Here is a 251,904-nt window from a genome sequence, read left to right as displayed (position 1 = left end):
CACAGTGAAATATACAAAGTTAAGAATAAAAAGTATATAGTATGTTTTAGTCTATAATCTCCAAAAAGTGAGAACTGTTGAGGTTCATTAGTGTTTTCACTCTTTCTTAAAAACTCAATTGTAACTTTTCTATTGAACCAAAAAAATGAGCTATACCTTTGTACTACTGATATGTTTCATTTCCTATTAAGACATTAATGGGTAAAGTAGTAATACAGTAAGTTAAAATTTCATATTTGCTGTGTCCTAAATGGCACCCCACTCCAGTACTCTTGCCTGGAAAATCCCATGGACGGAGGAGCATGGTAGGTTGCAGTCCATGGGGTCACTAAGAGTTGGACACGACTGAGCAACTTCACTTTCACTTTTCACTTTCATGCATTGGAGAAGGAAATGGCAACCCACTCCGGTGTTCTTGCCTGGAGAATCCCAGGGATGGCAGAGCCTGGTGGGCTGCCGTCTATGGGGTCGCACAGAGTCGGACATGACTGAAGCGACTTAGCAGCAGCAGCAGCAACCATTACCATTATGTTGTTTGATTGTGTATTCATAAAAAATTACCCCAAATTCCTAATAGACTCTTTTGGTTATGCATGCCTCAAAGTAAAACCAAATTTCAAATAGATTCTTTTTAATTTTACTGAATAAACTCTCATATGTGAGCATAATCATTCATTCAGTCATCAAACATTTATTTAGTTCTTCCTAAGCTAGAACACTGTTCTTCCTAGCTTAGTCATTCACAGAAACTTTAACTCAGCATTTTACCAGTAAAGCTAAAATAAGCCCTCCTTTAAGAAGTAGAGGCAAGGGGTGGCTGGTTTGGCGGGGAGGTCGGGGGAGAAGAATCTAAGAGCTAGGGCAGTACATGCCAATGTAGATAGTTATCATGCAGTTAATCAAGAATGTTTTTAATATGTCAGAAGCATATAATTCCAAAACAATTATAAGAATTTTCCTTCCCTTCCTTTTTTGAGATTATTAGTGAAACTATCATGGCACCCCACTCCAGTACTCTTGCCTGGAAAATCCCATGGACAGAGAAGCCTGGTAGGCTGAAGTCCATGGGGTCGCTAAGAGTCAGACATGACTTAGGGACTTCACTCTCACTTTTCACTTTCATGCATTGGAGAAGGAAATGGCAACCCACTCCAGTATTCTTGCCTGGAGAATCCCAGGGACAGAGGAGCCTAGTGGGCTGCTGTCTATGGGGTCGCACAGAGTCGGACATGACTAAAGCGACTTAGCAGCAGCAGCAGCATTAAGATAGGTAAGGAGATAATATCATATATGAAACGAGTCGCCAGTCCAGGTTCGATGCACGATACTGAATGCTTGGGGCTAGTGCACTGGGACGACCCAGAGGGATGGTATGGTGAGGGAGGAGGGAGGAGGGTTCAGGATGGGGAACACATGTATACCTGTGGCAGATTCATTTTGATAAATGGCAAAACCAATACAATATTGTAAAGTTAAGTAAAATAAAATTAGGAGAAAAAAAAAAAACTCAATGTACAAGATAGGTAAGGAGAAAAGCGCTCCAAATTACACATATATTAATACCTGTTAACTGTATAGTCCTGGGAAGCAAATGCACAGGCTAGATCCTATGCAAACCCCAGGGTAAGTCTGCATCATTACAATGCATTTAACCAATGACAAAGAGTATACATTTCTGAACATAAAATGTATTTGGTACATCCACATCCTTGCCTTAGTTAGCTGAAGAAGGGTCTAGCCTTTTATAAACAGCCAATCTAAGTATATAACCATACAAGGGAATACATGTAAGACTTGAATGCACAGTTCCCTGACTTTTATTACATATCTAGTCATGTGGAAGTCATTCCAGCACAAATTTTTATTTCTATAACATAGTTACCAATTCTTCAGAATGTAACTTAAGATTTCACTAGAAGTCTCTGCTAGCCTGAAACATTTTCTGAAAGTGCCTACACTGCACTTCAAAAAACAAAGAAACAAGGTAGAAAATTTGAGGAAGATAGGGTTTGTGAATTCAGTTCTAACAAGATAAATATTTGAACAGTAAATTTGTATAGAAGAATTGGGGTGTTTTCTACAGGAAGGAACCTAGAGGTTTCTTTTTTCTTTTAAAAGCGGGGTTGGGGGGAGGGGGAGCTGTGTTGAGGAAAACAGTTCTGCAACTTCATAAGAGATGGGGGGAAAAACTTGTTTGAGATTTATATTAGACTTTCAGAAGGGCTGGCAGCAGTGGCAGTAGTCATTTATGAGTAAGCACACTGCTGCATATCACTGAAAGGGGCAGATTATCTTCATTTTACACTCTGCCCAGAATATGATAATGAGATGTGGCTTGGGGTAGATACAATGAACTCCTTTCTGCCTGTCTCCAGAGAAATACAATCTAAATGAGGACCAGGTTGAAGACAAAGGCAATGACGCCTCTTAAAAGCTCTCTATGATTCATCATTGTTGGTAAAACTTCCAAATTTTGTGACAATATGGTAAAGGCTAGAATGAATTCCTCTTTTACAGACATTCATAAATAGATTGGCTCAGTAACTCATCTTCTTGACAAAAGAAAATGTTTACAAAAATGTAACAAAATTTCTGAAGCTTTGAGTCTCAATTCCACCTCTGAATTACTAAACGATTATACCTAAGCCACTTTGTGACCTTATTCTAAGATTCTCATCTGTAGTGCTGGATTCTCAAAGGAACATCTGTCCACAGTTGGAGTCTATGACTCCTCTTTGCTATTTAAATAGCAGAGAATGTAAGTTAAGCCCACAGGCTCAAATTCATATGCATGAATTCAAATCTACAAATTCATTCTACAGGTATATAGCTCGTATCCATAAAGTTCAGAGGATTGAATATAATAGTTTTTTAACTATTCAGGATTGCTCTCTCTTCCATTTGCTAGATAAGTGAAAATGTTTTTCGGATATTTTGACAACTCCTGAGAAACTTTTGGTACTAAAATTATATACCCTATTACTTTTTATTATGAGAAGAATAATGACAATAAAGCATAGCGTTCTTACCCAATCCCAATAAGAGGATGCAAAGATGCCATAAAATGTAAATTTTCACAAAGAACTCAAAATGCAAAAACAAAAAATGTCAAAAACAGTTGTTCATCTCATATTAATCTTCATTGAGAAATTCAGATTAGAAGGACAGGTATTTATATCCTCCTATCTTCAAATTTGTTTGTGAAGGCAATATTGAAACTCCCTCAATGCTCCTAAAAGATTCCCTGCAGAATAAAGTCAGTCTACTGGGCATTACAGGTTAATCAACATATCATTTTGAACATACTCTTTTGCAGTTATAATTTTTATAGCCTCTTTCATTCTTCTAAAAGCAATTTCAGTTTATACTAAACAATGGCAACTTAATTGTTAACATAAAAATAAAATAGGTAGGAAAGCACAAAGAAAACAAATTGCTATAATCTCACTTAATCACTGAAAAATATAGTTAACTTTTGGGGTATTTTTTCTTCTACCTTTAACGAATGCATGTAGCACTATTGGTATATTAATATATATATATATATATATATTACATACATTTATATATAATTTATTTTAAAATTATATGATTGTGATTCTGCTATACATATTTTTAACAAATTATTTTAATTGAATAATACATCCTTTCTATTTTCTTGTGCTCTTAGTTTGAAACTCTTGTGGGTTGTCTCTCTGGATACATCAATTTTATAAAACTCTATAGCTATAAAGTTATAGAGATGAAGCTAATTTGTCCAAATATGTGTGTGATGTTAAGGATTTTCTTTCAACAAATCTTCAATGGACTTCCTGGGAAATTGTGCTGATTTACACTACAAATTTTGAAATTACCAATTTCCCAAATTTTATACCACCACAAGAAATTTATTATATAGTTGGCCCTTGAACAACACAGGTTTGAGTGCACAGTCCACTTATACTCAGGTTTTTTCCCATATTAGATTCTATAGCACTACACAATCTGCTGTTGGTCATAACCATGGTGGCAGAACCATGATCACAAAGCGACCATATTTTCAGAGGGCCAGCTATAAGTTAGACCAGATTTTCAATAGAACAGAGGGTCATCACTCCTAACTAGCATTATTCAGGGGTCAAGTGTGTATAAATACATAGGTATACACAAATTCATATATATGTACAAATACACAAATTCACATAATTATGTTTGACTATTAGTATATCTATATTTATGATTAAACTTCGTAAGAAATATGCCTGACCTTATATATTTAGCAGAAATGTAAAACTAATGAAAAGCATAAACAAATATATGAAAACTCATCATTTTACCTAAATTGGAAGAATTGAAATCTAGTAAAGGTATTAACAATACCCAGCTGTGGATGTGACTGGTGATAGAAGCAAAGTCCAATGCTATAAAGAGCAATATTGCATAGGAACCTGGACTGTCAGGTCCATGAATCAAGGCAGATTAGAAGTGGCCAAACAAGAGATGGCAAGAGTGAATGTCGACATTCTAGGAATCAGCAAACTAAAATGGACTTGAATGGGTGAATTTAACTCAGATGACCATTATATCTACTACTGCGGGCAGGAATCCCTTAGAAGAAATGGAGTAGCCATCATGGTCAACAAAAGTGTCAGAAATGTAGTACTTGGATGCATTCTCAAAAACGATGCATTCTCAAAAACGACAGAATGATCTCTGTTCGTTTCCAAGGCAAACCATTCAATATCACAGTAATCCAAGTCTATGCCCCAACCAGTAATGCTGAAGAAGCTGAAGTTGAACGGTTCTATGAAGACCTACAAGACCTTTTAGAACTAACACCCAAAAAAGATGCCCTTTTCATTATAGGGGACTGGAATGCAAAAGTAGGAAGTCAAGAAACACCTGGAGTAACAGGCAAATTTGGCCTTGGAATATGGAATGAAGCAGGGCAAAGACTAACAGAGTTTTGCCAAGAAAATGCACTGGTCATAGCAAACACCCACTTCCAACAACACAAGAGAAGACTCTACACATGGACATCACCAGATGGTCAACACTGAAATCAGATTGATTATATTCTTTGCAGCCAAAGATGGAGAAGCTCTATACAGTCAACAAAACAAGACCAGGAGTTGACTGTGGCTCAGATCATGAACTCCTTATTGCCAAATTCAGACTTAAACTGAAGAAATTAGGGAAAACCACTAGACCATTCAGGTATGACCTAAATCAAATCCCTTATGATTATACAGTGGAAGTGAGAAATACATTTAAGGGCCTAGATCTGATAGACAGACTGTCTGGTGAACTATGGAATGAGGTCCGTGACATTGTACAGGAGACAGGGATCAAGACCATCCCTATGGAAAAGAAATGCAAAAAAGCAAAATGGCTGTCTGGGAAGGCCTTACAAATAGCTGTGAAAAGAAGAGAAGCAAAAAGCAAAGGAGAAAAGGAAAGATATAAGCATCTGAATGCAGAATTCCAAAGAATAGCAAGAAGAGATAAAAAAGCCTTCCTCAGGGATGAATGCAAAGAAATAGAGGAAAACAACAGAATGGGAAAGACTAGAGATCTCTTCAAGAAAATGAGAGATACCAAGGGAACATTTCATGCAAAGATGGGCACAATAAAGGACAGAAATGGTATGGACCTAACAGAAGCAGAAGATATTAAGATTAGGTGGCAAGAATACACAGAAGAACTATACAAAAAAGATCTTCATGACAAACATAATCACGATGGTGTGATCACTGACCTAGAGCCAGACATCCTGGAATGTGAAGTCAAGTGGGCCTTAGAAAGCATTACTATGAACAAAGCTAGTGGAGGTGATGGAATTCCAGTTGAGCTACTTCAAATCCTGAAAGATGATGCTGTGAAAGTGCTGCACTCAATATGCCAGCAAATTTGGAAAATTCAGCAGTGGCCACAGGACTGAAAAAGGTCAGTTTTCATTCTAATCCCAAAGAAAGGCAATGCCAAAGAATGCTCAAACTACCGCACGATTGCACGCATCTCACATGCTAATAAAGTAATGCTCAAAATTCTCCAAGCCAGGCTTCAGCAATATGTGAACCGTGAACTTCCTGATGTTCAAGCTAGTTTTAGAAAAGGCAGAGGAACCAGAGATCAAATGGCCAACACCCGCTGGATCATGGAAAAAGCAAGAGAGTTCCAGAAAAACATCTATTTCTGCTTTATTGACTATACCAAAGCCTTTGACTGTGTGGGTCACAATAAACTGTGGAAAATTCTGAAAGAGATGGGAATACCAGACCACCTGACCTGCCTCTTGAGAAACCTATATCCAGGTCAGGAAGCAACAGTTAGAACTGGACATGGAACAACAGACTGGTTCCAAATAGGAAAAGGAGTATGTCAAGGCTGTATATTGTCACTCTGCTTATTTAACTTATATGCAGAGTACATCATGAGAAATGCTGGACTGGAAGAAACACAAGCTGGAATCAAGATTGCTGGAAGAAATATCAATAACCTCAGATATGCAGATGACACCACCCTTATGGCAGAAAGTGAAGAGGAACTCAAAAGCCTCTTGATGAAAGTGAAAGAGGAGAGTGAAAAGATGGGCTTAAAGCTCAACATTCAGAAAACGAACATCATGGTATCCGGTCCCACCACTTCATGGGAAATAGATGGGGTAACAGTGGAAACAGTGTCAGACTTTATTTTTTGGGGCTCCAAAATCACTGCAGATGGTGACTGCAGCCATGAAATTAAAAGATGCTTACTCCTTGGAAGGAAAGTTATGACCAACCTGGATAGCATATTGAAAAGCAAAAACATTACTTTGCCAACAAAGGTGGGTCTAATCAAGGCTATGGTTTTTCCTGTGGTCATGTATGGATGTGAGAGTTGGACTATGAAGAAAGCTGAGTGCCGAAGAATTGATGCTTTTGAACTGTGGTGTTGGAGTAGACTCTTGAGAGTCCCTTGGACTGCAAGGAGATCCAACTGGTCCATTCTGAAGGAGATCAGTCCTGGGATTTCTTTGGAAGAAATGATGCTAAAGCTGAAACTCCAGTACTTTGGCCACCTCATATGAAGAGTTGACTCATTGGAAAAGACTCTGATGCTGGGAGGGATTGGGGGCAGGAGAAGAAGGGGACGACAGAGGATGAGATGGCTGGATGGCATCACTGACTCGATGGACGTGAGTCTGAGTGAACTCTGGGAGTTGGTGATGGACAGGGAGGCCTGGCGTGCTGCAATTCATGGGGTCTCAAAGAGTTGGACACAACTGAGCGACTGATCTGATCTGATCTGATAAATGAAAGTATGCAGCATTTGTCTTTCTCTGTCTGACTTATTTCACTAAGCATCATACCATCCAGGTCTATCCATGTTGTTTCAAAAGGAAGGTCTTCATTTTTTATGACTGAGTAGTATTCCATTGTATATATGCCATATCTTCCTTATCATCTGTTTATGGGCTCTAAGCTTTCTTCCACATCTCGGATATTGTAAATAATGCTGCTATGAACATTGTTGTTATTCAATCACTCAGTTGTGTCGGACTCTTTGCCACGCAGTGGACTGCAGCACACCAGGTTTCCCTGTCCTTCATCTCTCCCTGAGTTTGCGCAAACTCATGTCCATTGAGTTGATGATGCCATCCAACCATCTCATTTTCTGTCGTCTCCTTTTTCTCCTACCCTCAATCTTTCCCAGCATAGGGTCTTTTCCAGTGAGTCAGTTCTTCACATCAGGGGGTCAAAGTATTGGAGCTTCAACTTCAGCTTCAGTCCTTCCAATGAATATTCAAGGTTTATTTCCTTTAGGATTGACTGGTTTGATCTCCTTTCTGTCCAAGGGATTCTCAAGTGTCATCTCCAGCACCACAGTTTGAAAGTATCAATTCTTTGATGCTCAGCCTTCATTATGGTCCAAATTTCATATCCATGGGCTTCCTCTGTGGCTCAGCTGGTAAAGAATTCGCCTGCAATGCGGGAAACCTGGGTTCAATCCCTGGGTTGGGAAGATCCCCTGGAGAAGGGAAAGGCTACCCACTCCAGTTTTCTGGCCTAGTGAATTCCATGGACTGTATAGTCCGTGGGGTCGCAAAGAGTTGGACACAACTGAGCGACTTTCACTTTCACTCATATCCATACATGACTACTGGAAAAACGATAGCTTTGACTATATGAACCTCTGTCAGCAAAGTGATCTCTTTGCTTTTTAGAACACTGTCTAGGTTTGTCAGAGCTTTTCTTCCAAGGAGCAAGCATCTTTTAATTTCGTGGCTACAGTCACCATCTGCAGTGATTTTGGAGTCCAGGAAAATAAACTCTGTCACTGTATCTCTTTTTTCCTGATCTGTTTGCTGTAATGTGATGAGACCAGATGTCATGATCTTAGTTTTTTGAATGTTAAGTTTTAAGCCAGGTTTTTCACTCTCCTCTTTCACCCTAATTGAGAGGCTCTTTAGTTCCTCTTCACTTTCTGCCATTAGAGTAGTATCATCTGCATATCTGAGGTTGTTGATATTTCTCCGTGCAATCTTGACTCCAGCTTGTGCTTCATCCAGCCCAGCATTTTGCATGATGTAATCTGCATAAAAGGTAAATAAGTCAGTTCAGTCGCTCAGTTGTGTCTGACTCTTTGCGACCCCATGGACTGCATAATATCTTTTTGCCTTTTCATGTTGTTAATGGGGTTCTCAAGGCAAGGATATGGAAGTGGTTTGCCATTCCCTTCTCCAGTGGACCACGTTTTGTCAGAACTCTCCACCATGACTTGTCTGCCTTGGTGGCCCTACACAGCATGGCTCACAGTTTCATTGAGTTAGACAAGGCTGTGGTCCATGTGATCAGTTTGGTTAGTTTTCTGTGATTGTGGTTTTCATTCTGTCTGCCCTCTGATTAATAATAAGAGGCTTATGATAGAAGACACTGACTGTGGAGGAAACTGGGTCTTGCTCTGATGGGTGGGGCCATGCTCAGTAAATCTTTAACCCAATTTTCTGTTGATGGGTGGGGCTGTGTTCCCTCCCTGTTGTTTGGCCTAAGGCGAAACTATCGACCCACACCTCCAGCAGAGACTCCTGGAGACTCACAGGCAAGTCTGACTCAGTCTCTTGTGAGGACACTGCTCCTTTCTCCTGGCGCACGCAGGTTTTATTTGTACCCTCCAAGAGTCTGTTTCCCCAGTCCTGTGGAAGTTCTGTAATCAAATCCCACTAGCCTCCAAAGTCAAATTCCCTGAGGGTTCTCAGTCCCTTTGCAGGACCCCCAGATTGGGAAGTGTGTTGTGGGTCTTAGAACTTTCTTATCAGTACGAGAATTTCTTTGGTATAATTGTTCTGCAGTTTGTGGGTTGTCTGCTTGGTGACTGTATGGTGGGTAATGCTACATGACCCAGGTCTCACTATCCTCATCCAAGAGCCTTGCTTTGGAGACTTGAGTCCACTGCCGGAGTTCTGGACAGATGACCCTGGTCTTTCCAGGAGACAGAAGTGTCTGTGTTCCCTAAATAAGTGAAGTTTACAGTATACAGACTTGATGTACTCCTTTCCCAATTTTAAACCATTGTTCCATGTCTGGTTCTAACTGTTGCTTCTTGAACTACATACAGGTTTCTTAGGAGGCAGGTAAGGTGGTCTAGTATTACTGTCTCTTTAAGAATTTTCCATTGTTTGTTGTAATTCACACAGTCAAAGGGTTTTGCATAGTCAATGAAGCAGAAGTAGATGTTTTTCTGGAATTCCTTTCCTTTTTCTATGATCCAACAGATGTTGGCAATTTGATCTCTGGTTCCTCTACCTTTTCTAAACCCAACTTGTACATATGGAATTTCTCAGTTCACATATTGCTGAAGTCTAGCTTGTAGGATTTTGAGCATTACCTTGCTAGCATGTAAAATAAGCTCAATTATATATTAGCTTGAACATTCTTTGCATTGCCCTTCTTTGGGATTGGAATGAAAACTGACCTTTTCCAGTCCTGTGGCCACTGCTGAGGTTTCCAAATTTGCTGACATATTGAGTGCAGCACTTTCACAGAATCATCTTTTAGGATTTGAAATAGCTCAATTGGAATTCCATCACCTCCACTAGCTTTGTTCATAGTGATGCTTTCTAAAGCCCACTTGACTTCACATTCCAGGATCACTGGCTCTAGGTGAGTGATCACACCATCATGATTATCTGGGTCATGAAGATCTTTTTTGTATAGTTCTTCTGTATATTCTTGTCACCTCTTCTTAATATCTTCTGCTTCTGTTAGCTCCATACCATTTCTGTTCTTTATTGTGCCTGTCTTTGCATGAAATGTTCCCTTGGTATATCTAATATTCTTGACGAGATCTCTAGTCTTTCCCATTCTATTATTTTCCTCTATTTCCCTCCATTGATCACTTAAGAAGGCTTTCTTATCTCTCCTTGCTATTGTCTGGAACTATGCATTCAGTTGGGTATATCTTTCCCTTTCTCCTTTGCCTTTCACTTCTCTTCTTTTCTTAGCTATTTGCAAAGCATCCTTAAAAAACACTTTGCCTTCTTGAATTTCTTTTTCTTGGGGGTGGTTTTGGTCACCACCTCATATAGAATATTACAAATCTCCATCCATAGTTCTTCAGACATTGTATCTACCATATCTAATCCCTTGAATTTATTTTTCACCTCCACCATATAAACATAAGGGATTTGATTTAGGTCATACCTGAATGGTCTAATAGATTTCCTTACTTTCTTCAATTTAAGCCTGAATTTTGCAATAAGGAGTTCATGATCTAGCCACGTCAGCTCCCAGTCTTGTTGTTGCTGATTATGTAGACCTTCTTCATCTTGGGTGGCAAAGAATCAGATTTTGATTGATTATAAAATGATGTCTATGTGTAGAGTTGTCTCTTGTGTTGTTTACTATGACCAATGTGTTCTCATGCCAAAACTCTGTTAGCCTTTGGCCTGCTTCATTTTGTATGCCAAGGCAAAACTTTCCTGTTACTCCAGGTGTCTGTAACTCTGGTATCTCCAGACAATTGAATATTCAGTTCAGTCCAGTTCAGTAGCTCAGTTATGTCCGACTCTTTGCGACCCCATGAATTGCAGCATGCCAGGCCTCCCTGTCCATTACCAAATCCCAGAGTTCACTCAAACCCATGTCCATTGAGTCGGTGATGCCATCCAGCCATCTCATCCTTTGTCATCCCCTTCTGCCCCTGCCCCCAATCCCTCCCAGCATCAGAGTCTTTTCCAATGAGTCAACTCTTCGCATGATGTGGCCAAAGTACTGGAGTTTCAGCTTTAGCATCATTCCTTCCAAAGGATACCCAGGACCTCCTTTAGAATGGACTGGTTGGATCTCCTTGCAGTCCAACCAATAGACTGCAATATAACTCTGCATATTATTCAGTGCTAAAAGGAAATGAGTTATCAAGCCATGGAAAGATATAGAAGAAACTTAAATGTATGTTACTAAGCAAAAGTAAAGCCTTTGACTGTGTGGATCACAATAAACTGTGGAAAATTCTGAAAGAGATGGGAATACCAGACCACCTGACCCGCCTCTTGAGAAACCTGTATGCAGGTCAGGAAGCAACAGTTAGAACTGGACATGGAACAACAGACTGGTTCCAAAGAGGAAAAGGAGTACGTCAAGGCTGTATATTGTCACCCTGCTTATTTAACTTATATGCAGAGTACATCATGAGAAACGCTGGACTGGAAGAAGCACAAGTTGGAATCAAGATTGCCGGGAGAAATATCAATAACCTCAGATATGCAGATGACACCACCCTTATGGCAGAAAGTGAAGAGGAACTCAAAAGCCTCTTGATGAAAGTGAAAGAGGAGAGTGAAAATGTTGGCTTAAAGCTCAACATTCAGAAAACGAAGATCATGGCATCTGGTCCCATCCCTTAATGGCAAATAGATGGGGAAACAGTGGAAACAGTGTCAGACTTAATTTTTCTGGACTCCAAAATCACTACAGATGGTGACTGCAGCCATGAAATTAAAAGACACTTACTCCTTGGAAGGAAAGTTATGACCAACCTAGATAGTATATTGAAAAGCAGAGACATTACTTTGCCAACAAAGATCTGTCTAGTCAAGGCTATGGTTTTTCCTGTGGTCATGTATGGATGTGAGAGTTGGACTATGAAGAAAGCTGAGTGCCGAAGAATTGATGCTTTTGAACTGTGGTGTTGGAGAAGACTCTTGAGAGTTCCTTGGACAGCAAGGAGATCCAACCAATCCATTCTGAAGGAGATCAGTCCTGGGATTTCTTTGTCAGGAATGGTGCTAAAGCTGTGACTCCAGTACTTTGGCCACCTCATGTGAAGAGTTGACTCATTGGAAAAGACTCTGATGCTGGGAGGGATTGGGGGCAGGAGAAGAAGGGGACAACAGAGGATGAGATGGCTGGATGGCATCACCAACTCGATGGATATGAGTTTGAGTAAACTCTGGGAGGTGGTGATGGACAGGGAGGCCTGGCATGCTGCGATTCATGGGGTCGCAAAGAGTCGGACACGACTGAGCGACTGAACTGAACTGAACTGAAGCAAAGGTAACCAAGCTGAAAAGGCTGTATACTCTCTAATTACAACTAGATGATACCATGGAAAAGGCAAAACAAGGGAGACAGTAAAAAGATCAGAAGCTGCTAGTGTTTGAGTGAAGAGGGATGACTACGTGGAACACAGAGGATTTTTAGGGCAGTGAAAACATTCTGTGTGATACCTTAGTGATAGATATATGTCGTTATACATTTGTCCAAACCCATAGAGTGTACAACACAAAAAGTGAAAGCCCATGTAAACTGTGGGCTTTGGGTGATTATGATGGATCAGTGTAGGTTCATCAGTTGTAACAAATGCACCACTTTGGTGTAGGATGTTGATAATGGTAGAGGGGCTATACATGTATAGGGCAGAGAGTAAATAGAGGTTCTCTGTACCTTGTTCTCAGTTTTGCTGTGAATAATTTTCTTCTCTTTAAAAACTGTCTTACTTAAAAACAAAAGAGGAAAAAGTTCTGGAGATGACTGGATGGTTGCACAATAATTTGAATATACTTAATACATACCTAACTGTTCCCTGAAAAATTATTACAATGGTCAGTTTTAGGTTGTGTGTTTTCCCACAATTTGTTAATTGAGGAAAAAATTAATTCTGTCTGCATATACTAGTGATATATAATTGGAAGTCAAAAATTTAAAAACCAATGCCATTTATAATAACTCCCAAAACATGAAATACTTGAGTCTAAAAAAAATGTTCAAAATGTAGATGCTGAAAACTGTACAACACTATTGAAAGAAGTCATAAAAGACCTAAGTAGAGGCAAACCATGCTCCATAATTGGAAGATTCAACATAAAATGTCTATTCTCACCAAACTGACCTACATACATATTTAATGCAATGCCAATCAAAATCCTAGCAGAATTTTGTAGAAAACTGACCCCAAGGTGTATAAAAAAAGAATAAAGGAACTAGAATAACTAAACAGCTTTGAATAAGAAAAATAAAGTTGGAGGATTTTAAGATTTATTTACTCTAAAGTTACTGATAAGACACTGTTTGCAAAGGTGTAGTAACATAGGCCAATGTAACATAATAGGTTTTCTCCTATAGGCAATAGGAAGTCATTTTAAGTGGAGAAAAGATGTTAGGAAAAGAAGTATCACCACAGAAAGTTTGCAACTGCATACAGAAGAGAGGAAAACAGAAAGGCTTGAGACAAGGAGGCTGACTGAAGTATTTATTTATGTTAGAAGAAAACAGTCTAATGGCAGTGGAAAGACAAGGGAACTTGTCTTTAAAAGTTTTGAAGAAAAAAAAAATTCAATCTTGAAAAGATAGGGGTCAAACATGAGTTTGAAATTTCAACACTGGGAGACTGGGAGAATGGTGGTAGTTTTGATCAAAGTCATGATGTTGGAAATGCAAAGACTACATTAATAGAGATGAATAAGATTGGCAGTTAACATTAATTATTTTATTGTGTTTTCAACGAAATTGTACTAAACACATGGTATTATCCCATCAGTTTTGACTGTAATCTTAAGAGATAGGTCCAGTGATGCAATCCCTGACTGACATAGGAGCTAACTGACTCAGACAAAACACCAAACCATCGCCAGTGTTCACACATCTAGTAAGTGGAAGAATTAGGATTTGCTCCTCAGAAATCTGTTGCCGAAGTTCACATTCTTAACCACTATATTTGATTGTCTCCTCAGGGATTTAAAAAAATCATCTAAATCCATCTGCATAATGAATATAGAAAAGGAAATAGAAGCCCAGAGAGGTTAAGAAGCTTTCTAAAAGTCATACAGTAAGTGCCACGTCCCATCCCAGAGCCAAATCTCCTAGTTCGTTATCTCTTGTGTCTTCAATGCATCACTCGTGACAGCACTTTATTTTGATGGAAAACTTTTTTATTGAAGTGTAGTTGATTTTCAATGTTGTGTTATTTTCTGGTATACAGCAAAGTGATTCAGCCTATATATAGGCTCTCTTTTTTTTTTTTTCAGATTCTTTTGCATTATAATTTATTACAAGGTATTGAATATAGCTCCCTTTGCTATATGGTAGGACCTTGTTGTTTATCTACTTTATTTATAGGAGTTTATGTCTGCTAATTTCAAACTCCTAGTTTATACAACCCCTCCCCTTGCCTTTCCTCTTTGGTGTAAGTTTGTTTTCTATGCTCGTGAGTCTGTTCATGTTTTGTAAATAAGTTAATTTGTATCATCTTTTTAGATTTCACATATAAGTGATGTCATATGATATTTTTCTTTCCCTGGAAAGTTTCTTTTTCCAGTGTTCACCTCTATAGCCTACTGTTGCCAGAGATAAAAAGAAATGCTGTTTTTATATCTATAAAAAAATTCTTTAAAATACGCTCAATGTTCAATCTCCATACAAGGTAAATAATTGCATCTTACTCAATAACAAGAATTTTCTTTTTGCTTGAATCATTTGGCATTATATTATTCATCGTTTCATTTAATTTTATAGTATCTTAAGGGGCTGCTTAAACAGTATTGTGTAGTCTATGCTGCCATCTTGTGGTAATTTTGTATTATTACACTATGACTAAGATCATTTTCCTCTCACCCACTTTCCACTAATGCGGAATCCCCGCTCCCATCCCTCTTGATTCTGTAACTCAGGAATAAAATGAGAGGGGAATGAAAGAGGCAGTTGGACGGAAAGAAATTCCATCCAGGCTCTGGTCGTTCGGGGAAACGCAAGAGACACCACCATTCCTGAGTGAGCAGATTTTTTTGGAGGAATAACAAGTGCCACCTAGTGGCTGCTCTTGGCATAGCCATGTTATATTATAAAACATCAGTATTTCCAATATACCAAAGAAAAATAAAGCGAAAGCAAATGAAAAAAATAAGCAAAATTGTGTGCTTAATCTCTCTAGTCTTAGTTTCCTCATATATAAAAAAGAGAAAGACTTGGATAAATGATCTCCAACAGCCTTTCCATATCATATTTTATAACTCTAGTTTCCCACTCAAGATATTTTGCCTACCTGGCATCATGCAGACACAGTGGGGCATTTCTTGGGGCCTGGAATTGTTTATTGTTGTTGTCATATGCTTTTGATTCAATATAAATAAGACTTCCACTTTCCTTGTGTTTTCTATTTGTAAGCAAAATAGCTGCATACCCCAAAATGAATAATGATGACACAGCCATGCTATCCGAGTGTTCTCTCTGGCTTCCTGCCAAAGGAATGTAAACTAGCCGGTATCCTCAGGGCGAAAGCAGAGTGGACAGGAGGCAGTACATGTGAGGGAGAGCTTAAACCATTACAAAAATCTCCACTGACCCTGTGATTAATTTTGTTCCCTGGTAGTTACTTCTTTCCAATGTCGACAGATGTGATTTTCTTTTTTTTTTTTCTTAAGAAGCTTACTGGGTTTGCAAAGAAAGCACTAAAGGGATAAGGAGCAGATTCAACAACAACAGAGACAGATGTTTTGCTGTAATTGAATTGAAACCCTAAGACCTTCTGTAGGCCAACTCTTTGTAGCCTAGGCCATCGCCTCGTTTTTATTTTTATGCAAACTTAAATTCAAACTGACTGTATTTAAACTTTTTATTTCTCCCTTAACGTTGATGTTGATATGCAGAGTTATTTTTAGCAAAGATGATTTAATAAAGAGGTCAGATGGACTTGTGTCATTTCTACAGTGTGGAGGGGGGCACGTAGGGCACCCTGATATGACTAAGTGGTGGTGAGGAGGTATATGACCTGCCAGATATTTTTTTTTTTTCTGCCAGATATTTCTGAAAAACATGTGCTCCCCAGAAGCTGCAGTGCTGACCTGACAGGTGGGTAAGTTCTACTTTAGTGCTTCATTCCTTTAAGACAAAGTACTGCTTTAAGAACTCTCCTGTTAGTGGCTTCCCCAACGGCTCAGCAGGTAAAGAATCCACTTGCAATGCAGGAGACACAGGAGACTCCAGTTCAATTCCTGGGTTGGGAAGATCCCCGGAGAAGGTATTGGCAACCCACTCTAGTATTCTTGCCTGAAAAATCCCATGGACAGAGGATCCTGGCAGGCTGTAGTCCAATGAGTCACAGAGTTGGATATGACTGAATGATTAAGCACAAGCACAGTGCCTGGCTTACCCTTCACTGGCTACCAGTATTTCATTATGAACTTAAAAGTTTAATAGTCATCAAAAATAGGGGCCTCACTGGTGGTGCAGTGGTTAAGAATTCTGCCAATGAATGGGACACAGGTTCGATCCCTGGTCCAAGGAAGATCACACATGCCAAGGGGCAACTAAGCCCACGAGTCTGAGCTGCGGACCACTGAGCCTGCGCTGCATCTACCAAGTTCACGTGCTGCAACTACGGAAGCCCACATGCCCAGAGGCCGTGCCCCACAAGAGAAGCCAGCACAAGGAGAAGCCCTGGCTCACTGCAACTAGAGAAAAGCCAGAGCAGCAGTGAAGACCCATCGCAGCCAAAAATAAATAAACAAACAAGTAAAATTGTACAAAAGTAGTCTCAAGATGCTGGGACCTAGACTTTTGATAAAGCGGGCATGTAAAGCACAAATAAACCTATAAATCAGAATTTGCCAGCTGAGTGCTCTGGAGGAGCACTTTTTTTTTTTTTTAGGAATATTAGGAGAAGGCAATGGCACCCCACTCCAGTACTCTTGCCTGGAAAATCCCATGGATGGAGGAGCCTGGTGGGCTGCAGTCCATGGGGTCGCAAAGAGTCGGATACGACTGGATGACTTCACTTTCACTTTTCACTTTCATGCATTGGAGAAGGAAATGGCAACCCACTCCAGTGTTCTTGCCTGGAGAATCCCAGGGATGGGGGAGCCTGGTGGGCTGCCATCTCTGGGATCACACAGAGTCGGACAGGACTGAAGGGACTTAGCAGCAGCAGCAGCATCAGGGGATCTGGTGGATTTTTTTTTTTTTTTTTTTTGAGGAGATTTAAGGTCAACCATGTTTGGGAAACACTGAATTCAGCAGAACTAAACAGACTTTTTACTGATGCTTTTAATGCAGCAAATATTTACTAAACACTGATTATATGCCAAAAATGGTTAGAAGTGCTTAGGATACCCCAGGGAACAAAACAGACACAGGATGCTTCCTTGTAGAGCTTACATTCTAGCAGGATTAGATGAATAATGAACAGTAAATATAATAAGTAAATTGTGTAAGACATGTTAAGTGGGGTATATGGTAGATTGGTAACAAGTTTTGGAGAAAAGGGAGCAGACTGTGTTGTTTTTTTTTTTTAAGGAGGTTAGGGTGTGCTTCATTGAATAAATGACATTTGACATTTGATTTAAATATGTTAAAGGAGTTAGATAGATTCTTGTGTATAGAGTGGGTCAGGCAAGGATGACAACCCGTGCAAAGACCCTGCCGTGTGAGTGTGTTTGGTATGTTGGAGGAACAGCAAAGAAACCAGAGTTTGTGGAACAGCCTGGGTGGGTGGAGCGGACAGTGGAGAAGCCAGAAGGCAGAAGGAGTGGGGAGGTGTAGATTACCTAGCCTTCATAAAGACTTTCAAACAGAAGAAAAGGAGCCATGGCAGAGTTTTAAAGAGAGGTGTAGCTTGATCTGACTTTTATTCTTAAAAGATATAGATCAATGGAATAAAATAGAAAGCCCAGAGATAAATCCACACACATATGGACACCTTATCTTTGACAAAGGAGGCAAGAATATACAATGGATTAAAGACAATCTCTCTAACAAGTGGTGCTGGGAAATCTGGTCAACCACTTGTAAAAGAATGAAACTAGACCACTTTCTAACACCATACACCAAAATAAACTCAAAATGGATTAAAGATCTAAACGTAAGACCAGAAACTATAAAACTCCTAGAGGAGAACATAGGCAAAACACTCTCTGACATACATCACAGCAGGATCCTCTGTGACCCACCTCCCAGAATATTGGAAATAAAATCAAAAATAAACAAATGGGACCTAATTAACCTTAAAAGCTTCTGCACATCAAAGGAAACTATTAGCAAGGTGAAAAGACAGCCTTCAGAATGGGAGAAAATAATAGCAAATGAAGCAACTGACAAACAACTAATCTCAAAAATATACAAGCAACTCCTACAGCTCAACTCCAGAAAAATAAACAACCCAATCAAAAAATGGGCCAAAGAACTAAATAGACATTTCTCCAAAGAAGACATACAGATGGCTAACAAACACATGAAAAGATGCTCAACATCACTCATTATCAGAGAAATGCAAATCAAAACCACTATGAGGTACCATTTCACACCAGTCAGAATGGCTGCGATCCAAAAGTCTACAAATAATAAATGCTGGAGAGGGTGTGGAGAAAAGGGAACCCTCTTACACTGTTGGTGGGAATGCAAACTAGTACAGCCACTATGGAGAACAGTGTGGAGATTCCTTAAAAAACTGGAAATAGAACTGCCTTATGATCCAGCAATCCCACTGCTGGGCATACACACTGAGGAAACCAGAAGGGAAAGAGACACGTGTACCTCAATGTTCATCGCAGCAGTGGTTATAATAGCCAGGACATGGAAGCAACCTAGATGTCCATCAGCAGATGAATGGATAAGAAAGCTGTGGTACATATACACAATGGAGTATTACTCAGCCATTAAAAAGAATACATTTGAATCAGTTCTAATGAGGTGGATGAAACTGGAGCCTATTATACAGAGTGAAGTAAGCCAGAAGGAAAAACATAAATACAGTATACTAATGCATATATATGGAATTTAGAAAGATGGTAACAATAACCCGGTATACGAGACAGCAAAAGAGACACTGATGTATAGAACAGTCTTATGGACTCTGTGGGAGAGGGAGAGGGTGGGAAGATTTGGGAGAATGGCATTGAAACATGTAAAATATCATGTAAGAAACGAGTTGCCAGTCCAGGTTCGATGCACGATACTGGATGCTTGGGGCTAGTGCACTGGGACGACCCAGAGGGATGGTATGGGGAGGGAGGAGGGAGGAGGGTTCAGGATGGGGAACACATGTATACCTGTGGCGGATTCATTTTGATATTTGGCAAAACTAATACAGTTATGTAAAGTTTAAAAATAAAATAAAATTAAAAAAAAAAAAAAAGATCCCTGGTTGCTGTGCTGAGAAGTAACTGAAACAAGGCAAGGGGAGAGGCAAGGAGACAAAGCACCACTGCAAACATTCAAGCAAAGGATAAAGATGGTTAACAGGCCAGGGCGGCCGCTGAGCAGCAAGTGGGAAGTCCCTGGATCCTGTATGTGTTCTTAAGGTGGATTGGACAAGGAATGTCAAGAAGGGACATTGTTGTTATCAGCTGAGACAGAGAAGGCTGTAGGTGAGCTAGGGGGGGAGGGGTATTAACAAGCCTACTTTTGGATGCGTTGAGCTTGAGATACTTATCAGAAGTCCAAGTACAAACATTAAGCATGCAGTTGGTGGCTCAGATGGTAAAGAATCTGCCTGCTATGCAGGAGATCTGGGTTCTATCCCTGAGTCAGGAAGATCCTCTGGAGAAGGGAATGGCAACCCACTCCAGTATTCTTGCCTGGAGAATTCTATGAACAGAGGACCCTGGCAGGCTACAGACCATGGGGTCACAAAGAGTCAGACACAACTGAGCCACACATGCATACACATCATTCTCAAAACCTTGAAACTGGCTGAGCTCACAAGAGGAGTACTAAAGGAAGGAGTACTAAAGTACTGAGCATAGAACCACTTGAGTACTGTGAAATCTGATAGAGGAAGGGGGATCAAATAATAGAACTAAGAAGGAATAACCAAGATGTAAGAAAAAACAAGCAAGTCCAGAAAAGCAGAGGGCAGGTGAAGAAAAGATTTCAAGTAGGAGGGAGAAATCAGGTGTGTCACTGTTTCCAACAGATCCAGTAAGATAAGCAGAGACTAGACCATTGAAATCACATCCTCCTGGTTGCTGTAGGGCCAGAGCACTTTCACTGACCCATGTGATGTGAACTGTGAATCCCCAGCCTAGACTTGGGGTTGGAAAATTACACCCAGTGGTCTGTATTCATCCCGCCAAATGGTTTTTACAGTGTTTAATTGAGGGGTGGGGGAGGGACAGATTTCATGAGAACATGAAAACACTATGAAATTTAAATATCAGTGTCAACAAGCAAGTTTTACTGCTACACAGACACACACACACACACCAAAAAAAAAAAAAAAAGTGTTTTCCACACTCACTTAGTACAGAATGTTTTTTTCACAAAACATAGCCAAGAATTGCTTTGGGAAGTACTTATGTAGATAACGGTACTTAACAAAGAGAACAGGCTCAGGTAGTTGTGAGTGCTAGGATCAAGAGCCAGGGCCCTGGATCTCATGAGACCACAAACTTTGACCATGATGACATCCTTCAGCAGCCAAAGTGACAGCCGCTTACAAGCAGTAGCTTCCATGTCCTGGCTATTGTAAACAGTACTTCAATGAACACTGGGGTGCTTGTGTCTTTTTTAATTATGGTTTTCTCAGGGCATACGCCCAGTATTAGTGTTGATGTAATGCAGAGACCACCACAGCACTGAAAAGCGATTATCCTCCAATTAAAGAAAAAGACAGAATACGTACACTTTGAGGGGGAAAAAACCAAAAAACCAGCAACTTTTCTCACGTTTCTCCTATTGACTGGCTGTTTGCAGAAGAAGAAAGCTTACTGGCCCAGAAATACATGAAAAAATTTGCTCAAACTTCTTTAGCCACTAGGGAAATTAAAATTAAACCTAAAAGATGGATTGGGTAACATGTAGAAACCTGATTATATTAAAGTCAAAAAAGATTTTAAGAAACGAGAGCTTTCATTCACTGTTAGTGAGGCTGTAAATTGGTGCAACCATTGTGAGCATTCTGGTAGTCTCCTATAAATTTGAAGATGTGAAAATTGTTCATCCTAGAGGCTTTACTCCTAGGTATTTATCCTAAAGAAACTGGTACGTATGAACACAAGAAAATATTGACCAAAATTCACTGCAGAATTGCTTATAATAGGTTATTTATCATAGGAAAATAAGAAATAATGTCCATCAGCAAAAGAATAAATAAAGTGTTAATTATCCACACATTGACGTATTAATTGGCACTTAAAAATGAATTGACTAGGACTACATATATCGACATAATAAATCTAAGCATAATGTGGAGAGAAAAAGTATGTTGCAGATATAAAGGCATAATTTAACACCATTTTTATAAAGTTTTCTGAAATGTGCAAAAAAATGGTAGATTATTTATGAATATATATAAAAGCATAACTGTATACAGTGATAAACACTAAATAGGGGATGAAGGGAAAAGTAAAGATTTATTACTTTATTCTGTATATTTGTAATATTTATAATATTTTATATTAAACACATATTTTAAAGAGGAAATACTTGCCCCCAAAAACATAGGAGGTGTTAATACATGGGCTAAGAGAAGAGGAAACCCAAGTCAGAATAAGCAGAATCAAGCAATAACACAAGATATGCAGTGTCAAGGAGACAAATTAATTTGAGGAAATTTAACAATTTCCTTCACACTGTATTCCTGGGAAGAAAACAGCGTTCTTTTTCAGTCCTAGTAAACAGTCGGCCGTCACTGACTTGCTCACCTTTTATTTTCCAGTTGAAGAAACTGAATTTCACCATCATACCCATGCAATGGCACTTTGCATTATAGAGGGACTACTTCTACTCAGTATGTGCGAAGTATCTTTAGCCTCCTATGTGGCCATAATGTAACATAATTCCTTACCCCCTGCCCAAGGCTAATTTCTCCTCTTATTTATCTGGCTGCTTACCATATTAAACCTTAAATTGAACCACTTGATTGATATCAATGGAATAAACCATCATCTTAAAATATGATTATTTATTTGACAAAATAATCATTGAATTTTTTTTGTACTCTGGCAATCTGTACACATTTGGAGAGGGAAAGATTCCTTTCTGGATTAAACTAATCATCTTTGTTCTCATTAAGCATATTATTTGCTGAGTCGCTAAATATATTCAAATGATATTGTGTTGGATTAAGGGGACTTAAAGCCTAACCTCACTTCTTTGTCTGCGTACGACTGCCACTGCGAGTTTATTGAGTCCAGAATCAAGCATCCCACTAAGAACCTTCCCTGCAAAGAGGGACTAGAGGATGGGAACTGAAAAGGAAAAAAAATCTGCTTTGTTTCTCTTGAATGGCTGATGATCCAGACAGATGTTTGCCTCTAAATGATGTCAATCCACTTAACCTACTAAAACAAAGGACACAGCCCTGAAAGCAATGTCTCTCTTTCTTCCTTGATACCTTTTTACCTGGGACCCTAATTACTTTTAAAAGGACACGTGAAGAAGCAGTATTGATAACAGTATTGGTTGTATCCATCCACATTTCTTTCTTTTGGAAGAGATGATCCTGGCTTCCCAGTTGGTCTTCTTCACCTGCATCTGGATCACACTGATGCCAAATGCTTCTGCTGTTGCTGAAATCAAGACGCCCCACCCACGATGCTCCTCTTCAATGGAACAGACTCGGTAAGACAGCCATACTATAGTCCCAATTTCTCTCACCAGCTGCCTCAGACCTATGAGGAATATATCTTTAATGGTAGCACACATTTGTGGCAGTGATTGTCCCTAGAGAGAGTGCGCAGTCATCAAAATAAATCACTTCTGGTTATCATAGAAAGAACAGAATCTGGGGTCCATGCTGGCATTTACGTGCTTAATTTTATTCAAAGTAGTTAAAGGGCTCTTGTATGAGTCTTCTCTCAGGGATTGTATTTCTCCAATGAGCAATGCATTTATTATTAATAATGACATGAGTTTAATGTTCCATCAAAAATTTTGGAGTGGAAATTAGTCTAAGTACCGATTTCTGATGTCAAGTACTTGCAGAGTGTATATAGCTCTGTATATTGATGAGACAGTACTGAGAGGCATCAAAACCATTCGTTGTTTTTCAAGATTCGTTTTCCATTTGGAAAATCATCTTTGAAATATCATCCTGAATGTCAATACATTGTCATTATTATCCTATCATCAATAATCAGGGTATATTTGGACCTACTAGTGACGGGGCATAGCTCTCTACTAGAATGACCAGTTCATCTGATTTGCCTGGGGCTCCATGGTCTTTCAGAGAAGGAAATGGCACCCCACTCCAGTACTTTTGCCTGGAAAATCCCATGGATGGAGGAGCCTGGTGGGCTGCAGTCCATGGGGTCACTCAGAGTCGGACACGACTGAGCCACTTCACTTTCACTTTTCACTTTCATGAATTGGAAAAGGAAACGGCAACCCACTCCATTGTTCTTGCCTGGAGAATCCAAGGGACGGGGGAGCCTGGTGGGCTGCCGTCTATTGGGTCGAACAGGGTCGGACACGACTGAAGCGACTTAGCAGCCATGGTCTTTAGCGCTTGAAGTCCTAGGGAACCCCTCAGTCTCAGACAAACTAGAACAACTAGTCACCGTAGTACACAGGTAATGCTTCCCTAGTGACTCAGTGGTAAATAATCTGCCTGCAATGCAGGAGACTCAGGAGATAAGAGTTCGATCCATGGGTAAGGAGGATCCCCTGGAGAAAGAAATGGCAACCCACGCCAGTATTCTTGTCTGGGAAATCCCATGGACAGAGAACCCTGGGGGCTGCAGTCCATGGAGTTACAAAGAATCAGACACAAGTGAGCAACAGAGCATGCATGCAGCCCAGTGCAATGCCTAATACCACCCAGGTAACTTTAATAACCAGTGAATAACCTCCTGTCCTAGAGAAAGTCTTTCCTTTTCCCCAAGTGCAAGATTCCCAAAAAGACCCAGTAGGAGAAATTGAGGAATGAAAGTGAGTGAGATCACCCAGCCAACCTTGGTGACATATGTTTCAGCCAGATTGACCTCACATTTTGAATATTTATGAAGCACTCACTATAAGATTAGGAAAGAGAACATAAAAATTTAATATATCCTTCTGAAGCCTCAGGTTTAATGACCAAAAACAAAAGCACTGTGGGGGAGTGGGGAGGAGTGGTCGCTAGAGTCCTGATTCCTGCTCTGCTCTTAGAAATCAAAAACCATCTCCCACACTTCCCACTTGGCTTCCACACTCAGATCTACGATGTTATGAAGTCTTGTCCCGTTTAAACACTTTCTGTCTTCCCCGGGGCAGTTAGGCAAGCAATATTTAGGAAATGTGAGACTATCCAACCAGGCTGTGTGCTTTTTTCAGGCTGCTTATAACATTTAATATATTTTAGTAGTGTATTGTATCTAATTTTGAAACAAATGGAGATTGCTTAAAATATCCTCTGTGACTTAAACAGTAGGGGGTTTGCCCAGTTTGTTTGGTGGATGTGTAGATAAGAAGGGAGATAGTCACAGGGACTCACCAGCCCACTATTGGTGGGAGAACTGCTGGAGAAAAATCTGCCATGTGTATTTTGTAGGTGTCATTTAACGGACAAGAAGAAAACATCTTTCTTTGCGGTGGTGTAAGAATTCTCTCTTATGTTAAGTGTCTCATTTTTAGACTCCAGTTAAATGAAGAGGGAACCCTGAGCTTTCTACTCTATGGGGCCAAGAATGCTTGTTTTCACTTCTCTATATCCTAAGTGATAAGCCACAATATGATTCATTAAAATTTATACCTACCTCTTTTGTTCTTCAAAGAAAAATCCTCTAGGACTCTAGGGATGGCATAAAATACACACCCTGGTTCAGAAGCAGCCACTTAAGATGAAAGCCATGCATTTCCCCAGTGAACAGAGTAATGCAGCCAGCCAGCTTCTGAGCTGTCACTCAGCACCCTCTCAGGCAGATTTTAAGGCATTTTGACAAAAATACAGAAATTACTACGTAAGACAGTTTATAGAGTAAGGAACCCAGGATAATTTAGACCTTAGTATATGAATAAACGCTGTGAGGTTCTTTACCCCACACATGATCTGATTATCAATAATTAAATAAGTAATGAATTAATAATCCACTCTGTCATAAGTTCAGTTCAGTTCATTCCAGTCACTCAGTCATGTACAACTCTGCAACCCCATGGACTGCAGCACACCAGGCTTGCCTGTCCATCACCAATTCCCGGAGCTTGCTCAAACTCATGTCCATCGAGTCAGTAATGCCACTCATAATGCAAGAGAACTAATAGAATGAACGTGGAAAGAAGACTTGATCTTTCTTTGAAAATTAGGAAGTATATTTGTATAAATTAGGTCACATTTATGTACATTATTTTGAGCTAGTTTTCTTACAGTCAGGCAGTTTATCCTTAAATAGGCTATTAACTATTTACATTCAGAATATAATTTTGCTTTTTGCCCAAAGACTCCCTTTTTTAGCCAAATACTTTAAAAATCTTTCATCCAAAGATTCATCCCTTTATTTCTTAAAAACAGAGTAGGGGAGAGGAGGAGTTGGTGAATAAATTAGGTATGGCAGGGGAAAATGTTCCTGTTTGGCCTAGAGGAGAGATCTGGCTCCCCAGTGATGCAAACAAGATTAGGCATCCAGACTTACTGAATATTTATTCATCCTTTCGGCAATTGTATTGAGTGCCTTCTGTAATGACAAATATTGGGTTGGGAGTTAAGAAGAATATACTGTCTCAGCCTTAAGAGTAATCAGCAGAGTGCCCAGTTTCTGTGTAAATCAGCTTGCAAGAGCCAGTTGTGAAATTTTAAGGCTGCTAAAAATAAACTTATTAAAAATTAACTTATATAGACATACAATTAAATAACTTATTTTTAATGAAAGTAATAAATACTTAAAGTTCACCATTTCCTAACTACTTTACTACATGTTACTATCATGTATTGTTCTCCACTATTTATATCTATTTATGTCTGGAAGAAATACTACACTATACTGTAATATATTATGCTGTGTTATTGTTGTTCAGTCACTCAGTCATGTCCAACTCTTTGCAACCCCATGGACTGCAGCACGCCAGGCTTCCCTGTCCTTCACTATCTCCTGGAGTTTGCTCAAATTCATGTCCACTGAGTCAATGATGGCATCTAACCATCTCATCCTCTGTTATCCCCCTTCTCCTCCTGCACTCAATGTAGTATAGTACATACTACATGGTATAGTGTAACTGTATATGGTATACTAGTACTATATATACTATATACTAGTATATAGTATCGGAGAAGGCGATGGCACCCCACTCCAGTACTCTTGCCTGGAAAATCCCATGGATGGTGGAACCTGGTGGGCTACAGTCCATGGGGTCGCTAAGAGTCGGACATGACTGAGCGACTTCACTTTCACTTTTCACTTTCATGCATTGGAGAAGGAAATGGCAACCCACTCCAGTGTTCTTGCCTGGAGAATCCCAGGGATGGGGGAGTCTGGTGGGCTGCGGTCTACGGGGTCGCACAGAGTCGGACACGACTGAAGCAACTTAGCAGCAGCAGCAGCAGCAGTATATAGTATAGTGTGGTATATACTATGTAGTGTACAATTATATAGTATAATATACTACTGTATAGGTAGTATTGTGTATTACACTAATATAGAATACTATTTTATCATATAAACTGTAGTATACTACCATACACAAAACTTATATTACATTGTATTGTATTGTACTATACTATACTATGGGCTACACACTTCTCTGTCATATCCATAGCTTGAAATCAGCTATGATGACAGTATGGAAATCAGCAAACACTACAAACAGGGCTTTTTTTCCTGGAGTCTCTTGTTAAACGTTTACTAGCACATCGAGAACCTAATGTAGAAGCCAAGAGTGTCCTGCTGCTGCTGCTGCTGCTAAGTCACTTCAGTCGTGTCCGACTCTGTGCGACCCCATAGATGACAGCCCACCAGGCTCCCCCATCCCTGGGATTCTCCAGGCAAGAACACTGGAGTGGGTTGCCATTTCCTTCTCCAATGCATGAAAGTGAAAAGTGAAAGTGAAGTCACTCAGTCGTGTCCGACTCTTAGCCACCCCATGGACTGCAGCCCACCAGGCTCCTCCGCCCATGGGATTTTCCAGGCAAGAGGACTGGAGTGTCCTAGAGATTGCCAATTCAAACTGCTTGGAGGTAAGATAGAAGTGACTGGCAGAGACTGAGGCAATTATAGGCTCAATGTTCCTCTGGGGGCAGAGGCTGGTCAGGTTGACTTTTCTTCTTGGAAGAGAAGTTCAGCCCGGCGTCACTAGATTTCCTGATTTTTCAAAAGAAGAATTCAGATTTTCATGCAAAATTTTCTAATTTAATACAAAAGTTTTCTTTCAGTAATGACTAAAAGCAGAATCATTTTTTCTAGGAAAGGGAAGAAGGCAGAAGACAAAGGAGCTTCAAATGATTCTTAGATGGAATCAGACCAGAAAGTTCTGAGCTAAATCTGGTTCTCTGTCATAAATTAACCTCCCTTATTAAGCACATTTGCTTCTCTTGCCTTTGTCTGTTCCATTTGTCTTCATTTTATTAACCTTTCTACTTGTATGCTTTTTTTTTTTTTCAAGTCAGGGGTCTTCAGATAGGACACTTATGCTCCTAGACTATAATGTTTCCCTAAGGGTGCATGCAAGCTCTCAGAGGCACATGTGAGCATAAAAAGTTTTAAACTAATTATTTCTGGATCTCTGACTTCCTCTGACCTCTTTCCTAAAATGGATCCTCCTGAAAATTTGCCTGCAGTCTTCTCTGTAGCCTCTCTTTAATGATTGCTCTGTCCCATTTGGCAAAATAAAAGCACACACACCTCTTCCTTTGTCTGAATCTTAACTATGTGTGTTACACGAGTGGATAAAACCCACCTGGGTACAAAGAATCCATTACAGATGTTGTTGTTAAGGTAGCTGATGACTTTAGTTTAAATAACACATTCTTTTCCAAACTGAGTGTTTTCCTTTTTTTCTGTTTTTTTTTTTTTTCTTGCTTTCAACAATATTGAAGAAAGAACCCACTTAATTTGTCAGGTTATAAATCATTAGAAAGAATTCTTGATGATACACCACAATGTGAATTTTGAAAAATAAGAAGGAATTGTTTAAGTTATAGTTCTTAAACAAAATTTCTTCCAACTTCATGTCCATGAACAAAGTTTTTCTGTATTTTCATCTATAGAAGTGAAAAATAGGATCAAGGAAATGTAAATCAAAACCATGAGATATCGCCTCACATCTATTAGAGGGGCTTTATCAAAAGAGACAAGAAATAACAAGTGCAATGAGTAATATCCATACACAGATACACAAAATAGGGAAAATGTACCATCACCTTATTAAGAAATACTTCTCCAATAAAATATAATCATAATTTTAATAATTATTTACAACATTTATATGAGTTATGTTTTGCCCCATTTTTAATAGTCATAAAGGCTACAAAAGAATTTATTTCAATGTGTATACTCGGAAATGTGTCTTCTCGGAAAGAAGTATGATAGGTGATAAAATTCAATGAAGAAAATAAAATGGAAATGCCAGTTTCAAGAAAACAAGAAATGCAACAAAACTTCTGGTTTTTAAAGAGGAGCTTATTCATGTATTTTAAAATGCGTATTCTGAGTATTTCAGGCTCATTGGATACATTTAAAGGAGGAATATAAGTTTTATTTTAAATTATCAATATTTAATTTTAAATGTTATGATGAAAAAATTGAAGATGACTACTTAAATATGTGTGAAGTTTTCAAAATTATTTCAGAGGGTGTCTAAGCCACATAAATCTTTCTGAAAAATAGATGGCGTATAAAATCAAAAGTAAGTGAACACAGGACCTCTCACGGCACAGAAGTAGAGCCCTCAGGTAAGAGGAGGCATGCGTGCACGCAGGTACTGCCAGGGGTGCCTTTCACGCATGCATGCTCAGGCATTCAGCCATGTCCAATTCTGCGACCCCATGGGCTGGAGCCTGCCAGGCTCCTCTGTCCGTGGGATTTCCCAGTCAGGAATATTGGAGTGGGTTGCCATTTCCTACTCCAGGGGATCTTCCCGACCCAGGGATCGAACCCTGTCTCCTGCTTGGCAAGCAGATTCGTAACCACTGTGCCATCTGGGAAGCCCCTTGCCTTTTGTAGCAGGCTGCATGTTCATTGTTCTGGGGATTCTTTATTTATTTATTTATTTTTTGAGGATTAGGATTCTGGAAATTTATTAGGATTTTTTTTGTCCATTAGGGAAGCTACATGCAAAAGATAACAGCATACAGAATATCTTTAAATAACACAACTCCCAGACAGGGACAGGGTGATATTTGGGGGAGGGGCATTCTGTCTTTGCTTCTCTATGTTCTATTTTTAATTAAAAAATTTTTTTTGTTCCTCTGGATGGAATTTCTGAGATGGGTATTCTGGGGATTCTTAATTAAGATTCATCCCTTCTGATCTCTGGAGGGCTATGCTTTTGAAAAGAGTACTAGAGATTGCAGTTGTGCTATATAACTAAAGAAGTTCACAAATTTCCATGAATTTTCACCCAAGGTAACATTCCAATTTTTCTTAAAATAATAACCAGCTAGCTTTTATAAAACGTCTATTATTTTCCAGACTGGTAGTTCTCCTGAGAAATCGTTATAAATGCAAATTCTCATACCTTAAAACTATGGAATCAGAAACTCTGGGCATGGAGCCCAGCAAACCTGGTAACTGAGATTCATGCCAAAGAATATAGTACTCACAAAACATGTGGTAGGGGACCTGGAACACAATAGGCGTTTAATAAAAACTAGCTGCTATTACTTTTTCAATCAATGGATCATTCTAGCTCCTTGAAAGAGGTTTTCTAGTTAAGAGATCCTTGGAAGAAATAGTTCTCTGTGTCAATTATTCATAGGATAAAATGACTTGTGTTTAAAATCAAACTCATTTGTCTTCTACACAAAATCAGATTTGTTCTTCCAACTTCCATATTTCTATTAATGGCAAAAATGCATACATAAATCTCTGAGGGTTTCAGCCAGAAACTTCTGTACTGAAAGATCATATGGGTGCTCTCCGGTGCCCATAAACCTGGACATATTTCTTAAACCAGCTGCTTCAGGATGTGAAATTCTCACCATTAAAGTATTGAGTTAAGAAATTGTGTCCACAAGTATTATGTTAAAAATTGATGTGTATTTCCTGAAGAAGACATGTATCAATGCAAAAGCCAATCAAGAAAGAGTAACTAGAACTTGCCTAGTAGAGCCCTCAGCGTCTTGTGTTATTGCTGCTGCAGACAATGACAGTGATGATGACAGGGATGTTCTTTTTAAAAAAATAATTTCATTTATTTATTTATGGCTGTGCTGGGTCTTCGTTGCTATGTGGGCTCTCTCTAATTGCAGCAAGCCGGGTTACTCTCCAATTGCAAGCTTCTCATTTTGGTGGCTTCTCTTGTTGCAGTTGCTACTCTCCATGCCCAATAGTTGTGCATGGGCTTCGTTGCCCCATGGCATGTGGGATCTTCCCAGACCAGGGATGGAACCTGTGTCTCCTGCATTGGCAGGTGGACTCTTTACTACTGAGACACCAGGGGAGCCCAGGAATGTTCTTCTGGAAGAGGGACTGAGCAAGGTCTCGGGCACCTTGGACAAGAAGTCGGCTGCATGTCACTTACAGAGTTAGAACATGTCTGGGAAGTACATGTCACAGGAATGAGTCAGGGAGACCCAGCAACTCACCTAAGTTCAGAGCCCAGGGAGCCACGGGCTTCGCTCCCAGGTCAGGTCTCCATGCACGCCGGAAAGGTCACCCACTTTGCCTTGGTCCTAGGAAGTGCGCCTGCTTCACCACTGGACCAGTGTTAGGTCCAGTCAACTGTCAGATCACCCATTTCCCCCTGGGATTCCTCTCCATGCCGGTAGCCCTCCCTCAGTTCCAGAATCTACTACAGTGATTCTTCCTTGAATCCCAAGCAACACCTATACTTTTTGCACACTTTGTAAAACACTGTTTTCATCAGTTTTCAATTTTCAGGTCTTTTGTTTTGCTTTTTCTTAACATTCTCTTAGTGCAAGAGGTAGTTTAACTTCTGTGACTCCAAGAATCACTCAGGTACCACGTTGAATGCAGATTCCTAGGCCCTGTGTCCTCTGGTTCTGGTTTAGTTGATCTGGGTTGGGGTCCATGGGTCTGAATGTTGATCATCTCCACCCACATGCTAGTGACCAGGTTTCCCTACTAAAAACCACATTGTCAGGACCACCTCCACACTCAAGTGTGTCATTCAAGGTACTTTACCTTGCATGTCCCACCCTTGTGAAAGAAAGAAAATGTTGGTTGATCTTTGTCTGTATGTAATATGAACTGAGAAAATGAGCTTTATGTGTATATTTTGGACCATACCACGTTGAACACAAAAAGCTAAACTAAATCAAAATATCCACAAGCACATGTATCTCAAAAGCATTTTTCTCCCTTGGAGGTACAGCAAACAAGAAACTAGAATGAGGAAGGAAGACAGTTCCAAAGTGTGGCCCCTGAAATACAAGCAAATCCTCCATATAGAGGACCATGATTTTGCAATGAGACCTGGATTTGGAGGTGAGCACTGTCTTTACAAAACTCCTGTGTTATAATCCATTGCATTGTCAAAAATGGGTTGAAAATTTGAAGCCATCAAGACCATAACACAATACCATCAGTTAAAGAAAAAGAAACACAAACCTTTTACAATGATCTTCTCTTGAATAAGAGCAATTGATAATTTATGCAGTTTAAATTAACCAAAATGACCCATTGTTTACTATACACATTATCATAAAAAGTGTGTTCAATAAATAATATGTCTTCAAAAACAGTGAATGCATATATCTTGCCCATACACCAACATATTGTTTTAATTAAAATCTATTGAGTTATATTACAGTATTCATAAAATCTTGTGAAACATGCTTATGAGCTGGAATGCCTGACTTTTGTTGAAGAACTAGTGTGCCAAATGCCATAACTTCTTGTGAACCACCTCTGCTGAGGGTTTTTCTTTTAATTGCACCTAGCAATAAAAATTGATTGAAATGTTGGAGTGCCAGGCACTGTGCTAAGCCCTTTAATGCGCTGTCTCATTCCACGCTTGCAGTGACCCTATGAAGTAGGTGTTACGACCCTAATATTACAGTGCGGAAGTTAGGGCTTAGAGAAATTAAGAAATGTTCTCAAGGCCATGAAAAAAGTAATGTGGTAGAACCAAGATGCAATGACTGGTAAAGAGAACAGAAGAAACCACAGTGGGAGGATATATTACCTGGAAAAAAGCCTTTCCTCCTGTCAGATTGCTTCATGTGCGCAGTTGCATCCCTGGGGGTACCAAGCTTTTCAGAGATACACAGGGTGTGGTAAAATCACCCAGTTAAGCTGTACTCTCCACCTTAGTGCTAAATGCATCCTGACTCTCCCGCTCCTGACCTAAGGTCTCCCACACCCACAATTTCCTGAACTGACAGCTTTTCATGCTAGAGACGTGGAGGTAAGAGAAGTAGAATAGGTACCACTTTTTGATAATTAAAGCTTCAAGTACTTGGTGTGGGTGGGAAGACCTCGAGACTCATCATATTGTGGTTATGACAAAGGGAAGTGCAACGCACAGGTAGGTACCACAGAAAACTAATGTGTTAACTGGTAAAATTTTAAAGTACATCAGGTAACTCTTACGTTAAGGATTGTTTGGTTTTTGTTCTTTAATTTTCTGGAATCCATTGGGTTGCAATTCTAAGGGTCTGGTTTTGATTTTATTAGGGTGTGTGTGTGCTTAATTGCTCAGTCGTGTCCAACTCTTTGCAACCCCATGGACTGTGGCCTGCCAGGCTCCTCTGTCCATCCAGGGAAGAATACTCAAGTAGGTTGCCATGCCTTCCTCCAGGGGATCTTCTCAACCCAGGGATCAAACCCAGGTCTCCCACATTGTAGGCAGATTCTTCACTGTCTGAGCCACCAGGGAAGCCCTTTATTAGGTTGATGATGCAAGTTTCAGCAGGCATCAGAGTCCCCTGGGGGCTCCTTAGCACCCAGATCACTGGGCCTCACCCACAGAGGTTTTGATTCAGTAGATTTGAGTGGGGTCACCAATTCTCATGTCTTATACTTTTCTTGGTGATGTTGATTTTGCCGGTCTGAGAATCACATTTGATAACTACTGAATTAGATTATTAGCATCAGATTAATTTGCGGTGAGTATAATATTTTGCTTTTCAGGAGCATTTCTCACATTTATTGAACCTAATTTAAGATTTTTAGAAGCCTCAAAATCAGTCAGATTCAAAGATGTATGCTTTTTTTTTTTACTACCTATACATCTATTTTTTAAATTTCTTTTTTTTTTACATCACTACTCAGATGTGTCATCCTTACCACAATTCACCTGAAGATGTACTCTTAACTGCCATTCCCAAGAGACAGTTTATTTCCCCCAACACAATTTGCCCAAAGTTTGGATAATATACTCTGCAACTGTTAGGCAGGTATTCTGGACCTTGGTCTCGACGATTCTAAAGAGTCTCCATTGTGTATATGTACCGCAGCTTTCTTACCCATTCATCTGCTGATGGACATCTAGGTTGCTTCCATGTCCTGGCTATTATAAACAGTGCTGCGATGAACATTGGGGTGCATGTGTCTCTTTCAATTCTGGTTTCCTCAGTGTGTTTGCCCAGCAGTGGGATTGCTGGGTCATAAGGCAGTTCTATTTCCAGTTTTTCAAGGAATCGCCACACTGTTCTCCATAGTGGGTATGGGGAGGGAGGAGGGAAGAGGGCTCAGGATGGAGAACATGTGTATACCTGTGGTGGATTCATGTTGATATATGGCAAAACCAATACAATATTGTAAATTTAAAAAATTAAATTAAATTAAATAAAAATAAAGAGTCTCTAAAATCTTTCCCCTCCCACAATTTAGCTAGAGAACTTTTGTTTGAATTTAAACTTGACCGGCTGTGGGTACCTGGAGCCATTAGGGGGCTCCAGATGCACAGGAATAGCTTGGAACTGGCCTCTCTGGAGTAGTGATTAGCAGCCCAAAATGATGTATTCCCTTCTATATGAATTCAAAAAGCTGCCCTAATTCCTGTTAGGTTAGGTTCGTCAATTTAATGAATTCCTATCCTAGAGGAAAGGGTTTTATGGGTTTATTTTAGACCACTGAAAGCCAGAGAGATTAAGAGAAAAATTGCTGCCCTTGAATTTGGACCTTGAAACAAGCACTCTACACTTTGTAACTCAAAGTGTTCCAAGGACCAGCTACAGAGTCGCTTGGGAATTAGTTAGAAATGCAGAAGATCAGGCCTCACACTAGGGTTTCTGAATAAAAATCTGCATTTTAACAAGATCCCCAGGTGATTCGACTACATTTTACAATTTGAGAAGCACCGTCATAAATTACCAAGAGCCGACCCAAAGCTTTTATCTCAAAACGTTTATGCCTTCTTTCTCCCTCCTCTGTATCACCCCCACCCGCCAGAAAAACATAATATTGATCTTAAGTTTCCACTTCTCTTGATCTGTTAGGGGTACATGTTAAGAATTTTTAAAACAATTTTTTTTCCTGAGGCTACTTTCTGGGGGTCATTAAAAATGCAATGGAAATGTACTACTTAGTGGCAGGTGGCAAATCATCCCACGATTAAGAAATTTTTCTGACAGTCATGGACTGGGGCTAAATGCTATCCAAGTGGCTTGTGTATTCAGTCAGTTCAGGCAGAAAAAATCCATAAATTCAGTCAGAAGTGTCAGTCTGGTAGCTCTGAGAAATATAGTCCTTAACCTTCTCTTGTCTTGGTTAGAACAGCTTTTTATACCGGTGACCCATTCTCTGTTCTCTCAAGCCTGCTTTCCTGGGAAACTCAAGCTGCAGAATATAAAAGACAGGCTTAAATTTATCTTCTCTTTCTTTATACTTGTCCATAACACAACACACACACATTCTTCTTTCCTCTTGCGCTAAACGTAACTTCAGCACTTCTCTTCCCTTAATGTTTTCCTAATTAGCTTTAACGTTAAAACCAGCTGCTACTGCAGTGTTTTTTACTTTTATAAAGTATTAGAAGATTAATTGACTCATTATGTGGAAACAGGAGGATATAAATTTAAGGGAGCCTTTTGTTTAACTTGGGTTATAAATTGCAGCTCATTTTCTTTATTTATGCTTTCCCTACCCTTTACGTCTCCCATAACTAAGGGCTTTTTTTGTTTTAGTTGTATAGATGATGATTTCTTTGTTTCTTTAAAGTGAAATCAATTCAGCATCTAGATACTGGCTGCTGAGTTAAAACAAAAGCTGAAGTTGTAAAAGCCACTTGTGTAGGCTTTGCTTGTCAAACAGGAGGACCAGATCGGGAGCTAGGGGGAACTGGCTGTATTCCTGCATTAACCAGCTCTAGCTTTCAGGCAAGGTCTTCAACCTTACTGAGCATGAGTTCCCTCATATGTCAAATGGAGCTGAATTGGTTCTACCTAGCTAACTAACAAAGTGGCTGTAATGATAACATGATATAATATATCACATATTTTAAATGTACTCCACAAATAAGATGCATAACTTTTATTTAGATCCCCTTATTCCAGCATGCATAAAGTAAGATTGATGATTCTTATATGTATAATATAATATAGTATAATATACATGGCAGTATAAATGTCTGTGCTACCACCTAGTTAGTGATCCTGGGAAATGAACACCTAATTGTAATACCTAATAGTTGTTTAATTTTTACTATATTCCAAATGCTTTACATGAGAATTAATAAGAGCATTTATGAAACTGGTATTATTCATGTTCTGTGTATCACACATTACTATATACTGAATAAGTTGGTTAACACATTTAATGTTAGGTTAGGCTAAGGACTTGATATGCATTTTTTATTTAGTTTCACAGCAACCCCATTAGGCACAGACCATGTATGTTGTACGTATCTCCCCTATTTTACAGATGAGCAAAAACTGAGGCTCAGAGGAGTTAAGGATTACAGAAGGTTAAACTCAGGTTTATATGGTTACAAATTTCATAGTTTTCAATCTTTTTGCTTTATTACCACCTTCTCTCTGAGACTCAGCTCCTATTTTGCAAAAAAGAGTGATCTTTGGAGCTTTTAAGAAGCTCCCAAATTCTATGATTTTGCATCTTGCTTTTACTCACCCTCACCCTCCACTCTGTCCTCAGAATGTCAGAGCAGAGTTTACAGTCCTGGGCCCAGGAGAAGATGCACTTGGGCATCAAATGCAAAGGAGACAAAAATGAGGTCAGATAGCATCTGAGGACAAACACTTTCCTTTGAGATGAAAGAGCTTATCCTGACAAAAATAGAATAAATGGGAGAGAGGAAAGAAGAAATCTAAGACGTATTTAGGAACCCATTCCTAATGGATAAGCCATGTTATTACCCCCCTGTCAGTCCAGCCTTCAGACAACCCTGAGGGCCCAGTGCTTGTCCAGTGGTGACATGAATGTCCTTGTATGGTGGTGTTAGAAGACTGCCCTGGCTTGCAGAGATACTCATCAGTAACTGGGTCCTACTCAGAAGTCATAAACATCCTGAATCCAAGTTGTGCTCACACTTTGTCATAAAATAAACACTGTATGAGAAGCACTGGATCATTCTTTAGTGAAGAATGGACTGATTGTTTCAATGTTTGAATGTAAGACTGGGAATTGTGGTCTGTAGTCTGAGGAATAGATTCACATTTTTGCTGAATTCAGTTCAGTTCAGTTGCTCAGTCGTGTCCGACTCTTTACAACCCCATGGACTGCAGCACACCAGGCTTCCCTGTCCATCACCAACTCCCAGAGCTTGCTCAAACTCATGTCCAAAAAGTAGGTGATACCATCCAACTATGTCATCCTCTGTAAATCTGCTGAATTACAGTAACAATAACATATATTCTATGCAATTTATTGAGTATCCACTAAGTTTACCAACTGTATTATTTCTAGTCTTTACATAAGTCTCCTTGGTGAGACTACTAATGGATCTGGTAGTTGAGGACCCTAAGCTTAGAGATTTTACTGACCTTGTTCTCATGTGAGTCATGGAGCTGGATTCCAGCTCTGGTTGGGACTCTAAAGCAAAAATTTTCTCCAGGATGTTCTGTTCCCTCTCCAAGGCCTCTCCCATCTCTTCAGTCCTTTGGAGTATTGGAGTTAGTAGGGGGAATTACTCATCCTGAAAGGCCAGACAGGGCCAGGGATGAGATCTTTGCATGAAGTGTATATTTTGATAGCTCTACCTGTTAAAGAGGGCTTCCCCAGTGACTCAGTGGTAAGGAATTCATCTGCAATGCAGGAGATGTGGGTTCGCTCCCTGGGTTGGGAAGATCCCCTGAAGGAAGACATGGCAACCCACTCCAGTATTCTTGCCTGGAGAATTCCATGGACAGATGAGCCTGGAGGGCTACAGTCCACAAGGATGCAAAGAGTTGGACATGACTGAAGTGACTACTCACAGACATGTCAATTAAAGAAAAAAGGCAAAACAAAATAAAAGCATCAGAGCTAAACCTGATGAAGGAATAATACTGAGCTGTTCCCAAGTTAATGCTTAATCATAATTATCACTAAACAATATTTTAATAGAATTGTCATTATTAACACTATTGGAAGTGATCGGTCCAGTATGGCAGGAAGTAGTTAGCGGTTCAGATGCAAGTAAGGTATTCCTACAGCCTGAAGCAGAAATATATTCTAGTGACAGGCCCAGTGCCTGGATAGTTGAAATCCTTGTAAGTTAGGAATGATATCGAGGGTTTAGATTCATAAAAGAGGGAATCAGTGTAGATAAAGTGAAGGTAATGTCAGCCATGAAGAAGAACTAAAGAGCCTCTTGATGAAAGTGAAAGAGGAGAGTGAAAAAGTTGGCTTCAAGATCAACATTCAGAAAACTAAAATCATGGCATCCAGTCCCATCACTTCATGGTTAATAGATGGGGAAACAGTGGAAACAGTGGCTGACTTTATTTTTCTAGGCTCCAAAATCACTGCAGATGGTGATTGCAGCCATGAAATTAAAAGATGCTTACTCCTTGGAAGGAAAGTTATGACCAACGTAAACAGCATATTAAAAAGCAAAGACATTACTTTGCCAACCATCTAGTCAAGGCTATGGTTTTTCCAGCGGTCATGTATGGATGTGAGAGTTGGACTATAAAGAAAGCTGAGTGCTGAAGAATTGATGCTTTTGAACTATGGTGTTGGAGAAGACTCTTTAGAGTCCCGTGGACAGCAAGGAGATCCAACCAGTCCATCCTAAAGGAGATCAGTCCTGGGTGTTCATTGGAAGGACTGATGTTGAAGCTGAAACTCCAATACTTTGGCCACTTGATGGGAAGAGCTAACTCATCTGAAAAGACTCTGATGCTGGGAGAGATTGGGGGCAGGAGGAGAAGGGGACAACAAAGGATGAGATGGTTGGATGGCATTACTGACTCAATGGACATGGGTTTGAGTAGACTCTGGAATTGGTGATGGACAGGGAGGCCTGGTGTGCTGCGGTTCATTTGGTTGCAGAGTCGGACATGACTGAGCGACTGAACTGAACTGAACTGAACGTCAGCCAATTAATGGGGGGGAATAGGCATAGATGGTGCACAGGGACTGGTGAGGCATGTCCTGTTTTATAATGTATTATATTAGGGTTTCCCTAGTGGCTCAGATGGTAAGAGAATCCATCTGCAGTGCAGGAGACCCCAGTTCAATCCCTCGGTTGGGAAGATCCCCTGGAGAAGGGAATGACTACCCACTCCAGTATTCTTGTCTGGATAATCCCATGGACAGAGGAGCCTGGCAGGCTACAGTCCCATGGGTTCCCAAAGAGTCAGACATGACTGAGTGACTAAGCATACACACACACACAGTACATTTAAAATACAATAATTAGGTGCTTTATTAAATTATATGTCACATGTAGCATATCCAGACAATAAGGAATGAAGTCTTTCTGGCCTGTCCCTTCTAAATACCAGAATCTTGTCTGAAATAACCACTTAGGATCCATCTAGGCAAGATTTATTTTTCCCCAACAATAGTTGAAAGCATTTTTTAATTAAGGGCTATAAAGTTTGAGAATTGGTCACCATGGAAAGGAAACATATGAAGAGTCTATATATAAATATACAAATTATTTGAACATATATATATATATACATCAGGGCTTTCCAGGTTGTGCTAGTGGTAAAGAACCCACTGCCAGTGCAGGAGACACAGGAGACATGGGTTTGATCCCTTGGTCAGGAAGATCTGCTGGAGGAGGAAATGGCAATCCACTCCAGTATTCTTGCCTGGAAAATCCTATGGACAGAGGAGCCTGGCAGGCTACAGTCCATGGGGTGGAAAAGAGTAAGACACGACTGAGCACACGTGCATATGTGCATCACATTTCATACACAGTACTAAATAATGAAGTTAGTAGCATCAGCATCCCCTCACACAGGAACAGATGAAACCCTCTGTAGAGTGTAACAAGGGATTGTCTTGGTCTCGGTTTGTTCTCTGGGCACAATGAGCCTGATTCTGTGAGACCCAACTGCACACAAATCTAGAACTTGCCTGTCTGGAGTTGCTCCCATTCTGATTTTCAGAATACTCTCAGCATTCACATTTCCTTCACCCCAAATGCAAGCTGTGGTTTCTGTTTATCTGGGAAGGGGCATTTCTGAATGCGCAGCATCCTGGGGAGCACCATTGTCAGTGTGTCCCTCTAGCCTCCCCACGTGAAAGAGACTGATTTTTAGGCAAGAGAGGAAAGGCTCCCACATTTGCCAAAATCATGAACTTCATGCTAGTCTGCTCCCTGAATATGTAATACTGTATCAATAGATAAGTGAGAAATTTATCATCAAAACTTGAAAAGTAATTCATTTGCAGCATTGATCTCTCTCCACTTTAAATGTTTTCAAAAATAATCCTGATTCCTCATTATATTCTCATTCTTCTTTCTGAAGGATCTCCAGTGCCAGTGGGTATAGATGTCCAGGTTGAAAGTATTGACAGCATTTCAGAGGTTGACATGGTAAGTTTCTCCATGAGATGCTTTTTTCTGAACGGATAGATTCTCAGTAGTGTCAAAATCACTGACGTTTTAATAAATCATCTTAATTATGCATGTTATTCCTGCTTTGCTTAATAAAGTTGAAGTTGCTTTATTCTTTTCTAAGTATTATCTCTGCCCTGGATTATAATTCTCATTCCTTTCTTTCTCTTCTCCTTTTCTTCTATTGGCTTTACAGTGTCCCGAAGGACAGGATATACTTAGCTATGTGACTTGAACCTTGGTACTCAGTATCAGCAAAAAACTGGTCTGCATTCTCCATGCCCAATTTGAAAAAATGATCAAGTGATCCCCAGTGTTGGCTTCTTTTGCTTCTCATTTATCATTTTCCAACCCTCCCTTATTTCACCCTGAAATCACTTTCAGTCTCTTTAGTTTTGTCCTGCTCTCCTCCCTGCTTCCCATGCGAGTGCCAAGTAGTGGTGATGCTGATGTATTGCTGACACATGCCAGTGTCTGCCATTTGACTTCACAGGCTCAGTGTTTGCCTGGTGCCCTTCAGATCAGACTGAGCATCTAAACACAAATATATGCTTATTAAAGCAATCCAAGCAGTAACCCACAGGATTCCCTGTGGAGTGGTGTTATGGTAATGAATGAACCATTGTATTTATTCACTCTTACCCTAATTCCAAATTACACGTGGCTGGTGCTCCTAGATTAACCCAGAGCAATAATACAATGTACCTCTATTCTGATCCTAAGAAAAACAAATGAGCTCATCGTTACTTGATGACTTGTTTGTGGTTTGCTGAGATTTGTCCTTTGCTTGTGTAGTAAATGTTGAAGTTCTATTATATGTGTTATTTCAAGAAGAATTTGAGTGTTGTTGACAAATAAATGAGAATAAGAAGTAAGCAGTTGGGAAATGTGAAACACATTGTCATTGCCTACATCCTATAACTTAGGTGAAGATAGGAGAATTTCTATTCAAACAAACAAAATACTCGTACCTGAGAGCCAAACAAAACTCAAATAATTGATTAAGCAAAGTTTTTTCTGCTAAAATAATGTTAATCTAGCTTTTTCCCCTCATCCTTGCCTCCTTACAACTGGAATGCATATAAACAAATTAAAATCCTGAGTCATACTGGATCAGAATCTCTGAGAACTAGCTTCTGGGGGATGTGCCGTATTAACAAATGCACAAGTGATTTTTGGCACACTACAATTCCAGCACCACCATTTCCTGGTATTTGTTCTGTGTCTCAAGCTGAAGATCACCATCTCTTTCTCAGGACCTCTGTCAACATTGCTGTTGTTTAGTGGCTCAGTTGTGTCTGACTCTTTTGCAACCCTAGTGTCTGTAGCCCACCAGGCTCCTCTGTCCATGGGATTCTCCAGGCATGAATACTGGAATGGGGTACCATTCCCTTCTCCAGGGTATCTTATCGATCCAGGGATTGACCCACATCTCCTGCACTACAGGAGGATTCTTTACCACTGAGCCACCAGGGAAGCCCCTCTGACAACATGCTTTCCATTAAAATGCTTAAAAACTCCTATAAATGTTGTGTTCAGGTTCTTATAAGACTGTAGTTTATTCAACTTGGGGAGGACCGCTTTACAAAAACAATAGAAATATATAGATATAAAATCAATCATAAAAGTTAATATTTATTTACAGTGAGAGAAAAAGCAAACTAAACTACCAGAAAAATCAAAATAAAATACCAGACCATGAAGTTTTAGGTCCCTGTCTTCTGAGATCATCTTAGGTGATTTACCAGAGTGCTCAGGTAGAAATGCATCCCACTTATAACCTGTTTCCCCTCAGCAACTTGAATACTTGATGGTTTTCAGAAACTGTGAGCATTCACCAGAGTCCAGGTGAGGAGAGGCTCTGTGACAGAAGCTCAGTAGCCTCATTCTGAATCTACCTGAAGATATAAGCCATTCAGGCACAGGTCGTTAACACCTACGGAAACCAGTGGAGACTGATAGTACTGACTAGTCATCCTGAATCATATTTCTGCTGGCCTTGACTTGTCTCTTTTTCTCCCTGCCTAGGACTTTACAATGACTTTTTATCTCAGGCATTACTGGAAAGATGAAAGGCTCGCCTTTCCCAGCAAGACCAACAAAAGTATGACTTTTGATCATAGATTAATCAAAAAGATTTGGGTGCCTGATATCTTCTTTGTCCATTCTAAGAGATCCTTCATCCACGACACAACTGTGGAGAACATCATGCTGCGCGTCCATCCCGATGGAAGCGTCCTCTTCAGTGTCAGGTGAGGAGCGCTGTCTCCTGCCTTGGGCTCCCTGGCACCGCACCATCTGCACCAGTACTAGGGGGGCTCCCTGCAGGCTGAACTCCCAATATTGCTGTGTTTGGTAATGCTGGAGCTTCAGACAAGCAGAAGATGTGACTTTTTTCCTGATTCTAACTCCCAGGTTTTGTTTCTTTAATGACTTTTAATAATTAGCATTTTGTTTATTCTTTTAAAGATTTATTTCTTTATTTACTGGCTGTGGTGGGTCTTTGTTAATGCATGCGGGCTTTCTCTAGTTGTGGAGAGCAGGACTACTTTTCACCACGGTAGGCAAGCTTCTCATTGCGGCAGCTTCTCTTGTTCCAGAGCGCAGGCTCTAGGCATGTGGGCTTCAGAAGCTGCAGCGCCTGGGCTCAATAGTTGTGGCACACAGGCTTAGTTGCTCCAAGACATGTGGACACTTCCTGCACCAGGGATCAAGCTAGTATCCCTTGCATTGCAAGGTGGATCCTTTTTTTTTTTTTTTTGCAAGGTGGATTCTTAACCGCTGGACCACCAGGGAAGCCCCTAACTTCTGAGTTTTAAAGAATGATTTCCTAATCTAACTGTACCCACTCTGGGCATATTATTGGAGAATGATAGGAAATAAGGCTGGACAAAATGGAGCTAAGACCAATGCCACCCCACCCTGCATCCCACCAAGCAGTCTTGGAATCTTGGATTAACTAAATAATTTTGTTAAGTATGTCCTTCACTCTTCACATGAAGATGTAGTCATCATGCATGTTACCCCTGATTTCTTCATTTAAAAATTGTTGAAAAACAAAATTTTAATTTAAAATATTTGATCTGTGCTAATGGACCTATCCAAATGGTAAATAGGAGTTCTGAATTCTGTTGGATATCAAAAAATTTAATAAAATATTTGTTCAGACACTATGCTATCATATCCCTCCATCTTTACTATAACATTTTTTTTTTTTTTAGCCTAATTAGTCCAGTGCTTACTGACTGACCTACCATAGAATCTTAAAAATGTTTGGTAAATCCAAGAAATTCATGTTTGCAAATGTCTTAGAAATCCCAGAAAGATTCAATAGTAAACTGAAAAAGAAGTTAGCTCTCCAGAGGATATCCATGTCCTAATCTCTGGAACCTAGGAAGGTTACTTTACTGGGGGTGGGGGGAAACTATGCAGACATGATTAAATAAAGGGTCTTGAGACAAGGAAATTATTCTGGGTTATCTGGGTTGGACTAAATGCAATCATCAGTGTCCTTGTAAGAGAAAGGCAGAGGGAGGATTTGACACACGTGGTAGAGTAGGAAGTAGTGTGATGGTGAAACCAGAGACTGGAGTGACGCAACCACCAGCCCAGGAATGCTGGCGACTTCCGGGAGCTGTAAGAAGCAAAAGATGAATCTCACCCTAGAGCTTTGGGAGGAGGCAGGGTCTTTCTGACACCTTGGTTTCAGTCCAGTGATATTCATTTCAAACTTCAGGCCTCCAGAACTGTGAGAGAATACATTTCTGTTGTTTTAAACTGCCAAGTTTATGGTAATTGTTTACAATGAAAATATGTTCTTTTTATTCATTAAAAACACCTTGCTCGCTCTAGTACAGAGATTCTGTTACTGGACATTTTATAAAAAGCTATCAGTGTTTTTTAAAAAATGAAATGAGAGGAAAGTACCACTTTCCATAAGAACTTTTACATCAGAAGTAACCTAGGACTCTAACAAGTACTGGAATCAAGCCTTAGTAGGGATCAGCAGCTGAACAGCAGCATCTGGCCAAGAAATCATCTGTTTTAAATTAATTTTTTTGATGAGGGGATATCCACTGGAGAAGTAGCTCAGTGAATTGTCCTTACCCTGCACATTCCAAAGAAAGATTTGGCTCTTGCCTGGCTCCTGGGAAATAACCTACAAGCCCTTGGAATATCCTGCCTGATAAGTGTGTCTTTGTTTACCCAAAGACCCTGAGCCACATGGTATCAACTTGACCTCTGGAGAGGCTAAAGACCAAGATCAGCCATGGCTGACCAACCCTCAATTAATGCTTTGAACCCCTAGGCTCACGTAGTTCCCTGGTTGACAATACTCCATGCATGTGGTCATATGTCACTGCTAGGAGAAGTAAGCTCTGTCCATATAGCCCTGTCCAGGACAACTGGAAACTTGCTCCTGGTTTTTCCTGGAACCTGCCCTGTGCATATTAATTTCATTGTTGATTTTAACTGGTATCCTTTCATTGCAATAAATGATTAGCTGTTAGTATAACAGTTTTGATGAGTTCTATAAGTCCTTCTAATGAAACATTGACGCTGAGGTTGGTCTGGAGATCTCCGGACACAGGAGGACTCAGAATTGTTGTCTGCACAGCTGTTTCAGCTGACAGCAGAGCCAGTCCAAGCCCAGAGCCAGGTCACCTGGTTTCAGGCTTGGTTCTGACACCATCTACTGACAAAGAGTCTCTCCTTGACGAAATTCTACTCAGTGTCCTCTGAACTGTCTTCTCACATTGGCCCTGATTTTGAGCTTCTGTTTCTGTCTCTGCATAGTCAGTTTAGCCAGAGTCCCCTGTCCTCAATATCTGATCACCCTCCATATCTGATAAGGTTCCTCATCCACCTCTCCAGCCCCCAGCTGACATCTGACCACCTGGCCCTCCTTCAGCAAGAATTCTGTTAGGTCCATTTAGCCAGGTTCCCCCGACCCCTTATGTTTCCTCTTAGTAATTTTCCATCTACTGACTTGCACACCCCCCATCCTGGCCTCCTTGTTCCTTTGCTATAAATTCCCAGTTGTTATGTTTGGAGTTGATCCCAATCTCTCTTCCCAATTACAAAAAAAAAAAAAAAAATTTATAGTAGCTGTCCTAAATAGAGTCTACCTTACCATTTTTTAAACAAGTGTCATGAATAATTTTTTCCTTAACACTGTCTACCTAATCTCCTTGGCTGTTAATTTATTTATGTGTACTCTGAAGGAAGGAGACTGAAAGACTTCATAAGTCCTTTTTTAAAGTACCAGGAAGATGCCAAAATGAGTATGTTTTGTGTCGCAAGGTTATCCAGACCCCTCCCTGGTTTGGCATTTTCCTGCATGACTATTGACAGTAGAATTCAAAGCACAGCAGATAAAATGGTTTTCCCCCTCTGATTAACTGAGGGGTGCCATGGGTAGGAGCAGCTGTTGCCTTTGTTTTTTGCAGACCTGCTCAGGGGCCCTTTATGAACCTCTGATCTGCTTTTGTGGGTACCACAGTTCAGCAGCCTCTGCCTGAAGCCAGGAAAAGCTGCTGCTGCTGTTAAGTCACTTCAGTCGTGTCCGACTCTGTGCGACCCCATAGACGGCAGCCCACCAGGCTCCCCCGTCCCTGGGATTCTCCAGGCAAGAACGCTGGAGTGGGTTGCCATTTCCTTCTCCAATGCATGAAAATGAAAAGTGAAAGTGAAGTCCTTCAGTCATGTCCGACTCTTAGTGACCCCATGGACTGCAGCCTATCAGGCTCCTCCATCCGTGGGATTTTCCAGGCAAGAGTACTGGAGTAGGGTGCCATTGCCTTCTCCGCAGGAAAAGCTAGGAGGACATAAAATGTGAAGAACAGCCCTCATCAGTATGTAAGCCCTCTGACTTAATAGCACCTGAATTATGCATTGTGCACATAGATCTCTGACTGAAAATGCTGCCGGCTTTCCACTCACTCCTGCAAAGATAATTTCCTCAGGTAAACTTGCTTTGTGAAGGAAACCTTTACTCATAGGTTTTTATTACCACCATTCCAGCTCTTTATTACTGGAAACTATTTAAGTTTGAATCTTCCAAAAAGCAGAAAATATTTAAGTCTATTTAAAGTCTTCTCACTTTGAAGTGTGTTTTTCTGAAGACATCCGAGCCAGAAAGTATAGAGGAAGCTGACCAGGAAATGGTGAGATCAGAAGCAATTCTTACAGCAGGAATTCACTCATTAACTCTGGGTCTTAAGCAATCACCTACCTTCCTGGGTTTGCTTCCTTATGGGTTACTTGGATAGAAGATGATGACACCTGTTTGGCATTATTCTTGAAAGGTGCACAAAACAGGCAGAGTGTCAGATAGCTTTAAGCTACATTATTTATTTGACCGTGTGGTGAAATGACCTGCAGTTTTCTTTTTCTTATTCTTCCTATAGGATAACTGTTTCAGCAATGTGCTTTATGGATTTCAGCAGGTTTCCTCTTGACACTCAAAACTGTTCCCTTGAACTGGAAAGCTGTAAGTGTAACCTCCCGATGGAGTGAGTACCTGTAGTCTGAACACACCATCACATACTTGCAGTAAATATCTTAACAAGCATGTGAACATTTTGATATAAGTTAAATATGTTTATCCAAAAAAGCTTATCGGTTGGTTGGTTGCTTGGTCTTTTGGGTAAGAATGATGATGGCAAATTGTCTTGCAGATGAGAAGATAAAAGAGTCAAGAAAAAAATGCTTTGGTAACTACATATTCTGCAGTTTTCACAATGATTTTAAAGGAATAGCTCCTTAAAAATGTGTATTCTTGCTAATGTTATTAACATAGAATGGCAAATTTAGAAAACTCTGCCATTTATGTTCTTATATGAATCCCAACCTTCCATTAGGTGTATCTTGTTTCCCCAGAAAAACCCAGCTCTAGATTTAGATCACCCAGTCAAAGCCCTGTCAAAGGACATCTGAGCCAGAGCCCTGTCAATTACTTAGATCCACACCCCCTCCCCAGCTATTTTTGACATGACTTATTAAACGCTGACTGCAATTTTTCATGATGCAGGTAAAGTGCTGGGAATCTCAACGGATGTCTCCTACAGAGACAATTCTCCCCAAACCCATTGGAAACTCTCTGTCACACTATTTGATCTTACAAGAGAATTTTCTACAAGCCCAGCTCACTTTGCAATTTCATCCAAGACAGTCACAAAACCAGTTTGAGGCCTAAAGCCTTGGCATCAGGCCTGTGAGTGAGAGGTGGTGCTGTGACATCACAGTGCACACAGACAGGGGAACAGCTGTTTGGAGAGTTTTTAAAGCATCATGTGGGCATGAGAAAACCCAACCACACTCTGTCAGTAATCAGGGTGTAATTTGGGGAGGGTTTTGTTTTTGTTTTTGTTTTTTTTTTATGATATGGGTATTATCAGTCTTTTGGCAAACATATATTTCAGAACCATGACATTGGACCAGACCCTGGGGATACAGAACTTTATAAAGCACCATCATGAACCTCATGGAACTTACAGGAGCTCATTCTAACTGCAGGGATGTTATTTTCTTGTCTTAGATGCCTACAATGAGGAGGATCTAATGCTCTACTGGAAACATGGAAACAAGTCCCTAAACACTGATGAGCACATTTCCCTATCTCAGTTTTTCATTGAGGAGTTCAGTGCATCCAGTGGATTTGCTTTCTATAGCAGCACAGGTGCAGTATTTTGTGTGGACAAGTCATGAGCGTTTATTAAGCATCTGCTGTCTGCAAAGCACATGTGGCTAGTCCTGAGTCCAAACAAGCCTCCCATTTGACCAATAATATATCCTTCTTTTCCCAGCAGCCGTCTCTATCTTTGCAATACAGGTCTTCTTCAGCTGACGATGGGGTACCTTCCAGTAAACCCATCATGAGCTGAAGTACAGTTAATACGCCTAACCTCTTGAACACCATAAAGTAGCGTAGCCAAACTTAAACAGGCTCAGAACACTTAGATTAGTCTATGGTTGGCAAATCATCTAATGCAAATCCTATTTTAAAGTAAAGTGTTGACTATCTCCTGTAATACAATTGAACACTGTACTGAAACTGAAAAAAACAGAAAGGTTGTCTGGGTACAGAACGATTGCAAGTATATCAGTTGTTTGCCCTCAAGATCATGGGGCTGACCAAAAGCTGGCTTGCTGCCACTGCCCAGCATCATGCAAGAACATATGGCTAGCATGGGAAAAGATCAGAATTCAAAACTGGAAGTACAGTTTCTACTGAATATTCATCACTTTTGTACCATCATAAAGTCAAAATAAGTCAAAGCATCCTAGGTCAGAGACCATGTGTACACATTTCTGTCTTTATCATGTAAACACCTTTAACTGATGTCTAGCTTCCCCTAGGCCCCTGCAGTCTACTCTTCATACAGCAGACAGAATGTTCTTTTGAAAACATGAAGAACACAATTCTTTCCTGTTAAAACCCTGCGGTGCTTTTCCATCAAACTTACAGCAGAACTTAAGCTTCTCATCATGGCCCACAGGCCCTACATGATCACTCTCTGCCTAAGGCTCTGACCTCACTAATCACCGCTCGCTGCCCGGCCTCCCCACTTCTTGCTTGTCTTCAAACACACCCACCTCATTCCACCTGCAGGAGTTCTGCTTTCACCTTTCTTTGCCTGGTGTGTTTTCCCTGATTTTTTCATGACCAGCTTCCCCGTTTTGCTCAGAACTTTATTCAAATATCATCTCCTCAAAGAGTGCTTTCCTAGCCATCCTATGTACAATAAACCTCCCTCCTCGCCATTCCCCATGCGTATTTGTCTTCACAGCACTAACCACTTCCTGAAATACATCTCTGTTTGACTGCTTTCTTATCTGAGTGCCTGGCTAGAAAGAGTGTAGGGATCTATCTGTCTGCCTTGTTCGCTGTCTCTCACCCAGCACCTCAAACATGCCTGGGGCATGATAGATGCTCAATAAATAGCAACCGAATGACTTGATCAGTAAAGTGATTCCTGCACTTTATATGCCTATGAGAAGTAAGTACAGATATTGGGGAAATTTTAAATTTTATTTCAATACTTCTTTATTTTTTTGTTGTTACACAGACATACTTTATAATGAGAAAAATTAAAATGGGCTCCTGTATGTGTGTGTGCTCAGTCAGTAAGTCATATGCGACTCTTTTGTGACCCCATGGACTGTAGCCTGCCAGGCTCCTGTGTCCATAGGACTTTTCAGGCAAAATACTGGAGAGGGTTACCATTTTCTTCTCCAGGGGATCTTTCCAACTCAGGATCGAACCCAAGTCTCCTGTATCTCCTGCATTGTAGGCAGATTCTTTACCACCAGCACCACCTGGGAGCCCAAAATGGTCCCCTAATATTACTTTTTTTTAAAAGAGAAGAATAAAGCATTTTGAAAGTTGTATTCAAATATCAAGTTATTAATGATATCTGAGTTCATTCAAGCATTTCTTAGGTTTCGAAAAGATCAGCATTTAGAATTTATTTTAGTTCACAAGTAGGTAATAGTTCTTCCTCACATTATCCATGAATTACCAAACAAGGTCACCTGAGAGCCAAATTCAAGTGTTTTTCTCAAATTAAACATATTAGTTTCATAAAAATATTTTATATTTTGTCTTCATGCCTATCATTAAAACAACCACCATAACTGCCACTCCTAAATCAGCTATACAGAAAAAAAATTACAATTCTGGCTCAGTTACAAGAGTCAGAAGTATAGTTACAATAATGAGACTTGGCAACCCACTCCAGTGTTCTTGGAGAATCCCAGGGACGGAGGAGCCTGATGGGCTGCCGTCTATGGGGTCGCACAGAGTCGGACACAACTGAAGTGACTTAGCAGCAGCAGCAGCAGCATCTTTAGCCTTTCAACACAGAATGAAGCCTTAGCATCAGCAGGCCATTGAAGGTGACAGTCTTTGGATATAAAAATCTTCTGGGACATTGTCTTGGACTAAGTGTCCAGTCACTGCCCACCTCTTCCATTTCCCTGCTGCCAGTTCTCCAGCCCTTCTCTCTCTTTCATAAACTTCCTTTCTTTCTACCATGTGGCAACCAGATGCAGGTGGGTGGACACTTCCACCCAAAATTTAGTTCAGATGTCAAAACTGGTGATGGCACACAGATGCTGAAAGGGTATACAGAGATTTATTACTTACATAATGAGGTTTTCTAGAGAGAGCAGGGCAGGCTTCAAAGCATATCTGAAAATGTCTTGAGAGAACAGGAAGGGGCCTCTGGACTTGGGGTTCTGTGGTGCTTAGAAAGTGGGACTCAAGTGAGGGCTCCTTGCGTGGGGCCATGTTTTCATGGTTTGATCTTCCCATCAGTAAAGAGAGAACATCTGGCTTTCTTCCTAGCTTGCCCAGGTGTGGAGCAGAAGGAGAAGTGGAGCTAGAGAGCTATCAGTAGTCAAATATCAAAAATAGAGTCCCACTCTTTTGCACTCCCGGAATGAGAGCTCCACTCCTTTCCAGAGCAACACTATCTTTCCTGGTGGGTAAAGGGAGCTCTTCCTAGCTACAACTTCAACAACAGAACTATCCCTCGTCTCCCCTTCCCAGAAAAACTTCAAGACAGAGCAACATGTCTCCTGCTTGGTTGCCAAAAAAAAAAAAAAAATTATTCAGAAAATTATGAGTTAAAAAAAGACCTCGTTGCCCAAATACATTTCAGAACTTAAAAGCATATGCATGTGTCTTTATGAAGTACTTTCCAGCTTTTCCTTATCCCTTATAATTTCACAATAATTATATGAAGCTATAACATCAGAGATGCTATTATTCCACTCTATAGCCATAATCAAAACTCTCAACTGCGGACTATAATAAAGTGGGATGTAACATGGGTAATACAAGACAATGAGTAGCTTAAAAAAAGGCATATTTTGACTTTAGAGTATAATACATCATGTATCTTTTATTACTCTTGGTAATGAAATTGTTTAGTGTTCCTGATGCATATCAACTGATAGAGAAACTAAAACAAGTAGGAAAAAGAAAGGTAACCAACAGTTAATTAAGAATAGAATACTAGGCATACAGTCTGCAAACTCAGTGAAGATTGACCAGGTATATGTTTGCCTAAATGTTTACCTGATCTGTCTAGTAAGTTTGCCATCTTGGGTTCAGAAATTACTACTGGGGAAGTAGAAGAGTTCTCCAACCTTGCAACACCTATAACTCAATTTTATTATTTTTAACCTATAGGTTAAAAGACTATAGGTTAAAATATATAGGTTAAAATATAGGTTAAAATCCTGAATAATTTGGATTACAGTCAACTGCATTTATAATGGAAAAATTAATCTTACCACTTATTTATAAAAGGTATATTTTCATTATTCATTGCTTACTTTAGGAAAGATTTAATAAGATTGGCATCATTGTAAAATAAAGCAAGATGATATGAAAGAGAAATATGAGAAAGAAAAATGTAAAATAAGCATAAGTTATCATATAGAATCTAACATGTAGTTACCAGGAAATGGCATCAGAGAAGTCCTATAGATGGTCCAAAAGCATGCTCTAACCTTCTAAACATGGTTCCTTGCAGCCAATGTGAAATGGGAAGCTGAACAAACTATGCATATTGACATGACTGCAACTGCTGCTTTGATCAGTACAAACTAATACCAACATGAATTTATATAATTCCAACAAGAGACAAAGAAACACCATTTGGCTACTTTTCAACAGATTAGAATAGATAAATTAATGGTACCCTCAAAACTTTGAAATAATAAAAATTGTTTATGGATACTCCCTTCCCCCAGCCCCTCTTTGAATCCCTAGCTATCTGGATCCTAACTTGGAATCCAAGGACAGAGAAGCTGCTGTGAATCTTTTCCTCCAGATGAAATGTTTCATGTCATTTGTTACGCTCATAAGTGGTTTATTGGCTCTTGCATCAGTCATTAGCCATATATTGAAGACTTTTTCACCTGAAGAAACACTGCAAACACAAAACATTTTGGAGTAAGGTCTCTAAAGGCCACCCCACAAAATATAATAACCATTCATCCCTGAACAGCAAATATGAAATTTAAAGGAGAACCTTTGAGTCAGACAATTAAACCTACTGCAGTTCAGTTAGTTCAACCAACATTGGAGGCCCAGGTCCTATCCCAGTACTGGGTAAACAAGGGTGTCTTAAGTTCCATGTTACCTAAGAGCTTGGAGTCTAAAGAAGCAGGTTATTGTCACTAAGTATGGCATTTCCACCAAAAAAAAGCCTGTTCTGATGAAAACTTTGACTTTTCCTCATAGGTTGGTATAATAGGCTTTTCATCAACTTTGTGCTAAGGAGACATATTTTCTTCTTTGTCCTGCAAACCTATTTCCCAGCTATGTTGATGGTAATGCTTTCCTGGGTTTCATTTTGGATTGACCGAAGAGCTGTCCCCGCAAGAGTTTCCTTGGGTGAGTCTTTCTGTACCTTTGTGAAATGTTAATGTGGGAGAAATGTCAAGGAGGGTGAATGAATTGGTGATATGTGGAGAGGGAAAGAGGGTGATGGGTTAGTAGGGATAGTTATGATGTGCACTCAGGTTACAGTATTTGGCTTGACAGCCATAAGGGCAAATTCTAGCTAGACTCCTTCCTCGAAACCAAGACATTCAGTATGAAGACTGCACCAACTGACCCAAGGTGGAGGGTAGGGAGGAGAGAGGGTGAAGTTATGAAGCAGAAACAGACTCATTTCACAAATGTCTCTTTTCTGCCTTTCAGGAAAACCTCCCTGTCTCTTGCCCAAGTTCACTTCACTTTGCCTGACAAACCCTTACATTGCAGAAGTTTTCAGTTCAAATGAATTTACACTCTACTATTGGTACCTTAATAAATTACCTCTTGGAGAGTCGAATGCTTGAATTTGGAAACATAAGAGCTAGTTTAAAAAAAATTATGGCATAGCCTGTTAATAAATACTGAAATCAGAATCCATTACAGCAGAATTTTAGGTGTCGTGGCACTTCAGAGATTACAAATAGGGAAACATTGCCAGCCTCATTAACAGGTGTGATTGTCACTCTATCTAGAGACATCACATGCCACTGTCACACACACAGATTTATGGAAACCACTTCAGACCCACTTAGCGATTTTGATTGAGTCCTTATAAAGTAGACTTGCCAAGCTAAATACTTAGACAACATGTTACTTAATGAGAACCCAGGAGTCAAACCCACCTGCCTTCTTGGCTGGTTTGGGGCAGAACTCTCTCATTTGGGCTGATTTTGTTCTTTCACCCATAATGCTCTGTTTAGGGAGAAGATTGTTATAAGTGGTTCACAGTCATCATAATTATCACACAATTCATTCCAGAAGGAGTGATTTCTAAGTTAATGTTGACAAATTATATGCATACTTCTAAAGATATTTGAAAGACATAAATTGTCATTAATATTAATGATTTGTTTACCTCTTTCCCCTACTAAAAGTTTCAGTTCACAAGCATTTGAGTCTTGAATGTCTTCAAGGGGGAAAATACCATCTGAATGAGTAACTAAATTATTGTGGCTGTTCCTTCATATCAGACCAGCCTGGCCCTGACCTCAGTACGGCAGTGGGGCAGTATAGACCCAAAGAGAGACTAAAGGCCCATTTCCAGCCCTTGAGACAGAATGAGAAAGGCATTCAGTCTCTAAAGGTTTATGGACATGAGTTTCAATGGGATCCCTGAAGCTGACTGCTTAGCTCTTATATCATGAAAATGACAGCAATAAAAGCTGGCTCTCAGGCAGGTTGGACTGAATGGGCAACACTGAAATTCTGTGCTGCTTGTGTCTACAGAGTTAGGAAATTGCTAGGCAGATTTATATAAAATAATATACAAATCAGAAGTGTCCCTCCTTCATTTTAATAGAGAGAACAAACATTTCTAGAACACTACTATGTTCTCAGGCTTTTGTTTCCTCCCACCCTCAGGTTCTTTGAAAGATACTTTGCCATCTTTTTTTTTTTTTTTAATTTATTTGTTTATTGAAGTATAGTTGATTTACCGTGTTGTGTTAGTTTCGGGTATACAGCGAAGTGATTTAGATTCCTTTCCATTATAGTTTATTACAGGATATTAAGTACAGTTCCCTGTGCTATGCAGTAGGTCCTTGTTGTTATCTCTTTTATATATAGTAGTGTGTATCTGTCGGAGAAGGCAATGGCACCCCACTCCAGTACTCTTGCCTGGAAAATCCCATGGACGGAGGAGCCTGGTGGGCTACAGTCCATGGGGTTGCTAAGAGTCGGACACGACTCAGCGACTTCACTTTCACTTTCAGGCATTGGAGAAGGAAATGGCAACCCACTCCAGTGTTCTTGCCTGGAGAATCCCAGGGACGGGGGAGCCTGGTGGGTTGACGTCTATGGGGTCGCACAGAGTCGGACACGACTGAAGCGACTCAGCAGCAGCAGCAGCGGCAGCAGCAGCAGTGTGTATCTGTTACTCCCAAACTCCTAACTTATAGATGCACCTAGTAGGGAGCAGAGATCCAGCCCAAGCTTCTTGGCACGTGGTTTGGAGTGACATCCTCCAGAGGAAGGGATACCTCTCAGTAATTTGTACAAAGATGGAGTTTGGGCTTGCAGAAGCCTTGTAACTGCTTATCTCACCTCCTTTTCTTCTTGCCCAAGTTCAACCCTACCACCAGAGTGATACTTCTGTGACACAAATGTGATCATCATACTCTCAATCTCAAATGTGATTGCAGTAAATACACTCAACTTGGAATTCAAGGTGTCCCTTGAGGCTTGTCAGATAAAATACAGGATACTGGGTTAAATTTGTATTTTAGTTAAGCACCAAACAATGTTTGAGTATAGGAACATCTGAAATATTGCATGGAACACACTGATACTGAAACATTATTCATTGTTTATCTGAAGTTCAAATATAACTGAATATTCTGTGTTTTTATTTGCCAAATTTTCAGCCACACCCCTGCCCTAAAATACTTGCCCTAATAGTGAAAGTAGCTCAGTTGTGTCTGACTCTTTGTAATCCCATAGACTGTAGCCTACCAGGCTCCTCTGTCCATGGAATTCTCCAGGCAAGAATACTGGAGTGAGTTGCCATTTCCTTCTCCAGGGGATCTTCCCAACCCAGGGATCAAACCCGGGTCTCCTGCACTGAAGGCAGATTCTTTACTGTCTGAGCCACCAGACTTACCTTAATAAGCTTCAGTCAATTTGAATATTCAGTGTTCTCAAACAGGCCCTTGTGCCTATCTGCTTCTCTCACCTCTGGACATTTGTGCTGACTCCCACTCTATCTAGAATGCCCTCCCTACCTGTCTTTCTCTGGCAAATTTAGCCATTTCTGAACAAGCCAGAAGCCTTTACCGATGGTTTCAGGCAGGTATGGTCTCTCTCATCTTTGAACCACAGAGCGCTTTGTATCTCTCCTAAGGAACCTGCTTCATCTGTTTCCTGTTCAGCTGTGGGGTGGGTTGGTAGCTCATCTTGTCTTCTCTATTAGAATATGAGTTCTTCAAGGATGGTGACTAGCACAGTGCCCTGCACATATTTTGTGCTTAATATATAGTTGTTAGACTGCCAGTATTTCGCCCACCATGTTTTTAATAGCTGTATTTTAGTTACTAACTGAAAACAATGATGATTCATTTCTCATTAAGACTCTTCTGCATTTGGGTTCATTTGCTGACTAAGGATGAATCATTTACTGGTTAAAACCCTTCCACGTCTGTCTTGTTTCAGATAAAGAACAATAGAGGCAGAACAGCACAGAGTATCAGTTGTGATTAGGCAATTCTATTACTAGAGATAATAGCAATCATAACTCAGAGTATGTATTGGGTTAAAATACTAGTCTATGATTCTATTCAATTTTACACAGATAAGGAGTGAAGAACTCTTACAAAGTTGTTCAAGGATGTTTTTACTGTCATGAAGGGTTCTCTTCTCCCCTCTCTCATCCTCTTCCTTCCTTGCTTGCCTCTGTCATTCCTGTTGGGCCCCTCTGCATTCCTGTTGGGTATCCCCTTTATATACAATGTATAAAGTAATGGGGTCATTTATCAGGAAATAGACAGATATTTCCTGGCAAAGGAAGGCAACTAAAACTTTCAGACATGTATTCATTCATAAAGAAAAATGCATAATGGAGGCTATGCCATATACCTGGAAAATAATACTTAGAAGCTATTCATTTTACCATTATAGAAGTAACTAGAACACCTATGCAGTGGACTCCGGCACCACATCTGTGAGATAATGGTTGGTACTTTCTGTCCAAAGAGCAGTATTGGGATATCCAGCCTACCTTCCTCTCTCTTACATCACTTAATATTTTCTTTCTGCCTTGGCCCACAGGGGAAATGTTTTTACTCATTTAAAGATGAATGTAGACATCTTTCCTTTCAAAAGAGCTCCCTACAACACAGCTACTGAGGGGTGAACTGACCTAGTAGTTCTAAGTGTCTTCTGTAGGCCCTCATGCCCTCACAAAGATCGATGTGTGTAAACTGCATAGCTCAGGGCTATAGTGGCCGAAGCACTCAACCAAAGCTTTCTTCCTTTCTCTAGTTCCCTTTCTGACTCCTAATCCAGTGGTCTTTGCATTGCATCCCATTTAATCCACTCAGAAGCTGAGATCACTCTTAAATTCTTTCATAGCTTTCTTTCTCACTGTCCACCCATCCCCCAGAGGCACTTGAAGGCTGATCTGAGCTGTCTGTCAGTTACCACCTCTTTAGACTTCTGCCAGTTCAGGAAACATTATCCTTTCCTGGCATGGGGCCCCACACCCCTGACATTCGCCTCATCATGTATGGCAAAACATAGCCAATGAGAAATAAAAATAGATAACAATCCTCCCCTGACTGAAGGGCTCCTAGGATCTCATATGTAACCTTAAGAATTAATAGAGGGGAGAAACTGCATGGCTCAGGGAATTTGAGTCTCAGGGTCCAGACTAAATATTGTCTCAATGCTTTCCTATCTATGCGATTTCAGTAGGTGGGAAGATAATTCTCTAATTCCAACACAGGTCCTTTCTTTGACTAAATGCTCACTTCATATAATTCAAAACTCCTTTATTGCAGTGTTAACTTTAATGGGCTTAGAAGGAATACAATTTGATAAGATTAATGTATTTCTAAGGGGCGGCTCAAGACATAATAAGTGTGTTTAATGTAGCTGTAATACTCCTCACTCTAAATTCTATTGCTTTAGGAATTTATACATCAGTTTTCTCATCCTTTACTCCCTTTTCCCCACTCCCCACCCTCCCTATCTGCTTCTTTTAAACAGGAAAATCTAGAATGCTGGTTTAAAAATAAACTTACCATTAGTTAGTTGGACTACTGTTACTGCTAAGTCGCTTCAGTCTTGTCCGACTCTGTGTGACCCCATAGACGGCAGCCCACCAGGCTTCCCTGTCCCTGGGATTCTCCAGGCAAGAACACTGGAGTGGGTTGCCATTTCCTTCTCCAATGCCTGAAAGTGAAAGTGAAGTCGCTGAGTCGTGTCCGACTCTTAGTGACCCCATGGACTGCAGCCTACCAGGCTCCTCCATCCATGGGATTTTCCAGGCAAGAGTACTGCAGTGGGGTGCCATTGCCTTCTCCGTAGTTGGACTAAGCACCCTTCTAAAGAAAATGACTGCTTGTTTATTGCTATCTGGCAAATATAAATGATCCAATCCCCTTTTATTGACTCAACAGTCATCAGTGTGAAATACATGACAAGAGCATGTATTTGTGTGTTTTTCTAAACCCTTATTTCATCTGCTAAGCCTCATGTTACTGTCACTGAAAAAAAAAACAAAAACCAAGTACTATCTTCCATATCTTCAAAACCCAGTAAGAGGAAACATTTAAAAAATTTTGAACAAATGAGGTAAGCGACTAAACAGGAATATTCATTTAGGATTTTCATAGTTTTACCAGTGAAATCCTGACGGAATAAGACTTCTGGCCTCTTGAAAAGCACAAAATACCTTCATGCTTCCCGACATAATTCCACACTCAGTTTTATAGCATCTTGTCTCAGAGATACTCCATATATAGAGACTGGTCTATAATCTTAAAAACAAAAGGAAATTTCCTTTTCAGGTTCAGAATGAGAGGCCACAGGTTTGCATGAAATAAAAGCATGGGTTTCTATATTCAGAGAGAAGGTTTCAATTCTGCTCCTGGCAAAATTCAGGCTAATTAGCCACTTTTCACTCATATTTCTTTTCTGCAATGTGTGGCTAATATTTACCTAGGTTTGTGGTGGGTAACGGAGAAGGCAATGGCACCCCACTCCAGTATTCTTGCCTGGAAAATCCCATGGACGGAAGAGCCTGGTGGGCTGCAGTCCATGGGGTCGAGAAGAGTCGGACACAACTGAAGCGACTTAGCAGCCCCAGCAGCAGTGGTGGGTAAACATTCAATAAAGGCAAACAAGTTGTATTTATTAATCTCAGCTTCAGCTATACGTACTGCTGCTGCTAAGTCACTTCAGTCGTGTCCAACTCTGTGTGACCCCATAGACGGCAGCCCTCTAGGCTCCTCTGTCCCTGGGATTCTCCAGGCAAGAACACTGGAGTGGGTTGCCATTTCCTTCTCCAATGCATGAAAGTGAAAAGTGAAAGTGAAGTTGCTCAGTCGTGTCCAACTCTTGGTGACCCCATGGACTGCAGCCCACCAGGCTCCTCCATCCATGGGCTTTTCCAGGCAAGAGTACTGGAGTCGGGTGCCATCGCCTTCTCTGATACGTACACCTGTACCTTAATAAAAATTTCATATCTCCATGTTTATGTAGCAAGGAATGCTAACGGTATCCACCAATATGCACACTGTTGACATGACCATTGTTGGGGAGACCTGAGACTCAGTGAGTCAGTGGCCTGCATGTAATGGTAATTGCTGGAGAAGCATTTAGGTTTCTTATTCTGGAGTTCAAATCCATGTGAAGGTGAGATTTCGGGTTCTCCCACAGTGACTGTCAGATTGCCAAATGGCTTTGGTCTACACCATCCACAGGAAAAAACTTAATTTGAAATTGAATAGCTCTGTAGCGCTGTCATTGTCTTTGATGTGGGCCTCCCTCAGATGAAAACCTTACAAAATGACAGAATTTGTTGAAAAGGTAGGAATGTGTGGCTGAGAGCTGTCCACCTGCTGTGTCTGTACATTTTAGGAGTAAATCACAGTGTTCTTCCTGCTGTTTGGGACTCTGTCTGCTGACATTAAAATGTCCTCACAACTTATAAAAATCATTAAGGATTCCATTTGCACCTCCCTGGTGGGAAGTTAAGAAATAAAACCATGCCAGCCAGCATACATTTTGAATATTTACAATACTAGGCTTTCTCTCCAGGCACTACTCTTGCAGCCTCTCTCTGAGAAATCAGTGTAGACACAAAAGAGCTCTCCCTAAAGTTGTCATTTTTATTAAGGAAATCTCAGTCGCTCCTTTCTCCCTTGTCCCCCAGAATCTTGATCTCCTTACCTCTGATGCCCATTGCAGGGATTAAAGAAGGGAAAGGAAGAGAAAAGGAAACGAAAGGGAAAGCAGTAAGAAGGGAATAATAGTAGGGAAGAAGTGGGAAAAATAGGAGACAGGGTAACGGGAGGAGTGGGGCAAAAAGTAATTGGTGTTTAGCAGCTGCTTAGTCGGAGAAGGCAATGGCACCCCACTCCAGTACTCTTGCCTGGAAAATCCCATGGACAGAGGAGCCTGGTGGGCTGCAGTCCATGGGGTCTCTAAGAGTCGGACATGACTGAGCCACTTCACTTTCACTTTTTCCTTTCATGCATTGGAGAAGGAAATGGCACCCCACTCCAGTACTCTTGCCTGGAAAATCCCATGGACAGAGGAGCCTGGTGGGCTGCTGTCTATGGGGTCGCACAGAGTCGGACACGACTGAAGCAACCTAGCAGCAGCAGCTGCTTAGTAAATACTTACTCAGAACTAAGCCTCCACCACCACACTTCCAATCTGAGTCGCAACTGAGCTATAGTTTCAGTAACATGGGACAAAGTGAGAGCAATGACAATGGCCTGTAAGTATTCTATGTGAAAGAAAAGTACAGGGACAGCAATCTTTAATGCTACTAAAGAGCACTCCCTGACAAACGAAAGATTTAAGATTGACATGAAGATACTTTCTTAACCGTAAAAGTTGTGAAATGATGGGGAATAGTGGTGGAAATGGTTTTAGAATTAATTTCTTTTTCAGAAGAATTTTTTTCTATGGCTGATTCATGTTGATGTTTGGTAGAAACCAATACAATACTGTAAAGCAATTATCCTTCAATTTAAAATTTCTTAAAAAATTTATTGGAGTATGGTTGCTTTACAGTGTTGTGTTAGTTTCTGCTACAGCATAGTGAATCAGTTATACATATATCTCCTCTTCTTTGGCTTTCCTTCCCATTTAGGTCACCACAGAGCACTCAGTAGAGTTCCCTGTCCGTAGTTTCTCGTTAGTTATCTATTTTATTCATAGTATCAGTAGTGTATATATGTCTATCTCAATCCCCCAATTCATTTTCCCCCTTTCCCCCCTTGATATCCATCTGTTTGTTCTCTATGTCTGTGTCTCTATTTTTGCTTCAGTTCAGTTCAATTCAGTTCAGTCACTCAGTTGTGTCTGACTCTTTGCAACCCTATGGATTGCAGGACACCAGGCTTCCCTGTCCATCACCAACTCCTGGAGTTGTTCAAACTCATGTCCATTGAGTTGGTGATGCCTTCCAACCATCGAATCCTCTGTCGTTGCCTTCTCCTGCCTTCAATCTTTCCCAGCATCAGGATCTTTTCCAGAGAGTCAGTTCTTTACATTAGGTGGCCAAAGTATTGGAGCTTCAGCTTCAGCATCAGTCCTTTCAATGAATATTCAGAATATTTAGTGAGGTCAGTTCAGTTCAGTTGCTCAGTTGTGTCCGACTCTTTGCGACCCCATGAATCGCAGCATGCCAGGCCTCCCTGTCAATCACCAACTCCCGAAGTTCACTCAAACTCATGCCCGTCGAGTCGGTGATGCCATCCAGCCATCTCATCCTCTGTTGTCCCCTTCTCCTCTTTACAATATAATATTACTCAGCCATACAAAGGAGCAAAACTGGGTCATATGCAGAGACATGGATGGACCTAGAGATGGTCATACAGAGTGAAGTAAGTCAGAAAGAGAAAAACAAATATTGTGTATTAATGCATATATGCAGGATCTGAAAAAATTGGTATAGACAATCTCAGAGAATTTTTAAAAATGGAATACGTTTTTACTTTTCTGGGATGGTTAAAAGAGGCCCAGCTGAGGGTAGGAGCCATGAATCTTTAGGGACATGTCTGACTCTGGAAACTTTAGCTGGAGGGAAGGGGAACATCATGGACAGTGGGGCTGAGGGTAAGAAAAAGACACAGGAAGAGAAACCCAACGGGAGGTTCTGGCTTAGGCTCAAGCTGTACTCGGGTGACTTGCTGAGATTCCCGGCCCTCACACACTTGTGATCAGCAGATAGCGACCTGGAAATGTCCCCCCGGTGTCCTCTGGCTCTGGAACCTGAAGCTGAATGGTGCTGTCACTGAGCTGTTCATCACTGTTCTTGAATGGCAGGAATCACCACGGTGCTGACCATGTCCACGATCCTCTCGGGGGTGAGTGCCTCCATGCCCCAGGTGTCCTACATCAAGGCTGTGGATGTGTACCTGTGGGTCAGCTCCCTCTTTGTCTTCCTGTCAGTCATTGAGTACGCAGCTGTGAACTACCTCACCACAGTGGAAGAGCGGAAACGATTCAAGAAGACCCGGAAGGTACTGCCTTGCTTTCACTACTGGATCCTTTTTGGAATGTGAAAAAGGCTATCCTCACCCATGCCCTCTCCTGGCAGTATTGCAACCCTTGTATGAAGTTTGTGTAACTTGGCAAAATGCAAGTGTATGACAAATAATCTTGAACTTTACCCTTTCTGCTCTGCACTGGCTGGTTTCCTTAGCATTGCAAAAGAGAGTTTTGCCAGGAGGTTTTCTGTATGAGGAATTTCTCACAATGTGCTCCCCTCTACTGACTTGAACCCTGGAAAAGAAGGGGTTGATGTACAAATCATATCCTTTCATGTAGATGAATGATGCTGATGGTGTGTGTGTGTATGTGTGTGTTAGTCACTCAAACCTGTCCAACTCTCTGTGATCCCATGAACTGCCAGGCTCCTCTATCCATGGAATTCTCCTGGCAAGAATGCCGGAATGGATAGCCTTTCCCTTCTCCAGGAGATCTTTCTGACCCAGCGATTAAACTGGGTCTCCTGCACTGCAGGTAGATTCTTTACCATCTGAGCCACTAGGGAAGCCCAAGGATGATGATAGCTAACGTTTAATGAGTGTTTCTTGTCTGTTGGCTTTGTGCTAACCACCCAACATATTATATTACTTAATTCTCACTGTAACCTGAAGAGGACAGTACTTTATCACCTTCATTTTACAGAGGTGAAGTAGGAGCAGTTGGGGAGTAACTTTACCAAGGTCACACAGCTTTAGAGGAATCAAGATATGCTTCTGGAGCTTTCCAACTCCAAAGGCTGTGCTCTCAACCAGTAAATAATAGATCTCCACCAAGAGCTAGGATTTATTTATTTTTCTTGTCACTCAGGTGAGTGGTAGAGCATAAAGGAAGGTTCTTCTCTTCACCATATACAGGGAACAAGGTGCCTTCTGGGTCCTAAGTGTTGTCACATATTTCTTATGACATTGCTTTATCAACCTGGATTGATTGATCTCTACCTGCTCCGTTCACAAAGGGTTGGGGCACCAATTGAAGTAAAACATGCTGTTTTACTTCAGAAACCTAGCAGATCTAATTAATATGTGTGTATACATACATACACACATGCAAATTAATTTGATACACATATATATGTATTGCTGTTGTTCAGTTGCTAAGTCATATCCAACTCTTTGCAAGCCCATGGACTGCAGCACTCCAGACCTCCCTGTCCTTCACCATCTTCCAGAGTTTGCCCAAGTTCATGTCCATTGAGTCAATGATGCTATACAACCATCTTATCCTCTGCTGTCCTCTTCTCCTTTTTCAATCTTTTCCAGCATCAGGGTGTTTTCCAATGAGTTGGTTCTTTGCATCAGTATTGTGTATGGTCAAAGTGTGTGTGTGTGTGTATATATATACAGTGTATATATATATTTTCATATGTATGTATATATATATTGCAATAATTTTAATGTGATACATTCACACTGGTTTAAGAAGAAATTCTTAAGTGAGTATTTATACATACCAAAACATTATTTAATATTTTTTATGCTTCTAGTGAGAGTATTTAATCCTTTTTAAAAAGAACATTTTTATATCCTCTTCTTGAACTGAACCCTCATATTGGCTCCACTATGTAGGCCTCAGAGTGGTTATTATCTCTATTTCTAAACTGAAACAGAAGAGTTTTAGTGAAGTGAAGTGATTTGCCTAAAGATCCACAGCTAACAGATCTGCAATCACAATTCAGATCACCTAATGCTACTTCAGTTTTTAAATTTCATATCCTTTGAGTCAAAGCTGTAATGGAAGCTGATTTTGCTTCATCAGAGATTCTTTAGTTCCTTTTGTCGACAGCATGGAAGTACGTGTCTCTGTCACATACACAGTGACTGCTATGCAGGTGTGAGAAAATCAGGACCTTTTAGACAAGCATGCAGTGATCAGAATGCCCACCTCACCTGGGATTTGTTAAGATTCTCACCCAGTAGGTCTGGGTGGGAGCTAAGAGTCTGCATTTCTAAGATGGCCCAGACTCCACTGATCCACAGCACACTGTGAACAGCAATGATTAGGTAAGATGTGAAGGGAAAGAGAAAACAGTGATGAGGAAAAGAATTTTGTTCTTTTTTTATTTTGTTTTGTCTTTATGTGGGCAGTGGTTAACTGAAGAAAGAGGCACTATAGTGATTTTGGCCACCTGTATCTAGTCCTTTGACTCCCCAAAACCTACCTCTTCGTCTTCCCACCTGTACCGCTAGCCACCCCCACCAAAACATCTGTGATCACTGAATTTTTTTCACTTGATCAAGTTGTACACAATCTTCTGTGTACCACAGAAGAGATTCTTTTGAGTTAATAAGCATTATTCACTTTAAACCCCACTCCAGTACTCTTGCCTGGAAAATCCCATGGACGGAGGAGCCTGGTGGGCCGCAGTCCATGGGGTCACTAAGAGTCGGACTTGACTGAGCGACTTCACTTTCACTTTTCACTTTCATGCATTGGAGAAGGAAATGGCAACCCACTCCAGTGTTCTTGCCTGGAGAATCCCATGGATGGGGGAGCCTGGTGGGCTGCCATTTATGGGGTCGCACAGAGTCGGACACGACTGAAGCAACTTAGCGGCAGCTGCATTCACTTTAAAAGACATTTTTTAATTGTAGTAAAATGCACATAACATAGAACTTGCCATCTTAATTGTTTTTAAGTGTACAGTTTGGTGGTATTAAGAATATTTACACTGTCGGGATTCTCCAGGCAAGAGTACTGGAGTGGGTTGCCATTGCCTTCTCCAATACAACCCAGAAAGTGTTCACCTTGCAAAACTGAAACTCTGTACCCATTAAACAACTCCCCATTTCCCCTCCCCCCACCCAACCTCTGGAAACCACCCTTCTAAGCCTCCTTCAAAGTTGCAATTTTCTCAAAAAAGAGTCCTACTTGCCCTTCATATGTTTGTGGGACAAAGGAAAGAGCACAGATTTGGAGTCAAAAGTGATGCCAAACCTAACAACCTAGCTCAGTATCCCAGACTGTCTCATTCTGTATTTGCAAAACGGTGGAATTTCTTCTCTATTACCTTGTTGTGAAGATCAAATGTTATAATAAATGCATCTGAAATTTTTGCAAACTATATAGCGCTACACAAATGTTACATTCTTATTGTGACTAGCGCCCAGAGCATACGCTCTGAAGGAGTAGCAGTTTTGGGAACAGGCTGTTTGAGATCTTTAAAGAGATCTTTAAAGGGCTGGGATGTTCTGGTGAGACACAAGGAAGAAACATGTATCTGAAGGTTTGGGGGTTAATCGATGATACCTCTTCTCTCTGTACCTGAGTTGGGAAACCAGTTTGAGGGAGAGAGAGATGTAGCAGCCAGACAGATGGATGTGATGATCTTATTTTGTTACTGGTAAAGTAGTTTGGAGAAAGTGCCTTAGATCTGTGAGCCAGGGGGGTCCCACTAATATTTCATCCCTGTATCCAATGTACTTACTCTGCTTGGTCATGGGAAAATTTTGATGCTTCAGGATTTCTCTGTAAGGACAGTTTCCTTTACCTCATTTCAGAGAACAAACCTGGACACCAATGCAGATCCAAAGTAACTCCAAAGGGGCTAAGCCACACGTGCTAGTTCCCTCCTCCAAAGCCCTCGGATGATGGGAAAGACCAGGAATGTTAGGCTACAGAGCTCTTCCCTGTGAAACCATGAAAGAATCTGCCTGCAATGCAGGAGATGAGGGTTCCATCCCTGGTTCAGGAAGATCCCCTGAAGAAGGAAATGGCAACCAACTCCAGTATTCTTGCCTGGGAAATCTCATAGACAGAGGAGCCTGGTGGGCTACCGTCCTGGGGTTGCAAGTTCAGACACAACTTAGCAACTAAACCACCACTGGCACCAAGCACAGGTCATTTCCTACCACCACCACCCCATCACCACCACCGCACACCTGTCCCAACCACCCCCAACCCCGGCCCCAGACACCAAGAGCTGGGAGAACAGCAAGGGCCATGGAAAATTTGTCCCTGGTGTTGACCTTTGCCCAGAAAGGAGAAAGGAAACTATTAATATTTTATTTCTTATTCCTTCACCCAAATGTTTTCCTAATTCTAGGACTTAGAATTCAGTCTAAGACCGTCAAAACTACATTTTAAATATAATATGCCTTAGTTATGTGCTTATTTGCAAGCTGGAGAGAAAAAAAGAAAAGACCAGTTCAAAAGCTATTTCTGTTGAAACAGCCAACTTACCTACTTGTGGAAATTAGCAGCCTGCTGGTAAATTGTGCACTGTAAGACTTAATCAGTTTTAGAGATCTAAAATATCATAATGGAAAAAGAAAATGGTACCCTTGTTTTTCAAAGAAGAGTGTATCTTTTCTTAACACTCTAATGACATTTTGGGGACTTCCCTGGTGACTTAAACAGTAAAGAAACCGTCTGCAAGCAGGAGACCCATGTTTGACCCCTGGGTTGGGAAGATCCCCTGGAGTAGGAAATGACAACTCACTCCAGTATTTTTGCCTGAAGAATTCCATGGACAGAGGAGCTTGGCGGCTACAGTCCATGGGGTCACAGAGAGTTGGACACAACTGAGCATAGCACCACAGTGACATTTTTATTAAGATAAAAGTGTGGATGTTCAGTGAGACAACTCAGCAGTGTTCTGGGTGGCTAGCAAAACCACCAAGGGGACTATACACAGTTATTCTATCCTCTGATCCAGAGTTGAACATATTATTAATGTTATTATTGGCTATTGGTTAGTAATTCAATCTTGATGCTATTTCATGTTTATTTTACCCATTTTCATCTTACTATGGAAAGTTTCCGGGACTAAAACAAAAAGGGACAACATAACTCTAATATGGTTTGCTGGTTAGTTTACTGACTGCACAAAATTGTCCCTTTGCGTTTTGAATTCAGTAAAACATTAGGCTTTTGAGTCAGTACAAACAAAATACATGTTTTGGTAGAATTTACTCTGCAGCCTCCGATTTGAATTCTGAGTACTTTCATCCAACAGTAGCCAGTGTATATTGTTCATTTTTAAACCTCCCTATAGATCAAGAAGAGATTTTGTTTTCTCGGAAAGCATCACCAGATGCTATTATTCTGTTTTGGGACAAACAAAACAAAACAAAACAAAACACTGATTAAGCATACTGCTCTGTTTTTTTCTAAAAAGGAAAACTACATTGAAAAACAAGTCCATTTAGTTGATACATCATATTCCATTTCAATTCACAAACTTAGAGCAAACAATTCACACCACTCAGAAACAGAAAGGAACACCTGAAACAATGTCCCTCTTGGGGAAACAAACATTGAGTGGTACAGTCTAACAGGCCAGGACTAAATTAGAAAACATTTTCAATTATAGTTGTGGTACATTTATTTGTATAATGCTCAAATATTTGTATAATACTTGCTCCTTAAATCCATATTAAAAATGGATGTCTAAGACTATGTTTTCCATTTATGATGGTGAGTTTTAATCACACACCAGAAGCAAAACTAGACTTTTACTCTTTAAAATAAGCATTCTTATTATTTATTAAAACTGTTTTAAAAATCTGATTGTTTAGAATTTGACTGTAATTCCTTCTCCTAAAACCATATTCATGACTTACTAACAAAGTCTTTTTGTTAGATTTCTAGAATGTACAGTATTGAGGCAACTCAAGCCATGGCCTTTGATGGTTGTTATCATGACTATAAGACTGACATGGACCAGACTTCCTTTTCTCTACACTCAGAAGAGGACGCCTTGCAAGGAAGATGCATAGGCAATCTCAGTGCAGATTCACCTCGGATACAGAGGAGAAAATCCCTAGGAGGGCAGGTTGGTAGAATCATTCTGGAGAACAACCATGTCATTGACACCTATTCAAGGATTTTATTTCCCACTGTGTACATTACGTTTAATTTGTTCTACTGGAGTATTTATGTTTGAAGAGGAAATCCCAATTGATAAAATGTGTTTGGAGTCAGATTATGTTAAAAACAACAACGAAAACCACCAACTCTTAACTATAAGTTGGATGGTACCAGACTAAACTGGAGTCAGCCAATCACCTATCCTGTCCTAAAGAAAATGTGAAAGTTGACTGATTTACCTCAAGGAAAGACTTTAAGGTCTTAGGAGAATTTGGCTGTATCAGTAAGGGTCACAAGCATGCATAATATGGAAAACCAATTTCCATAGGGAAGGGCTTTGTACCTACTTTATCTGGACTCTCCTTGCTTTCTAAATGTAAATTATCTGCATTTAAGTGAAAAATTAAGCTTGACTATGCCCATGGTGGCTCAGATGGTAAAGCATCTGCCTACAATGAGGGAGATCCAGGTTCAATCCCTGGGTCAGGAAGATCCTCTGGAGAAGGAAATGGCAACCCACTCCAGTACTCTTGCTTGGAGAATCCCATGGACAGAGGAGCATGGTAAGCTACAGTCCATGGGGTCGCAAAGAGTCGGACACGACTGACTTTTCACTTTCAGTAAAAACTTTTCAGTGCCAATTATTCAGGGCAACTCTGTTCCTTAGTGCTAGCCAGCTGTCAGATTCCCTGACAGCATTGGATGCTTCTGAGGAAGAATATTAGCATCAAGGTGGCACCATGGACTCTCACACAGCTGAGATCCTCTTGAAGAGCTTCCTTCTTCTGTCTCCAATCAAGTCTTTTATCCTATTTTACTATTGTTTCGTGCATTATTGACACCAAGCAGGATAAAAAAATCTAAACGTCAGTCTTCCCATCCTAATACTAAGTTGCTATTATACATTAATTTTCAATAATAGCATCTTGTAGCTTTCATACCTTTTTGGAGGTATTTAATTAGTTGCCTTTGTTTACCAAATGTTTATTGACCTCCTACATGTACTGGGTACTTTATTAGGTGTTAGATATACTAAAAGAATGAATACAAACTGACATTCCTGCCATCAGTCAGTGCACAGCATAGTAGGAACAGTGAAATGGCAGCTATAGTCAATAGTAAATGTAATGGATGTTAAAGCAGAGCTATATGTACTGTGCTTCTGAGGTTCTGCAAAAGGGATGCCAAAAGAAGGAAAAGAACATCCACAATGGGATGTGGGCTCTTAATTTATAAACAAAGATACTTCCAGACATGGGGTTGAGTGGAAAACACTGAATGAAATGTATGTATCCCATAGCAATCTTTAGTAACTTTGGTGGAACTAAGTAAATAGGGTCGGGTGGGTATTAAATAAATGTTTGGTAAGTAGAAAAAAACTCCAATGTTCAGCATTCATTTTGTAGATTGACAGTGTGCATGTTTTCGTGTTAAGTATTTGTGAAAAAGATTCCATTTAGAGATAAGCTCTTGATAGGAAGTATGAAATATTTCTCATCCTATTTTGATTTCTGGGATTGAATTAAGGGAAATAAATAGTGTATTACTTTCAGGTGTCTTGCCATTTATTTTTTACCATAAAGTGAGCTAAAATTATTTGAATTATTTCATGCCAGGTGAAGAGACAAATAACGTCCTACTTGTTTACCAATAACATTGGTTTTGATTCTCTATCGTTAATGACATAATGTTCCAGAAACTTATTTTCCTCTTCGGTGCAAAAGGCAAATTCTTTCTCTATTATGATTTCCCTCATGGGCAGGCTAATTTGGGGATATTTCATTCTATTTTCTTAATAAAACTCTCCAATTCTTTCAAAACTTTCTAAGGATTATATTTTTCTAGGAAACTGTCCAAAGTTGAGCTAACTTAATTTATTTTAAAACTTTATTTGATTGGAGATAGACAATGAATAAAATTTAAAACTATTTATTAAATAGTTTTTAAGCGTGACTTAAAAGGGATAATATTTTCTAGGATTATATTTTCAAAATGTAAAACAGATTAATATCCTAAGTGGATCTTTGAGAATTTGTAGCTATTATTTAAGCAAAATACTATAGTTGGATTAACATTTCTGCTTCTGATATACTCTGTATATAATTGATGCCAAAAAAAAAAAAAAAGAGAGACAAATCTACAAATGAACAAAGCAGATCTACACAGTTCCCTTCTTCTGACTCTCTGGTTTTTCAAATATTGCCTCCTTTCTTCTATTTGAACTGTAACATTCAGGACATCTAATGCTTCTCTTGGGCATATTCATTTCACAATTTAAAGTCAAATGCATCATTGAATACATTTGGCAATCTAGACTAGAAAAATGAGTCTCTATCACACTACACTTACACTGGACATTCCTCTTGAGGACCATTAATGAACAATTGTTGGCCAACCAAACGTAACTTTTGTTAATGTCTAGAAACACAGACATTTTATTTTTCAGTAATAAATGTCTAAAATACATTTGCTGCTCAAGAGAATTATTAGAGCATTCAGAGTAAGCTGCTAGGGTTTTAGCTCAATTTTCTTTTCAGGTCAGTGACTTCTTGATAACAGCAAGGATGGAGCTGTTTCTGTAAGTTTCATTTCTGCTGGGGAGCAACAAGGTTTCTGGGTTTGGTTCTTATTTCATGAAGAATGAAGTCACACTTACCTGGGAAATCTGTGAGTGGCAGAGAGCATATAATGCTTACCTCATTGTGATTTTCACTTCATTTACTGATTACAGTCTGAAGCAGACTGTGTGTGATTGTTCGCTGAGGGATAAGCTTGGATAAAATAGGAGGATTTCAGAAAATAAGTTGCTTTCCAAGCTTAAGAAAAAGCCAGCCAGCTCTATAAACTGACTAAATATAGAAACAGGCTATTTTATAAGGATTGTGCTAAAAAACCTATAAGCAGATATATTTTAACTTTATTTTTTTTTTTCTGATTACAAAAGAAACACAATTTTATTATAAAAATTAAAAACACCAATCAGCAAACAAAATCCACTTAAACAGTTTTCATTTTAATGAATATTCTTAGATTTTTTTCTATGCATAACATTATATATTTCTAACAAAATATTTTGTATGTATTTTCATTTATTAATGTGAACCCTTATGTCATGGGCTTACCTTGTGACTCAGCTGGTAAAGAATCCACCTGCAACACGGGAGACCTGGGCTCAATCCCTGGGTTGGGAAGATCCCTTGGAGAAGAGAAAGGCTACCCACTCCAGTATTTTGGCGTGGAGAATTCCATGGACTGTATAGTCCATGGGGTTGCAAAGAGTTGGACACGACTGGGGACTTTCACTCACTTACCTCATACCAAACACTGTTGGGGATACGGTAACTGAAGAGGGATACTCCCTGACTTATTAAACATATATTCTGTTTGAAAATGTGTCTAAACTGTGCTGTTTTTAGCTAGGTTTTCTTCCTTGGATTATAAGCAATACTTTTTTCAATTTGTTTGATTCTTATCATTGACAGCTATGCCATTCTCCCCCCTCCCCCACCACCCCCTGCCGGCCAAACTAATCTTTATACACACAGAACAATCCACTGAATGAGTGTACCACTGTTTACTTAACCCATCTCCTATGGGACATTTGCTTTATTTTCCACTGTATGCTATTATAATGGGTTGCAATTAGCAACATAAAAAATATTTATGTGACATTATTTTAGAAACAAATGAAGTTTCTAGCCATATCCAAGTTTCAGCATTTATTCTCTTTGTAGAATCCCTGTTTGCTATTAGAATCTGCCATGTCAGGCTCACCTATCTATCTGGAAGCTCTCGGGTATAGATTACTGTCACTGAAGGAACTTTTTATTTTTAGTTCATTTTTTCTCCCAAATTAGAGCCCTCATATATGAATATATATCCCTTGACATTCCCTGTATATAAAAGAAGTTTCAGTATTGTATAAAATACTTATATTAAAGCAGTCCAATTTGTAGGAATCTGGCTTCCTTCCATGATTTTATTGCTGCCACAAACCATCTTTGTAAGTAGGAAAACAATGGAGTTTACAAATAGTTGCCTATGACTTGCTACAAAATCATAGTTTATGGTATATTGTCTTAATCCTTGCAAGCGGGTGAGTTTTCATGAATGAGGTTTCTCGTTTTGTTTTGTGCCACTCATAAGCCTGTTCAAATCACACACATAAACACACAGGTAAATGCACGTGTACCTTTTTTACATGAAGATTAATGAGGAAAATAATTATATCTAATTCTGTTTTATGCTGAAGGTCAAAATTTCAATGAGATTAAGTAACATCCTCAAAGAAGCAAGATAAGGAGGTAGTAAGGAAATTGCTATTTCAACTAAAATTCTATACCTGGTGCTCCTGTTATTTCCTGGCAGGAACTTAGGCAAAACAGTCAGTTACATTCCCAACTACCTCACTTGTGATGGAGCCACCCACTCTCTCCTTGTAAACATTGTTTTAAAACACTACATCAAACTGTAAAGTCCTGCCTAATTTCAAAGTCCTGTTGTTGTTCACTCGCTAAACTGTGTCCAACTCTTTTGAACTGAGTGTGCCTGGCTTCCCTGTCCTATCTTCCAGAGCTTGCTCAAACTCATGTCCATTGAGTCAGTGATGCCATCCAACCATCTCATCCTCTGTTGCCCCCTTCTCTCTTCTCTTGCCCCCCATCTTTCCCAGCATCAGGGTCTTTTCCAGTGAGATAGCTCTTTGCATCAGGTGGCCAAAGTATTGGAGTTTCAGCTTCAGCATCAGTCTTTCCAATGAATATTTAGAGTTGATTTCCTTTAGAATTGATTGGTTTGATATCCTTGCTGTCCAAGGGATTCTCAAGTCTTCTCCAGCACCACAGACTTCTTCAGTTCTTTGGCACTCAGCCTTCTTCATGGTCCAACTCTCACATCTATACATGACTACTGGAAAAACCATAGCTTTGACCACATGGACCTTTGTTGGAAAAGTGGTCTTTGCTTTTTAAAATGCTGTCTAGGTTTGTCATAGTTTTTCTTCAAAGTATCAAGTGTCTTTTAATTTCATGACTGCAATCACTGTCTGCAGTGATTTTGGAGCCCAAGAAAATGAAATCTGACACTGTTTCCACTTTCCCCTGTCTATTTGCCATGAAGTGATGGGGCTGGATGCCATGATGTTAGTTTTTCAAATGTTGAGTTTTAAGTCAGCTTTTTCACTTTCCTCTTTCACCTTCATCAAGAGGCTCTTTATTTCCTCTTCACTCAGATCTGCATATATATCTGAGGTTGTTGGTATTTCTCCCAGCAATCTTGATTCCCGGTTGTGAGTCATCCAGCCCAGCATTTTGTATGATGTACTCTGCATATAAGTTAAACAAGCAGGGTGACAAGCCTTGATGTATTCCTTTCCCAATTTGGAACCAGTCCATTGTTCCATGTTCGGTTCTAACTGTTGCTTCTCGTCCTGCATACAGGTTTCTCAGGAGACAGGTTACGATGGTCTGGTATTCCCATCTCCTCAAAGTCCTATCACTTTCCAATTGCAGTTTGACTTCCCTGGATTTGATAAAGAACTTGAATATTTTTTTCCTCTGGTAAAGAAGTTATGAGAGACAAAATGCATGGAATAATTAAGGAGATTTTTTTTTTAGGCTATTGAAATAGGAAGGATGTTCATAATTAGGAACATCTCAAAGAAAAGGAAGGGGACTGAGAAACCCAAAGAGAGCTATAAACAAGAGAGAAACAAGAGAGTCATATCCACTGAGGAAAGGGAATGGTGGGGGTTAACTCAGAATGTATGAAAGCAAGGTGGCCATGTCTCAGAAAATAAAATGGTGGGCGTAGGTTTCAACCTTTGCTACACTTTGCGAGAACACAGGAACTTCAGAAAAAGTATAGCATCATCAGGTGTTCTTCAATCCCCTGCTTAATCGTAATGCTTTTGGTCAATGATGGGGCCAAAAGTGATGACAGATTTCACAGTCACTGGCAAAAAATTGCCAGTTTTCCTTTCAATATATCGCTACTTAATTTGTTTTAGGGAAAAAAACGGGACTGTGTTTTATTATCAGGTCTTTTGAAGGATGAGCTATTACTTTTAAACCTAGGATCAATGTAGAAACTTATTTGTACAAGAGTGCTTCAAAGGCTTCCTACAAAATTGTGCTACTTAGCTGATCACTTCTTGCCTTAGGCAGTCAAAAGTAGATGGAGTTATAATGTCATTAGCAACAATTTTTAAACCTAGTGTGAACTAATAAGGCGTTCTGAGATTGACATGCAAGACTGTGTCCTTTAAAAGTGGCATATATGTTCTAATAGCACCAAGAAGACTAGCTTGATGCCAAGAAGGCATCTGAAGAAAGAAGTTCTCGCATCCACATTGATTTCTTCGCTTCTTCAGAGAGCATTAATGCAGGTGTTTCACGCATTTTGCAATTTAATAAAGAAGTGTTATTAACACCACTCATTAAATACATTTTTAGAGCTATCATACCACCCCAAAATAACTTAAAATATGTTTTGTTAATTAGATGTATCTTGAATGAGGCCATATTTAAATGCTGAATCAAGGTGAAAGGAGGCTTGCTTGGATCATGATAAACACCTTTTAAATAAATATGCAATTCAGGTAGAAAAGAGAAGACTTTGTGAAAACAAGCCCTAATAATTTAATATGACCTGTAAAGATAATATGGATTTGATGTAGGAGAGAAAAATAAAACAAAGGAAAGGCCAAGGTGGAAGCTAAAAATGTGATTGACCCATAAAATGAACTTTTTTTTTTTTTAATTTTTTTACCCTGAACTCAGACTTTTTATTGTATTCAAGTAAAAACTGGCCAGAACCACAAAGGGTGGCAAAGAAAAGGAGTGGGTGGAGGTTGAGAATGCTGGGAATCAGGTCTTGAGCATGTCAGTCCAGTGCTCCTCTTCTAATTCTGAGTCCTCCTCGTCCTCCTCAGTGCCCATCCGGCACAGCCAGATCAGGTCTCCCCACAGCAGTGAGTTCTTACAGCCAGGGCATGCGCCCTCTAGAGGCAGGAGCTACCCTGGTTCCTCCTGCAGGAACTCCTCTGCCAGGCAGATCACATGGGCCCTTAGGGAGCAGCCAGGGTGCGGGCAACATAGGGGGCTCTCTTCATCCTGGAGCGCACGTGCGCACAGGGTGCAGCGGACGTCGACGTCTTGCTGCGGCTCGAATCCCATATCGTCGGAAGGACCTGCTTGGCTTCTCGGGGGTGGGGCCCGGGGTGGCGGAGGCCCGAAGGCCAGTGGCATGTGAGGTGGCGGCGGCGGGCAGAGGTCTAAAATGAACTCTTTAAAGTCCGATTTATCTTGGGAAAAGATTTGATTTGAATGTAGAGTTAATTATCTTTGATTATTTTGGATAATATCCTGGTCTAGATTGATGCAATCAGATAACTATTGCTCATTTGAACAAAAAATGATGTGTCTTTGGGTAATCAAAGCAATTAAATTACATGACAGTCACTAGGCAATCAATACAATATGCCATCTTGACTCAAATAACCCATTTCAAATTACTCTTATGACTTTATCATTTACCCCTTTTATGCAGTGATTTTACTGCTGGGAAATTTCCAGTGAGTTCCACTTGGTTACCATTTATCACATTGTTGAACCATAGTTTTATGTGAAACAATTGGAACTTGGAGGTACCAGCAGAATGGCTGTATTTTTCATCAGTCATTGTCAAACATGCTTTATTGGTGATTCCTTCTCTGCCCCTTGCTGACTTCTCAGGTGAATTCCATTGCCTCTTGGATACTTTGAATTGTCAATCAGTCCAGTCATCAGTCAACAAGCACACAATACACACACCAAACACTCACTTTGATAACAGCAATATTAACTTTCAGGCATAGACTGATTCAGGTCTGTTTTCCTTCCTGCCAGCTCAGGCCTGCACCCTCAATTGAGGAAACTGTCCAAGGAATAGTGTAGAATCCGCTCTTTCATACCTCCCTGCCTCCCACCCTCCTCCCATCCCACCAGGTTCAGGGGCCAGGAATGGGTGGGGAGGAACAGGCAAAGAACTGGTAAGTGTTTTACTGAAATGATATGTATTTGAGCTGACTTTGTTGATGTCCTCTGGGTAGCAGGTAGGGCCTGTCTCTTGGGCAGACAGCCAGCGCCCTCACACAGGGCCTCACCCTTGGAGTTTAATACTCTGCAGTGGCTATCTTGAAATTGTGAATAACATTATCTTTGACTCTGGTTTTGAAGGGAAGACTTTTGGAACAACTAGCATGTACCAGGCTTGGCATGCACTTCTGCCTCCCACCTTGTGAGATCGGTTCTGGACCTTGCTTTCCCAGACTCCCCACCCAACCCCCATCCCCATGGCAACCAATGGCAACCATGGCAACCCCCTGGCTTCCCTCTGCCCCAGGAGAGGCAGGTACACAGATCCGGGGTGGCGGGTGGGGTTGGACTGGGTGCACATCCCACACCCTGTAATTGCCCTGGGCTGGCAGTGCCATGGTGTGTTTGGAGGGTGACTGGACTGGGGCAAGCCTCTAACCACACCATCCAGGTAAGGAGTGTGCCCCAGGTGGAAGGCTGCAGTCTCCAGCTGGTTTGCTGTGGGTTGGGGCTGTGACCAGTGCCTCAGGGATTGGTTTCCCCACCCCTGGCCAGGGCACAGCAGTGTGGGACCAATGTTTAACAGGTGGGAGAACTCGACAGCCTGTGAGGCGGGTGCTCCTGTGCATACGTGGCTCCAAGAAGCACCGAAGGGCCCTCCTGCGTGTCTGCATTCACCTTTCAAGTATTCCTATGCTCCTAAGAACATGACATTAAATACTGCAAATTGAAAACAGCACCATTGTAGTAGAGAAAGAGGAGGCAAAAGAAAGGAACCACTTTAATTTTTAGTATCTTTAATGACACTTGGACTTCCCTGGTGGCTCAGACAGTAAAGGATCTGCCTGTAATGCAGGAGACTCGAGTTCAATACCTGGGTCAGAAGATTCCCTGGAGAAGGGAATGGCTACCCACTCCAGTATTCTTGCCTGGAGAATTCTATGGACAGAGGAGGCTGACGGACTACAGTGTATGGGGTCACAAAGAGTTGGACACGACTGAGTGACTAACACTTTCACTTTACTTTACCCCTCCCTTTGGAAGAAGCTCCATGCTTTCATTTCACACTGAGCTCCACCAATTATATAGCTGGCCTGATAACAGGTGTTCAAATGTTGACGTTTTCAAGAGATGCAGACAAAGGTTCTTTTGGCGGTCTACACATTGGGGTGCATTGAAATTAACCCTGAGATTGCTGACTGACCTCCTGTGGCCCCATACCTCCTTTCTGGTCCATGCCAGTGGACCCCTCTGCCTCTTAATGCTTGGCCTTCATCACCTGCTATGTCACTCTCTTTGACAGGGTACCATCCAGATGTACCAAACCCAGGTACTTTGCACAGCACCCACTCCGCCCAGAGGATGCTCAGTGGTCCTTGATTTGACAAATCAAGGGTGCGAGAGGTGCACTTGGGCCTCAGAGTGCTGCCCCGTCCTTCAGGATCCTCCAGGCAAGAAGCAGCCACCTGGGTTTCTGTTCAAAAGCCATTCCTTCAACTCCAAGCCACGACTCAAGGATCTAAGACCTTTGTAAACACACTGGGATCTCCTCTGATAGCAGCCCTGGAGCAGACCAGCACAGCCCACAGCTCAGCAAACACCCAGCTGCTCAAGATGGCCTGTGGATGCCCCAGGTCTCTCTGTTGGTTCAGGAGTCCCTGCCAGTTGTCTTGGGCTGCTGCTGCTGCTGCTGCTGCTGCTGCTGCTAAGTCGCTTCAGTCGTGTCCGACTCTGTGCGAGGCAGGGAAATGCTACAGCAATATCTGCTACACTGATGCACAATCTGCCCGTCAGTTTCCAGCCTTCTCTTTATATACTCTGACTGTGGGTGCTGCTTACGGAACCTGTTCAGGTCTTTTCAGTGAGTCCTACAGGGCAGTATCGAGCACCTCCTCTTGAGAAGTATGGCATGTAACTGCACTATAGTATGACGTTAAACCCTGGGTGGGGGCTACTACTAAAGTAGTGGTTCGCCACAGAGTAATTATGTAGGGTCTAGAGACTTTTTCGGCTGTCACAACTTGGTGTGGGTACCACTGGCATCTAAGGGGTAGAGGCCAGGGATGCTGCTACAATGCAGGTCATCTCCATACAAGAAAGAATTATTGGCCCCGAATGTCAGTAGTGCCCATGGTAAGAAAGCCTGCCTTTGGCTAATAACTTAGTCTCCTGGTACCTCCTTTTCCTCCCATGCAAAATGAGATAACTGTGGGAAATGGTATATGGTCAACAGTGGTAGATGTCTCCTGTTTTAGGGCTTTCATTAAAATTTCAAGTAAAAATTTCATTAGGTATACTTCTATACAAGTTATTTCATCACAGTTTATGCATTCATTTTTGGAAATATTTGTTATTGTTAGTTTTGACAAGCATAAGATAAGGGTATACTTTGTTCCCATTTGCTTGTCACTTGACCATCAGAAACAGCTTCTGGTCTCAATCATCTTAACAGAATGAAATAAGGACTTCCTTTGTGTCCCCTCTGGCTGTCTGGAGAGCAAAAATTGCACAGGCCAGAGCAAAGGTGAACAGTTAGTTGATCCTCTGCCTACTGGTTGCAGGCCTCCCCGCCCAAAAGTCCCGATGAGTCAAAAGGAGAGTGTTCGGCCGTAGTTACTCAAATCATTCCTTTTGGTTCTTTGCTTTTACAGCCGGTCTCAAGAATTTCCAGTATCCTTTTTAAATCATTATTCTCTCTCCGGGAGCAACATGGTACAAATTACAGTTGACTTAGTACAAAGCAACACAGCGTAGCAGAGCGCCCCAAAGAAAGCGATGGAGAACCTGCACCACTAACTAGCTCCTTAAACTTAGGCAGCTCACTTCCCTCTTCCCGGCCTCAGTTTCTCCATTCATTAAAGGAACAGGATTGTACTAGATCACGTCCCCCCAAATCCTGAGCCTAATCCCTCACCAATTCAAGAAAAGCCCTCATTTATTTCCTTTAATAGCAAAAAAATAAATCTATGGGGATGAACTCCAAACACCCCTCCGCACCTAGACACTAGGAGTGGCCCCTGCCTCCGTCGGTTAGCCAGCGGGGAGGCCGGTTCAGAGCCGGAGGGGTCGCTCCGAGCATGCGCGCGCCGCGCCGCGCCGCGCCGCCCCGTCCCCGGCTGGCGTAGCCGGCCGTTACGCTGGAGGCCGCGCGCAAGTGGCTTGAATCCGGTGAGTGCTTCCGTCCCGGCCTGGCGCCCGCCTCTAGGCTGTCTGGGGTGGTGCTCATTCTCCCGACGCCCAAGCGCGAGTGTGGGTGGAGCAAGAGCCGGGTAGGGGGGAACCACAGGACTCGGGCCGGGAGCTTCGGTGCACCCCGGCCCCGGCCGGAGAGCGCTGGTGGTCGCTGGGCCCGGGGCGCGGATACTGCGCACGCCGGTTTGGCGCCGCTCAGATCGGGGTTAGGGTCTGGAGTGGCCTAGGCACTGAGAGAAGCCACGTGCTCGGCCGGTGGTCTTGAGACTGGACAAGCACACGAAAGTTCGCAGGTTTCGCAGCGAGTGTGATGCCCGCTCTCGCACTCGTGGCCGGCGGTCTGGGAGCGCGGGCACCACGTGGGCTGTGCTCCCTGGCGGGCCTAAGAGCCCCGGGCTTTACCGCAGGGAAACCTGAAGTTCGGGCAGAGACAGCTGCCTTTTTCTCGCCCCACCCTGACTTTATAAATGACACTTTACCCTCCAGTCGTTCTTTGCTCACTGAATATTTCTAAAATGGCTCCCCGACTGCTGTCGGGTCATGTATCAGGTTAATGAGATCAGGTTGGTGGTTCATGTGTTTTCTGGAAGTGTTGGCTTGGCTTTCGCTGTCTCCAGTGCGTGCCTGCGTGAGTGGTCAGTCATGTCCGACTTTCCGACTCCATTTGCTGTATCCGCCAGGCTCCTCTGCCCATGGATTCTCCAGCCAAGAATACTGGAGTGGGTAGCCATTCCCTTCTCCAGAGGATCTTCTGTATTAGCAGTTAGATTCTTTACTGCTGCACCATCTGGGAAGCCTCCTTGACTACTCCAAAAATCAGCTGTAAATTCGGCGCCAGGCGTTTGATTTCACTGGGCTTATCTTTAAGTGGAAAAACCTGATTTTTCAAGCTTCTTCCACCATCGCTCGGATAGTTTTGGTTCTCAGCCCTCATCCATTGTAACAAGTCATGATTACTAAAATATATTAATGAGGTTCAATCCATTATTTCTAAGATAGAACTGAAAAGATAAGTGGCAATCCCTGCTTTAGGTCAATAGGAGAACCGCTTTTCCCTGTCTTGATAAACATCCCCCAAGAGAAATCTTTTAGGTCGGCCTAGGAAGCAACAGTTAGAACTGGACATGGAACAATAGACTGGTTCCAAAGAGGAAAAGGAGTACATCAAGGCTGGATATTGTCACCCTGCTTATTTAACTTATATGCAGAGTACATCATGAGAAGCTCTGGGCTGGAAGAAGCACAAGCTGGAATCAAGATTGCCGGGAGAAATATCAATAACCTCAGATATGCAGATGATACCACCCTTATGGCAGAAAGTGAAGAGGAACTAAACAGCCTCTTGATGAAAGTGAAAGAGGAGAGTGAAAAAGTTGGCTTAAAGCTCAACATTCAGAAAACTTAGATCATGGCATCTAGTCCCATCACTTCATGGGAAATAGATGGGGAAACAATGTCAGACTTTTTTTTTTCTGGGCTCCAAAATCACTGAAGATGGTGAGTGCAGCCGTGAAATTAAAAGATGCTCACTCCTTGGAAGGAAAGTTTTGACCAACGTAGATAGCATATTGAAAAGCAGAGATGTTACTTTGCTAACAAAGGTCCGTCTAGTCAAGGCTATGGTTTTTCCAGTGGTCATGTATGGATGTGAGAGTTGGACTGTGAAGAAAGCTGAGCGCTGAAGAATTGTGGTGTTGGAGAAGACTCTTGAGAGTCCCTTGGACTGCAAGGAGATCCAACCAGTCCATTCTGAAGGAGATCAGCCCTGGGATTTCTTTGGAAGGAATGATGCTAAAGCTGAAACTCCAGTACTTTGGCCACCTCATGCGAAGAGTTGACTCATTGGAAAAGACTCTGATGCTGGGAGGGATTAGGGGCAGGAAGAAAAGGGGATGACAGAGGATGAGATGGTTGGATGGCATCACTGACTCTATGGATGTGAGTTTGAGTGAACTCCGGGAGTTGGTGATGGACAGGGAGGCCTGGCATACTGCAATTCATGGGGTCGCAAAGAGTCAGACACGATTGAGCGACTGAACTCACTGACTGAGGCAACCTTGTTGGAGAAGGCAATGGCATCCCACTCCAGTACTCTTGCCTGGAAAATCCCATGGACGGAGGAGCCTGGTGGGCTGCAGTCCATGGGGCCGCTAAGAGTCAGACACGACTGAGTAACTTCACTTTCATACATTGGAGAAGGAAATGGCAACCCACTCCAGTGTTCTTGCCTGTAGAATCCCAGGGACGGGGGAGCCTGGTGGGCTGCCATCTATGAGGTCGCACAGCAGGCAACCGTGTTACAGGTGATGATGTATCATTTCTGTCAGCTTATTTGAGTATAATTAACCGAGCTTGAGTTTGCCTAGATCTTCTTCTATGTTAGTGGATCTAAAATTACTGCAGATAACTTTTTTTAAAAAACTTTTGTTTTGACTGAGTTACTGCAGGTTTCTGGGCCTTGGCTCCCAGAAATGCTAAATAGGCTTGATAAGGGGCCCATAAATTTGCTTACTAACGAGCTTTCCTGGTGAAACACAGCTCTGGAGATTAAAAGACACACCTCCTTCTGGTTGGTGGTGGCTAAGGTGCCTTTCAGGTCTGAAAAGACTGGACCACCCAAGCTTGGGCTGCCATCATAAGAATAACCCCACTGAACAAACCATCTGTTTTCCCCCAACTCTGTTTTATGTAAGGCTTTTGAGATTTTTTTCCCTCCAAAATTGCATCCAAAAGGTGAAAAAGAAATGCACTCAGCAAGTGTTTGAGGACCCTCCTATGTGTCCTGCTCTGTACTAGCTCTGGGAATGTGCAGATAGGTGTCCTGCCTTAAGACTTCTGGTCAGTGACTATTACCATAGAAAAGAACGTTAGGGCACTTAAAAATATTAAGATTTTGTTTGTGTTTTCTGGCTGTAGAATGGGTATCAATATTGATTTTCTTGTGGAGTTTAATCCTTCAAATTGTTTAGATTAATGGCTGTGTTTCATCTGTGGGCAGTTAGTAAAATAGGAACCTTGAATCTTTTCTTTTGATTTAATATTTTCACACTTTAATGCTATGCTGCTGCTAAGTCGCTTCAGTTGTGTCCAACCCTTTGCGTCCCCATGGAGTGTAGCCCACTGGGCTCCTCTGTCCACGGGATTCTCCTGGCAAGAATACTGGAGTAGGTTGTCATTACCCCCCCCAAGGGATCTTCACAACCCAGGGATCGAACCTGCATCTCTTGCAGGTTTCTTGCGTTGGCAGGTGGGTTCTTTACCACTAGCGCCACCTGGAAAGCTTCTTTAATGCTATAGTCAACTCAAATTGGAAACAGATGCTTTTTAAAAGCTGGCTTTTTTTTCTCTTGTAGCTGTATAAAAATATTTACTCTTAACTTCTGATTGGGTGGTCTGTGAGGTTTAGGGGCACACTTGTGTTGGCTGTATTCTTCCAAAGTATTCTCTTGTTTAGTTCCTATATTTCTTTCAAGACACACAGCATTTTTTTCTTTTTAACTTTTTGTTTCTGAAATTGTGATAGAGCTTACTATTTTTGTGTGTTTAATGTGGTGGAGTATGTCATCTGTTCTCCTCTCGACCTCCCACAAGCTGTTAAAAAGAATGGTTGTCTTACAATATGGGTAATGTGAGAATCAGAAATAGTAAGTTTGCCTAGTAACCTCTAAGCTAGGTTCCAATTAACTGAGCCTCAAATCATTTCAATATGAACACAGAGAAACAATAAATGATGTAAGTTTTGGCAGTAAAAGTAGTGAAATTCATATTCTGACAAAAGCATTTGTTATGCACTGTTGGGATTTATTTGTTACTGATTGTGGACGGGAAAAATGCTTCAAGTGATCTTATTTTTTGGCTGAAGTATTCTGCACACTTTGTTTCACCACACTTTTTAGTGAATATGCTTACACTGTGTTCATATATTGTGCTTAAAAAAACACAAACCTTTTGTTTACATCTTCCTGCTGCTTGCATTCCTGAAGTAAAGTTTAAAGTGACCAGTTGTGAGGGATAAGAAATGTGTGGCTGAATATGAAATTGCTTTTTCATTACTGAGTACCTTTAATGACGCAGACCTTCTGAGGCAGCCTAACAGTTTTTAACAGTTAAATGTGAGCAGTATGTCAGGGGTCCCTGAACCATCCCCTGGGCCAGTGGTTTGCTAGGACTCACAGCTAATTTTTTACAGCAGATGGAGACCAAGCACTTCCCTGATGCGGCAGCTGGTTGTCACAGCACCTGTAAAGTGCTGCCAACCAGGGAAGCTCATTCGACGTTCAGTGTCCAGGGCTTTTACTGGGGGCTCATCACGTAGATACCTCTGCCTGGCATATAACTGCATATAATCACATTGTTTGTCCAAAGAGCGAAGTCACAGTGAGTCCCTCTTTTCACTTAGTGGTGTTAGCAACACTTCTGAAATCTAAGTTCCCAGCCCAGACATCTGCACATACTGACTTTCAAGGGATTGTGCATACGTGCATGCTCCGTCACGTCCGACTCTTTGGAACCCCATGGACTGCAGCCTGCTAGGTTCCTCTGTCCACGGAATTTTCTAAGCAAGAATACTGGAGTGGGTTGCCATTTCCTCCTCCAGGAATCTTCCCAACCCAGGGATTGGACCTGGGTCTCCGACGCTGCAGGTGTATTCTTTACCACTGAGCCACCAGGGAAGTCCTCAAGGGATAGAAGGTTAACTCTTTTTTGCACAAGCGGTGCTCTTCACTGAGTCTGCTTTTGTTTGTCCTTGTATTTCTACCTCACTTCTGGGCTCCAAGTAGTAGCAGTACTTTGTCTTATCAAAGCTTTGATTCTTCAATTGAGAAAGCAAACTGGTCTGTTTAACTTAAAAGGAATAGGAAACATTTTCAGCAAATGTATCTTCTCAGTGATATATCTGAAGCCCACCGCCAGGTAAAAAAGCTTAACCCCTTACTCTTCCATGCAAGCTTTTAGTATCAATTTGTATTGTAAACACTTGGTCCTGTGTTTCCTATCAAAACCACTTGATCTTTTGAAGGAACTGTTTGTGGGCATAAAATTTAGAAGCTAAAATGAGGCCACTAGTGAGTTTTACATAGTAGTGCCTCCTTATCCATGGCTGATAATGTTTTAAGGTCCCCAGAAGATGCCTGAAACCATGGATGGCAATGAAGTCTGTATGAACTGTGCATTTGCCCTATTCACAGATAGCTATAATAAATTTTAATATATGAATTAGACATGGTAAGAGAATATCCGAATTGCCAGCATCATTACTTGTGCACTTTGAGGCCATTATCAAGTAAAATGAGGGTCATGTGAGCACAAGCATGATATTGAAACAGTCGATCTGATCAGCAGGACGGCTGCTAAGTGACTAATGGGCTCATACACTAGACAAAGGGATTAATTCTAAGTTTATTTTCTAGATTTATTCTGAATTTATCAATTATAAATTTGTAGGTTATTGTTGCAATGTGTAACATGTTGTTCGGGTATGTACTTCCCAGACCAGACCATTAATTCTTCTCAGTGCACAGTGTAGCTGAAGTATGGCTTAGTTATCATGACAGAAGAGCAGAACATTCTTGATAGCCCAACAACATAGGAAAGCATAACATTTATAAATAAATTACCAGTCTTTGGGAAAAACTTTTTTTTTTTTACAAGCACAGTGCTTCTTAATCTTTTTTGGGGATGGGGGCTTCTTTAAGAATCTGGTAACAGCAGTGGACCCTCTCCCCTAGAAATAAATGTACTTTAAAATAGAATTTTGCTGTTTCAGGGAACTCCTGTAATTGAAGTATTATTCTGAAATCCAGATGAAGGGCCCCTGCATGTAAATGTGACAGCAGTTATGGCTTGGTCTCGCAGTTCTGAAAGACCTTTGGCAATACTAGGAAGGTCGATCCTCTTGCTACTCAAGTGTGGTCTGTGACCCAGCAGCAGCATCGTTACCTGTGGGCTTGTGCGCACCTGGAAGCTGGAGGGTGGAGGGCTGCATTAGATATTAATGATGTTGCCATTTTAGTATGCCTTTTGCTATTTTAGTTAAAAGTTATAGCTTTTTAAAAGCCTTGGGATATGACTGTCTTAGCCTTCACTTTCAGTGTCTAATTGTTTGTTTTATTTTTTAATGGGATGTTTTTGATAAAGTGGCAGTTTTCAGGAATAAGCTGAGGTTTGGAGGGAGGCAGTCCAGGTGCTTGAGGCAGCCTCGGGAGCGGACAGGGTCTGGTCTAGCCACCAGGTGGCACCACTGGCCCGGGTGGCCCCCAGGAAGCAGCCGGGGTGGGGCTGTGGCAGGGAGCAGCTGGCTGTGGGTGGCTCTGGATTGAGCCAAGTGTTTATTACGCAGTTGCATCTAATTAGATTTGGGACCTGCTGCTGATTAAAGCCAAATTTTAAGATTTTGACTTTGCTGTGTCAATGGCCACAGGCTAAAACCGTGACTAGAAACTGCTGAGATAGTTGAATCATTTAACTTGGGATAATTATACCTCTAATAAATAATGAATTCCATGACTTAGCGCTTGTGTACAAGGAAACAGGCTTCTCTTTCTATGACTATGTGCTCTGCATGGTGTCTGAGGCGGAATCACACCCTGGAAGACATGGTGTTGGCTTCAGGTTGTGTGTTAACCCTGGAGGAAATGGCCTTGACTTAGGAAGAGTGCACACGAAGGGCCTGGTAGTCGCGCAGGTCGCGTGTATGTGGTCCTCTGACACTGGCCCCGGGAAACCTAAACTCATGGGTCTTGTTCTTCTGGCAGGTTTGCATGTCCTCACTGCCTTGTCTTGAAGACAGCGATGCCAAAGAAAGCAAGGCCTGCAGGGGATGGGAAGGAGCAAGGGCCTGTTCCTAAGCAGGTGAAGGTGGAGGCAGCCTGTGGACCTTCTTCCCCTTTGAACTTCGACAGCCCCAGTGGCCTCTTTGAAAGTTTCATCTCGCCCATCAAGACAGAGACGTTTTTCAAGGAATTCTGGGAGCAGAAACCCCTCCTCATCCAGAGAGATGACCCTGCGTTGGCCACGTACTACCAGTCCCTGTTTAGGCTCTCTGACCTGAAGAGTCTGTGCAGCTGGGGTATATACTATGGGAGAGACGTGAACGTCTGCCGCTGTGTCCACGGGAAGAAGAAGGTTTTAAATAAAGATGGCAGAGTGCACTTTCTTCAGCTGAGACAAGATTTTGATCAGAAAAGGGCCACAATTCAGTTTCACCAACCTCAGAGATTTAAGGTAACAGGCTCTCTTGGGCAGAATTTTCCTGTGTATTAAAGTACTAACATTTGGCCACGGATCAGCTCAGGGATAAATCCGTTTTGGTGATGATTAGTCTCCTGCCAGTTTCAGAAGGGCCAACACCTGTTTGGTCTTCAAATGCATTCCAACTTCAGTGATTTTTTTTTTTTTTTTTTTAATGTTCCCTTTTGTTTGAACTGTTAGAATCTGCAACAGAGTGGACATGGTTCGGTGTCATTGAGCTGCAAAAAGTAAATTACATTGCAGGTTTATAAAGTTTGTTAAAGTGACATTACATCTCCAGGAGTATTTCTGTGGGCTGGTTTTTGTTTTGATCCATGGTGGACATTTCTCTCTGAATTGTTTCTTCACTGTAACGTAAGGCATGATGGCATCAAGGTGATCATTTTATTCTTGAAGTTGCCTCCCTCTGCTGCCCACATCTCCTTAGCAGAGGCTTCCAAGCAGTGACCAGACCGTGTACTAGACGCACATTTATGGAAGAGACTTCACCCTTGTTGACAACCCACCAGGCTGGCTCTGAGAGTAGGTTCTGGAACTGCTGGGGTGGGTGGAGGCAGTCGTAGGTGGAGGGTAGCTTGGATTTCACAACTGACTAATCTTTTATTTATTCTACATCAGTGATTGACATTTGAGAAATAATCTGCTGCTTCTGTGTCCAGTTTCTGCGTTTATAAAACGTAGATTTAGGATGAGCTAATCTGTTCTCTTAGTTGTTGTTCAGTCGCTAAGTCGTGTCTGACTCTTTGCGACCCCATGGACTACAGCACTCCAGGCTTGCCTGTCCTTCACTATCTCCTGGAGTTTGCTCAGACTCACGTCTGTTGAGTCAGTGATGCCATCCAACCATCTCATCTTCTGTTACCCCCTCTCCTCCTGCCTTCAGTCTTTCCCAGCATCAGGCTCTTTTCTAATGAGTCAGCTCTTCACATCAGGTGGCCCAACGTATTGGAGCTTCAGCTTCAGCATCAGTCCTTCCAGTGGATATTCAGGGTTCATTTACTTTAGGATTGACTGGGTTGATCTCCTTGCAGTCCAAGGGACTCTCAACAGTCTTCTCCAGCACCATAATTTGAAAGCATCTCTTAGATGTTTGAGATGTTTACAGGACAGGTGTCCAACAACTGAAGGCTCTTTCTGAGTTTTAGAAAAAAAGTCTTATCCCTGTCCAGAAATCCCCCTCTGTGACCCTTGGCTGAGTCAGAATGCCAGCTTCGAGGAGGAGGAGAGCAGTGTGTCAGGTTCCACACTGAGGATGGCTGCTGGCTGCGAGGTGGCGCCTAGGGCTCTGTCATCAGAGTTCTAGTAATGCTTGTCATTATAGATCTTGAGTTGCCTTATTAGATCCATTCGGCCTCCCTCATCTGTGAATGCCCTTCCCTTGTCTGTAGGATTTTGTACTATTTGTACTCTGGATAAAGTCCAAGTACTCTTAGACTTTACGGTACAGGTCCTCATTCCAGATAGTTCATCTTGGGCAATCATGAGCAGTTGAAATATCCCTGGGGTGCCACCCTTTTGGGCATCCTACCTGAAAGGAATTTATAAATCACTTGCAGACCAAGTCATGATTTGCATTCAGAAAATCTGTACATTGTGGTACTTCCCTCTGAGCTAGTCCTTGACTCTTTGCTTGGCTAGAAGTAGCACTTAAAAAAAAAAAAAGTAGTTTTTAGACACTGAAGAACTATGAATAGAAAAGATCAATGATGCTGATTACATGTAATTTGTTCACAGACTAGCAGAAAATTATTGTTTGGCACATATGTGGTGTCCTCTGCGGCTATCATTTCTGCTTAAGTGCGGCACACTTCTCTTCCCCAGTTTCAAGTGGCCAGGACTGTTTCCTTTGCCCTGTTGACTCAGCTCTTTAAGTCACATTCATTAAAGCAGGAAGGATGAGCTTTCCCAGTTTCGGCTCAGCCCCCAGGCTAGGCTAGGAGGCATCCTGGTTATTTGTGGGTTTGTTTTTGTTCTTTTAATTATTTATTTTTGGCCCTCTGGTTCTTTGTGGCTCTGCGGGCTTTTCTCTAGCTGCAGTGAGTGGCGGCTTCTCTTTGTTGCAGCGCAAGGGCTTCTCCTTGCGGTGGCTTCTTTTGTAGAGCTTGGGTTCTAGGGCACACGGGCTTCAGGAGTTGTGGTTCCAGGCCCAGGGCACAGGCTCAGTAGTTGTGGTGCACAAGCATAGTTGCTCTGCAGCACGTGGAACCTTCCTGGACCAGGGATGGAACCCACGTCTCCTGCATTGGCAGGCAGATTCTTCACCACTGAGCCACCAGGGAAGCCCCGTTTGTGGGTTTTTTTTTTTTTTCCCCTCTGACCTTCCACCACCAGAACTTGAGAAACCTATAAGCTTCTGGAGTTCACTCTCTACACAGGAAGCTGGGTTCTGAGTATTGTATTGTGAGCAGATTTAGTGTTGTCTGTATTTACTAATGGGCATACTGATACCAGGATCGAGAAGTCTAGAGGCAGTTCCTCATTGTCTGGGTTGAAGGACTCGGAGTCAGCACTTTCTTGGTCACATCACAGAATGGGCACAGCTTATTAGCCTAGTTCGTCTGGAAATGAGTGAGGAGGTAACCAGGGAGTGGTAGGCTGTTCCCCACCCGCTTTGGGTAATCTGTGTATCAGGAGTCCAGATGAGTTAACCACATATTTACACATGTTCACTTTTAAATCTTCCAACACACATTTGAAATAACTGAGGCGATCACTGTGGCCTCCACTTTACATGAAAGAAACGAGTTCACATTTGTGACTTACATAGCTACGAGGGAAGGGCTTCTAACTTCAGAATTAAAACATTTTCTGAACCATGTATCTAAAGATCCTCCCTGAAATGTAGCTGGGCTTTGGGCATGTTTGTTTTCACCTTTCTTTAGGTGTTACTGTGGGCTTCTGGTCTTGGCCATTGTATTCAGCTGATTCTGCAGGAAGGTCAGTACAGAGGAGAGGGCCTCCCCGCCCGCCTCCGCCCCCTTCACTTTTCCATTGTTCTGGGGTCCTCCTTGGCAGCTGCAGACACAGCTGGGGGACAGGAGTCCAAGGAGACAGGTTTCAGGAGCCTTGTTTGTGCCTAAGTCAGTGCTGTGGAGCTGTGACACTTGTACACTGTTGTGCAATTGAAGTGGATTTGAGCTAGTTTTATGCTGTTTCTCACAGTCTTAGAGTGGGAGTCCTCCTTTCACAGATGAAGAAGTTGAAGTCTAGCTTGTAGCTACAACCTGAACTCAGATGGTTTGACTCCAGATCTCTTCCTAGTGGGCCACACTTGGCAGATTGAGAATCTAAAAGTGAAATGAAAAACTTGCGCAAATGATAGGGTTTTCTGTAACCTTTAAGAAGAAGGAGACATGTGCTTCTTAATTATAGACCCAGAAACTTCAGTGGGAGCCATAAGATCACCCATATGGTCCTCAGGCCGTCAGCGATAGACACAGAGAGACAGACAGTTACTGTACAAACGTAATTACACATCCTGCTGGCTGCTCCCAGGTGTACATTAGATTGCTTGGGAGATCTGCGAACTCTTTGGAGCTATTCAGGTGCCATTGAATTATTATTCTTGTGTTAAATAGAAACCTTGTGCTCTGTATGTAGAGTAGCTCAATGGCTTATATGGAAATGTCTCCCAAAGCTTGTTTAATGCTGACCCAATTCTTTCCCACTTGGTATTTTAAATTCTGTAGTTTTTTTTTTTTTTTTTTCATTCCAGTGGGTAAGATTGACTTCTAAGCCATGATCATCGTTTACTCAGCAAATCCTTTCAATATCTTCTGTGTGCCAGGCACTGCGTGTATGGATGCTTAAAAGTTGGGCTTCTGCAGTGTTCTTTGCAGGTGATTTTTCTTTACGGTAGAGGCATGGTTATGGGGCTGCATGAATGTGAATCCTGGATCCATCATTGACAGGCCTCCTTCCTTGTTGGTGTGGGGCACCCACAGGGTGATGGTACCCACCCTGTGAGAGGGTTGCCGGGAGGGCTGTGTAACTAAAGTAGGTGAAGCCTGGCACACAGAAAGTGCCGATACCCATGTGGCCCAATTCTGCCTCTCTTCCCCTCACCTGCCTTGGGACAATCAGGTTTCCTTCTCTCGCAGGAGTACGTGGCTCCTCTCTAGGTCCCTCAGTCCGACGAAGGTCCTGAAGAGCTAGTGAGTGAGTGAGAGAGGGGAGTGTTCCTCGACCCCCGTCCCCTGCTCGCTGCCTGTACCCTCTTCCCAGTTTGTTATTTCTGCTCCCTTTGCTTTAAGGACCCTTTTGTCAGGCAGTTCCCAGACCCTTGCCCTTCATCTTGCCTGAACTTCAGACTTAGCCAGCCGGCACACGGGGGTCTTAGCAGCTCATACGTAACATTTCTAATGTACAGCTTTTCTTTTTTCCCCCGAAAACTCATTCTGTAGCAGATCTTTCCCACTTGAGTGGTGCTGGGAACTAGCTAACCGCCTTAGTCAAAACCCCCAGGGTATTTGTCGCTTATCCTCCCCACTCAAGGCGTGCTGGCAGGGGTGCCTGCCAAGCACATCCTGACTTTTACTCTTCTCCGTCGCCCTCTCCCTCACTCTGATCATCCCCATCTGCACTTCTGCATTTGTTGCTTCCCTGCTGCTGTCTCTTGATTTCCCACAGTCCAGTCTCCTCCACCCGTAGCCAGACAGACCTTTTGTAAATGTGAATGGGGTCGTGTCATTGTCTGGCTTGAAATCCTTCGTGGCTCCCTGTTACCTCCTCCTGTCCATACTCGGGACAGAAGTTCCCTGAGGGTAGAGGTGCCGGTTCGGTCACTGCTGAATTCCCAGCATCTGGGCTTCCAGGTGGCACTAGCGGTAAAGAACCCACCTGCCCGTGCAGGAGACGTAAGAGAGAAGGGTTTGATCTCTGGGTGAGGAAGATCCTCTGGAGGAGGGCATGGCAACCCACTCCAGTATTCGTACCTGGAAAATCCCATGGACAGAGGAGCCTGGCGGGCTCATCCATAGGGTCACAAAGAGCCAGACATGACTGAAGTGACTTAGCACAGAGCATAATAGCTGTGCAATAAAGACTTGCTATGCGAATAAGAACAGATTCCTTACTTCTGGTGTATTTTTCTCTCCTCCTGTCTCCACTGTTGTTTCTTAAGGATGAGCTCTGGAGGATCCAGGAAAAGCTAGAGTGCTACTTCGGCTCCTTGGTTGGCTCCAATGTGTACATCACCCCGGCCGGAGCCCAGGGCCTGCCACCCCACTACGATGATGTCGAGGTGAGAGGCGGGATCTGCCCAGCTGCGGGAGGAGGGAGTGGCCGCCAGCCCAGGAAGGTGGGGTTGTCGGAATTGAGCTGTCGGTCAGGTCGGGGCCCACTCTTCCTGTGTGGGCTCCGGAGAGCTTGACCTCCCTCACCAGGATGTTGGAGAAAATTAACCCCACTGAACTGGTTTCCTGCTCCTTTGGAAAGGGGAAAGATTGTTTATTTACTAATACAAAGAGCTGCACATTCCTCCAAAACATGTATTGATTGAATTTTCTACAGAGAAGTGTGATTGGATTTTTTTTCTTTAATTGCACAGTTTAATAAGGTGAGGTCACAAGTATCCCATACATCTGCTTTTATTTTGTCCTTTTTCTGTAGCTGCCAAAAATACATGCTTTCTTCCGTTTGTGGGAGTCTTGGGGCAGCTTAAATGAAGGTCATGGTTTCGCATAAGCGCTGGCGCCTTGACGAATGTTGATTTCACTCTCGTGTGGCTGCCAAAAAAAGTTAACTCTTGGGCTTAGGTATGTCGTAGTTTTATTTTTGTACTGATACATTCTGTGAACACAGAGATAGTAGGAAATAAAAACCTCTTTTTTTCCTCTTGAGAGCAATTTGGTATCAATACATTTTCCAAAAGTTTTTTTTTTTTCCTTTAATATTTCTAACAGCACTTTAAAATATCTTTGGTTGAATGAAGAATAATAACTTGACATTTTCCTATGTGCCCGGGATTATCTTCAGGGTTTTGGACACTCAGTAATATCTGAAGCTTGGCTTTTCCCTCAGAGATCATGGGCTTCCCACTGTTTGATGGAAGATTTAGAGGAATGAATAGTGAGATAGATAGTGGGATATAAAGAACTCAGTGAGGCTTTTAGGGAAGTGAAAAGAATGACCAGCCTTCCAGTGTCAGAATTTACAGTCACCTGTTTTTAAAAAGTGAATGTCAGTGGTGGCAGCTTTTAAGTGTGGAGCGAGATGTATCTGTGACCCTTTATTTTTATTTTTTTATATCAAAGTTGTGATTCGTTTAAGCCCTGGGAGGGCCAGCACCCAGTGAGGAGGCTCTCTGACACTCTTGGGGTCCTGTGCTCCCTGTAGGTGTTCATCCTGCAGCTGGAGGGAGAGAAGCATTGGCGCCTGTACCAGCCGACGGTGCCTCTGGCGCGGGAGTACAGCGTGGAGGCCGAGGACAGGATTGGGAGGCCCACACACGAGTTCACACTCAAGGTACGGGACTGCCAGTGTGCGCGCCGAGTGTGGTTTGAGGTTTGCGCTTGTGTAGCGGTCCCCCGAGAATGTGTCCAGGAGTTTGGGGACAGGTGGCTCCCATTCCAGGTGGCCCCTCTGGGGGGCCTCGGAGGGAGACCTGGTCTTTTGTACTTGCAGATGTGAGCTGAGGAAACGTCTCCATATGCTCTCTGAGTCCAAAAGGAATGAATTATGAATACGGTAACCACTGACTTTTCTGGAGTAAAAGTCATGGAAGGCATGGCCTTGGGCTGCTTCACCAGATCTAAGGCAGTGGTCACTGCTGGGTGGTAGGTTGCTTGAGGAAAACACGGTCAGGGACCTCTGTTTTTCTTGCTGGTAAAATTTGGGCGCCCCCTTTGCCTCCTGACTGCAGTAGGCCCTCTGCACCCCCTTTCTTCTGCATGTAGTTGTCAGAAGAGTCACCATGAAGGCTCTTTGAGGGGACCTTCCCCAGAAAACCAGGCAGCCCGGGCATGTGCTGGTTCGCTGGCATCTTGCTGCTGAGAAAGTGAGTCCTTCAGCAGTTAGCTGGGTGGGATCACAGCCAGTCCCCAGCACGTCAGGTTGTTGAGAACAAAGTCTAGGATAAGAATAGCTGTGTAATTCAGTTTTACACCTTTTCCTATAAAACTTAATTTCAACAAAATTTAATTTCCTTCAGTGGTAATAAGATAATAGTTAATCTAAATCATTCCAAAGATTTTAACCAAACTGATGGACTTGCATATGGTTGTTTTTGTATTTCTTACATCTTGAAATTACACTTGGTATCTAATTTTTTTTCTTTTTAAATTATTTATTTTTGGCTGCACTGCATCTTCATTACTTTGTGCTAGCTTTGTCTAGTTCCAGCGAGTAGGGGCTGCTCTCTCGTTGCAGGGCATGGGCTTCTCATTGCAGTGGCTTCTCTTGTTGCAGAGTTTGGGTTCCAGGTGCGCAGCTTCAGTGGCTGGAGCACGTGAGCTCGGTCGTTGTGGTGCATGGGCTTTAGTTCGCTTGCAGAATGTGGGATTGATAACACCTTGAGCTTCAGCCTGGCATTTTGCATGAAGTACTCTGCATATGTGTTAAATAAGCAGAGTGACAGTATATATAGCCTTGACACAGGGGTTGAAACCGTGTCCCCTGCATTGGCAGGCAAGTTCTTAACCATTTTGCCACCAGGGAATCCCCTCTGATTCTTACTCAGTGCCTTGTGGCTTCCTGATATTAAAAATCTGCCTGCATGCCATAACTGGGAAAAACTCCCTGTTTATGATGTTGTTGTTCAGTCGGTCAGTCTTGTCTGATTCTTTGCGACTCTATGAACTGCAGCATACCAGGCTTCCCTGTCCTTCACTCTCTCTTGAGTTTGCTCACACTCATGTCCATTAAGTCCATGTTGCCATCCAACCATCTCATCCTCTCATGCTCTGTCGTCCCCTTCTCCTCTGTCTTCTATCTTTCCTAGCATTAGGGTTTTTTTCCTAGTGAGTCAGCTGTTCACATCAGGTGGCCAAAGTATTGGAGCTTCAGCATCAGTACTTCTAATGAATGTTCAGGGTTGATCTCCTTTAGGATTGACTGGTTGGATCTGCTTGGAGTCCAAGGGACTCTGAAGAGTCCTCTCCAGCACCACAGTTCAAAAGCAATTCTTCAGTGCTCAGCCTTCTTTATGCTCCAAATCTCATATCCGTACAAGACTACTGGAAAAACCATAGCTTTGAATATATGAACCTTTGTTGGCAAAGTGATGTTTCTCCTTTTTAATACACTGTCTAGGTTGGTCATAGCTTTTCTTCTAAGGAGTAAGCGTCTTGTAATTTCATGATTGCAGTCACCATCCACAGTGATGTTGGAGCCCAAGAAAATAAAGTCTGTCAGTGTTTCCATTGTTTCCCCATCTATTTGCCATGAAGTGATGGTATCGGATGCCATGATCTCAGTTTTTTGATTGTTGAGTTTTATGCCAGCTTTTTAGAGGCTGTTTAGTTCCCCTTCCCTTTCTGCCATAAGGGTGGTGTCATCTACATATCTGAGGTTATTGATATTTCTCCCAGCAATCTTGATTCCAGCTTAGATCTCATTTCGCATGTAAGTTAAATAAGCTGAGTGACAATATATAGCCTTGACATATTCCTTTCCCAATTTTGAACCAGTTCATTATTCCATGTCCACTTCTAACTGTTGCTCCTTGACCTGCATACAAGTTTGTTAGGAGGCAGGTAATGTCTGGTATTCCCATCTCTTTAAAAATTTTCCATAGTTTGTTATGATCCACACAGCCAAAGGCTTTAGTGTAGTGAATGAAGTAGATGTTTTTATGGAATTCCTTTGCTTTTTCAATGATCCAGTGGATGCTGGCAATTTGATCTCTGGTTCCTCTGCCTTTTCTAAATCCATCTTGTACATCTGGAATTTCTCAGTTCATGTACTGTTGAAGCCTAGTGTGAACGATTTTGACCATTACCTTGCTAGCTTGTGGGATGAATGCAATTGTGCAATAGTTTGAATATTCATTGGCATTGCCTTTCTTTGGGATTGAAATGAAGCTGACCTTTTCCAGTCCCATGGCCACTGCTGAGTTTTCCAAATTTGCTGGCATATTGAATGCAGCACTTTGACAGCATAATCTTTTAGGACTTGAAATAGCTCAGCTGGAATTCCATCAGCTCCACTAGCTTTGTTCATAATCATGTTTCCTAAGGCCCACTGCACTTCACACTCCAGAATGTCTGGCTCTAGGTGAGTGATCATACCATCGTGCTTATCTGGGTTATTAAGACCTTTTTTGAACAGTGTTTTCATGTATTCTTGCCACCTCTTAATATCTTCTGCTTCTGTTAGAACAGAAACATACTGTTTCTCTTCTTTATTGTGCCTGTCTTTGCATGAAATATTCCCTTGGTATCTGATTTTCTTGAAGAGATCTCTAGTCTTCCCATTTTATTGTTTTCCTCTATTTCTTTGCATTGATCTCTGAGGAAGGCTTTCTTATCTCTCTTTACTATTCTTTGGAACTCTGCATTCAGATGGGTATATCTTTCCTTTTCTCCTTTGCCTTTCGCTTCTCTTCTTTTCTCAGCTATTTGTAAGACCTCCTCAGACAACCATTTTGCCTTTTTGCATTTCTTTTTCTTGGGGATGGTTTTGATCACTGGCTCCTGTACAGTATTACAAATTTCTGTCCATAGTTCTTCAGGCACTCTGGCCATTCAGGTATGACCTAAATCTAATCCCTTGCATCTGTTTGTCACTTGCACTGTATAATCGTAAGGAATTTGATTTAGGTCATACCTGAATGACCTAGTGGTTTTCCCTACTTTCATCAATTTAAGTCTGAAGTTTGCAATAAGGAAATCATGATGTGAATCACAGTTAGCTCCAGGTCTTGTTTTTGCTGACTGTATAGAGCGTCTCCATCTTTGGTTGCAAAGAATATAATCAATCTGATTTCAGTATTAACTACCTGGTGATGTCCATGTGTAGAGTCATCTCTTGTGTAGCTGGATGAGGGTGTTTGCTATGACCAGTGTGTTCTCTTGGCAAAACTCTGTCAGCCTTTGCCCTGCTTCATTTTGCACTCCAAGACCAAACTTGCCTGTTACTCCAGGTATCTCTTGACTTCCTACTTTTGCATGCCAGTCCTCTATGATGAAAAGGACATCTTTTTTTGGTGTTAGTTCTAGAAGGTCTTGTAGGTCTTCATAGAGCCATTCAACTTCAGCTTCTTCAGCATTAGTGGTTGGGGCACAGACTTGGATTACTGTAATACTGAATGGTTTGCCTTGCAAACAAACCAAGATATTTCTGTCATTTTTGAGATTACACCAAAGTACTGCATTTCAGACTCTTTTGTTGACTATGAAGGCTACTCCATTTCTTCTAAGTCATTTTTGCCCATAGTAGTAGATATAATGGTCATCTGAATTAAATTCACCCATTCCCGTCCATTTTATTTCACTGATTCCTAAAATGCCGATGTTCACTCTTACCATATCCTGTTTAACCACATCCAATACTCCTTGATTCATGGACCTAACATTCCAGGTTCCTATGTAAAATTGTTCTTTACAGCCTCAGACTTTACTTTCACTGCCAGACACATTCACCTCTGGGTGTTGTTTCTGCTTTGGCTCAGTCTCGTCATTCCTTCTGGGGCCATTTCTCCACTCTTCTCCAGTAGCATATTGGGCACCTACCGACCTGTGGATTTCATCTTTCAGTGTTGTATCTTTTTGCCTTTTCATACTGTTCATGGGAATCTCAAGGCAAAAATACTGAAGTGGTTTGCCATTCCCTTCTCCAGTGGACCATGTTTTGTCAGAACTCTCCACCATGACCTGTCCGTCTTGCATGGCCCTACACAGCATGGCTCATAGTTTCATTGAGTTAGACAGGATTGTGGTCCACATGATCAGCTTGGTTAGTTTTCTGTGATTGTGGTTTTCATTCTGTCTGCCCTTTGATGGATGAGGATTAGAGGCTTGTGGAAGCTTCCTGATGGGAGGGACTGGCTGTGGGAGAATCTGGGTCTTGCTCTGGTGGGTGGGGCCATCCTCAGTGACTCTTTAATCCAATTTTCTATCAATGGGCGGGGCTGTGTTCCCTCCCTGTAGTGTGGCCTGAGGCCAACCTATGGTAGGGTAATGGCAGTAATGGCAACCTCTTCCAAAAGGATTTCAGTTTAGTTCACTCAGTCGTGTCCCACTGTTTGTGACCCTGTGGATTGCAGCATGCCAGGCTTTCCTGTCCATCACCTTCTCCCGGAGCTTACTCAAACTCATGTCCATTGAGTGATGGACATGTCGGTGATGCCATCCAACCATCTCATCCTCTGTCATCCTCTTCTCCTCTCGCCTTCAGTCTTTCCCAGAATCAGGATCTTTTCCAGTGAGTCACTTCTTCGCATCAGGTGGCCAAAGTATTGGAGCTTCAGCATCAGTCCTTCTAATGAATATTCAGGACTGATTTCCTTTAGGATTGACTAGTTGGATCTCCTTGCAGTCCAAGGGACTCTCAAGAGTCTTCTCCGATACCACAGTTCAAAAGCATCAATTCTTTGGTGCTCAGCTTTCTTTATAGTCCAACTCTTACCTCTATACATGACCACTGGAAAAACCATAGTCTTGACTAGACGGGCCTTTGTTGACAAAGTAATGTCTCTGCTTTTTAACATGCTGTCTAGGTTGGTCATAGTTTTTTTTCCAAGGAGCAAGCATCTTTTAATTTTATGACTGCAGTCACCATCTTCAGTGATTTTGGAACCCAAGAAAATAAAGTCAGCCACTGTTTCCCCATCTATTTGCCATGAAGTGATGGGACCAGATGCCATGATCTTAGTTTTCTGAATGTTGAACCTCAAGCCAACTTTTTCACTTTCCTCTTTTCACTTTCATCAAGAGAGTCTTTAGTTCTGCTTTGCTTTCTGCCTTAAGGGTGGTGTCGTCTGCATATCTGAGGTTATTGATATTTCTCCCGGCAATCTTGGTTCCAGCTTATGTTTCATTCAGCCCGGCATTTCGCATGATGTACTCTGCATATAAATTAAATAAGCTGAGTGACAATATACAGCCTTGACGTAGTCCTTTCCCTATTTGGAACCATCTGTTGTTCCATGTCCTGTTCTAACTGTTGGTTCTTCTTTGTATTCTTGCCACCTCTTCTTAATATCTTTTGCATCTGTTAGGTCTGTACCATTTCTGTCCATTATTGAGCCCATCTTTGTATGAAATGTTCCCTTGGTGTATCTAATTTTCTTGAAGAGGTCTCGTCTTTCCCATTCTATTGGTTTCCTCTATTTCTTTGCGTTGATCACTGAGGAAGGCTTTCTTATCTCTTCTCGCTAGTCTTTTCTGCCACAACAAACTCGCTGCTGTCAGTGCCTCTGTCCTCGTACAGGTCACTGATGACCCATGCATCCACAGGAGACCCTCACACTGTCAAAGGCAGGTCTGGTTCAGTCTCTTGTGGCTTCACGGTTCCTTTCCCTGGGTCCTGGTATGCACAAGGTTTTGTTGTGCCCTCCAAGAGTCTGTTTTCCCAGTTCTGTACAAGTTCTATAATCAAATCCTGCTGACCTTCAAAGTCAGGTTCCCTGTGAATTCTCAGTCCCTTTGCTGGATCCCACGTTGGAAAATCTTTTGTGAAGCCTAGAACTTTCTCAACAGTGTGAGAACTTCTTTGGTATAATTTTTCTCCAGTTTGTGGATTGCCCACCGGGTGGCTCTGTGGTGGGGCTAATGGCAGCCTCATCCAAGAGGACTTAGGCCCTACACCTTGCCTCCCACGTCTGCTGCAGCCAGAACCCCTGTTCTGCGCAGGCCACTGTTGACCCATGCCTCTGCAGGAGACCCTCAAACACTCAATGGTGGGTCTGGTTCAGTCTCTTATAGGGTCATTGCTCCTTTCCCTGGGTCCTGGTGCACACAAGGTTTTATTTGTGCCCTCCAAGCATCTCTGGTAGGTATGAAGTTTGATTTTAAACATGATTATGCCTCTCCTGCTGTCTTATTGCAGATTCTCCTTTGCCCTTGCACCTGGGATATGTTTCTAGTGGGTTCCAACATTCTCTTGTTGATGCTTGTTCAGCAGCTAGTTGTGATTTTGGTGCTCTCACAGCAGAAGATGAGCACACGTCCTTCTGCTCCGCCATCTTATTTCTTCTGTTATGTGATAGGGGACTTGAATAAATACAACAATAAAGGTATCTTCATTGTTTTGTGCTCTTGGTCAGCAGTTGGCAAAGTATGGCCCATGGGCCAAAAATTGAGCCCGTTGCCTGCCTTTGTATATAAAGTATATGGGAACACAGCCACGACCATTCCTGTGTACTGTCTGTGGCCGCATTCATATTATACTGGCAGAGTCAACTAGTTGCCACAGGGACCATGCGGCCCACAAACCACAGATATTTACTTCACAGAAAGAGTTTGTCAACTGTGCGCTTGGCTGATTATTTTTAAGCCAAGACTAAGCCATCCATGGTGTCTCAGGCCAGGGCTGAGTGACTCAGACTGACATCTGGCTACTTGTCCTGCCTGAGAAGGTTGGGCTCCATGGTGGTCATAGAGGGCATGGGACTTGAAGGTGGAGCCATGCCCACTATTCATACCCATCTGGATCACAGCTCACAGTGAGAAGCCCTGGGTCTTCTGAAAGGAGAAAGATAGCATTGTGTTCTGCAAAGATTCTCAAGTTGTAAGCCTGTTGAGTTTTTAATCCGCGGAACTAACTCTTCAAGTGGAATCTTGTGTAAATGCTCAGTATGTGAAATTGAAGAGCAGAGTTGCCCTGGGAGGGGGTGGGCTTAGGGGGCTACCATGAGAGGCCTGGAGCCCTCCTCACCCTTCTTCCTTCCTACTCAGGTGGCAGCCTGAATGGTACTTCTGCCAAACCTGGGGTCTTGGGGTGAAGAACCCCCCATAATGGAAACACATCTCTGTGGCTTGGGGATCTGGCAAACCTGGGTTTGAATTCAGCTGCTGTCACTTATGAGCTGCGTGTCCTTGGGCAAGATTTTGGTCTCTGTGTCAATTTTTTTATTAAACTGGAGATCATTATGTTTATCTTATAGGTTGTAAATATTTAAAAATACTACTTTGATGTTTCTTTTACAGTGGAATTGCTTGAAAGCAATGGCTATTTGTCAATATATTGCTACCTATCAAATTAGCACAGACTCAGTGACTTGAAAAAACACCACAAACTTTATTGTCTTGTGGTTCTGTGGTTCAGAGGTCCCTGAGGGGTTTCACTGGCTGAAATCAAGGTGTCAGCAGGACTGTGTTCTGGAGGCTCTAGGGAAGAAGCCTGTCCTTGCTTTTCCCAGCCTCTGGAGGTAGTTCACAGTCCTCGGCTTATGGCCCCTTCTATGCAACATGGAGCTTGTTCTTTCTCATGCTGCCCTCTCTCTTCCAGTACCCTCTTCTATTTGTGATTACGTTGGGCCTGCCTGGCTAATTCAGAATAATCCCCCCCGCCCCCTGTCAGCAGCCTTAATTAACCATGGCCATGTAGCCTAAATCTTCACAGATGCCAGAGGTTAGGGTGTTGACATTCTTGGAGACCCTGCCACCATGCCCTATCTTTATTTCCTCTTCTCTCCCACTCTTGGGAACCCTTTCCAGCAGGCGCTCTTGGCCATTGTTCCCCTGGAACTGCTCTGCCCGCCACCTCCACACTGTCAGCTACTGCAGTCTGCTCCGGTCCCCACCTCAGTCTGCCTGTCATCAGTATTTGCCTCAGTGGGCCACTGACACCTGCTCCACTGGCTTCCAGGATGTGACTGTCCCTTGGTTCCCTCTCCACCTGACTGTCTTGTTCAGGTTCTCCTTTGCTGTTATGTCTTCAGTCTTCCTGCTTCTGTAAGCTGGGGTGCAGGACTTGTTTCCTGGACTTCTTTGATCACTGAGCATTCCCTCCCAAGGTTTCAAATACCTTCCACACTGATGTGTTTTCAATGCTGTATTAGCTCTCTAGCCCACATCTAAACTCTAGACTCATAATTCAGCTACTTACTTAATGCCTCCCCCTGGAAAGATAAAAAGATACAGCAAATTCAGTTTTCCCCAAACCAAAGTCTCATGTCCTACCCTGTTCCCAGCCTCCTCCCTGTGCATGTGTCCCCATTCTGCTTGTTTGGGGCAAAAATCCTTGGACACAGATTTATACAAAAGCCTCCTATCTAGCGTTCCTTTTGCAGACTTTTCTGACATAACAGCCATGGTGATCCTTTTGGGATCCTGTGAACCCTTTGCACAGACCTCTAATGACTTCTTTAAACCCAGAAAAAAAGCCGAAGTCCTTGAACTGGTCCAGAGGGCCCTGTGATCTAACCCCTCTGCTGCCCGCCCACCTCACCTTCCACCATCCCCAGCTTCGCTCACTGCCTTCCTGCCACACCGGCGCCCCTCAGCCTGCCAGGCACGTGCCGGCTGCAGCACCTTTGCACCTGCTCTTTCTCCCCAGGACGCTGCACGGCTGTGCTGTGCTTAGTCACTCAGTCGTGTCCGACTCTGCCTGCCAGGCTCCTCTGTCAGTGGGGATTCTTCAGGTGAGATTTCTGGAGTGGGTTGCCATGCCCACCTCCAGGGGATTTTCCCAACCCAGGGATTGAACCCAGGTCTCTCGCATTGCAGGTGGATTCTTCACCATCTGGCTTGCTCGTTTCCTGAAGTCTCTACTGAAGTGTCACCTTAGCAGAGTGGCTAAAATAGCACCTCGTACTCCAGACACACCCACCCTGACTGACCTCAGCATCATCCTCCTCACTCTGTCTTCTTTGCATTCACCACCACTCAACATTGTTTATTTGCAGCTTTCTTTTATCCCTCTTGCCCCCACTCGAGTATCTTCATTGCTGATGTCTCTTCTCCCTTCTCAAATGCTTGTTGGTTTCTCTGGAACATGTTCCATCAGGGCAGGGCTTTCTTTGGTTCAGTGCTCTCTCCCTGGCGCCTAGCCTGGTGTCTGGCATGGGCGGGGTGAGTGGAGAAGGGTTGGTCAGGTGTTTGTGGGATGAATAAACAAACAGATGGATGATGAGCTATATGTGTGAGGGCCTCCGTCACAGGGCAGGCACTCAGACTCACAAATGAGAGCTGTAATTATGAGTGATGCATTGATTTACTTGAAAGACTAGTTTCCCTGTCAGGTTGGTGTTACTCAGGGCAAGATAGCTCCTATGAATACCTCATAATTGTATATTGTTTATTGCTTTAAGGCAAATCTTAGCATTAAAATAAAAAATCTCATGATGTTTCTTGAGCTCTTCCTCCAGGACCCCTGGTTGTAGCCAGGGAGCCAGGCTACTTCCTGGGTTGCAGAGAGGAGACACGTGACTCCGAGGACCCCCTCTCTTCTCCTTTCTGCTGTACAGAATGTTCTGTCTGGGTGGGATCAGGCAGGAGGTGGTGGCTCCAGGGCAGGAGTGGTTTGGGGAGATACTTCTCTTAACCGGCTTGAAATCGGACGGGGTGGGGAGGCTCGCCTGCTGGAGGACGTGACTGGGCTGTGGTTGCGTCTAGTGCTCATTCTCCGATGCAGGGCTGCAGGGTTTTTGTCCCTTCTTCCGAACATCCATTGAGCCCGTGTGTGCCAGATGCTTAGGTGGGTTAGGCCCTGGGATACAGGATGGATGTGGGCCCTGCTTGGGAGACCACACAGACTGTAATGGGACAGTGGGTAAAATAAAAATTATAATACAGCCACGTGCCCAGCATTGCTCCAAGAGCTTTGGCTGTGTTGTCTCCTTTAATACTCCAGTAATCCTGTGAGATGTGGGGCAGTTGCTTCCCTTTTACACATAAAGGAACTGAGGCCTCGGGGGGTTAAGTAACATGCTGGGGTCCCCAGCCAGTGAGCTCCAGAGCTGTCCCTCCTCACCACCCACTTTGAAGGATGTGGAGGGCGGGTACAGGCTCTCACCTTGATCCCGGGCTAGTTTCAGAGGTGTCTGTTCTCAGCTTACAAAGAAAGTGGCTTCAGGCACCGGAAGCCTCTCTAGGATTGGGTTCATGGTGACAGACTCACGGACACAGCAGAGCTTGACCAGTGGACCCCACAGAGCCCAGCATGCAGACCACTGCCTGGTCACCACTCAGAGGTTTCTAGAATGCAGAACTGAAACTCACAGGCTCTACAAAGGACCAAGAAGACACCCTCCCCACTAACCCCTTCCCCCTTGTCCTCGTCTAGCCGGGAGACTTGCTGTACTTTCCCAGAGGGACCATCCATCAGGCGGACACTCCTGAGGGCCTGGCCCACTCCACGCATGTGACCATCAGCACCTACCAGAGCAGGTAAGCCCTCACCTCTGACCTCGCGTCCCTGACAGCTCTGCTCCGAGCTGTGGTGCCTGTGGCCAGGATCAGGAGGTGTGAGAGGTGGTCGCATCGCTTCTGCTTCTCCAGCCCCAGGGCTTCCTCCATCCCTGCTGGCTTCCTAGTCCTGCTGTGTCCCACCTGTGCCATTGACCCTCTCATCTGGGCCTCCTCCTGAACTGTCATAACCCCATCTCATACAGAACACCGGGAGTTGCCCACATCCCGGGATCGGGAAGACGGGCACCGCTGTGGGTATGGCGGTGTGTCTGTGACGCCATGCTGCACTTCTAGTCTCTTCCCACCCCCACCCACTCACTCTCTCCATTAGAAAAGTTTTTTTATTGTGGCAAAATATTCGTAGACCATTTCATCCATTTTTAAGCGTCCAGTTGAGTGACACTAATTGCATTCACGCTGTTGTGCAGCCATCCCCACTGTCTGTTTCTGAAACATTGTCATCACCCCGAACAGAAACTCTGCATCACGGAAACCTCTGGGTCTCTTTTAAGGTTTCCAGTTTTTACAGTTCATTAAAGTCGGAAAGGACGTCTGGAACAGTGAGTCCTAGAAGCACATGTGCTGAAAACAGTTCCAATTAAAACCACGTTCCAGTTCAGCGAGTGCCTTGTCACGTGACAGGACCCGGGCAGCGGCCCTGCCCGTGGTTTCGTGACAGCAGTGGCCTGGCTAGTCCAGGTCCCATTAAAAGCGCCCATCACTGGTTTATTCATCATGAGCCCTGGGCCTTGTAGTGGTTGCTGGGATGGTAGGCGCTAGACTGAAGGGGCTTTGGGAGGACTTATACTCTGGTCATGGTGGAAGGAGGGGAGACAGGTGTGTAGTTCCCAAACAGTGTGGCATGTCCCATCACAGCTTTGCAGAGGAGTCCCTGGGAGCACAGAGGGGTGTGGTTAGCTAAGCTGGGGCATCACGGAAGCTTCAGCAATGATTTGACACCCAAACTGAGGGAGCCCAGGGGATGAGTAAGTGGAGGTGGGCCCAGAGGTCAGAGTGGGACGGGACATTCCAGGCCTGAGGAGCAGTGGGTCTTCGTAGCCTCAGAGCTGTAACTTGCAGAACAAGAGAGCAAGCATTCCTCTGCCTCCTCATCTGGCTCTGCAAGGAGAAGTGAAACACTGTGTTTAAGGGACAGGAGGGACTAAGCGGGAGTCTGGCCTGAAGGCAGAGAGCTTGTTTTAGGTTTCTCTTGTATAAAATGCCTTCTCACCATGGTTGGGTTCCTTGCAGAGGGAGAAAATTTCCAAGGGTGACTGAGGGAGCGGGCAGTGGGAACCGGGCCGTGGGGAGGCTGCACCAGAAGCCCGTTCTGGACCGAAGCAGCTCTGGGCCTCGGCAGCCACGTCGTTGAGCCCCATGAGCGTCCGTCCTCTGGTGTCCTGTCGTTGCTGTCACTCTTTCCCTAGTTCTTCCTCTTTTTCGTTTTTCTTGCAGCCATCAGCTGGTTTTCTGGCTCCCTTAGTTTTCACTCCATTTTCCTTCCTCGGTTCCTGATTTACTCACAACATTGGAATGTCGCCTCATCAGTTACTTCTCTGACTTCCCTCCACCTCCTTGACCCCGTTGGCTTTTGCCACCACCAAGTGACTGTTTCCCAATCTCAGGGGTGAAGAACTGGTAGCTTTCCCTGGTCCCACCCACTGCCCCTGCAGTCGGCAGGGCTGGAAGAGCTGCCTGAGTTAGAGAGGATGCCTGCCGTCTGAGGATGGGCACTGTGATGCCAACTTGTGCCTGTCGGTGGGGCCGCTGCTAGAACAGGACAGGTGTGACGTGAGGGCCGCTGCTCCCCGGAGATGCCCTGTGCTTTGGTCCTGGCGCTCCTTAAGACATTATGGTAGGGTGAAGATTCGGCCTTTCCCTAAGCCTTCTCAAAGGTGGCATTTAGGGCCTGCTCTCTCAGATAGTGGCATGTTGATCTGACCAATTTATGAAGGTGAAACCCTCCAGAGGTGTTGTTTCTAAACTGCAGCCCAAGATCCAGTCTCCTAGAAGAGCACGGAGCTCAGTGTAATATCTGCACTTTAACTCCGTGAGCTACTGCTATGTGACTTATACCTGGGACCCCTCGAAGGACGATAATATTTCATGCTGCTGTGAGGTCTACATGTGTCCTCCAGGTCTACGTTCAGTCAAAGGTGTGAGGCTGGGTGTAGCATTTTGTCAGAAACCCGTGAGGCCACCAGGTGGGAGTGGATGCCGGGGGAGAAGTGTCTCTCACGTGGCTCTTGTCCTCCTTTGCCACTTCCAGGAGGTAAGCATAAAACTGTTAATTTTGCTTACAGAGTGAGAGGCAAAAGTCATACTGTGAATTTCCATTTTGCATGTAGCCAGCAATTTGAAATCTGCTGGTGACACAGAGGGACATTTTGAGCAGCTCAGAAGTGTTTATAGAGAGAGCATCCCCACAGCGTGTGCATCTTACACTGACACACATTGAGGAGCGAGTGATTCTGAACGCCCCGCAGGAAAAGCAGAGGTAGCTGAACACTGACGCTGGTCCTGAAATGGTATTTCTGGCATCTGGCTTCTCTCTTCTACCCCAGTAAAACCATCATTAGAGTTTAACAAGTTGCAAAATAAATCATTTTGAAATTGTTAATGTTGGATATTTGACTGAGAACAGTGCCCCTCCCGTTACTAAGAAACAAAGGAAAATGTCATGTTTAACTGTTCAGATAATTGCACAGTCCAGGATCTTGCTGTTACCCTACATATATTGCTTTTTGGATTTTTTGCACATACAAATTTTTTTAGGTCCTCTAATCATTGAGAGTTACTTTTCTGCAAAACTGTCAAGGCAGTTATGTAGTTGAAAACGTTAAAAAAAAAAAAATTGTTCCTTTGAACTTCCTACTTTATGATAGTCTGTAATTAATTCTGTTATCTTTACATTTAAGATAAATCATGAATAATTTACATTTAAGATAAATCATGAATCCCACCTTTAACTTTGCATGTGAGTGTCTGAGGTGGGGAGAAAGGGAAGCCTGTGATTGATAATGCTCTTAAGTTTTTATGCTGAGTGCAAAGAGTCGGACACGACTGAGTGACTGAACTGAACTGATGTGAAATTATTGGAACTCGAGATTTCAGGGCAGGGGGATTGATGTGTAGTTTGTAGCTTGAGGCTTTTATAATCAGTGTTTTATCCACATGTCTTATGCTTTCATTGTTTTGTTTTTCTTTTTTTTTTTTTTACTTGGCATGTGTTCCAGTTCATGGGGAGATTTCCTTTTGGACACCATTTCGGGGCTCGTGTTTGACACCGCCAAGGCAGACGTGGCACTCCGGGCTGGCATCCCCCGGCAGCTGCTCCTGGTAAGGAGCGAAGGCAGGTGGGGAGGGAGGGGCAGCTGTGGCTCCCCGCTCAGGACCCTGGAACCCTTCTCCCATGAGCCAAGCTTGTTTCCTCCTGGGCTGGGTGGTTTGCAAACGACAGAGTGCTGCACATTACTTGCAACCCAAAGGAACAGTGGTGTATGCAGATGGCCCACTTCCTGTATTTCAGGGTGGCAGCAGCAGGCCCTGGGAGCGCTGACTGAGTAGATATTTGAATAACTAATGTGGCTCAGGAACTATAGCCTCAGCACATGTGCGATCCCAAGTTAGGAGAGATCCACTGGAGAGCCTGGCCTCAGTGTGTTCCCTGGCTTTCCTGTCCATCCTGATTTTACCCTGATGGCAGGTTTTGAGATGATGGATGCATTAGGGCTGAGTTGAGCAAAGGTGCCTTCTTGTCTGAAGTGGTCACTTCAGATAGTGATTTTTTTCTTCAAAAGGCAAGGCCAGGACTGCACCATATTCCCAGGGAGCCCTCTTTCCAGGCAAAACGCTAAAAATTGATCTTTTTTTTTGCAAATGGTAGGCAGCTACAGAGGAACAGTGGTTAGGAGGACATAAAGGGGTGCTGTCCTTAAGGGAGTGGCGTGGATCCGTGTTTGTCCTGGGTGGTGGTGCCCATTGCAGCACTCTGGAGACGGGGCCTGGGCAGGAGCGCGGCTGGAGTCTGGGCCAGGACTCACTCCTGTGTTTCCAGCAGGCGGAAAGCACAGCTGTTGCAACAAGATTAAGTGGCTTTCTGAGGATGCTTGCAGACCGGCTGGAGGGCACCAAAGAACTGCCTTCTGCAGACATGAAGAAGGATTTCGCTATGAACAGACTCCCACCTTACTATATGGGAGATAGAGCAAAGCTTGTGGCACCAGGTAGGGCTTGCTGTTTCTCTAGGTGGCCAGGGGCTAATGTGGAATATATTGATGCTTTTTTGGGTGTGCACTTCTTTGAGCTGATGGGAAGTATGAAAGATTTCAGGGTGAACATGAGCCTGTCCTTAGTGTGTTAAGGTTGGACAGGACACGCTGCTTGATGGGGAATGAGAACCCTGTGGTTTGGGGTGAGAAGTATGTATTTATGGCCCCTCTGCAATTCATCATCTGCAGGAAGTTTCAAGAACTTGAACACTGAAATAATCTTGTTGGAAATTAGCTCAGGGATGGGTAAAACGTTGCCATCAGCAGGTGAACTACAGGAATTCACAGGATCATCACAGACCTTCCCCAAGTCCCAGGTGACTGTTTGTGACAGGTTTAAGTTACAGATGATGTGGACAGACTGCTGGGTGGATGGTGATACCAGTGTTCTGGGGCACAGACTATACCATGCTCCTGTAGTCTAACAGAGCTGGGTTTATTGACTTGTAACGGGAGATAGCACGCTGCTGGAGACTGCAGACATCTCAGTAAAAGGAATGCAGGGAAGGATTTCTAGGATTTGGGTTTGAGTTAGGTGATTTCAAGAGGGTTCAGGAAGTTGGGCTTTGCTCTGGGTTGGATGCTGTTGGGAAATAGAGACTCTCAGATTGCGTCTCCTGTAAATCCTGGTTATGGTTGGTAGCAGGAGGAGTGAAGTGAGGATGGAGTGACCACTGGTAAAGCAGCAGCAGTCCCTCAGGCTAGCCAGGAGTGGGGCACGTGTGGTCAGTCCCGTGGTCTGGACAGTGTCCTTCCTTTTGCCTGTTGATGAAGTGGTCTCGATTTTCTCTGTCTCGCATAGTCACAGCATGGCCATGTTTAATGTTGGGGTGCTTTAGAATGGCCTGTGTTCAGCAGAACAGGGAGACACAGCTGGGAGTGCCAGGCTGGCTCTCAGGCTGCTTCTCTTGGTCAGGTAGAGGGAGAGTCTCATTTTCACTAACTTTTCAAAAAGCCTTATCCATCACGCGTGGAGGACCAGCGAGACACACAATCTACAAGGTCCCTTCTAACATTCATTCTATGAACATGTTTATTGTAGTTTGAGGTGGGGAGTAGTTTAGAATATGTTTTTGATGCATCCACTCAAAACAGCAATTTTCCCAGCACACGGTTTAATCTTTAGCAGAACAGTTCAGTTCTGAGTATCAGCTTATGTCCCAGTTTTCCTTGTCTTAGCCCTTACTGTCAATATTAAGTTCCCTCAACTCTGTCTCCAACCAGATCAGCCTGTCAGGCTGATCTGTTTGTAGTGGCTGCTTTTTCACTAAGTTAAATCCAACCTAGGAAAGAGAGTTGTTCCTGTGCACTTTATTAGGTGGCTTGTTTTTATGACACAGTGCTTGACCTACCTAGACTGAATAATTCGCCATGGTCATGTAACTGGTAATTGGAGGGATGGTGCACTTTGAGCTCAGGAAGTCCTTTCAGAGTCCACATGTGGAGCAAGCCAGGGACAGAAATTGGAGCGGTGAGAGCGTTCCACGCAGAAGGCAGGGTGGCCCAGTCTATTGTGATAGTGTGTGCTCCCCCGGTACTGGTGACAGCCTTTTAATGAACTTAGAAACCTCTGTTGTTATTTATCTGGTTGACATCTGTCTTCAGTGTAAGGATGAGGTCCTTTGGGATGTAAGCAGTATTTTTAACATCACTGTGAATATCTGAGTTGGAGCAGATGCTCCATGCTTGGATTCACCTGCACATTGTTAACTAATTTTCCCAAACAGTTGCTTCTGCAAACAAGTTTGAGCCTGCTTTCTCTCTGGGTTTTCTAGGTGGACAACTTCCGGGGTTGGACAGCACAGTGAGACTGCAGTTTAGAGACCACGTGGTTCTCACCGTAGGACCCTATCAGGACCCATCCGTGAGTATCCAGAAGGGAAGAGGGTTCCACTCAAGGCATGTCCATCGCGGGCCTCAGGTTATCAGGCTGACAGGTGGCCCTGCCCACCTCCTCTGGGAATCTTCCTCCTCACAGTTCAGTCCCATCTCTCTAGATCAGATTATGCCCAGATCTCACTGCTCCGGTTCCGAAGTTTCCTGCCTGTTGGGCATTTGAGGGTTTGTCCTTAGCTCCACAGAACTCTGCTTCTTCCCCTAGTTAGCGGTTAATGTCTGGTCTCTGCCTCCTAATTAGGGCTAGGTTGCCTTTGCCAAATTATCAGTATAGGTTTCTGGTCTTCCTCTGGTGTGGGACTTCTGCCTTTATGAAAGTGCCCTGCACAACCCTAAAGCCCTTGGGAATTCTCCCATGCCTGGTGGCTTCACCCTGCTCCTCCTGATCAGCTTTCTTGGGAGGGGCCCCGTGAATGACTGGCGAGGTTGGGAGTCAGGGGCACCTGGATGTCTCCATAACCAGACTGTTCTAGCCACCAGGGCCAAACCTGGTGAAAACTATATAACATATATGGAAACCTTGAGATTATATGCTCCCACAGCCTCATTTTTTTTTTAAAAAAGCTAGTTATTCTGATAATCAATTAGTTTGAGGCGTTTATTTTAGGTCAGTGTGTTTGATTCTCATCTAAGAGGGGACAAGGAATGACTCAAGGTGCTGGAAGAGGCAGTAAACTTCCCTGTGTAGGGTGGACACGGAGGGAGGGGAAGCCTACTCTAAGTAGAAGGAAGGTTTTTATAGATCATATGGCTGGTATTTAGAATTAATATTTACTCTGTGGTGTTCATAAATTGAAAATTTATGTATACCTAGGAATATTAAATTTTTATGATGCACAAAGAGTTGCTGGTATGGTTAAATGAAGTAACCTGAATGTTTCATTGGTAAGTTGAAATAGAAATGGTTTTTTCATTAAAGTTTCTGAAGGGGCTATTATCTTTTTAAAAAATGACTTACAAGTGCTTATTTGCTACATACAGATAGTAATCTACGACAACTATTTAAAAAATAGTCATTATAACTTGTATTTATGTATCTACATGTTTACATCTCAACTTTTTGCCAGAAAGATTCTTTAGTATTCAATAAATTTCACTTAAGCACTGAGGCATTGAGATTTTTCTTGGTGTTGCCCTATACTACTGGAAAAGCCTCCTAGCACCCCAGTGGGCAGTAGCTTGTTGCTGAGAGCTTTTTTTGTTCTTTTGAAGGATGAAACTCGAGGGGAGATGGTTTACGTCTATCATTCCTTAAGGAACAGGAGAGACACACACATGATGGGAAATGAGGAAACAGAGGTTTGTTCCAACCCAAAATGCATGTTTTTGCTCTGGTTTGGTGCTTGATGGGAGGACTCTATTACCTTTGATGTATGGGTAATGGGCTTTTCTGTGACTGCAGTGTGGGCTTAACTATCCCTGTAAAGCTGTCAATTTGTGAAATGTTAAGTCAGACATTTCTGTAATACATAAACACCTGTACCCACTTTAAAAGACACTGGCATGGGACCTGTGGCCTTGTAGGGGAGGTGTAAAGTAACAAATATGAAGCATTTCAAATGACTAATATTTAAGACTTTAATTCTAATGTATTTTGATTTGGCAAGTAGGGGCTGTTTCTCTGCAATTAAAAAAAAAAAATTGGGGCCACACCCGACAGCCTATGGGATCAGACCCGTGCCCCCTGCGTTGGAAGGTGGAGTCTTAACCACTGGACTGCCAGGGAAGCCCCAAATGACTAATAGGCCTTTCGTGAGTTCTCACAAGGGAATCATTGACTTTTATAAGTTATCTAATTATCGTTTGTAGTTTTTATAAATAGCTTACCTGTAACAAGTTTCATTCTTATGAAGGATCTCAGTAATGATGCATTGAGAATTATGGAAAATGCCACTTAAATGACTGGTTTATCTTTTTTCAGTCTTATGGACTTCGCTTTCCTCTATCATATATGGATGCACTAAAGCAAATTTGGAACAGTTCAGCTATTTCTGTCAAGGACCTGAAGCTGACTACAGATGAGGAAAAGCAAAACCTGGTATTATCCCTCTGGACAGAATGTTTAATCCAAGTAGTCTAGTGGCTTTGCTGCTTTAATAGTAATATATATATGTAAAATTCTGGACACTTGATTCTGCAGAGATTTGTGTGCTGGGGACTCCTGTTGCTTTGAACCAAGGACACGATGAATGTACCTTTCCTTACCTGTGTGTTTAATAAAATGAGATCTACCTCTTACAGGTGATCAGTTGGCCATATGTACTAACAGATGTACATAGAAGAACAGCAAGTTACTCAATGTCCCAGAAAGTGACAAAAGCCATATTTCGACCAGTTTATTTAATCCAGTGTGGTAGAAAAGGCACAGCTCCAATAAATGTAAATTTAACTGTCATTACCTGGTGTTCTTTGGAAGAAATAACTTCTTTAAAGAGCCTCACTGGCTCTAGAAAAATTTTAAACAACAATTAACATGAAAATTTTTTAACTTGGTTTTTTACAGTGAAAATATACATACCATACCTTTGTGTATACACAAGCCCCCCACCCCATTAAAATAAAGTTACCCTAAAACAAATTTCATTAAATAATACTGCCACATTTAATAAGAGGCACTCACATCTATGGGCAAGGGTGTTTTACAGGTGTTGTTTGAAAGATTACGAAAGAGCCTGAGATTGAAGGAAAAAAAATCCCCAATAATATTTACATGGAAAGACCAAGTCTCTATAAAAAATAGTCAAAATAGTGGGTCTTTGAGTTTAAACAGTTCACTGTTACTTTACATTCTAAAGTGCATATAGATTGATATTTTTAAAAATATCACTGGAAAATTTAATCTTTCTATAGAAAAATAGAGCAGACATTTTTCCGCTTTTCTGGCAAAAGTTGGGGATGAAGAGAACAGTTATCTCAGTGTAAGTTTAAAACCAACTTAGGAGGGAAAAATGCTTGAGAATTCTATAGTGACGGTGGTAATGCTTGCTTGAGACTAAGTCCAAGACAATATCCTACCTGATTTTGTTCGAATGAAAGCTATTTAAAATGGAAGTGAAAAACTGAGTTTCTTGTCACAGTTTGTAAAGGAAAATGGTATAGTCAAGGCTGAAATACTACTTGGTTTTAACTTAAAGTTTCCCTTTACTTTAGGCAAAGGAAAATTTATTATACGTAGGTGACAGAGTCCTTCCTTATAAACACTTGAGGGTAGATCAGGGGGGGTCAGCACCAGGATAGGAGTGACCCCTGGTTAGCGTTGTCATCCGAGAGAGAAGGGACAGCCACCGGCTATTTGTGCATTTTTAGTTTAAAGGATCAGGCAAAGAATAGCAACAGAAAACACTCCTGTACTTGCTGAGGTGAACACTTATGGTACTTCATATAAAAGCTTCAAGAGAGAACTCTTAATGCATATCTAATACAGTAGCTTAACAGTAAGCTTTATTAAATATGTTTTCAGATATTGTGAAAAAAGTATTCATCTTCTTAAAAGTATGACTTGACCTGTCGGACTTCGCTTCCCTGTGCCTGGCACTCAACCACACACTTAGTTGTTAATAGCTAATAGAGGGTGATAGCATCAGCAGTGTCCTGTAACTATCGGGAATAGGATTTGTGTTTGGTAGAAAGAGAAAACAGACTTCAAAAAACCTGCTCACCGAAGCTGGAGATCAAGCGGGAGTAGAACCTTCCACAGACATCATAATGCATTCTTCACAGGAACGCCTACTAGCTGGCAAGCATATTTTGAGCTCTTCCATGGTGAAGAGCAACAGTCTTCACGTTTGGGGGAGAAGCCCATTCCACTCAGTGGTCCCAGAGCCTAGGATGGGCAGGTCGTTTCCACAGGGCATGAGGGCCCTCCTCCCTCCATGCTCTCCCAGGGACACTGCGGACTCTCTCACAATATTTCAATGTCCCATTTCTGTGTTTCTTCTCCCTCCAGGGGCTGGTTTACAATTACGTGAGTTTTGTCATAATAATTTCCTCCTAAAACAGCAATTCCAAAAGGAAAGATTAATTTATTCACACAGGTGCTTAACGATTTCACAACTGTCAGAAGGCTTTCGTTCAGCCCACTTGCTGGTGGGGTAGATTCATATGTCTTTATAAAAGCGATGGTCTGAAATGGGAAACTGAGGTTAAACAGGTGTATCTGTTCACCTCAAACCAGACCTCACAGGAGTGATTGAAAGGCTAAGCAGTATAATATATAGATGTATAAATGATGTGCCCTAACAATGGGATTCTTAAGAACACAGTGCTCTGAGCACGCTCTGGCTCAGTGTCACACTGCATTTTTGTTTCTACACCAAGAGTGGCTGTGACTAACCCAATTAGAGCAACAGCACTGAATAATATTCACCCTGACCTTGTTGAATTCAAAAGTGAGTTTAAATGATACCTACTATAAATTTTAAGAACCACACAATTCAGAACAGAAAGTCAGAGATGTTTCTTTAGGGACCAGATGACATGTTACGGTTGGTGATGCTTCACATTTCGAAATGTTCTCAAAGATCACATAGCAAATGAAAATTTTACCACTCTACTGATAAGAACCTTCATAAGCTTGGTCCTTAGGCTTTTGATCCACCTATAGCTAATTGTTTTGCTTGTTGTTTGTTAAAATGGCATATCAGCTTTTTCAAGTATAATTAAAAATGACTTAATATTTCCCTTATACATAAGGGCTTCTTTTACCCAGGAGGAGGTGGAGGTTTGGAATTCAAAATGAATATCCAAGGACACAACACACTGGCTTTCGTCATAGGCCTACCTTTAACATCAAGGACCAGTTGATCACTGAGGTAGGAGCTGATGGTTCCATTTCTGTTCAGTCTCCACTTCTGCCTGAACTGCCCATGTTCGGTCCAGAGGGCGACTTTAGCTCCAGGTGTGTCTCGACCACCGATGACATCGAGACATGTGTCACTGGCCTGAAAGGTCAAGAAATACATTGGCAGTACTACATTGCTAAAATCAGCTGGACTGAGCCTTTTTTCTTTCATGTGAGTGAATCAGACAAGCCCATCTAAAAAGAAAACAAGACCTGAACCTAAATCTAAAATTATAATCTCAGTCAATTTTTTAAGTTGTTATGGCTGAGGGAAGGCGATAGTATGGAAATAAACCTACTGGACTAGAGGTACTTTTTTTTTTTTCCTGTGATCCCTTGAACCTCAAACTGCTGTGGTTGGAAGGAATCATAATTTTCCATGGTACAGATGAGTATCAGAAAATCACATATCATTTTAGAAACCATGTAAGTCTCAGTGTGGTGGTGGTTCAGTCACTAAGTCGTGTTCAACTCTTGCAATCCCATCTGTCTGTAGCCCACTAGGATCCTCTGTCCACGGGATTTCCCAGGCAAGAATACTGGAATGGGTTGCCTTTTCTTCTCCAGGGCATCTTCCTGACCCAGGAATTGAACCTGGGGTGGGAAGATCCCCTGGATCTTGGGCTTTATTCTTAGGCTTTCCTTGTGGCTCAGCTGGTGAAGAATCTACCTGCAATGCGGGAGATCTGGGTTCGATTCCTGGGTTGGGAAGATCCCCTGGAGAAGGGAAAGGTTACCCACTCCAGTATTCTGGCCTGGAAAATTCCATGGACTGTATATGTATAGTCCATGGGGTTGCAAAGAGTTGGACACGACTGAGTGACTTTCACTTTTGCATTGCAGGTGGACTGGATTGAGCCACCAGGGAAGCCTGAGGTATTTGTTTTTAAAAGAACATCCAGATCTGACAACAGATGGTTAAATAAAGATTTGTTGAATTAGGATTAAATGTTGAGTTAGTGTTAGCTTAAATATATAAGGTCGAGCTTGTTTTTCTTATAAAAACATTGGGTGATGTGCTGGATACCCAGACAATAATTACGTTTAAGTGCTTTTCATTTCTGTTGAAGCATGAGAAAAAGGTTGATAATCTACTGGTGATATAATAAAACTGGTGTCTTATTCCCCATACCATCAGACATAATAGAAAGGGTGCAGAAAAACAAAGAAACCTGAATTTTATTTTCTAAACTTCCTCCAAAAGCAGCAGCTTTCTTCTTCCTTCATTATCTGTTTCAAAGATGTGCTTAGTTTCTCAGTCGTGTCCAGCTCTTTTTAACCCCACGCACTGTAGCCTGCCAGGCTCCTCTGTCCATGGGGATTCTGTCCATGGGCAAGAATACTGGAGTGGGTTGCCATGCCCTCCTCCACGGGATTCTCCCAACCCAAGGATTGAACCTACATTTCCTGCATTGCAGGCAGATTCCTTCCCAGCGGAGCTACCAGGGAAGCCTGTTTTGAAGATGAGAAAGGTTCAATTCAACGTGTTTGGAATCACAAAGACAGCTAAATTGATCTGGGCCACAGAGCTTAAGAAGCATCTCAGAAAAGCACACCATCCATTTGGGTATGATGATTTTATCACTAGTTTAAAAAAAACCCATTCAGTATATATTAGTCTTTTTACTTTAAAACAGAATTTTTGGCTATAGAAAGTCTAGTTTGGAAGGCCATTTCACTTCAGTGCTTCAGTAATATATGTCAATGCTTTTATAATCATGCAGCAAACTCTTCATAGGAAGTTGCATTAATTGTATCATGCCATTTGATTTGGGAAGATTCTGGTTTCTAAAAGACCAAAGATCAACAAGCAAGCTATACGATCGGTGGGGCTGGTTACCTTGGATTTAAAGAGTCCTCGACAGTAGTGCCAGATCTGCGTATTCTTCCCGCTGTAGGGAGAGATGCACACAGAGGTTGCCCTGCTGTCGGCCACATTTCCCGTGACTGTCAGGTACCCGTCCTGGGCTCGGTTCCTTATTCTGATGTACACTGAGGGCTGTGGCAGGAGGGGCAAAGCCAGTTAGAAAAATATCTTTTGAATCTGGAAATCAGCCCTTTCCAAGGAAAACTTGAAGGAAACATGTGAGAGGAAACAGAATTTAGCTTATTTATTTATATCTGTTTCAAATTTTCCATTAAAAAACCCTTAGACCACTGAGCACATACCTTCACTTGTACAGTCTCTATTGTCTTTTCTGAAATACACTCTTGGGAGGGTGAAAGGTAATAGTTTCATTCATTCACATTCCGCTATGACAAGGGGCAAATGCAGAATTAGGGACTTAATGAGGTTCATGTAGTAACTACTATGTCCTTGTGGGTCTGGGGAAGGCTGGGGAGTAAGAATAAGGGCAAGGTACTACCTCCATGGATGGAATAACAATTGAGCAGGCAAGGTACAATAATAAGACACGCTGGCTTGTGCTATGATTAAGTGCCAAATGACTGCTATGGGAGGTTGTGAAAAGCCCAGGTGGCTGAGGGCCCTCTAGTAATTTTTTTGTTTCTATTTATACTTTGTTGAAATTGACCTTGATATTTCAAGGAAAGAGACCTTGCATATAGGTGGTCACTGTGTAGCTACTCAAAAATTGGGTAACAAAAAATTTGATCTCTTGGGCCTGGAATATATAGAAAGTTTTCAAATAAGATACTAAGTCTAGGACTTGCCTCTAAGGATCACAGTTACTATTTATTGAGACTTAGTCCTAGATGCTATCAGAATTAATGACCAGAACAACCCTTTAAGAGAATACAAGGGACTTCCCTGGTGCTCCAGTGGTTAAGACTCCACAGTTCCACTGCAGGGGGCACAGACTGGGGAACTAAGATCCTGCATGTTGACAGGGTATGGTCAAAAAACCACCACAGGAAAAACAGAAAGAAAGTATAATTATGACCTGCATTCTTACAAATAAGGGTAACACAGATATGGAAAAACCAGGTTTGCCTGTGCCACAACCCTCCCTATTCACCCTGATGCTCTAAGGCCTGTGCAGAGATGCACTCATTACTCTGCATTACTCTGAGACATGGGGAATAAAAGACCGATTCCAAAGTTGGCAGTGGAATAGGATGATAAAAGAACAAAGCACCTGACTGAAGCACTACAGAAACTATACTCTCAGCCCCAGGACTCAGGCCTCCAGTCTTAATGTAGTAATATAGGACACTCAATATGCCTGTCTTGGATCAGATGTTGGCATCCCACTTAGAACCTTGTCAAATACCAGTAACACATGATCTGTTACTGAATAAAGAAGCACTTTTCAAGCTGAGAAAGGTAAGAGCTAGGGAAGTGCAACAAGGCATTATGGTAAGCCCACCGATGAATATTCTATTTTGAAGTTTAAGATGGATCAGTGTGAGGCTAGTTGAAGTTTGGTAAATTGGTGTCATGTTTAGCCTTCCTATGGAAATAAACATTCTGGGCACTTAAATAAGCAAATAAAAGGACAGTTTTTTAAATCTGGTAGTGTAAAGCAGATGAAAAAGATGTCTTACTTGGTAAAGTGTTTTAACTGTTTCAAACCACTATTTCTGTATTCACAGTAAGATATTTAAATTCCTGTAATTTGTAAGTCTGAATCATATAATTCTATAAATCTCCTGCAGTTATTAATTCTGGAGGCTTCACTACATTCTTTACAACAGTTTCCTTACCTTGTACATGTAAGAAAACAGGTCTGACCTTCACAAAGGACAGTTCCACTTATGTTAGGACCAAACATCACAGTTTTTAATCAATTAGCTCAAGTAAGTGTCAGATTTTATTTTTCTGGGCTCCAAAATCACTGCAGATGGTGACTGCAGCCATGAAATTAAAAGATGCTTACTCCTTGGAAGGAAAGTTATGACCAACCTAGATGGCATATTCAAAAGCAGAGATATTACTTTGCCAACAAAGGTCTGTCTAGTCAAGGCTTTGGTTTTTCCAGTGTTCATGTATGGATGTGAGAGTTGGACTGTGAAGAAAGCTGAGCCCGAAGAATTGATACTTTTGAATTGTGATGTTGGAGAAGACTCTTGCGAGTCCCTTGGACTACAAGGAGATCCAACCAGTCCATCCTAAAGGAGACCAGTCCTGGGTGTTCTTTGGAAGGACTGATGCTGAGGCTGAAACTCCAATGCTTTGGCCACTTCATGTGAAGAGTTGACTCACTGGAAAAGACTCTGATGCTGGGAGGGATTGGGTGCAGGAGGAGAAGGGGACGACAGAGGATGAGATGGCTGGATGGCATCACCGACTCGATGCACATGAGTCTGGGTGAACTCCGGGAGTTGGTGATGGACAGGGAGGCCTGGCGTGTTGCGATTCATGGGGTTGCAAAGAGTCGGACACAAGTGAGCGACTGAACTGAAGGTAATAATCACCCTTATTATGCACTTGTAGTCTGACTTCTCTGTGATTATACATGAAAGCACTGATATGCATTGTAAGTGCCTTGCTGAAGCCCTAATTTCCAACCTCAGAGGATCACATTTTGATGATTCCTGAATTTCTAAATAATATAAGCCAAAGCAGTGCCAACAGGCTTACCAAAAAGAGGAATTATGACCCATAATACATCCATCTATGGCCAAACTACCCTGAATGCACCCGATCTTGTCAGCTAAGCAGGGTCGGGCTTGGTGAGTGAGTGGACGAAAGACTCAGTACTGTTATAGGTAACTAGAATTCCTCTGCTGGTTTTCAAAGCTGTGGCCTAAATAAACAAATGGAAAATATTAAAGTATTATTTTGAATTAAATGTTTAAGGATAATTTCCTAATACACAATTCAAGAAGAGTAACAATGTTATTAAAAAAAACTTCTATGTAGAATCAGAGACTACTGTTCTAGCTATCTTAAATAACAGCCAGGGACATCCTTCCCAGCAAGGGACCCCCTTTCAAAAGTGAGGGAAATATTCTCGGCATCCAACTGGGCTTCCAGAGTTTCTAACAACATGGGATTCAGTGTTACTACTAATACATAAACTAAACTGAAATCCCACTTCTGCCGTGCTTTTCCCCCACGGGTTTTCAGGGCAGTTGCCCATCATCCTGTGTGACAGGACTGAGGAATAAGCAAGATGCAATGCAGGAAGATCTGTACCACACACTGTGCCAGGGAAGTGCACTGATGCTTAGTATCCCTCGGCCGGGCATCTCTGGTTCTCTCCAAGGACATTGGGAATAAAAACCTTTCATAATAAAGGTGTTAGCACAGCAACATGAGCCAGATGTTGTGTCAATCCTCACGGTGATTTAACCCTCATGATGATACTGAGGGGTAAGCAATGGGATCACTAATTCACCAGTGACAAATCTGAGATGCCAAGGAGTGAAGTGACTCAAAGTCACACTGCTTCTGAGTGGCAGAGCTAGGATCTGAACCAACAGAACTACAGTGGTGGGAATGAGCATGGTGTGCACATATGTGCATGCTCGTGTGTAGACACACGTGTGTGTCTATCCATTATCTATTCAAAAAAACATTTCTCTTTTGCATTCTTTTTGATAAACAGCATTCTGACAGGTGGGAGGTGATACCCCATAATGGCTTTTAATTTGTATTTCTCTGATGACTAGTGATGCTGAGCATTTGTTTATGTGCCTGTTGGCCACCTGCATTTCCTTTTTGGAAAAATGTCTCCTCAGTTCTTCTGCCCAAATACTATGGGGGATCCTCTTCCCACTGCAGTGTCCCCAAGCTAGGGTGCCCAGCGCGGGGCTCCGACTCTCACTCCTTTGGACGAACTATTCTCCAATTATTGGGTCACCCACCCAGGAGATGTGATCTGATTATACTGCAAATCTGTTTGTCCTACTCCTAGTGGCTCCTTTTTTCATATCTTTAGTGGTAGAGGATCTTTTCTGGTGGGTCCCTCTTTTTCATCCATGGTTGTTCTGCAGACAGTTGTGACTTAGGTGTGCCTGTGAGAGGAGGTGAGCTCAGGGTCTTTCTAGTCCTCTACCTTGGTCCCTCTCCATTTTGCATTTTATATGACTGCTTTGAGTTGGGCATGTTTTCCCAACGAAAATGTAAGCTCCAGTAAGGCCTAAATCATGTCTACCCTTATATATCTTCTGTAATTATTTTTTGCATAGTAACAGACATTCAACTTATCCATTTATACATTCATTCCTTCACTGAAAAAATAGTCCCTGAGTGCCTACGATGCGCCAGACATTGTGACAGGCGGAAGTGCAGAGTGAGAAGCCCTTCGTGGAGCTTGTAGAGCTAGAAAGTACCCAATCCAACAAACACATCATTACACACCTCAGGCAGCATCTTGTAGAAACAACCAGGTCTTTAAGGGTGTCATTTAGATTCAGAGAGAGAGAGAGAGAGTAACAGAGACTTCCTGGAGGGCCTGACACTTCAGATGAACTTAAAGGAGGACAAGGCAAAGAATGAAGGAAGAAACTTCTAGACAGAGCCTGTAAGTGTGGGAAAAGCACTCTGTGCTGGTGCACAGCACGGAGCCAGCGTGTGAGGGGGAGACAGACAAGGCTGGAGAAGCCAGGGGGAGCCAGATCACACAGGCCATGCTGAAGAGATGAGACTGAACCCAGAGAACAGTGGGAAGTTTCTGCATAAAAGACTGACAAGCAGTAGGTGTGCAATAAATACTACGTTCATTAAATTGCCAGGATCCATCCTGAGTATTATATAAGCGGGGTTGGGGGAGCCAAATGCTTAGGAGGTGAAACTAGTGCACTCTCAGAGTTGATTTTTTTCCATTGTTTGCTACAGAGCTTAGGATACTTATTTTCCCATGAAAAGACAACAAGGTCAATCAGACTTAAGACTCAAAGCTAAAACCCAACACTGACCTTAGGTACAATTTTATGATTTAGTTTTATGATCCCATCTAATGAGATCCTCTTGTAACATAAATGGCAAACTAAATTAAATGGTCCACTGTTCAGATGCTGTGGTTTATGAAATTTCTACTAGGAAACTGAGCTGTATTATTAGATCATACAGTTCTTTTCTCTGTACCTGCTTCACAGGACGGAGGGAACCAATGGTTTTCCATCCACTGAATGCTCTCCAATTTGGGATCTCATTAGGCTCGAGTAGGATTTGTCTTCCTAAGAAATTGGGTCCTTCATAAGCTATCCACCTATATGAGAACAGGAAAGAAAAAAATGGGATGCTTAAAACAAAGCAATCTCTATCAAAAATACCTCTTACTCTACCATATAGGGTTTATTTGTTACAACTTCTAGGTTTGTAGATTGTTATTAAGAGAAAAAATGTTGGGTGTTTTCATGTTTATTTTCATTTACTGATTTTATTTGGGAGTGCCCGGTCTTAGTTGCGGCATGTGGGCTATTTAGTTGTGGCACGCAACTCTCAGTTGCAGCACGTGGGATCCAGTTCGCCAACCATGGATTGAACCTGGATCCCCTGCATTGGGAGTGCAGAGTCCTGGCCACTGGACCACCAGGGGAGTCGCAAATGTGCATTTTAGTGGGAAAACCAAAGAGGATGAGGAGAAAGTGCACTGGACTGTGGCTCAGAAGATCAGCAGGAACCTGGTTGTCTTCCTTTCAAAACAAGGTCCCCTCCAGCTCTAGAATTCTGTGTTATTTGGATAATACCAGGCTTTTCCCCCTAACATTCTAAGATTCAGACATAGACGATAATCCCTCCCTAACTACCCAGTTAAAAAATACTGGCTTCCTCTCCCGCTCTTAGGCTTGCTGTCCCACGTCCTTCAGAGCCTCTCTGCGTGATTCTAGCAACCTCTGCAGACACACCTCCTCCCACAACGTCTCCCACGAGGACTACTTAAAATTGTCCACAGAAATTCCATCTGAACTCTTCAGACTCGCTCCTTTTGCAAATACTTCTCAGGACCCCAAGGGCCTTCCAGCTGGGCAGAGTGTCTAGGGCTTTGCGGAGTATGTCTGGAGCCTGGAGGCCTACGCCACCGCACACAGTCATGCCCATTCCTTTCTGCATTGGCCTCGGCTGCTTCTGCACCATGGTGTTAGGTGACAGAGGCAGGCTGGCCAACAGACTGAAAAGACCACCTGGCCCCTTGCTGTAGAGGTTTGCCAAGCCTGGCTTGAGGTGGTTATCAAGCTGGACATATAGTTATGGAAAATAAGCTGGGACGGCCAAGAGAAACTGCACTTCTCAGCAGGACCCCAGGTCACGGCACACAGTGCTTTCAGAAAGGACGTGTGAAGATGAGGTGGCTTGTTCAGACAAAGCCGCAGCTCTCCACAGCCGAGATCAGGCTTGGCCAAATTATGCATGGACGAGCGAGACAGATGACCTTCCCTCCACGCCTTCCTGCTAACACAGCCTACACCATCAGACTGGTGCACCGTCAGGACGGTATGGCCATGGGGAGGCTGGGCTGCCTCTCCTGGTTTGTAGACTCTTTAGACAGGCAGGGAAGTCTCACTTATAAAACTGAGATAGGTTCTAATAAACTTGTCCTCCTTATATATTAATCTAATGAATTTCACAACTGAAAAGCATTGAAGCTTGCCCCCATTACCACCGCAGATTAAACAGAACAAAACAAAACCTGTCACTGAGGGCAGCTAGTTGTGCATGCAGTGGTATTCTGGGAGCCATTTGTAGCCTAGGAAAACCCTCAGACAGCCTTCACTCTTCTATCCCATATACCGATTCTCTCACAAAGAATCCAGAACCATGTAACTGTTAAACTTCATTTTAAATCAGTTTATAGTCTCGGCTTTCTCTTTCATCATCCCCAGACAATTTAACAAGGAGAGTTGATTGTCACACAGTTTCAAAGTCATAAGACACACAAAGGGCATCCTTATGTTAATTACAGAGAGCAATGTGTTCTTTTGGATGACTTTGGTACCAGAACACCACAGGTGCAGGAGGAGGGGCAGGCTCGGCTGACAGGCACGCTCAGAAATGGCCTGAGATGCAGGTTTTCTAGGAAGCGTGAGAGCTTCAACTTCAGGGCCCCTCACTTTCAGGCCACTTACCATTTCTGTCCTGAATAAATATGCAAGTTCATGCCTAATTTATGTACCCGTCGTTTTTCATTTCTTTTCTTGGACTCATCTTCCCAGACTGTAAAAGTGCAGGCCCCATATGACCTGCACCCACCCTGCCCAACATCCCGCATAAGCAGCAACACTGGAAGGCAGGCTGGCTCAGCCAGGACACCGAGCACGAAAGTAAGTGCCCTAGAACAAAACAGCTCTAGCATAAACAAGACATCAAATCAAAACACCGAAAAGCCCTATCAGTTTTAGTCACTTGTCTTAAGCCCGTAATGGTCTCTTACCTAGTCAAGGTCACTGATTCAATTAGGTTCCTTCCAAAAGGAAAGAGGGCTCAAATTGTTACAGTCACCGGGTCCACCCACTCTAGGACTCATGCTCTGAACACACACATGGCAGTCCTCCCAGACCACTGTCTGCTACTGCATACTGGACACAGTCCACAGTCTTCTCTTATTTGAGAGAAACTACGATTATTACACAGAGACAGAAAAGAAGTGAGAGTACCATCACACCAAGTAACAGAGGCAGCGGGGAACAGAAAGCACCTGTGCAATGCTGACCTGCCACCGTGACTGAAGCAGGCTAGGCCCTCGCCCCATACTTACAGTCCACTTTTCACCCACACGGACTGGGTGTAGAAGTGCAGGTCCTTGTTCAGAACAGAGTTCACAGCCTCTTCTAGATGTAACTCTCTCCCCTCACAGTGTTCCAGAGCAAAAAGGCTAAGGGAGGGTTCTTCAAAAACCTAAAAGAGAAAAGAGAAAGCATCACCAGAGGGTGGCTATACCGTGGTGACATCCCAGTCACAGTGCAGGGTGTTCTAGATCCACTGCTTCTCAGATGCATATAGTGGTTTGCTGCACCTGCGGTGATGAGACTAGATTCCATTCATAATGCTTATTCAATTTTTTTGTAAATTAAAATGGAAATTTTAGAAAAGCAGTCAATCTCATAATAAAAATAGAGACCTGTTGCAGTCACATATTAAGGTCTGAATGTGCTATAAAACAGACCATGTTTTTGGTCCTGCCAGTGCTTTTAGCTGGTCACAGAATAAACACAGAATGGAATAGCACCCTCTCTTCCCAGAAGGTCACAGGCTTAATCACTGAGGATATACGACTTCATGGCTCTAGGCTCTTAAAGGTATTCCTAGGAGGGAGGAGAAGGTATTTTTAACTTAACAATAATAACAAAAAACCAGAGTGCACAGCGGTGGGAGTGATTTCGACATAAAAAGTACTTATTCCCCCAACCCCTCTTGTCAGACAAGAACAGAATCAATTTTGCTCTTTTTCATTCATTTGTATATACAAGATAACCATGCTAGGAGACTTTTGTGGGATGAGAAATCAAAACAAGTCAACATCCTTATGTTTGAGGCATTACTAACTAGTATCTACACTAGGAGAACTGCATAGACATCGTAAAGTAGTAATCCAGAGTAGAAAAAGAGACGCCCTATGAAAATACCCAGTGGAAGCCCAAATTCTTTTTAGCAGAAGGCTGTAGGAATCAAGGAGGCTTCACAAACATGGTGGTGTGTGAGTTCAGTCTCAAAAGATGCCAGTGACCTGCAGAGGCCTAAGGAGAGCAGAGGGAAGGTGCTCTGTGCAAAGAAGGGGACAAAAATGCATGAGCTATGTTAGGGACACAGCAAGTAAACCAGTGTAGCCAAAAGCCCGAGTCCGGCAGGAAATGGTGCCAGGTGCATCCACTGTTTGCTAGTGTGTATCGAGCTGCCTGCTTCTCCTTGCCCCTGACAGAGCAGACTCATTTACTGCGCGCTGGGAGTCCTGGAAGGCATTTGGGCAGAGGAGGAGGAATGGGCTGAGCCAACTGTAACCCGGTACATGGGAAGTAATACAATAGGCAGGAACTGGCTGTTCTGACAACAGTAAATGAACAGTCCAGCAACAGACTCTCACTATACCTGCATAAGACCGGAATGACTTACGAAAGTGTTATTCTTGGCAGCCATGTTAGGAATAGCAAAGATGGAGAATGACTTAAAAGTCCATCATGAGGGCATAGGTTATGTCTGGTGCATTCATGAAGGAATTCTATCCAACTGTACGAAAGAGTGAGGCGATCATTACGAAAGATCTCTGAGATATGTTCATTAGCAGCAAATACAAAGTGAAGAGTAATGCAGAAGAGCAGACTTTTTATGCTACAGTTTGTGTACAGAAGGGAAAATAATTTATGTACACCCATGTATAATATGTGCTTTATACACATGAAAATTTTTCTTAAATCAAGTATAAAGCACCTCCATGGCTAATGTGTCAGAAGACTAGGATCTAAGAAGATAAACGGAGGAGTGGGAGAAAAGTTCTTCACTGCAGGCCTTTGGTCCTTTTTGATTTTTGAACTATAGAAATACTTATTCAAAATTTAAATTGGTAATTATCATGCATATGTTTGTATAGAAATGTAGTTTACGTGTATTTTTCTTTAAATGGATTTGGGGAAACTTATCTGGCAACAAATGAGTGAGGAAAATAGAGTGTAAGTATCAGGACACAGAAAAAATCTTCTAGAACAAAGAAAAAGAACCTGACCTAAAAACAGGAGGGGGGTGTGGAAGGTCAGGATTGGTGAAGAAGGGGTGGCCAGAAAAACTACCACAGTGATAAAAGGGCCCAAGTAAGACAAACAGATGAAGGAGAGAGAAAAACATGTGGGAGTGTGGCCGCGGGCATGGTCAACCCTAACGATGAGGGCTGGAACTGCATGGGTCCACTTATACAAGGATTTTTTGCAATAAATATGTACTACACAATCTGAGGTTGGTTGAATCCTTGGATGTGGAAACACAGAGATGGAGGGCCAACAGTAAAGTCATATGCCAACTTTCAACTGTGTGGACAGTCAGCACCCTTAACCCCTATATTGTTCAGGAGTCAACTCCTGGACTTCCCTGGTGGCATAGTGGCTAAGAATCTGCCTGCCAGTGTAGGGGACATGGGTTCAATCCCTGGTCTGGGAAGATTCCACTTGCTGTGGAGTAACCAAGCCCGTTCTCCGCAACTACTGAGTCTGCACTCGAGAATCTGAACTCTGCAATGAGAGGAGCCACCGCAATGAGAATCCTGTGCACCACCACTAGAGAAAGCCCGTGTGCAGCAACGAAGTCCCAGTGCAACCAAAATAAGTAAAATTTTTTTAAAAAGTCAACTGCGATTTGTCATATATGAGAAACTCTGGAGAGCAAACACGCCTAGCAGCTAAGAACTTTTACTGAGAGCCAGAGGGTTTACTGTTGAGACAGAGGCAGGATAGCCCTAGCAGAAGTGCCCAGTGAACACTGTGCCCTTTGATCTGGAGTTCAGAGAGAGGATCGAATGTAGGGACGATCATTTGGGAGCTCCCAGAACCTGAGTAATAACTGGAGTCAGTTACAGGAAAGGGCAGGGAAGCAGAAGGGGAACAGAGCTGCGCTGACACACACAGCCCGAGTGGTGATGCAAGGCGGGCCTGTGGAGGAGGCAGGATAATGAACCTGGAGAGGAGCCCGAAGAGGACGTGTCACACAAGTAAAGGGGAAAGAAAATCAAAAGGAAGTGCTGGCCTTGCTATAGAATTCTTCCCTGATGTGGAGGAAGAGGGTAACTGTGACAAGGCAGCTTGGGTTCAGCAATCAGGGCAGTTGATAACCAATGCCGCGGGAGCTTAGGGAGCCATCCACCAGAGATGACGGGTGGGATCTAGGCTGTCAGGGCGGAGGAATAAGTAGGGGAGACTGGAGATGAGGCATACAGGCTATATTTAGAAAGAGAAGGAGGGAAAGGGGTTGTGGCCTCTGTGAACACCAGGTATGGTGGAAGGCGGCAGCATCAATAGGAAAAATCTGAATAAGGCAAGGCTAGAGGGGTGGGTTCCAGAGGAGGAAGTGAGGTCCAATCCCCAGTTCAGAACCTCAGACTGGAATCACCCTAAGAGGGAAAGGATCACTTTGAAAAGGATGAACTATGCTTCCTCTGAAATATAAGGAAAGATAAAGGATGCTGAGAAATTTCCAGGTTTTTAAAACTGGTAAAGACTGAATGACTAAACACAAGCACAAAGATGTAAATAATTTTTTCTTTGTTATGTGGCAAAGGTTGCCTGAGGATCACGGAGGGTATGGAGCACTGTTCAACAGAGTTTCCTGTAGTGACAGCCGTGCGGCATACCTGCCTCTTCAGTGTGGTAGCTACCAGCCACCTATGGCCACTGAGCATCTGAAATGTGACTCCTGTGACCAAAGGACTGAATTTGTTTTATTTAACTAAAAAACTACATGTGATTACTACTATGGTATTGGACAGTACAGATGTGGGGTTTGAATATGCTGGAAGAGAAGGCAAGCATCACAGTTTGCAGTGAGACAGTAAGCTAAGTGTGAAAAAGCTGCCCGGGAAGCACTGATTTTCCTTCAGTAAACAACATAAACTGGGTCAGGAATGGATATTCATCTCAAGTTCCTGAGTTCCTGAGTGACTGCACACGTGATCAGGCTTCTCCTCTGCTATCTGCAAAATAAAAACTGGAAGCATCTCAACAATTTATAGAAGAAATGTCCTTACAGGAGAGTCCAGAATAGCAGGTTAGAAAAGCAGCCAATAGCAGGCGCTAAGTTAGTCACTAAAACTGGTGACAGAAATCAAATGGACAATCAAAATCCACAGATAAGACCCTGACTTCATTGCTGGACTTTTCCCAACATCTTCACCCTCAAGCTCATAAAAAAGCATTTCCACTTACCTCTTCTTGTTGAGTTACTAATTAGTAAGGAAGGGCAGGCAGGCAAGGAGCTTGGTGGACTCATGGTCCACCACCAGAAACACTCTCCACAAGTAAAGAGTTTGCTGTGGCGAGAGCAACAGACCCTTACATTAGAAGCATCTAATGATGTAACTGTTTTATATTCCACAGGAAAAAATGAAAAGCTTATGTGAGGATATAATTTAAATGTTAAAAGTGATATTTTAAGAAAAAAGGTCCTGCATATTTACATTTGTTGTCTTCCTTTTGGGGAATGTCCATAAAAATGTTTTTAAAGGGCTGTCATTATCATTCAAACTGCATCAAATTCACTCTCCAGTTCAATGGCAATCTAGGAATTCTATACCTAGAAATTTGCCTTACTGTCATTATCATTCAAACTGCATCAAATTCACTCTCCAGTTCAAAGGCAATCTGGAAATTCTATACCTAGAAATTTGCCTTAAGATAACAATGTGATGAAGCCAAGAGCAGACTCACTGGAAAAGACCCTGATGCTGGGAAAGACTGAAAGCAAAAGGAGAAAGGGGGCAACAGAGGAAGAGATGGTTAGATAGCATCACTGACTCTGGACATGAATCTGAGCAAACTCTGGGAGACAGTGAAGGACAGGGGACCCTGGCATGCTGCTGTCCATGAGGTTGCAAAGAGTCAGACACAACTTAGCAACTGAACAACAACAACAAACAATGGAAAATTTGATGGAGGGGATCTCAAAAATTGTTTTAAAAATGATGAAGCAGGAAGATTGGGAAAATTATTGCAGAAAATGACAGAGGAGGGTATTTGTATCAGTTTACTTAACTCAGTAAGGATCCTCTAAGAGACCCAACACAGAAATGGGTGAAGAACACAAACCGACAGCATTAGCCAAGGATGAAACATGACTAACCAACATGGACAAATGTCCCTCTTTTCCATTAACAACAACAGGATGTCATCATGTGGTCCCATTTATCAAACTTTTCCTTTGAGAACATCTATTGTTTCTAAGTTTAAAGTCATGCCCTCTTTAGAGGTCTGATATATATTTACTCTCTCTTTGTGTTGTGTGTTAAGTCGCTTCGGTCGTGTCCGACTCTTTGCGACCCTATGGACTGCAACCCACAAGGCTCCTCTGTCCGTGGAATTCTCCACACAAGAATACTGGAGTGGGTTGCCATTTCCTCCTCCAGTGGATCTTCCCAATCTAGGGATTGAACCCACATCACTTATGTCTCCTGCATTGCCAGGTGGGTTCTTTATCACTAGTGCCACCTGGGAAGCCCAAGTCCAACTTACTCTTTAAACTATTTTTATTTATATTGGTTTTAATTTATACATACACAGTCGATCTTTGAACAATATATGTTTGAATCGTACAGATTCACTTGTATGTGGATTTTTTTTTTTCAGTAAATATTTTCATTTTACAGTTCTTTACATTAACTCAAGTGTGGGGGAAAGTTTGTGTTCATTAGAGATCACAGTGTATGGAATTGGAAGAAGTGGGTTTGAGTCCTGATTCTACCCAAATTGTTTCATCTTCCTGCCCTTGGAAACATCAAGTCCTTTGTTTTGAGGTAGAAATAGCCAAACACAGATCTTCCACCGCTTAGAGGGGGTAGGGTGGGGGAAGTGGGCATCTCTAACCCCCTGCATTTGTTCAAGGGTCAACTGTACTTAAATTTATAAATGTACTTAAAGGTTAGGGAGAGTAGGAAGGCTATCATTCAGAAGCAGAAAGCACTGAAATAAATAGAAAGAACTATTCAAAAGTCTTATTTTTCTGATACATTTTCCAAACATGAAAATAGGAAGAATATATAATATATATATATATATATATATATACACACACAACTAATAGTCTTTAAAACTGATGATGACAGAGCAATCTGACCTTTCCAAGGAAACCACCAGAATTTAACTACAATTTGACCTCTACAAATCTCTGGTTTCAGTCCATGCTAACTCAGAAGACAGCCAACCATTTGGGGCCAAACACTCTTCTTAGGTGTCAGCAGGAACAGAACAGGGCATTCCTGCTGGGTCAAGTCTAAGTCATGCAATGAGGATACAGTTTCTAAAATGTGGATAAGAAATGTGGATAAGAAAGAAAAAGAGTATTTAAACTTCATTAAAAAAAAAACTCATCAGTCTATCAACTAAATATTTTAAATGGTAACAGTGATAATTAACAAGTGACAGCATGTGCTGGGCATCATACAGACACACACACACATGAACTACAGATAAATGTTTGTAAATGATGAATGGAGAAGTGTATATATATATATTTTCTAAGTTTTTTTTAACCTAATTTATTTGGCAACAAAATCCGACCTGAATAAGCAGAAGATTATTTATAATATTTATCCAATTTGTGTAGCTATAATTATATTTTGCTACAGAAATAGAAATATGTTTAATTATGGGGTACTGCCCAGAATATTTCTGGGGATACATGTTATCTGTGAACCAATGAATCATATTATTGTCTAAAATGTGAAAAATTCAAAGTCCCAAAATGCATTCATGTTCAGTCAGTCCAGATCAGTTCAGTCGCTTAGTTGTGTCCGACTCTTTGCAGCCCCATGAGTCGCAGCACACCAGGCCTCCCAGTCCATCACCAACTCCCGGAGTTCACTCAGACTCACGTCCATCGAGTCAGTGATGCCATCCAGCCATCTCATCCTCTGTCGTCCCCTTCTCCTCCTGCCCCCAATCCCTCCCAGCATCAGAGTCTTTTCCAATGAGTCAATTCTTCGCATGAGGTGGCCAAAGTATTGGAGTTTCAGCTTTAGCATCAGTCCTTCCAAGGAACACCCAGGACTGATCTCCTTTAGAATGGACTGGTTGGATCTCCTTGCATTCATGTTAGGAACTGCAAAACCATATTCACTCCTTTAATTCATGCAACTTTCCTTTGACATGGGTACGATTATTATCCGTGCTTTGCAGATGAAGAATTAAGGCACAGGTCACACACAAGAAGTAAAAGAACTAGAAACTAGACAGAATGGCTTCAGAGGCTGTGTTCTTAACCCCTTCACTACAGTTCTAAAATGTTCTAAGTAATTTCATCAGGTAGATTATTTTTGATTGGCAGGTGTGATACTATCTGATGTCATCTTGCTCAGCTGGGCAATGTCTATGACCCCCATTCTTACCTATCACAGCAATTTAACAGGTGTGTCCACCACTTGGGACTTCCCTGATGGTCCAGTGGTTAAGAATCTACCTAACAAGCCAGGGGATGCAGGTTCAATCCCTGGTCAGGGAACTAAGATCCCATATTCCGGGGAGCAACTAAGCCTGCACACCCCATCTATTGAGCCTTTGGGCTCCGGAGCTCATGCGCCACCACTAGGGAGCCTGTGTACCACAACTACTGAAGCCTGTGAGCTCTGGAACTGACGCACCTTGACCACTGAGCCCACGTCACAGCTAGAGTCCATGTGCCACAACGAAAGATCCTGCATGATGCAAGGAAGAGCTCATGTGCCATGACTCATGGTAGCCAAACACATACATAAATAGTAAATAAATAAATGTGAAGCTTGGAGACCCTGTGTACAAGTACTCTGCTGGAAGGATTAACTTACATTGGCACAACTTCTATATATACTGGATAAGATGTTTAAATCTAACTACTAAGCTTCAGTATTTTTCAAAACTATACAGACTTGAATATGAGGTCAAACAAACAATGGGGATGAAATAATTTCCCAGTTTTCAAGATGGTAAAGAGAACATATGTACTTTATATATTTTTTCATTCACTTTTTATCCATATAGAAAGTATTTGAGGTAGAATGAAGTCTGTCAAATGGTCTTTTCCTAACTTTAAAGACAAAGCAAATGTTAAATTGTATTGGTTAGCTCAGTGTCAATATGGAGCCAAGGCTGGAATCTTTCACTCCAGAGAGTATATAAACTGTAACTTGAAAGCACATAATTAAAAGATTTTTTTGAAATGAGCATATGTGGGGGTTAGAAGTTTGGTCTGTGTAATTACACAGACTATCTCTATAGAGCCTGTGTAAGACTATGGAGGGTGGGCACAGGTAGGAGAAGGGGCAAATAGAGAGAGAGAGAGAGAGAGAGAGAGAGAGAGAGAGAGATCTGACAAAAACATAACAAAAGGGAATGTCCTGTTCAAAGATCACATTTACTGGACAAAGGGGTCATCCCGGGAGTGAGAACGTGGAACTATTTTGTTCACCATTCCCATTTTTTATTAGAGGCTGGTACATGGCAGCTACTCAAAAAATATCTTGTGAAAAAGTCTGACTTAGTGTCTTAAAGACTAAATAAAGGTGCCTTATTCCAATTAAAAAAAAAAAAAGAAAAGAAAATTACTTGGACATGTTAATACAAAAAACAAAGCACCTGATAAAATCTTGTCTTATTTCTTATTGTTTAGAAAGAAGAAGACATTATTCAATTTAGCAAACATTTCTGAACTCCTGTTGCATGCCAGATAATTTGCCAAGTGCCTGAGATACTTCAGTAAGTTCAGTCTCTGAGCTGGAAGGAAGCTCTTGAGCTCTGATCTCCAGCAGGAAGTGTCCAGAACTTCCTTTCATGGGCTACAAAGCCCTTCACATTCTCATCTCCAGAGGTCTCTGCAGCCTTGTCTGCCAGAATCACAGTTAGCATCATCTCTACTGCGTTTTGGCATCTCACATCCTTATCTGCCTTAACCAGATCTTCACTCTTACAGGTATCTTTAATTGCCAAGTCCAGTGGAATTCTTCTGTCCCATCACCTGTCTCTCCCTATCGATTATCTTCCCCTCTCTGACATTTCCACCTTTCACTTTATCCTGACTCTTTTCCTTTGGACAATAAACAGGCTTACTTATTTACATACCAACCCCTGCCCCAAAAAAAAAAAAAAAAAAAAACAACCCATACAGACTTGTACACTGGCACTGTAGAGTTGAGTTTCAAATCACTGCTTGTATGGGAAAGGTGTTGATATTACCTCAGGATTATGCTAACTGGATAGACTCTAAATGTAACATGTTATTTTATTTTAAAAATACCTACCCGACATCATCACTTCACCCTGATCTTTGCCAAATGAACCATGCCTGAAACACTAAGAACACCTGGACTGAACTCAAGGACAGGAAGCATAATACACTGTGCTGTGTGCAGTGTGCATGGCACGTGTGTGCATACCATGTGCACCTCAGATGCCGTTCCAGTCCAGAGAAATGCCCAACAGTGTGCTGGCAAAAGGGCATTTGCATCATCTGCAGTGGTGCAAATTTAATAGACGCTCCTAAGTCTCTAATTAGACTCTAATACAAAATCTTCTAAGTTTGGTCTATATAAAACAAAATCGTATAAATACCTCAGTCTATCAAATTTTGGTGTTGCACAACAAATATTAATTCTCATCTATGAGCTATTATAGTACTATTGAGTGCTTTCATGTGCTAAAGCCTTCACATGCACTAGCTCCTTTAATCCTCATTTTATTAGACAAGAAATCTGAGGCTCAGGGTGGTCAGAAACATGCCCAGGGTCACTCAGCTAACAAGAAATGGTCTGTCAGACTCCCAAACCAAACTCTTCTCCAGTGGACCATAATCCACCTTATCAAAGCCTCTTTCATTTGGCTTAGAAAATCAGTTTCATCACAAATCTACCTTGCTAACTGGTCTTCTTCCTTAAAAAAAAAAAAAAAATACTACATTTCAAAAAGAATAAATACTATTTAGATGACCATGTATCTAGTACCCAGAAATAATACCTTTTATTATATTTATATCAAACTGCATAAACAAGAAAAACATAACATGCAGAGCTGAATTTTAATCTCCCTGCTCCCTAGAGGTAACCACTGTGCTGAAGTTGTCAATCTTTCTAGCACTTATACATCCTTTGTTTTTAAACTTTATGTAAATGGATCTTACTGTAATATCCATAGTAACACATGAACCTCACCTACTATACTGTATTTCCTTAAATGCTTCTGCCTTAGTTTGTTTCATCCATCAATGCTGCAACAAACATCCTTATTTTCCCCTCATCCCAATTGATTCTTCTCCCAGTAGTTTTATGTAAATAATACCACTTTTCTGCCACTGACTAAACTCTGCTGCTGTCAGATCTTCCAATATTTGTATCTGAAGTAAGGTAATAAATGCTACCTAATTACTGTTTTAATTTGCATTTACTTGCTCACTAGTGAATATGCTTTTTACATCCTAAGCCATGTTTCTCATATCTATGAACTGCCTACTCATATTCTGTGCTGATTTTTTAAATAAGGTTTCCTTTTTTCCCCCAAGTATTTTGAAAGAGTCCTTTTTATATCCTATACATTAAACCTTTGGAGCTTATAATATATTCTCCTAGTCTGTGGCTTGCTGTGGTAGTCTTAAGAATTGTCCTCCCGTGCCATGCTAAGTCACTTCAGTCATATCTGACTGTGCGACCCTATGGACTGTAGCTTGCCAGGGTCCTCTGTCCCTGGGATTCTCCAGGCAAGAATACTGGAGCGGATTACTATTCCCTTATCCAGGGGATCTTCCTGACCCAGGGATAGAACCAGCATGTCTTACATCTAACCTGCATTGGCAGGTGGGTTCTTTACCGTCAGTGCCACCTGGGAAGCCCAAATTGTCCCCCCATCTCCATGCAAAAAAATGTCTACACCCTAATCCCTGGGACCAGTGAATATGTTATCTGATGCAGCAAAAAGGGACTTAGCAGGTGTGATGAGTTAAGAATCTAGAGGTGGGGATATGTGTCTGGATTATCCATACAGGCTTAATATAATCACATGGGTCCTTAGAAGAAGAAGGCAGGTGGGTCAGAGACAGGATAGACAGCAGAGGGTGAAGTAATGCACTCTGAAGATGAAAGAGGGCCAAGGAATGCTGGGGACCTCTAGAAGCTGGAAAAGGTAACGAAACAGTATCTACCTTAGTGTCTCCAGAAGGAATGCAATCATACTGACCCCTAATTTTACCCCCAAAAGGCCCATTTTAGATTTCTGATCTCCAAAACTGTTAGATCATTTCTGCTGCTTTAAACCACCAAGTCTGTGGGAACTTGTTACAGCAGCAACAGGAAACTGATACACTCGCCTTTTACCCCTCCTATTATTGACTTGTACGTTTTGCATTTAAATCTATCTTGCTCCAATGTCATCAGCATAGTCTCCTATATTTTCTAATTTTTTTTTCTTCCAATGTTATTGAGCTGTAATTGACACATAGCACTGTATTGCTTCCCTAGTGGCTCAGACTGTAAAGAATCCACCTGCAATGTGGTAGACCTGGGTTTGTTCCCTGGGGTGGGAAGATCCCTGGAGGACGGGATGGCAACCAATCCACTCCAGTATTCTGGCCTGGAGAATCCCAATGGACAGAGGAGCCTGGCAGGCTACAGTCCATAGGGTTGCAGAGTTGGACATGACTAAGCACAGCACAGCACTGTATAGTTTTAAGGTGTATGACAAAATGATTTGACCTACATACACTGTGAAACGATTACCACAGTAAGTTTAGTGAATACTCATCATCTCATATAGATACAAAACAGGAAAAATAAGTCTTCCTCATGATGAGAACTGTTAGGATTTACTTCCTTAACAACTTTCATGTATAACATAGAGCACTGTTTATTATATTTATCATATTATGCATTACATTGTTTGGAGAAGGCAATGGCACCCCACTCCAGTACTCTTGCCTGGAAAATCCCATGGATGGAGGAGCCTAGTGGGCTACAGTCCATGGGGTCCCAAAGAGTCAGACATGACTGAGCGACTTCACTTTTACTTTTCACTTTCATACATTGGAGAAGGAAATGGCAACCCATTCCAGTGTTCTTGCCTGAAGAATCCCAGGGATGGCAGAGCATGGTGGGCTGCCATCTATGGGGTCGCACAGAGTCGGACACAACTGACGCGACTTAGCAGCAGCAGCAGCAGCATTACATTGTTAGTATTTATCTATCTTAGAACTAGAAGCTTGTATCTTTTGGCTCAGTTCAGTTCAGCTCAGTCACTCAGTCATGTCCAACTCTTTGCGACCCCATGGACCACAGCACAGGCCTCCCTGTCCATCACCAACTCCCGGAGTTTACCCAAACTCATGTCCATTGAGTCGGTGATGCCATCCAACCATCTCATCCTCTGTCATCCCCTTCTCCTCCTGCCCTCAATCCCTCCCAGCATCAGGGTCTTTTCACACGAGTCAGCTCTTCAGATCAGGTGGCCAAGGTATTGGAGTTTCAGCTTCAGTATCAGTCCTTCCAGTAAACACCCAGGACTGATCTCCTTTAGGATGGACTGGTTGGATCTCCTTGCAGTCCAAGGGACTCTCAAGAGTCTTCTCCAACACCACAGTTCAGAAGCATCAGTTCTTCAGCACTCAGCTTTCTTTATAGTCCAACTCTCACATCCATACATGACCACTGCAAAAACCATCAGATCAGATCAGACCAGTCGCTCAGTTGTGTCCGACTCTTTTTGACCCCATGAATTGCAGCACGCCAGGCCTCCCTGTCCATCACCAACTCCCGGAGTTCACTCAGACTCACGTCCATCGAGTCAGTGATGCCATCCAGCCATCTCATCCTCTGTCATCCCCTTCTCCTCCTTCCCCCAATCCCTCCCAGCATCAGAGTCTTTTCCAATGAGTCAGCCCTTCATATGAGGTGGCCAAAGTACTGGAGTTTCAGCTTTAGCATCATTCCTTCCAAAGAAATCCCAGGGCTGATCTCCTTCAGAATGGACTGCTCTTGAGTTCTTCTTCACTTTCTGTCATAAGGGTAGTGTCATCTGCATATCTGAGGTTATTGATATTCTTCCCGGCAATCTTGATTCCAGCTTGTGCCTCTTCCCTCCATCCAATTACTCCTCCCCTTTCCTCTGGTAGGGGCTTCTGAAGTGGCTTAGTAGCAAAGAATCCTCCTGCCAATGCAGGGGACACAGGAGACTTGGGTTCAATCCCTGGATCAGGAAGATCCCTAGAGGAGGAAATGGCAACCCACTCCAGTATTCTTGCCTGGAAAATCCCATGGACAGAGAAGCCTGGCAGGCTACAGTCCATAGAGTCACGAAGAGTTGGACATGACTGAGCAACTGAGCGCACACATACACAATCCTCTGGTAACCACAAGTCTGATCTCTTTTTCTATGAGCTTGTTTGTTTTTGAAGTATAACTGATCTACAACACTGTGTTAGTTCCTGGTGCACAATATAGTGATTCAATATTTCTATACATTTCAAAACTATCACCATACGGTCAAGTTGTCAACTGTCACCATATAAAGAAGCTACCTGATTGCTGACTATATTCCCTGCATTGTACATTTCATTCAGGTTTGTTTTCACATTTAGGTTGCCATTAATCCACCTGGAACTTATTTTTGGTGTTTGGAATAGAGCAAGATTCAAACTGTATTTTTTTCCATATAAAGGGCCAACTGTCTTTCATAATAGCCCCATTGAAATGCTATTCCTGTCACCTACCAAATTCCATTATTCATGCAAGTCAGTTTCTATGCTTTCCTATTTCACTCTTTAATTGGCCTCTCCTTGCACCTATATTATCTTAACTATTACTGATGAATAATGCAATATATATATATTTGGTAGGACAAATAAATGATCCTGCCTATTGTTCTTAAAATTAATCTTGGCTATTTTGAACCCCTATCTTTTCCAGATTAATTTTAGAATGAGTCCATCATGTTTTACCTTCACCCTCCTCCTCGCAAAAGACCAAAGATTCTGTAAGCATTTTGCCCCAAATTTTACAAATTTGGGGAAGACCAAAATATTTACAATATTGAGTATTTTCATCTAAAAAATCTCTCTCCATCTTTTATGTCCTTCAAGAAAGTTTTTACCATTTTCCTCATAAAGGATGTACTGGCATTATGTTAGATTTATTCCCAAGTATCCTATATTTTAATTGCTATTAATCTTGTATCCAGCTACTTTTAAAGAATTCATATTAATCCTAATAGCTTATCTGTGGAAAGTCTTGACAATTTTGTTTCTTCCTTTATATCTTTTTTGGTTTTAATCTTATTAAAGTGTCTAAGATTGCAAAATGATATTGAATCAAAGTGGTGATAGTAGAGGCCATTGTCTTCCTCCTAAATTTAAAAGGAAACGCTTCTGGCATCTCACTTGGAAGTGTGATGTTTACTGTCGGCTTCTGTTGGCCTTCATTTTCAAAATGCACACAGTTGTTACTGCTATTAACTATACATGAGTTCATCTGAAAATTTTATAGTAACCAGACTCTTTCACACTTGACAAAGTCATTGCTTCCTTTAATCTGTGGCTGGATTTACAGTCTTCTTCTATTTATAGCTGTACCCCTTATTCATTACTCTCACACAGAATGAATTACTGCCTCGCCAATTCTTATTCTACCTTTTAAGATCATTTATGTCATCACAGTCATAAATTTCATTTAAACTTTTTCTACAACCTAATGTTGCAATGTTTCTTTTGCTTTGCCTGCTTATAGCTGCCAGGATTGGATTATACTTCAAAGGAGGCCAACTTCCATGCCAGGCCACCATGGAGACACTGAAGAAGTAGTAATGAGAAGACTGCTGCTCCCATGGAAACAAAACAAGAGCAGGTTACCTCACACACTGCTAGACCAATAATTAAAACAGTTTACTTAAGTTCCCCATCCACCTCTTAGCTCCTCATCAACTGTTTTGGGGACTGTTACATGGCATTGTTTTTGCTATTGTGTATCCTCAGTCATGTCTGACTCTTTGTGACCCCATGGATGGTAGCCTGCCAGGCTCCCCTATCCATGGAATTTTCCAGGCAAGAATACTGGAATGGGTTGCCATTTCCTACTCCAGGGCATCTTCCCAACCCATTTTTATGGCATAACCTTATTGAAAACTAACCTACCATCTTATTCCCTCAGACCATGTGAATCCTAAGGCTGGACACAATGTTTTTCATGTCCAATTAGAAATATGCCCTGGATATTTATTCTGTTGAACTGGAGGCTGTCAAAGATTTAAAAAATACCTGTTCTAACAGTTTCTTTACAGGTGAGTTAACTGAGGCCAAAATAAGTGATCTGTACAAGGTCACACTAGTGAAAAGCAGAACTCTATGCTTGCCACTTCTTTCACTGTAAAAAGTGACTGAAAATTATGCATTCATGGGCCTCTAGAAGGTAACATATGTCTGCACAGATATAATTCAGCCTGGAGCAAACTGTCATTTGCAAGACACACTGATCTTATATGAAGTATTAAGATTCTTCAATATCATACTATTATGACACTTGAGCACTAAGTCACAGCATGTCTGGGAATGCCAACTACAAGCAACACCCTCATAAAACTCTGCAGTTTTAACTAATAAAAGCAAAATCAAAACATGAGCTCATATATATGTATTGGACTGCAAGGAGATCAAATCAGTCAATCCTAAAGTCAACTCAACTGGATATAACATTTCCCCAAATGAATCCAGAATTACACTGACTGTGGCATAGGCAGCAATATTAACCAATCTATACGAAAAGGCATATCAATACCTAAGTAGGAACATAGAGGGGGGGGAGGGGCTGTGAAAGTAATCAGAAAAGCAGGATAGATAAAGTGCATCTAAAATTTTCCAAAGGAAGGATACACAGCGTCTCGAGAATGCTAACAACTAGGAGAGGAGCCTCTTCTGTGGGTCATGTTAGCTAGCTCAGGTAAACTACTCTTAAAGACATTTACCTCATTTTACCCGAATCTTAAATCTTCTGATGACTAATTCCATTTCCTGGGTTCTTCCAAAAAAGCAGAAAATGCTCAGGACAGAATTCCCAAGTATTTCAGTCATTACAATCTACCTAAAGCTATGACCAACCTAGACAGCATATTAAAAAGCAGAGACATTGCTTTGCCGACAAAGGTCCATAGAGTCAAAGCTATGGTTTTTCCAGTAGTCTATGGATGTGAGAGTTGGACTATAAAGAAAGCTGAGTGCCAAAGAATTAATGGTTTTGAACTGTGGTGCTGGAGAAGATTCTTGAGAGTCCCTTCGACAGCAAGGAGATCAAATCAGTCAATCCAAAAGGAAATCAGTCCTGAATATGCATTGGAAGGACTGATGCTGAAGCTGAAGGTCTAGTACTTTAGCCACCTGATGCAAAGAGCCAACTCATTAGAAAAGACCCTAATGCTAGGAAAGACTGAAGGCAGGAGGAGATGGGGACAACAGAGGACAAGATGGTTGGATCGCATCACTGACTCAATGGACATAAGTTTGAGCAAGCTCTGGGGGATGGTGAAAGACAGGGAAGACTGACGTGCTGCAGTCCATGGGGTCGCAAAGAGTTGGACACGAATAAATGACTGAACAACAACTACAAATCACCAGGTTGGCCTTCTGGTTTACCTGTCAGTCTCCTAGGTCTGATCAACTTAGGGTTTCAGGGCTACCAGGGTGAAGCATGGTTGACATCACCAAGGAAATGTTACCTGTTGAGGCTGACTCCTGGTCAATTTGCAGGTCTTTACTGGAATGCCCAACCTCATATTTCGCCACTAAACCTACTGCCTAAACATGTCTTGAACAAAGCCCTTTCAGGACTTCCCTGGTGGTCCAGTGGTTAGAAACGTGCCTGCCAATGCAGGGGACAAGGGTTTGATCCCTGTCTGGGAAGATTCTATATGTCAAGAGGCAGCTAAGCTCATCGACCACAAGTATTGAGCCAGTGCACTAGAGCCCACATGAGCCACAGCTACAGAAACCTGCATGCCCTAGAACCTGTGCTCCACAATAAGACAAGCCGCTGCAGTAAGAAGCCTGAGCACTGCAACTGGAGACTAGCCTCTGCTTATCTCAACTAGAGAAAGCTGCACAGCAATGAAGACCCAAAAAGCCAAAAATTAATTAATTAAAAAATATAGTACACACAATGATTCAAAAATGCAGACCAAAAAAAAGACTTTTCAAAGATTCAAAACATATCTGGTAAAGGCATTAAGAAAGGTTAATGTTCTCTTTACATGAACTGAATATACTCTTTAATCAGTTCTTGGAGTGAAACGGCTATAGCTCACAAGTCCTCTCCAAGGGGCACCTTCACCAACACTGCTGTATCCCACAGGACCAAACCAGGGACATGCAACGGCACATTTCAGTTTACACAGAAACATTCTGTAGGTTTTTGCTCCTAATTTTTTCATTTTTGACTTCATGAATGTGGAAATGAGAAATAAGAAATGTGACTCCTCAAAGAAAAATAGTAATTCCATTCATTTGAAGCATCTAAGCATCTGTCTGCTAGTTTGATGACAAAAATATGCTAATAAAGTTCCTTTCCCAGTAAATGCATACTACTTTCCAAAGCTTTTTTCAACCTTATCAATACTTAGACTCACCAAAACACATTCTTTTTTTTTTTAAACCAGTTCTCCTGCAATAAACAAGAAGCATCAGTAGCCACTTAGTCTTTCTGAGTTGGTGTCTAAGGGCCACTGAGAGAGATCGGGACTCTATTTTTATTCCTGTACCTCTGCCAAGACTCTATTCTTAGCCTGATACCACAAATATTCTCTCCAGGAATGCCCTGTGAAAGAAGATGATGCTGTTGAGGCTGGGATCAGGATCCTGAGTAGGATCATCATTCCTGGAATTAGCTCTGATTAAAGGTCTGAGTCACTGCCATCACCATGGAGGGCTTCTAGTCATCACTGCATGAATCTCAGCTTTGACCAAATGCTCTCAGGGAATCATCTTAGCTGGACACCTTGAAAATATTCCAGATCTTTACCACTTCCTCTGCAAAGACAGCACTAACCAGGAACAGAATGAATGTCCCGGAGTAGTCATCCTGCTTTTCTCACACTTAAAATTCTGAGTAAATATGACAGAAAGGAGAAACCACTTACTCTATAAATGTAGCCCTCCAAGGTGGCCCAGGTAATTCTGCACACAGTAGGCAGGAAAGCCCTAGTTCCCCAAAACAAGGTTTAAAATCAATACCAATGGAGGTCCATGCCTTAAAAGTAACACTGTAAACCTAAGTAGCCAACAAGCTGTCATGTGACTTATCTAATAGAATGATGAAATGATCAGGTTATTAGCTTTAAAAGTTATAACCATGATACTAATAGCTAACACTTATTGAGTGCTTACCAAATGGTAGGCATTTTACAAGCACCATCACATTTAATATCCTAGTGACCGTATAAAATATTGGGTGGGCCAAAAAGTTTGTTACGGTTTTTCCCATAACATCTTTCAGAAAAGCCCAAACAAACATTTTGGCCAACTTGATACTATTATCTTTTATAGAAGAGAAAATGAAGTAACCTTGTCAATGTCACCCAAAGTGGTTAAAGTATTCATTTAAGCTCAAGGCTATATTAGTTGGCTTTCTAAGTTTTGCATTCTACTCAAAAAAAAAAAAAAAAAAAAAAGGAAGAAAAGTATCAAACTTAGGTTAGTTGGATTTCATGAGTAAATCTCAACCTTATAATCTACAAGCAAGTTACTTAAATTTTTATATTTTTCCTTTGTAGCATGTCTTCCAACTTCACATTCTCATTCATGGTAATTAAACAGGACAAGAAAACATCTTTTAAATATGCATTCAGCAAAGTACTTACGTAGTCAATGGGCTTCAGGGATTTGACTCTAGATGTTGGGCAGCCACAGGAAGTAAGGTCGGCATAGAGGCCTTCTTCTAACACACACTGATTAGTGGAAACACCCTCTTGGTAATACAGGAGCCAGCTGAAAAAACAAGCAGGGAAACTTCCAGTGAAACTGTATCAGTTGGCAGTTGGACTCATTATCATGCAGAGGGAAACAGGCTAGGAGTAGGATATAAAAGTCCTGGTGCTGATCAGCAGCAAATAGTCCGAGTAGATTTAAAAAGAAAAAAGCTACCACTATCACTTACTGACTGCTTACCATGTGCCACACTGGGTACTCCACGTGTGTTCTTTTACTGTGTACTCATTAATTTATGAGGGAGAAACATGTCCTTACTTTTATAGACAACACAACTAAGGATTAAAAAAATTAGGTGATTTGCCCAGGATTCCCCTATTAAATGACAGCTGAGAATTGACAGTAAGATATGTGCTGTAAGCTAACCATTAACTTAATTTGGTGCTTTAAGTATAAAAACCTGGGATTAAATTACAGTAATTATTAAGTGCTTCAACAGATCAGAAGTTCTTTTTGAGAGAATAAAAATTTTTACCCTTATTTAATAATGAGCTTGCTCTCAGTTTAGGCTGAGTTAGAAGCTAGACTCCTAAAATCACACACAAGTATTTAAAACCTGACATCTACACAGCTGATAGCTAGCAGAGATTTTTAAAAGGAAATGAATCCTTTAGAATCTTCCACAGCAAATTCTCTTCAGTAGGGCACTCATCAAAATTTTCATTAAAACATGGCATTTTGGCAAGAAGGAGCTCAAGGGAGAAATTATATTGACTGTTACTACTTTAGCTTTGGTGAGTTTAACTTCTAGCCCTATATTTTAAGATCACCAGAACTGTACTATAGCTAGACAAGTTGAACGTCAGATATCCATAGAGATGCTCCATAACACAATTTACTGCCACGTCTCCTGTGTGATAAGCATTTTATTTTTTAAGGTTTTTTTTTCTTTTTTTTTTTTTTGATGTGGTCCACTTTTTAAAATTATTGACTTTGGTACAATATTGCTTCTGTTTCACGTTTTGGTTTTTTGGCAGTGAGATATGTGGGATCTTAGCTTCCTGACCAGGGATCAAATCCACATCCCTCTATTAGAAGGTGAAGACTTACCACTGGAATGCAAGGGAGGTCTCTGTAATTACCATTTTATAGCCAATATTTATGACAAAATTTCAATGTGTTGGGCATGCAGCTAAGCCCTTACATGCTTTATTTAGTTCTTATAAATAGAGTCCTTTGAGGTAGGTACTATTATTATCCCAGTTACAGAGGAGGATTCTGTGGACAGAGAAGCTTGGTGGGCTACAATCCATGGGGTCACAAAGAGTCAGACACCACAGAGTGACTAACACACAGAGGAGGAAACTGAGGTTCAGAGAAATGGTCCCATTTGTTTAAGATTACATAGATAGGAAGTCATGACCTGGGCTCAAATCCAGATCTCTAAAGCATTTGCAATCATAAGCAATCACCATAGTTCCTGTATCCTCTTATTAAAACTATTGTTTAATAAATCACACATAAATATAAATAAAATATATAAGTAAAATGTACATTTTGTATGTAGATAGCCCTCCATATCTTCTGGTTTCCTACCTACAGATACGAAGGCCTGACTGTACTAAGCTACTTTACAGAAGGCACTTGAGCATCCATGGATTTTGGTATATGTGGGGGTTTCTGAAACCAATTCCTCACAGATACCAAGGGACAAATGTATACATAAATTATATATATATATATACACACACTATATATATATATAAAATATATATTTGTTTGTAAGTAAATAACATATTTCCAACATGAAGCAATACAGATGACTAATCTATCCTAGACTTCAGTGTCAGGAAAATATATTTGCCTCAAAGGGGGAAAAAAAAATCCAAAACTTCAGTGCTTTATCACAAAATTAAAACTTACCTTGCAAAATACTTTCATTTATCTTAGAAACTCAGAATCAAATACTAGGAACAAAATTATTTCAGGCCCTTGGTATATAGATTTCTCACAAAAAAGCTGCAGCCAATCTATTCAACTGTGTCCTGCTGCTGCTGCTGCTAAGTCACTTCAGTCGTGTCCGACTCTATGCGACCCCATAGACTGGACTATGCAGCCCACCAGGCTCCCCAGTCCCTGAGATTCTCCAGGCAAGAACACTGGAGTGGGTTGCCATTTCCTTCTCCATCAACTGTGTCCTACTTGATGTGTTTTCATATTGTAAAAACTTTCACATCCTTCTTGGAAGTAAGTATAAACACAGTAACATCCAAAGAGGTTCAAAGTAGTGAGGATCACTGGAAATCAGAATGGGAAAAAGCCTAACTTAGGGTTAGTTGAGAAGGTTAATAGAGGAAATGAAGATGGACTGAACTTTAAAAATATATATGCAGATGAGTACTAAGCAAGGTTCACGAACTTACACCCCTGCAGGAGGCCAGGTAGGTAAATATAAATGAGCAGTGTACCAGGTGAAAAAAAAAACCTGGCGATATATCCTATGGTACAATGGGGAGCACACACGCCTCTACTCGATGCCAGCTATTAATAATTATCAACAAAGGTGAATGTTCCCTCATTTTCCAAATCTTCTGATTTCTTTAACAGAAGGTGAAAAATAGTTTCTTCTGGAAAATATCCTAAATCTTAGTAATGATACGAAAAAACTTTCTAAACATAGCATTTAGGCCAACCAAGTAATATCCACTGACAAGATCCACTTGAAACCTATACACTTTTGTTAGGGAGGAAGTTAGGTATGAGCAAAGAGGGGTGGGCCTAGCCAAAGATCTCTGAACAGCATCCCAGACACACCCAGGAGAGTTCACAGATATGCTACAAAATAACCAGAGAGATTTTTCCAACTCTTGCACATGTGTCCAGGGCACACAGTGGATACAAACTAATCACAGGGGCTTCCCCAAGTACCCTCAGGCAGCCAGGAGCCTATTAAGGGTTCATAAATATTCTACACATATATACAACTGACTATAACAGATTTAATTATGGGAAGACATACACACAGAGCCTGCTGTTATATAAGTTGAAACTGTCAATTGGCCTTGAGTGTTTGCTCATTTGCATTCCCTTTCATTGATTGGTGGTGGGTACAAGCCCTCTTTCGCACGGGGCACAACCAAAAGAAGAAGAAAGTATACAAAAGGGGAAGCCAAGAAGAATCAGGACGATGACTCCTTGGTGTGGGCCTGCTTCCGCGTCTTGGGAATGTCTGTCTAATAAAAGATCTGTCTGCTTGAGCTGAACTGAGCTGCAATTTGTCTGCTGTTTTAAACCCTTTAGTCCCTTGTTCCAAATTTTTGTTGCAGCCACACAAGAACCAAGGGAGAGAAATAAACTGACTTGACACTTTGATGCAGAGCTGTAAACTACAGCATGTGGGCCAAATCCACTCCACTGCCAGTTTTCCAATAGCTCACAAGCTTAGACTGGTTTTTGCATTTTTAAATGGTTTAAAAAAATATTAAAGATTTTGTGACATGTGAATATTATATACAATTCAAAGCTCAACATCCATGAACAGAGTTTCACTGAAACACAGCCTACTTGTTTATGTGTTGCTGGTGCCTGCTTCTGTGCTACAGTGCTGAGTAGCTGGGACAGAGCCTCTATGGCCCAGAAGGCTAAAAATATCTCCTACCTAGTCTTCTGCAGAAAAAGCTTGCTGACCCCCCTGGTACAGAGGCATAAGGAGGAAAACACACAGCTGAATAAATGCCCAGAGATGGGAGAAAAGGGGGCTAGTATGCAGATAGAATGGAGCTTGGATACGGAAAGTGACACTTTTTTTTGGATGGTAAATCCTGGAAAGGTTCAGATCAATCCTGATCTCGATCTGACTGGTATCAGAGAACGACTGTGGGATTTAAAGAGGAGCAGTAAAAATATTAACCTGGACTTTGGGACAAATAATTGGGCTTTGATTGGTTTGTGGTAAGCACTGGAAATAAGACGACACTAGAGTGTGGCTCAGTAGGAGACTGAAATTCCTCAAATGGTAAACAGGACTCTTGTCTCTACCGGTTCAAGAGAAGAGGAGGAGAACTGATGAGTCCAAGATATCTTGAAGGAAGAAGAGACTTTGATGAGTTATTAGGTAGATGTCTGATAGAGATGCTACTATAAAGACATATACACTTCAAAATGGCTAAAATGGTAAACTTCATGTTATATATAGTGTACCACAATAAAAAAATGATACATAGAGAATATCTGTTAGAATATAAACTGAGAATCACATATAGCCTCATATACATGTAAGAAAGGTCCGGTGTGCTACCACAGTTGGAAGGACATAGAATTAAAACAACAACAAAAACGTAGCCAAAGCAATCCCTGACATGTGATACATGACCTTGGGAAACTAACTCTGAATCAGGGATTTTCAACTGTGAAATGGGGACAATGGATACTTTAAATACAAAGTTGTTTTTTTTTTTTTTTAAATTTAGGAGTAATATGTCTTATCTGGACAAAAATGCTTTTTATAGCTTTCTATTATACTATTCAGTAAACACACAATATAAATATGCAAAATAGTTAGGGAATAATCTAAGATAACAATGAGGAAAAACAATTCAGCAAAATTGTCTCAGAGTTGGCTACTTAGCATTCTCTTTCACAATGGCTCATAACACAAGCTGGGCAAAGTTCGCATAGGCTAATTAGCAATTGACTTATAAAAATTCAGCAAAATACTAGACTCATGTTTTATTTATTAACAAGGAATCCATGTGAAGGAAGATTAAAATGATTAAAATTTTTTCTTTCACTGAGTACTCAAAAGAGAAAGTCAAATTTGTATAAATTTAAAAGAAATTCACTTATTTAAACAACAGCAGAGATCAGCTGATAGACATACTTACCAACCCCGAAGAACTTTAAAAGAACATGGCATGAATGATGAAGTCAAGTCCAAAACTTCTTTTGTGAAATCGATACATTCACCTTGGAACCCTGGTTTACTGAAAGCTTTGAGCTACAAGAGCAACACAACAAACAGATAACAGCTGTTTGATATCATCACAGAAGCAAATGAAAACATTTTAGTCTCATGTACATATAAAAATTCAGAAAAATACTAGACTCATGTTTTATTTATTAACAAGGAATCCGTGTGAAGGAAGACATTCTCTTTAAACTCATTTTTTTTTTCTTATGTGTTTGTCAGAAATGTCACAATTTATTTATCATTTCAAACCACCAGATTCTGGGCACGGAGGCCCAGAAAACAATTCTACCTGTAGAAGTAAATCAGAATCCCTCCTCTGCTAAATTTGGTCCCTGTCCATTGCATCAAGTGATCATTATCTCCTGTGATGAGAAAACATGTGTAAAAAAAAGAAGCAATTTAGTGCTAAACATGAAGGCAGTTTGGATTGGTATGAGGGGTGGCTACGGCTTTTCTCTCCCCAAGCCTTCTTGATTCACAGTTAATAAAAGGGAGAAGGAGAAAGCACGAGCGCGTGCCCATAAATGAGCATGAGGATGCCTGTGAGGCCCCAGGAGCAGATGGCAGAGAAGATAATAATGATGGGATTAGTGCAAGATTTATAGTGAAGAAAGAAAGATGGTTGTGCCATGTATTTCAGCTTACAGGCTTCAGTCTACTGATAGAATACCTTAAATGCACAGCTTACAGCCTTATATTACTATTAACTACATTTTTGCTTTAGTTCTTTATGTCAAGGAAAATTCATGAAATCTCAAATATAATTCCCTTTAGACCAGAGATATAATAATCTGCAACGCCAGTGGCCTTGGATCTCTAATAGGTAAGAAAAAATTAATGAGGCCTATAAATATTTTATAATACACTGGAGCCTTGAAATAACACGGCCCACAGATCCACCCGGCACTGACAGGCCTGTGTTGTAGCTGAGAATGCATCGTAATAAGCAGCTGCAGCACCACCCTCTTTCCTGCCACTGCTTCATCCAGAACAAGGCTTCATTGAGCAGCGGATGCTCGCCTCCTTCATCTTCCCAAGGGTCCTCTTAGGGACGGATGGTCTCTGAACCCTGAGGAACTGTTCCTTGGCTATCTCATTCTGCTCTGACCTTGCCTGGTCTGATATCAAAGCCAAGTCCAAGCCAGAAAGCTGAGAATCCACTCCCCCTTATACAATATGATTTCCTCATGTGAAACGAGGCTGTATTTGGAGTGTTAAAACACCAAGGGACTCCCAGCCTTAGGGAGGCATGACCCGTCAAGTTCCTACCACGGGCCTTTGGTAGGAAAAGGCAAAAGCAAGTCCAAGACAATACAGACCTCTGGAATGCTTCCCTGTATATGCACAGTTCTACATGTCCAGGCAAACTGCCCTGGATTCCTTGATAAGGATTTCAGTTGGTGGTTTTTCAGATGATGCTTTTTAACTTAAAGGTTTGTAGAACGTGAAGCTAAAAAGTAAATCACGTTCAACTCTTCAAAATGTGGAGTGATTTCTCCTACAAGCAAAAATTATCTTTATTTACAATAACAATCAGAAAAGGCACATGAGGATAGAGATCACAGCTGTCTGATTCATTGCATGTATTCCCAGTTTGTTGAATTAATTATATTCATATTGCTGAGTTTAAGATTTACACTTCAATATTTTACCATGAAGCCATGAAATGTCAAATCCTGGACAACTTATGATGCACGTTAATCATATTTCAGATAGTATATGTTATAACTGCTTCTACTTTTTAGTCTTAGTCTTCACACCCAGAAGCATTAAAATTTTCTGTCTCTGTCACTCTCATACAGAGTCTGTCATAAAGATTTATTTTGACTCAAATAGTTAAAATACTCTTTATGAAAACCAAAAAAAAAAGGACTTAATACTGATTTGAATTTATTTTTATCCCCTAAATGAGATATGATTCACTTAAGATGTGTCCAACCCCAGAAAAGTAACACCTCATTTTAACTACCTCACAAATGCCTCAGAATAGAATAATTCTCATCATAATAATGTTCTGAGGATGGACGCACAGAAACCAACTCAGTGACTTCTAATTATAATAATTAATCTGTGGTTTTTATACTGGGTTGGAGAAGGAAATGGCAACCCACTCCAGTATTCTTGCCTGGTGAATCCCATGAACGGAGGAGCCTGGTGGGCTACTGTTCATGGGGTTGCAAAGAGTCGGACACAACTGAGTGACTAAGCACATACTGGGTGAAATTAAGTGGCAGTGTCCTGGTGAAAAATAAGTCCTGTGAAGAGCTAGCTGGATGAGTCACTATTTTGGTTTCCTTTTCTGGTTAATGGAGAATAAATATACAAAACAACTCAGATATGTGGCATAGAACACAGATGAATAGTCAGATGAACAAGAAATGAGTTGTTTCTAATTACACCCATCCTTCCGTGCCATGTAAGCACGGTTCCGTGCCTACCAGCCCCAAATGCGAGTGCACAGAGGAAAAAAGCAGCAGTGTAGCAGTGGTTTCCAAGTGCCTTTTCACATATACTGTCTGGTGTCTTCTTTAGAACTACGCTTTGAAGCAGATATTATCACCCCTTTATGATGAAAATTTTGTAGAAATCCTTTCTCTTTTACTATGTATTTTTCATTTATAATACACATAAACAAATGTAATAGTTCTTCAGTATGACAAACTAAAACCTCAAGAACTTAATTACTGAACAAAGGAAGTTGTGCTTTGTTAATTTACTTCATAATATCAGAATAATTTTTGAATGTAGTTTTATTTATTCCAATGCTAAAATAATTCAACTGAGAACACTCTATCCTATCTAAATGAGATGTTCCGCAGCCCTGTGGACTTCCTGCAAGTAAACGTACTGGACGTTAAAGAGAAAAAGTCTTTGTTTCCACTCTTCCATTACATCGCATTGTCTCATATTGCAGCGCTATGTACTTCTCATATCAACTGCAGATTCTATAGTGATTTTACTTCCCTGTTTACTCAGAGGAGCTTTCTTTACTTAGATAAGTACTACTTCCTGAGTATTTCTGGCCTCTGGAGTCGATAAAAAGGATCTGGTCATGTTGTTCTTATTGTTGTTCTTCAGTCACTAGTCATGTCTGACTCTCTGTGACACCATGGACTGCAGAATATCTCATTTAGACAAGACAGAGTATTCTCAGAGAAATTATTTTAGCATTTGAATAAATAAAACTATCTGGTCTTAGTACCCGCCCCCCCAATGTTTTCCTATACTGCTCTTGAATCTTACTAATATTTGACTTGACTAGAATTATTGTTTTCTTATCTTCCATACATGGTAACAGTAACCACCACTGTTAAAGGGCCTGTGATCTCTTGAGAATTCAATCTGGCTGAATTATCCAATACAAGAAAATACTCAAGTTGCTTTTTCTGAGCTAGAATCACATATAAAATGGAACGGAGGCTCAATATTTAAAGAAATTCAAATTTATAACTATACTGCAAATGGACTTGAAAAAGATCCCAGGAAAGAAAGGTCCTTAGTTGGGTCACAGGGGAGAAAACAGAATTTCTAGAGAATGGAGGCCTGGAATACAATCTCACTGGAAACAAAACTCACTTTTATATGAGTTAATCTAGTGAGAGTGCAGATATTCCGGACTTGTGAAAAGAGAGAGACGAGGACATCATGAACATAATTCACATTCTATTTTTCTTTGGTCTGGGAAAAATAAAAATAAAATGCCATTTGCTAATTATGAAGAACTCTATAATGATCCTGTTCTTGTATCATATATTGTAAGCTGGCAATCAGACCTGGTGAATCGACCTTCAGTCACAGGTAAAAAACAATCTTCTCAATAAAAGGAGGTATTCTGTGTCTCAGATAAGACATATATCATCATCCTATGCTTCCACATCGGCAATGGTATTTTTACTAGCGTAAATCTCTACACACGTACTTTTTGGCTTTTTGCTTCTCAGGTGACTTGAGGTTTACTTTCAAATCACCAGCATGTTAAGAATTCCCTCTGTTATTTGAACTGGAGATGTAACTTCCTTCTTATTCCTCAGACAGAGAAAAATAACTACCCCATATAAACACAGCCTCTACCACTGTCAACCTGACTATCACAACTACTTGTGAAGGAGAAAATAACTTTATCGTTAATGAAAGGAACCAGACTATCAGCCAAGATCCGCTTGTTTTCATTTGGGTAACTGAAAACAAGCTAAACTTTCTGAAAATCTGGTCCAGTGGAAATAATAAGAGCTTTGATACTGGGTAAATAAGGCAGCTTTGTCTGCTTGTTACCAAATGTCCAGCTGTCATACACTTGTCAGGACCTTTATTTCACAAGGCAGTGGTTGAACCATATTCAGAAAATAAACGGGGCCAATTTCACTGGGTGTTTGCGGCTGCTTCCTTTTTCTTCAAGTTGGACTGGAAATACTATAAAGAAAATCCTCTGAGCAATCTGTCCCAAACAAGGAAGTTCATTTAAAAAAAAAAAAAAAGGGAATGGAGGAGGAAGGGGAGAAACAGAGCTTAAAAGAATGTGATTTTTTTATCTGCACTTAAAACTTAGAGAATGTGCAGCTTGGAATTATCCCAGTTTTATCTCTTTTATCTACTCATGTTACATTGATTCATGTGGAAAAAAAAAGTGCTTTGAAAGTCCATGGTTGGAGTTTTCTAAGATTCAAAATAAAGATCTGGCAGGAAGTGTCTCCAGAAACTGAGTTATATTCAGAGAGGAAATGTTCCCAAGGGGCCTGAGCTAATCAGAAAATAATAAAACCTGAAAACATGGTGAAGAGAAACATGGCTTAAACTAAGCTGATTTGAGATATATAAACACTGACAGGAACGTGCAAAATGTACACAGAGAAAAAGATTCAACATTATGTAAAACTAGCAAATGTCAAATACTTAGAACCAATCATTCTTTTTGGCTTTTTGAAGAAATTTTTCTAAATTTGTTATTTTAAATGAGACAGAGGAAGCACTGCATTTTACCCCCTTTCTTATATGGTTGTACTGCTTGTACCAAGATATGTTTTCCTTTGATGTAAAGTCTTGGAATTAGATACAAAAAGTGCCTCTTTTGTGACCTTGGGCTGTGTGAAATGATGCTCACTTGAATTCTAAATCTTGTTTTTTCTCATGAATAAATGAGATAAATCCTGACCTCACAGAGTTATTGGAAGCAGTAAGTAAACACAATTTCTAGCTCTCAATGGATAATAAACAAATATTAGGCTCCAGAGTATTACCCAATCCTTCAAACCATTAACATACTAGAAATAAAGAAGCAGGGTTGCAGTTTTACCAGTGCTTTTAAGAAATTTGTGACTTAGGGTTTAGAAATACATTTACATAATAAGCATGCCATCTCTCCATGGTAAGTTTGCTCCTCCACAGGACAGCGTAACATACTATGCTGATTAAGAATGTGATGTTGAAGGATGGATGGGCAACAGGAAAAAAAGAGTGGCAGAGATCTGAGACGAACCCAAAGTGGTCAGTGCTGAAGGTCTAGTAGAAGAAAAACAAAGGACGGTGACAAACCCAGGCCAATGTGGTCAGTAACGAGGATGAGCACACTGGTGCCCACAAGTTCCTAGTACAATATGAACTGCACTGCCATGCAGACACATAAAAGTTATCTGAGGGAAAGAGGCAGACTTGAGAGAAAGGGCACGCATATTTAGTAAGCAATTTTTAACAATTATAAGTTAAGAATATTTTTAAACATACCAAATGTGGAGGCTCATTTATCCCAAGTGGTTCCTGAAACATATATAAAAACATTTTAAGAATTATAATCGTATATTCTTAGTTGTCTTTGAAAGTGCTGAAAATATCCTTTGGAAAACAAAGTATATGATCTGACCAATTTACTAGATTCTTTGCACTGGTAAGGACCCTCAAATAATCTACTAAATTAGTTTATAATAACCTTAATATTTATTACTAATTCATTTTGAGTAATATTCATTTTGAGCTAAAAGAAAAATGTACCCCAGTGTCCATTAGAAAGACAGACCCTGAACTTCCCATACTTCTCTCCCATCACTATCTCATGGGTACCCTTACTGTTCTGCAGTGCTTGTTATTATCCACACTGGCCACACTCTTTCATAACTTTGTAACTTTGCACATGTGGAGATGATTCCTTCTTTTTGAACTGCCTTTTCTGCTCCACTTCCTTTTCTGGAAAGATTGCTTTTATCCTCTTAGACATCACTCAATGCATCTCTTCTTGAAGTCTGGCATGGTCCCCAGAGCCCCAGTCCCTCAGCACTGCTTACACCTGCCTACACACTTCATTTTCTCACTAGTCATACTGTAAGTAATAGTGCATAATAACTGTCTGTCTCCTCTAAGAGACACAGAGACCCATCCGGGCAGGCTTATTCATCTTTTATCTCCAGTGATCAGTCCTGTCTGACATGTCAAAGGCACTAAATACACGCTACTGGAAGAATGAACTGATCAAATGACAAGAGTTCCTAATCACGGAGGTGCTAATACTACCTACTAGCTCTCTATGGAGTCTACAGAAATTCATATGCTGTTTCATTTTCTCTATAGATACCTAACAACATACTCCAACAGTCCCACTTTTTTAAAACCTGTTCTACACATTCAACTGTATGCCATTACATGCCACTGGCTATGTTCATATTTAACTCACCAACTGGATGGGTCGTATTGACATGATTGTATTATTTGATCCTCCCCAGTCAAAAAAGCACTTGTATTTCCCTTTCTCTAAAATGTACTGTTCTCCACAGAAGAACTTCTGCTGGTAGGCAACCCATCTAAGTAGGATAAAAAAGAAAAAGAACAGAGGTGACACAGAATTGAGCAACCAACAATTTAAACACCAAAGAAGCTCATGATTCCTACGAGTCAACTTACACGCCACTTTTAACGTGAATGGACCTTGTTTCACTGCCAAAGCCAATTTCTTCTAAGTCAGAAATTTCCTGATTTGTAATGTCAATAAACTTCCCACTTTCCAGATCAGATTCAAACAGTGTGATTGAAGATTCTATGAAATTCTAAAAAGAAGAAGAGGAAAGTTTAGAGAACACAGGCATTTTGTTTTATGGCTTGCTGTATCTTAGCAATTTTCACATGCTTTGGGGATAATTTTCACACAACTTCAGGAAGAATTTTAAATGGCACTGAAAACAATTTTAATAGGCATTACTCCTAAACAGTTTAAAGAAAACATAAGTCTGAATTTACTTTAGGCAGGGAAATACAATTTTATGAAACTAGAAGTTAGTTCACAGTCAGTAAATTGCTGGGACTTACAGACTATCATATATAACAGTAATTATAAAGGAAACTCAAGTCTAACTTGTGCCTAAAGAGCAAAAGCCACCTGAAACAGAAAGTAAACATACAATGTACTGTGGGTATTGTGGGAGAGGATTTTATGAGTTTAAATATAACAGAATAAATGAAATTTGCTTGAAAAAAAATGTTTTATAAAAACTAAAATCAGAGGACAACATCTCCATGTAGTCAGACAGAATACTTAAAAATAACAGAAAAATTATAATACCCAACTTGACACGGAATTCACAAAATAAACATTATTCACAAAAAAGACTAATGTTAAAAACAAACAAATGTCTAACTTCACAACAAGAATAAAGCAATTCAAATTAAAACAGATACAGTTTCACTTTTTAAGTCAAGAAATATCTAAAAGACCAGTTTTATCAGGGAATGTCCCTGGTGGAAATATACGTTCTGCAGCTATTTTGGAAAACAATTTAGACATATATTTAAAAACCTGAAATTGTTTATTCTTTGAGTGTGATATTCCTTTTTTCTTGTTTCCTAAAACTAAATGACAGTTAATTTATATGCAAAGATGAATTATTTATCATAGTGAAAAGCTGTGAACAGTATAAATGTCCAAAAGATTTACAAACACAAACCTTTAAACATCCACTGCTTGATGGAATAAATACAATTAAGGAGAGTTTTTAACAAGTTAACAGTTAAAAATATATCACATACTCACTTCTGCCAAGAGCTTTACATGCCTTATTTCTGATGTGATTATTTTACTATCACTCCTATTTTACAGCTGACAAAATTGAGGCAATTCCGATATATCACAGCTATTGAGGGGCAGAGAATTGAATTTGAGTGTAAATCTGTTTGTCTATTCTAAACTCTTAATCATTGTCAGATATAAATGTAAGGATAAAAGAGTAGGACAAAAACTAAAACTTAAAAGCTTGGTAAGATTATAAGTTCTCACAAAACCCTCAACTTTTCATTTAAAAAAGGATAGAAGAAAAAAAAAGAAAAACCAAGAGTGGTTACCTTTGGGTCCAGAAGTTGAAAAATTTTACCCTATATTTTTTCAAAATTTCAAATAGGTGTATTTTTAACTGGAAAATACAGAATGCATTAAAAAAATAAAAACTCTTTATTTCTGCCTATTATTTCATTGTTTGTAGCTAAAGTTTTAGACCTACAGAAAAATGTTATCAGCTTCTATATATCTCAAACACTATCAAATTTCTCATTATGATTATTATTACAATCTAAGATTTCCAGGACAAACATTCATTTTACATGAACAAGCAAAACAGTATCCAATAAAAACAAAGCATCTATGAGGAGAAAGAAAATACATTTGAAAAAATAATTCTCTTGCACTTACAACTTAACATGTCAACTGGATTTTAAAAACTGCTGACACAGCTGGGTCAAATTTCATTTGAAACTTCAGGAAAAAAGATAAAGGCTTTTTACCAGAAATTTTTATTATATTTTCTAAGCCATATTTGGGTTTTCAATTCCTCCTTGAGAGTAAACATGTGGAACCTGAGAACACCTGTCACCTTCATTACTTTTACATCTTAAAAATGTGGAAGCTAAGTGAATTTAGTCTTTATGATTCCCACCATCTATCCCTCATCTTATTAATAGAATACTTTTCAAACACGTGCACTTATCTTTTTGAGCTTCTTTAAATCCTGATTTTACATATATATGTGTATATATGTATGCATGTACTTGAGAATCCCAGGGACGGGGGAGCCTGGTGGGCTGCCGTCTATGGGGTCGCACAGAGTCGGACATGACTGAAGCGACTTAGCAGCAGCAGCAGCAGCATACACATATACACATATTCATATTTCTGTATCTCATTATAGACATAGATCTGGAATTTTCCAAATATAAACCTAGAATATACATATATTAAATCAAGGCTCGAACATCCTATTAGAGATTTCGTGGGTTCCTTCGTGGCTCAGTGGTAGAGAACCCACCTGCCAATGCAGGAGACATGGGCTTGATCCCTGGGTTGGGAAGATCTCCTGGAGAAGGAAATGGCAACCCACTCCAGTATTCTTGCCTGGGAAATCTCATGGACAGAGGAGCCTGGTGGGCTGCAGTCTATGAGGTCACAAAAATTTGCACACAACTTCGCAACTAAACAACAACAGAGATTTGCTTGCCCAGGACAAGCCTCCCTGATGAAATTTTACAGCCTGGGTGCCATATCAACAAACTTGCTTATATTAACAAAATAAACTTCCGTCACCCAAGGAACATGAACTTGCCTCTGTTTCTTACAACCTGAAAGTACATACCTAGTTCCAGGTGGTTTTGAGGATACAGCGTGGTGATGACAACTGAAGGTGGCCATCTGGGTCCTAGTCAGGAACTGGTATCAACAGCTGCCAACCAAGTCAGGCCCAACCACGATGGGCAGGCCTTCAGCAGCTCTCACACACAGACCTCTCCCCCGCTACTCTTGTGACTCTGCGATGACCCACCTCTGCTTTTACCTTGTCTGCCCCTACCAGTGTTCTCTACTCCCTGTTAGGGTTATAGGGGAGCAGAGATAAACTGAGGTATTCTATGGGCCACTGCATCATGCTGGAGTAAAATGGGAACATGTGCTGTGATTGTGCTTTTCATTGAGAAACTACTTGTGTTATGATGTGACGTTTACTTGAGCATTGATTTGATGAATCCTATGGCATGGGTTGTGGGAGACTGGCAGCCATGAGGAGGGTAAGCTGGGAAGCAGGCCGGAGGCACAGGCCATTGGGCCATGATGCAGCCTGGGGCTGAGCAGAGAAGGAGGGCTTTACTGTCACAGGACCTGGTGCCAAGTACAAGTGCTGGCAGTCCACGGGTTCACAAATAAATATACTCACATGGCTGGAGTCTCTGTCCTTCCTGCTCTGGCTCCCATGCCCAGAGATGTGGCCAAGGGCACAGGGGTCTCCTAACAGAGACACTGTTCTCATTTAACCTCCTCCTTTTGTTTATTCATAGCTTTCTTTGCCTTGTAGCTTCCGCTTTCCATCTTTTTCTAAAAATGTTTCTGAGTCTGTCTGTCTCCTGGCTTTGACCCTTTCTGCTTGTTACACTCAAACCTACCAAATACACAATATCTGATCCAATTGACTAGCTGCCATCAATATGGTGTTCCTGTTGCGGGGAGCTCTAACTCTAAGCCAAATCCAATCATCTGGGGCAAAATCTCCAGGGTCACATGTCCAAAGTAAAATAAATAAAATATGCAGGAAAACACAAAAACAAAAAACCAAACCTTCTAATTGCTTTGTTCATGAGGTGACTGTAATAGGACCCAATTCCTGTGAGGTTACCAGGTTACCATCATTCCAACTATAAGCAAAATTAAATAACTTAAACTTATTAAAAACTTTCAAAGTCATATGCATTAAAGTGGAGCTCTGTTGCTCCAGAAAGATGAATAATGATGGAACCTCAAATCTGCACTCCATTTTAAAGCACTTAAACAGAACCAAAAATCAGGAGAGTCTAATGCAGTCTCAGGCACAGTACTCCCCACTGTTAGAATGAGCTAATGAGCAGTTGCTTCAGGACCAAAAATAAGTCTTAAGGATCAATAATTTGATTACTTTAAAATTCCATAAAATCCCTCAGCTCATCAGGTTCTGGAACTCCTGCACGACAACCCCCTGGGTGGGCAGCATAAAACAAGACACCAAGACACCAGGGGAGATCTGATGTGTCCATTAATTTAGGGGATACAACGGTGTCTGCTGCATACCACCTGGTTTTACAGATCTGAAAAGAGGCCCCGAGTCTAAAAATCAGAACAAAAGCAAATCCAAACCTAGGCGAGTATGAAACTGAGGGAAAATAAGCATACCAAGAAATGTATAGAGAGAGCCAAGAATAAAAATTCCTTCTTTAAGCCCTGGAGTCTAAATTACTGCTATATTCCTTCCTCCTGGTCCTTTTCTCTTTATAAAATAATCAACTCCAAGTCACTATATCTGCCTGACTCATTTGGAATTAGAAACACATTGCTGGTCATCCTCTCCAAAGCACTTTGTGACACAGACCACATTATCCCTAAGGGACATGTCCAAGATCTGACCTTTGTAGATCTAGAGTGTTCCATATACTAGAGCCAGGACATTAGAAGACTGCATTATGTTATGCAACTTTTCTACCTTTCATCTGTTTATTTGATATTATTTCAACTTAGATCTCAAAAGCAGTGCTTTACTCTTTCCCAGGTTAGATACCTTTGAGAGTCTATCTGTCTCACATCGGCTCTGCCTGTTAATCCCACTGTCTATGACAACCCCAAGAGCTGTTCACCCTATGTCTAACAATAACTGTATCATATATTTAAAATTTTCAAAGAGGGTAGATTTTATGTTGTGTCTTATCACAAAAAAATTAATAATTATAAAGAGGGCATGAGGAAACTCTGAGAGGAGACAAGTATGTCCAGGGCCTTGATAAGTCTGATGGGTATATACTTATTCCCAAATGCCTCAATTGTATACAATAAATACGTACAGCTTTCTACATGCCAATCATGCTTCAATAAAGTGGTTTTTATAAAGAGAACCTCTACCCAATTCCATGCTATGTCTGAAGAAAATATTTCATCTGAAAACATTTGAGTGAACATAATTTTCAGACTGTTTTAAATTTATGTAAATAATTCTTTACTATACATGTGTATTAGTCTGCAGAGTAACTATATATTTACTGCTACAAATGAAATGTTAATAAGCTATTGGCTGAATGAGATTCCAGATTTCCACTCCTGAAGTGCTTTTTAGTCTAGTCATTCTGTGACAAGGAAAATGGGAAACGTGACACGGGCTCTACAGTAAGACAGAGTCACCCATCGAACTACAGCTCTGCACCTGGGCACAGTGCCTACGCTCTGAGACCCTCAGTTTCTGTATCTGTAATGTGGGAGTCATAAAACTCTCTATCTCATCATTGTTGTGAAGATTAAGTACAAGTATGCATGTAAAGCCATTAGTAAGCACCTGAAGATGTTAGCAATATCATAATGAGGATGATGATATTATCTTTACAAGCTAATCTTAATTTTTTTAACCTAATTTAAAGAGAATAGATTTTCTTTGAAGGAAATTATGTGTATTAAAAACTATGTGTTAACATTTTCAAAAATAGCCAAAACTTCTATTTGCAGCAGTAGTTTAACATGGCAATTTCTGGCAATTTTTCCAATGTATATTCTCATAGACTGTCTATATCAAGTATCTCCTGACTTTTTAGCTATAGTGTTTTTTTCTTTTCACATTTCCTACTATTTGAAGAATTCAACTAGTGAAATCTTGGAGTTCTGCCTGTTTTAGTCGCAGTCACCTTGGAAGATACCATCACATTTTCTGCTGAACATTTCTAGAAGCAAACTTCGGCTCCACTTTTTTTTTTAAATCAGGAGGGAAATTCTTAAAATCATTCAGTACTAGGTGGGAGATGCTCTGAATCATGATGCTTAACTTCCTCAATGCACGTGGTTATCATGAACAAAAAGAGAAAAAGACGCAGGCTTTATCATGTTTTGTCTGGCGTGCCTTTTAGTGCTCAAGGAAGAAGTGGCTAGAGAAAACCCGTGGCCCTTGTACATTAGAATTGTGTACTAAATACCTCAAAAGCTACCTGTCCACTGCTCAGACAACTTAGTACCCAATCTTCAGTTGGCTCTGCTACACTTCTTTTAGGTAGAACTGGTTTTTCAACTCAGTTTTTTATTAACAAGGATCACTGTGGACAAAAAAAAAAGCTCCCTTACTCCCTGTGATTCTTCTCTCCCATTCTGGCTCCTGCTGCCCAACCAAGTGAGGCGTTGCAACAGTGGTGCTTGTGACCCTGACAGATAGAAACTTAGGGGACAGAGCACACAGAGCCCACCTGGACCCAAGGATCACCCTTCACTGCATCATCAATTCTTTCAAAAGGTGGCTTTGGAGGCCATGCCAGATAGTTTAGAGTTTATATGGGTAAAGATTATTTTGGAAATATACTGCAGTGGTATAACTTCTTAACTATGAGAAAACATGGCCCTCTGAACACACTAAAGAAGTCTCCAGAGCTGGTCAGAAAAGTGAGCAACATCTGATAAGCAAGCCCTGATATCCTGCAGAACTCTCTAGCGTCCTTCTATTTCCTCTTCCCTGTGTTTCCCAGTCCTGGAACATTCTAGACCTCCTGCCTCCAGGCTGACCTCCTTTACCTCATGCTAGTTCTTGATACATTCACCAAAAAAATAAAAACCTTTCTAAAATGCTAATCTAATCACACTCACTAGGCCTAAAATTCATTCCTTCTGGTCAAGTCAAGAAAAAAAGTGTGAACGCCTCAACATGGCATATAAGGCCCTTCATTTTCTGGCTCTGGATTCATCTTCCCAAGCTCTAATATCCTGATTTTACTGCATTTCCAAAACATATCAGTTTCACTTATATGAGGGTTTCTCAACTTCAGCACCAGTAATATTTTAGGCTGATGATTCCTTGCTGCGGAGGCGGTCCAGTGAATTGTAGGGATTGAACAGCCTCCCTGGCCTCTACCCACTAGATGTCTGTAGCCTGACAACCTCCCACCCTCCCAAAGTCATAACAATCCAAAATGTCTCCAGACACTGCCAGATGCCCCCTGCATGAGCTCATCCCCAACACTGGCTCCCATCCTTGCTTTTTAAAATGTTAACCTCTTGCTAAAACACCCGTCTTTCTTCTTCATCCTGTTCCCAAATTTCACTTAGCTAGCTCTCAAACTTGAAATTTCAACTCAGCTGCCCTCTTTTCCTGTCTACTTCAAAAGGGAAGTATTTGACTTTTCTCTGGGTATCCTGAATACTTAGTGTTGAATCCAATCACAGTCAAACAATATCAAACATTTACATAGGTACTACCAACCCTACCACATAGGGAGTCAGTGTCTAGCCATCATATCTCCAGCACCTGACACAATCTATCTAACAGCAGGTGTTCAAAAATGATTATGGAATCAATGGATGAAAAATACAAATATTCTGTAATAATCATGGCAGTTAAGAAAGGCAAGTGATATAAGCCATTCAGTTTAATGGTCTCAGATAGTAGAAACATATTATCATTTTATATTCTACCAGAGGTCATGTCCAATTTTCATGGAAAGCTAAAAAAAAAAGAAAAAACTAAGAAAAAGGAAGTTAACTTACAGCTTGTAAGTACCGGAAAGACAAGATGGAACCACTTAATGCCCCAAAGGCATTACTGTCTTCAAAATCTCCTTCTTCGAGCAAGAACTGCTGGCCTTTAAAATGTTCTTTTTCATAGGCAACCCATCTACAAATAGAGGACATACAACTGAGTTATTAGTAAAACTGCAGTCAAGAAGAAAATCGTGATAAAGCACCCAGTTGCACATCACCATCTCTTAAAAAAGCAATACATTTATTTTGCTAGCATTTACAGAGACAAATGAATGGTGTAAACTTCATGGATCAATAATTTTTATAGTTTGGAGGCTTTTCCCAACAAAAGGTTAGCTGTTACAGGATTGCAACACCGGAACACATTAAATGTTTGTGGCCTGACCCTATACCACCATCACAGCGTGGTCGGAGAATAGCCTGCCAAGGAAAAAATAATGGAAAGCACAGACAATGAAAAAATACTGCAAATCCACAATAAGATTAAAAGACAATCAGTCTTATTTTTCTGATTAAGCCCTGCTGGAATCACAGAATGATCACTATATTAAACATGTATTTAGGGTTTAACTCGAAGGAACCTGTCATCAGCTTTGGATCAGAAACACCCTCCTGTAGGAGGGTTTAGCAAGGAGAAACTGGGAAATGTGACTGGGCTGATATTAGCCCTGGTGGTCTAAATATATACAAAGACTTCTGTAAATATTTACAGGTAGGAAATGTTGCTCCCACCATTTTATCAGTGGTGATAATGGAAACAGGAAGCACCATGGCAGACTTTCCAAGGACAGAGGTTTCTTGACTTCTAATTTAAAATTATCAGTACCGAACACTGATAAACACTGTTACTCACTAGTTCTTCAGGAAACTTACCTTAATCTGCAGTAACCCACAGTAGCTAAAGCAGCGTGCGCATAGATAAAACACACGCTGCCCTGCTTAAATCTGCCCTTAGCTGGCACTGTGTAACTAGAGTGGGACCCGCTCCAATGGGGCAGATTCCAAGAGTGACTATTGGGCGCTCCTGGGTTGGGGACTTCTGAATTCTAGAGATTGTCAAAATGAAGCCGGGCAGGGCTAACTACATTCTTTTGGGAAGATACAAAAAGTATTCCTAGGAACTGTTTTCCTAGGATACGAAGTAACAGTAGCCACTCAGTACTCTTGAACCCATATCTAATTTCTGTAGGTGTGCCTACGGTAGGGAAAAGGGTAAGGGTGTATGTGAGTTAGAATAAACATTTTATATATATTAGCATATTTGTAATACATAAAGAAACTACTATTATTGTATTCTTAAACTACTATGTGAAAATAAATTTTACAAGAGAACTTTCAAATTCTAAGTTTATATAAATGGGACTATTCAAAACATGCTTTTAATATACCTGAATGGGAAAAACATACAGAAGACCTAATATTAAAGGAGAAATCAGTAAAGTATGACAGTTCAAAAATCTGCACAGCCTTTCTCAATAGATTAAGTTTTAATTAAGATTAAATTTACATATATCTGGGATATTTAAAAATAGATGTTATCTGAGAAAAATTAAGACACATCAACCTCATTTTCTCTAGACTCCTTAAGACAGAGGTGAGGAAGAGTTCCTATTATTTACAGATAAAGTTCAAGAGTTAAAAGTGAAAAATAATGAAATAGTGAAGCAGCAAAAAAAAAAAAAAAGTAGAATTAGTGAAAAAAATAAAAGTCACCTGTTTATCTTTATATTGGACATCACATTTTTCTCCTGCAGGTGTTATATAAAAAATGAAAGTGTGTATAATATTTTACTAGCCATAATATTTTGAGATTTTATAAAATAATCACAAATACACTTAGAAAATAATGCAAATCAAAATCTAGTTCATGATAAAAATCACTCAGATCTTAAAGGAAAGAAAAGAAAAATATTTTATTACAGGACTAATAAGAAGCACACATGTCCACGGATCAGAGAACACTACGACTACATACAACACAATAAAAATTTATCCAAAACAGATTTGTTTTTAAAGCCTCTGATAAATTTTTTAAATTCACAGGTGAGGAACTGGATAATAACTAATATGTCAGACTGAGACAGGCTGGGGCCTGGGACCCTTCGCTGCAGTGCTGCAATGCTTACACGTGAATAAACCTCTCCTGGAGGAACAAAGTACCAAGAAACTACAGGACTACAAATCACTGTGTTCATGTACAGTTGGGGCAAATTCGGGACAAAAGACACAAAGAGACTGAAAACAAGAAAGAAAAAGCAGGGGGTGAGGAGTGAAAGCGGAGAACTGTGCATGCCCTCTGCAGATGATACCACCTAAGGGGTGGGCAAACCACTAAGCCGTCAATTCCTGGACAACCCCTACCCTCACTCCATATAAGGAACAAGCTCGCCTCTACCTCAGGGAACAAGCAAGCAGGGGAATCCTGCTGTTTGTTCTTGATCCCCTCTGCTGCAACAGGAGCCTTAATAAAGCCTTGCCTGAATTTCCAGTCTGGTCTCTGATCAATTCCTATTGATTAAGGAGGTCAAGAACCTTGATCAGTAACAAGACCATTTACAGATATGACCTACATATCCAATGCATTGCATGGTACATTTCCATTTTGGTTAGTATATCCATTACTTGATCTAGTGTCAGAAACTGAAAAGACTAAGACTAACTGAAAATACAGACCCTTGAGTAATCTTAAACAAGTCATTTAACTTCTTTGAATGAAATATTTGAGCAGCATCTTTTGCTAGAATACAAGGACCAAGTTATATGATGTACTGCAAGTAAGAGATATTGATGCTTAAATTAAAATAAACCAACATTTCAAATATTAATAGTTCAACCTATCAACAGAGAGATTAACATGTTGTCTGAAGGAATTCTAGCCCTGAGTTGACCATGGCAATTAAGTTATGAGGAAAGCTTCTTTTCTATGGTTTTACCTGTGAGGATACAAATACAAAGTTTCACCCCAGTCCAGTAACTGCTGATTCAGAGTGGGGCAGAGGTGCATTGGTTACGCTTGGATTGGTTCTTAGGGAGCTTTCTTAAAAACAGTGCAGGACCAGAAGGTAACCAATGTCAAGAACCCTTGATTTTGTAAACGCACAACCCAGGCTACCTCTTTAATGAGAGAGGACTCACTGCCAAGACCCTTAGCACCAAAAGTCAACTGAGGTAGAACAGAGTGAAAATTGGGACTCTCATGCATGTGCATAATCTATTGAGAAATAATCTTGTCTTGCAATTCTTATCTTCTATACTGTGCTTACAAATACTAAGTGCTTAAGTTTTAGAAACTGTTCCCTTCATTTAATCTATCTCAAAATCTCTAATACTAATAAGAGTTCACAGAAAGCTGTCAGTAATAGGTTTTATTTCCCACATTTCAGAAGGGATGTATATTTTTAGATTAAGGTAGGTTGTTTTTGCTCTGCTCAGCACATTTTGTGTGCTGATCTTCAAAACTAGACAAGGGAATTGCATATGGAAAATATATAATACTCACACTCCACCGATGACACGGATTGATCCAATTCCATGAAAATCTACATCATTTTTTAAAAAATTAGGGACAGAATCTATGTGTTCACTGAACTCTTTGGCCTGTCCATGGAAGTGAGGTTTTTCATAAATAATAACCTGAAAAATATGAAAAAAACCACTTAGCATGCTCATATTTTAGAATAGATACATACTGATCTATATGACACTGAGGGCCACAATCTGAATGAAGGACTACTGTTCATTTTCTTCCTTTATACTCAAAATATAGAATACTGTCCAACATTCACAAGGAATATGTGAGTCTTTATCCATTACAAAGATTAAATATCTTGATAATGTTTCTCTTATATCAAAATACTCAAATATAATTACATGTTCTATTTACCCAAATCCTAGGTCCACTGCAAAGAGTAAACTGTCTTGAACTATCTATGTTTTTTTCTCTGTTCAATATTTGATACAGACCCGCCTTATATTTACTGAATTTCCTCTATTAAGAAACCAAAATTCTCTTGAGTTTGAGAAAACTTGCTATTTCTTACAACATTGCTTGTATGGTCACTACTAATCACTGAGAAGAATTACACATGCATATACTTGAATTTAAATAAAAAACTTCCTGAAAGTTAGAAATGATTGAAAAAAATTTGGTATTCTTATTGGATATTTGGTTCAAATGGAGGAGGGAATGCAGTAGGACACAGATGCCTAGCATTTTGTTTACTTCAAACTTGGATTGGTACAAGTACTTCCCTTCTATTTTTTAAATTTTATTTCCCCAGCATAAGCTGCCCTTGGGGTTCAGGGAAGCGATGACAGTAATAGCACTCATCTACCCACACTTTATCACCTGATCCTATTTATGGCTGATGGCATAATTTGTATACAATTGGTGAATAAAATCCCATGCTTAGACACACTGAACCAGCAAGTTATAGCTTCTTTATTTAAAAAGAAAAAGAAAAACAACAACAACACTGAGAACATTACACAGACTGAAAAAAAAAAAATCTAGTACTGCTTCTGCTGTTTTCTACATACTAAATTTTCAGAGTGCTGTATTGGAAGTGATGAAGTATTATTTGGGTTTAATACACGCTACATATGTTGAACACATTGAAACTAAGTAAGAAGCAATAATTCTTTGATGAGTAAGTCACAAGCCAACATCTAACAACTTAAAAATTGTGACTGTCTAGGATAACCATTCCATTCACATGCCTCAGACTGCAACTGTCCACAGAAGAGCCAGCCCAAAGTTCTGATGCAGCAGACAGAGAGACTGAGACAAGTCACTCAGGGAGTGTCACAACCAGTTCTGCACTTATTAGGTCACTAGTTCAAAACCTTGGCTGCATGTCAAGAGTCACCTAGGGAGCTCTGAAAAATTTTAACCACACCCCAGGCCAAATAAGTATCTTTTTCAATGGAACCCAGGCATAAGCATTTTTTTAGAACTCACATATGTATGATTCCAACATACAGTGAAATTGTATTAGATTCATTCAGATACTAAGTTTAAAAAAAAATTCCATCTATGTGATTGGGAGAATGGTAGTCAATTCCACAAATTAGGAAGCCCAGATATGGGAAAGCTGGGGGAATTATGCCTTGGTTTGGAGAGGAGGATGGATGAATCCCTGTGTCCCTGCCTGCCTCTGAAATGGTGTACTCTAATTAAACAGAGGTCTGTTTGCATCTTTCATCACTACACTGATTTTCTCCCTATCTCTCTTTACAGGCATTCTACAATTCCATTTCTTTTTCTTTTCCAAAACGTACTTAATTCTGGCATTACTACCACCCCGGTTTTTGGTGCCTCTGCTGTTCCCTTCAGATACTCATAGTTTCAAGCTGACATCACCTGATAGAAGCTGCTTGCATCTCCTCCTGATCATCCTTGATCTCCATCCTGAGCATCACTCCCGAATGCCTGCTGGGTATTTCCACTTGAAAGTCTAGCTATCACCTCAACCCTTGGCCCCCGATAAAATAAGTATCAAACCTATCATCTTTCCAGCCTGTAGGTGCTTACTGGGTCTGACTGGGTTGTCAGAACAGACCTCCACTTTTCTGTACTGAGCCCTCTCGTCATTTGAGCGTGGGCCCTCAGCCACCTCTTTGTGTAGTCACTGCCCACAAACCCAAGATACATTACCTAGATATTGCCAGCATACATTCAGGTAATCACAATTTAACTGTAGTAGTCCCAAATAGTTAAGGGGCTTCCCAGGTGGTGCTAGTGATAAAGAACTCGCCTGCCAATGCAGGAGATACAAGAGATGTGGGTTCAATCCCTGGGTCAGGAAGATCCCCTGGAGAAGGAAATGACAACCCACTGTAGTATTCTTGCCTGGAAAATCCCGTGGACAGAGGAGCTTCATGGGCTACAGTCCATGAGGCTGCAGAGTCGGACATGACTGAAGCAACTTACCACACACACAAATAGTTAAAGATTTATTATCAAACTTTTTAGCCTGCTACCAAAGTCTGTTCAAGACTCACCTTTAAGTTCATAGGCATTTCCACTTTCAGTCCACCCTTAAGATGACAAAAAATTTTAATATTAGATATATTCATATTTAAAATGTAACTAACCACAAGTAACTAAGTAATGTATGTATGTATGTAGGTTATATAAAAACTTGATTGGTGAAGATTACATACCAAATTTAAGTTGTGGTATTTAAAAATTTTAAGTATAGAACTCTACAGTAGTCAAAATCAAGTCAGACTACTCTATATCAATGTAAATGGGGTAAACAAATCTTGGAAAGATACTTTCCAGAGTACAACCACTACAAGGAAGGAAACCAAGCTTTAGTGCTTAAGTACATGTGACCAATCAAAGATTTAATCCCACAGCAGAGCATCTCAAGAAGAAGAGTGGAGTTGTTAGTAGACTGAAAACTTTGATTTGGCAGGGTACATTTCTAAACGACTTAATACTCAATTTCTTCTCTACAAAGGCTTGGGCTTTCTGTGTTAGAGCATTTCATCTTCCAAGTCCTATCACACTTGCTGTCTTGGTGACCACATGGAGATAAGAGCATAAAAGGTAACCCACTCCTCACAAAAGCTCTCGTGTATTAATTTCTTCGTTTCCAGTGCCACGCCACATTGTAATACTCCTTAAAATTTGTTTTTTCTGGTTTTTAGTATTTTTTTAAGGCACAGCACAAAAACGGTTTGTCACATAGCCACTATTTAATTGAACAATTTGCCTCTCAAATAAAAATATTTGCAACAAAATAAATCATTAATACAAACATTTATTACCTTTAAGAAAGTAACCATTCACAGATCTACCCATTTATTATTAATGCTGAACTTATCATTCATTATGGCAATGGAAGAGTATAATATACAACAAGCAATTTTCTAATAAGCATCAAAAAAACAAATTTAGAATTTTTTAAAGTCAGAGTATTACCTTATAAGGAAACTGCATGAATTGTGATAAATATAGTACAAAGTAAATTCAAACATCTAGAAAAACATTAAAATGGAAATGTTTCTAGAAAACATTACAATATTTTCAAAAAGTCTGAAAGAAACAAAACAACAGTGTATGAATAGTTTGCCCATTCTGTAGCAGACATATACATGTCTCAAGACTGAGATGCATGACCAATCATCAGAGCTATCTTATTTTTGAATTCATGGATACTTGGGAAAATGTTTCATTTTATATCTGCTTACCATTTGAAGTGGATGCAATGATTTAATTTCTGCTGCAGAAATCTCAAAGAGTCCATGGTCTTCCTCCAAAACTATAGCTTGCCCCTTGAAATTAATATCTGGGTAGGCAAGCCAACTAAATAAGAAATGAATGGTTGGTTAAAGTATAATAGGAATACTTTAATCTGGCTCTGTAAGAGTCAAAAGCTAAAAAAAAAAAAAAGCTACAAAAAGAAGAAGAAATCTCTGTCACAGAATTACATTAGTAAAACACATTCAAAGTGACACTGCTAGACAACATACAACAATGAATTAACATGTTATTAACTACTTACATTCAGACACTATTCTGGTTTATTATATGTTTTCCAAGCACTGGCATCACTTTCCTATTATATGTTTTCCAATATTTAAAAGCTGTGAAACCTTTAATGCAATTAGGATATAATTGAAAAATAAAAATCATCCCACTATGTTTCTGTTTTAAACTTGGGCAATCAGAGGCAGGGATTCCACTATGCATTCTACACCCTTGACTCATAGTTTCAGAATCAGGATCAGTTCTTGGTTTCCCTCAGGAAGAGTATTTGAAATAAGATTCCTAAAAGAACCATCCAGAAACCAGCTAAACTTGATAATTACAGACAGTTCTCAGGTCTGTGTTAATTACTGGGTCTGCCCAACAGTTCTAACATGTGGGAGAGATGAAGGGAGATGTCCAACAGTGACCCCTAAATTCAACACCAGCCATCATCAGAGCAGATGAAAATGGAGGAAGAGGGAAGAAGGATCCACATTGAACCAGAAATCACAAAACTTATGACTCAAGTCAATCTGGGACTGAATTAGCACTGAACTCAGACCCACAGTCCTGAAGATACCTTCGGAATTAGAAAGGCCTGGTATCAAATCCATGCTTACCAGCTGGCAGCTTAGGACAAGCCACATAATTTCTTCATTTGTGACAGGAGAGTAGCTCTACCTATCTTCCAGGAATAGAAGAGTAATAAACACTGGTACTATAAAGGCCCTCTGTAACTACCAGCACTGAGACAGACACTTTGCAGATAGCTCAGGCTCCAGAGTTTTAGGTCAGGGATACATATTTATTTCTCAGTCCCACAGTCTGCTGGGTGAAAAGACAATGGATTCACCTGTCAAAAATGGTGTCTGGGAACCTGTATCTGTTTCTGTGAGTCATCTATCAAAAACTTAACTGGATCTGAAAAAAAGACGGAATCTGTTTTAAAATATTTGAAAAAGTCTTTCTTAGGTCTCCAGAAGTATACACAGCAAAATTAACACTTCAGAAATGGGTAGGTCACCAACTGAAATATGACACAAAGTTAACTTTGGTAGCCATCAATCACCGTAGTGAAGAGAAGCAGATACATACACGCCTGACTTCACGGTGAAGGACACAGATTTGGGGATATTCAGCTCTTCCAAATTGGGGACCGCTCGCTGGATGTAGATAGGGCAACATGCCGGGTCAGACTGTGGGCAAAGCTCTATCTCTGGAATACTGCAATCCTGGAAAGAATAATAAAAAAAAGTTGACTTTGAAGTATCTAGAGACACACACTGCAGAATCCTCAATACCCTGGATATGCAGTTAAAATTTTTCTCACTGTTCAGCTGAATTTTTAACCAATAACAGCATAAAGGAGACAGTGTTTCTTCTTACCAGTCTGTTAAACTGATTTTTCTAAGAAGTTACATTGACAACATGAAAATTATATGAATATTATTGATTGAAAAACATTACCCTGATTCTTTCTGCTTTGTTTTTAAAAGTCCTGCTCCATTAAGCAATGTTCAAAGTTACCAATATATGAGTGCCAAGAGTTTGTAAGCCTTCCTTCTCAGAAGCATAACAAAGCCATAGGGAGGAAGGGAGTTAAATAAAAGCTGATCTCATGGGGAGCATAAAAAATAAATAACAGACAGGCACTACTCTCTCAGCAGGTTATCTAAATTACAGTGACAAAAGAAGTAGGAATTAGAGGTGAGGGTAAAGGAAATCTGTTTTCTTACTTGTGGTATTTATTTTCTATAGTATGAGTTGGTTTGAAGAAGAAAGACATTATGAAATTTGATCCTATACTTCATCACACATCCACTGTCACCATGCCTGTCAAACTTTTCTTTAAAATTGCCACTGTCAAGGTCTTTCATCAAGGCCAAGACTTTGACTACGGGCCTAGACCATCGATCCAGTAAGCTTACTCTTTATACAGCTGGGCATGTGGGAAAACCACATCCCTCATCATACTCCTTGACTTGAGACCCAAGCAATTCATATTCATATTTTGGTTTTCCTTTTAAAATACAGCAACGACCCACAACTAACTAACTCACAATAATGTACAACTACACTAACTACCTACAACTCTTCAGTCTTACTGGTGTCCATGCTATCTCTGCACCTGGCCTCTCTAAGCTTTGTAAACATTTCCCTTATTCTAACTGAAGACATAATTTTCTGTATCCTTACTTATGAAAATCTTTTTTAAAAAAATACTATTGGAATATAATTGATTTACAGTCTTATGTTAGTTTTAGGTACATAGCATACCAATTCAGTTATATATATATTTATTCTTTTTAAGATTCTTTTCCCATGCAGATCATTACAGAATATTAAGAAGAGTTCCCTGTACAATCCAGTAGGTCTTTGTTGATTATCTATTTTATATATAGTAGTGTGTATATGTTAATCCCAAGCTCCAGTTTATCCCTTCCTGCCATGTTTCCCCATTGGTAATCATTAAGCTTGTTTTCAATAATTAGTTCTAACTCAAAAAAGACCATATCAAAACCACAATTATTTTTGCCTTCTCTGAAACTACAATCGTGCTGTCTAATCTATCTCAATAATCCTGAGTGTTTCATTATATGACTCAAGTTTCAGCAGCATAATTCTCATCTAGGACATTGTGGTATTCAAATGGCTCTGCTTTAATGAAATAGGTAAATGCAATAAACTATTAGAGGTGACATTTATTAGACTGAACAATTATATTTATTATTATAATCTGTTTTGCAGTTGCAAAATGGTATCTAATTTTTTAATCTTTTTTCCAAACTGAGTTCTATTATTAATCATTATTAACCATTCTGATTAGTGTGTAAAAGCAAGCAAACTAATACATCTTGTTTTCAGAAAGTTCTAAAACACAATACAGTAGGAAGCTATAACCTAAAATATCCTTTAAAGTATAAAAAGTTTATTTCCGTCTAAAGTTTCATTTTAAAAAATGGCCATAAATGTCCAGAAGAGTCACCTGTCAGTCTTCAAGTCTCTTTTGTTTGCTATTAAAAATAGAGTTCTAGTAACATTATTTAAAATGTTCCCCCAGGGATCTGAGGTACAGTAACAGAATACATAACTAAGTGTCTCACACAAATAAGTTTCCTCTGCATTGTGTTATACAAACAATGTTTGGGTGGTGTATTTTAAAAGGGAAAAAGCTAAGAGGCATTTGAGTCTACATCACACAGGGAAACAGTATAATGGAAAAGAGGTAATGATGGCTAAAAAATTGAAAATATAAACAAGATCGCTTACATTCTCAACTATTGTACTAGAGGACTGATTTTTTTTCTCTAGTTGGCTGAAAAAGATTTCACTAATAAGTTCTATTTTCTCCATGGTGGCTATTCACAGAAGTAATGTCTTTTGCAAGATTTGTGTAATTCTTGATGGACAAAGGGAGTAAACAACTAGCCTTACAGGAACATAGCAACAAGAAACACTTTGTACTCTTAGTAAAGAAAAGTTTATATGGTTTCCTCCCAGACTTTTCTAGTCATGATATACTTTCTAAATACATCTTGGTGAACTCTATAAGCTCAGACTATTAAAGCAACCAGTAAGAATGGAGACAAAGCTATGGGAGGGAAACAGGGTAGGAATGAACTACATAAATAGTAAAAAAACAAAACAAAACAAACCTCCAAAAACCAAAAACCCAAGAAACTATTTGCCTCTGCCTTACATGAAATACCTTCAGTCCCTGATCTAACAACGGCTCTCTTGCACCTCAGCTCATTAATAAGGGCAAACCTAATTAATTCCTGAAAGAAGGAAATGTCACTCCTTTAAAAAAAAAAAAATATATATATATATACAAATATAATAAATATATATATATTAAATGCATAGTAAACAGAGAAATGTGCAGGATTCACTTTTTCTATTTGAGAAAAAAAGCACTTGACTCAAGTCTCACTGCACTGTTACTCCACCTCCAATTACTTCTGCCAGGGGCAAAGATGACCCTTGGGCAGAATCTACAATTGCAGGTGACTGACGGTATCTTCTGTTACTTGCTCCATTTACAGCAAAGTGAAGATATCATGAAAGTATTGTCTTTAAAGGACAGTCTTTAAAGCTTTGACTACTTAAGATGAGAGCCACTAAAAGATGGTGAAACAGATAAAGCTGCTGTGGGCCTAGGTGAATTCAGAATGGCTGCCATGAAAATGAAGCTATCAAAAAAAAAAAAGAAGAAAATGAAGCTATCAACAGGCCGAAATGTGACAAGTTTACAAAAAGGAAGCATTTTAATGCCTGATTCTTACTTTGTAAAATATTTAGAACAATGCTAATGCCTTTTCTATTCAACGTTCAATAGTTTTATTTTCCTTCCTCACTTAAAGTTGCTAGCAAGTTCAAGTCAAGTGGGCACTAACACAGCAATTAAAAAAAAAAAAAGACTCTATGAACAAACAATGGAAGAAGGAAAAAATGTAAGCATGACTTATTCTTTCTTATAATGCATCCAAAGCAAATGGCGGATGTGCAAATACCCATTTAAATACCCATGCTCAACAGATTGAATTTTTTGTTTGATTTTATTGTTTGATTTGGGATGAGGGTGTGAAGTTTGCTGCTTACAATACCTTATTCATCTTTTTTTTTTCTCCTCACTAGGCCTGGCATGGTGCCTGACATTCACAAGGCAGACACAAAACCACATGCTATTAAATTTTAGAAGATTCCAACTACAAAGTGATTACCTGCTTCAAGGAATTTCTTGTGAGTTAGCTAATGAAGTGAGCACTCAAATGCTGCCTGATGAGCTGAAATGCTTGTGATTAAATTTTTCGATGAAAACGCACACTGCCCTCTATCCTATAGCCATCAATCTCCCCGCACTATCAACGTCCGCCTCAGTGACACAAGTGGCTCTGCTAGGGACTCCCTCACACCTCCCATGCTGCCAAACTCCTGTCTGCTCTCTCAAGACGCCAACCAGGTGCTGCCTGCTCCAGGAGAGATGCATCTTCTTCGTGCCTGTGTGGGCCCTGCACTGCATGTCTCACATCACACAGGCATGAGATTCAGCTGTCCCTGTCCTGGACTCTGAGCAATCTGAAGGAAGACACCGTATGGAACTTGTGTTTCTATTCCCAGTGCCTACAACAGCATTCGGTCCAAGAGCAGACACAAATATTTTTTAGACTTAACAGGCTTAACAGTTTTGCAGAAAGTATTAATTCATGCAGACACCCCTTTATGATACTGAGTTTTTCTGTATGCTGTCTGCAACTATCAAGGGTTTTAACAACATTGATCCAAATCATGATAGGGTCCACGTCAAAGTAGACATTTTTAGTATATAAATAGACTTTCTGTAATTTGAAAAATATATATGTTCATGACTGTCACAGGAGTAACTGCACTGAATCATGTACTACATTACTGCTGAAGGAACCCTTAAAATACATGGGACAATTCTGTCCTTATCGCTAACTCACTTCTCTAAACCATCAAGGCACTTCCCACAGTATGTATTATTATATGAGGAAGGCAAGGTCTTCCACATCTTAGTATTAATAAACAGAAAATTAAAAAGCAACATTTTCCCCTTCCTTTCCCCAACCTACCTTCTATAAATTTCTTCTAATGCTCATCTATCTCCCCTTCTCTTGTAAACACCACACACACCCACATATACACACCCACAAACCTCCACTAGAAGAACATATTTGGAAATATCCTAAAGATGTCTGGGTGGTATATTCCAACTACTATTAAAAATACATATATATTACAACATGTAACATTTTATGTGCCATATTACATGCAACATTTAAAATTTTCATCAACTTAATACTTTATGCATATCTAGTAAAAAATTATCACTATGATAATGAAGATTAACAAAATTACCACAATTATGATTAATAGCAACTATTTCTAAGCAGTGCTGGGCCAAAGTACAGCTTTACTACATGACAAATGACACAAAATTTAAAAATCAACTGTTCTGTTACCTTTAAGACACGTTTGATAGAGCCCAACACAAAGTTTCTTTGTGGATGCTTTCTGTTCTGAAGAAGCCAGTCACGATTTAACACCTTTTCTCCTTCCTCCAGAACACATTTCTGACCTTGGAAATGTGGTTTCTCATATAAAATCCAGCTGAACAAATATAAAAAAAGCATGATCAATTATAATTAATCTTCTAAGAAATGAGACATAAAACAAATATGAGAGTTATAAGTCACAGACTACATTGTCTATTCAAATTTAAAAATCTGGGCTATTTTCTACTACTAGCATATAAACCTATTTTGAAACAATGATGTACGCTGAGCAAAGAGTCTAAGAAAGAATATAAGTGCACACAACTTACAGTGCTTCCTAAACACAGCACCACAATCTATGCTTGGGCCTATGTTTACGTATACATACATTTTATAGATGTTATACATACATTTACATTAAAAACAATAGCTTAAAATTTCCAAATTCCACTTCTACCCTAATTTTCCTGTTGCTGGATAATAAAGCATGTGGGTCTCATTTTATTATTTGAAAACACACTAGATCACACTGCTTATAACCTGAATACTGACCAGTGGGTAACCCAAACACCAGACAAAGAAATTCTGGTCCCCGTATGTCCATGAGACATGGTCCATAATAACAAACGAGATTTTCCAGCATTTTGGCAACCCACTCCAGTACTCTTGTTTGGAAAATCCCATGGACAGAGGAGCCTGGTAGGCTGCAGTCCATGGGGTCACAAAGAGTCGGACACGACTGAGCGACTTCACTTTCACTTTACGCCATACAAAGAATCCTTCACTTGTCGCTTATGTCAGTGATACAAATGACTTTAAGCACGTGGCCTTCACATTCCTTACCATCCCACAAATTGTGAACTCATTTTCAAAGCTATGTCTCATTCAACTGAAGCATTCAACTTGTCAAATCTATCCTGCTAATCATGAAGTTACGAAATAACTGCAGGCTGTAAATACTAAAAACAACCTATATTTTCTAATTAAGTTATAAAACTCTAATGATGTTTCAAAAAATTATCTGGAGAGAAACGGATGCAACCTTAATACAAGAAAAACATACAGCATAAGCAGCAAGAAAACAACTTATGGGGAAATATAAAATTTTAAGAGATCTCTTACCAGCCCCTTACAACTTTTATCAGTACCCCATTCGGATAAGACCAAGATGTAGCATCAGGAATATTACAGTAGATCTCTTGTTTATATTTTCTTCTATGGAGATCATAGATAACCATCTGCAACATACAGTAAGCAGGCATAATAACTAATTTTAAGAATGCATTTAAAATTCTAAAATGTCCTAGAATACAGAAAATAAAATATCCTAAATACAAAAAAGTAAATACCACTTTAGATGCTAAATTCCTGAATGAAATAACCATTTACTAAGTCAGTTAAAAGTTTCTACCTTAAACTCCCCAAACCTAAACATAATCTTACTTCTTTTATTTTAGCCTATCTAAGAAACTTATGCTTACCTTTCCAGGTCTTGGGTTACATTTCAGAGTTTGTTTGTCAACATTCTGAAATAATAAAAGTGGAAGAAGTGAGCCATAAGAAACAAACATAAAGATAGTTCACTTTCTTAGCAGTCACAAATCCAATTTATTGCATATTTGTTTAGTGATCATCATTACAAGGTGAACTTCTAGGTATTACAAGGATTAAAAAAGTAAGTACAAAGGAAAATAAAGCTGTGTCTCTGTCCTCAGGAAGCTTACAGTTTGGAAAGGAGAAAAGACGATCACATTTCCGTGACTCTTCTGGTGAGAGATTAGGTTAAACCCTCAGGTACAAAACAATCAAAATGTCAAGTTAAGGAAGTCAAGAGAAATGGCATCAGCATGGAGGTGAGGTGATGGCAGACAGAGGTTCCCAGGAGGCTTGTGTGAGGAAGTGGTATCTAGAAGACCTTGAAAAACAGGATTTCAGTAAGTGAAACAATGTGGCAGGCTGGTGCAGGAGTAGTAAAGAAAAAAACTTCCAGGAAGAGAACATCTTGAGACAAAGTATAGACATCTTAGAGGGTGTGTAACCAGAGCACAAAGTGAGGAGGCTGAACAAACAAAACTTGGGGACCTTGCAACACAGAGTGAAGAGCTTGCACTTGACTTAATAGGCAACAGGAATCATTAAAGAAACATTTCTGCAAAGCCCAGCCTTTCTTTTAAAAGGACCTTGCCTTACAAGCAACTGGCTGGTATTCAAGTATTAGCACTTGCTACTAAGGGTATTCAAGTAAAGATATAGCCCTTGGGAATTCTAAAGGAAGTTCCATGATCTTGGGAATGTCAGAAAGAAATGTCCCAGGTTCAGTGAATATTCTGTAGTAAACATTCAAATATTTCTAAGTTGAATAAAAGTGTAACTGAATTTCAAGACATTTTCCAGCTATAATGTTTTCATCTCCTTTTTCTCAAATTAGTCTGCTCATTGCCCTGCTAAGTACGAACAAAAACAAGACCAAGTACAGTGAGACTGTTGTCAGGCAAACACTTGAAATATTTTAAATATTTAAAATATTTTTAAATATTGCAGAATCTTTTCATGAGACACATTAGTTCAATGGAAAGTGACAATCCTTCTACATTCAATACCTTGAGAAATTCAAAACGTTGTCACAATTTAGTTTGAAGACTAGAAGTCAGCAAAGAACTGAGATTATAACTTGCTTCTCTCTTATGCCTTTTAAATTCTGATGAAGCAATTTTGTTTTCTCAAACATAACAGTCCAACTAAAATACATGAGGTATGATACACTTCAACTAACGAACAAAGTAATCTCTGGTATTTTTTTAAACAATCTTTATACAACCTCAAAACACTGATTTTCCTAATAAGCTTTTAGGTTATTTCAAAGTACTACCCAAAACACTACTTCACTAATTAATAATTATAATAACTTACCTCTGTGAATGGGCTTAATCGGCCAGGGGTGTCTTGAGTGCGGAAATACTTTGACACTGGTTCCTGAAAAATTCCACCAAATCTGGCTCCTTTTTCTGAGGAATGGGTTTTAGAGGTCTGCAAATACTGATGATAAGCACTCTTTAGAGAAGAATGTAGTTTGGAAGTAAGGTCAGATTTTTGTAGAAATGAGGCCTTTTCTGGCCATAGACCAATCTGCAGATTAGAGGTCGTAGGCTCATTTGACATCACATAAGAATTCTTAGAGACTCCAGTACTTTCCCGGTCATCATCAGAGCAAAATGTAAGAGAAGAATCCGGCTGCTTGAAGGTAACAGTTTCCTGCCTTTGAGCTCTCAGACTTCCTTTATGCAGTGGCTCTTCCTCATCTTCCTCTTCTTCCTCTTCTCCGCCCTCCTGTCTGTCATCTTCATCAAAATTCATCTTTAAACGCTCTGATACTGACTGGAGAAGCGATAATACAGAAGACGGCTGGCTTGCATTCTCTCTTGATTTCGAGGCACCATGACGACCAGGTGAGACCTCGCTGGACAGAATGTCCTCCTGAGAGCTGTCATCCTCGTAAATGGGAGACAAAGCCAAGGGATAGATCTTGTACCTTTTGGCCTCTACCGATAAGAATGTTTCTGAACTGTCACTATCAAATGCATCACCTAATTTGGCTTCCTTTTCAAAATGATGGACGAGGTCAGTTCTACTTTCAGACCTTTCACAGGCAAAGACAGGCATGCTGTTAGGAGCTGTGTGAGGAATCAGGAGGGAATGTGTTCGTCTTACCTCGGTGGTAGTATACTTGTCCTCATTTTGGAGGGGCTCTTCATACAGTATAGTAAAGGAAGAGTTTTCTTGCTCCTCCTGAGAAACGAAGGCTAAGTTAGGTTCTTCCTTTTTGTCTCCATACTGTAGGTCTCTTACTTTCTTATATACTGTAGTAACAGATGTTTTTCTGTCCAGCCTTCCCATGGTACCCTCAGGTTGAAAGTCCGGCACTGCTAAGGCTGGGTGGCCTTCATTATCCTTACTTAAGGTAGGTGATTCATAATCCCTGAAGTACGAGGCGAGTCTAGTGTCACCCGCTATCCAGCCTGTCTTCGTTTCCATAGGCTCTTTCTCCACTTCTCCACCACTTCTGTCAGCACCCTCTTGGTATGCTTCTTCAGCCTCAGGTATGGGAGATGTGGCCTCTGCCTGTGTAATGGGCAACTCCAGCCCTGTTCCAGGTATTTTCTCAGAGCTGACTGCTGTGGGAAACACTATGTGTTTCCTGATGGTCCCATCAGAATCTTCTGGGAACGTGCTTTCCATTTCTCTCTTAGAGGGTGTGGACAAAGTTCCCCTACTTGTCTCCTTCATATCTCCCTTACATATTTCGAAGGAAGCAGGTACTGCCTTCTGGGGTGCTTCTTTCATTTCTAACACAAAAGGAGGCATCATTTCAGTTTTCCTAATAACCCCTTCAGCACCATTTTGGTAAGTGTTTTCCAAGTCTAATAAAGGTCCTTCAGTCTTTGCAGTGATCCCCTCACCATCTTTTCGGTAGACATTTACCACTTCTAATGTAAGGGACATCACCCCAGTTTTGTCCACCTTTCCTTCAGCATCTTTTTGGTAAACACTTTCCATTTCTAGTGTGGCAGGTATTGACTCAGGCTTTTCAGCAGTCCCCTCAATATCTTTTTGGTAGATACTGTCCATTTCTGACACAACCGATGTCATTCCCGTCTTACCAACATCCCCCTCAGCATGCTTTTGGTAAATATTTTCCATTTCTAATGTAACAGGTGTCACCTCAGTCTTTGCAATATCCCCTTCAGCATCCTTTTGGCAAATATTTTCCATTTCTAAAGTGGCAGGCAATCCCTCAGTTTTTTCAATATACCTCTCAGCATCCATTTGGTATGCTTCTCGCATTTTAAGAATTTCAGCTGTTGGTTCAGTTTCTGAGGTACTCAATTCAGCATCCTCTTTATGTGCTCTTCCCACTTCTGACATTGGGGGGACTGCCTCATATTTCATAATATTCAACTCAGCGTCCTTCTTATTTGGTTTTCCCATTTCTACCATGGAAGGTATAAGCTCAATCTTTCCAATATTTACTTCAGTGTCCTTGTGTATTTTCCCTACTTCTGACATTGCAAGGGGTGTGCTTTTGTTACTGTGTCCTGGCAAGCTTTTTTCAGATAAACATACGTAAGTATCAGACAAGCTGCTTTTAGATGTCCCAGGTACATGAGTGTCATCATTCACAAATGGAGGCCATTTGAAATTTAATACAAGAGTTCTTGTATCCTCTGTCTCAGGTTTGTGATTATCAACACACTCTGTCCCCATTTTCTCTTTAGAGTCCTCCTTGAGGAATGAGTGTGTTTTTGCCTTATCATCTAACCCTGTAAGGGGTATATTTTCAGCTAGTAAAACAGTATCTGATTCCTGCAAATTTATACTATCAGACTGCCCATCTCTAGTTCCTGAAAAGGGGGATTTTTGATAGAGAACAATTTCTCTTCCTCTTATTGACTCTGTGTCACTACCTAAGTTACTTTCAGCAAAGAATCTACCTAATACTTTCCCACTGATTTCACATGTGCTTTGATTTATGGCCTGTTCTGACACCAAGAACTCTCTTACCATATCACATGGCTGAACACTATCACTCCTCAGAATTTCTGAAGTATTAGCCTGAAGTTCAGAATCCGAGGTACCCTGAGCATCATTTGCTACAGTTTCTTGGGCTGAATAAATAATCTGATTGACTAATTCCCTAGCTCGGTCCTCTAACAACCAACATATATTCATTTTATCAGAATTAAAAAGGAGACTGTTCTCACCAACCACAGGTGAAACACAGGCCTTTTCTTCCCCTTGGACTTCAGGTATGTTTTCCACAGCCTGCTCTTCCAAATGCTCTGTGGACTGGATCTCTGTCAGTGTCACTTCTGATGGGTTTTTCTCAGGGATGTCTTCTTCCAGGGTACCTGGATTCATTATGCCGTCTATGGCTCTATGTTCCTGGCAGGTACCGACTGAGTGTTTGGATTTTAGCTCTTCCCTGACAGAATTAAAGGCCTCCCCAATCAATGTAACAGCCTTTTTACAGAAATCACTCTCGAGGTCCAAAAGTTGGGCATGTGCTCTCTTCCTTGCTTCTGTGTGCTCAGCAGAGGCCTCAGAACACTGCTGGCTTGAGCTGTTAACTGACGCTGGGGTCCCAGCAACTGCTCCAGTCGCTGCTTCTAAGGGATTGTCAAATTGGGCAGCAGTTGGGAAATCAAGAGATACCATCCCAGTAGGATCTCCCAAATGGTCCTGAAGTGGGGTGACTTCTGCCCCTGTGAGGTCAGATGTTTCTGATTCCAGATAAGAGCTTTTAGGGTCCAACAGGTTAGTTAAGGAGGCACCTTCATGTGTGACATCTATGGGAACTTTTACAGAACTAAAATTATTTGTGGGGTTATATGAACTTCTAACCATGCTAACTTCAGAGTTACTGGAGGAGGAAGGCAGGCTGTGAGTACCACCTCTTAGGGAATGGGCATCCTCTTTATTTCTGGGAGATGAGGCTCTCTTTTCTGTTCTTAGCACAGAAGGATTAGGAAGGAAACTTGAATCCTCAGATGCAAAAGCCTCTTTTCTCAAACTGATACCAGAACCCAGAAAAGGTGACTTGGCTTTTGTGCTGTCAGTTTCTTGGAATTTGGGGGAAGTATTAGCTAAGCTGAGTTGTGAAAAATCAAAAATCTTTTTGCTCCCACAAGGAACTGAAGGTGGATGGATGATAGAAGCCCTGGCTGCACAATTCTGTGCCACTTGCCTAGTAACTTTCTCATCATGAACAGGAGATGAAGTCTCAGGTCTATTACTCTGGAGACAAGCAGGTAGAGCACTGCAGGCTCCCACCTCTGTTCCCTGTACACCTTGATATTTGGAGGCAGAAGGGGAAACCTCAGTTTGGCAACTCTCTTTAAGGCTGGCATCTAAGTATTTCTCTTTAATTTCCTCATGATCCACTAACTGAAAAATTTTGTCCTGTTCAACTTCTAGGGAAGTCAATTCTGATAAAGCAGGATTTGCTGGCACACCTGTGATGTCAAGTGGGGAAGAAATTTCATCCTGAGAAATGTCTCTGGGCTCTGTTCGGGTAACAGGTATCTTGGAGAGACTTAGAGTTTTTCCTGTTTCAGAATGTGACTCAACAGGAACATTGTTCTGACCACCAATGTCAGCTTCTGGTAACATTTCTGCAATGCTATCAGTTTTGGTTTCCAAGGAGAAAGAAGAATCAAGCTTGTCTGCAGTGCTCTCACTTGCTGCGGTGCTTGATAGCACTGACTCTGCTTTCTCAGGGTCTTGAGATAAGCTTGCAGGCTCAAAGCTCAAGTCCGCTGCAGTTATGTCGGTGTCACTGGCTTCAAGATCTAGTAGAAACTGGCATTTCTCCCTGTCAGGAAGAACTTCCTTGGATTCAAGAGCTGTAGGTGCATACTTAGAATGAAGGCCTGTAGGGAGACTCTTCCTGTCCGTGGCCTCCACATGATTTGCCACATGTTCTTGTTGACACTGATGAGACTGACTGGAGATACCAACAATGTTGACATCTCCAGTTTCAACAAGCACAGAAGAACCTTCATTCTTTAAAATAGGGATATCCACCTGGCTCAGCATGCCGACTCTGGAAACAAAGGTAGGGTGTGAAGCACTGAAATCTGACTTATGGCCAAGGCTGGGGGATGTCCTGGCATCAGGTGATGCTATGGCTTGTTGAGGACTCTCAGAGTCAAGAAGGGATTCTGAAATGCGATTTCTATTAAGTTCAATATTCAGTTCAGGGGCTATTTTATTTTCTAAGCATGTTACAACTACTGATTCACTGGTGTGTTTTACAGAGGCAGCTTCCTTTTGATTCATCCTAAAGGGAGGCACTTTGCCATGTGGCCTAACAAGGTTTTTGACTTCTGTTAGTAATAGTAGGTCAGTATCTTTGTGTAGTGACTCAATTCTATCTTCTGGAGCTTTGACAAGACTTGAAGTAGTGGGTTCCTCACCTGATGTATTTTCTGTTTCTTGCTTGATTTCTGCAGGAGCCAAATTTTTCTGTGTGTCTTGGGCAGATGATCTGTTTCCAGCATTTACAAGTTCTGTGTCTGTTACAGCTTGTTTCTGGAAAGCCATGGAGCTGGTGTGATTGGCAGGCTGCTTTGATGAGTTCTCTACCGCTTGCTTGTTAGAACACTTACTCTCTGGCAACTGCAGAGCTTCACGCCTAACTGATTTATTTGGACTTAGCAAATCTGCACTTTTAAGTGTGGTAGGGTCACTCCCATCAGATTTACTACAAGAGAAGTCAGCAACAGCAGAGTTCTCAGCCTGCACTGGTGTCCCATCACTCATCATGGAGCTGGTTCGTTTTACCACAGTTCCTGGTGTTGCTGTCCTCTCCAAGTCCGGACTGTAAGGAATTTTGCTGCTGTTACTTTCTGTAAACAATGCTGAACATCCCAAATTTCTGTCAGTCTGAGAACCTGGTGCACAACTCAAATGGTGCCGTGAGTCAGAATCTCCAGCAGTGGAGCTGGAGCTAGTCACAGAATGGGATGATCTACTCATCTCGGGTCCCCCAGGATAGGCTTTGTTTAAAACACCCCTAGAAGAAGCCGTGTTGGCTAGTCCTTGGTTGTTTGTTGAATGGCTTCCTGTGTTGAGATCTCTTTCGTTATCATCAGAGTCTTCTAACTGGCCTTCAGGCCCTTGTCCTTTCACAGGTATGCCTGTGCTAGCTGATGACAGTAATAACACCATTCCAGCCTCCATCTCACTCCCAGGGCCACGATGTGTGCTTGTACTAGAGTCAAAACTTGCATTTTCTCTGTCTAAGGGATTCACGGTTTCCGACACTGTCTGCTGCTTCAAATACTTCTTAATTTGTCTGGGGCCTCGGTAGGTTGCATATGTTACTAAAGGCCTCTCTGATTTACCATCCATTTGTCTGCAAAAAGAACAGCATGAGAGTATCAGGAAACATAATTAGTGACACTTAACAGCAATTCCAGAAATCATGGTTAAGTGTATCTTTCAAATGCTCCTATTCTTAATATGTCTAAACTTGGGAAGGAAATTCTTGAATGTTTTAGTTCAGGCTGTCTGTATTAAGCATAATACAGATTTGACCAGCAGCACAGGAATGTCAAGCCAGCCTGAATGTTTGAACTCCTCAGAACTGTCCCTTTCACTTGATTATGTCTCTCTCTCCCATGGTGATTAATGGAGAGAACACGGGCTGACAAACCTAAGGCTTAGGTTCTATTAATAGTTTTGATCTCCAGTGAGTGCTTGACTAGAAGGAACCACATTGCCTTCGTGCCTCATATTGGTATCTCATGGCTACATCACTGATTTCTGCACCATATCAGAGTATCATAGCAAGTTTCTCTTCTTTTACTTAGATGTGAATTTGGAACAGCCGCTTTTAGCACAGAGGCAGAGAAGTTGTAAAGAAAACACCTGGCAAGATGTCTAGCCTGCCGTAAGCATTCAGCATATAATTAAGCCAATAAATGACAGAACTGCCTTAAAAATCCTCTCTCCTGTTAAGCTCTTCAGAGATTCAATTAGCATGTGCTGTGTTTAGTCACTCAGCTGTGTCTGACTCTTTGCAACCCCATGGACTGTAGCCTGCCAGGCTCCACTGTCCATGGGGATTCTCCAGGCAAGAATGCTGGAGTGGGTTGCCATGCTCCTCCAGGGGATCCTCCCAACCCAGGTCTCCCGCATTGCAGGCAGATTCTTTACCATCTGAGCCACCAGGTTAGCATAATGAGTATTAAACTGGCTGGGCAAATGCAGAAATAAAAAAAGATTTCTAGCACCAATTCCCAACTTTTTCCTCAGCTCTAGACTACAGTTCCTGATATTCTCAGCATCCATTGTTCTGGAGAATCTTATCTCTGGGAGCTCTGATGCTATGCTACGCTGCCTTATGGTCTTTCATACACACCATTCTTTCCCCTTCCTCCATGCCAGCCCCAAGACAGAAACTCATACCCTCCGAGACTCAGCTCCCAAGTTATTTCTAACGCAAACCCACCCTGGGACCTGTTTACTGTTACTAGAATAGGCAGTTAGCCTCTGATCTCTGGGTACAAACGGCCCTGAGCACAGACTTGCCATAAAAAGATCTATGTACCAATTTATTTCCCTACTAACCTAGTGACTGTTTGAAGACAGATACTATATCTTCATCATCTTTGTATTTTTAAGTGCTCTACAAAAGACCTGACAAATGGTGTATGCTTAATAGCTTTGTGTGAACTAATGAATGGCTTAAGTAAAGCAATGATACTAAATGCTAAGCGATTTGTTTTCGACTTTCTTAATTGGATCCAAAAAAAAACTGATACAAAAGTGCTTTCAGTTCTGCATACTAGTTATATTTTAGTGTCTCAACTACAAAAATGTATGGTAGAAAAACCTGATGCATATTCCAACGTTTTCAGGTTAAACATATAATTAATAAAACATTATAGAACTCATAACTCATAACTAGGAAATCCAGTTATTCCAATAACTAAACATGATGTTTTTTTCTCCTCAATTTTAAAGCAACACCATGAAGAATGATAGATTTGTCTGCATGATAACACAAAGCAAACTTCTGAGATGTAAAATCTTCATCACCTGGCCCCTTACAAAGTTCTTTAATTTTAGCTGAAACTGTTTATTTCAACCTATATAACTGCTGGCCTCTAAAATCCTACCGCACCACTATTATACAAAACTTGTATCGGTTACATTCATTTATTTTTACTGTCCATTTTAAAACAGGTATAAGAAATGTGTAGAGAAAAGCTTTGCCTTGGAGAAGTGATTTTAGCTGCTGCAGGAGTTTCAGGCTAGACCAAAGACAGTTATGAAACAAAGTTAAAATGCTGGATAAGGGAACCTGTCTAAGAGAAAAACACATATAGGTAAATTTGTCATTGGTAAAATCCTATTTTAAAGTGCATAAATTATTCAGAAAGTACAAGAGCTTTTCAAAACAATATATCAAGATCCAGAAGTATGAAAAATGACAAGTTTTGTTTGATTTTTCTTTTAAAAGTTTTTACATTTTATAATTAAAAATCTACTTTCAAGACTGCAGTGTTTCCCATCCACCCCAAAGATCTCCAAAATGTACATGATGTCCAAAGAAACAGCCCATGAGAGAGAAGGATCCGAAGTTTATTCTTCATGTGTAGTAAAACTTAGGTTTTCTTACTACCAACACCATCCTAACCATTTTACTCTATATCAATCCTTGATCTAAAATAACTTCTACTAAAATAAACCACAGAGAAAAATTCACTCCAAGAAAATTTCAGTTCACTGTAGGAATGCCTTTTGGTAGTTTTGGAGTCCTTTGTAGGGGGGGTTGGCAGAATAATTATTTTCCATTTGGGGAGTTTTCTGGGTACTTTCAATGGAAATGATTAAATTGATTTATATGAACTCGTTTAAATTTCTGACGAGATAATCTCCGGCAGCACCCTGTATGGAAATGTTACATGCTTGTAACTAAAATACGCACTCTTTATACTAAACAACTACACTGCCACGTTTAAAGCACTGAACATCAAAGTCGCAAGCTTAGCTTCATATATTATAATTAGTCCCTGCAGGTACTGATGAGCCAGCCACACTCACACTCTATAAAGGGTTAGTCATGCCAAGATAGTCTATTTTCTACAGTGTTCTTTCACAGGCTGTAGCTGAGTCTTCACAATTGAATAGTATTAAGAATGTAAAAAAAAAAAAAGAATGTAAAACTGTCCTTTGTTAAGTTTTTCCCTAATTAAGAAATAGGAACAAAATGGAAATGTCAAAAAATATAACTTTACAAATAAGCTAAATATGGAAAATTAAAAAGGTTTTCACAAAATAAAGAATGTATTGTCATGTGTTATGTAATTGTGCATGGGATGTGTAGCTTTTCCTATAAAAGTAGAAGTATGTGATCAGAATAATACTAATAGAAAAGTAAAATATCTAAAAAATTCAAATATTTAAGGGAATAGATGTACAGATTGAAAATGTGAAAAGGTTTTTATGCATTTCAGCCCAAACATACCTACCTATCATGTGAAGGCTTACTAAGCCTCCAGGCACTACACATGGCTGTGCTCTATCCTGGATACATCCCATACATCTGATACTACAAAGGTCAACCACGGACATGCATCATTCTTCAAAGAAAATTCTGTAAAAGCCGCCTGAAAATATTAGCGTTAGAGGAAACATCTACCTAATTCACTTTTAGCAAGTATGATTAAGCTACTTTTTTAGCATTAAGATTTATTTTCTTTCAAATTATATAGTTAAGAATATCTTCTCTCACAATAGGGAAGATTTTTAACTCTTTTATGTAAAGAAAAGCTGTAAAACCAGCAATTAAAAAAAAATTCACAATAAAGTTTTGACAGAAGAGTTTCTCATGATGATAGGAATCTGCTGAAAATGGAAGCATTATAGAACATTTTCAAGAATTTCAACCCAATAACAAAGTAGCTTCCTATATAAATTATACCAGAAGGATGAGTTAAAGTATGGAAAGCAATCTAAAAAATGTTACCAAACAAGTTTACTTAAAGGCTTTAAGGATATTAAAAATGAAGTCTATATAGTCAACTATACATAAAAACAATTACAAAGCTGTTTATTATTTTTAATTAAGTGAAGATGAAATCATTTACAATGCTTTTTGATGAGGATTTTTTACAAACACACTTCAAATTATAGCTAATAACTTGTCTAAAATTTGAAAATTGTATTAATAGTGATTAAAGTGATGTGATGTGAAAGTCATTCAGCCGTGTCCGACCCTTTGTGATCCCATGGATTATACAGTCCATGGAATTCTCCAGGCCAGATCACTGGAGTGGTAGCCTTTCTCTTCTCCAGGGGATCTTCCCAACCCAGGGATCTCTAGTAATTTCAAAAGTATAGATTCAATTTTAAATAAAGTTTTATATTTGAAACATGCTCATAACTGACTCAATGAACATGAATTTGAGAAAACTCTAGGAAATAGTGGAAGACAGAGGAGCCTGGTGTGCTGCAGTCTGCAGGGTTGCAAAGAGCTGGACAGGATTTAGGAAGTGAACAACAACAACATGTTCTTAATAAAAATGAAATGTCCATGCTTTTAGCAAATTCATATCACAGAAATAAAACTTTAACCCTTAAAATGCAGATTCTCAAAGTTATTAGTAAATATCTTCTCCAGATGTATTACTGAAATAATGTTTAAAATCAGGTATAAGCAGACGGTAATTATACTGTCAAAATGTATGCTATGCTAAGTCACTTCAGTCGTGTCTGACTCTGTGCGACCCCATAGACGGCAGCCCACCAGGCTCCCCCGTCCCTGGGATTCTCCAGGCAAGAACACTGGAGTGGGTTGCCATTTCCTTCTCCAATGCATGAAAGTGAAAAGAGAAAGTGAAGTTGCTCAGTCATGTCCGACTCTTAGCGACCCCATGGACTGAAGCCTACCAGGCTCCTCCGTCCATGGGATTTTCCAGGCAAGACTACTAGAGTGGGGTGCCATTGCCTTCTCCACTGTCAAAATGTACTATTAACCAAAACAGTATTTAACTTTTATATAATAATTCCTAAACAAATTGACAGTTTTTAACAGAACATTACTAACACTATAAATAATTCTAAACCTGATAACTTGTAGGATTTCTGAAGCTGGGCTGGAGAAAGCCTGTGCCTCAGTCAAAATGGGGGCCCAGTGGTCTTTCTCTTTCCTCTAAGAATCACTGTTCTTTGCTGAGGTGGTTCTGGTGAACTGCCTTAAGCAATTATTCTATCATCAAGGAGGGTTTTACTAAAAAGAAGAGGCACAGAATCCTCTTCCATTTTCTGTTGTCTAATATCAAAGGAAATAACATGACCTACTAATCAAACCCAAAGGAGAAAAAAGAAAAACCGCAAACCTTTGATTCTACTCAATTCCCATGTAACCTCAAAATATACACCATTTTAAACTGCTTTAGAGACAAAAAGTCACTTGGAGAGATTGTTAGATGGCTGTTGGGCCCCACTCCTAGAGACTCTGATTTAGTGGGTCTGAGTCAGATAACCTGCATTTCTAATGCTTCCCAGGTGATGCTGATCCAAGGACTGAACTTGAACAACAGCACTGCTTTGGATAATCCTTTATCATGGACGGAGGAGCCTGGTAGGCTACAGTCCATGGAGGTCGCAAAGAGACGGACACGACTGAGCTACTTCACTTTCACTTTATTATGATGCACCCTAATTTAACCATTTGTCTGCTATTGGACATTTGTTACCAATGATGTGTTCCTACGTATGTTTCAGTAAACACCTTTGTATATCATTAGTAATAACCTACAAGCTTCTCAAGGTTCCTGATACATGCAGCCCTCCACTCACAGCACTGTATATGAGCATTAGCCAAGTCAACTCCAACTCCTACAGAATATTATCACTTATTACTGTTATCAGTTTAGTAGGAGAAAAGTTCTCACTTTAGTTAGCACTTCCTTGATTGCTAGTGAGAATAAATCTCTTCCTCACTTATCTGAATGACTTGTTTTTATTTGTCCATTTTATTCTATTGGTGAGCTAACTATAATGCTTGTCAGTTAAAGCTTTCTCATTTGCCAATTTACTGTATTGCTCATGGTTTTTGGCATAAGAGAGTTTGAAAATTGGAAGCAATTTTGTCTACTGACTTTCTCTTTCCAGATACTTTCCATTGCTATCATGCTTAGAAAACTGCTTCTCACCAAAATAATTCACACTTAGATGCTTTTAGTTTTGTATGTTTCTTAATCATTTTTATTCTACTCTAATATAAAATGACATGACTATCCAGTTTTTATTTTTTTCTCCCAATTGTTACCCAATGTCCTCAAGTTTTCCTTTCTACATGAATGCATAATGCTGTCACATTTGAAGGCTCAAATCTCAAAACATATAAGGGTCTATTTCCAGACTGTCTATTCTGTTCCATTTAAGGATCTAGCAAATATTGCACCAGTATTATGACATCATTTCAATTAATGTAGCTTGATGGGCACATTTTAAGATCTGGCAGGGCAAGTCCCACCTCAGCATTCCTAATGGACAAACCTGAATCCACTTGGGGTCTCAGTTCTCACAACCATAAAATGGGCCTGTGCCTACACCTACCTTAAAAGCTTACTGTGAGGAACTGACTGAAAGCACACATCTGAGGACACTTTGAAACTACAAAGGATTACACAGTTCTAAGCTGTCATCTATATCTGCCTACGGTATTGATGATCTCTTTAAATAACAAGAAAAGTAGAGGTTCTCAAGTAGAGGTTAAATTAAAATCAATGAACCAGATCCTTACTAGCTATGAATGAATACTTATACGTTACACAAAATGTCTAATGCACTCAACATTGTTATAAACATTTTCTGATTAGAAAACATTCATTCTAGCTCATTTGAATAAAAGAATAACAAGTTAGTGCCCATTTGTATGTCAAAGAAAGAAAAAAGGGGTGGTGAAATGCTCCTTAAATTTGTGCAAGATTTGTTTCTTGGAGCTGTGAGAAAGGTTCAAAAGGCTACTTTTATAAATACAGTCAATTTCTTCTCTTAATCCCTTTAATTGGATTCCACAAAGAAATGATATTGATAGAATGTGAACACAAATCATAGGCCTATCTTTGTTCCCAAAAGGCAGATACTGAACACACTGCCTGTCTGACTACAGAAGAATTCAGACAACAGAAAACACTCCCATTTAAAGAAGTCTTAAATCAGAAATAAATCTTGTGGGCTTCCTTGGTGTCTCAGTGGTAAAGAACCTGCCCGCCAATGCAGGAGACATTGGTTCGATCCCTGGTCCAGGAGGGAACACATGCTGTGTGGCAGCTAAACCCACGCGCCACAACTACTGAGCCTGCGCTCTGTGGCCCATGCTCCGCAACAAGAGAAGCCACCGCACGAGAAGCCTGCGTACTGCAGCTAGAGAAAGCCTGTGTGCAGCAACCAAGACCCAGCACAGGCAAAAATTAATAAGTAAATAAAATTATTTTTTAAAAAAGGAAGTAAATATTGTACTATAACAAAGTTAGCACCTAAAAGATATTAGTACCACCCACTAAAATAGCTCAAAAGACCCTAGATATGGTATACAGAATCATGTAATTTTTCACCTAGTAGCAGGGACATAACAATATTTTTTCAAATCCCCTTAATCAACAGTAGTAGAACTGAGGCTAGGTCCAAAAGCTCAATTTTTCAGCTAAGTAAATTTTAAACTTACTTCAGCAAGTCACTGGTTTCCTGTTCACTGTCTTGTGTCGTATCCAAAGAAAAGGCATCTGAGAGCTCGGCTGAGCTGGACTGTTCCTCTGCTGGAAGCGCCTGGGTTCTCAGGGAGCCACCAGCACTTTCCCTTTGGCCCCCTTCCTCATGACGACTGGGATTTCGTAAGTCTTTCTCAGGTTTGTCATGTTCATCTTTGAAAGAAGACTGCTTGGCTTCACTGAGAGATGATTTTCCTGAGATATTGAATAAGTTACCTAGAAACTGGAAGAAGCTTTCTTTTGTCTGTTTATCGCTTTCTCCGATTTTGGCCTCTGAAGTGGAACTGGAAAGGTCGTTGGGCTTTTTGGAATCTTCCTGTGTTGGAAGAGTGATCAGCTGCTGGGCCTGGGTCCTTCTGTCCTCACTTTGGGAAATCTTGGAAAACAAAACAGAGAATATTAAGCATCATCATTTTAAAAATGACAAGGGCTGACTGCTAACCTATTGCGTGACACTCTCTGTGCTAAAGGCCAGGGATATTTCTGTGAATGAGATGGATGGCTTCCACCTCTTAGTAGTTTACAACCTACTAAAGGGCACAGTCAGCACAGCATTAACAACATGATATGGTAAATGTCACAAAGGGAGAAATACAGTCCACGTGGGAGCCCAGGGCTAACTAGTAGGTTTGGGGGCGGTGAGAGCAGAGGAGGTAACTTGGGGTGGGGGGTGTGCCCTTGGAAGGAGACATAGATAGAGCCAGTGGGATGTCCGTGTATCCCCCTCTCTCTCTGCTTCCCCTCCACCCCACGACCTTCCCCAGCCCACACATCCATCTTCTCTCCATGTCCAATGAGGAGTCAGCTTCTAATTTAAAATGACTGGAGGTAAGATTGTAAAAAGAGAAGAGCGAAAGGTAAGTGTGGAGAGTAAGTAAAGGCACACATCATAGCAAACCTTCTATGTATCTCAATTTAGCCCTTGTTATTACAGAACTAATAGACAGTATTCTTATGTGTTCCATACAGACAACACCTAAACAGACTTCATCATTTCTGCTTGTGTTAACCCCTGAAGCTACCACATGATAGAAAACTGTTTCTCAAGAAGATGAGGAAAGACAGCAGCATGGTGTATCAACTGAGAGGGAAAGCCCACTATCAACTCTCCATGGTATGCATGGAGGTGTATCTATGTCAAACCTACTCTCCCAATTCACAGCACCCTCCCTTTCCCCTCCCTGTGTACGCGTCTCTATTCCTGCTCTGGGAACCTGCTGTACAGCTTGGGGAGCTCAGCCGGATGCTAACCTAGATGGGTGGGATGCGGCGGGGGAGGAAGGACAAGAGGGAGGGGATATATGTCTGTTAATACTTGGAGCTGATTCACTCTGTTGTACAGCAGAAACATGAGCTTATAAAGCAATTATACTCCAAGTTAAAAAAAAATGGTAAAACACAAAGCCCTGATATATGCATTAATGCAGATGGTGGGCAGCACCAGGAATTCTTGCAGATGCTGAACACTTTCAGGGGTATGTTTTACCTGCTCATAATTAACCTACTAGTGAAGCACTGGAGAAGGAAATGGCAACGCACTCCAGTATTCTTGCCTAGAGAATCCTGTGGACAGAGGAGCCTGGTGGGCTGCTGTCCATAGGGTCACACAGAGTCGGACACGACTAAAGCGACTTAGCAGCAGCAGCAGTGAAGCACACTCCATTCTCGTGTACACCATGTGGCTGTGCTGGCAGTCCACGCTCTCTCCTGCTTAAAGCGTCCTTAGCTTCAGGCAAAGGGGCCAACTCAGCCTGCCTTTCCCAACATGCTCACTCACCTACTTGTACGAGGAATGCCGTCTGATAGTATCTGTCAGATGTCACACTCACTGGTCTTTATAAAAGGAAAGCTCAAGTGTGAGTCAGAAAAATATCAGTGTGCCAAGGTGAAACCACCTTAGGCCACTGCAGGTTCATAGGATGAAGTTTTGTAAGAAGCTGATCTTCAAGAAGGCAAGAACATCCAAATGTCATTTGTTCACTTCCTTCCTTGTTTTAATCCAAATTCAAAACAGCTTAAAGGAGTGTTCCACTAACCACTAATAATACTTGGCATATGAATGGCTGTGAAATGTTTAGAACCCATTAGCCTAGGAAATTAATTTCAAGTGAACCATATTTCAAGGTCTGTTCCAACCTTAGGAGTCAGGACTATTTTTGAACAAACACATTAGCATTTTTCTATGTGTTAGAAATACAACTTCTGAGTCTTTTACATTTAGAATACCACCAGCCTTCTAGAGTCAAAGTCTCACCTTTTACTGGTTTCAACTGCAACTCAAGCCCACATATCTCCACCTCATCCACCCAGCATTCTGCTCTTTATGGGAGCCTGCTCTATAAATGAACTGTGCTCTCTCCTCGTGTCAACAGCTTAAATAGCCTCTCAATATGACAGCAGAAAATATGCTAGATGACATTTTCAAAGTGATCATGTGTTAGTTTTTTTGTCCTTTACTCCATTTACTTTGTTGTAATGGCCAGCCACAATGCTTAAGTGAACTGTAGGCTACTCACTAAAATAACACCAATATTCTTAAAATGCATACAGATTCACAAGGAGGTTTTATAAAACTGGGGCAGTGTTGTTTTTTTTTTTTTTTTAAAGGAAAACAGAATATAATGATTACATTTTTGACATCAACAAAATCAAGACAAAAAACTTCTATAAAATCAAAAATACTATTTATCTCACTGCCTCAATTATTTTTACTTACTTGAAAATTCCTTTCAAAATACAATGGACTGCTTCCAACAGTATGGTACTGGCACAAAAACAGAAGTATAGTCCAGTGGAACAAGACAGAAAGCCCAAAGATAATCCACACACATATGGGCACCTTATCTTTCACAAAGGAGGCAAGAATACACAATGGGAAAAGATAATCTCTCTTCAATTAAGTGGTGCTGGAAGAACTGGACAGCTACATGTAAAAGAATGAAATTAGAACACTTCCTAACACCATACACAAAGATAAACTCGAAATGGATTAAAGACATAAATGTAAGACCAGAAACTATAAAACCTGTAAAGAAAACATAGGCAGAACACAGTATGACATAAATCATAGCAATATCCTTTATGACCCACCTCCTGGAATAATGGAAATAAAAACAAAAATAAATAAGTGGGACCTAATTAAACTTAAAAGCTTTTGCACAGCAAAGTAAACTATAAAAAAGGTAAAAAGACACCCTCAGAAGGGAGATAATAATACCAAATGAAACAACTGACAAAGGATTAATTTCCAAAATATATAAGCAGCTCATACAACTCAATACCAGAAAAACAAGCAACCCGATCAAAGAGCGGGCGAAAGGGCTAAACAGACAATTCTCCAAAGAAGACATATGGAGGGCTAATAAACACATGAAGAGATGTTCAACATCACTCGTTACTAGACAAATGCAAATCAAAACTACAGTGAGATAGTACCTTGCACCAGTGAGAATGGCCATAATAAAAATCCACAAACAACAAGTGCTGGAAAGGATGTAGAGAAAAGGGAACCCTCCTTCACTGCTGGTGGGAATGTAAATTGATAGAGCCACAATGGAAGACAGTATGGAGATTCCTTAAAAAACTAGGAATAAAACCACCATATGACCCAGAAATCCCACTCCTAGGCATATACACTGAAGAAACCAAAACTGAAAAAAATACATGTACCCCAATGTTCCCTGCAGCACTATTTACAATAGCCAATAGACATGGAAGCAACCTAGATGTCTTTTGACAGATAAATGGATAAAGAAGTTGTGGTATATATATACGATGGTACTGCTGCTGCTAAGTCACTTCAGTTGTGTCCGACTCTGTGTGACCCCATAGAGGGCAGCCACCAGGCTCCCCCGTCCCTGGGATTTTCCAGGCAAGAACACTGGAGTGGGCTGCCATATCCCTCTCCAATGCATGAAAGTGAAAGTGAAGTCGCTCAGTAGTGTCCGACTCTTCGTGACCCCATGGACTGCAGCCTACCAGGCCCCTCCATCCATGGGATTTTCCAGGCAAAGTACTGGAGTGGGGTTCCATTGCCTTCTCCCTACGATGGTACTACTCAGCCATAAAAAGGAATGCATCTGAGTCAGTTCTAATGAGGTGGATGAACCCAGAGCCTATTATACAGAGTGAAGTCAGTCAGAAAGAGAAAAGCAAATATCATATATTAACACATATATATGGCATCGAGAAGGATGGTACTGAACCTCATCAGTACCATCCTTCTCGATGCCATATATATGTGTTAATATACAACACAGACATAGAGAACAGACTTATGGACAAGGGACGGGGAAAAGAGGGAGATGGTGAGATGAATGGACAGAGTAGCATGGATGCATATACACTAACATGTAAATAGACAGCCAATGGGAATCTGCTGTTTATGACTCAGGGAACTCAAACTAGGGCTCTGTAATAACCTAGAGGGGTGGGGATGGGCAGGATGTGGGAGGGAGATTTAAGAGGCAGGGGACTAATGAATTAACCTATGGTTAATCCACGTTGATGTATGACAGAAATCAAACCAATATTGTAAAACAATCATCAATTTAAAAAAATTTTTAAATATATAATGGACTGTTTCCTAAGCAAGGAAAATACATTTTGCTAAACTAGTGAATGCCTTCACATTTAACCTTTTTAGAGTGATATATTGGAGAAGGCAATGGCACCCCACTCCAGTACTCTTGCCTGGAAAATCCCATGGACGGAGGAGCCTGGTGGGCTGCAGTCCGTGAGGTCGCTAGAGTCGGACACGACTGAGCGACTTCACTTTCACTTTTCACTTTCATGCATAGGAGAAGGAAATGGCAACCCACTCCAGTGTTCTTGCCTGGAGAATCCCAGGGACGGGGAAGCCTGGTGGGCTGCTGTCCATGGGATCGCACAGAGTCGGACACGACTGAAGCGACTTAGCAGCAGCAGCAGCAGAGTGATATATATAAATTTTTTAAAAAACACTTAATTCTCCTTCCTTTTAATAATCACTTGTTGTCCCAGAATCTCTGTATCTTAAATGTAATAAGAACATTTTCTCAGTTTCCTTATATTTATTAGTTGCTTAATTTTTGCCTAATAATCCTATGAGAAATTTGTGTCAGTAATTAAAATACCTTCAACAACAACAACAAGAAAAGTATTTATAGAGACCAAAATTAGCAGGAAAAGGCACTGTTATTAACATGACAAACCATGTATTTATATAACTACATACTAAAAGTCTGATATAAAATAACTGCTCTTAAGCCTTCAGCCTAGACAGCAATGAAGTTCAGCCTGCCACAAGCTAGAGCCAATGTCACCTGCCAACTGGACGATTTGCCAGTGATTCAACAAGTGAGAAACAGCATGAAAACACTCAGGATTCAAGCAAACACTAATAAAACACTGATTCTAGTTGTCCTCAAAGATGCTGGTACTCTGCATATAACATATAAAAGCTACTTATGAAGGCATATGTATTTTGGGGAATTTAATTTTTTCCCCTACATACTCAATATGTTGTAATGAAGTGTGCTTCGGTCCAAATTCATCTGTCTGTCTGTCTATCCTCTTTGCTATGTGTCCAAAACAGGGAAACACAGGAAAGCATTAGGTACAATGATTAATAAGACTTAGTTGTGGATTCAAAGAGCTGACAGTCTAGCAAGATACTCATCATTGCATCACCATGTGGAGCACTGGAGAGCTATGTACACAATGGGTTGGTCAGTCATGTCCGACTCTTTGCAACCCCAAGGACTGAAGCACGCCCAGCTTCCCTGTCAATCACCAACTCTCGGAGCTTCCTCAAACTCAAGTCCATCGAGTCTATGATGCCATCCAACCATCTCATCCTCTGTCGTCCCCTTCTCCTCCTGTCTTCAATCTTTCCTAGCGTCAGGGTCTTTTCCAATGAGTCAGTTCTTTGCATCAGGTGGACAAACTATTGGAGTTTCAGCTTCAACATCAGTCCTTCCAAAGAACATTCAGGACTGATTTCCTTTAGGATTGACTGGTTGGATCTCCTTGCAGTCCAAGGGACTCTCAAGAGTCTTCTCCAACACCACAGTTCAAAAGCATCAATTCTTCTGCACTGAGCTTTGTTTATAGTCCAGCTCTCACATCCATACATGACCACTGGAAAAACCATAGCTTTAACTAGACAGACGTTTGTTGGCAAAGTAATGTCTCTGCTTTTTAATGTGCTGTCTAGGTTGGTCATAGCTTTTCTTCCAAGGAGCAAGTGTCTTTTAATTTCATGGCTGCAGTCATCATCTGCAGTGATTTGGGAGCCAAAAAAAAAAAAAGGCTCTCATTGTTTTCACTGTCTCCCCATCTATTTGCCATGAAGTGATGGGACCAGATGCCATGATCTTAGTTTTCTGAATGCTGAGTTTTAAGCCAACTGTTTTGCTCTCGTCTTTAACTTTCATCAAGAGGCTCTTTAATTCTTTGCTTTCTGCCGTAAGGGTGGCGTCATCTGCATATCTGAGGTTATTGACATTTCTCCCAGCAATCTTGATTCCAGCTTGTGCTTCATCCATCCTGGCATTTCGCATGATATACTCTGCATGTAAGTCATACAACCTTGATGTACTCCTTTCCCTATTTGGAACCAGTCTGTTGTTCCATGTCCATTTCTAACTGTTGCTTTTTGACCTGCATACAGATTTCTCAGGAGGCAGATAAGGTGGTCTGGTATTCCCATCTCTTGAAGAATTTTCCACAGTTTGTTGTGATCCACACAGTCAAAGGCTTTGGCGTAGTTAATAAAGCAGAGGTAGATGTTTTTTTGGAACTCTCTTGCATTTTCAATGATCCAACATATGTTAGTGCTTAAGATCCTTTGGAGAAGGGAATGGCTATCCATGCCAGTATTCCTGCCTGGAGAATTCCATGGACAGAGGAACCTGGTGGGCTATAGTCCATGGGGTTCCAAAGGGTTGGATATATGGGAGAATCCACTGCAGAGAGGAGATAACATGTGCGCTTGCTCCTGAAGGGCGAGAAGAACATTTAAGACAAGGTGGAGCATGCGTTGAGCACATGTAGTGTGAAGTAAGTTTATTACGGCAAGGGTGTTGCTGAAGAAGACTCGGGCACAGAGGAGGGAGAATGAGGTCGATAAGATGACCAACTAGAAGTGGCAGGTGAGGAATAACAAAGTCACAGATAACCAAGTTTTCTAAATAGGGAGACTAAGTAGTTAAGCCAAAAATGGACAAGGAAAACAGAAGGCAAGAGCCTTTGTGGGGGTTGGGGGAGGTGAGGCAACAAAGCAGATGTCAGACATATTGAATCTGTGGTCCCCGGTGAAGCAGTCAGAGCCCAGTTAAGAATGTGATTTGCCGATACACAGCATGTGCAGGGGAAAGCAGGACTAACAAAAAAGCACTGGGGGAAAAAAAAGATTAAAAGGCAGGCACAAAGAAGGAAACAATCAGTGAAAGAGATGGGGAAGGCCAAAACCAGAACAGTCATCCCAGCAGACATTTCCAAAAGCAAAGGGGAGCAAATGGCAAATGCTACTGGGAGGTCAAGGAAGATGAGGATGGTGCTTCTCACTGTTCTTCAGAAACATGAGGCCCACTCATACCTCAGGAACCGCGCATTCACTCTTCTCTCTGCTAGCATTTTCTTCCCCCACAGAGCTATCGACTCACACCCCCTCACCGCCTTCAGACCTTTACTTAACTGTCATCCCTTCATTGTAAGTTTCCCCAGTCACTCAATCTAAAACAGTAAACTCCTCCACTCCGAAACTGCCTGCATCTCTTCTCTGCCTCATTTTTCTCCTATGCACTTGCTAGTATCAAATACACATTTCACAAACACACATTATTTGATATGTATCTTTCTCTAGAAAGTAAAAGCCACAAGGGCAGGGTTATTCGTCTGTTTTATTCATTGCTGTTTTGTTTAGCATCTTGAAATGTGCCTGACAATAAGAGGTGCTTAAATACTTGCTGGATTAATAAACAAAGGAACTGAAGACCACAGGGAATCCCTAGGAATGCAGGAGAAATAGTCAAAATAGCTCAGCAATTCATGCGTACAGCCCTAAACTCAAGGTGTTAAACAGTGGACACATAGCAAGGAAACAGGAACACTTGGTAAATAGAGGGGAACACTTTTGAGAGATTTTTTTAACTAGAAAAAAGGGGAGGAAAGGTGACAGTTTAAGGTCCAAGACAGAAGAAATGTCTTTTTGTTCCTGTTTTATGGCTCAGCTGTATACCTGGTGGGGAGGGAGTAACTGCTGAACAAGATAAGGATGACAGGTTCAAGAAAGAAAAGCAGAAGGTGATGAGATGAAGAGTACAGTCCCTAATATGTCTAAAAAAGGGGAAGCATGAGCCTCGGAGAATAGTAGGAGTACTTCCTCTTCCAACTACAGTGATAAGGAAGCAGCTAAAGCCTGAGCATTCTGTAAGGGAGAGAAGATGATGAGTAAGGTCTAACACGTGGCTCTGACCTCAGAAGTGAGAGGAGAGACGCTCAGCTGAAGGAGGGATGCAGAGGTGGAGCTGGGATCTGAGCTCCCCAAATAGAGAGAACTTGGAAGAGCGTTTGGGCGAAGGCAGCCAGAGGCTGTGACCAGGTGTACCAAGGAGCAGTCGGGGCCAATATTGATGTCAAGGTATTCATTCTTCTCTGAGTGATGAATTGTAAGATACTGCCCTGTGCTTTGACGCAACAGTGAAAAACAAAACAAAACCCAACAGTCCTGCTTTCATAGAGTGTACATTCCAGTGATGTAAGAACTTGTTTTCAGGTCTAATGGGCATGAGTATGTCAGCTCCTTTGGTAGTCTCTAGCAAGTGGCAGGTGCTGTCCCAACATGATGAATGGCACAGGGAACAAGGTCAAGACGGTCAAGGGATAGGGAGTGTCAGCAAAGCGCCTGCTGAGTGAGAAACAGTGAAGAGCCACAGGACTCCTCCTTGAGTCTCTCGGGCACATGGGTTGGGCGTCCCTTCTCCCTCAGGCTCTGCCTTCATTGTGCACAGCAGGCATGATCCTTACAACACCTTGAGCCCCAGTTCCTTAGCACCCTCAAATCCGATGACCTCCACTTCTGCTGGGCCTTACTGTTTGGCTAACCCTGACCCTTGTCTTTACCCATAAGTACCCAGCCTGTGAATCTCAATCTCCGGCATTCCCGAATTAGTCACACCCTCTCATCTTTTCAGCTCTTTTACCCCACTGTGCCAGGTGCATCAGTCCTTCTGTGTCATCACAGCTTCTGGCCTCTCGTTCTGTCTCAGTTCCCACAAATTTTCATATCTTTTCTGCCCAGTTATCAAATATGGCTAACACACTCAAAGCTTCTTTTGTTTGTTCTTCAGTCATCCCCACCCCCCCAAATTCTGGTTTTATCTTTTCCACAAAGTAACTATGTCTTGGTTTAAAAATCCATGGGGATACATACAGCTAAGTGGATGTAATTGGCCAACAATTCATGATTTACAGTTTCTGCTGGAAATCAGTCTGCAACCTCCCCATTTCCCATGGAAGCTATTTCAAACCTTTACCACATCCCTTAAGTCATCCCCTCCACCACCTCATCCCTCACTGAGCAGAGGACCCTACCTTCCACTTCACAGAGATGCTCTCTCATAGTCCTGCCCCCACCCCTCCTCTATCTGCATCACAGCTGCAGCATCAGTCCCACTTCCTTCATTCGCCCTCACAATGCAGGGAGGACGATTCCTCCTCCAAGGATCCACCAGGGCAGCATTTCATAGTGCTTGATGTCTTCTAAACAGCCCCCTCACTTCCTCATCTGCCCCTGTCCATAAGGCCACAATTCAAAGTTTAAGTCCAGGGCAAGATTTCTCCTCTCTTCACTACCAAACTCACTGATAGAAGTTACCAACTGTCACCATCTTCTTTCCCTTTCCTTTCAGTGACTCTTTAGCCCCTGCAGTCTGGCTTCAGAGACACTTTCATACTTGTTAATTCAACATACTTTTTCTGCCCTGATATAATGTGGTATGACTACAGGAGGTAAGACTGGGTCTGATCCTGAAAGCCAATCTCCTTTTGGCTCCCATGACATCACCCTGAGGTTTCGCTTCTTCTTTCAACATTCTCTCCGCCTCCTTCTAGTTCACATTCTTCTAGCCATCCTTTCTTTACATATTACGTTTTTCCAGCTTCCAGCCCAGGGCTGCTTTACCTTCATGATCTTCTTACGAGTTCTCATTTCTTGCCAATCAATCTGATGATTCCCAGATGTGTATTCTCAACTCAGACTGTATATCCAATCATCAGCTAGCCACCTGAACGCTTCACTGGAACCTCCAACTCAGTACATCCAAACTGAACTTGACCATGTTGTGCCTCCATTCTTGCCCATTTTCTGTAAACTGTAACATTCCCACTTGTTGAACAGTCAGTGAAACGCCAGGACACCATGACCTCGCCCCGAGAAAGCTGCTGGCAGTGAGTGACTTAACCTGTGTCCCTGCTTCCATTCCTAAAGTTCCCCAGTCTGAGCAATGTTTCAGGTTTCAAATCTGACCATCCCTAAAGGGTTTCCCATGCCTGTGCACCCTTGTCAGGATAAAATCCAGACCTCCTAGCATGGCATTCAACGGCCTGGTGGATCGAGCTCCCACGTGCCTTTTATTCCATCTCTTGTCACTTGTAATGCCTACAGGGCCTGATGTCACCATGTGTGTTCTCAGATATTCTCGAGACCTGTTTTCTACTCCTCTCCCCTCTCGCTTCCTCTTACTACAGGTATGTCTTTGCACAACACTATTATCACTGCTGATACCATTTATCCCTTGCCCTCTTTGCCTGGGAAATTACTACCACTCAAGTTTCTCAGAATGGAAACTGCCCGCATACAACATATACATGTGCATGTGTGTATGTGTGTGTTCTTCCCATAAACAAAATCACCACAAGGTGAAGGCAAACAACTTTATGCTTTCATCGCGAGTAGGACTATTACCTAGATTACTAATGGTTACCCAAATTGGGCATTTATAACTAACACCAGATGCCTACTAGAGATTTCTAGTTAGTTTTCTCCTAAGATATCTGGCCACAACACACTGCTTGGCAGAATCGTTCTCTAATGTCAAGACTGAGTAATTGATGGCACCTTTTGGCAGGACTTTTGCTTCCCTGGTGGCTCAGATGGTAAAGAATCTGCCTGCAATACGGGAGACCTGGGTTGGATCCCTGGGTTGGGAAGATCCCCTGGAGGAGGGAATGGTTATCCACTCTAGTATTCTGGCCTGGAGAATTCCACGGAGAGAGGTGCCTGGCAGGCCACAGTCCATGGGGTCACAAAGAGTCGAACATGACTTTCACTTTTTTTGGCAGGACAGGGAATATGGGAACAGAAGGAAATTAGGATAAAATACACTGAATTCAATTTTGAGTCAAATCTCATACCCAGTGACATTCATAGGAAAGGCCCATCAAAGAACCAGCTCCATCACCCTGAAGCTCAGAACAACATACTGGGCTGGAAGGACAGCTTTGTTGTAGGCTAAAATGTAGGTAAAAGTGAAATCAACAAGGGCAGGTGTGTAAGGTAAGAAAAGAAGTTGATGACGTAAAAGAAGAAAAGCCATTCCATTCTGTTATGGTATAAAGACTTCTCCAGTGAAAACACTGGGCCACAATAATAAATGTTTTTAATTCTAGGAGAGCTTTCTTCAGCTCCTTCTGATGTTCTCAAATCAGTATCTGGCACCTCTGGAGACATATTTACTCACAAAAATCTGGAGTAGGTACATGATCCTTCATCCCCAGTTTCCACTCTGACAAGGTACTCCATCACACCACAGAGTAGGACTAAGCGAGGTCTACGAGAGGTTGGTATAGCAAATCACACCAGATATCATGCAATACATTCAACATTCAAGAACACTGGGATATCAAGGCCCCAGACCAGTGTCAGCTGCACTGACAGGCTTCAGCTCTGGCAGTTTGGTCACGTGAACAGTAACACACATTGTCATCTCCACTTCAGGCACCTTGATGGCACTTAGTCTTTAAAGAAGCAATCAAGGGGTGAGATGCTTTGACTTCTAGCTAAAATTCAGTGTGTGTATATATGTTCATGTGTGCCTTCAAGTGTGACAGAAAAATCAATGCTTCAAAAATCAATAGTTGATTTCCAGACACACAGAAAAAGTCAGCACCATTCTTAAACAAAGAGTTAGATTCTAAGCTGGAGTCAAACTTCACGACAAGAAGGCGGCTCTTTTCCTGAGGACATCCTCTGTGTCAGGTATTATACAATGTGGCACATGTTATCTCAGTTCATTCTAAAACATTTCTATAAAATAAGAGTAAGACACCCCTTCCCCCTCTCCCCGCCTGCCGTGACTGAAGAGAACAAGCAAACTTCAGAGAGGCTGAATAAATTTTCCAAGGTTAGAAAGCTACCACATGGAGACCTAAGATTTGAGCCCAGATACATCTGATTCCAAAGACTGTTCTTTCCATCACTGCTTGTAATTTAAAAAGTTGTTCCAAGGAGGTGCCATGGCTGGCAAAGGCAGGGAGTAGTGGCTGACTCTGAGGCTCCAGGCTACTCATTCCCATCACCAACAGGGGAGCTTTCTTTAACCTGTTTATATGTGGGGTTCCAAGTCCAAATACAGTTAAAATTTTTAAAAAGAGTTCTTGTGCTTGAAAAAGAAACACTTTTAATTTTGATATTAAGTTGATGTCATATGGCTATTTGCACTGCTGAGAATAAAGGTAGCAAGCACATATTAAGGCCATAATTTATTCCAAAAATTACTTCAGTAATTAAATTTCTCCTAACTATGAAAACACCCAGTATGTTTAAATTTGACTACCATTTCCCCTCTCCCTCTGGCCAAAAAAGTGTTGAAAAAGACCAATAACGAAAGAAGCAATACAGAAATCAAAATATGAACAAATGCATAATTTAACATATTCATCTTACTAAACAGTACTGTACCCTCAATATAGGTATTGACATTAAGAATAATTTGTGACTACTTTTCTTCAGTGAGTTATTCTTGAGTCACACTTCTACTTTTATGTATCAGTAAACAGTGGCAACAATTTAAAAAGCGTAGTTTTTTTTCAGTAATTTACTTATGATGATATTAAGAATAAGGGCTATGAATTATTAACAACTTACAGTAATAGGCACAATACTGATACTCCGTGGTTATCCCTAGAAACATCACAGGCATACATCAATCATTGCCTTTTAAAAGATGCCAGGGCCTTCACCTGCGTTGTATGATTGGTTATGAGCAACAATTCTAAAATAAGGTGAGAGTCAAACTTTACATAAAGCAGATGCTAAGCTACTGAGAACAAGCCTAAAAGTCATAAATTTATTTAGGCCTGGTTTGGAGATTCCATAACCTATGATCTAGATTTAATTCATTTTATTTAGCTCATGACTCATTCTGAAAACAGACTTATTGCCATAGCTCTTTTAATTTTTAACGAGATTTCTTTTCGGTAAATTAAGTCTGTAAGTTATAAATTAAGTTCACAAATGGGAAGCATTAAGGTGTAGAATTGCATCTGAATTCTCCTGCCTCCTCTCTATAACAGTGTGAGTTTGTTGAGTGACAATCTCTCCACATTTTCGACTACTAAGAGATAAAAATTCTGATTAATACTGGAGACAAACCACAAACACTGATTTCTTCTCTTGTGCAAAACACTCTGAAAAGTTATAAGTACAAAGAGAGGAAGAGCATAGATATTAGCAGATAAGAGATTTCAGAAAAGTCTTAGGTGGCAAAAGCAGGTGAAAGCATGGTAACTGACCAGAGGAAGCGTCCAGCAAGTGCCAGCAACAAGGAACTTTGATCACAAGGGGAAATAATCAATAGACACACTGTCAACAGACCACCCGAAGAGCTCAGGATCTGAAGACCCTTGGTACCACTTAGGACAATATGAGACATGGGATCAAAAGAAGAGTTTGGTTGAGTATCTCCAAATAGAGTACTTGTCGCTCCAGGTTCTTCTTCCATCCCAGGCAGTTACATGATGCTCTCTACCTCCTCCCAAACAAATATATCAATATATATATAGAGAGAAAGAAAGTGAAGTCGCTCAGTTGTGTCTGACTCTTTGCGACCCCATGGGCTGTAGCCTACCAGGCTCCTCTGTCCATGGGATTTTCCAGGCAATAGTCCTGGAGTGGATTGCCATTTCCTTCTCCAGGGGATCTTCCCAACCCAGGGATCGAACCCGGGTCTCCCACATCGTAGACAGACGCTTTACCGTCTGAGCCACCAGGGAAGTCAACAACTTATATATAGAGAGAGAACACCTCTGAAAATACGAGGCTTTGGGGCAGCCTGGATTTGCAGTATGTAGAAATGTTTGGAAATCTGACAATCAAGTCTAGAGCTCAAGAGGGGTGTTGGATAGAGATGTGAGAGCCAAAAGACGAAGTGAAGTAATGAGACTGGAAGATACCACTTTGAAAGACTGATGTTGAGGGTTGAGGACTTTGAGAAACATCCACACCAAAAGAAATTTATCTCGAAAAGAATCAGTGAAGGAAGGAGAACAAGATGGCGGAGGAGTAGGTGGATGTGAAGTACAACTCTCTGCACAGATACATCAGGAATACATCTTCAGACACAGAAGTGCATGCAGAACACTAGCTGAGAGTGGACAGGAGTACCTGACCAGAGGAAAAGAATATATAGAATCATGCAAAAGTAGGTATCAAGCCCTGAGCCCCTGGAGTCGAAGAACTGACTCCAAGACCCTAGACTACCAGAGAACTAACCCTAGAGGGTATCAAATAGTGAGAACTCACACAAAGGAAACCACTTGAATAAAAGACCCAGCCACCAGTAGCACCTTGTGCAGGACGCCTCATCTAAACAACAAACAAAAATACAAACCCAATCATCAGCAGACAGGATTACCACCTCACTCAGCCTTGCCCATCAGAGGAAAAACAAACAAAAACTCAGCACAAATCTCACCCTATACTAAGCTTACACAAACCACTGGACCAACCTTAGGAGGGTAGAAACCAAAAGGAAAAAAGAATTCAACCTTGAAGGCCGGGAAAGGGAGACCTCAAACACAGTAAGTTAAAAAAAAATGAAAAGGCATAGAAATACTACACAAATGAAGGAACAAATTAGAAACACCGAAGTCCAAATAAATGAGGAGGAAATAGGCAAATTACCTGAAAAAGAATTCAGAATAATGATAGTAAAGATGATCAAAAATCTTGAAAACAAAATGGAGAAAATGCAAGCATCAGTTAACAAAGACCTAGAAGAATGAAAGAATAAACATACAGAGACAAACAATTACTGAAATTAAAAATACTCTAGAAGGAATCAATAACAGAATATGTGAAGCAGAAGAACCTATCAGTGAGTTCGAAGATAAAATGGTGCAAATAACTTCTGAAGAGCAGAATAAAATAAAAAGAATGAAAAGAACTGATGATAGTCTCAGAGACCTCTGGGACACTATTAAACACACCAATATTGGAAATATGGGGGTTCCCAGAAGAAGAAGAGAAAAATAAAAGTTATGAGAAAATTTTTGAAGAGGTTATAGTTGAAAATTTCCCCAACATGGAAAAGGAAAGAGTCCCACAGAGGATAAACCCAAGGAGAAACACACCAAGACACAAACTAATCAAACTCCCAAAAACTAAACACAAAGAAAGAAGATTAAAAGCAGCAAGGGAGAAGCAACAAGTAACATACAAGGGAAACCCCATATGCTTAGAGGCTGATCTTTCAGCGGAAACTGCAGGCCAGAAGGGAATGGCAGGATATATTTAAAGTACTGAAAGAGAAAAATATACAACCAAGATTACTGTACCCAGCAAAGATCTCATTCAAAATTGATGGAAAAATAAAAAGCTTTTCAGACAAGCAAAAGTTAAGAGAATGCAGTACAACCAAATCAGCTTTACAACAACTGTTAAAGGGACTTATATAGTCAAAAAATACAAGAGAAGAAAAAAGATCTATAAAATCAACCTCAAACAATTAAGAAAATGGCAATAGGAACATATATATCAATAATTACTTTAAATGTAAATGGATTAAATGCTCCAACCAAAAGACACAGACTGGCTGAATGGATACAAAAACAAAACCCACATATATGCTGTCTACAAGAAACCCACTTCAAACCTAAAAACACATATAGACTGAAAGTGAGAGGATGGAAAAACAAATTCCATGCAAATGGGAAGCAAAAGAAAGCTGGAGTAGCAATCCTCATATCAGACAAAATAGACCTTAAAATAAAGATTACAAGAGATAAGGAAGAACACTCCATAATGATCAAGGGATCAATCCAAGAGGAAGACGTAACAATCCTAAATATCTATGTGCCCATTATAGGAGCACTTCAATACATAAGACAAGCACTAACAGACATAAAAGGAGAAACTGAGAGTAACACAATAATAGTAGGAGACTTTAACACCCCACTCACACCAATGGACAGATCATCAAAACAGAAAATAAGTAAGGAAATGCAAGTCCTAAATGATACATTAGACGAGATGGATCTCATTGATATTTTCAGGACATTCCATTCAAATGCAGAAGAATTCATCTTCTTCTCAAGTCACATTGAACATGCTTCAGGACAGATAACATTGTGGGTCACAAATCAAACCTCAGTAAATTTAAGAACATTGAAATCATCAAGTATCTTCTCCAACCACAATGCTATGAGATTAGATATCAATTACCAGAAAAAAACTGTAAGAAACACAAACACGTGGAGATTAAACAACACATTTCTAAATACTCAACAGGTTACTGAAGAAATCAAAAGGGAAATCAAAAGACAACGAACATATGACAACTCAAAAACTATGGGATGCAGCAAAAGGAGTTCTAAGAGGGAAGTTTATAGCAATACAATCCTAGCTTAAGAAACAAGAAAAACACTGAATAGACAACTTAACAGTCAGTCACTTCAGTCACTCAGTCGTGTCTGACTCTTTGTGACCCCGTGAACTGCAGCACGCCAAGCCTCCCTGTCCATCACCAACTCCCGGAGTCCATCCAAACCAATGTCCATCAAGTCGATGATGCCATCCAACCATCTCATCCTCTGTTGTCCCCTTCTCCTCCTGCCCTCAATCTTTCCCAGCATCAGGGTCTTTTCCAACGAATCAGCTCTTCACATTAGGTGGCCAAAGTATTGGAGTTTCAGCTTCAACACCAGTCCTTCCAATGAACACCCAGGACTGATCTCCTTTAGGATGGACTGGTTGGATCTCCTTGCAGTCCAAGGGACTCTCAAGAGTCTTATCCAACACCACAATTCAAAAGCATCAATTCTTCGGTGCTCAGCTTTCTTTATAGTCCAACTCTCTCATCCATACATGACCACAGGAAAAACCATAGCCTTGACTAGACGGACCTTTGTTGGCAAAGTAATGTCTCTGCTTTTCAATATGCTGTCTAGGTTGGTCATAACTTTCCTTCCAAGGAGTAAGCATCTTTTAATTTCATGGCTGCACCTAAAAAAACTTCTTTTCCAAAGAACAAAAAAACCCCAAAATTAGTAGAAGGAAAGAAATAATAAAGATCCAAGCAAAAATAAATGAAAAATAAATGAAAGAAACAATAGTAAATATTAATATTAATAAAACTAAAATCTGGTTCATTGAGAAGATAAACAAAACTGACAAGCCCTTAGCCAGACTCAATAAAAAGAGAAGAATCAAATCAACAAAATTAGAAATGAAAAAGGAGATGTTACAAGAGAAAATTCAGAAATAAAAAGGATTATAAGAGACTATTATGAACAACTATATCCCAACAAAATAGATAACCTGGAAGAAATGGACAGATTTTTTAGTTCAGTTCAGTCATGTCCGACTCTTTGTGACCCCATGCACTGCAGCATTCCAGGCATCCCTGTCCATCACCAAACTCCTGGAGTTTACTCAAACTCATGTCCATTGAGATGGTGATGCAATGCAACCATTTATCCTCTGTCATCCCCTTCTCCTCCTGCCCTCAATCTTTCCCAGCATCAGGGTCATTTCAAATGAGTCAGTTCTTTGCATTAGGTGGCCAAGTATTGGAGTTTCAGCTTCAACCTCAGTCCTTCCAATGAACACTCAGGACTGATCTCCTTTAGGATGGACTGGTTGGATCTCCTTGCAGTTCAAGGCACTCTCAAGAGTCTTCTCCAGCACCACAGTTCAAAAGCATCAATTCTTTGGCACTCAGCTTTCTTTACAATCCAACTCTCACATCCATACATGACTGCTGGAAAAACCATAGCTTTGACTAGACAGACATTTGTTGGCAAAGTAATGTCTCTGCTTTTGAATATGCTATCTAGGTTGGTCATAACTTTTCTTCCAAGGAGCAAGAGTCTTTCAATTTCACAACTGCAGTCACCATCTGCAGTGATTTTGGAGTTCCCCAAAATAAAGTCTGCCACTGTTTCCATTGTTTCCCCATCTATTTGCCATGAAGTGATGGGACCAGATGCCATGATCTTCATTTTCTGAATGTTGCTCCTCTTTCACTTTTATCAAGAGGCTCTTTAGTTCTTCTTCACTTTCTGCCAGAAGGGTGGTATCATCTGCTTATCTGAGGTAGTCGGTATTTCTCCTGACAATCTTTATTCCAGCTTGTGCTTCATCCAGCCCAGAGTTTCTCATGATGTACTCTGCATAGAAATTAAATAATCAGGGTAATAATATACAGCCTTGAGGTACTCCTTTCCTGATTTGGAACCAGTCTGTTGTTTCATGTCCAGTTCTAATTGTTGCTTCCTGACCTGTATACAGATTTCTCAGGAGGCAGGTAAGGGAGTCTGGTATTCCCATCTCTTGAAGAATTTTTCAGAGTTTGTTGTGATCTACACAAAGGCTTTGGCATAGTCAATAATGCAGAAATAGATATTTTTCTGGAATTCTCTTGCTTTTTCAATGATCCAGCAGATGTTGGCAATTTGATCTCTGGTTCCTCTGCCTTTTCTAAAGCCAGCTTGAACATCTGGAAGTTCACGGTTCACGTATTGTTGAAGCCTGACTTGGAGAATTCTGAGCATTTCTTTACTAGCATGTGAGATGAGTGCAATTGTGTGACAGTGTGAACATTCTTTGGCATTGCCTTTCTTTGGGATTGGAATGAAAACTGACCTTTTCCAGTCCTGTGGCCACTGCTGAGTTTTTCAAATTTGCTGGCATATTGAGTGCAGCACTTTCACTGCATTCCTAGAAAAGTTCAATCTTCCAAGACTGAACCAGGAAGATAGAAATTATGAACAACCTAATTATAAGAACTGAAATTGAAGCCATGATAAAAAAAAATCCCCCAAAACAAAAGCCCAGGACCAGATGGCTTCACAGGAGAATTCTATCAAACATTTAGAGAAGAGTTAATATCTATCCTTCTAAAAATCTTTCAAAAAATTACAGAGGAAGGAACACTTCCAAACTCATTCTAGGAGGTCACCATCACCCCAATATCAAAACCAGACAAAGACAACACAGAAAAAGAAAACTATAGGCCAATATCACTGATAACATAGATTAAAAAGTCCTGAACAAAATTTTAGCAAATAGAATTCAGCAACACACCAAAAAACTCATACACCACGATCAATTTGGATTTATTCCAGGAATGCAAGGATTCTTCAGTATATGCAAATAGATCAATGTGATACACATTAACAAACTGAAACATAAAAACCATATGATCATCTCAATAGATGCAGAAAAAGCCTTTGACAAAATTCAGCACCCATTTACGATTAAAACTCTTCAAAAAATGGGCATAGAAGGCACCTACCTCAACATAGTAAAGGCCATATGTGATAAGCCTACAGGAAACATTATTTTCAATGGTGAAAAACTGAAAGCATTCCCCCTAAGATCAGAAACAAGACAAGGGTGTCCTTTCACCACTATTATTCAACATAGTTCTGGAAGTTCTAGCTATAGCAATCAGAGAAGAAAAAGATATAAAAGGAATCCAGATCAGAAAAGAAGAAGTAAAACTCTCAATGTTTGAAGATGACATGATACTATACATAGATAACCATAAAGATAGTATCAGAAAATTACTAGAGCTAATTAGTGAATTTAGCAAAGTGGCAGGATACAAAATCAATACACCAAAGTCACTTGCATTTCTATATACTAACATTGAGATTTCAGAAAGAGCAATTAAGGAATCAATCCCATTCACCACTGCAACAAAAAGAATAAAATATCTAGGAATAAACTTACCTAAGGAGACAAAAGAACTGTACACAGAAAATTAAAAGACACTAATGAAAGAAATCAAAGATGACATAAACTGATGGAGAGATATTTCATGTTCCTAGGTAGGAAAAATCAACATTGTGAAAATAACTAACTACCAAATTCAATCTACAGATTTAATTTAATCCCTATCAAATTAACAATGACATTTTCACAGAACTAGAACAAAAAATTTCACAATTCATATGGAAACACAAAAGACCCTGAACAGCCAAAGCAGTCTTGAGAAAGAAGAATGGAGCTGGAGGAAACAACCTTCCTGATTTCAGATTATACTACAAAGCTACAGTCATCAAGAGTATGGCACTGGTACAAAAAACAGAAACATAGGCAAATGGAACAAGATAGAATGCCCAGAAATAAACCCATGCATCTGTGGGTACCTTATTTTTGACAAAGGAAGCAAGAATATACAATGGGGCAAAGACAGCCTCTTCAATAAATGGTGCTGGGAAAACTGGACAGCTACATGTAAAAGAATGAAATTAGAACACTTCCCCACACCATACACAAAGATAAACTCAAAATGGATTAAAGACATAAATGTAGGACCAGAAATTATAAAACTCTTAGAGGAAAACATAGGCAGAACACTTGATGACATAAATCAAAGCAAGATCTTCTTGCTTTGACCCACCTCCTAGAGTAATGTAAATAAAAACAAAAGTAAACAAGTGGGACCTGATGAAACTTAAAAGCTTCTGCAGAGCAAAGGAAACTATAAGCAAGATGAAAAGGCAACCCTCAAAATGGGAGAAAATAATAGCAAATGAAACAACTGACAAAGGATTAATTTCCAAAATATACAAGCAGTTCATATAGCTCAATACCAGAAAAACAAACAACCCAATAAAAAAGTGGGAAAAAGACCTAAACAGACATTTCTCCAAAGAAGACATACAGATGGCTAACAAACACATGAAATGATGCTCAACATCACTCATTATCAGAGAAATACAAATCAAAACTTTGATGAGATATCACCTCACACCAGTCATAATGGCCATCATCAAAAAGTCTACAAACAATAAATGCAGGAGAGGATGTGGAGAAAAGAGAATGCTCTTGCACTGTAGGTGGGAATGTAATCTAATATAGCCACTATGGAAGACAGTATGGAGATTCATTAAAAAACTATGAATAAAACCACCATATGACCCAGCAATCCCACTCCTAGGCATATACCCTGAGGAAACCAAAACTGAAAAAGACACATGTATCCCATTGTTCATTGCAGTGCCATTTACAATAGCTAGAACAGTGGAAGCAGTTCTAGATGGAACTGGAATGGAAATGGAAGCAGTCTAGATTTCCGTTGACAAATGAATGGATACAGAAGTTGTGGTACATATACACAATGGAATATTACTCAGGAATGCATTTGAGTCAGTTCTGATGAGGTGGATGAACCTAGAACCTATTATACAGAGTGAAGTGAGTCAGAGAAAGATAAATATCATATTCTAACACATATATACAGAATCTAGAAAAATGGTATTGAAGAATTTATTTACAGGGCAGCAGCAGAGAAGGTAATGGCACCCCACTCCAGTACTCTTGCCTGGAAAAACCCATGGACTCAGGAGCCTGGTAGGCTGCAGTCTGCGGGGTCGCAAAGAGTCGGACACAAGTGAAGCAACTTAGCAGCAGCAGCAACAGCAGCAGTGGAGAAAGACATAGAGAATGGACTTCTGGACGTGTGGAGAGAGGAGGAGAGGGTGAAATGTATGGAAAGAGTAACATGGAAACTTACATTACCATATGTAAAATAGATACCGATGGGAATTTGCTGTATGACTCAGGGACTCAAACAGGGTCTCTGTGTCAATCTAGAGGGGCAGGAGATGAGAGGGAGGTTGAAAAGGGAGGGGATATATATATATATACCTATGGCTATTTCATGCTGAGGTTTGACAGAAAAAAAAATTCTATAAAGCAATTATCCTTCAATAAAATAAAAAAGGAAACAACAGAATAGCTTTGGGGCAGGGTCCTGGTACCCCCCTAAATGAATATACATAATAATATATTTGAGCTATTTTGCAGATACTGAAACTCCTACCAAAAGAAGTTAACTGTGTGCTTCCCACAAGCATCTAGACTCCAGATTGGTTGGACCAGGAGATTGATGATGCTGACTCCCAACTACCTCACCACCAATCAATCAAAGATGGCTATGAGCTGATCACACCCTCCTCTTTGAACCATTACTATAAATCTCATTACCTCCTCTTATGCCAACAGAGTTTTGAGGGCATTAGTCTGCTGTGGCTCCCTTTGCCAGGCAAAGCAATAAAGCTATTCTTTTCTATTTCACTCCCCTCAAAAAAGAATCAGTGAAGGAAACTCAAGGGAATGGCCAGAGGCAGGAACAGAAACTAGAATGTACAAGGTCATAAGAGCAAATATAAAAACATACAACTTCTGGAAAGAAGACAACTTGGAAAATCAAGTGTCTCAACTGGTTATACACAGTAAGAACTGAGAACAAGTTACTGATGGGATGGGTAGCAAGAGGTCAGGTTTCATGGAATTACTCTTGCTTAACAACCATGAAAAAGAAATGCAAAAAAGTAGAATGGTTATCTGAGGAGGCCTTACAAATAGCTGAGAAAAGAAGAGAAGCGGAAGGCAAAGGAGAAAAGGAAAGATATACCTATTTGAATGCAGAGTTCCAAAGAATAGCAAGGAAAGATAAGAAAGCCTTCCTCAGTGATCATTGCAAAGAAATAGAGGACAACAATAGAATGGGAAAGACTACAGATCTCTTGAAGAAAATTAGAGATACCAAGGGAACATTACATGCAAAGATGGGCTCAATAAAGGACAAAAACGGAAGCAGAAGATATTAAGAAGAGGTGACAAGAATACACAGAAGAACTGTACAAAAAAGATCTTCACTACCCAGATAACCATGATGGTGTGATCAATTACCGAGAGCCAGACATTCCAGAATGCGAAGTCAAGAGTGCCTTAGGAAGCATCACTATGAACAAAGCTAGTAGAGGTGATGGAATTCCAGTTGAGCTATTTCAAATCCTGAAAGATGCTGCTTTGAAAGTACTGCACTCAATATGCCAGCAAATTTGAAAAACTCAGCAGTGGCCACAGGATTGGAAAAGGTCAGTTTTCATTCCAATCCCAAAGAAAGGCAATGCCAAAGAATGTTCAAACTACCGCACAATTGCACTCATCTCACGTGCTAGTAAAGTAATGCTCAAAATTCTCCAAGCCAGGCTTCAGCAATATGTGAACCGTGAACTTCCAGATGTTCAAGCTGGATTTAGAAAAGGCAGAGGAACCAGAGATCAAATTGCCAACATCCACTGGATCATTGAAAAAGTAAGAGAGTTCCAGAAAATCATTTACTTCTCCTTTATTAACTACGCCAAAGCCTTTGACTGTGTGGATCACAACAAACTCTGAAAAATTCTTCAAGAGACAGGAAAACTAGACCACCTGACTTGCCTCCTGAGAAATCTGTATGCAGATCAAGAACCAACAGTTAGAACTGGACATGGAACAACAGACTGGTTCCAAATCAGGAAAGGAGTACTTCAAGGCTGTATATTGTCACCCTGCTTATTTAACTTATACACAGAGTACATCATATGAATACCAGGCTGGATGAAGCACAAGCCGGAATCAAGATTTCTGGGAGAAATATCAATAACTTCAGATATGCAGATCACACCACCCTTATGGCAGAAAGTGAAGAGTTAAAGAGCCTCTTGATGAAAGTGAAAGACGAGAGTAAAAAAGTTGGCTTTAACTCAACATTCAGAAAACTAAGATCATGGTATCTGGTCCCATCACTTTTGGCAAATAGATGGGGAAACAATGGAAACAGTGACAGACTTTATTTTGGGGGGCTCCAGAATCACTGCAGATGGTGACTGCAGCCATGAAATTAAAAGACACTTGCTCCTTGGAAGAAAAGCTGTGATCAACCTAGACAGCATATTACAATGCAGAGACATTACCTTTCCAGCAAAGGTCTGTCTAGTCAAAGGTATGGTTTTTCCAGTAGTTACATATGGACGTGAGAGTTGGACTATAAAGAAAGCTGAGCGCCAAAGAATTGATGCTTTTGGACTGTGGTGTGAAGACTCTTGTGAGTCCCTTGGACTGTAAGGGTACCCAGTCAGTCCATCTGAAAGGAAATCAGTCCTGTATATTCTTTGGAAGCACTGATGCTGAAGCTGAAACTCCAATATTTGGCCATCTGATGCAAAGAACTGACTCATTGGAAAAGACCCTGATGCTGGGCAAGATTGAAGGTGGGAGGAGAAGGGGACATCATAAGATGAGATGGTTGGATGGCATCACTGACTCAATGGAAATGAGTTTGAGTAAGCTCTGAGAGTTGGTGTTGGACAGGGAAGCCGGGCGTGCTGCAGTCCATGGGGTCGTAAAGAGTCGGACACGACTGAGCGACTGACCTGAACACCTATGACATGTATGTGAGGCACAATACTAGTTTTCCCATGTCTAAGCAAACCAGGAAGGGGGACCAGAGTCCGATGAGAAAGCATTAAGAGTTAAATAGTGATTATGACAGACTTCCATATGGAATCTTTGGGTAAAGGGTAGCAATAAAATGAAATGATAGACTGAAAGGAAACCAGACCAATGAAAGAAAAAAAAATTATTTTACATATTAAGAGTGAAATAGAAGAATCCAATGAAGATGGAGAAATGAACACCGTGAAAAGCGAAGTCCAGGAGAAGGCAGGAAATTAGAGACCATTATCACCCGTGGGGGCATTTAGGGGGTGAGCCTTGGAAAGTGGGAAGGGATGAAGAGTTTCTGAAGTAGGCAGAAGGGAGCAGGGTGTTATAACATGCCTTCCCTCTCTTTAAAATGATAGACGTGAACGCAGCAAGAGTCTAAGGCTACAAGACAAGAATACACATTCCCTAAAGAAAAACTGAATAGAGTACAGACTAAATATCTGGAAGTTTTACCAGCTAGATATAAAAACTGATTAATACAGAAGAAATTTATATTTCAGTGGAATGGTAGATGCACATGTGAGAAACAGATTTCAATGTTAGCAAAACAGTGAAATTTGTATAGCATATATATTTTAAGAACCAAGAATCTAATTACATCCAAAAATAATACAAAGGTTCTATAGTCTCTAGTTCTTTAAGAAAATATAATTTTTTTTTGTAGCTTAAATTTATAACAAAACAATCTTCAACACCTTGATTTGGTATCTCAAGGTCAAATACAAAAGGAAATGTATAAAAACATTTATTGTACATAAACCTGTTACATTTTACATGGGAGAGGAAAAATGGTGCACATTTTTCCTTATCATGGAAGGCATTATCATAAAATTCAGGTTATGAAGATGGAAGTGTGGCAAGAAATGTCACTTTACAATGGAGCACTATGTTTCAGAAAACCATTCATTAGAAAGAAAACAAATGAATGTTTTATGCTACTTGCCAAGTGAGAAAACTTTAAATGAGACTATTTAAAATAACAGGATCATAAATATCATTGCTAACCTTTTTAGTCCCCCAAAGTATGGGCCTAACTATTGATATTATCAAAATATGTACTTTTTTCCTTTTCTTTAATTGAAGCAACAGGGATTTACTATATAATACAGGGAATTATACCCAATATCATGTAATAACTTACAGAGGAATATAATATGCAAAATACATATTTTTGATGCCTGGCAATAGTAGGTCCCACCACAACCGGGTCTGTGAAGCAAAGATGAGCAAGCCTACCAGTAGTTTCCAGAAAGTATAGCAAACAAACAAGCTTACATGGCCCCAAATGCTTCCACTATACCAGTGAGAGGCTAACCAGACTGCCCATGTATTGATATAAGTAATCCTATAGGCCTCAAACCATAAGAGAATAACTTTCATGACTATAAGCCCTATTTACTTGGGGGCCCAAATCCCAAACTGAAAGTATCCTGAACATTCAAACCAATATATTAAAAATGGATAGAGAAGATGGTAACCATGGGGGCCCAGCCACTATACTGCCCACCATATACACTTACTGAGGCCAGAATAATTTCTGGAGTAAATCTCTGCAGATAGAAAGCAGTTCTATTAGAAACTAAAGTTTCAGGGCCAAGTTTGAAGACCAACATTTTTTTCAGTGAGCTTAACAGCTGAAGTGATACCTATCAGTTCCAGGTTGAGAAGGCAAACAAGTAGCAACCTGGAGAAGAGAAAAGAGCAGGGAAAGCATGAAGGTTTGCTGAAGCTCAAAGGTGGGCTCAGAGGCAATGAAGGACTAAGACAGGGAATGACAGGAACTGGTTGATAAAGAAACCTCTTAGTTGGAGATTTCAGAAGTAAAACACATGCTTCCTGTGAGACAACTCAAGAGCAAAGCTGCACATAAAATGAGAAGTAAAAATCTTGAAGCTGGGCAACTCAGGACATGTAAAAACTGAACAGGACAGAGAAAGCTGCAGAGTCCATGCAGCGGTAAACCAGTGAGTTGACTAATGACCGGCTGCCAAAGAATAGGCAGGAAGTGCTATAAAACCCAGGGGGCAGGAGTTAGTAGCCAAACTCACAAAGGAAGAAGAAAGGAAAGGGAAGCAAGGTGATTCTGATTTTTTTCTTTCAATAAAGTTTAAAAGTAAAAAAGAAAAATCAGATTCTGATTTTTTTTTTCTTTCAAAAATATTTATATTGTTAACTATGGTGGACAAGGCAGGAATAAAAACTGAAAACAGCTTTACCTTTACCATCTTTAAGGCCTCTGGACCTCATGTAATGTTTAAGAGTAATGAAGAATTATCAGTAAAGAAGGATTCAGTTGACTTTCTGGTCCTTCCACTGACCAGGCTAATGTACCTGGGAATCCCTGACAAGCTTTCTCCTTGACTGACTGTCACAAGTCATTTAAAAAGAAAGTAACTGGGCCCAAACTCCATGAATGTCGAACAGCTGTCAGAACTTGATCCTAGCCTCACACTCCCAACCAACACAAACATCCAATTTCTAGGAAATCACTTATGATGAAAAAGAAGTATTATAAGGTTTAGCAGTTTTCAGAGATTTTTAACCACACTTATCAATAACGATCTGCATATAAGTGTAGCATATATGATTTCATGGTTGTTCTGTAGATACAGAGAAAGCCAGTTCACTTATGAGCTAAACAAACATGTCACATACTAATGCCATGTACAAATAGGTCATTAACTTCTATGCCCTCAGAAGCACTCTTAATTGTCAGGAGCATTTGAGTAAACACAACATAAATTGAAGAACTTCCTAGGGGAAAGGGAGAGTGGAGGTTAGATGACACAATTTACAGATTAGAAAACCAAGGCACAGAGAAGTTAAATGTCTCAGTGGAAGACCTCACAGCTGGTTAGTGGCTCAGCTGGGGTAAAAGCAGCACTGTCTCAAGCCTTTCTTCAATGATCTACCCCCAACCCCACTGCAAGATGCAAATATCCAGCAGAACTGGGCTAGAGTTTCCAATAAGGAATAAGACTTTATGCTCTTTTTGAAATGTGAAATGAGATGACAGAATCAGAAAGAAGAGCGAGCAGAAATTAAGAAAAAATCATTTGCTTGATATAAAATAATATTAATTTAAAACTATACCTTCACTGCTTCTGATGAAAGTATATTTTCCTTTTTCTGACTTGTGCTCATGGGCTCATTTTCAACACTGGAAAAAAAAAAAGTTTTTTTTGAAATTAAAAGAGAATTACTGAAATCATACAGTTTCTGTGTTTAATGCAAAAACTGAAAGGTCCTTTTTATCTGTAATGCCCCAAAGATTCACATACAAAGTGTTACACTAAGAAGCTATTGATTTGAGTGTCTACACTTGAAACACACATTCAAAAATGCTCATCAGGCTCCAGACATTTTGGTGAGTCCATTCTGTTTTATGACCAGCATCACACCAACGATGCACCTGAACAAAGCAGCGCCAGTGTACAACTATCATAATCTTGGAAAGTGATGGCCCTCTTTTTGACTGTATTTATCTTAAGGTTCTCTACAGCCCAGTCTTTTTTTAATCCTATGCTAAGGGTTATTTGAAATATATTTCCAATCAACAAATTTTTATAAACTTACAGGATCATATAGAGATTTCTAGGAATATTTAAAAGAGATGCAAAAAAAAAAAAAAGAGAGAGAGAGAGAGAGATGTAGGTTTATCTAATCCCAAGTATGTTCTTGGGCTTCCGTGGTGGCTCCGACAGTAAAGAATATGCCTGCAATGTGGGAGACCTGGGTTTGATCCCTGGGTTGGGAAGATTCTCTGGAGGAGGGCAGGGCAACCCACTCCAGTATTCTTGCCTGCAGAATCGTCATGGACAAAGGAGCCTGGCAGGCTATATAATCCATGGAGTCAAAAAGAGTCAGACACAACTGAACGACTAAGTACACACAAGTGTGTCCCAGATGGTGCCTTAAAAATCTGATTTTCCAGATAGTCACTTTTAACTGTCTTGTCTGGAATACCTTCACAGATATCTTATAAGATGTCATAATAACCTATTTTGCCTATTAGGTACATATACATTTTAGATCTAGATAATTAACTCTTTACGTCAACACGTTATTTTGTTTTCATACTTTCATAATCTGAGACAAATTGAGCAGCTTCAATTCAAAGATTACTGTGGCACTCTACCATGAACTAGGAATCGTGCATGGCCTTGAGGATTTAAGAACAAGTAGGTCAGGATCTTCGTAAAACAAGGTCTAGTAGGGGAGACTGATAAACAAACTAATAATACAGTCTGGTACAAGTACAACTCATTCATAACTGCTGAATGAATGAAGTGGCACGGAGCACAGAGGAAGGAAGAGGCAGAGACTCTGCCCGCTCAGTCAAGTGTCCATGTAGGAGGTACAAAGGCAGGGGTTGATAATGATACAGTATTTGGGGGGTAGCTCAGTCGATAAAGAATATGCCTGCAATGCAGGAGATGTGGGTTCGATTCCTGGATTGGGACGATCCTCTGGAGAAGGAAATGGCAACCCACTCCAGTATTCTCGCCTGGAAAATCCCATGGACAGAGGAGCCTGGCAGACTACAGTCCATGGGGTCGCAAGAGCTGGACAGGACTTAGCGACTAAACCACCACCACCACCGAGTTCTGTTTGTTTGTTTTTAAGATAAGACTGAAGCACAGGATCTTGTGACAGGCAGCGATAATCCTGGAGAGATGAGAATGAGAACAGAGGTTAGTGGATGCCAGACCAAGAAGAATCCGTCTGACCCATCACAGAATGTGACCTTTGTTCTGCTAGCACTGGGAAGCCTTCAGGCAGGAGAACGGCTGGGTGAGGAAAAACACATGGATGGAATCGTGGTGACTGGCAGGAGAGGGAATGGGAAGGGGGGTTCCACAGCTCCCATTAGGATACTAAGCAAGGACACAATTTGTGCTACTTAAGATTTTCTATCCATACAATCCAGTACAATTGAGCAGACTATCCAGGCAACAAATGACAATGATTTAAAAAAAAAGAAGGAAAAAATAGATGATGAACACCTGGAAAATACAATGGATTCAAATTTCATTCAGTCTCGGACTCTATGCAGGAATACAAGGACAGAAAAGATACGGCCATGCTCAAATGCCAGTAAGAAAAATTAAGCATGTAAATAAATACATAAGCTATGTGTTTAACATATGAAAACTCCATAGGGAAAAATAGGGACAAAGTAGAAAAAAAAATGTACAAGTCAGAATTGTAACCCATATTACATGGACATGTCTATAAAATAATGTCTTAAATGGTTAACATTTTAAATGTGAGTGGGTTATCTTTGTTTTTTCCTGTTTTACTAGGCTTATCTTTTGCCACAGGGTTATTTATAATTCAGTTTTTTTTTTAAATTAAATTCAATACTTGTCTATCTAAGCTCAAATCAAAAAAAAGAGGCTGGCAAAATACACATAAAAAGAGCATGATATAAACATTTGGGGTATAACCATGAATACTACTAACCTTGGTGATTTGATAAGTGTATTTTCTAACTACAGTCTATTTTGAATCTAGTTAATTTATAAATATAATCTATCTAAATATATAATAGACAATTTAGTATCCTAGTTCAAGATTTCTGAAAGTATATTTATTTAGAGTGTTCACAGGGTATTCTATAAGCTTGGAGAATGAAATGGCAACTCACTTCAGTATTCATGCCTGGAGAATTCCGTGGACAGAGGAGCCTAGCAAGCTTCAGCCCCTGGGGTCACAGAGAGTCCGACATGACTGAACGACTAACACTATAAGCTCACTGCCTTACTGAAATTGTATATGAAAACAGTAAAAAGTGTCTTTCCCAGTACAAAAGCTCTGCAGAAAATGCAGCTCAGGGTCCATGGGATTTAAGGCAGAAGTTAGGATTTTCAAGTAGCTATAATTATTTCCACACTGTAAACACACACAAAATGCCAAAAAAAAAAAAAAAAGTTTTAAGTCAGAACATAAGCATTCTGCATTGCGCAAACAACTGAAGAATTTAAAGCTGAAATCACCAAGAGCAGTTAATATTTGACACTTTGTAAAACTTGTTGAAATTTATATCCTAAGGTTTATCTTTCATGAATCTTATGGCTAAACCAAAATTTTAAAATGTGTCAAGTTTTAAAACAAACAACATTTTAAAATTCTGGATTAAGTAGAAAAATCAGTGCTTCAGTTAAAGCTTTCCCCATGTCCTTCCTGGATGTCTGGAGTCCCTTCTCCATTTGTCTCTGACATCCTCCGGATGGCTCTGGTTCAATCCATTCTTCTTAGACACAGTGATCATTAATCTGACCATGATACTCTTCTGCTCAAAAACTCCTTCAGTGATTCTCCATCAGCTGATGAATGAAATGAAGAGTCCTTAGTGTAACTATAGACAGTTCTTCATGACCTGGTTGCAGATACACCTGTCACCTAGAACCCATTCTCAGAACACACCAAATTCACATACCAGCAAACTACTTTCTCCTCCTGCCTGCAACACCCTTCCCCACCATGTCCAACTCCTAATCCTTCCCAATTGATTTCTATGTTAACCTGTAATTTTTGTGCCCCCACTGCACAGAGTGATACCCCTCATACATTCCTGCTAGTAATTACCATAATGGCTGGTTGGTTGTCCATTTGTCTAACTAGATTTGAACTCATATAACCCAGGGACCGTATCATTCATGGCTGTATCCCAAAGCCTAGCATCGTGCTTGGCACTGTGAAGGCACTCAAGTATGGTTTGTCAGATGGACTGTAAAAATAACTGCTATCAAACATTCTGTTTGTGTCTGCATAATCAGAAAACACTGTGCCATTAAGAACAATATAATAATACACAGTAGTCCTTTTTCCTTAATGACACATTAGTATGTAAGTCTCTTGAAAGAATGTACCATCCACTCTAATCCAGCAACAATTTTTCTCAAAAGATATAAAAGAGAGAAGTCGGGCTGGGAGACGATTACTCAATAGGAACAGAGGTATTTTCAACTGACTTATAAACCAAACACACAAAAATTAGGACAGGATTCATAAAGATACTTGAAACACTGGATATTTAGATGTCAGCCTAGATTTAAAAAAAAAGAAAAGGAAAAGAAGAACTATTAACAGAAAAGTTTCAAAAGGCTTGGACTGGTACTCTCAGACTCAAAAATAAAATACAAGAGAAAGAAAAACTTTTCAAATTCAGATGATCTCAAATCTTAAGAAAGACAAGCCTTTTCTATTGTTCTCTCACAATTTAATCCCCTTTGGGACCTGGGAGTATTTCAATAGCAGTATTTTTAGAAAGTACACATTCTGCTCAAGGGAGGGGGTGAGGAGGCAGGCATCATGATCACACGTGGGCACAAATAAGACTACCTTGAATTTTAACATCCTCATCTAACTTAGCTAACACAACTCAGGAAATTAAATCTAGATAAGCGTCAAGGTCAAAGTGATACAGAAGCTCCTCATTTTTGATGCAGCCTTATTTAGACCATAGCTGAAAACCAGGAATCCAATGTATAGCCATTAAAAATCCACTTACTTTATGCCAGACATAAAATAAAACAAACCCCCTGGGCCATAAAAAAAGAAGGCATTTTTACATTCTAAAGCTCAAATAATTTACACAGAGAGTCCCTATCCTCTCACTTAAAATATCTTACACTATTACTTTTAATCAAATTCTAACAAGATTCCCCAACTCACAGAAAGTAAGGAGGAGAAAACTAGGTCCAAGAACTCAGTCACCAGATATGTCCTTGCACTTTTTAGGTGCCAGACGCTGTTCTTGGTACATACTAGAAAACGAGCAGTGAACACATCAGACAACGCCCTGGCCCTCTTTCCCTAAGAATCCCTCTCTAGAGGCACCATAATCACCTGCACAGTTGTTTATTAAACAGATGTGGGGGCCTGACAGTCAAGGATTCCAGCTGGAGTGGGGCCCAGGAATCCACATTTTCCACAACCGGCATCCCCTTCCGTGGGTTGTTCAGATGCAGGCCGTTCTCTGATCACGTTCTTGATAAACAACAGCGTGAGAGCCTCTTTACTGAGCTGAAACCAGCAACTGAGTGTTGCACAGAGAAAAGAATGATCTGGTTGGAGGGATATCCATTATTTAAATGTGTTATATGGTGATAATTAAAGGATAGGTATCAATTATTTTGAAAGCTCACTCCTGTGAAATAGCACCCATTTTCCAACACTGATGTTCAGCAGAGATGGTCCTAGTGAAGAGCTGTTGCCTGAATGAGCATGCAGGGTATGCAAAGTCCAGTGGGACGGGAAAAAAAATCCCCTCTTTGAGTGTTTACCACAGACTGAAACCCAAGGGATGCTGCTTGGCCTCTTCCAGAGTCAGTCCCTCAAGTGGTGAGAATGCCCCTTCCTAGACGGTCACTGGATAGTCATGCAGGAACGGATGTGGGTGGAGGCAGAGTGAGGAAGACAAAGTTCTTCACTCCTCCCCCTCCTGCAACAAGGCAGTTGAGTACCACCTCTTACTCTGCCGTTTCTCTCACACACCGTTATGGTGGCTGCATCAGAAAAATCTGGAAATATTGAAGAACCGAATACAGCTTCCATAACTGTCTTCCTAAGGCCAGCCCACTTTTCAGTGGATTCCCGAGTCTGTGATTTCTTGCTATTTCCAGAAAGGAGGCAATCTCTGGTACTGGTAACATCATGGCCATAATTCTGAGCATTCTCAAACTCAAGGTGACTTCATAGAAGGTGGTGCCTTGTTTGGGGCTTCCCCAGTGGCTCAGTAGGTAAAGAATCCTCCTGCAGCGCAGGAGACGCAGGTTTGATCCCTGGGTAAGGACAATTCCCCTGGAGAAGGAACCGGAAATCCGCTCCAACATTCTTGCCTGGGAAATCCCAAGGACAGAGGAGCCTGATGGGCTACAGTCCATGTGCCTGCAGAGAGTTGGACACGATTGAGTAATGGAACACACATGCCTGGTTTGGGCATGGCCTTATCTATAAGCAGGACCCCCAACCCACTACCCCCAGGAACTTGCCACCATTCCTAGGGGCCTGTGCTGAGGACTTCTCTTCTCTGCCTCCTCTCTTTCCCACTCTGGGTTTTCACTTTCATCCTAGAAGGGGTGGTCTATAGTCCTCAGCTATGTTGCTGAGGACAGGGAATGAGAATACAGGTTAATCTGTTTCTCTCTTCCCTCACTAACATAAAACCCTGCTAGTTCTGGCAGCCTGGTCCACATCACTTCAGTAAAGCCTTGGAGGACTAAATGAAAAAGACTATGGAACAAGGAGGGGATCTCTTCCCAACCGACTCTGTTTCTTGCTGTTACCAGAAGTGAAAAGCTCTGCAAAAACTCAAAATGGACAGAGGTCTGTTTCAGGGATGGCATGTTATGGACAAAAGGCTCTTCAGTCAAAATGCCCCTTTCTGGATCTTCCTTTTTCAAACACGTACATTGAAAGGATCAGATCAGCCCTCTGCCAGATCTAAAATCACATATGACCCTCCAATAAGCAGAGTGAGTAGAAAGAGGAAAAGTCAGATGAATCTTGAGGCTTTTGTGGTAAAGAAAGAGAAAGACTGTGATCAAGAAGCCAATTCAGTTAAAATATTAGGGCATGACAACAAGGAGACAGAACTTCTACTGTCCCTGACTTCAAAGTGACTGAGGCCACCAAGGGGCCTGTTCTCTATTCCCTTGGATTTCTCCCTCTCATGGCCACTCAAGTGCTGAAATATAGGTTGAACTTTACCCCCATACCCTCCAAAGGGCCTTCTCATGCCATGGGGCATCTACATTACCTTGGGGATCTTTTCTTGAAACACATCTTCACTAGACAAGCTCTAGAGTTCTCTTTGCTCACTGTTGTACTGAAGGTACTGTGTGGTTGTGGTTAGTTGCTCAGTCGTGTCCAACTCTTTGTGATCCCACAGATTATAGCCTGTTAGGCTCCTCTATCCATGGGGATTCTCCAGGCAAGAATACTGGAGTGGGTTGCCATGCCGTCCTCCAGGAGATTTTCCCAACCTTGGGGCTGAACCCAGATCTCCCGCACTGCAGGCAGATTCTTCACTGTCTGAGCCACCAGGGAATCCCAACTGAAGGTACAGTACATTACAGATTAAACTGACTTTTATCTACTGGCCTGGAGCCCCACCCAGCATCTCCAACCCTGCTTCTGCAGGGATAAAAACAGAGTTCCACACTGACAATTTCCAAACAACCATCTGGAAAACTGTCCATTCATAAACAGTGACTGCCAGCAGTAGAGTAGTACTTGTATTTTTTTTAATGACCATTAGCAGAATATAAAACAGGTGGTTATGGCTATTTCTGGGTTTCAAATTAAAAGGTAAGTAAAAGCTGCACTTTTAAGACAGTCAAACAGCATGCATTTTAGCCCAAACATCTGGTGTCTCAATGTCAGACCTCTTTGGAGAGAAACTAGGAGCAGGGAGGAGGGTAATAGATATGATCATGAAGCTCCATGGCTTTGCAGTCTTAGAGCTTCTGACAGTTCTTTCCCCATAATGTCAACCCTCTCCTATAATTTTTCTATCTACCTGGAAGCTGATTTACTTCCTGTTCCTATCACTTGTTCCCAAAATGAGAGCCATAATTACAGTTCAATCACAGGCTACAAAGTGAGAATCTCAGGCGGTTTGATGTGACCTGAGCTGTCCATCTACACGTGACATCAGCAACTGCTGTATTATCCCAAAGTCCTCTTCCTCAAACCCCTCAGATTCTGAACAGTTGTGACAAACATCACAAGGATCAATACCCTGATCTTTTACTGTGACATGAACTCAAAGCAGTACTCTAGCTGCAGTCTAGAATGGGACACTCATTCGTGTACCACTTGACACACCACCTGAGAGAGGAGCTCTGGAGACCCCAAAACAGGTGAGCCTGGACCTTCCCAGTGGCTGACCAAGGTTGACCTCACCTCCAACTCAGGCCCTTCCTCCTCTGTCAAGTCTTCTGAGACCAACAAGCTGAAAAACTACTTAAGAGGATACAAATATATACACACATACAAACCCACGCTCAAGTGATAGTTTTCTTAAAAAGTAATCTTATCATCTCAACTCCTGACCAAGGCTGACCTCATCTGGCCCCTGACTCCTTTCCATTCTGTTGTTTCTGCCTGTTCTGATACCTGTGCCAACATGAGCCTGCTCCAGGATCTTGAAACATGCTTTTCCCTCTGCCTGGAAACTCCTTTGCTCTGATTTGCTCATTTCCTGATCTTCCAAGATTTCCTGGAGAAGGAAATGGCAATCCACTCCAATATTCTTGCCTGGGAAATCCCATGGACAGAAGAGCCTGGTGGGCTACAGTCCATGGGGTCACATAAAGTTGGACATCACTGAACGATTAACATTCATTCATATTAATTCAAGTATCACGTAGGTCTTGGGTCAGGTGTCACCCAGCAGATAGGCCTCATGAGCATCCTCTCTATACCTTACTCTACACTCACTACTTCTGTCACGTCCTCTTCCCTCATCTCACTTTATTTTACTACAAAGCACGTTATATATAAATCTATATAACTTTCCCATCAGAATACAAACCCTCTGTAAACAGAGACACATTAAGACATTCACACTAGATTCTGAAAAGTGATGACCCATCTAAGATCTTTCAAAAGATTAAAATTAAATTATTTTGATTATTTCTAAGAGTATATGTACTATTGTATAAAATGATAAAGCACCAATGTTAAGTGGGAAAAAAAATCAAGTTTCAAAATCCTGAAGAAGACTTTTACTTTTTCTAAAAATATGTATACATGTAGACACACGTATCAGAAGTGATCTAGCAGAATAGCACTTGTCTCTGGGTAGTTATGTATGAGTTGTGCTTTTTTTCCTTTTTGATTTTTCTTTAATTTCATACCTGTTTTAGAAGAGTGTATATTACTATTCAAAGGCAAGCAAAACAAACAAAATCCCAAAGTATTGTAGTTGATTCTAAAAAGCAAGTAAAAACAAGTCAGTGAAAAAATGCAAGCAATGAACCTAGAGAAGACAAACAGCTAAATACTAATAGTACAAACAGTACATAATAGCAATTTCTTCGTATCATAATAAATGTAACATTGCCAAATAAGATCTTATTTACCTACCTCTAATAGAACAATGGAACAATTAAACTGATTACCACACATATTTTCAGCTTTGATTAATATAGCACAATGCCACCTGTCCAGCTGCTGCTGCTGCTGCTGCTAAGTCACATCAGTCGTGTCCGACTCTGTGCGACCCCATAGACGGCAGCCTACCAGGCTCCCCGGTCCCTGGGATTCTCCAGGCAAGAACACCTGTCCAGCCAGGGTATGCTTTTTAGTACTTTGACAGCAAAGACAATAAAAGGTTAACAGTTTACATCTCACGCTACCTGTTTCCAGTTATCAAAATATAAAATTCAAAGAATTTCATTCCTTGTTATAAGCACAGCAATTACAGAAAAAAAATTATGACCTGCAGGTCATATCCATATTTTGTATAAATTTTAATATAAAGAGTAAAGCAGAAATTTCTAACATATCATGTAGCTATCACATAAAATGAGTACTCATGAGAGCATTCAAATACCATTTTCATGTCATTTCTGTCATTTGTGCTATTTATCATAAAGGACATATAAGAGATGTCCTTTAAAAGGGGATGATGCTCCTTCCAAAGTAAGTTGTGCTATTCTAAACAGCTGTATTTTATATACATGGAAAAGTTGACTTTTGATTTAATCCCCTAATTATAACACTTATTTTGGCTGAATGAATAAAGAGAAGTGGAAAGAGATATAAAATAGCTCAATCTTCATCTACCATCACCAGAAACCAATATAGATTGTCTAAAGTTTACAAATCAAGAGTAGTAAATAGACACGTGTACAGAAAGATCAGAAGGAACAGACTGAAGGAGATTAAAACAGTTTCCTCTAAGAGTGGGCCCACCCCTGTCAAATACTCCACAGCCCGTGAGACACGCTGGTACTTATTTTAAGAAGGGAAGGAAGATTTGTGCTATGTCTGCCTTCCCCACAAAAACTGCAGGAGTGTTTTGAACCAATGCCATGCTGCACTGGATTCCCAGAGGTTAGCACAGTGCCTGGCATAAGTGGTACCAAAGGGATTCTTGTTAAAAACATTGGTGAGCTTTTCAAATCAAATGATGAAAATGTTAGGAACACACAGAGGAAATACCCAAAGCATTTTCATGTGATCTTTCCAGTAAAACAAAAGTCTTCCTAACCTATCCTGCATACACCTGTTACCCTATGGAGTTTTGGCTGGCATTCTAAAGCTGGAAGAGACCTTAGCTATGAGGGCCATCTCCTTTCCTTTATAATCAAAGACTGCGAGAATATTTTGGCTCAGAGTCACATGGCTACTCGAAGTGGATGATTTAGGTGATCTCACAAAAATGAGTTGGTATTTTTGAGGCTCTATTAACTCTACCCAGTTTCACGTTGCAGATTAAAAATACATATACCTCCCTCATACCTGCAGAAAGTATTTAAATATCCAATTATTCGGCATTATAAATATTCCATTTATTTGTAGCCTCGATCATAACTTTTCTCACTTGAACAAGTGAATGGAGTTCATTTTTCCTTTGGAGAATTTTTGCCAACACAGGATCATAAATTATTTTATCCTCTTTTATACAAAGGTATTCACTAGGTCATAACCAGTTTTCTGAAATAGGTAATTCATATAATTTTTTAAGTATAAAAAGGTCTAAAATGAAGAAGTCTCCCTCCTATTCCTCATTCCTTCACCCAGTCTCTCATCCTTCCCAAATAGTTAACACAACAGTAGGAACAGACTTTTTCCATACTCCCCCATTTTCAAATGCAAATGGGAGCGTACTATACACAGTGGTTTGTATCTTGTTTTAAAAAGATTTTTAAATGTATTTTTCTTATCAGTATACAAAAAGCTTTATCATTCTTTTTGACAGCCACGTAATAGTCCACTATATGGATACATGGTGATCTACCCATTAGTCCACTATTGATAAGACTTCATTTTAATCTTCATCTCTTGCTAATTAAAACAACACTGCAATGACTAAATTTGTAGTGTCAACTTTGGGCTTGTTTTGCAAGCTGTATACATCCAGTGGAATTTCTAAAAGGGAACTGTTAAATCAGGGTATGTGAATGTATGATGTTGATAGAGTTCATCAAACTTCCCTCCAAACTGGTGTCTCGATTTACACTCCCGCTAGCAGTGTACCAGAGCTCCTGTATACCTACATTGAACTCAAGTTTTGATTATCAGACAGGTGGCATATGGTATCTTGCTATAGGCTTAATTTGTATCTTTTTAGGAGACTAACCCTTTTTATGTGTTTAAATATAAATTTATAAAGTATATATAATTTCCTCTCTCAACTGCCAGGAGCATCAGTTCTTTATTGTTGTGAGCACTGACCCAGGCCATCTGCAGGCCATGGTCTTATCTGCACTCAAAACATTTTCTAAGCCCTGCCTTCTGTTTGGGTCTTTTCCCCAAGTTGAGCAGAAGCAGCAGTCACAGAATGCTGTAGGTTTTGAATTCAGGAAGGAGAATGACTCCTCACTCTACCACAAGATCTGTGAGACTTTTGATTAGCTATTGGACCTCTCCAAGCCTTAAATTATGTGTCTGTAAAATGGAGTAAAGATTCCTGTCTCATAAGGTTGCTCTGAGTATTAGGTGGTTGTATAGGTTGAAAGCCCCAAGCACAGGGCTTGGATCTTACTAGGGCCTCAATTAAGGGTGGTTTAGTTTTGTCATCACTAATCTGTCAGGCACAAAGGAACACTTGACTAAACAACTAAAGCAAACTTTGGTTGTTTCACTGCTTTGGCACATTTCCAGTTAAATACCCCCAGGGGTTAAACACTGAGGGATAACCCTGCTGGAGCTGTACCAGTACTTGGCATTCATGACTGCCACACAACGAATTATTTCTAGTCACAAAACCAATTTGTTTCTCTGTCAACACCCAACCATTCTGTATAAGGATGTCCACTCACTTGGAATGACGATTTTTTGCAAGAATGTGCTTTTCTGCCTCCATCTAAGACTTGCTGGGTCAAGGAGCAGCAGGAGGGACCGAGGGAAATCACGTCCACTCACCCTGCTGGTACAGCTCCTACACCATCTCCCCACGAGTCTGCCTCGGCAAAGGATGCTCATCAAACCATGCTCAGAGAGAAGAGAGGGAGAAGATACTTTGAAAGCCCGTTCAAAGTCCTCATACAATGTGTGACACTCATGAAACAGTGAGTGTGTTCTGAACCACACAAGTCACACACACCAAATGCACGTTTGGCTTATCATGAGTTCATCTGGAAAACAGAGACGTGCAGGTTTATCTCCTCCACTAATTTAAGAGCTATTTGAGGGCAGTTTCAGTCTTTTATTCATCTTTGTATCCCACACCTTAGCAATATCCTCAACACACAGCAGTCAAATTTCTGGAACGAACAGGCTCAAGATAAACATGACTTCTTGAACTTTTACTTCATGCTAATCCTCTCTCTTCAGTAGACAGTCTGGATTACCTTCCTGAGTTTGAATGTACGTCAATCTGTTTTATAGTTATCGGAGCTGCACTGGCATTTTTGGTATATGTGCACATGAGTGTACTTCATCAGAACTCTGGTAATACTTTGAAGGAAAATTGTTTTCTTCTTTATAAAATTCACTATTACCCTTTTTTACATATTCTCCACTGAGGTGAAATGTTTGCTTCAAAAAAGTTAGAAGTTGTGATTAAGTTTATTGCAGATCAATTTGAGGTACACTTGAAACTCAACACACATTTAGAGTGTACAATCGAGTTAGTTTTCAAGGAAATGTCCTCAGCAAGAAACAGAATCCTCAAGTTAGACATCTGGCAGACACCCTGTTAAACCCAAAAGACAGATTCTCACTTGAAAAAAAGTATGGTTTCAATACCCTAAAACAGTCTATATTTCTACTTCACTGCCAAAAGTAGGTTCTGTGTTTTCCATTAACCTGGAAGCTCAAGATTCTCACAAAATACTCACAGCTGAGGACTTCTGGAATTTTCCAGTCATCTTTGTTGCTGCAGGCATGAGCCTCAGATGTTGCCCTTCAACACCACATAGGTATCTTATTCCACCAAACTATTACTGATTATTTTATACAGTGCTTTCAAATCACTATTTGAAATGTAATCACCATGAAAATTCAGAGCACAAAACTCCTTTTTCTTACATAAATGATGCCGTGGTCAACATTTAACATAACAGCTGGTATCAGAGGCACTATTAACATTTGATGAAACTATCTCCTACACTTCAGCTCACTAGTATCATGGCTCAACCCATGTATCAGCCACACTCAGCCATGGTGAAAAGCAAATAGTCTCTGAACTTTAAATCAAGAGCCAAACACTCTCTAGAGAACTTTATGGTACCCACCCCCTACCATGTCTCAAAAATGCCCACTTTAAGGGCAGGAGTGTATTACCCTGTGAAAAGCCACTAATAAGTGTTTTAGTGAAAAGTGTATTCGTGAAAAGCCACTAATAAGCGTTTTAATGATCCATCAACAGAGATTCACTCCCTCACCTGAGCTAGGTACAGAGGACAAAAAGATAAATGAGACACAGCCCCTGCTCCTTGGGTCTAGTGATCCTGTCTTACCTTCTATCAATGGCACTACATTGGGACACTCAAAGGAACAGTCAAAAAGAGTATATGTGAAACAGTCCACACTATTACCCATTCTGGAACAAAGGAAGGAAAGGTCCAACTAAATTACATATTCAGATGTATTTTGAAGAAGCACAGTTCAGAAGGTTGGTGAGCAAAATGCTGTGTAAAAAGAATCAGAGTTTCTGAGTCAGAGAGACCCAGTCTCAAATCTCACCCCTGAAACTTATCCCAGTTATGATTTGGGATAAATTGTTCTCCCCTGGGAGTGCTCTCCCTCCCGCCCACCTTGGGGAAGGTGTTCTGGGTTCTCCCAATGACTGCAGGGGATGCTCCTGGTAATTAGTGGGCAGGGCCACAGATGCCAAATGTCCTACGAAGGACAGGAGAGTCCAGTTCAGCAAAAAATTGTTCCTTCCAAGATGCCACCTCTGGGAATTATCTTATCCTCAGTTTCCTCAGTTGTCAGAATTTTAAGCATACCAACATTCCAGGCTGAGGGTGATGTTTAAAAAGACGATATAAGTAAAAGTACCCAGCCCAAAGGAGTGCACAGTCGGCTTTTGTTAAATGCTGTTCTTGCCTCACTATCATGTGTGATACAGCAAAGAAACAAAATTGAGAGATCATTTTCTCAAAGCAAGGAAAATTAGAAGGCAGGTATCCTCTGAATTTCACAGTTTAGCAGTACCTGTTGAACGGGGCTTCACAAAAATTCTCTAAATTGAGACCAAACACTCTTTATGACCCAGTGCCAAATCTAATTTTCTTAATGCCTCTTTCACTCTGCCCGCACTGATGTATACAACCTTCAAGAGATCATAATCCCAGGCCTTTGCTCAGCCTAGAAGACCCATCCCCTATTTCCATCCTCCTGGCTAAGTTCTCTACCTGTGGAAAACACCATCAGTGAAGGCCCAGATAAAACCACCTCCCCCATGAAGCCCTCCTGGCTCTCCCCTATCACTTTTGCTGAGCCCATTCATTGCACACTCATAAACCGGGCTAAACGTTACAGCTGTGAATTGAATTCAACTGCAGTTTTCATTTCTATACAATTAAAAACAAATTAATATAAGCACTTTCTGGATGTGGTCAACCACCGAAGATAAAGAGTATTAACAAGCAATTCAACTGCCAACACCTGAATTCACATACGTAACAGTGTTGATGCAAACAGACTTTTAACTGCTGCAGGTTAATGAGAGCAGCATAGAACACAGTATATAAATGACGTGTTCACAGCAAATGATGTCCAAATATCTTACAGCACACCATAAAAGCAAAAATTTTCCTGTGATTCAAGTGGAGAAATATTGGAAAACCTGAATCATGGCATGGTACACAGTGGTACAGTCATGGCAACTCCTCAAAAACTTTGTTTTTTTTCTAGTTGGTACCATATGCATTTTGTGAGTAGCCAAAAAACAGCTGCCAGGATAATGCTGTAAATTTTATTTTTATTGGTCTTGTGGTTATGTCTGTGTTTAATTTTCAATTCTGTTCTTAAGGAATTGTTAAGGAATTCTGTTCTTAAGGAATTTATGTCCCATTTGTATTTTTACCTACACAAGTTACATCATGAAACTCATGTAAGTCAACACTGGGAGTGCAGAAAACGAGACTGTACAACTCAAGTTTGAGAGAATGCACTTCGAGTACAAGAAAAAGTCAGGATGCAGACATTAATCCTTAATAAATGTTAAGTGGCCTCTGAGTTGCAGGTACTGCACAAACTTGTTTTTAACTGAAAAGTAGCTATGTGACTCTGGGCATGTTTCTTTAGCCGTTTTTTATAGTAAAACTAGAATACTGATCATACATGTCTGTCCAACCTCAGGTGTAGTATTTTTTAAAGTATTCTGTTAATTGTAATGTGCCAGACACACCATGGCAACCCACTCCAGTGTTCCTGCCTGGGAAGTCCCATGGACAGAGGAGCCTGGCAGGCTACATGGGGTTGCAAGGAGTTGGACACGACTTAACAACTAAACAAGACACGTCATAGGTACTAGGATGACTGTTTTCAAGTGGTCTCCTCAGCTTCTCCCAGTTCCTTGAAACAGCCTTTTTCTCAGTCATCTTTACATTCCTATCACACCCAGTCCCATGTCTGAACAGACTCCCCTGCATCTAAAATCACCAGTACAAAAGGTAAACCACGCTCCCACTAAAACCAGGAGTTTTTACTGCCTCTAAAAGAAACAGCCAAAATACTCTTACATTTTGAAATAAGATCACAGTGACAAATCACAATTCTGTTTCCAATCTTGTTAACACCAGGGTGTTGTGTTACTAGGACATTTGGTACTACTAAGCGTTTTCATTTGTTTCATTAAACTTTCAATAAAGGCTTTGTGTTTATGTCCTTGAAAAGAAAAGATTTAAGCTCATTTAAAAGGTAAAACACCCACACAAAAGATTATCCGCTATCCCCTTAACATCTGGCAAGTTCTAAAATGGATGAAGGACAAAATTAGAGTTCATATAAGCACAATTAAAATTATGATTGTCAAAAAGCAGCAGTCTGTGCCTCTCTGGAGATAAGGAGAATGGAGAAGTGGTAAGCAGACAGACAAGTTGCGGGAGTGGCTAGCACCAGAAAGAAAAAGAGATTAGATTTGAGAAGTGGCCAAAAAGCCAAAATAGGGCAGGGAGGCGGCAAGCTTTCAGGACAATTCTGATAGGAACATGAAATTGGCCCTTCTAATCCTGACTCAAGGCTAGTTTCGAGTCTACTTCAGGTTTCTCTTAAATACTGTTCCCATATTATCATCCCAGATTGTCAGTGCTGTTACAGTGACGGCAGGCACCAAGGGCTGTCTGCCTACACTAGAATTCTGACATTCTGGTTGAGCCCTGTCAGACTTCAAAACTATTTTTAACTACTATGTAAGTCTGAATTTTAAATTCTCTCTTAAGAGGGCAATAATAGCTGAAGCCTCACAGAAGAAGTCTTCTAGTTGTAATAGGAACCTTCTTGGAAAGATGTGGCAGTTTTGTTAAGAGGATCATATAATGCAAATGCTTCACAAGCAGGGAAACTGAGGAACACGTAAACGCCCAGGATCCAATCACAAGACAGGAATGAATACTGATGGAAGCAGCTCAATCAGTTACAGTTCTGTTTCCATCCAGTTTTCTTTGAAGCTCTCCAGGAAGCCTTTAACGACTGAAGTAAACACAGCTTTCAGGAGAGCGTCCTTCCAATCACGAGAGATCTTCTAGTGCAATGTGGGGGAAGAGGCAGCAATAAGCCTCTCTAGCCAGCAAAAGTTTTAAACAGCGAGTTGTATATCACTTAACCCCTCTTCCTCCCTCAGGACAGATGAAAAGACTCCGGAACAGGTATTTTTATTAGTCATGAATTTTTCAAAAAGCTCGATTTTACAGCAGCAGGTGGAGGAAGGAGAAAAAACTGCAAAAAGGGGGCACGTTTTTATTATTACAGAAACCAAGACAGCTCGAGTCCAGGTTTCTGGAATCCATCTGGGATCTTGAGGCAGATGTTTTCTCCGAGATTTGGGAAAGAAGGGTGGCATCATTTAAATGTCAGGCAATGGTAAATAAGACTAGCAACGGTTTGACATTTTAATGGGGTCTTGGGAACTCAGCATCATCATTCTTAAAAAAAAAAAAAAAATTACTTTGAGAAACTACGATTAAGACGGCAAAATCCCAGCCGAGCGGGTGGCGCTCCAAAGCGTTACCTGTCCTATCGGAGTGGTTTTCGGATCGCGCCCTCCTCGCCCTGGCGGACGGCTGGGCTCACTACTCTTTCTCATTACCGCCGGCAGGACGCCAGGGGAGTCGCTTCTGCCGGAGAACTTAGAGCACACGCGAGTGTGGGACGGGAACCGAACCGCGTCTGGGGACGGGAGATGGGGGGCTGAGGGCCCCGCGGGCTGGCCCGGCCGCTGGCCACGGACTTCACCAGGATTTACAGACCAAGTGATGCGGCGCGGGAACTAAGAAGGAAAAAACTTCAGCAATGGAAGAAGGAGAACAGAAAGTGAGAAGCTCAGCCTGGCCGACAGCGGCCGGCTGCGGGCACCGGGGCCAGGAACCCCCCGTCCTGAGTCGGCGCCCCCGACGACCCCCGCGGCTCCCACCTGGCAGCGTCCCGGCCCGGCGCGGGCGGCTGGCTTGTCCCTGGCCTCTCCTCCTCTTCCTCTTCCTTGTCCCGGGAAGGGCTTCGGGGAGCAAAGAATCGGGAAAAGCTATGCCAGGGGGCGCCGCCCCTTCTCCGGCCGCCGGACATCTCCCCGGCGCGGCAGCCGGTCCGAGGCCGTCCGCTGGGAACGCGTGAGGCGGTGTCCGGAGCCCGGTCCGGGGCCGTGGGACCCGGCGAGGGCAGGAGCTACTCGGCGCGGGCGGCCGGCGCGGCTCAGTCCATCCCGGGCGGTAGAAGCGCGGGCGCGACGGGCTGCCAGCACTACTCCTTCTCGTGCTCTGAGGCGGCTCCTCCCTCCACCCCCGGGCCGCCCGCCCCCAGGAGGAGCCAGAGGCCGCGGCTCCGCCCCGAGTCCGGGCCCGGCCGCCGCCGCTGGACGGTCCCCGTTCTCGGTATGGGCCTGAGATCCGGGGGGACGCACCACCCCGCAACGCCGGGCTCCGGGCTTCCCGCCCAAAAGAGCTCAGCCTGCCAGCCCATTTGTCTTTTCTCTCAATTTTTTCTATTACTGATTTGTTTTTCTATCGTCCAGTCAGTGCAAGGAACGGTTTTCAGACTTTTGAAACAAGTTCATGAATTAAAGTTTGAAAGAAACTCATGAACTAAACTGCGGTACCAGAGTGCCCTAGGCTGCCTTTCAGCTAACGAACAGTAATTCTTTAAACAGTTTCCCAGGGCTGAAGAAGTTGCAGCTACCCCGTGGCCGTCTCAGAAGTTGAGGGCGCCATAAGTGCCGGTTCAGGTCTGTCAACAGGTCCTTTCTGGTTCGGCTGGCTTACTGTCTGTGGGGTAACTTACCTTAACCCAGATGTGCTTTGATATTTCTCACACTCCATGGCGCCGTAGGTGCTGTCCAGGTCTGTCAACAACTCTTTTCTGGTTCGGCTGGCTTACTATCTGTGGGGTAACTGACCCTAACCCAGATGTACTTTGATATTTCTCATACTCCGTGTTATTAATACATACTGCTCCCCGGCGAACCCGCTTGCAAAAACGACGCTGATCAAAAACAAGTATAATTCAAACTATGGGGAAACAAATATTTTGTAGTCATTACACAGACGTCACTGAAATCTGGAAACCAAAAGGTCCTTAAGATTTACTTTGAATTATGTCTAAATACCGGAGATGGCAATGGCACCCCACTCCAGTACTCTTGCCTGGAAAATCCCATGGATGGAGAAGCCTGGTAGGCTGCAGTCCATGGGGTCGCTAAGAGTCGGACACGACTGAGCGACTTCACTTTCACTTTTCACTTTCATGCATAGGAGAAGGAAATGGCAACCCACTCCAGTGTTCTTGCCTGGAGAATCCCAGGGACCGGGGAGCCTGCTGGGCTGCCGTCTATGGGGTCGCACAGAGTCGGACACAACTGAAACGACTTAGCAGTAGCAGCAGCATGTCTAAATACAGTCGTTTGACTTTTCTTAGCTTTATTTTTTTATACATACAAAAAGCTGTAATAATTTATGTATGCAACTTGATGAGACTGAAAATAAATACACACCATGAAACTGTCATCACAATCTATGCTATAAAACTATCCATGACTTCCAGAACTTTCCTCCCACTCTATTATTATAAACAACTATGACATAACATCTGCCCTCTTAGCAAAGTTTTAAGTATATAATACAGTACTGTGAACTACAGGCACTGTGCTGTAAGTAGAACTCAAAGATTTACTCATCTTGCGTAACTTCAACTTTCCCTTTGACTAATACCCTGTTTATTAATAATGCCCTGTTTCCCCTCCCCCAACCCCTGACAACTCCCTTTCCACACTGCTTCTATGGATTTGACTGTTTTAGATTCATCAGTATAAGTGAATCCAAATATATGTATTTGTCCTTCTGTTTCTGACTTATTTCACTAATAGAGTAGCATAGATTGTTTTTTTTTTGTTTGTTTTTTTAGTTTTGTATATCCTGCTGGCTAGGAGAGAAAATATCAAGGGACCCATTCACCCCAGGTGGTTTGTTTTAAAACCAAGCTGCCCCTGAGAGGGTGTAGAAGTCATAAAAGTGATTATCTTATACCTGTTTGCTAAAAACTCTACACAAGTAAATGAGATAAAATGAAATGTCCAAGGCAGTTCTGACTTGAGGGAGGGGGAAGGAAGGTACCCTGAGGTTGGCCTGCTCTGACTGGAGTCCTGGAGAAGAATATTGTTTATGGGTAGACAGGATGTCCATAAGCCCCATTTCAGCATTAGCTGAGGGTTGTTGAACTTTCCTGCCACAAAGGTAGCTGCCTCCTAGAAGCACTCTAACCCCTACCAACTGCAGCGGAGACCAAGGCTGCTCACCTTAATTTGTTCTGGCTCAGTTTAACCTACCAAAGTTAAATCAGTACAGATTCTTTCTGCTGGGTTCACCCCAGACTATCCCTCAAGATTGATCAGCACTTTCTCTTTTGAAAACCTTCTCCTGTGAGAAAAAAGCTAGAAAAATAAACTAGAATAAGACAAGTAAAGTTCCCAATTGAGTCTTATTGTTTTGGGGAGGAATCTCCATTAAAGGCCTTTTTGCCAGAAAGCCCAGAGAATATGAAAGCAAAGAGTAGGAAGCCAGTTGTTCCCTCCAGCTTGAAGGCCTGGAGAATTAATCTCCCCAAAGGAATGCTAGATGGCTACCAGATGTGTCCAGCCCTTGTACTATGACCAAAGCAGGCCCTACACGCTACTACCTATCCAGAGGGTGGACTGTTCAGGATATTTCTCTGGGGATAAAATCTTATTGGGGCCAGTACAGTTTATCACTGACTTATGGGTTTATCTAATAATGCTATTTAAGAAAATAATTTCTCTAATAGCCCTCAAGGGGAAAGCTGGGCTAGTCATATTTTTTCAATAATCACTATCCTCAGTGGGAGAAGGCATCAGAATCATGTCAGGTAAAGTACTTCATTTATCTAGAAACTATTTATCTATAGTATTGGTGGTGGTAGTTGAGGTAGTAGAATGTTCATCCAGCTAGAATCCCTCTATTAATAAACAGCTTGCAAAGGTATAAGATAGTATAAATGTTATTAGAGACCCCTAAAATAAAGTTGGGCCAATACAAACCTATGATATATATATATATATCATATATATATATATATTCATACTCATATGAAAAAAAAAGTGTTAGTCGCTCAGTGGGGTCAGACTCTTTGTGACCCTATGGACTATAGCCCACCAGGCTCCTCTGTTCATGGAATTTTCCAGACAAGAATACTGGGGTGGGTAGCCATTCCCTTCTCCAGGGGATCTTCCCAACCCAGGGGTCAAACCTGGGTCCCCTGCACTGCAGGCAGACTCCTTACCATCTGAGCCACTAGGGAAGCCCCATATACCAAGTGATCACATTCCTGAATTCACATTGGAAATGACTATGCCAATGAGGTGCCTTGAAGCTTTGGCTTCATCAGCTTCACAGTAAATATGCTTCTGCCATAGATACTCTTTAAATGTCTTCAAGAAAAACTGAATGAACAAATGAAGATGACTGTGCTAAATTCGAATCTCTAAGATCCTTAAAACTCTAAAATTCAACCTTTTTATAGACTTCCTAATGCAATCTTAGAACCCAGTATTCAGAAATTCATTATTATGAGTTCAGAATGTAAGAGCAGATGACATCTAGGAATGGATCAGTACTTGAAAAGTTAATAAATGAAAATTCAGGGGTCATTGATTTATGGCTTTAAGCTAATTTTTCATAGACAAAGTTTGCCTCAATGGAGGCAGGGCACCAGGTACACTTGCATTCATTCAAATGCTTTGCAAACTCTATGAAAAATTAGCTTAAAGCCATAAATCAATGACTCCTGAATTTTCATTTATTTACCTTTCAAGGACTGATCAGTTCCTCATTTAATGAGTATGTTAGAAGCATATTTACTGTGAGGCTGATGAAACCAAAGCTTCAAGGCACCTCATTGGCATGGTCTCTTCCAAGGTGAGTTCAGGAATGTGATCACTTGGTGGTGGTTATGAAATTTACAAAAGCAAATGTTTAAACTGCACAATTAAGACCACAAGCTCTTTTCACTTGGATTTTCCCTCCATCACCTTATTCCTAGAGTCAGCTGGTATTGGAGTTATTGGAGGCCCTTTAGGACATGCTGGGAAATGTGTGGTGTGGATTTTAGCTTGGATTTTTAGTGGGATGTATTTATGTGGTTGTCAGTTTCTCCAAATAGATGTTACTGCTTTAATTTCAGTTTGTTCATTGGGCAACTCACCAAGCATTACACCTAAGATACAGGACCAGAGGCACTATCGCGACATAAACATATCCTAAGTCCTCTAACACTGAAAATGTGTGGGTAGTAGAGGTGAAACAAGATTCAAAATGTACAATAGCAAAAGGTGAGTTGTGGAAAACTATTTCAGGCAACAGAAGACAAAACTTAAAAGAATCACTTCTAATTGATGTAATTTCTCTCAAAACACTTATATAATGTAGTGCATACAATTTTTATAATTGTAAATGCAGTAAACTTTTAAATGAAAATCATGTAAAATAGAACTTATGATAATATTTGTTTGTAGGGCACAAACTTATAGCAATACCACAGTGAGTGTGTATGTGGGTATATAACGTTGTATGCTTACCTAGCCTTTCTATCAATACGTATGCTCATCAAAATTTAAGGAAAGACTTTATCTTTCCACTATATGTATAGAAAATATTAGAAAAGGTCATATGAATGAATACACTAACAAAAATATAAGAAAAAATATTATAGAAGTGTAATAGGCAGATAATGGAAAAAATGCTGTTTTTCTAGACTCTGTGACATTTGTAATATTAATCGTTTAAAATTGGTCATTTGTATGATTTATTTTTTCATTCACTTTTATATCTGATTTTTAATTTTAAATATTCTTCTTTAAAGAGAAATTGCAAAAATCTTCAGGTACCTTAAAACCTGGATTTGTCCTTGAGTGCTGACTATGGATCAGAAACACACTCATTCTTAGAGATACAGTGATAAGACCAAGAGCTTTCCCTCAAGACGCAAGTCTGATGGGGTGAACAGATGAGCAAAGCAGATAGGAAAAGAGAAAGTCCTTCTATGAGCATACATAGGATGAACCCCAACTTAGTCTCCAATGCAGGAGACATAAGACATGGGTTCGATCCCTGGGTTGGGAAGATCTCCTGGAGGAGGAAATGGCAACCCACACCAGCATTCTTGCCTGGGGAATTCCATGGACAGTGGAGCCTGGTAGGCCACAGTACAGGGGGTCTCACAGAGTTGGACACAACTGAGGCAACTTAGTATGCACACATGCCAACTTAGTCTAGAAATTTCCATGAAGGCTCACTAGAGGAGATAACTGTCAGTTTATTCTCGTCCTCTGCTTCCTGTGACCACCATGACTTCTACAAAAAGAGTACAATTCAATAGCTTATTTGATATGTGAGAAAAGCTCAAGTTCATCACACTGTAACTGAACTACCATTCCCAAAGCATAAGCACATTACTCCTCAAAAGTATGAGAACAAAGTGCTGACCCTGAAGTCTTTCAACAAGGATGCAAGCATGGTTTAGAAATGCTTTTTGTTTTAAAAAGTCCACCAGAGGGATACATTTCTGTGTGTGCATTACGGCACAGTATTTGCTATGTGGCAGGTGGCCCAGGAATATTAAGACAGCTGTCAACATCAAGAAAAGCATCAGCCCATGAAAAGCAAGCAGATGGATTGGGGCACTTCACTAGCTGCTTCCTGAAATAATAGCTGTGCGAGGCCAAATGAGGCAATGTCATGCTGCCCAGGGCAGCAAAAAGCTATTACTGGCTATACGCACTCAATTAGGAGATGGGGCGGGGGACATCCTCCCCTTTTCTTTGTAGAGCTCAGGTTTTCATTAAGAACCACAGCAGTAAATAAGAAAGGGTGTGTGGAGGGAATCCTGTTAGTGTTTCTCATTCTGTTACATTCTGATCATCATGGCCGGAAAACGCCTCAATCTTGCTGCTTCAGTAAGAGCAGATGGTGAAATTTTAAGTGATTGGTTATTCAGACTTCTATGGGATGCATGAAGTTTTATTGTATTGTTTGTCTGGTTTTTATTTCCAGAACATGTGGAGATTGACATCTTTCAAACACATATCTTTTAATGCTTAAGATGTGTTGGTCTGACCTAAATTACATATCTTCTTTTCTTCCCTTGATATGATGATGATACTTATAAAAGAAATGAATGCTTTACTAAATTATGACATTAACAATCAAATATTTTCTTCAAAAACAGTGCAAAATTTGCTTATACCAAACCATTGATTATAAAACGTATTCCAAAATAGTTATTCACACTAATTCAGTTTGATGTGTCTTGTGTTTGAGTCAAATGCTACCTATAATATAGTCATATGTAGTAGTTGTATTAACTTTTAGAAATGCAGTTTCATAAACATGACACAGATAATGGCTCAGAAGAATACTTTACCATTATATCAAAAACTCAGTTCCTATATTCTGTTTTTCCAAAATAACTGATGAGTACAGAAGTTATGCACTGTATTGGACATATCTGATACACAATTTTAAATGCTTTTGAAGTGTGCTGGAGAAGACTCTTGAGAGCCCCTTGGACTGCAAGGACATCAAACCAGTCAATCTTAAAGGAAATCAACCCTGAATATTCATTGGAAGGACTGTTACCAAAGAAGATCCAATACTTTGGCCACCTGATGTGAAAAACTGACTCATTTGAAAAAACCCTGATGCTGGGAAAGATTGAAAGCAAAAGGAAAAGGGGGGATCAGAGGATTAGATGGTTGATAGCATCACAGACTCAATGGACATGAATTTGAGTAAACCCAGGGTGAAGGACAGAGGAGCCTGGGGTGCTGCAGTCCATGGGGCTGCAAAGAATTGGACATGACTTAGCGACTGAACAACAACATTTTGAAAAGAACAATTGTTTATAAATCTCTGGACTTCAGTATGCTAGTGTGGATTGTAAATTTTGCTTCTTAGGATTCATGAAACAAAGCTTTAGAGGAAAAAGACAATTGGTTTGTGAATTGGCATTTCTTTTTTCTTACTTTGAAATTTTAGAAAAGACATGTTCCATAATCCTGAGTTATCTTACTGTGGACACGTTGTTCCCAGTTTGATTTGCTGCAAATGGTTTAAAAACAAGGCAGAGAGGCAGCTGTTATTGCAAGCAAATGTTTTGATTAGAAAGAGAAAGCAGCTGGATATGCTACATGCTGTCATATAAGATGAACCACAGTTTTCACATGGGAACTCTACCTAATCTAAAATTGAGATTACCATTATTTCCTTCATGGGAACTTTCTTTGTATAAATGGAGTTGACATCTATCAACTTTGTTTATATTCTGGAGTGATAAAGTGCTGATTCTTACCTATGGAAATCTTCCATAGTCTATTACAGAACAATGATATCATTAACAAGCTTTCATAAAATTTCCTTACAAAATATTGCTAAATGTAGTAACAAAACATCCATGGTGGTGGTGTTTTAGTCGCTAAGTTGTGTCTGACTTTTGTGAACCCATGGACTGTAGCCTGCCAGGCTGCTCTGCCCATGGGATTCTCCAGGCAAGAATACTGGAGTGGGTTGCCATTTCCTTCTCCAGGGGATCTTTCCAACCCAGGAATCGAACTCGGGTCTCCTGCATTTGTAGGCAGATTCTTTACCAACTGAGATATGAGGGAAGCCACCCCTTCAAAAAAAAATCCATCAGTTCAGTTCAGTCACCCAGTCGTGTCTGACTCTTTGCGACCCCATGAACTGCAGCATGCCAGGCCTCCCTGTCCATCACCAACTCCCGGACCCTACCCAAACTCATGTCCATTGAGTCAGTGAAGCCATCCAACCATCTTATCCTCTGTCATCCCCTTCTCCTCCTGCCCTCAATCTTTCCCAGCATCAGGGTCATTTAAAATGAGTCAGTTCTTTGCATCAGCCAAAGTACTGGAGTTTCAGCTTCAACATCAGTTCTTCCAACACCCAGGACTGATCTCCTTTAGGATGGATTGGTTGGATCTCCTTGCAGTCCAAGGCACTCTCAAGAGTCTTCTCCAACACCACAGCTCAAAAGCATCAATTCTCCAGCGCTCAGTTTTCTTTATAGTCCAACTCTCACATCCATACATGACTACTGGAAAAACCACAGCCTTGACTAGACAGACCTTTATTGACAAAGTAATGTCTCTGTTTTTTAATTTGCCATCTAGGTTGGTCATAACTTTCCTTCCAAGGAGTAAGCGTCTTTTAATTTCATGGCTGAAATCACCATTTGCAGTGATTTTGGAGCCCCCCAAAACAAAGTCAGCCACTGTTTCCCCATCTATTTGCCATGAAGTGATGGGACTGGATGCCATGATCTTAGTTTTCTGAATGTTGAGCTTTAAGCCAACATTTTCACTCTCCTCTTTCACTTTCACAAGAGGCTCTTTAGTTCTTCACTTTCTGCCATAAGGGTGGTGTCATCTGCATATCTGAGGTTATTGATATTTCTCCCTGCAATCTTCACTCCAGCTTGTGCTTCATCCAGCCCAGCATTTCTCATGATGTACTCTGCATAGAAGTTAAATAAGCAGGGTGACAATATACAGCCTTGACGTACTCCTTTTCCTATTTGGAACCAGTGTGTTGTTCCATGTCCACTTCAAACTGTTGCTTCCTGACCTACATACAGGTTTCTCAAGAGGCAGGTCAGGTGGTCTGGTATTCCCATCTCTTTCAGAATTTTCTAGTTTATTGTGATCCACACAGTCAAAGGCTTTGGCATAGTCAATAAAGCAGAAATAGATGTTTTTCTGGAACTCTCTTGCTTTTTCCATGATCCAGCAGATATTGGCAGTTTGATCTCTGGTTCCTCTGCCTTTTCTAAAACCAGCTTGAACATCAGGAAGTTCACGGTTCACATATTGCTGAAGCCTGGCCTGGTGAATTTTAAGCATTACTTTACTAGCGTGTGAGATGAGTGCAACTGTGCAGTAAGTAGTTTGAGCATTGTTTGGCATTGCCTTTCTTTGGGATTGGAATGAAACCTGACCTTTTCCAGTCCTGTGGCCACTGCTGAGTTTTCCAAATTTGCTGGCATATTGAGTGCAGCACTTTCACAGCATCATCTTTCAGGATTTCAAACAGCTCAACTGGGATTCCATCACCTCCACTAGCTTTGTTCATAGTGATGCTTCCTAAGGCCCACTTGACTTCACATTCCAGGATGTGTGTCTCTAGGTGAGTGATCATACCATCATGATTAATTGGGTCATTTTTGTACAGTTCTTCTATGTATTCTTGCCACCTCTTCTTAATATCTTCTGCTTCTGTCAGGTTCATACCTTTTCTGTCCATTATTGATTCCATTTTTGCATGAAATGTTCCCTTGGTATCTCTAATTTTCTTGAAGAGATCTCTAGTCTTTCCCATTCTATTGTTTTCCTCTATTTCTTTGCAATGATCACTGAGGAAGGTTTTCTTATCTCTCTTTGCTATTCTTTGGAACTCTGCATTCAAATGGGTATATCCTTCCTTTTCTCCTTTGCTTTTTGCTTCTCTTTTCACAGCTATTTGTAAGGCCTCCTCAGCCAGCCATTTTGCTTTTTTGCATTTCTTATTCTTGGGTATAATCTTGATCCCTGTCTCCTGTACAATGTCATGAACCTCTGTCCATAGTTCATCAGGCACTCTGTCTATCAGATCTAGTCCCTTAAATCTATTTCTCACTTCCACTGTATAATCACAAGGGATTTGATTTAGGTCATACATGAATGGTCTAGTGGTTTTCCCCACTTTCTTCAATTTAAGTCTGAATTTGGCAATAAGGAGTTCATGATCTGAGCCACAATCCGCTCCCAGTCTTGTGTTTGCTGACTGTACAGAGCTTTTCCATCTTTGGCTGCAAAGAATATAATCAGTCTGATTTCAGTGTTGGCCATCTGGTGATGAGTCTTCTCTTGTGTTGTTGGAAGAAGGTGTTTGCTATGTGTAGAGTCTTCTTTTGTGTTGTTGGAAGAAGGTGTTTGCTATGACCAGTGTGTTCTAAAAAATCCATATGGAGCTTATAAAAGATATAATTTTGAGTTTTTATAAATATGATAAATAGATTTCTCGATGACCCCATTTTTATTTTGAAAAATTTATAGAAATTCATCAAACAGTAACCTAATTGGTTTTGCAAATAATGAACAAAAGCAGCCTACATCAATTATTTCCATCAGTATATGTTAGCAACTCAATTCCTTCCTTACTTCCTCCAATCAACTTTTCATTGGTAAATAGTAAAAGGAGTTACCTATGAAAAAAGGTAATACAGAAGACAAGAAATAGGAATATTTGACTCTAATACTGAAGTAAAAAGAGAATTCTCATAATTGACTTCATATTAACAACCATTCTTAAATGTCATTCATTTCTACATTCTATCTTCTATTTTATTTTTCTTTCAGCTCCCCAAATAAATACTTTGGGAAGTCAGTTTACATCGTAAGTCATTTGGTTTATTTCTCCTACAGGTGAATGTACTGACATGCAACTTTCAGTTATCAAGTCTGGAAGACAATTAAATGGACCTTGTTTTTATCAACTTCATGGCTGGTTTTAAGTAACTCCAAAAATGATGATTCTCCTTCCACCTGGTTTAATAGGAACTCTGTCTCAAAAGGTCAACAATGGGTATCATCAAATGAAATAGCTGACCACACCACAGTATAGAACTTTATAAAATTATCAATTATATGCAGCCTGAGGGGAAAGGAAATTAAGTTATTTGGTTTAAATTCTATTACTTTCACTCTGATTTTGCCTATCACTTAAGTGGACTATAGTCATAGGGTCACAAAGTCAGACATGAGTGAAGCAACTGAGCATGCATGCATAGGTATATTTAGTCTCTGTGGCTTAAATAAAACACAATCTAGATTAGAAAGAAAATTTTTGGTAAAATTTGGTAAAATCTTTTAATAAAACTTAAGTAGCTACTGGAAAGTCAGAAACTTTTAAACAATATGTATTCACTTAAAAGTTTATTAATCAGTCTACATTTCAGAAAAACAAAAGACAAGAAAATGGAAAATTCTGAAATAAAGATCTAGATAAAGTCTAAATCAAGATCATTGACCTAGTAGTCATTCTTCTAGTACTAGCTGCCACAAACTGGATTAGGAAAGTTGGTGGGAGGAATATATATTAAAAAAAATTTTTTTTTAAGCCCCAAACAATATTCCATCTACAGAAGTATTTTATGGCCTTCTACCTGCTCAAAGAATATTTATTGAATACTTCTAGGTCCTGTGTTTGGTGATTAGAATACACAGTGTGATCCACCCTTAAGAAACTCAGTCTCAAAGAAAGAAAGAGAAGTGACCGTTACAAACTACAGGACAGTGTGATAAACATGAAAAGTGGGACATACATGGGAAAAAGGAAGAAGAAAGTGCCTAACTGTATCACTTGGGCAGACCATACTTTACGTCAGGGACAGATTTCACGAATCAAGCTCCAGAAACATGGATCAGAAAGTTCTGCACTCATAACCATTTAAAACACCTGTTGAGACAGATTTGTATTACAAATGTCACACTTGTCAGAAAGCTGTATCAGAGCCCAGTAGGAGCTCAACATTGGGCTACCAATAGACATATAATTGATATTTGGCATCTGATCTGGTGAGGAGATACTACAGTCCGTGGGTACAACTACATTGTGAATGTACAAATATTGTGTATAACATAGGTATTCAAGGGCTTTGATACGTTAATTTGAAAGTACATTAACTCAACTATGGGCTTTATCCTTTAAAATAATCACAAAATTAAAAAGTAGGTGACAGTGATAAAGTATGAGAAATATGCAAGTAGAGAAACTGCTGCACTGATACTAACTCGACTTACATAATCTGAGTTTACATCTGCCAATTATTGACTGATACAGGTTAGACCAGTAAATCAGGCAGAGGAAGTCTTACTACTAACCAGATATCTAATTTAGGGCCAAAATACAAGGTATACAAGAATCAAACAGTTTGACATTTGTTTGGCATCTTGTATAAACTGCCTTTCTCACGGCTATTACCTTTAATTCACTCTAACTTACAAGGTTGATATTATGTCTATTGTGAAATCTAAGAAGTCACTTAGTCCATGATTACAATTAGTGATTTGAGTGATTTTTGCCCCTAAAAATGGCAGTAGTGCTGTATTGTCTAATATTATATCTACAAATTTCATATATAATGGGTAAACAAGGTTCTACTCTGTAATACAGGGAACTATATTCAATACCCTGTGATAAACCATAATGGAAAAGAATATGAAAAAATGTATATGTATTACTGAGTCACTTTGCTGTATAACAAGAATATGGGCTTCCCTAGTGGCTCAGTCGGAGAAGGCAATGGCACCCCACTCCAGTACTCTTGCCTGGAAAATCCCATGGACCGAGGAGCCTGGTGGGCTGCCGTCTATGGGGTCGCACAGAGTCGGACACGACTGAGCGACTTCACTTTCACTTTTCACTTTCATGCATTGGAGAAGGAAATGGCAACCCACTCCAGTGTTCTTGCCTGGAGAATCCCAGGGACGGGGGAGCCTGGTGGGCTGCCATCTATGGGGTCGCACAGAGTCGAACACGACTGAAGCGACTTAGCACAGCAGTAGCTCAGTTGGTAAAGAATCTGCCTGCAATGCAGGAGACCTGGGTTCCATCCCTGGGTTGGGAAAATCCCCTGGAGAAGGAAATGGCAACCCAGTCCAGTACTCTTGCCTGGAGAATTCCATGGACAGAGGAGCCTGGCAGGCTACAGTCCATGGGATCGCAGAGTCGGACACGACTGTGTAGCTAACTTTCACTTTCAGTCATTAATACAACATTGCATTTCAACTACTTCAATAAAAATTAAAAAAAACAAATAATTTTAGATTGTCTCAACTATTTTGAATGTTATATGTTGTGGAGATTGTGGATTCTATTAAATAATTCCAAAAAGTGTTGCAATTTTCATTTTGTAGAAACATTTAATTGGTTAAACTTCAAACTTGAGTTTGCTCACTGAGGACACCAATCAAATCTCAGTTGACTATTTTACCCTTAGTTGAAAACTCCGGGAGTTGGTGATGGACAGGGAAGCCTGGCGTGCTGCAGTCCATGGGGTCGCAGAGTCGGACAGGACTGAGCGACTGAATTGAACTGAACTGAAAGCTGCTTTGAATTTGCCATTTGTTCATGCATTGAGGCTTAGCTGGAGACTTAGGAAAGTTTATGCTCAGAATTTTAGACCCCCATTGTCTGGATCGCTCCTTTACTGAATGCTCCTCCCTTCACTTTGCAGTGGCTTCAGTTGTCTCATGGTTTGTACGCTCTTCCTCAGGCCAAAAACATGGCCAGTTTTGTCTGTTTAGCCACCCCACACTGTGACTGTGGCCTGTCCTCAGGCTAAAAGGCTCAAAAAGTGAAACTCACCCCATACCAGTGCCTTCTTCTAAGTTTCAATTCGCCTCTGAAACATGCCTACTTCTGTTCATTCTCTATAACTTTCAGGTAGTTGGAATTTTTGTTGTTGGCCAGAATTTTTAGTTAACTGTAGGAAGGCTGGACTATTAGGAACCTAAACGATCACTTACTGCTGGCCCAGGAGCTCATGGTTAGAAGCTTAAGAATATCTTTAGGAATAGAAGTTGAATGAACTTATGTATGTGTGCTCACATACCACCAGGGAAGCCTGAATAAACGTATAAAAAGAGTTAATCACTGAATAATTTAATATTTAGATTAACATAATCAAAATTAACCTTCATTAACATTCAGGATTTA

At 40.9% G+C, this 251,904-nt stretch overlaps 3 protein-coding genes across 10 annotated transcripts; 2 read left to right on the top strand and 1 right to left on the bottom strand.

Annotated features, from left to right (window-relative positions):
* Positions 1–22,884: 22,884 nt before the first annotated feature.
* Positions 22,885–68,098, top strand: GABRR3 (gamma-aminobutyric acid type A receptor subunit rho3). The gene is made up of 9 exons (XM_005905416.2): positions 22,885–23,009; positions 31,851–31,963; positions 40,348–40,415; positions 42,465–42,688; positions 46,847–46,929; positions 47,977–48,117; positions 52,696–52,848; positions 61,990–62,186; positions 67,796–68,098. Exons 1-9 carry the CDS (start codon positions 22,885–22,887, stop codon positions 68,096–68,098), a joined length of 1,407 nt encoding a protein of 468 aa, XP_005905478.2.
* An 11,100-nt stretch (positions 68,099–79,198) lies between these two features.
* RIOX2 (ribosomal oxygenase 2) lies at positions 79,199–139,485 on the top strand. Of its 8 annotated transcripts, XR_011463722.1 has the most exons (12): positions 86,045–86,513; positions 91,663–91,782; positions 92,877–93,005; positions 103,707–103,810; positions 107,068–107,170; positions 107,889–108,057; positions 109,878–109,966; positions 111,211–111,297; positions 111,920–112,036; positions 114,691–114,809; positions 116,257–116,405; positions 139,105–139,485. XR_011463722.1 is itself a non-coding variant. In XM_070368111.1 (11 exons), the coding sequence occupies exons 2-11, from the start codon at positions 86,082–86,084 to the stop codon at positions 114,799–114,801; spliced, it is 1,461 nt and encodes a 486-aa protein (XP_070224212.1). In that variant the 5' UTR covers positions 79,199–79,265; positions 86,045–86,081; the 3' UTR covers positions 114,802–114,809. The 8 variants fall into 8 exon arrangements, 7 of the variants coding, with proteins under 7 accessions (XP_070224212.1, XP_005908408.2, XP_070224189.1 ...); XM_070368111.1 differs by lacking the exons at positions 116,257–116,405; positions 139,105–139,485 and adding an exon at positions 79,199–79,265; XM_005908346.3 differs by lacking the exons at positions 116,257–116,405; positions 139,105–139,485 and adding an exon at positions 79,343–79,366.
* CRYBG3 (crystallin beta-gamma domain containing 3) lies at positions 112,320–238,396 on the bottom strand. Its single transcript, XM_070368078.1, has 22 exons — positions 238,050–238,396; positions 220,379–220,445; positions 192,474–192,892; positions 179,141–185,144; positions 177,712–177,756; positions 177,353–177,468; positions 176,198–176,345; positions 171,309–171,445; positions 169,934–170,048; positions 168,737–168,772; positions 166,233–166,366; positions 162,740–162,866; positions 155,140–155,282; positions 154,913–155,039; positions 153,973–154,005; positions 148,169–148,281; positions 143,219–143,345; positions 124,444–124,583; positions 121,833–121,956; positions 116,679–116,837; positions 114,779–114,938; positions 112,320–113,988 (listed from the first exon to the last, which is right to left on the bottom strand). The coding sequence occupies exons 1-22, from the start codon at positions 238,196–238,198 to the stop codon at positions 113,900–113,902; spliced, it is 8,712 nt and encodes a 2,903-aa protein (XP_070224179.1). The 5' UTR covers positions 238,199–238,396; the 3' UTR covers positions 112,320–113,899.
* Between the last annotated feature and the right edge of the window lie 13,508 nt (positions 238,397–251,904).

The sequence above is a fragment of the Bos mutus genome, chromosome 1, assembly GCF_027580195.1.
Source record: "Bos mutus isolate GX-2022 chromosome 1, NWIPB_WYAK_1.1, whole genome shotgun sequence".
Lineage (NCBI taxonomy): Eukaryota > Metazoa > Chordata > Mammalia > Artiodactyla > Bovidae > Bos > Bos mutus.
This window is presented reverse-complemented; position numbering and strand designations above follow the sequence as displayed.

What these genes read in the sequence shown, in the direction of transcription:
- GABRR3 (XM_005905416.2), top strand. Translation starts at nt 22,885, where the DNA reads ATGATCCTGGCTTCCCAGTTGGTCTTCTTCACCTGCATCTGGATCACA. An exon ending in AGCGTCCTCTTCAGTGTCAG is followed by an intron (nt 42,689 to 46,846) that starts GTGAGGAGCGCT and finishes TTCTTCCTATAG; the next exon opens with GATAACTGTTTCAGCAATGT. An exon ending in TGCTTTCTATAGCAGCACAG is followed by an intron (nt 48,118 to 52,695) that starts GTGCAGTATTTT and finishes TTTTCCTCATAG; the next exon opens with GTTGGTATAATAGGCTTTTC.
- RIOX2 (XM_070368088.1), top strand. Translation starts at nt 86,082, where the DNA reads ATGCCAAAGAAAGCAAGGCCTGCAGGGGATGGGAAGGAGCAAGGGCCT. An exon ending in CACACGAGTTCACACTCAAG is followed by an intron (nt 93,006 to 103,706) that starts GTACGGGACTGC and finishes GTCCTCGTCTAG; the next exon opens with CCGGGAGACTTGCTGTACTT. An exon ending in TCCCCCGGCAGCTGCTCCTG is followed by an intron (nt 107,171 to 107,888) that starts GTAAGGAGCGAA and finishes CTGTGTTTCCAG; the next exon opens with CAGGCGGAAAGCACAGCTGT.
- CRYBG3 (XM_070368078.1), bottom strand. Translation starts at nt 238,198, where the DNA reads ATGTCCGGCGGCCGGAGAAGGGGCGGCGCCCCCTGGCATAGCTTTTCC. An exon ending in ATCCGTGTCATCGGTGGAGT is followed by an intron (nt 162,867 to 166,232) that starts GTGAGTATTATA and finishes CTCTATTTGTAG; the next exon opens with ATGGGTTGCCTATGAAAAAG. An exon ending in CCCTCCGTCCTGTGAAGCAG is followed by an intron (nt 116,838 to 121,832) that starts GTACAGAGAAAA and finishes CTCCTGCCACAG; the next exon opens with CCCTCAGTGTACATCAGAAT.